Here is a 235,178-nt window from a genome sequence, read left to right as displayed (position 1 = left end):
CACAGCAGAGTGGTGGGTATCAGGGTCTTTTCCAATGCGTCAGCTCTTTGCATCAGTTGGCCAAAGAATTGGAGTTTCAGCTTCAACATCAGTCCTTCCAATGAACCCCAAGGACTGATCTCCTTTAGGATGGACTGGTTGGATCTCCTTGCAGTCCAAGGGACTCTCAAAAGTCTTCTCCAACACCACAGTTCAAAAGCATCACTTCTTTGGCACTCAGCTTTCTTTATAGTCCAACTCTCACATCCATACATGACTACTGGAAAACCCATAGCCTTGACTAGATGGACCTTTGTTGGCAAAGTAATATCTCTTCTTTTTAATATACTGTCTAGGTTGGTCATAGCTTTTCTTTCAAGGAGAAAGCGTCTTTTAATTTCATGGCTGAAGTCACCATCTGCAGTGATTTTGGAGCCCCCCAAAATAAAGTCTGTCACTGTTTCCATTGTTTCCCCATCTATTTGCCGTGAAGTGATGGGATCAGATGCCATGATCCTAGTTTTCTGAATGTTGAGCTTTAAGCCAACTTTTTCACTCTCCTCTTTCACTTTCATCAAGAGGCTCTTTAGTTCTTCACTTTCTGCCATAAGGCTGGTGTCATCTGAATATCTGAGGTTATTGATGTTTCTTCCAGTAATCTTGATTCCAGCTTGTGCTTCCTCCAGCCCACCATTTCTCATGATGTACTCTGCATATAAGTTAAATAAGCAGGGTGACAATATACAGCCTTGACGTACACCTTCCCTTATTTGGAACCAGTCTGTTGTTCCATGTTCAGTTCTAACTGTTGCTTCCTGACCTGCATACAGATTTCTCAAGAGGAAGGTCAGGTGGTCTGGTATTCCCATCTCTTTCAGAATTTTCCACTATTTGTTGTGATCCACACAGTCAAAGTCTTTGGCATAGGCAATAAAGCAGAAATAGATGTTTTTCTGGAACTCTCTTGCTTTTTCAATGATCCAGCAGATGTTGGCAATTTGATCTCTGGTTCCTCTGCCTTTTCTAAAACCAGCTTGAACATCTGGAAGTTCACGGTTCACATATTGTTGAAGCCTGGCTTGGAGAATTTTGAGCATTACTTTGCTAGCATGTGAGATGAGTGAAATTGTGTGGTAGTTTTAACATTCTTTGGCATTGCCTTTCTTTGGGATTGGAATGAAAATAGATATTTTCCAGTCCTGTGGCCACTGCTGAGTCTTCCAAATTTGCTGGCATATTGAGTGCAGCACTTTCACAGCATCATCTTTTAGGATTTGAAATAGCTCAACTGGAATTCCATCACCTCCACTAGCTTTGTTCGTAGTGATGCTTCCTAAGGCCCACTTGACCTCACATTCCAGGATGTCTGGCTCTAGGTGAGTGATCACAGCATTGTGATTATCTGGGTTGTGAAGACCTTTTTTGTACAGTTCTTCTGTGTATTCTTGCCACTTCTTCTTAATATCTTCTGCTTCTGTTAGGTCCATACCATTTCTGTCCTTTATTGAGCCCATCTTTGCATGAAATGTTCCCTTGATATCTCTAATTTTCTTGAAGAGATCTCTAGTCTTTTCCATTCTATTGTTTTCCTCTATTTCTTTGCACTGATCACTGAGGAAGTCTTTCTTATCTCTCCTTGCTATTCTTTGGAACTCTGCATTCAAATTACACATTACTATATATAAAATATATAGCTCCAATATGAAGCTCCAATACTTCAGCCACCTGATGCAAAGAATTGACTCATTAGAAAAGACCCTGATGCTGGGAAAGATTGAGGGCAAAAGGAGAAGGGGGTGACAGAAGATGAGATGTTGGATGGCATCACCGACTTGATGGACGTGAGTTTGAGCAAGCTCCAGGAGTTGGTGATGGACAGGGAAGCCTGGCATGCTGCAGTCCATGAGGTCACAAAGAGTTGGACATGACTTAGTGGCCGAACAACAACGATATATAAAAAATAGATGAACGACAAGGACCTACTATATAGCACAGGGTTAAGTCCTGAGGATGCGGCAGCTTTGGAAATGGCCAAGGAGCCTGCCCAGGAAGATGCTGCTGAGATCTGCAGCCTTGTGCCAGGCATGGAGCACCACAGAGGTAGGGAGTCCAGGGTTTGGACAGGTTTTGCAGGGGACCCTCACGAGTCCAATACTGAGTTCAGATTGGGTCGTGCTGATTGGAGGTGCAGTCGGAACACTCTGGATGTCTTGCAGGCATCCAGAGCTGGGAGTGTGCAGTTCTTGATTCAGTGACTCGGCTCCAGCTTCTATTCACAAGATTAAAGTATATCAAGTTAACGAGTGTCCCTGCGGTTGGCTTGTTTCAGGGATTATTTTCATTTGCTTTCTGAAAATGTCACAAAGAATAGATGGCTGTTAAACTCCCACTACTTCTCCTGTTGTATTTTTTTTTTAATAGTACCTGAGTTGAAAGCAGGCAAATTAATGTATGTATAACTAATTGCTTCTATGGAATCAGGGATTATTTAACTTACCTCTCTCTCAACCAAAAGGTTACTTACTATTAAGCAGATTAACAAACAACCCCTAATGAAAGCATTACATTCAGTCTATAAGTAGTGATGATTTAGAAAAATTGAGTCTGTAGGTCTTACCTCCTAAGATATTGTAGACCCGTTGTTTTTAAAAAGCCTCATCTAAAATGTCCAAATTAGCTTACATTACTGAAAATAAGGGCTCTAAAGTCTTTTAAGAGATTTTCCTATTTCAGAAAAATTCTGGTGGAAAATGAGAATGTGGTTGCACTTAATCTATTAAAGAAATATTTACTGAGTGCCTACTCAGTGTCATGGACTGTGATGTAGCTATAATTGTGGAAACAGTTCATCTAATGCTAATGGTGAAAAAGAGAAAAGAAATGTCATTTCTGATGATAGAAGAAGTGTGGAGAGGAGAGGGCTTGACCTCATAGAGGTCAAGGGAAGACTTTCTAGGGCAATGATGTCTAATCTGAGACTTCAGACTTGAACCTGGAGGACAAAGAGAAAATCCTGGGCACTTCAGACTTGAACCTGGAGGACAAAGAGAAAAACCTGGGCACAGTAGAGAAAATACAAGGTGACAGTAAAAGAAAATGATCGAAGAGCAGAGATGAAATGGGAAGAGAGAGAGACAGAGAAATACTGAGATACTGAGATCTAGGCAGGAGCCAGATGACCTAAAAACTTACAAGTGGCTTGGACTTTATCCCCGGGTCATGGGTAGCCATCAAAAGTGTCTAAACACAGGAGTGGCATGATCAAAGGTAGGGTCTTCAGAAGGTTCTTCTAGCCCCATAGAGAAAGGGCTTAAAGGGAGCAAAGTAGAGGCTGGGTATCAGTTAGGATGTTGTGGATGAAATGTCCAGGTGAGGCTTGATGGCCATGGGGATGAAGTGAGTACACTTAGGAGAGGCTTAGGAAGCTGGACAGGTAGAGAGTGAATGGTCTTATCCAGTATATTAAACACCCCAATATTTAAATTCTTCATATTCTGGTCATGCTTCAGCCCTCTCCTCTGTCTTCTCTTTTTTTAATGTGAGTTTTTAAATTAATTAATTAATTTGGCCATGTCAGTTCTTAGATGTGGTATGCTGGATCTTCCTTATGACATGCAGGATCTTTTGTTGCGGTGCACAGTCTCTAATTGTGGTGCACAGGCTTAGTTGTGCCATGCACAGGCCTAGTTGTGCCACACAACTAGGCCTGTGGGATCTTCGTTCTCCAACTAGGGATCAAACTCTCATCCCCTGCATTGCGAGGCAGGTTCTTAACCACTGGACCACCAGGGAAGTCCCCTTTCTGTCTTCCCGTCTTCTTCATGCCACTGAACTACACCTGCTAATGGCAACCCTCCTTTCCCACCCAAAGAACACTTCTGAGACATTATTGGTTTGATCTGTTGACGATAACTGGCACGGGCGGCTCTGACCTTGAAATGCTGTCTTTCCTCGGCTCTGGCGGCCCCTCGCTTTCCTGGTTTTCCTCCTCCTCCTCAGCCGCTCTGTCTCAGACTTCCTCCCCTGTGGTCCCTCTACTAGTTCTCTAGGCACCATGGAGCCTCAGGACCCAGGCCTGGACTCTTTTCTTCCCCACTTTCCCCAAGGAGATCTTTTCCACCCCCAATCTTTGAAGCCATCTCTGCTGGGAACTCTCAAATTTGTACCTGTAGCGCTTGTGTCTTCTCTCATCTCGACTCATGTATCTACCCAACCAACTGCCCCCTGACTCCACCATTAGGCTTCCCCATGGGTACCTCAGCATCTCCATGAGCACCCCAAACCTGGAGCTTTTGCCTCCATCCCCTCTCAAGAAATGCGGCCACCAGCTCCAGTTACCAACCCCAAACACCTACAAGTCATCCTTAACTTCTTTCCCCTCCTCCATCCAATCCAAAGGTAAATCCTCTATCAGTCCCACTTTATTACTTTTTATTTGCTTGTTTATTTATGTTTGGCTGTGCTGGGTCTTTGTTGCTGTAAGGGCTTTCTTTGGTTTCAGCAAGCAGGGGCTACTCTTCACTGTGGTATATGGGCTTCTCCTTGAGGTGGGTTCTCTTGTTGCAGAGCATGGGCTCTAGACAAGTGGGCTTCAATAGTGGTAGCACATAGGCTCAGTGGTTGTGGACAAAGGGCTTAGTTGCTCCACGGCACATGGGATCTTGGCAGACCAGGGATCAAACCCGTCTCCCCTGCATTGGCAGGAGGATTCTTAACCACTGCACCACCAGGGAAAGTCCCTCATTCCCACTTTAAAAATACACTTCACATCTCTCGCTTCTGTCCATCTCCACTGCCACCCACTGTCCAGGTTTCCACTCTCACCTAGATACTACAGGAGCCTCACTTAGTCTATTCTCCAAACATCCACAATGTTTCTTCTTTTTAACTTTGCTGAATCACTTTACCATAAAGAAAATCCAAAGATTGCAAGATGTTCATTTTTTCTTATAATTTGTGCCCTATGATGCAACTAAAAGGAACAAATACTTACTGAACTTCTAGATGCAAGGTTACACACCACAGAGGAAGCAAGGTGACCAAGGTGACTATAACGCATGCCATCAAGAAGCTGAAAATCTACTAAGGAGAGAGATTATTTAAATATGAAGATAAAACTGACATTTTTTGTGACAGAAGTGCTGATAAAGTTTTCTTGAAATTCAAAACAGGAATATTTTATTTATTTTTTTTCTATGCTCATATTTTTTTTTATTACAAATTTTTTTCATTTTGTATTGGAGTATAGTTGATTTAGGGCTTCCCTGATGACTCAGACAATAAAGAATCCACCTGCAATGCAGGAGACCTGGGTTCAATCCTTGGGTCAGGAAGATCCTCTGGAGATGGAAATAGCAACCCTCTCCAGTATTCTTTCTTGCCTGGAGAATCCTATGAACAAAGGAGCCTGTCCGTGGGGTTGCAAAGAATCAGACACAACTGAGCAACTAACACACACACACACACCAAAGTTCAGGTAAGAACAGTATGAAAATCAGATTTTTTTTTTTTTTTTTTTTTTTTTGGCCTGAGAAAGCTTCTGTGCCCAAAAGCAACAAGGGGAATATGGTTCATGACTAACTTCTCATCAGAAACAACGGAGACCAAAGGCACCAGAATGACATATTCGAAATGCTGAAACAAAACACATTATCAAGCAAGAATTCTCTATTTAGCAAATATAAAGCATGAAGGCAAAGTGAATACATTCTCAGATAAACAAAGACTGAGAGAATTTGTTGCTAGCAGACCTGCCTGATGAGAAATACTATAGGAAGTTCTTCAAGCTGAAATTGATGCTAGACCATAACTTGAATTCACAAGAAGAATGGAAGAAAACCAGGAATGGCAAATATAAAGGGCTCTTTAAATAGATTCCATTTCGTCTCTTGCCTTTTAAAAAAATATATGATTGGACAAAGCAATATTTGCAACACTGTATGGCTGGGCTTGCAGTAGCATAAAAGATAGAGGTTGAGACACTGAAGCAAAGTTTCCAGATTCTGCTGAAATGAAGTTAATATTATTTTGAAGCAGATTGTGCTAAATTAAGATGCAGGTTATAATCCCTCAGAGCAATCACTAAAAAAATAACTTTTACAAAGTAGGAAAGAATGAAGTGCTAAATTAAAGTAGTTCATGAAAACACATTTAATGTAAAATAAGGCAGTAAAGGAGAAGAAAAGAGACATAAGACAAAGGAAAACAAATAGCAAAATAATAGGCATAAATCCAATCATATCAGGAATGTCATTAAATGTGCAAAGACTAGACTGTGAGACTGAATGAAAACACAAGACTGTACCATGTGCTGTTTTTAACAGAAACACTCTGATTCAAAGACACAAATAGGTTGAAGGTAAAAGGATAGAGAAAAGGTATACCATGCAAACAGTAACCAAAGACAGCTGGAGTTTTTTCTATCAGTATCAGATGAAGAGACTTTAAGTCTTACAGATAAATCATAATGATAAATGAGTCAATACAAGAGTTAGATGTCACAGTTATAAATATATATATACGTGTCAACTTCTATCGGTTAACCCAAAGTAAATGAAGGAAAGACTGACTGAATTGAAAGGAAAAATAGAAAATTCAACAACAATCATTGGAAAATTCAGTACCTCACTCTTGACAATTGGTGGACAAGAGGACCAAAAAAAACCGTCAGCAAGGGTAGCATTGTAAAGTGCAGCAACATCAAAGAATTAAAAATAGAATTACCATATGATCCAGAAATTCCACTTCTGAGTATATATCTCAAAGAACTGAAAGAGATATTTGTACGCTCATGTTTGTAGCAACATGATTCACAATAGTGAAGAATAGAAGTGGATGCAGCCCGAGTGTCCACTGATGGATGACTGAATAAGCAAAACGTGGTCTACACAACAATGGGATATTACTCAGCCTTCACAAGGAAGGAGGTCTGATCACCTGCTATAACATAGATGAAACTTGAGGACATTATGGCAGATTTTTTTACCATCTGAGCTACCAGCGAAGCACTTACATGAACTAAGCCAGTCACAAAAAGACAAACAGTAATTCCGCTTATAGGAGATAGCTAAAGTAATTGACAAATAGATGACAAAGGTCTGTCTAATCAAAGCTGTGGTTTTTCCAGTAGTCATGTATGGATGTGAGAGTTGGACCCTAAAGAAACCTGAATGCCAAAGAATTGATGCTTTTGAACTGTGGTGTTGGAGAAGACTTTTGAGAGTCCCTTGGACTGCAAGGAGATCCAACCAGTCCATCCTAAAGGAGATCAGTCCTGAATATTCATTGGAAAGACTGATGCTGAAGCTGAGGCTCCAATACGTTGGCCACCTGATGCGAAGAACTGGCTCATTGGAAAAGACCCTGATGCTGGGAAAGATTGAGGGCAGGAGGAGAAGGGGATGACAGAGAATGAGATGGTTGGATGGCATCACTGACTCAATGGACATGAATTTGAGCAAACTCCAGAAGTTGGTGATGGACAGGGAAGCCTGGTGTGCTGCAGTCTATGGGGTTGCAGAGTCAGACACAACTGAGTGACTGAACTGAACCGAATCAAATCCTTTTCTGTTTTAGAAAATAAAGTTGGAAAGTTTTATTAATAAACATGCAATAAATATTGGAAAACAGCCATACTTATTAATTTACATCTTGTCTATGGCTGCTTTCACAAACAACAGCAAAGTTGAATAGTTGCAACAGACACTGCATAGCCCACAAAGCTGAAAATATATACAATGGTCATTGATAGAAAATACTTGACAATCCCTGATCTAAAGCATAATTCATGAATTTTCACTGATGAGGTCCTTAGAGCTGCTCTGGATGGACCTCTCTAAAGCCAGCTTGTCTACTTCTTGTCAACTTTGTGACCTCAGTAGTATTCCAATAACCCTCTTTTCCTTACTCCCTTTCTTGGCTTTGTTCAGCCACAGTAGATTTCATATGGCACTTAAGGAGCCTTAACTAACACAGCAACCCTACGGATGTGTGTTATATAGCTTAACATCGCCATAGGTTGAGTGGTGGTCCCTGAAAACCTAGGTCCATGTCGTAATCCCCAGAATCTGTGAATGTGACCTTATTTGCAAAAGAGGTCTTGCAGATACAACTAAGTTAAGGATCTTAACTTAATCCAGGAGATCATCCTGGATTAGCTGGGTGGGCCATAAATCCAATGACAAGTTTACTTATCCACAGAGAAGAAGGCCGGGTGAAGACAGAAACAGAGATGGAAGAGATTTGTTGGTAGACACAGCCGAGGAATACTGGAACCAGGCAAAGATGGAAGAGGAAAAAAAATCCCCTAGAGTCTTCAAAGGAGGCATAGGACTGCCCCTACCTTGATTTTGGACTTTTGCCCTTTAGAACTATGAGAGGACAAATTTCTCTTAAGTCCCTAGGTTGTGGTCGTTTGTTACAGAAGTCATAGGAAACTAACACAACATCCACCAGCCATTTTTTAATGTTTTAAGGATAAGATCTGGTCTCCTTAAATGTTGATGAGGCTTTTCCTGGGCCTGACCACTGACTAGCATTTTTTTTTTAAATCACTACCTTTTGAGTTTAAATATAATTTATTCTTTGGTTTCCCAGCAAAATTGAATGGAAGACTTCCCTGGTGGTCCAGTGGTTAAGAATCTGCATGCCAATTAAGGGGACCCAGGTTCAATCCCTGGCCCAGGAAGAGTCCACACGGTGTGGAACAACTAAGCTTGTGTACCGCAACTATTGAGTCTACTGTAAAGCCTGGGAGCTGCAATTAACTGCTGAGGCCTGAGTGGCCTAGAGCGTATGCTCCGCAACAAGAGTAGCCACCTCAGTGAGAAGCCCATGCACCACAACTAAAGAGTAGCCCCTCTCGCTGCAACTAGAGAAAGCCCATGAGCAGCCAAAGATTCATTCATTCATTCATTTTTAAAAATTGAATGGGAGGTACAGAGATTTTCCATTTCTCCTGGCTTCACCTGTGTGTAGACTCCCCCAATATCAATATCCTCCATTAACTGCTAAGTCTGCTGCTAAGTCACTTCAGTCATGTCTGACTCTGTGTGACCCCATAGACGGCAGCCGCCAGGCTCCCCCGTCCCTGGGATTCTCCAGGCAAGAACACTGGAGTGGGTTGCCATTTCCTTCTCCAATGCAAGAAAGTGAAAAGTGAAAGTGAAGTCACTCAGTCGTGTCTGACTCTTAGCGACCCCATGGACTGCAGCCTACCAGGCTCCTCCATCCATGGGATTTTCCAGGCAAGAGTACTGGAGTGGGGTGCCATCGCCTTCTCCAATCCTCCATTAAAGTGGCACTTTATTAAAATTGATGATTCCATCCTGACACACCCTCATCATCTAAAGTCCATAATTCACCGTAGGTTGACCCTTGCTGTTATATACTCTAGTGGTTTGAACAAATTTATAATTACATACCCGCCTTTTCAGTATCATGCACGGTAGTTTCACTGACCTAAAAGTCATTTGTGCTTTTCTTACTTATCTCTTCAGCTCCCTTTAGCCCTGATAGCTTCTGACCTTTATACTGTCTCCATGGGTTTGTGCGTGCTAAGTCACTTCAGTCACGACCAACTTTTTGTGACCCTATGGACTGTAGCCCACCAGGCTTCTCTGTCCATGGGATTCTCCAGGCAAGAATACTGGAGTGGGTTGCCATGCCCTCCTCTTAGTGTTTCCACAGTCTTATCCTTTTCCAGAATGTCATATATTTGGAATCATACAATATGTAGCCTTTTCAGACTGGCATCTTACACTTAGTAATATGCATTTAAATCTCCTCCATGTTTTTTCATGGCTAGATAGCTCATTTCTTTTTAGCACTGAATACATTCTGTTGTTGAAATGTACTCCAGATTATTTATCCATATGTCTACTGAAGGACATCTTTGTTGCTTCCAAGTTTTGGCAATTATTGATAAGGTTGCTTAAACAACTGTATGCAGGTTTTTGTGTATACATAAGTTTTCAACTTTTTTGGGTAAATAATAAGTAGTTTGATTGCTGACCCTGGAAATGGCAACCCACTCCAGTATTCTTTCCTGGAAAACCCCATGGATGGAGGAGCCTGGCAGATTACAGTCCATGGGGTCGCAAAGAGCTGGACACAACTCAGTAACACTAACACTTGATTGCTGAAATGTATGGTAAGTGTATGTTTAGTCTTGTAAGAAACCACCAAACTCTCTTCCAAAGAAGCTGTATCATTTAATCTCCCCCTCAGCAGTTAATGGGGCTTCCCATGTGGCTCAGTGGTAAAGAATCTGCCCGCTAATGCAGGAGATGAGGGTTCAATCTCTGGGTCGGGAAGATCCCCTGGAGAAGGAAATGGCAACCCGCTCCAGTATTCCTGCCTGGGAAATCCCATGGACAGACGAGCTTGACGGGCTACAGTCCGTGGGATCACAAAGAGTCAGACAGGACTTAGCAACTCAGCATGCAGCAGTTAATGGCAGTTTCTGTTGCTCCACATCCTCACCGATAGTCGGCATTGCCTGTGCGTGAACTGTGGCCTTTCTAACAGGCGTGTAGTGGTACCGCCTGGTTGTCTTAGTTTACATTTCTCTAATGACATACAATATGGAGCATCTTTCATATGTTGATTTGCCATCTTTACATTTCCTTTACTGGGAAGTTTGTTAAAGTCATTGTCCCAATTTATAACTGGGCTTTTTGTTTGTTTGTTTTCTTATTGTTGAGTTTTAAGAGTTCCTTCCATATTTTGGATAAGAGTCCTTATCAGATATGTCTTTTACAAAGATTTTCTACTGATCTGTGGCATGTCTTTTTATTCTCTTGACACCATCTATTGCAGAGCATAAATCTTCATTTTAATAAAGTCCAGCTTATCGATTATTTCTTTCACATCACTGAACTCAATGTCATTTGGATTTTTTTTTTTTCTTTGCCACACTGTGCAATATGTGGGATCTTAGTTCCCAGACAAAGGACTGAATTTGTATCCCCTGCATTGAGAGCACAAAATCCTAACCACTGGACCCCGAGGAAATCCCTGGACTTTCTCTTATGTTATCTTCTAGGAATTTTAAAGTTTTGTGTTTTAAATCAAAGTCTATGACCCATTTTGGGTTAATTTTTGTGAAGGGTATAAAGGCTGTGTCTAGATTGTTTTTTTGTTTTTTTTTTGCATGTGGATGTCCAGTTGTTTCAGTACCAACTACTTGTTACAAGCATTCTCTTTTCTCCATTATATTGGTCTTTATCCTTTGTTAAAAATCAGGTGACACATTTATGTAGGTATATTTCTGCTCTGTCTATTCATTTCCATCACCTTGCTTGTCTATTCTTTTGCCAATATCACACTGCATAATTATCATAGCTTTATTGTAAGTTTTAAAGTCGGCTAATGTCAGTCTTCTGACTTATTTATCTCCCTTAATATTGAGTTGCCTCTTCTGGGTCTTTTCTCTCTTTACATGAATCTGGAATCAGTTTGTCAATATCTACAAACTGAATTATTGGGATTTTGATTGAAATCGCGATGAATCTTTCAAACAAGTTGGAGAGAATTGATATCTTGACCTTATTCAATCTTCCAATCCATAAACATGGAATATCTCTCCATATTTAATTCTTTGATTTTGATCATCATAGTCTTTAGTCTTCCTTATGTAGATCTTGTACATTTTTTTGTTTGTTTGTTTTATACCAAAGCACATCTCTTTTTTTTGGTCTTAATGCAAATGGTATTGTGTTTTTAATTTCTAAATCCATTCATTTATTGCTCGTATACAGGAAAGCAATTGCCTTTTGAACATTGAATTCTGCAATATTGCTATAATCACTTTTTATTAATAGTTTCAGGAGTTTTTTGTCGATTCTTTTATAGGTAAGCATGTCATCTGCAAATAGTGACAGTTTTTTTTTCCTTCATAATCTGTGTACCTTTTTATTTTATATTTGTGTGTGATTACCTTAGCTAGGACTTGCGGATGTTGAAAAACAGAGGAGTTATCTTTGCCTAGAATCTGACCTTAGTGCTGTGCTCAATTGCTCAGTCATGTCCAACTCTTTGTGACTGGACTACAGCCCACCAGTCTCCCCTGTCCATGCAATTTTCCAGGCAAGAATACTGGAGTAGGTTGCCATTCCCTACTCCTGGGGATCTTCCCCACAGGGATCAAACCCACATCTCTTGTGTCTCCTGCATTTGCTGGCAGATTCTTTAAAACTGTGCCACCTGGTTAGCCCTGATCTTAGCAAGAAAGTTTCAAGTTTCTCACCGTTAAGTATGATATTAGCTGTAGAGGGTTTTTTTTTTGGTAGATATTCTTTGCCAAATTGAGGAAGCTTAATTTCTATTCTTAATTTACTGAAAGTTTTAATCATGGATGGGTTTTGGATTTTATCACCTGCTATCTCTGCATCTGTTGATAGGGTCACATGACTTTTCTTTTTTAGCTTGTTGATGATGTTGTTTTTCAGTCCGACTCTTTTTGACTCCCGTGGACTGCAACACACTAGGCTTCCCTGTCCTTCACCACTGATACAGTGGAGTACATCCATTTTTGAATGTTGAACCAAAATTTGCAGACTTGGCATAATCTCACATGGTCATGATTCAGAATTCTTTTTATACATTGTTAGGTTTGATGTCTTAATGTTCTGTTGGTGATTTTTGCATCTATATTTGTGGGAGATATAGATCTGTAGTTCTCTTTTTATTCTTTTGGCCATGTGGCATGCGGGGTCTTTGTTCCTGAACAGGGATTGAACTCATGTTCCCTGAAGTGGAAGCATCGAGTCTTAATCATTGAACCACCAGGGAAGTCCCTAGATGATTTATTTTAGATCTTTCTTCTCTTCAAATACATCTAGTCAATGCTGTAAGTTTTTCTCTAAGCTCTGCATTCATTTCATCCCACAAATTTTGAAAAGTTGTATTTCATTTAGGCCAAAATTTAAATTTTTTCTCTTAAGATTTTTTTCTTAGGTCCTAGTGTTATTTACCGTCTGAACAACCAGGGTTGGGAAGATCCCCTGGAGGAGGCAATGGCAACCCATTCTAGTATTCTTGCCTGGGAAATCCCAGGGACAGAGGAGCCTGGTGGGCTATGGTCCATAGGATGCCAAATAGTTGAACATGACTGAAGCGACTTAGCGCTAGCACTAACATTCTCTTTATCTCTGGTAACCTTCCTTACTCTGAAGTCTGCCTTGTCTGAAATTAATATAGCTGCCCCCATTTTGTTAATTAGCATTTGCAGGCTATAGCTTTCTCTATTGATCTACTTTTTAAAAAATATTTATTTACTTGGCCATGTTAGGTCTTAGAGCATGCAGAATCTAGTTCCCTGAGTAGGGATCAAACCCAGGCCCCCTGCATTAGGAGCATAGAGTCTTAATCACACCATCAGAGAAGTCCCTCTAGCTACTTACTTTTAATCTATATGTCTTTATGTTTAAAATGGGCTTCTTGCAGACAACATAAAGATAAGTAATTTTTAAATCCACTGTGACTAGTTCTTTCAATTGGCATAGTTAGACCATTGCTATTTAATGTGACTATTGATACTGTTGCATTAATTAAGGCCAATTGGATTAACCATTTGGATTCATTAGATCAATAAAAAATAAGAAAAATAAAAGTTTGGATTTTTCATCTTTACTTATTTATTCTCCAGTGCTCCTCCTTTCTATATGTGTGTCCAAGTTTCTGACCTGTTTTACTTTTCTTCTCTCTAAAGAACTTTTAACATTTCTTATGAAGCAGGTCTACTGGATCTACAAATATCTTCAATTTTTGTTTTTCTGAGAAAGTCTTCATTTCTCCTTCACTTCTGAAGAATCATTTCTAAGGGTACAGAATTCTAGGTTTGTGTTTCTTTTTCTCTAAACACACATATTTTATTCCACTCTCTTCTTGCTTGCATGGTTTCTGAGAAGAAGGTGAATGGAAATCTGGTTTCATTCCTCTGGCTTCTTTCCGATTTTTTTTTTTTAATCTTTTTTTTGCCCTCAGCTTATGGGGTCTTATTTCCCCAACCAGAGACTGAACCCTGGCCCCAGGAGTGAAAGCGCCAAGTCCTAACTGCTAGACCACAGGGAATTCCCTTTTTCTTTATTTTTATTTTCTTAAGTTTCAATATTATATACCCAGGGTCGTCATGTTGTTGTTTTTATTGTGTTTGGTGGTCTCTGAGCTTCCTGGACATGTGCTTTTTTGTCTCACATTAACTTGGGGAAATTGTCATCATCATTTTCTAAAGTATCTCTTCTGTTTGTTTCCTCTCCTCTGGCTTTCCCATCAATGACTATGTTATACCTTTCATAGGTGTCTCACAGTTCATAGATACTCTGATCTTTTTTTTTTTTTCAGTGTTTTTTCTTTGCTTGTCAGTTTTGGAAGTTTCTATTGTCATAACCCCAGGTTCAGAGAGTCTCTCCTCAGCTGTGTCCAGTGTACTAATGATTCCATCAAAAGCATTCTCCCTTTCTGTTGTGGGGTGTTTTTTTTTTTAATAATCGCCATCATTTCTCTTTTACTCTTTGAATGTCCATCTCTCTGCTTATGCTATTCTTATGTTCTTGCATGCTGTCTGCTTTTTTCATTAAAGCCTTTAGCCTATTTTAAAATTTTAATATTTTTTAAAAATATAGTTCATTTACAATGTTGTTAGTTTCTACTGTACAGCAAAGTGATTCAGTTGTGCATATATATGTTTTTAAATATCCTTTTTCTTTATGGTTTCTCATAGGATATTGGATATAGTTCTCTATGTTATATACTGTGTGTTAGTCCCTCAGTCGTGTCTGACTCTTTGCAAGCCCACGGACTGCACCCCACCCCCCCCAGGGTCCTCTGTCTATGGGATTCTCCAGGTATACCTATATAGTAGGATTCTCCAAGGATACCTATATAGTAGCACCCTACTATAGGTACTATACATATATATACCCATATAGGTATATATACTACTATAGGTACTACAGGTATATATACTATATAGTAGGACCCTACTCGGAGAAGGCAATGGCACCCCACTCCAGTACTCTTGCCTGGAAAATCCCATGGACGGAGGAGCCTAGTAGGCTGCAGTCCATAGGGTCACTAAGAGTCGGACACGACTGAGCGACTTCACTTTGACTTTTCAATTTCCTGCATTGGAGAAGGAAATGGCAACCCACTCCAGTGTTCTTGCCTGGAGAATCCCAGGGACAGGGGAGCCTGGTGGGCTGCCGTCCATCGGGTCGCACAGAGTCGGACACGACTAAAGCGACTTAGCAGCAGCAGCAGCAGCAGCAGGACCCTACTATGCTATATAGTAGGACCCTGTTGTTTATCTAGTCCGTATATAATAGCTTATATCTGCTAATCCCAACCCTTCCCCAACCCCCTCCCTGTTGGTAACCACAAATCTGTTCTCTATGTCCATGATTCTAATTCATAGATAGGTTCATTTGTGTCATATTTTAGATTCCCCATGTAAGTAATATCATATGGTATTTGTATTTGTCTTTCTGGCTTAGTACAATAATCTCTAGGTGCATCCGTGTTGCTGCAAATGACATTATTTAGTTCTTTTTTTATGAAAGCCCTTAGCAGATTAAAAAAGAAAAAAGAAAAAAACCTCCTGATATGATAATTCCAACCTCCCTGCCATCTCTCTGGTTCTGATGTCTACTCTGTTTCCTTAAATTGCATTTTTTACCTTTTAGTATGCCTTTTCATTTTTTGTTGAAAGCCAGCTTTCCGGGAACTTCCCTGTGGTTCAATGGTTAAGACTCTACACTTTCAGTGCATTGGGGTGTGTGTGGGTGTTTGATGCCTAGTCTGTGGGTTTGATCCCTGGTTCTTGAGCTAAGATCCCATGCTGCCTGGTGTGGTTAAAAAAAAAAAGCAAGTCAACTTTCAACATGCTGTCCTGGGTAAGGGACTTGCACTTCCTTCAGTAATGCTGAAGTATGACGTAGGGGTAAAGGAAGGGTTCTCCAGTCCTAGGTCTGGTCTTGGTCTTTGGTAAGCCTCTGTCCCTGGTTTAAGAGCTCTACCACTGCCTCCAGCGCCGCCCCCCAACCCCGCCAGCTCTTAGGTGGGCTGGGAGGGCTGAAGGGAGCTGGAGTTGTGTATTTCCGCCCCCAGCCCCCTGCAGGCTACGCCTGGTAAAAGCCTAGTAAGTTGGGCTCTGCTAAAGTAGTTTCTCCTGAGGGCATGCCTTGTTAAATACGGAATGCTCTGGAGTATTTAAACCTGGCTAATTGCCTCCAGATGTTCAAGCTGGTTTTAGAAAAGGCAGAGGAACCAGAGATCAAATTGCCAACATCCGCTGGATCATCGAAAAAGCCAGAGAGTTCCAGAAAAACATCTATTTCTGCTTTATTGACTATGCCAAAGCCTTTGACTGTATGGATCACAATAAACTGTGGAAAATTCTGAAAGAGATGGGATACCAGACCACCTGACCTGCCTCTTGAGAAACCTATATGCAGCTCAGGAAGCAACAGTTAGAACTGGACATGGAACAACAGACTGGTTCCAAATAGGAAAAGGAGTACATCAAGGCTGTATATTGTCACCCTGCTTATTTAACTTATATGCAGAGTACATCATGAGAAACGCTGGGCTGGAAGAAGCACAAGCTGGAATCAAGATTGCTAGGAGAAATATCAATAACCTCAGATATGCAGATGACACCACCCTTATGGCAGAAAGTGAAGAGGAACTAAAAAGCCTCTTGATGAAAGTGAAAGTGGAGAGTGAAAAAGTTGGCTTAAAGCTCAACATTCAGAAAACGAAGATCATGGCATCTGGTCCCATCACTTCATGGGAAATAGATGGGGAAACAGGGGAAACAGTGTCAGACTTTATTTTGGGGGGCTCCAAAATCACTGCAGGTGGTGATTGCAGCCATGAGATTAAAAGACGCTTACTCCTTGGAAGGAAAGTTATGGCCAACCTAGATAGCATATTCAAAAGCAGAGACATTACTTTGCGAACAAAGGTCCGTCTAGTCAAGGCAATGATTTTTCCTGTGGTCATGTATGGATGTGAGAGTTGGACTGTGAAGAAGGCTGAGCGCCGAAGATTTGATGCTTTTGAAGTGTGGTATTGGAGAAGACTCTTGAGAGTCCCTTGGACTGCAAGGAGATCCAACCAGTCCATTCTGAAGGAGATCAGCCCTGGGATTTCTTTGGAAGGAATGATGCTAAAGCTGAAACTCCAGTACTTTGGCCACCTCATGCCAAGAGTTGACTCATTGGAAAAGACTCAGATGCTGGGAGGGATTGGGGGCAGGAGGAGAAGGGGACGACAGAGGATGAGATGGCTGGATGGGATCACTGACTCGATGGACATGAGTCTGAGTGAAGTCCGGGAGTTGGTGATGGACAGGGAGGCCTGGCGTGCTGCGATTCATGGGGTCACAAAGAGTCGGACACGAGCGAGCAACTGAACTGAACTGAACTCGCCTCCACCTTCGAATGGAAGGCATAGGGAACTTTTCTCTGGTGGTCACTGTGAGGACCCCCGTGTGAAGCTCCTGGAGGCAAAACCAGGAAAGTTTGGGTGTTCTCATATCACTGGGTCCCCCTGAAGTCTTTAACTCTCAGAACTGTCTATACTGAGCCTCCAGCAATCTGTCCAAAAAAGCCGAGATTTTCCAAACTCGACTTTACTTGCCTAGGCGCTGGTTTCTGTGGCGGTTTCTGCTCGAGTTAAGTTGTGATTCTGTGCCTGTGTGTCTTTCTAACCTGGGAGCCAAGGCTGGTTGATTTTTCTGTTTGTTCAGTTTTTCACTTGTTCAGGATGGAATGGTGACTTCTAAGCTTCTTACATGCCAGACAGGAAACCAGGAGTCCCATTTTTTTCTTCAAAAAAATTACTTTCGCACTTATAGTTCCTTTGCCTTTACCAATAAAATTTTAGAGTCAGCATATATATTCCTACAAAAATCATTCTAGGATTTTGCTTGGTATTTTATAGAATTTATAGATCAATTTTGGTGGAATTACATCTTAATAATATTGAGTCTTCCAACCCATGAAGGCAAAAAATATCTCTTTGTTTACTTAGGTCTTATTTCTTTCATCAGTGTTTGGTATTTTTCAGCATGCAGGTCTTACACATATTTTGTTAGATTTTAGCCTGTACATTTCATGATTTTTTTGTGTGTCCTTGTAAATGGTACTTTTAAAATCTCCATTTTGTAATTGTTCATTGCTAGTGTCTAGAAATTTAATTGATTAAATTGACCTTGTAATATTGTGACCTTGCTAAATGCATTTATTAGTTCTAGAAGGTTTTTAAAAATAGAATCTTTATATTTTCCACATAGACAATCATGTAATCTGTAACTCAGTTTTATTTTTTATCACCAACCTACATGATATTTATTTCTTGCTCTTACCTTATTCCACTGGCTGGGGCCTCCAAAATGATGTTGAATAGAGGTGATGAGAATGAACATTTTTGCATTGTTCTTGTTTTTAGGAGAAAAACGTTAAATCTTTCACAGTTAAATATAACATTATCTGTTGGTTTTCTGTAACTGCCTTCAGTGGTTTAAGGAAATTCATTCTATTCCTAGTTTGTGGAAAGCTTATTTTATGATAAATTAATGTTGGATTCTGTTAAATGTTTTCACAAGTTTTTTTTCACTTGCACTGAGATGTTCATATGGATTTTCTTCCTTGCTTTATTGAATTCCATATTAAATTAATCCATCTTTGAGTATGGAACCAATTTTGCATTCCCTGGGTAATCTAATCTTTTCTTTTTCAGGATACATTATTCTTTTTATCTATTGATGAATTCAATTTGGTAATGTTTTGTTTACAATTTTTGTATTCGTGTTCATGAGGGATATGGTCTGAAGGTTATTTTTTCTTGTAATATTTATCTTAGGTTTTGACAGTAAGTAGGGCCCTCAGAAATGAGTTAGAAAGCAATTGCTTCTCTTCCATCTTCTGAGAGGTTTTGTGAGAATGTATATTATTTCTCTCTTAAATGTTTGCTAGAATTCACCTCTGAATACATTTAGGCCTGGACTTCTGGTTTGGTTTGATTTAGGGTTTTGAGGGGAAGGTTTTAAACTACAATGCAATTTCTAGATTATATATTGGACTATCTAGACCACCCGCTTCCTCTTTAGTGAGCTGAGGAAGTTTATATCTTTCAAAGAATCCATCCATTTTATCTAATTATCAAATTTGTAGGTATAATGTTTAAAATACTTCCTTATCCTTTTAATGTCTAAGATCTATAGTGTAAGATCTTTCATTCTTTTTATTTTTTCATTCTTTATTATGTTGGTAATTTATATCTTATCTCTGCCTTTTTATTTTCCTTAGGTAGGCTAGAGGTTTATAAATTGTATTGATCTAAAGAACTACTTTCTGGTTTAATTGACTTTATAATTTTTCTGTTTTCAATTTCATTGGTTTCTACTTTCATCTGTATTATTTGCTTCTTTCTGCTTACTGTGTGTTTAAAGTTACTCTTTTTATTGCTTCTTAAGGTGGTAGATCACTGACTCTTTTTTCCTGATATAAGTATTTAATGCTATCATTTTTTTCTCGAGGCACTATTTAGCTTCATTCTACTTTTGATTAGTTGTTGTTCATTCTCATTGAATTAAAAAAATATTTTCCATTGCCCTTGAGACTTTTCCTTGACTTGTGGGTTATTTAGAAGTGTATTACTTAATTTCCAGATATCTGAGGGTATTTAACACTTTTTGTTCTTGGTTTCTATTTTAATTCCTTTGTGGCCAGAGAATATACTTTGTATGATTCCAGCTCTTCCAAATTTGTTGAGATTTGCTTTATTTCCCACGGTAAGGTCTAGCTTGGTGAGTGTTCCACGTGTCCTTGAAATAAATGTGTTCTGCTCTTGTTGCGTAGAGTGTTCTATCAACACCCCTTAGTTTTTCTTCTTTCAAAAGCATGTTCGTTGGGTTTTTTGTGTATTGACACTTACAGTGTTCCTACCAATACAGAATTATGGTTGGCCTGAGTCACTTTCCAGTCCTGGTTAGAACACAGAATGAGGTCCTCTGATTGGCACCCGTTTCACGCCACTGGATGGAGCTGGAGATAACTTCCCTAAAGGCATCAGGGTGCCTGGCCAAACCAGTAATTGCTGACTGCATCCACCTCTTAGCTTTCGTGTGTGCATGTACACATGTGTGTTTGCATAGACACTTGCTCATAATCCTGTATAATGTTTAAAATTCCTCCATGTCCATCTCCTAGATAATTCCAGAATCTTGCTTACTTTCCAAATGAAGATAATGCAAAGTCATAGCCAATTAAAACACAGCTGCAAGCCTGGGTTCTCTGGGTGAGAGACACACATGGCTTTTTGTTGTTGTTGTTCAGTTACTCAGTCGTGTCTGACTCTTTGCAACTCCATGGACTGCAGCACGCCAGGCTTCCCTGTCCTTTGCTGTCTCCTGGAGTTTGCTCAAATTCACGTCCATTGAGTCGGTAATGCCATCCAACCATCTCACCCTCTGTTGCCCCCTTCTCCTCTTACCCTCAATCTTTCCCAGCATCAGAGTTTTTTTCCCCCAGTGAGTTGGCTGTTCGAATCAGGTGGCCAAAGTATTGGAGCTTCAGCTTCAGCATCAGTCCTTCCAATGGATATTCAGGATTGGTTCCTTTAGGACTGACTGGTTTGATCATGTCTGAATAATACTCGTCCTGCTGCAGAAACCAAGGTGCTATGTGATGAATGAACATACTCCTGCCCCTCCAAGGATCTCTTGGTGCAGAAAAACCCTAAAGAAATTTTCATGGCAGCTGTTACTTCTTACTTTCTTTGTTTATCAAACACGAGGCCTTTGGGAATTCCCTGGAAGTCCAGGGGAATTTTCACTGCTGAGGGTGAGGGTTCAATCCCTGGTCAGAGAAATAAGATCCTGCAAGCTGCATGGGACAGTCAAAACAAACCAAAAAATGATGCTTTCAGTGTAACTGACCAGCTAGTGTAAGGTGTTTATTTAATGGGACCAATTTAAGCCCTAGAGTGAGAGAGGGCTTTGAGGAAGGACTGTAAAGGAATTAAAACATTTGCTAAATCAAAGTACACACCAGTTTCCAGAAAACATTGTTGCTTTTGTCGGGTAAGGAGAATCCACTTGATGAAGTTTGTGTTAATTCACTGACATCTTATGTGATGGGCTGGGTGGATTCAGTGGGGATGTCAGTGAGAACCACCAAACATACCCCTTTTAAATATTTGATGGTTATAACAATCCGTATTTTTTTATTCAAGAGGTGATACTGCTTTTTGACTGCTATTTTGAAAGGAAGGAGTTCCGGTGTTTTCTTCTTGACTCTGCATACCATAGTGACACTCCATGCCTTAGGAAGCCAGTCCAGGCTTTCTCCCTGAGGCTGACAATCCATTTCAGCTGTTTCTGTTTGCACAGAAAATAGCCTTCAGATGAACTTGCCATAATGCAGGAGACTGGGTTTGATCCCTCGGTTAGGAAAATCTTCTGGAGAAGGAAATGGCAACCCACTCCAGAAGTCTTGCCTGGGAAATCCCATGGGCAGAGGGATCTGGTGGGCTATAGTCCATGGAGTTGCAAAGAGTCGGACAGGACTTAGCGACTGAACAACAACGAGATTGCCATAGGTACACCTGGTCCATTTATCTCTAGATCCACATAGCCTGCACTCCAGAAGGCAGACAAGATCTATAGGATCCCAATGATTAGCATTAACTTGGAATAAGTATCCAGTAGACCAAAGATTTGAGTTTGTTCATTCCTCTGGGGCACATTTCTCTTCAGGGAACATGAGGAAGCAGACTTATAATTTGCTATGATGCTTCAGTAGGTCTCAAGGCTACCTGACATCTACTTGAGTATAGATGGAGATTGAATCAGTGAAAGGACGCAGCATTAAGAATTACATAGAATTTGTTGGTTTTCTTAAGTTGGGCATAGTCCCATTAGACCTGGACTTATTTTATGGGGGAAAAAATGAGTCATCTGTCACTTTAATTCCTGAGAACTTTATGATGAATTAATCACAGCTAAAGATTGCTGGGCACCACACCAGTTCGTGAAGTTAAATAAACATACCTGTTCTGTTGCCAATTACGATAACTAGGTCCACTTTACTTCTGGCAGGTAACACCTGGATCAGCCACCCTTGGTTCCACCCATCCCTGCTGCAATTGATCAGGAAGGCCCATTGCAGCCCCCCTCACCACCAGCCTTCCCTAGTTAGGAAAACAGTCAATTAAAGCCCATTTTAAAAGACTAACATCTTTCTTCCCAGACCATTCCTCAAGGTGAAGGAACACTTGGTCTTTCCAGGTCTAATGGGAGACGGAGTGGGGGTGGGAGATGGGGGCACTGGGGGAGTTCATTCAAGTTTCAGCATTCCTCTCTCCTGAAGTCTTTGAATCCTTTTCTCTATCTGATGCCGAAGTGTTACTGGCCTCCCCGTGTCACTTTGCACAGAGGAGTGTCCAGAGCATTAGTTAAAACAGCAAGCTGCAGAAGCAGCTGTCATGCCTTCCTAAAGAATGCACTCAAACCCCTAACCTCATTCCAATGGAAAAGAGAACCCCACCTTCCCTCTCCATGCACCCCAAGTCCATTCTCGCTGGTGCCTCCAAGGTGTGTACCTCTATGTGCTAGCCAGTTCCTGCCCCTGTTCCACAGTGGAATGCACTTTTCTTGTTCTGCATTTCGCTCCCATACCACCCTGGATTTGGATGCTGTTTCCCAGCCAAGCAAACCTTGGAGAGAGGAGGATAGGGGATGGTGTCTTTCCTGGGAAGGGGAGGGTCTTAGGGAGAAGACCCTAAATAGTGAGGGGTGTTTCAGGGTGATGGGGTCTCAGGGAATCACAGACTATTCCTGCATGTTTTAATTTCATTTTCAGTTTGTTGGCCTTTCTCAACTACTGCTATAACTTTCAGTTAAATGTACTGTAGACAGTGAACTCTACAAGCCACAGGATCCATCTGTGATGGTTTGGTTTTCAGTGGTGTTGGACCTTCTTATAGTCAGTTCAAAGGTCTTTGAACATAGTAGAAAGGCTCTGGGATTCTATTCCCTTCCTCGAGATTTGGGCTACTGGTAATTTAAAGTTTGCTGATGCCGAGAGAGGCAGCCACTCTATTTCCCAGCTTCTGCATTTCTCACCCCATTTAAATTGGCCTCTGGATACTGTTGGGCTTCCCTGGTGGCTCAACTAGTAAAGAATCTGCCTGCAATGCGGGAGACCAGGGTTTGATCCCTGGGTTAGGAAGATCCCCTGGAGAAGGGAACGGCTACCCACTCCAGTATTCTGGCCTGGAGAGTCCCATGGACTGTGTAGTCCATGGGGTCGCACTGGATACTGTTAAGGGAAAAGGGTGTGTGTATAGGATGCTACCTTATTTTATGGAGAAATAATGCTCACACCATATAATTCACCTTTTCAAAGTGTACGATTCAGTGGTTTTTAGTATATTCACAATGTTGTACCACCATCACCACTGTTTAGTTCCAGAATGTTCTCAGCCCCCCAAGAAGAAACCCTGTTACCATTAGCAGCCACTTCCTAGTCCTCCCGCCTCCCAGCCCCCAACAACCATTAACTTACTTTCTCTCTGGATTTTCCTTTTATGAACTTTTCCTGTAGATGGAATCATATAGTATGTGGCTTCTTTCAGTTACCGTGATATTTTCAAGGTTCAACCGTGTTGTATATCAGTACTTCATTTCCTTTTCATGATTAAAAGATATTTCATTATATGAATAGACCACATTTTGTTTATTCACTAGGTGATGGTTATTTGTTTCCACTTTGGGGCCATTATGAGTAATGCTGGTAAGAACATTCGTGTATAAATGTTTGTGTTAACATATTTTTATTTCTCTTGGGTCTATGTCCAGGGGCAGAATTTCTGGGTTGTACATAAACTCTTTGTTTAACTTTTTTGAGGAATTGCTGATTTGTTTTCCAAAGCAGCTGCAGCATTTGCCATTCCTACGAAAAATGTGTGAAGGTTTCAATTTCTCTGCATCCTTGTCAGCACTTGTTATTGTCCACCTTTGACTGTTGCCATGTCAGTGGGTGTGGAGTATGTTGCCTTTTATGTAAAGATGAAGAGGAAAGAAGAGTATAAACGTGTGTAATTACTTATTATTTTACAGAATAGCTCTGGGACATTACATGAGAAACTAGCAACCTTGATTTTCTTCTAGGGCGATCAGGAGCTTGTGGCCAAGGTGGAAGGGAGATTTTATACCCTCTGCCTTTCATGAACTTATTCCATTTTAGGTCATGTGAAAATAATTACCTATACAAATAATGAAAAAAAAAACAATGAAATGAAGTTGAAGTTTAAAAAATAAAAATTACATTTATTGACATATAGCAGGGGTTAGCTTGCCTGGAGAATCCCATGGACAGAGGAGCCTGGCAGGCTATAGTCCACAGGGTTGCAAAGAGTCAGACACAACTGAATGACTGAGCACAAGCAAGGGTTGGCAACTATGGCTTGTGAACCAAATCTGACCTGCCTATTTTTGTGTGATATCAGCTAAACAGTTCTTACATTAAAAAAAAAAAAATTGTAGTCGGTTTACAATGTTGTGTTAATTTCTACTGTACAGCAAAGTGATTCAATTGTGTGTGTGTGTATCTATATGTACACATTCTTTTTCATATTCTTTTCCATGATGGTTTATCACAGGATAATGAATATAGTTCCCTGTGCTATACAGTAGGCTCTTAGTTGTTTATGCATCCTATATATACAAGTTTGCATCTGTTAATCCCATCCATCCTTCCCCCAACCCCTCCCCTATGGCCACCACTTTGTTCCCTGAGTCTGTGAATCTGTTTCTGTTTCATAAGTAGGTGCATTTCTGTTGTATTTTAGAGTCCACGTAGATGTGATATATGATCGTATGTTGTTTTCCTCTGACTTACTTGACTCAGTATGATAATCTCTAGGTCCATCGATGTTGCTGCAAATGGCATTAGTTCTTTATAAACAGTTTTAAATGGTTGAAAACAATAAAAGAAGACTCTTTGGCAGCACATGAAAATTATTTGAAACTCAGGTTTCAATGTCCATAGACTGTTAAGGATACACAGCCGTGCTTATTTGTTTACATACTTTCTGTGGGTGTTTTCCTGCTACTGAAGCAAAGGTGAGTAATTGTAGCAGAGACTGTGTGGTGTGCTTGCGGTTTTATGCCAGTGGTTGGAACAATGCAAATTGCAGTCACACAGTTAGAACTCGGCGGCACTTGGAGTACCACACATTTTGCCATACTGTGATTAAACAAGAAGTTTCCAGTGCTCATCTTTATGTCAGAACAAGAAAAGAAGACCAAAGTGGACTGACCATCATGCTTGTACAGCATAATGGAGTGTGGGTTCTGTTGTTATTACATTACACGGCAAGATGTTGTGTTGTGTGATGACATTAGAGCTGTGTTTAAAAACTACAGCATACATTAGTGGGGCCACAACCACACTAAGCATTCATCCAAATATTCTCAAATCAAAGGGGAGATTAGAAAGATTGGAAAATTTAAGATTGTCTTAAATTTTCTTGTGAGAGAAAATTCTATCTTGTGACAGAATTTCTCTTCAACACACAGAAAAAAATGAAAAAGAATCCGATACCAAAATTGGTTGTCAAGGGGCTCATTTCTTAGCCAAGAAAGAAGCCATTTATAAGTGGTAAGTTAATTAAATGGTGTTTGATTGCAACAGCTGAATAAATGGGTCCAGGAAACAAAATGTTTTTAAAGTATATTAGCCTCATACTGAGAATAGAAGCTTGAGGAATTTAGGACATTGGGAACAAGAACAACTTAAAAACAGGGCAGATGTTACTACTCAGTTGGTGTTTATTTAAGGAGTCAGTGCTTAGATAGAAGTGACGACAGAATTAGCTTCTCTAAATAGTCATATTGAAAATAGTCTCACCTGTAGTTACTGAAAGACATGGTGAGGGCTAAATCACTTCAGTCGTGTCTGACTCTTTTGTGACACCATGTTCTGTAGCCCACCAGGCTCCTCTGTCCATGGGATTCTCCAGGCAAGAGTACTGGAGTGGGTTGCCATGCCCTCCTCCAGGGGATATTCCCCGCCCAGGGTTCGAATAACCTGCGTCTCTTATGTCTCCTGCATTGGGCGGCGGGTTCTTTACTACTGGGGCCACCTGGAAGCTCTCAAAGACATTAATAAAACACAAATTCAGCACAGCCTGAAGTAGAATCAACTAAGGTGTGTTACAACCAGAGGTGTTAAAATATGTGTGCATCACACTGTATAGACTTCCAGTTATTTATAAGATGCGGAGTGCTGAAGGTGTGAAGCAAAGAGGACTAGAGCTAACAGTAATGCATGACATGCAGGGGAGGTGAGAGAGCAAATCCTAAGGGTTCTCATTACAAGGAGAGTTCCCCACTTCCTTCCTTTTTTCTCGCTTTTTATTGTATCTGTATGAGAAGATATGCTGTTAACTGAGTTACAGTGGTCATCATTTCACAATATCTGTAAATCAAACCATCATACTGTGTACTTAAATTTGTACAGATTGTGTACCAATTATTTCTCAATAAAACGGTAAAAAAATATGGGTGAGACAGCAATTGGCTTGGCTGGAAAACATGCAAAGCTTGTGAAAATGTAAGGTGTTTATGGTAACTCACTGTACTTCAAGGGAAATATCTGAATCTATCATGTATTACTGAATCAGTATCAATAGTGAACTACATTTCTTCTTGTGGACATGAACATCAGTTCTGTGACATTTTTGTCGGAACTGTAAGAGGGATATGCTGAACTCAGAATATTGTAACTTTGTTGTAACTCAGAAATTTGAAGGCTTATCATTAGCCAAGCTTTATCAAGATATTTTGAGCTCTGAGTCAAGACTAAAATTTTTCCGAATAAGAAGAACCTCTTTCCGTCAACCACTATTACAAATATTGAATGGCTTTGGAAACTGAATTTTGCTGTGGACTTGAAAAAAAATTTTTTTAATGAATTCAAACTAATATTTAAAAGGCTATACAGAGTTTATATGTAAAATATACTGTGGTTTAGTCATTTCAGCTTTACTAACTAAAAGTGTTTGAATCACACGCAATGTCAAGTTGTTTTACCTCTCATGCTCCAAATTTGAAACAAGAGTGAAGATCTCAATTCTCAAATGAACTCACAGTGTATTTAGTTTCTGAGTTCAAACTGCAGTTCAAATAGTGTCTTTTAGACTTTGATGCAAACTCAAAGGAAATCTATATATTCAAAAATCCATTTAACTCTGTAACTGAGCAGCTTCTGCCCAACGTTCAATGGGAAGTGATTAACCTGTAATGCAATGACTTGCTAAATGGAAATGTCAGGAGAAGAACCTACTAGAATTCTGTGATTGCCTTGTATGTGATGAAGATGCTCAATTAAAATCACATGCTTGTGCACTGATGCCAGTTTTGGAAGTGCCTGTCTGTGTGAAAGGGCATTTTCAAAGGTGGAAAACGAAACCGCATCACAGATCAGCGTTCACAGATGAATATTTGCATTGGATTATAGGGGACACTAACTTTGATCACCAACTAAGCAACCATTATCCCCTCTGAAAGTACCCCGTTCTTCTCATTAGCAGACCTATATAACAAAAATTAGTTATTATATTTTTAATTTCATCAATTAAAAACTTGTTTGTTTCTTCTCTTGTTATGTAAGTATGTACATCATTGAGTTTGGTCTTCCTCCACAGAACCTAAAATATTTACTATCAGATGCTTTCTTTAAAAGTTTACATATTAGAGCACTGAAACTTAACTTACTACAGAGCTACAGTAAATCAAAACAGTGTTTGCTAACATTGTGCTAGCATGTAGAGAGACCTATAGACCAATGAAATAGACTAGAAAGACCTGAAATAACCCACACATATATCATCAAATGATTTTTGACAAGACTATCAAGATGTTTCAGTGAGGAAAAGGATAGTTTTTAACAAATGGCGCTGGGCCCTTACCTAACATCATATAAAAAATTAACTCAGAATGGATCAAAGATCTAATGTATGTAAGATATAAGACCCAAAGCTGTAAAAATCTTGGAAAACATAGGGCAAAATTTCACAATGCTAGATTCAGCAATGATTTCTTGGACATGAACCAAAGACACAGCAAAGAAAGAAAATAGAAAAATTGGACTTCCTAAAAATCTTTTAAAATTTTGTGCATCAGAAGACAAAGTTCTAAAATATTTATTTTTCTAAAATATATAATCTACTATAGGTTGTAGGGAATGAGTATAATTTCTTCCTTAAAGGTTTAGTAGAATTTACCAGTTGGAGAAGGCAATGGCACCCTACTCCAGTCCTCTTGCCTGGAAAATCCCATGGACGGAGGAGCCTGGTAGGCTGCAGTCTATGGGGTTGCTAAGAGTCGGACACGACTGAGCGACTTCACTTTGACTTTTCACTTTCATGAATTGGAGAAGGAAATGGCAACCCACTCCAGTGTTCTTGCCTGGAGAATCCCAGGGACGGGGGAGCCTGGTGGGCTGCCGTCTATGGGGTCGTACAGAGTCGGACACGACTGAAGTGACTTAGCAGCAGCAACAGCAGAATTTACCAATGAGCCCCTCTCAGGCTCTTGTTTTCTGTTTTGGAAGATTATTAATTCAATTTCTTTAATATAGATAGGTTCATGTAGATTGCCTATTTTTTTCAGGTTGTCTACTCTCGCATGTATTTTAGTAGATTTTATCTTATAAGGAATTGGCCCATTTCATCATTATCAAATAATACTATTCCTTTTTTATCATTTTGATGTCTATAGAATCTATAGTGAAGTCCTTATTGCCATAATGGATCTTTTCAAAGAACCAGCATTGGGTTCATGATTTTCCCTATAGATTTCCTGTTTTCAACTTCATTTATTTCTGCTCAAATTCTTCATTTTCTTCTGCTCACTGTCATTTCTTTCTTTTTTTCTCTATTTTCCTAATTTGGAAGCTAAGATGATTGATTTTAGATCTTCTGTATTTGCTAATGTATGTATTCAATGCTTTAAATTTCCCCCTGAGCTCTGCTTTTGCTGCATCCCACAAATTTTGGTAAGCTGTGTTTTCATGTTCACATATTTCAAATTATCTGTTGAGATTTGTTCTTAGTCCCATGTGTTATTTAGAAATGTTTTGTTCAGTCACAGGGATTTTCCAGTCATCTTTCTGTTCTTGATGTCTAGTTTAATTCCATTGGGTTCTGAATGTCTTATTGTATGATTTCTCTTCAATTTGGGAAGATGTGTTTTATGTCCCACAATGGGGTCTCTCTTGATGAATGTTCCGTGAGAAATTGAGAAGGAACTACTGTTGTTGGATGATGCAGTCCTAGGATGTCAGTTATATCCAGTTGATGGCTAGTGTTAAGTTCAGCTGTGTCTTTTCTGATTTTCTGTTGGATGAATCTATTTCTCATAGAGGGGTGTTAAGTCTCCAACTATGATAGTGGATTTATCTGTTTCTCTTTGTAGTTCTATTAGTTTTTTCCTCACATTGTTTGATGCTCTGTTGTTTGATATACATGTCCATTGAGAACTGTTACATCTTCTTGGAGAATTGTGTATCATTATGTAATACCCTTCTTTATCCCTGGTTTAGTTCAGTTTAGTTCAGTCAATCAGTCATGTCCGACTCTTTGCGACCCCATGAACTGCAGCACTCCAGGCCTCCCTGTCCATCACCAACTCCCGGACTTCACTCAGATTCACGTCCATCGAGTCAGTGATGCCATCCAGCCATCTCATTCTCTGTCATCCCCTTCTCCTCCTGCCCCCAATCCTTCCCAGCATCAGGGTCTTTTCCAATGAGTCAACTCTTCACATGAGGTGGCCAAAGTATTGGAGTTTCAGCTTTAGCATCAGTCCTTCCAATGAACACTCAGGACTGATCTCCTTTAGGATGGACTGGTTGGATCTCCTTGCAGTCCAAGGGACTCTCAAGAGTCTTCTCCAATACCACACTTCAAAAGCATCAATTCTTCGGCGCTCAGCTTTCTTCACTGTCCAACTCTCACATCCATACATGACCACTGGAAAAACCATAGCCTTGACTAGATGGACCTTTGTTGGCAAAGTAATGTCTCTGCTTTTTAATATGCTGTCTAGGTTGGTCATAACTTTCCTTCCAAGGAGTAAGCGTCTTTTAATTTCATGGCTGCAATCACCATCTGCAGTGATTTTGGAGCCCCAAAAAAGTCTGACACTGTTTCCCCATCTATTTCCCATGAAGTGATGGGACCAGATACCATGATCTTAGTTTTCTGAATGTTGAGCTTTAGGCCAACTTTTTCACTCTCCTCTTTCACTTTCATCAAGAGGCTCTTTAGTTCCTCTTCACTTTCTACCATAAAGCTTTCTTTAAAATCAGCTCTGTCTAAAACAAATATAGCTCCTCCTGCTTTCTTTTGTTTGGTGTTGCTGCTGCTGCTGCTGCTGCTACTAAGTCGTTTCAGTTGTGTCCGACTCTGTGCTACCCCATGGCAGCCCACCGGGTGCCCCCGTCCCTGGGATTTTCCAGGCAAGAACACTGGAGTGGGTTGCCATTTTCCTTCTCCAATGCATGAAAGTGAAAAGTGAAAGTGAAGTCACTCAGTCGTTTCCAACTCTTTGCGACCCCATGGACTACAGCCTACCAGGCTCCTCCGTCCATGGGATTTTCCAGGCAAGAGTACTAGAGTGGGGTGCCAATGTTTAGTGTTAGCATAGTGTATTTTCCTTCATCCATTTATAGTTGACCCTTGAACAACTTGGGTATAGGGGAGCTGACCTTCTGTGCAGTCAAAAATCCAGGTACAACTTTCCAGTTGACTCACCATATCAATGAATTCGAACAGCCCTGGATCATGTAGTACTGTAGTACATACTTTGTGAAAGAAATCTGCATATAGTGGACCCATGAAGTTCAAGCCCATGTTGTTCAAGGGTCAACTGTACTTTAAATCTGTGTCTCTATGTTTAAAGAGGATCTCCTGTAAGCAGCATATACTTCGATCTTTTTGTTTGCTTTTATCCACTCTGACAATCTGTTTTTTAATTGGTACAGTTAGACCACTAATGTTCAAAGTGATTATTGATATAATTGGATTAATATTTACTATATTCCTTAATGTCTTCTATTTGTTGCCTTTGTTTTTGTTCCTATTTTTGTGTGTCTTTTGTCAATTCAATTGAGTATTTAATTCCATTTTCTCTATTTTCTTTTTTTTTAATGTATATATTTAATTTAATTTTATTTTTTAACTTTACATAATTGTATTAGTTTTGCCAAATATCAAAATGAATCCACCACAGGTATACATGTGTTCCCCATACTAGTTTGCATTCCCACCAACAGTGTAAGAGGGTTCCCTTTTCTCCACACCCTCTCCAGCATTTATTACTTGTAGACTCTTGGATCGCAGCCATTCTGACTGGCGTGAAATGGTACCTCATAGTGGTTTTGATTTGCATTTCTCTGATAATGAGTGATGTTGAGCATCTTTTCATGTGTTTGTTAGCCATCTGTATGTCTTCTTTGGAGAAATGTCTATTTAGTTCTTTGGCCCATTTTTTGATTGGGTCATTTATTTTTCTGGAGTTGAGCTGTAGGAGTTGCTTGTATATTCTCGAGATTAGTTGTTTGTCAGTTGCTTCATTTGCTATTATCTTCTCCCATTCTGAAGGCTGTCTTTTCTTAGCTTATCAATTGTACTTTTTTCCCCAACTGTTTTCGGTAGTTGTAATAGAGTTTGCAACATATGTAGGTTTGATCCCTGGGTCAGAAATATACCCTGGAGTAGGAAATGGCAACCCACTCAAGTATTCTTGCCTGGAAATTCCTGTGGACAGAGGGGCCTGGCAGGCTACAGTTACAACCAATCCAAATTATTTTTCAAATAACATCATACCATTTCACAGGTAGTGTGAATGCCTTTTAATAAGAAACTATTCATGATTTCTTCCTCCTATCCCTGTATTACTGCTATCATTCATTTTGTTTATACCTGATCACATATAAGCATATATGCACATTAACAGACATAATCAAATATATTGTTGCTATTATTGTTTTCAACAAAGTATTATCTGTTAGCTATACTAAGAACATCAAAAATAGAAGTTTTGTAACTTCCCTGGCAGTCCAGTAGTTAAGACCCCATTCTTCCAATGCAGGGGTGAGAGTTCAATTCCTGGTTAGGGGACTAAGATCCCACATGTCTCGAGGCCCAGCCAAGTTAAAAAACATAGAAAGTATTTATTTTCACTATTTCTACTTCAATGCTCTTCCTTACTTTATGTAGACTACTTTATTTTCCTTCTTTTCAAAGAACTTTAAATATTTCTTGCAAGACAGGTCTACTGGCAACAGAGTTCCTTACTTTTTTTGTTTGTTTCTCTGAGAAAATCTTTAATTTCTCCTTAATTTTTTAAGGATAATGTCCCAGAATAAAGAATTGTAGGTTAGTGGGGTTTTCTCTTAACACTTTAAATAATTCATTTCACTCTCTTCTTGCTTGCATGAGGAGAAGTGAAATATAATTCTTACCTTTTTTTCCCTCTTTAGTTAAGATGGGCCTCCCCTCCCCAACCCCTTACCCACCTCTGGCTTTTTCAGGATTTTCTATGCATCTTTGATTTTCTGTAGTTTGAAAATGATCTATATTGGTGTAGGGGTTATCCGGAGTTGGGGTGGGGAGGAGGGTTGGCATTTATCCTAATTGGTGTTCTGAGCTTCCTGGATGGGTGGCCTGCTAACATTAATTTGGGAAAATTCTTGAAAGTATCATTTCAAATATCTCTCTGCTCTTTTTTTCCTTCTCCTGGTATTCCATGCACATTACACAACTAAGTCTTTGTTCTCTTTGCTTTTCAGGTTTTCAGGATTCTGTCTGTAAAAGAATCCACCAGCCAATGCAGGAGACACAGGTTTGATCTTTGAGTTGGGAAGATCCTCTGGAGAAGGAAAGGGCAACCCACTCCAGTATTCTCACCTGGAAAAAACCCATGGACAGAGGAGACTCGTGGGCTACAGTCCAGGGGGTCGTGAAGAGTTGGACGTAACTTAGCCACTTAATACAACAAATTGGTACATCCTACAGCTCAGAGACTCTTCCTGGAATCATGTTGTCTTCCAGTGAGCCCATCATCGAAGGTATTCTTCATTTCTGTTACAGTTTTTTTTTTTTAACTCTAGCATTTCTTTTTAGTTCTTTCTTAAGATTTGCATCTCTCTGCTGACATTGTCCATCTGTTCTTCCCTACTGTCTACTTTATCCATTAGAGCTCTTAGTATATTAATTGTTTTACATTCCTGGTCTGATAATTCCAACATCTCTGCCATGTTTAGTTCTGATGCTTGCTCCATCTCTTCAGATTGTGATTTTTGCCATTTCGTATGCCTTTTAAAATTTTCTTTGCTGCAGGTGTTTCTTTTCTTGATAGGCATATATGATGTACTAGGTAAAAAAGAAATGCTGTAAATAGCCCTTTAGTAACATGGTGGTGAGGAGTAGGGGAGGGGAAGGGTCCTGTAGCCTGTGATTAAGTCTTTCGTGAGCTTGTGTCTCTGGACCATGAAGTTCACCCGTGTTCCTCCACACTTGAGCTCAGTTCAGTCACTCAGTCCATGGGATCATTCTTTGCAACCCCATGGACTACCACATGCCAGGCTTCCCTGTCCATCACCAACTCCGGGAGCTTGCTCAAATTCATGTCCATTGAGTCAGTGATGCCATCCAACCATCTCATCCTCTGTCATCCCCTTCTCCTGCCTTCTTATCCCAACATAAGGGTCTTTTCCAATGAGTCAGCTCTTCACATCAGATGGCCAAAGTATTGGAGTTTCAGCTTCAGCATCAGTCCTTCCAGTGAACATTCAGGACTGATTTCCTTTAGGATTGACTGGTTTGATCCCCTTACACTTAGTTAGTTAGTTAGTTAAGTCGCTCAGTCGCGTCCGACTCTTTGCGACCCCGTGGACTGTAGCCCACCAGGCTCCTCCATCCATGGGATTCTCCAGGCAAGAGTACTGGAGTGGGTTGCTATTTCCTTCTCCAGGGGATCTTCCCGACCCAGGGATCGAACCCAGGTCTCTCGCATTGCAGGCAGACGCTTTAACCTCTGAGCCACCAGGGAAGCCCTCTCCTTACACTTAGGCCGAACCAAATGACGCCAACGGACTACAGTTGGGTGTTTCCCTTCCCCAGGTGCTGGTACTTGCTTCCCCTGAGGGTCAGGCCTTGTTAAGAAGAACAGACTGTACTGAGTATTTAAAATGGTTCCTTTCTCCCTCTCGTGCTGGTAGCCTGAGGGGATTCTTCTCAGGTACTTGTTACTACTAGGGGGAACTGCTGGAGCTACTGCTGGTAAACCTCATGATATTTGGGGCCCCCCACCACTGCTGAGCTCCTGCTGGTGAATCTCATGATATTTGGGGGTCCCTCTACCCCTGTGGTCTTAGGTTTTTAAGCTCAGAGTTATCCACACCGAGCCTCCAGCAGTCTTTCAATTACAGTTCAGCTTTTCTTGCATGACATTGGTCCCCAGGGTTTTGACCTGTGAGTTTCACTCTGGTAAGTAGCGATTGCTGCATTTGCTTCTTGGTCTCTCCAGTCTCAAGGCAGAAGTTTGTTCTGTGTCCTCTTCCATCTTAGATATCCAAGAAGAGTTGTCGGGTTTTCTTTGTTTTTAATAATCTGCCCAGCTTTTTACTTGTTAGGATGGAGTGACTGTTTCTAAGTTCTTTACATAGGGACTTGGAAACCAGAAGTGGTCCACATTTTCTCTTTTTTCACAGTACTCTTTCTCTTTTTTTTGGGGGGGGAGTGGGGTAACTGTGCATCTTGTGAGTAGGAAATCATAACCCACTCCAGTATTCTTGCCTGGGAAATCTCATGGACAGAGGAGCCTGGTAGGGTATAGTCCATCCGGTTTCAAAGAGTTGAATACCACTGAAGTGACTGAGCATGGGCATCTTATGGGATCTTTGTTCCCCAAGCTGGGTTAGATCCAGGCCCACGGCAGTGAAAGCCCCGAGTCTTAACTGCTGGACACTCAGGCACAATGTTCTTTTCCACATAAATTTGTAGAAGTGGGAATGCTGAGTCAAAATGCCTCAGTTGCCCCAACCTGCCGTAATTTCTGTCCTTCTCCAGCCTAATTTTCATGCTGCATCATGTACAATCATTCTTTTGCTAAAGCCTTGATTCCACTGCCCTGTTATCTTATCACATGCGCTTTTAGAACCTCAGCCCTGGGTGACTCCATCATGCCTGCACCTGGGTAGATAATTCCTGTAGAGAAAAAAAGCACATACCAGGGTCACCTGACTTCCTAGAGATTCCTAATCACCAGCATCAAGTAAGCCATCAGTCCTCATGTCCTGCTGCTTTGTCAGGTCAACATATCCTCCCCTTCTTTGCAGAGATGTTTCTAACTTTCTCCCCAAACCTCTGACTTCACCCTCCCCACTCACGTCCTCACAGAGAATAGAGCGGCTATCCCACAATTGCCCCACCACCTTCTCCACGTTACAGGTATAGCCTTGTGAACACCTGGTCCTCTCCTACAGCACACCCTTCCTACACCTGATAATAAGGAAGTGGTCCCTCCTCACAGGTGGGCTAGCCCTCCACCTGTGTTTAGAACCGCCTCCACTCTACCGCATCAGGAACCTTACCTTATGGACACAGCCTCTTTCATCTGAATATTCAAGTCTCCTTTTAAAAAAAGTGTATTTTATTTCATTGCAGCATATGAGATCTTTAGTTGTGACATGCAGGATCTAGTTCCCTGGCAGGGATCAAACCCAATCCACTGAAAAACTTACCCATGGACTTGTCCTATTTCATTTGAATATTCAAGTCTCCTTTTTAAAAAATATTTGTTTGGCTGTGCTGGGTCTTAGTAGCAGCATGTAGGATCTTCAGTCTTCATTGTGGCCTGTGGGATCTAGTTCCCTCACCAGGAATTGAACCTGGGCCCCTCCTGCATTCAGAGCATGAAGTCTTAAGTCACTGACCACCAGGGAAGTCATTCAAGTTTCCTCACATGGGTATTTCTTTCCCCTCAGTTGTAAAACATACTCAGATTGCTTCCATCTTAAAGAAACAAAACAAAGACCAGCTGTCCTTGACTTACCTTCCTTGGGTCACCCCCTTCCCCGAGTTTCCTCCTCTCCTTCACATAGAAATTGCTTGTGAGAATTACCTACTGTCCCAGTTACTGTGGCTACATAACAAATGATCCCCAAACTTAGTGACATGGATTATTCTCATGGTTTCTTTGGGTCAGGAATTCAGACTGAGCACAGTGGGGCTAGCTTGTTTCTGCTCCAGTGTCTGAACTTTGGCCGGTGGTCTCTGGAACAGGGGCTGGGGACCCAAGTGACCTCTTCATGAACTACTTCAGGCTTCTTCCCAGTAGGGCAGCTGGGTTCTGAGGATGAGCATACTAAAGAGAACCAGAGGTTGTTAAATGCACAGACAGAAAATCACATGGTGGTTGCCAGGAGCTAGGGAGTCGGGACAATGTGGGGTTAGTGTTTAATGGGGTCCGAGTTTTAGTTTTGCAAATTGAAAACAGCTCTGGAGATGGGTGCACCAGAAAGTGGAAGGAGAGATACGCAAAGGGGCCCCAGGACCCCTCGTGCAGCAAGGCCATAGTACCTTTTCCAGCTTCTCCACATCACAGAAGGGACCTTCGATCACACCATGTCCCTGTCACTTCAGTTCATCAGAAGAAGCCAGACTTACACCCTAACAATCAATTTAATCAATTCTCTGATGCATTTTTTTTTCACATTTTATCTGAAATCAGAACTATTCAGTCTGGGGCATAGTATAGCTGAATATCAGTGCTTTTTCTTCTTTCTTAGTGTTATCTGAAATAATGGTAAAGCTTCCAGTAGGTGGCACCTTGGATGATGTAAAATCTAGTCTTGACGCCACGTGTCTCCTCAACCCAGCCTGTCCCCAGAGCTCTGGACCTAGTCATCTGATTGCCTGCTTGGCATCCCTGCTTGGATGTCTCAAAGGCAATGAGCTCGATGTGTCTGTGGTCTCCTCTCCCCCCTCCCTCCCCACCTCCCACCAAAGCTGAATCTTTGTCCAGCTCCCTGTCCCAATAGACTGCGCCACTGCCCACCAGTAACAGGTGCCAGAAGCCTAAAAAGTGACCCCTGATCCCTTGCTCTCTCCAACCCCATATAGCATCCAGGACCATGTTTGTCTCTCCTCCTCACTTTTTCCTGTTTTTCCAATGTAAATTGCCATCGTCTCTGTTTTGAATTATGACAGCACTCTCCCAACCCTTCCCTCTTCTTCCTTTCTAATGTCACACCCATTCACCCCCTTGAAGCCAGAAGGATCTTCTAAAAACCTGAATTTATTTCTGTCCTTCTCTTTACCAAGAATCCTTTAGGAGGGCCTCCTGTTGCTCTTAGGATAATGTCCCTAAATCTAACCTGGCGCTCAAAAGCTCTGAATGATCCACCCCTTGAGCATCCAAGGGACCCGAATCAAGAGTATAAACAGAGGTACCTGGGTCTGCACCTTCTTCCATCTTTGTCTAGGTCCCACCCTGAAGGGACTGGACATGCATGTGTCAACACCCCAGCCCACACCTCCAAGCTCTGTCCACCCCCTTGGCCACTCCTCGGGCTCAGAGTGTGCACACCAGGACTCCATCTGCTTTTGGAGGGTGGGCCTGAAGGAGAAGTCTGAGCACATTCATATTTCTACCCAGAGTTGGCAATTTTTTTAAACTTTTATCTTTTTTCCTATCTTTCAGACAGCTTTTGCACTTGCACCATCACTTTCTGAATTAATTCATGTCATTTTCTCAGCTTTCCATGCGGCTGTCCACCTTGTCTGAATCTCTTAAGCACTCTTTGGCACATATGGGATCCCAGTACTTTGACGTGTGGGTTACAAATGTTTTCCTCTCAGTTTGTCTCTTGATCTTGCCTATGGAGAGTCTGATTGTTTTGTGTTTGTGCTATGGAAGTTTAGAAGGCATCAGTCTTTGTCATCATAGTGTCTGATTTTAGTGTCTTGGTTGGAAGGGCATTTGCTGAGCCCCTAATTCTTTCAGTCACCTGAAAGATTCTCACTCTCCTGTGGTTTCTTCCCATTCGCCCCAGTCCTTGGTCCATATGGAATGCATATTGATGTAAGGAATGAGGTAGAAATCTGGCCTTGATCTGGTATTTCTGGGTTCTGCTTGTCCAACATGTCTTCTCTCTCCTTCTGGCAAGAACTCTCTCCTTCTTTTCTATGGGGCACCCTCTCATTGTGTCTGAAGTGGCTTATCCATCATCTACCCTTGACCCCATATCTGACCAATCAGGCAACTCCATCCCACTGGCCACAGTGATTGGTTTAGAAAAGGGTGTGTCTTGTAGGTTGGACCAATCAGAATTCCTCCCTATGATGTGTTTCTACCACAGAGATCAAGAAAAAACCACTTTCTTTATGCTGCTGCTGTTAAGGTTCTATGTGTGTCTGGCTGTTGGAGACAGCCTACCTTGGAGGGAGCTTATCAGAGAGATGGAATCAAAGATGGGGACCTGAAGATATTATTGGAACACCTGGATCTAGCTATCCTATCCATTGGACTTTTGAGTTACTTGAACCAGCACATTCCTTTTTTAAAACTTAGTTTCAGTTGAGTTTCTGTCGTTTGCAATCAAAAGAATCTTGATGGATGTATGGCCTTAATTTTTATATCAAATGCCAATCCAGGGATCATCTGTTATTTTGTCTGCCCAAAAGAAGAGCATCCCTCCCTTCCTCTCCCCCTCAACCCTCCCCTTTTTTCTGGGAAAAATTTTTTCTTCTGTTCAACTTTGTGGTTTAAATAGAAGTTGTCACTGTATAAGTCTCACCTTCTCAGCCCACTTCAATTGGCTCAGGTATGGCTTCTGATTCAAGCCTGCTCTATCTTCCTTTCTTTAATTTTCCCCCCCAAAGTGTTGGGAGATGATATGTGAGCTATTAAAATAATATGTAACTTTCTGGGGGGACAGAAGTATATTCATGTTGTTTAAATCCAAAAGATATTGAAGGCCATACAGTTAAAAATTTCTACCAGGAACTCTTGAAAATCAACAATAGAACTATAGTAACCCTAATAGGAAAAAAAAAATAAGAAAAAGTTATGAACAAGCACTTTATAGAAGAAGGCATCTTAAAGGCTGAAAAGTATGTGAAAAGATGCTTTAACTCATTAGAAACAAGAGACCACATTAAGAACAATAGTAGTTATCACTTTATCCCTATTTGGCAAAATTTTGAAAGGTGGTTATTTCCTCCACTTCAGAGGGATGTGGGGATAGACACACTTTTGTGCCTGCTTGTAGTTCAGACTGCGACAGCCATCTGGAGAATCACCTGGTACTCCTGAGGGAAATGAAATATGTGCTCTGCTGCCCAGCAATCCCACACCTGGGTGTATGTCTAAAACAGTGGCCATGGGCCTGTATGGAACAAATACAGGTTTGTTCCATATGTTTATCACGCCATTGTTTGGGGGAACAGGGAGTTGAAGGCAGCCAGAGTGTCCCTGGTGGTCATTAGGACTGTCCACAAATACTCCAGCTTTCCCTTTCCATGACCACGTGGTGGGACTGAACTTCCCTGCCATGTAAGGTAGGTGGGACCATGTGAAATAAAAGTGAAAGGTCGTGAGAATGTGGGCAGAGTGGATGTCAGCTGCAAATGGAAGTCAAGGGTTGGTGTTTTTATCTGCAGTGGATGTGCAACATCTATGAGAAATAAGCCTTTGTGGTTTTAAACTATTACACAGATATACCTCAGATGCTGCACTTTCAGTTCTAAGCCACAGCAATAAGGCAAATCACATGAATTTTTTTGGTTTCAGGGTGCATATAAAAATATGTTTATACTGTAGTCTATTAAATGTGTATCATTGTGTTTTAAAAAAGCAATGTACATACCTTAATTTTAAAATACTTTATTGCTAAAAAGCATTAACGCCATCTGACAAGACAGGGTTGCTACAAACTTTCAATTTGTTTATTAAAAAATGCAGTATCTGCAAAACACAATTAAGCAAAGCACAATTAAACAAGATATGCCTGTAATCTGGGGAGTATTTGTTACTGCAGTGTAATCTGCTCTAACTGACTGATACAGTGTAACCTACTCTAACTCACTGATACATGTACACAGGGGAAGCTGTGGACCAGGCACATACACAGCGTTGGGGATAGATCTTAAAAACAGCTGTTCAGTCATTGTTCAGTCACTAAGTCATGTCCAACTCTTTGCATGCCCATGAACTGCAGCATGCCAGGCTTCCCTGTCCTTCACTATACAGTCAAGACATGGAAACAGCTTACATGTCCTTCGACAAGACGAATGGATAAAGCACACAAGAGTGTTCTGCACATATTCAAAGGAATGAAATACCATCTGCTGCAATGTGGATGGACTAGAGATTACCATACTGAATGAAGTCAGAAAGAGACAAATACCATATGATGTCACTTATATGTGGAATCTTAAAATCTGACATAAATGAACCTATCTATGAAGCAGAAACAGACTTATGCACAGAGAGAACAGACTTGTGCTTGCCAAGGGGGAAGCGGCAGGGGGAGGAATGGGTTGGGAGTTTGGGATTAGCAGATGCAAACTAGTATACACAGAGTGGACAAACGAGGTTCTACTATATAGTACAAGGAACTACGCTCAATATTCTGTGATAAGCCACAAGGGGAAAGAATATGACAGAGAATGCATATATAGGTATGACTAAATCACTTTCCTTTAGAGCAGAAATTAACAACATTGTAAATCAACTATTACTTCAGTAAAATACTTTTTTAAAAGTGTTGGATGAGATAAAAAACTGAAGGAGATCTGTACCATAACACCATTTATATAAATTAAACATAACATACCCCATGTTGCTTAGTGGGGTCAGAAACAAGAATCAGCATTACATCCTCACGTCAATATGTCAAGGGCAGCTCAGGATAAAGGGAAGTTCAGAGAGGGCAGTTCTGACAAGCTCCTGATGTAAAGATATTTGATAAACTATTCTTGGTCTGATGTGAAAGTTCTGTTGAAGATTCCTGGAAATATGAAAAATGGAATTTGGATACTATAGCTGCTGCTTCTCAGCAGAGCAAGCATCCTGTTTCTACAATGAGTAAAATTGAATGACTGAAGGGAGCAATATACCAGCACATATGCACTCAATATGTCAGCAAATTTGGAAAATTCAGCAGTGACCACAGGACTGGAAAAGGTCAGTTTTCATTCCAATCCCAAAGAAAGGCAATGCCAAAGAATGCTCAAACTACCACACAATTGCATTCATCTCACACGCTAGTAAAACAATGCTCAAAATTCTCCAACCCAGGCTTCAACAGTACATAAACTGTGAACTTCCAGATGTTCAAGTTGGATTTAGAAAAGGCAGAGGAACCAGAGATCAAGTTGCCAACATCCGGTGGATCATCAAAAAAGCAAGAAAGTTCCATAAAAACATCTATTTCTGCTTTATTGACTATGCCAAAGCCTTTGACTGTGTGGATCACAACAAACTGAGCAAAATTCTTCAAGAGATGGGAATGCAAGACCACCTGACCTGCCTCTTGAGAAATCTGTATGCAGGTCAGGAGGCAACAGTTAAAACTAGACATGTAACAACAGACTGGTTCCAAATTGGGAAAGGAGTATGCCAAGGCTGTATATTGTCACCCTGCTTATTTAATTTATATGCATAGTACATTATGAGAAATTCTGGGCTGGATGAAGCACAGGCTGGAATCAAGGTTGGCGGGAGAAATATCAATAACCTCAAATATGCAGATGACACCACCCTTATGGCAGAAAGCAAAGAAGAACTAAAGAGCTTCTTGATGAAAGTGGAAGAGCAGAGTGAAAAAGTTGGCCTAAAGCTCAACATTCAGAAAAGTGGGATCATGGCATCTGGTCCCATCACTTCGTGGCAAATAGATGGGGAAACAATGGAAACAGTGACTGACTTTATTTTTTGGGCTCCAAAATCACTACAGATGGTGATTGTAGCCATGAAATTAAAAGATGATTACTCCTTGAAAGAAAAGTTATGACCAACCTAGACAGCATATTAAAAAAGCAGAGACATTACTTTGCCTACAAAGGTCTGTGGTTTTTCCAGTAGTCATGTGTAAATAGAGTTGGACTATAAAGAAAGCTGAGCGCTGAAGAATTGATGCTTTTGAACTGTGATGTTGGAGAAGGCTCTTGAGAGTCCCTTGGACTGCAAGGAGATCCAACCAGTCCATCCTAAAGGAAATCAGTCCTGAATATTCATTGAAGGGCTGATGCTGAAGCTGAAACTCCAATATTTTGGCCATCTGATGCGAAGAGCTGACTCATTTGAAAAGACCCTGATGATGGGAAAGATTGGGGGCAGGAGGAGAAGGGGATGACAGAGGATGAGATGGTTGGATGCATCACTGACTCAATGGACGTGAGTTTGGGTAAACTCTGGGAGTTGGTGATGGACAGGAAGGCCTGGCGTGCTGTAGTCCATGGGGTTGCAAAGAGTCGGACATGACTGAGCGACTGAACTGAACAGAACGAAGCTGCTGCTTCTCAGCAGAGCAACCATCCTATTTCTACAATGAGTAAAATTGAATGACTGAAGGGAGCAATACTCAATATTTTGTAATAACCTATAAGAGAAAAAATCTAACAATATATATAAATATAAATGATGTATATTACTCTTTAGATTCAGATGTATATAACTGAATCACTGTTCTGCACACCCGAAACTAACACAATATTATAAATCAACTATACCTCAAGAAAAATCTTAAAAACATCTGACCTATCCAACATGCATGCATGCTAAGTTGCTTCAGTCATATCCGACTTTTTGGGACTCTATGGACCATAACCTGCCAGCCGGCTCTATCCCTGGAATTGTCCAAGCAAGAATACTGGAGTGGGTTGCCATGCCCTCCTTCAGGAATTCTTCCCGACCCCGGGATCAGGAAGTTCTGTCTTCTGTCTCCTGCATTGGCAGGAGGGCTCTTTACCACAAGTGCCACCTGGGAAGCACCCAATCTATCCAAATCTTTTTTTTTTTTTAATGAATGAAGATAGGCAAACAGAGTCCATTGGGATTATTGGAAACTGATGCACAGTGAACTGTGATCCCTGAAGGAGAATAAAAAAACAAGCATAGAAGATTAAAAGTGAAATCTGAAGGAATAATGAGTGGTGGGTTAAGTCTGTTATGTTTGTGGTTAGTTTGGTGGTTAATCTGAATCCAGGTTTGTTGTTGCTGGTTGATCAGAGTACATGTTGCCATACACCATCTAATTTGGGGTGACTAATGAGATACCATAAGATAACTAGCATAGTAACTAACATATTTAATCCTAAAGACATCAACTTGTTTTCCACTTATTCTTAGAGCGATCACATTTGTCAAATCCAAAGTTACAAACTCATTGGGAAGGAGAGAGTGGGATGAATTGAGGGAGTAGCACTGAAACACGTGCGTGACCATATGTGGAATTAGAAGCCACTGGGAATTCACTGCCTGACGCAGGAAGCTCAAATCTGGTGCTCTGGGATAGCCTAGAGGGATGGGGTGGGGTGGAAGGGAGACTCAAGAGAGAGGGTACATATGGATATAGGCAGAAACCAATTTAATATTGTAAACTGATTACCCTCCAATTAAAAATAAATTTAAAAAATGAAGTTACAAACTCATTGGACAAATGCAAACACTGGGCAAATGCATGTATTCTCTTCAAAATATTGCAGATATATCTATTAAGAAGCATGTTCGATACTAACATGCAAATTCAAGATAAGTGGCTTCAAAGCCACAGCCAATCATTTGTAAGAGTTTCATTCGATGAAGGTGCATAAAATGCAGAATGGGTCCAAGTAAATGACATCTGATATGCCCCTTGCGGTGCATGCACTGTTTTAATATATAAACTTGCTTCATTTTTTAAAAAAATGTGCCCCCAGACAATTTACACATTTTCCCCAAGCACACACACACCCCCCAAAGGGTTGGACATCTAACATCCTGGAATTGCTGGCAATGGTGGAAAGGGAAATTGCAGGTAAAAGGGAGTAAGTAGATCAATAAAACAAGATGCACCTGCACAGACCAGTGATAGCCGGGCTGTGACCTGGGGACCGTCCTTAACGCTTTTCCTGAGGTCCAGTAAAGGGAAAGTGATTCTCACCTTGCACCTGCTCCCTGGAGGCATCCAATACTTTCTGTTTACTCTGCATCCTGCTGGGGTGGGCATAGTTTAAACGTACGCAGATACACATGTTCCCCCAACACCACACGCACGCACGCTTTTCATACAAATGGAAGCGTGTGTGAAGGTATGCCCTTGGTCTGTTGCTTGTTTCTTGCTTCTCAGTCAAGTTTTGATGGTGAGATTGGAAGAACTGGGCCGTGGGACAGGGTTTTCACCATATGGGGAAAAAAACTGGGAGGATAAATCCAAGATGCAGATATCCGCCCTTGATCTTCCTGCAGTGTTATGAATCTCCATCCAATCCCCGCTTTGCTTCAGCTATTTCATGTTGAGTTTCTGTTAACATGTAACCGACGAATCCTGACCAATGCATTAAAATGCCACTTGGATCATATATTAGATTTCCAAATACTTTAGTCTCTTCTCTGGACTTGTGTTTTGTTCTAATGCTCTGTCTCTTTATCACATGGTTGTAATATTTAGAATATTATTATATCTAGTTGGCAAGTCTTCTGTCCATAACCTTCATTTTCAGAATTTTATCTGCTTTTCTTTTGTATGATACAATCTCCAGGGTGAGCTACATAGCATCATTTAGCTGCTTTTGAAAAATCAGAGTAGGGAAAAAAAAATCAGGGTAAGAAATTTCCTAGAGGTCCGGTGGTTAGGACTCTGCCCTTCCATGGCAGGGGCCATGGGTTGGATTCCTGGTTGAGGAACCAAGATCCCACAAGCCACATGGAGCAACAACAAAAAAAAAAGTGTACTCTGAGGTTGTGTTACATTTAGAGGTTGGTTTAGAGAGAATTGTCATCTTTCAATGTGGAATCCTCCTAGCCAAGCACAAAGAAGGTTTTTCTTTTTTTCCATTTATTCCAATTTTCTTTTCTGTATTTCAGTAAAGTTACAGTTTTCATCTAATAAAAACCTGCGCTTGTTAAATTTGTTCTTAAATATTTTATAGTTTTTCTTGTGGTGGTGGTTTGTACCTTTTTCTGGTTTTACTTTATAAGAGGTTAATGGTGGTGTTGATACATGTGCTATAAACTCTGAGTGCGATTACTCTGTCCCCAACCATCAGGTGGTTTTCAAGGTGGGTCTAATTATTGACGGTAAACAATCTGCCTGCAATGCAGGAGACCGTGGTTCAGGAAGATCCCCTGGAGAAGGGAATGGCACCCCACTCCAGTCTTCTTGTTTGGAAAATTCCATGGACCTCTATGTCCGTGGGATCGCAGAGTCGGGCACGACTGAGCGACTAACACACACACCAATTATTGCAAGAAATATGTGTGTGTGCACTCAGTTGCTTCAGTCGCGTCTGACTCCTTGCAACCCCAAAGACTGTAGCCCGCCAGGCTCCTCTGTCCATGGAATTTTCCAGGCAAGAATACTGGAGTGGGTTGCCATGCCCTTCTCCAGGGGATCTTCCCAACCCAGGGATTGAACCTGTGTCTCTTAAATCTCCTGCATGGGCATGTGAGTTCTTTACTACTAGTGCCACCAAGAAATATAGACTCCCTGGAAGTAATCAAGGTGTGTGTGTGTGGGAGGGGAGGAAATGGAGTGGTGGCTGAGGGGAATGCAGACCACCCACAGAGGCACGGACCTGGGGGGCTGGTGAGAGCCCAGAAGCTGCCCACAGGACCTTTCTCCTGGGTGTCTCCTCTGCTTACCTGCTTATCAGCTCCATTTGCCCAGCTCGGCTACCTGGCTTCTCCCACCGGTTCCTGGTTACCATTTCAGCTCCAAAGTGGTCCGGCTGCTGCTCCCCCAATATGCTTCCTCTGCAGCATCTGTCACCAGTGGTTCTTTCCTCACAATCCTGAGGGAAGAAGTCCAATGGCCTTGCCTCCCTTTCTGTGTCCTGCACGCGCCCTGCATTTCCACATGTTCCTCCCACCTTCAGTACCATGTAGCTGGGAGAATGGGGCCATTTGGAATTTTAAAATCACACATGACATGCTCATTGAGCTTTTGACCCTTGGCAGAAACATTAGGGCTTCCCTGGTGGAGCTAGTGGTAAAGAATCCACCTGCCAATGCAGGAGATGCAGAGTGTCTGTCCGTGCCTGTCTCTTTCCAGGCACAGAGCAGGTAGAGGTCCCCACAGTCAATGGAGAGCTCAGCGGCGCCAGAGAGGGTGGCAGGGAGCGCAGAGGTTAGGAGCAGGGGTTCTGGGGACTTCCCTGTGGTCCAGTGGTTAGGACTAGCGCTGCCACTGCAGAGGGCACCAGTTCGATCACCAGTGTGGGAACTAAGATCCTGCGTGCCCTGTGGCCCCCAGCACAGCCAAAAATAAAAAAGGAGTGATTCTGAAGCCAGAGCAGAGTGGCATGGGAGTTCCAGGAGCCTCGTGACTTCAAATGAAGGATGCCTTCCTGTACCTCACTTTCCTCCTCCATAGATGGTGTGATTGAAAACATAATGTAGTAATGATGTAGTTTAGCTGTATATAACTTAATGTGTACAATTGTATCCATTATACACATGTAACTATGATATGAAATATATATGTAGTAATGTAGCATATTGTTGTGTGTGCTCAGTCATATCTAACTCTTCGTGGCCCCACGGACTGTAGCCTGCTAGGCTCATCTGTCCATGGAATTTTCCAGGCGAGAATACTGGAGTGGGTTGCCATTCCCTTCTCCAGGGGATCGTCCCAATGCAGGGATCGAACCCGAGTCTCTTGCATCTCCCGCTTTGGCACATGGGAGGCCCTAAATGTAACACACGAGTAGATATTAATCTATATAACAAAATACAGTATAGCATAATAAATTATATAATTGGTAATATATTACTTTATATATATGTAATTATAGCATGAGAAATGTTATACAAGTATGTACTAATGTAAAAATCTAACCATGACTAATTGGTAATAAAATAAAATTTATAATGCATAGTATAACACATTATATATAATTTAATAGATAATGTATAAATTCACATATATGTGTAATTATAAGCTATGTTATATATGTGGTAACAACACATTTTTAATCTATAATATCATATGACACAAAGAGGATTTAAAGCCTCTTACAATTGTCAAAAGTATTGAAGTATTTTGACAAGGCCTAGCCCATAATAAACACTAAGTATAAAATTTTATTGCTATAGTTGTATAGTTTATGAGTAGCAAAGAATTAAACAGTGCCTGACCCAGGGTAACTACTCCATAGATGTTATCTTCTACTGGAATGTAGCAGGTGAGTATTAAAGCGCTTGGTGCCCAGTGCTCGTGTTAATTTCATACTGTAGTACACTTAGCAAGCTTTCTTTGGGATTTTCTTGCAAGCTTTCTTTGGGATTTTCTTGCAAGCTTTCTTTGGGATTTTCTAAAGTCATACAATCATCTCATCCACACATAATGAGAATGTTACCTTCTACTTTCTCATGTATTTAATTCCATTTGTTATTATTGTTTTGTCTCATTGTTCTGGAAGTGCAGTTTTCAGAACGAAATTATATAACAGTGATGAGAACAGAAATTTGTTGTTCCCGACTTCAGGAAGGTTGAGCATTGCTGGCTGTCGGATCCATTCTCACTCCCGGTGGTGTTAAGGAAGGGTCCTTTTATTACTGTTCTGCCAAGGCCTTTAAAAAAAACGAACCAGGAAGAGACCTAGTGCTCTCAAATGCCTCTTCAATTCCCAATGAGTTACTGAAGGGTCTTCTCCTTTGTTCTATTAACTAGAGAAACATACTGACTGATTTGTGATGCTCATCCTTTGCCTTCTGTCCCTAAACCCCACGTTCTGTGGTCTGGATCTTGTTTACTACAATTCAGTTCATCTCTTCATTTGTAAAGAGGTGCATCAAGCATCAGGGTCAGGAAACAAAGGGTCAGTATCATTTGGGGGAAGAACTAAATGAGGCAGAAGCAAGCCCAAGGTAATAAGATTCCTCAGATGGCACCAACTGGTGGAACCAGCTTTGATGAACTTAAAGCCACAATGGAATGCAGAGGAAAACTGGCAGAATTGCTTATTTTGAGGACAAGGGCAGAAACTGACTCCTGAAACTCACCTGAATTTAAAATCTTACGATAAAGGTTTGAGTTGCTGCAGATTCACTGAATCAAGCCTGGAAAAGCTCTTATCATGGTCATATGTGAGGGTGAGTTAATTCCATGTCTGAATTTAAAACTCCTAATTGGGGGGGTAAAAAGTGACATAAGTTTAATTTTTCTCTTCAGTATGTAGATGTGAAACAAATCCTCTTTTATATAGAAATAACAGTTTTATTTTGAAGACACGATGGATCTCATCAAGGGTTGAACCTTGATCGATTGAACTCATCACAGGCACACACCAGGGACCTCATTGTGTCTCTACTACTATTATTAATACTACTTAATAAAACTAAAAGCCATAAGGCAAAGGGTAAGCTACTACTACAACTTCAATTTATTGCTGAAACTATTATAAGAATATTTGAACCTCGATATGAAGAAAATGGAGATGTGTATAGTTGCAGAGAGAAGCAATTATGGAATTCTTTATGGGGTGATTTTTCAATGGATTGTGAGTTACAATTTTATGGGTAAAGGTTTAATGCTTTGTTATCATGTACTATCATTTTGAATTTAACCTGGATTATCTGCTGGTTTTTAGATTTCCCAGTTACTAATTAAAGAAAGGTCCCTTCTCTTTTGCAATATGTATTCATTTCTGCAATATGTATTCATTGGATTCTGGTTCCTAGAGACAAATAAGAATTCTTCCAGCTACTTCAGTGACAATAATTCTTTTTTTTTCTTTTGAGAAGGCGAGAAAACTTGAAATTCTCCTTAAAACTTTCTGCACCAGTTTGATTTCCCCCTCACCTTTTTACCATTTTTTTCTTTCAGTTCAGTTCACACTCAGTCGTGTCCGACTCTTTGCGACCCCATGAACTGCAGCACGCCAGGCCTCCCTGTCCATCACCAACTCCAGGAGTTCACTCAACCTTACGTCCATCGAGTTGGTGATGCCATCCAGCCATCTCATCCTCTGTTGTCCCCTTCTCCTCCTGCCCCCAATCCCTCCCAGCATCAGGGTCTTTTCCAATGAGTCAACTCTTCACATGCTGCTGCTGCTAAGTCACTTCAGTCGTGTCCGACTCTGTGTGACCCCATAGACGGCAGCCCACCAGGCTCCCCCGTCCCTGGGATTCTCCAGGCAAGAACACTGGAGTGGGTTGCCATTTCCTTCTCCAATGCATGAAGGTGAAAAGTGAAAGTGAAGTCGCTCAGTCGTGTCCAACTCTTAGTGACCCCATGGACTGCAGCCTACCAGGCTCCTCCGTCCATGGGATTTTCCAGGCAGGAGTACTGGAGTGGGGTGCCATTGCCTTCTCCAACTCTTCGCATGAGGTGGCCAAAGTACTGGAGTTTCAGCTTCAGCATCATTCCTTCCAATTAACACCCAGGACTGATCTCCTTTAGGATGGACTGGTTGGATCTCCTTGAAGTCCAAGGGACTCTCAAGAGTCTTCTCCAACACCACAGTTCAAAAGCATCAATTCTTTGATGCTCAGCTTTCTTCACAGTCCAACTCTCACATCCATACATGACTACTGGAAAAACCATAGCCTTGACTAGATGGACCTTTGTTGGCAAAGTAATGTCTCTGCTTTTGAATATGCTATCTAGGTTGGTCATAACTTTTTTCTTTAGGAGCTTCTCTTTCTCTGGTCTACAGCTTTTTAGTGGCCAGTCTATTTGCAATCTGGTACTAAAAATTTTTTTTTGGCTTGAAATTAAGGGGAAAATGCATCATCAAATCATCTGAATGAAACTACATTAAAGGGTTCATCAAACTTAAAGAATCTAAGGCATTGGAATCTTGAGAGCCATGAGAAAATTTTTGGTAGGTAGGGTCAGGGAGGTCTACATTCACATTCCTTTTATTGAAAGAGCCACCATGATGATCTCATTAATTTCAAGAGATGACTGATGGAAAGGCCCTCCTGTTTCTCCAGGTATTTCATCTTCAAACTCTTCATGACTTTGAATGACAGGTGCTCTTCTAGGCTGTATGGTCAAGGCCATTGATTCCAGATTCTTAGATGGAAGTACTTCTTTCTTTCACTCTCTTCCTAAAGCTACTCCCAAGTCTGCCCTCCCAGCCAGAATCATGGCTCTCAGTTGGTATTTCTCACTTTAGAGAGGAAGGAATCTGGGATGCAAGGCTGGAGACCACCTACACAGCAAGACCCGAAGTCCCTAATTTCAAAACCACATTTGTGTCTCAAAATGTGTGCTCTAAAGACATGGAGGGCACCCAGACTTCCTTGGGGTTGTGCTCAGCAGCTTGAGCTCCTTGCACATCATTTGGTCCAGCACAGGTCCACAGGGTGAATCAGTAATGGGGAAAGGATTTCCTGGACGGCATATTGACTTCCCAGGGGGAGCAGTGGTAAAGATTCCACCTGCTAATGCAGGAGAGGCAAGAGACTTGGGTTCAATCCCTAGGTCGGGGAGATCCCCCAAAGAAGGAAATGGCAACCCCACTCCAGTATTCTTGCCTGGAGAGTTCCATGGACAGAGTAGCCTGGCGGGCTGGGTCGCACAGAGTTGGATGCGACTGAATTCAGTACAACACATATTGACTGTCTTTCAGCAACATCACTGATTTATCTCCAATCCAACAAATTTGGCTGTTGAATCAAGTGTCTTAGGTCAGAGTTGAAAATCACAGGCTCTGGAGCCTGATTATCTGGATTTGAATCCCAGTACTGCCCCTTATGGCTGCTTGATTGTAGACCAAGGAAGTTGTTCAGCTGTCTGGTTGTCAGGTTCCTTGTTTGTGAAACACGGATGACAATAGCCCCTTGGGTTATTCCTTGTAAAGCACTAAACAAGGTCAAGCAGGTAGTGGGCACTGAGTAACACCGTAGCTCTCACTTTTACCGTTAATTTACTTTGGCAAGTCTCTCATGGACCACTGATGTGATTACATGTAATTCTTTTTTTTTTTTTTTTCATAAACGTATTTATTTTTGGCTGCCCTGAGTCTTCCTTGCTGTGAGTTGGCTTTCTCAAGCGGCGGAGAATGGCTGCTACTCTCTCGTTGTGATGCAGTGGCTTCTCTTGCTACTGGCTATGGGCTCTATCTAGAGCACACAGGCTCAGTTGTTGTGGCTCATGGATTTAGTTGCTCCACGGCATGTTGGATCTTTGTGGACCAGGGGTCGAATCCATGTCCCCTGCCCTGGCAGGCAGATTTCTACCCACTGGACCTCCAGGGAAGTCCTAATTCTTGTTTATAATTATTTGCAATGGCCACTCATTACTCTGGAAGTTTAAAAAAAAATAAAGTTTAATCTTGAGATTTAGGATTTTTCTTTATTTTTTCTTGTTTTTAAAATTTGGATACAAAATGAGCATATACAGAATTAGATGGGGGTGTCATACAACACGATGACTATTATTAATAAGATTATTGTCTGAAAGTTGCTAAGAGAGATTTGAAAGTTCTCATCACAAAAAATTTTAAACTGTGTGGTGATGGATGGATGTTAAATTTATTGTGGTGATCATTGTGCAATAAATAAGTCAAATCATTACATTGCACACCTGAAGCAAATATAACATTGTATGTCAATTATGTCTCAATTTTTAAAATTAGAATAATTAATGAACCCTCAAGGACTCATCTTTCAGGTTCAACCAGGATGGACTCAAAGCTAATCTTGTTTGACCTCTGCCCGATACCAGGGATGTCCTGGAGCTGACTTGCTCTGCCTGCCAAGACCCAGTTCCATGTTCTGTTCCAAGACCCAAGATTCTCTTCCCAATTCTGTGTTCAATGACACACTGCTGGGAGTTTGCAGCCAACCATAGTGGGAGTATTTACATCATGGAAATTGGCAAGTGCTACAAATCAAGCCTTCTCCCCTGCTCCCACTGCTGTGCTGGAAGAGCCTGTTGTTAAGGAATTACCAGACTCCTGCTGCTACAACTCCCACCCCCAGCCCATTAGATTCCTTTGGAACGTCATATTATTTTGCTTCAGTGTGTACACCTAAAATATTACAGCTCCTTTAAAAATAAAACCATAATTCCCTCGTCACATATTAAAAAGTTAACACTAATTTTTACAATATTGTCAAATATCCATGTGTTCAGATTTCCCTGATAATTTCATTACTTTTTATATTTCTATTTTTACTTTTTTCATAATTGTTGTTTTGTTCAAATAAGAATTCCAAATAGGTCTGAACTGCAGGGTGGCAAAATCTAAACTAGGGAAAACTCTAGAGGACAAATAACCCTTTTCCTTCAACAACTAAATAAATTGTAATAAGAGCTGTTTAAAAAAAAAGGAAGAGAGGGAGAAACCTATGAATTAGGCAAAATTTAATAGTTATATACGAGGGAGAATGGATACATGTCTGTACGTAGCTGAGTCCCTTTGCTGTCCAACTGAAACTACCACCATATTGTTAATCGGCTATGTGTGTGTGTGTGAGTCGCTCAGTCATGTCCGACCCTATCCAGCCCCACGGACTGTAGCCCACCAGGCTTCCCTGTCCATGGGATTCTCCAGGTAAGAATACTGGAGTGGATTACCCTGCCCTCCTCCAGGGGATCTTCCCCACCCAGGGATCGAAACCAGGTCTCCTGCATTGCAAGCAGACTACCGTCTGAACCACAAGGGAAGCCCTATGCTCCAATATAAAATTTAAAAAGTCATATAAATGAAATACAACTTGTGAGTCCTATCCAAGCAGTAGTTTCCCGTGTTTTCTCCTAAAAGCTTTGTTGTTTTACCTTTCACATGCTAATTGATTTTCCCCATCTTTACTGAGGTGTAATAGATAATGGAAGGACTTCCCTGGTAGCTCAGCTGGTAAAGAATCTGCCTACAATACAAGAGACTCTGGTTCAATTCCTGGGTTGGGAAGATCCTCTGGAGAAGTGATAAGCTACCCACTCCAGTATTCCTGGGCTTCCCTGGTTGCTCAGTTAGTAAAGAATCCGCCTGCAATACAGGAGACCTGGGTTCAATCCCTGGGTTGGGGAGATTCTGCAACAGCTAGCCACTCCAGTATTCTGGCTTGGAGAATTCCATGGACTATAGAAAATGTATGTATGTTTTGGTATATATATACGTTGTGAAACTATCATCATAATCAAGTTCATTAACATATTCATCATCTCACATAGTTATGTTTTCTTTTCTGCTTTTTCTTTGTAGTGAGAACACTTAGGGTCCACTCTCCTAGCAAATTCAAAGCACGATGCAGTATTAACTACAGTCATATTGTGTACATCAGATCCCCAAACTTATTCATTTGCATGGCTGAAACTTTACCTCCTAAACTATCCCTCCCCTCCCCTGCATAACCCCAACCCCTGGCAACCACCAATCCTAACCCTCTGCTTCTATGAGTTTAACTCTGTTAGATCCCACATATAAGGAAGATCTCCCAGTACTTGCCGTTTTGTGTAGCTTATTTCACTTGGCATAATGTCACCTAGGTTCATTCATATTATCATAAATGACAGGATTTACTTCTTTTTTTAAAGGTTGGATAATATTCCATTGCATATACAGTATTTTATCTATTTGTCCATAGACAGCTGTACACCTGAAACCAGCACAACATTGCAAATTAACTATACTTCAATTTTAAAAATGGTAAAAAAAAAAAAAATAAGTCAACTCAAAATAGATTAAAGACTTAAACATAAGACCTGAAGCCATAAAACTAATACAGGAAAACATAGGAAAAAAGTTTTTTATAATGGTGTGGGTGGTGATTCTTTGGATACTGAAAGCACAGGCAACAAAAGCAAAAATAGGTGAGTGAGACTGCATTTAACCAAAAAGGTTGAGCACAGAAACACTCAACAGAGGGAAAAGACAATGTAGGGAATAGAAGAATAGGTGTGCATAAGTGGTTAATATGCAAAATTGGTAAGGAACTCATAAAACTCAAAAAAAGGAATCGAATAGCCTGAATATAAAATAGGCAAAGGACATGAATAGATATTTCTCAAAAGTAGACATACACATGGCCAACAGTATATGCAAACACATTCATTATCAATAATCATGTGGGAAATGCAAATCAAAACGATCATGAGATACTGCCTCACCCCTGTCTGAGTGACTATTATCAAAAAGGTAAAAGGTAAGTGTTGGTGAGGGTGTGGAGAATAGGGAACGCTTACACACTATAGTACTTTGGCCACCACATGTGAAGAGTTGACTCATTGGAAAAGACTGATGCTGGGAGGGATTGGGGGCAGGAGGAGAAGGGGACGACAGAGGATGAAATGGCTGGATGGCTTCACCGACTCGATGGACGTGAGTCTGAGTGAACTCCTGGAGTTGGTGATGGACAGGGAGGCCTGGCGTGCTGCGATTCATGGGGTCGCAAAGAGACGGACACAACTGAGCAACTGAACTGAACACACTACTGATTGGATGTAAATTGGGGTGGCCATTATGGAAAACAGTATGGAGGTTCTTTGAAAAATTAAAAATAGAGCTACCATATGGTCCGGTAGTCCTACTTCTGGGTACTCGCGGAAAGAAATACAATCAGTGTCTTGAGATAACCCTCCCCCATTCACTGCAGAATTAGTCACAATAGCTAAGATATGGACACAATCTAAATTGATCTATTTACTGATGGATTTAAAAAAGATTGTATATGCAATGGAATATTATTCAGCTTAAAAAAAAATAAATCCTGTTGTTTATGATAATGTGAATGAACCTAGATGACATTATGCTAAGTGAAATAAGCTAGACACAAAAAGACAAGTACTGGGTGATCTCCCTTATGTGTGGGATTGATCTAACAGAGTGAAACTCATAGAAGCATAACCATAGATATGAAATACATATAATGTAAAATAAACAGTTATATTATATTATATGGGCATATATAGTATATAAATATATAATAATTATATACATTATATAATAGATATCAAATAAGTATGTATTATATAATTATGTATCTATTACATATATATTACTGTTTTTATTACTGTAGATTTGTAATGTGTTTTTTAGAATATTTATCTATTTGGCTGTGCAGGATCTCAGTTGCAGCATGCAGGATCTTCGATCTTCTTGTTGCAGCTTGTGGGATTTAGTTCCCTGACCACGGATCAACCTTAGGCCCCCTGCCTTAGGAGCACACAATCTTACCATAGAGACCACCAGGGAGGTCCCTGTAGTGTATTTTTAAAAAGAAAGTGTGTTACCCCTGCTTTGTTGATCTTATTCAAATTGTTTTTGCTATTTGGGGGTCTTTTGTTCCATGTTAACTTTAGGATTTTTTTTTCTATTTCTGTAAAGAATGTCTTTGGGGTTTTGAGAGTGAATGTGCTGAATCTAGGAGAAGGCAATGGCACCCTACTCCAGTGCTCTTGCCTGGGAAATCCCATGGACGGAGGAGCCTGGTAGGCTACAGTCCGTGGGGGTCGCAAAGAGTCGGACTCGACTGAGCGACTTCACTTTCACTTTTCACTTTCACGCACTGGAGAAGAAAATGGCAACCCACTCCAGTATTGTTGCCTGGAGAATCCCAGGGACGGGAGCCTGGTGGGCTGCCATCTATGGGGTTGCACAGAGTCGGACACCACTGACGTGACTTAGCAGCAGTGCTGAATCTATAGATCCGTTTTGGGTAGTACGGGCATTTTAATAATATTCTTCTAATCCATGAAAATAGGATGTCTTTCCACTCACCTATGTTTTCTTTTAGTTCTTTCATCAGTGGTTTATAATTTTTAGTGTACCAGTCTTTCTACTCTTTGGTTTATTTCTAAGTTGTTGTTTTTTCCTTCTTGCTATTGTGATGGAATTGTTTTATCTATTTCCTCGTAGGATAATGTGTTGCTTGTATAGAATTGAGACTCATTTTTAATATGTTTTTTATCTTGCAACTTTACTGAATTCATACTAATTCTAACAGTTTTTTTGTTTTTTGTTGAGTTTTGAGAATTTTCTACATATACTATCATGTCATCTGCAAACACAATTAATTTTGCTTCCTCCCTTCCAGTCTGGATGACTTTTATTTCTTTTTCCTGTCCAATACTCTGGCTACAACTTCTAGTACTATGCTGAACAAAACAGATGAGAGTGGGCATCTTTGTTTTATACTGAATCTTAGAGGAAAAGCTTTCAATTTTTCCCCATTTATTATGGTATTAGCTGTGTTTTCCTTGGTGGCCTCATTGCATTGAGGAAAGTTCTTTCTACACTGATTTTGTTGAGAGATTAAAAAAATTTTTTTTTATTTATCTATTTATTGCTGTACTGGGTCTCAGTTACTGCCCGGGCTTTTCTCTAGTTGCAATGAGCAGGGGCTACCCTTCATTGCAGTAGCCGGGCTTTCTTCTTGCAGTGGTGTCTCTTTGCAGAGCACAGACGTGGGGCAGGTGGGCCTCCGTGGTTGTGGCACATGGGCTCTGTAGTTGTGGTTCCTGGGCTCTAGAGCACAGGCTCAGTAGTTGTGGCACACAGGCTTAGTTGCTGTGAGGTATGTGGGATCTTCCCGGACAAGGGATTGAACCCACATCTCTGCATTGGCAGGCGGATTCTTTAGCACTGAGCCACCAGGGAAGCCCCTGAGGAGAGTTTTTAAATATGAATGGATGTTGACATTTGTCAAATGTTTTTCTGCATTGATTGAGATGATCATGTGATTTTTACTCTTCATGCTGAACTATCTTTATATCCCAGGGATAAATCCCACTGGTTCATGGTATATGATCTTTTTAATGCATTATTAAATTTGGTTCATTAGTGTTTTGAGGATTTTTGCATCTATGTTCATCAGGGGTATTGGTCTGTAGTTTTGGCTATGCCATGTGGCTTACAGGATCTTATTTCTCTGACTATGGATTGAACCCAGGCCCTAGCAGTGAAAGCAGAATCCTACCCTGGGGCACGAGGGAATTCTCTCTTTTGGTGTCTTTATCTGGGTTTGGTATCAGGGTATCAGATGCTGGCCTCATAAAATGAGTTTGGAAGTGTTCCCTCTTCCTCTGTTCTTTTGGAAGAGTTTAAGAAGAATCGGTATGAATTTCTCTATGAATGTTTAGTAGAATTCATCCATGACACCATCTAGCCCTGGGCTTTTCTTTGTTGGCAAGGATTTGATTACTAATTCAACCTGCTTGATTTGTAATTCGTCTGTTCAGAATTTCTGTCTCTTCTAGATTTAGTTTTGGCGGGTTGTATGTTTCTAGGAATTTATATATTTCATCTAAGTTATCCAGTTTACTGTCATATAATTGTTCATAATAATCCCTTATTATCTTTTTATTTTTAATTGCTGAGGCATCTGTTGTAATGGCTCCTCTTTCATTTCTGATTTTTAAAATTTGAGTCTTTTTTTCCCTGTTAGTTTCACTAAGGGTTTGTTGGTTTTGTTTATATTTTCAAAAAACCAATTCCTAGTTTCCCCCCGTTTTTCTATTCTCTATTTGATTTGTGCCCTCTGTTTGATTTACTTCTGCTCTAATCTTTATTGTATCTTTTCTTTTGGTAGCTTTCAGCTGAGTTTGTTCTTCCTCTAGTTCTTTGAGATGTGAAGTTATGTGGTTTGTTTGAGGTCTCTCCTCTTTTTCAATGTTGGAGTCCATCATTATAAACACTCCTCTTGGTGCTGCTTTTACTGCATCCCGTAAGTTATGGCGTGTTATATTTTCATTTTTGTTTATCCCAACACAGTTTTAAAATTTCCTTTTAATCTTCTCTTTGACTCAATCATCGTTCAAGAATGTGTGTAGTGTCCACCTATTTGTGAATTTTCTCATTTTCTTACTGTTTTGATTTCTAGTTTCATTCCATTTTAGATGGAAAAGATACTTAGAATGATTTTAATGTTAAATTCATTGCGATATGTTTTGTGACATGATTTATCCTGGAGAATATTTCATGTGCGTTGGAGAATGATATTTATTCAGTGGCATGTATCTGTTAAGTCTTAGTGTCTATGTGTTTGTTATGTTGTTCAAGTCAGCTGTTGGGTAGATCATTCAGAAGGAAAATCAAACTTGAAAGGCTATTGATTTTTACATGTTCATCTTAGAACTCTGTTCTTTGCTAAATTCTCAATTTTTAGGAATGGTTTTTCTGTGTACTTTTTGGGGGAGTTAAGTTATTTAATTATATCATTTGTGTGTTACTTCTTTCCAATTCTCAGACCTCTAATTTTTTCTTGTGTCTAATTGAATTGGCTTATATGCTCAATAAAATGATATACTATGGCAATGTGAGGCAACCTTGTCTTTTTTGACTCTTATTTCTGACATTGGTAGAAAAGTTTTAGATGTTCTTCATCAAGTAAATTGTTGAGTATTGGAGAAAAATATGTTTTATAGATGTATCATATATAATAATTTATCTATATATAACATTTATATAATATAATTAATGTTATGTATATGTTACATAAATTCATCATATTAAGGGGGCATCCATTGATCACTATTTTATTGGATTATTAAAAAATATAAATAGGTATTAAATTCTGGCAAATATTACTGCTTTGCCAATATTGAACCAACCTTGAATTCAAAGAATAAATCTTACCTTGGTATGATGTTTTATTTTTTAATCTAATATTAGATTGGATAATATTGGATTCTGCTTGCTTATATTTTAAAGTTTTATGATTGATATTCATAAATGAGATTGGTCTGTAATTTTATTTTTGGATGCAATCTTTGGCATGTTTTAGAATCAGTGTTTTACTTTATAAAAATAATTTTGAAAATTTTCCTTTGGTTATATGCTTGAATAATTTAAGTAGCATTGGAATTATTTGAACTTTAAAGGTTTGGTAGAATTCCCCTATATAACTACCTGGGTCTGCCTTTTTCCATTTCCTCATTATATATAAAGAATCCTTTCTTCCCTTTCATCCTAGATTCTTTTTTTAAGTATACATTACTGAAAAAAAAATCAAATAAATCATAGGTAGATAGTTCTGTGAATTTTCTCAAATAGAATATGCTTGCTTAATCAGCATTTATATTAAGAAACAGACACTGGCACCCAAGAAACCACTTTCATATTTTCTTGAACTCTCTAGCTTCCCACAAGAGCCTGAAGCCCTTTGGTCATGGTGTTCTCTAGGCTCTGTAATTTTTTTTTTTCTATGTTATATGGTCCGCTTATGTCTTTTTTTTTTGTTTATCTCCAGTCAATTTTGATTAACCAATGTTTTCTGGAAAATTACCTATTTCATCCAAGCTTTCAAACTGATTTACTGATTTATAATTATGCAAGTTAGTCCTTTATGATTTGAATGTTTTACCTGTTGTATTCCCTAATCCTTAAAAACAACAGGTTCTGGGTGGAGATATTCCATTAAGGTCCGTGCAACAAAAGATTACAAATCCGTGTGTGTGTGTGCATGAATGTGCAATAGTGTTAGTGAACAGATACTTTTCTGGCTGGCTGGCTGGCTAGCTATTTATCTAGCCTTCTAACTATCTTGCTATCCTGGTATCTCTGTATATTTCACATGGTAGAGAGAATGAAGGGCATCTACAAAGCATGTGCATTCCAGATGAAAGAGCTGATTGGGGCGTCCTGTTCTCCTTTCTGCTTTAGGCTAAGATATACCATTTTGCAACCAGGAGACAGAAGCCAAGAGAATTGTGGAGGCATTGGCTCTGCGGTTTGATGAGCTGCTGAGATAAAACCAGGAAACACCTACCTCCAGAATTCTTGGTGAGAGATGTAAGCCTGTTTGTTCCACTCCAAGTCAGGTTCCGTTATGTGTGGCTGAATACATTCCTAACTGATACAGAGAACAAGACAAGCAAAATCAGATAACTGTTCTGTTCATAGTATATAAATGTTGGTACACAGAAAAATAATCGTAGAGACACTAAATTTCCCAACTCTCTGTTAGCAACCTGAGTAGCAGTTACACTAATTAAGTGAATATTGCATGACCTTTATAGTGTAACCAGTGTTAAAAGCATAGTTTGCATAAATTATTCACAATGTTTTAGATATATTTTACCTTTTTTTTTGTTCAGTGGGATAACAGATTGCACACATCTTACATGGATGATAGGGTACATCCTCCTAGGGTTTCAAAATGATTAAGTGGAATAAACCCTATAAAGGGCCTAGGACACTGTCTGGCACGTAAAGTGCCAGTAAAGTACTCTATAAATGCTAATAATACTTTAAAGAAGAGTGATGTTTGCTACTGGTAACTCATACTTAAATGACTAGCTCCTTCTTATTCTTTGTATCCCAGTAAGAAAAGCCTCCTCCTCCAAAAAGCCCTCCCTGGCTATTCTATCTCAAGTGGAATCCCTCCAATAGTTCCCATTCCCCATTGCCCCCAACCTGTTTACTAGCCCAGAGGCCTTGTCTTCATCTGTAATTCAATTATTTATTTGGTAAATGCATGTCTCCCCTGATAGACGTAAACCCCATGAGAGCTGAACTCCCAGTGGCTGCCATAGATTCTCTGCTCTCTATTTGTGGAATAAAAAGACCAAAAAATGTCCAAGAAACTATTATGATAAGAGAATACCATTTGACATAGAAGGGCTGTGCTGTGGTGGCCATTTCTTTGGGGATAATTTTGAAAGTGAAGATGGGTAAAAATTCTAGACCTTCTTCAAACTAAAGCTTCATCAGGCCACTTAGTGGTTTATTATTAGTGGTAAAGAATCTGCCTGCAATGCAGGAGACATAGGAGATACAGGTTCAATCCCTGGGTTGGGGGCATGTGTCCAGTGCCACTCTGAGGGAGGAGGGCACTCCTCCCTTCCACTCTGCTGCCTACTCACAAATCTCCCTACCCCCATCACCACCGGCTATGGAATCCAATGGAGACCATGGGTCATGGTCTCCCCACAACTGACATCCTGGAAAGACTAGCAGGAGACCCTCTCTCTTTTCCTGTATTGTCTAGAACTACAGGATATGATAGCAGCCAAGCAGTGGGCTTTGGCTACCTGAATTTGAAGCCCATCTTCCCTGCTTACTAATCTTTCTTGGGGCAAGTTACTTTGGCCTCTCTAGGCCGTGTTTAGTCATTGGTAAAAAAAAGGCGGAAACAGTGGACGCTGCCTGGTTAGGCGCTGATGGGTGTCCGGTGGATGCTAGATAACTGTGACTTTTACTACCATCCTTCTGGACGTCATCACAGTCTCTGCCAGTTTTGATCAGCAGGGCCTGGGGCTCTGGGATTGCATTTTTCACATATACATGTTCTATAGCCTGAGAGTTTGTTTTCTAATTGTGATGGATATGTGGCCAGCGCTATAGCAACCTAATGTGGATTATTCCAAGAAGGTTCTAGACTCTCTGGATGGGTGGGGCCTCCGGCTGGCCATCTTGGAAGAGGGGTTTGGGAACTCTTCTCTGCCAGCACTTTACCTGGCTGGGTGTTTTTATGGCTGGGCTGGTCCTGTAGTTGTTGCCCAGGGTTTAGTGTTTATTTGAGATGCTTTGGAGGATTATGCAAATTTAAGGGGTAGGTCTTTGGCTGTATTTGGATAGCAAGTACTCATGTCGATTGTATGTTCATTTGGGCTGCTTTTGAGTGTCATTTTGTGATGAAATCTCGCTAGTAAGCACACAATTTGTATGTGGAATGAATATTACAGAGGAACTTTGGGAAAGTTAATGGATAGGGGGTGTTTGCTACTTTTCTTGCCCTCAGTGGCACACTCTTTGCTCACCTCTGCAGTACTGAGCTTAAGGATTAATTGGCTGGGATTAATTCGACCTGGAAAATAGAACAGGAAGTAGGGTTTGGGCCTGAGGTAGAGAGTCAACTTAACTGATGTCCCATTTGGCCTGTTTCAGAGGGTTCAGTGGTTGATGCTGGGGGTGAGCTAGTCTCTCCCTCCCAACCTTCTAGGAAGCCACACCATGGGTGACCATGAGCTTAAGGGATGAGCCTGGGGATGAAGAACTATAGGGAGCCCAAGAGGATCTCAGGTCCAAGCCATGACCCGTCAAGGATTCAGTGAGTTTGGTGTGGGACCTATGAGTGCTGGTGCCCATTCCCTCCCCCAGCAATGGTGCAAGATTTTTATTTGTATTTCACTTCACTATGAGTAAAGTTGCATGGTTTCCCCAATGTTAGTTGTACCTTTTTAGAAAGTAAAAAATTGCTTGTTCCTGTACCTTGCCCATTTTTGTGATGGGCTTGTTATTCTTAAGAACTCTTTGCTTATTAGGGAAATTAACCTGTTGTTACAGATTTTTACCCAGTCTCCATCCCCACCCCCATTCACATTTAAGTTTTGCACTCTCCTCAGCCAACCCCCCTTTATGGTTTTTAAATACCTTCTATAAACCAATATTTTATTTTTAAGGTAGCCATTTTAAAGATATATTTTTATATTTAAATATATGTTTTTGACCCACATTGAGTCCATTTGTGTATGAAATGAGGGTAGGGATAGTTATTTATACCTTTTTAGAAAGTAAAATTGCTTGTTCATATACCATGCCCATTTTTGTGATGGCTTGTTTATTAATTCTTAGGGGTTCTTTGCTTATTAGGAAAATTAATCCTTTCTTATGTATTTTTACCTAGCTCCACCCCCACCCCCATTCATATTTGATCTTACGTTTTATACAGCCCTCTCCTACCCCATCCCCGACCCCCACTATACATTTTTTTAATTTTAGGTCATGCTTAGATGGGCCATTTCAGTTGTAAAAATCACCATTTTAAAAGTACATGTTTGTATTTAAACATATGTGTTTGACCAACACTGAGTTCATTTGTGTATGGGACAATGTAGAGATAATTAGTTATTTGTACTTTTTTAAAAAGTAAAATTGCTTGTTCGTGTATCTTGCCCATTTTTGTGATGGCTTATTAAATAAGAGCTCTTTGCTTATTAGGGAAATTAATCCTTTCTTACGTATTTTTACCATTTCCACCCCAACCCTGTTCTTATTTAACTTTTGTATAGCCATCTCCCACCCCACCTCCCCACCCCCATTTTATATTTTTTTAATCTGAGGTCATGCTTAGAGGGGCCTTCCATAAGATTTTAATTGTAAAAATTGCCATTTTAAAAGTACGTTTGTATTTAAACATGTGTTTGACCAACACTGGGTTCATTTGTGTGTGGGATGAGGTAGAGACAGTTATTTGTACCTTTTTTAAAAGTAAAATTGCTTGTTCATGTATCTTGCCCATTTTTATGATGGCTTGCTTATTCTTAAGAGCTCTTTGCTAATTAGGATAATTAATCCTTTCTTACATATTGTTACCCAATTTCCACCCCTACCCCCACCCTGATTCATATTTTATGTACAGTCCTCTCCCATCTCCCCACCCCTGCTTTATATTTTATAATCTTAGGTCACGCTTAGAGAGGTCTTCTATAAACCAAGATTTTAATTGTAAAAATCACCATTTTTAAAGTACATTTTTATATATAAACATATGTGTTTGACCTACTGAGTTCATCTGTGTATGAGATGAGGTGTAGCGGTAATTAGCTATTTGTACCTTAAAAAGTAAAATTGCTTGTTCATGTACCTTGCCCATTTTTGTGATGGGCTTGCTTATTAATGCTTAAGAGCTCTTTGCCTATTAGGGAAATGAATGCTTTCTTACTTTTTACGTAGTTCCCACCCCTGCCCCCACTCATATTTGATTTTAATTTTTTTACAGTCCTCCCCCCATTTAAATTTTTTAAATCTTAGGTCACACTTAGAGAGGCCGTCTATAAACCAAGATTTTAATTGTAAAGATAGCCATTTTTAAAGTAACTTTCTGTATTTAAACATACATGTTTGCTGCACATTGAGTTCATTTACATGTGGAATGAGATAGGGATCCAGCCTAACTTTTCCCCAAATCACTATACCATTTGTTTGTAACTATTTGATAGCTTTGTACCAGGTTTATTCCTCCCGACCCCCTACCTCCCACACCCCTCCCATCATTTTTACTGAGTTATAATTGACAAATTTTAATATATTTAGTGTGTACAGTGTGATGATTTAATATACATTGTACACTATTTCTTGAGTAAATCCACTTGATTCGAAACTGCATTACTAAATTCCTCCCACCCAACTGAGATGCTGGATGGACAGAGAGCTGAAAGGCAGACTGGGGAGAGTAGGTAAGTAGACACACCATGAGATAGTATATAAAGGTATAAATTGGTAGAATACTTGGATAGGGCAGCAATGATCAAAGTATGGAATTTTTTGATGGACCTTAGTGGTTTTCTTCAGGGCATGGGTTTGGGAGGAGGACAGGGTGAACATTTGGTATTGTCTGAAAATCATTTTCAGAAACCCAAGATTAGGTCAACAAAAAGTATGGCAAGATTTTACACCCACTTATAACCTTGGGGACTTGTCACCTAAATACGGGGGCCTCCTAACTTTTGATGTAGTCCAAACCCTGAACATGGGGTCGCGAAGAGTTGGACATGACTGAGCGACTTCACTTTCACATTTCCCTTTCATGCATTGGAGAAGGAAATGGCAACCCACTCCAGTGTTCTTGCCTGGAGAATCCCAGGGACGGGGGAGCCTGGTGGGCTGCCGTCTAAGGGGTTGCACAGAGTCGGACACGACTGAAGTGACTTAGCAGTAGCAGCAAACCCTGAACAGTGTGTGTTTGCTCGAAACCGCAAATAATTCACAGGAGTCACATCTTTGCTCACATTTAATTTTTATTTTGATTTTTTTAATGCTGCACAACACGATATTTATTTCATTTGCTTCATTTACTTCATTTATTTCTGTTTGCTGCTATTATTTTAGTTACTTAAAGAGAGAAGGGAACATTTGTGGCCTTTTTTTCTTAATCTTAATCTATAGGCCGCCTTAAGCTTTCTAAATTTGGAATATTTAAGCAAGCTGTAAGGTGAAGGGGGTTTCGCAAAATCACTTGAGGGAAAGGAAAGGTTGCTTTGTTAATCATGCCCTATGGTGGGTGATCAACTGCGTGTACAATTATATCTTACTTTTAATTAATTGCGCTTAAGGCCTTAATTAAATCTGGAGGTTCCCTTCTTAGAGCAGCTCATACTGACGGAGGTGCATGCGCTGGATGATGTCGCGGCAGTCGTTGAACACGCGGCGGATGTTCTCGGTGTCCACAGCGCAGGTGAAGTGAGGGTAGCAGTAGTGGCGCCCGTCTCCACTAGCAGTGCTGATTCTCTGTGGGGACAGAGGAGCCGCGGTCAGCGCCCCCTCGCCAGTAGCTCCCCAGGGGATGTCATCTACCAAGCTCTGCCCACCAGTTATCGACATCATGCGGAAACTATCCCCAACTGAAGGGCACAAAGCCTAAGAGTCACGCTGGCTATCAGTGAAATAACATGGAGGCACTGGATGGTTTGATCCTCAGATTTAGAATTAAGTAAACAACAGCCTCTACTCACCAGAAATTCATCTCGAATGAAGTACTTGGCCCGGGTCACGCGTGGGTCCTCTCCGGGCTCGGGAGTCGCTGTCAAGAATATAAATACTTTGTTACTTAAGTAATTAGAATGAGATTCTTTTGTTCCCCCTACAGACCCCTTGTAGTGTGGTGGTGGTGGCTGGGGAAGCGGAGTTCCATTCTTAGAGATCATTCATTTTTAAAATCAAGAACAGAAATCTTTAACATACGCAACACCCTGTGGGACCAATGGGCACTAATCAACTGCAGAAGGCCATACGTACCATCCTCAGGAGTAGTGTAGCGAGCAAATTCTGGAAAGTAGTCCTCAATCTTCGATTTTCCAGCAAGGACTTTCTCAGCCAGCAGATCTTGCTTGTTGAGGAACAGAATCACAGAGATGGTGCGCAGCCATCTAAGAAAGAGGGAAGCGGGTTTATTGCCCAGGAAGAGAGTATTCTTTTTGCAAGTGGTTTGAGATGCTTGTACAAGAACTTGTACAAGATTCTTTTCTATTGACCTTGACATCAGTAGGGAGGAGATGGGGGGGGCGGGGGGGGGGTGCGTCACTGCACAAACCTGTTGTTCCAGATGCTCTTGAAGAGGTTCAGAGCCTCCTGCAGGCGGTTGGTCTGGTTGTCCTCCCGAATGACCATGTTGTAGCTGCTGCTGGCAACCACGAAGATGATGGCAGTCACATCTTCAGCACAAGAAAGCAAACATAATGCATGTTAGCAGAGAAAGTGATCCTTAACATTAGAAAAGCAAAATGTCCTTAAAGAGCAGAGAAGCCCATGGCTTCCGTACCATTGAAGCATTGGATCCATTTGCGGCGTTCATCGCGCTGGCCGCCCACGTCAAACATGCTGCAGGAGAGAAATGATACCTGGTCACTCCAAGGGCCAACGCTGGTCCACCGCTCTCCCTACCAGAGGGAACGTCAAGATATCTTTTTTTTTTTAAAGGGAACCGTTTACTTACTGGAAGTTGACTTTGTCCACCTGGAACTTGGTCTCAAAGATTCCAGAAGTCAGGACACGGCAGCGGAGCAGATCCTAAAACAGAATCTTGGGTCAAGGGATCTCACTGAAACCAACTAAAACTCATTTATAATTGCCAATCTGGAGTTGCCAATTAGTTGGGACAGAGGGCTCCGAGTCCTCTGCTTGTGAGAACGTGTGCATACCTGGTCGCTGGGCACGTAGTCATCCTGCTTGATGACATCAATCTTGTCCAGGAAGCTGGGAGAAAAAGATGCACCAGGGTGACCACATGCTCATGCCACTTTGCCCACCCACTATTCCTGCCTCTCTGCAAAGACCAGCTAATGGAAATGATCACCCCACAATTACATGGCATTAAGTCGGTGGGAATTGTGCTGTGTTCATTAAGCTTATGATTCCAAGCTTATGCTTTAGAGAGGTTAAAGCAAAGAGAATATAAGATAAATGTACTTGGCTGAGCAGTAGTAGGTCTAGGAATCCAGGAACTAGGAGTGGGCTCTCCTGGCCTTGTTTTAATTTTAAAAGGCTGGTTCTGTGCAGATCAATCAGCTGATTGATTTTGTGCCATTTGATAATGACTGAGTTAAATTCAAATTGTTTGGCTTTGATTAAAATGGCAAGTAGGATGAAAATTGTACCCTTCCTGTCATGCCGAGTTTTAAAAAATGGAAAAAAAAATGGCACACTTAAGAGCAGCAAGGATTTTTTTCCCTCCCAAGAGACTAATGAAAATGAGATTGTCTGAGTTACTCAGAAAGGGTATCCCTTCCTTCTACTTGTAAGAAGGGGCCGGGCCCTTACCACACTGAACAGGAAACAGACACAACGTTCCCTTCCGTTCTACTTTGTCTATGAAATAGCACAGTCCAGATATTAAACTTTAGCGTTTTCAAAAACCCTCACAGCCACCCAGGTTAGGGGCCCTTATTCAGGCTGGGAGCCTGCACAGTGGAGGGGTGGAGATCTTAGGGGCCATCCTTAACGATGAGAAAGCTTTATAGGGGAAAAGCAGTGTTTTCTACCTCCCTTTCCACAGCTCTACACTGTTCCCAAAGCAAAAAGTACCTTGCTTGTGTTGCCAGACTAGATAACACTGTTAGGAAAATAACTTTTAAAACACTAATTACTGTGTTAATGTTAAAACCAGCTTTTTTCTTTTTCCCCCTTGGGGGGAGGGGTCTGGAATTATTTTAAGTGGGCTAATCAGAGAAGAAAAATCACAAAGAAAAGTCTATTTAAAGAAATTCTGTACTTTTTTTTTTTTTCTTCTTTCCTCCTTCCTTTTTACCAGTTTAAAGTTAGTCTGGCTTAGAGGATATACTAACTTGCCCAATCAGTCTTACATTACAGTACCAGTCCAGAAATAGCTCCCCAGCCGCCCTGGCCGCCAGCATGTTGCCATGGCAACAGAACCACAGTTCTAAAAATAGATCATCAGCACCAAATCTTGTGAGAGAGACATCTGGAGTGGGGCCAGCCAAAGCCGGGCTCAACAAATAAAAACAGGCACCTTAAGAAATGGGCAAGATAGCAGTAGATCAACTTTTTAACATAAAGGCAGTGAAACCAGACACACACTGGTCACTGCAGGGGCAGAGCTGCTTTCCAATCATCGGGCTGGGGAAGACATTTTATAAAATTTGAGCTGTGTTCTCTTTTTCTTAGAGTTTCCTTAAAACTTTCCATAAACTGCAAATGTTGCCTTTTTCAGATAAAGTTGGAGGAGTAATTGAGTGTTGCTTTAAAAAACAATAACAACAAAAAACTTTTAAATGGTGTGAGATTAAAAAAAAAAAAAAAAAGCTGGCTAAACTGTTAATTAATGAAGTTGTTACACCCTCCCCCCTCCCAGAGCACTCCAAACTGGGGTGGTTAAATCCTTCTAATCTTGTACCTGTACTTCTGACTTGGATCCAAACTACAAAAGGCAAACAATTCCAGGATTTCCATTTGTTTTGCCTTACTATAATTAGCACTTCCAGCTTTAAGCTCAAACTTTTGAGAAAATCAGAGACTTTGTTGAAGAGGGGGTGGGGGTTGGGGGGGGGTGGTCACAGAGACTGGCCAAGATGGACTTTTTTTTTTCTTACTTGTTGAAAAAATATACAGATTTGCTTGTATATGAAATCACAAAACAGCTATATGTGTGACAATTGAAAAGAATGAAACGCACTTCCAATGGGAAAGCAGGGTCAGGGAGAGAGAAACTGACAGGCGTCACAGCCCTAACATAAGCGCTCGAGTAGATAACAGCGTCTGGGCCTTGCTTTGTGTTTGCAGTGGAGTGCTGCCACCTCTTCCTGCCTCCTGTTTTTTCAAGTGGTTTTCCTAAGTTCCTCAGGCGTGGGGCTCCTAAGTAATGCAGTTTTAGCTTTTTGTGAGCCAGCCGGGTACCATGTTCCTGGTTACTTAATATTTTCAATAGCAAAATTGTGTGTGTTGCAGTTACTTACGTAAGAGAGGCTGAAACATCACAAATATCTCTTGCCCTTCCCCCAGTCATAAAAGACAATCCAACTTGAGAATATATGATAACTGAGACCGCTGAGTACATTTGTGCAACATCAGCAAACAAACGATACCTTTAAAATATCTTTTATGGCTCTGAACATCACATATTTGCTATGTTATGTACAGGATAAGGAAGGTCGTAAACTATTTAAAAGGCAACTTTCCAGCTGTGTTTATCACATCCACTGGAAGAGAGCCCATGAAGGGACACAGCAAGGACCCCATGGGGGGAGCATCCTCAAATTAAGCCCAGTGTGAATGAATCAATAAGGATAGGAAATGGAATTCAACACAATACCCAACTCTAGATGAACTAGACATACTGGACTCTGGCAGCCACTACAGTCACTTCCCTGATAGAGGAAACGGCAAAGCAACGGACTGGCCATGAAGGAAGGGGGAGGCATGTTTTTGCCACACTGTTCCTCTTTGTCACGTTTTAAATTACAGCAATAAAATATAATACTTCTACCTTATCCAAAGTGTGAAAGCCGTCCTATCTCCCCACATGCTTGGAGGTCAATTAAATTAATTACTTCAAGGTAATTAATTATGAACATCACTTTACTGCAGGTAATTATCATTTTGCTCTACCAGGCATTACCTGTTTGTATAAAAATAATGTCACTGCACTAAAAAGCGCAATTAAGGGCTTTATAAAACCAGTGAATCAGACTAGAACTTTCAAACTGCAGGTGGGGATAACTGGCTGGCTTCTCTGAAAAGAAGTAACTTGAACAGTGTGAGTTGTGGTTTTTAGGATGTTCTCTATGCGTTTGTGTGTGTGTGTGCGCGCGCACGCGCGCGCACGCTGCTGTAGAGACCGTGTACTTACTACTGGGCGCAGTCAATCAGCTGGTACTCGTTGGAGCGCTCATAGCAGGCACGCACCCCTTCATCCTCCCAGAGAGCCTTGGCATGCTCGTAGAATTCCTGGAAGTGAACAAGAGAGGGAATGTTTAGACACGGGGGCTGCTCCCAGTCACTGAGACCAGAGTTCACCCTGCCACCAACCCTGGGTGCAATTATTCCCTGTTTCGAGGCAAACTAAGGAGTGAGTGTTCATAAAGAACTTCAGCGTGCTACACGTATTTCGAAATTGAGACCAGCTGATCTCTTATTGTGGATTACTGGTCTTGGGTAGTTTTCATCCTATACTTTTTGGGAATGGGATGACGGGCCAAACTAAAGTACTGAATAAGTTTCTTTCTTCACCCAATTGCTTACCTAGGAGGAATACAAGCTGATTAGGAGACTTTGCCAATAAATGATTTGATATCATGGAGATAACACGTCTCACTTATGAAGATGTGGTGAGACCGCAATTTTCCTTCCAGGAAAATGCGAATTTTAGCAAAAATATTATAATTGGGAGCCATTGGCAAATCTGACCATGCCAGTCAATGCCTATCAATCAAAGGAGCAAATGACCTCTGCCTGATTTTAAACTCCAATAGGTCACGGTTCATATGTCATTTGACGTAAAAACATTTTTAATCATATGGGGGCAATCTCCCCTTACAAGGGAAGAAAAGGTTTTTCTGCAATGTGAATGCAGCAAGAAAAGGGTCAAAAGCTAAATGGGACAACGCTTAAGGGTCACCATCCTGGTGCATTTTTAATGGGCCACGTTTTTTTTTCTATTAGAGCTACAGAACCACAGAAGAGTCTGTGTTGGGCATTATGTATGCTGTTTACTGCTTGACTCTTCTTTTATTTTTTCCTATTTAAGAGAATTTACCTAGCCATACTTATTAATACTGCTTCCTGGATAGAAGTTTGCAGCCAAACCCATTTAAAATATACAAACACAAATTCCCACGAAATCCTGACAAAAGGCGACAATAAGTCATTGTTTTTGCTGCAGACGAGTCTTTTCCTTCTGGACCTTATAAACTTGCCCATCTTTCCATCTTGTTTCCTGTTCCCCTCTTATAAACTATTCTTCCCTCACTAAGGGTCAAAACATATATGCTTAGGGCATGGGCAGTTCTCTGTTCCCTAAAAATAGTTCTTTATGGAGCCGACAAATCTGTGCAAAAAGCGTCCTGCACGTCAGCCAGGGAACACAGAAGACAATCCCTGTGTGATGACATTTAGGTGAGGGCCTTTTGTCATTTTTTTTTTAATTAATGAGAAAAGACTTCATTTAGACCAAGGCAAGGACTGATTTTAGAAAAAAAAAATTAATAAAAGTTAAATGGCAAATTGTTTAAAATGAGAATATCTCCCATTTATAAAACTCAGAGCTGGCACTTCATCTCTCATTCCTTGGTATCTCAGAATAGTTTCAATCAGCTAGACGATTAGCATTTCTGTGCCATACGCAACATACAGTACTTGGTCACAAGATGTGTATAAGGGAATAATTAAGGCTGCCACAAGTCATGACTTTTTCTTCTGTGAAAATTTGCAGTCCAGTGCAGTGGGAATGGTGGTATTGAACTGGGATGTTTACCTGTGGAGAGGAGTGAGTCAAGACTTACACACGGGGTGACAGGACTCTGCTCCTCCGTCTTGACTGAAGCCCTAATGCTTACCGCTAGCTGTTGCTGTCATTTTAAAGAATAAGGATTCTTAATGGGTTAACTGTTTCCTAACAGTGTCAAAGAACTAGGTTTTGCTGGCAGTGTGCAAACTGAGTTTTGTGGCAGAGTAGCGGGAGGGGGGTCCCTGGTGGCGTGGGGAGCGGGTGCAGGCTTGGCTTACGGGAGGGAAATCAAAGTCCGGCACGTTCATCACGCTCAGAATGTAATCCACTCTGAACTGGTTCTCTGGGTTGGCCAGCTCCACAGGGGGCACCAGGTTGCTCATGGCGGCCACGATGGTCTGAAAATGATGGAGCAAAGGTCAGGGGAGAGCGCTGTCTGAAAGGGAGGCTAAAAGAAAGGACAGAAAAGGACCAGGCACGTACTTCAATGGCCTCTTTCAGGTTGTTTTTGATGTCCTGCACTTTGGTGGCCTTCTCACTACAGTGGGGTTGAAAAGGAAAAAAAAAAATCATATTGCATCACGTTGACTCACAGTGTCGTTTCAATCACGACTTTCCAACTAAAATAGTATTCTGTTCTTGAAGGAGTGGTGGGTTCAGATCTGGGCTGAGGTTGGAGGTTCCTGAATATTGGTGGTTTCAAATGATAACCACCCATTGTGTCCTGAGGACACGCCCAAGTGGGGGCAGAACCCCAAGCATCTAGATAAGGATTGTGGCTACTGTACCAGAAGTGTGGACTGGTTATTTACTATTCAGAGGGGCTTCCACCCTCTTGTGGCCCCCATTGCATACCAGCACTTCCTAAAAGTTCCTACTGGCCTTTATTAGCATCCCTGTTGGAGGTTCAGTTGCTCAGTTGTGTCTGACTCTTTGCGACCCCATGGACTGCAGCACGCCAGGCATCCCTGTCCTGAAGCTTTTGGTGGGGGCGGGGAAGTGTTATTGTAGGGTTAAGGAGGTGGGGAAAGGTCACGGTGTGCCTTGGGGCTTCTTCAGTCACTGGATTAGCATAGGGACTAGCAGTGAATGAAACGTAGGTGGTAGTGTTAATTACAGACTTAAGGGCCCTGTTTTTATTTATTGGAATAGTCACTGTGTGTCCCTCCATGCAGCCAGCAGCAGTGGCCAATATTTCTAGTTGATGTTAATATACACTGATCCCTCAATGTGAACAGAGTAAAATGGAATTCTGCCACCCCTCCCTGGAAGTCTTTAAGATCTGGGACTTATGGGGGGAAGGGGAGGGAGGTGGTGTGGCCTATGCCCCACAGTTAAGTAGATGTTAGTGCCTTCATCACTTTTTAATTCTGATTTTAACTTGCACACCTGGGAGGGCAGGTGTGGTCTGTGTGGAAGCCACTTTCAGGGTCCCTGGGGACACAGGTAAAGGCCCTTTGACTCTGGAGAACCCTGACATTGTGCTTATCCCCGTGTCTTCAGACACTGTCCATCATCAAACACAGCCAGGGAAGGTTCTTTGGGGCTGTGTTCTTGCCACAGTATTGCCCAGAGTGGGTCACCTGTGGGCTAGGGGATTGGACCACACCCACGACACACATGCTGAGTATCAGGTCCTGGGAGGTGACAGTGGTGTCACAAAGATGGAAGGTGCTGTCCTCAGGGGAGGGGAGGAGGGTCCCGGTGGCAGAGGCAGGAGGGGGACGGGGCTTATGTTTTTCTTGCTGGGGGTTTTTTAAAGAAACCTCTGGAATCCGGTTGTTGATATATTCACAGGGTTAATTCACCTCGAGTACTGGGATGGAGGTAATTAAACACGTAGCCCCTCAGGGGCAGGACACGACAGGACACTAGCGTAGAGGACACGCGGGGAGGGGATGTTAACAGCAAGAGCAGCTTAGCCCGGGAGGTCAGTGACACGTGGGGAGGGGGAGGTGGCTCCTGGGCTGGGGTGTGTGGCCATGTGATCGCCTGCGAAGCCCCACCCCGCGGAGAACTTGGCCTTTCACCCTTTCAAAATAAGCCTTTTGCATATTCGTTTGAGCGGTGGGCCCTCATTTGGAAATGAGCTCATTTCATCCCTTCCCCAGGGTGCAGCTGGCCTCCGAGACCCTGCCCGTCTCGTATCTGAATGGGGGGAGCTAGTTTAGAGGTACTGCCCTCATCAGGGGCTGAAGAGGTGTATGTTTTGCGGGTGCAAGTCTACAGATGGTACCAGGAACCCCCTCATGGCTCTTTAATAAAAGTGCTGCAAGGCAGAACTCCAGGAGAGCTGTGCTGCCAACCAGGAGTGGGAGATTTGTGCCCCAAACCCGACTCTTAATGCAACCAGCATCGATATAAAGGGATCTCATCCTGAACCCTTCTGCGAGTTCATGAGTTTCTGAAATTCCTAATCGTGTCCCGACTTGGCGATACGGCCTAAATCAGGTATTTAGATGTTGGAGTTTTAAACGGACTTGTGTTTGTTCCCAAGTTGCACACAAAAATTCAAAGTTAAAACCCCACAGGACAGTCCCATTCCCATTCATTAGAAAGAAGCTCCATTTCCATGGTAATGAGAGCCTTGGAGCTTTGGTTTTAAGGTCCCACAATAGTTAAAATTATGTATGTCTGGGTATTAATGCCCAAATGAGCCCAGAACAAGAGAAAAGTTATTTCTAGAAACCTGGTTCTTTCATTCAGTTTGATATTTTGGTCTAAGTAGTAGTATGGTAATTGGAAAACTTCCAGTCTTAAATACGGATATTCTGAGAATGTGCTCAGTATTCATCTACGTATGTGAATAGGTGTGGGAGTATATCAAGTATAAAACAGCTAAAATAGAAATCTGAAATCTAATTCGGGTGTGTAATACTAAAACAAAAATTCCTCCATTGAAGCAATTACTATGTAGATAGAGATATTATACCGGGGGTTGGCAGGTTTACTGTAATTTTTACTATCGCTTAATGAATTTAACATTGATTGTGACATTCTCTGATAAAGTTCCTCATATGTCTTTGACGTAATGAAAGCCAAAATGTGTATCAACTACATACAGAATTCTGATGGATGAAAAGTGGGGGCTGGAAGAACCATCTGGATTTTGTAACCGTCCCTCCCCCCCAACATGTATAAAGCTTGAGATCAGGGCTGCTTTATATGCTGGGTTCAAATTTTAAGAGATGGTCACCCCTCCCCCATGTGTTAGGGGAAGGCTATGTTGTATACTGACTTCTATACCTTTTATCTTTATGCTTTTTTTTTTTGGTGGGCAGACAGACGAAAGAAGAAAGACAGAAGACAGACGCAAGATACAGGGATTGCTGAGACATGCAGAGAATTTTTATTTATCACATTTGTTAATACTTAAGTTTTACTTGTAGAACAGAGTCACAGATAGAAGAGCAGGCCGTTAGTAGGTATTAGTAGGATTCAGTCAGGGATCTAGCATAGCATCTAGGAAGTATACAGGAGGTGGTTCAATAGGGAAGTGGGTTCAATAGAGAGGGGTCATAGCTCTCAAATGCCAACTTTTGGTACAGTAAGCTGTCAATCACTGTTTATGCAGATGCTTTGGGTGGTTGATACACTACGTATTTGTCAATTAGGGATTACTTTTTTTGTTGCTTTTTGTTTGTTTTTTAAATTTTTTTTTTTTTTTTTTTAGTTATCTTTAGAGGTTAGGTGTTGGGGCCCCATCCCCCCACCCCCCCACAACAGAATAGTATTCTTATTAGAAGTTCCTAAGACGGGCAATTCCAGCATGCAAAGTGTGATAGGACATAGCCGGGAAGATGAGAAATTGAAGCCATCATCTAGGGGTTATATAGTCTAAAAAAAACAGATGAACAAACATGTGTCAGTTACTTGGTCCCGACCCCCCAGTCTCCTTTGCCCCTCCCCTCCCGAGCCACAGAAGCTATTTTTGAGGTGCCCTAGGCTAGGTCAGTTGGCTCTTCATGTTCTCAGGACAAAGAGCTGCTCCCTCACTGCATGCTGAATACGCAGAGCAGTGCTTGGAGAGGGTTACCTGGCATGCGTGTATGTATGTGTGCATGAGTGTGATGGGCAGTGCGGATGCAGGAAGTGCAGAAAAAAAAAAATAATTTGATAATGAGTGGAAAAAGATGGAGGCCATCATTAATTTCCTGTCCACTGGATAAAATGACAATTTTAAAAAGACCAGAGACTTTTCCAGATCATTCTCAACAATGACCTCCCTCCTCCTCAAGGTGCCAAGTATTTATCTCCCCCCGCCCAATTAAGGACGGTGCGGCACCACGTATTTTAATAGAGGTAAAAAAGATTTTTTTTTCCCCCCAAAGAGGTCTGAAATTTTAACATCAGACCAGCCACAGGGTAGACAGAATTTAGTAGGTTTAAAAACAGTAGCCAGTTTTTAAAACAAGTAGCCAATTCAAATGGAGAGCTGGGGGTGGGGGATAGAAACCATCAATTTTTGAAATCCTAAACTGACCGTCTTAATGCTGAAATCTATAGCTTTCCCCCAGCTGGATCTAATTATACTTTAAGGATGGCAAAAAAAACAAAAAACAAAAAAAAAACACACCGTTTTGCACTTCACTTGCTCTGAAATGACAAGAAATTGTGTTGTTTGCAGATGTATATACCAAGATGGCTGATGGCCCTTAAATGATTTTGGTTTTCTTCCCGGTTCTCTGTGTCCTGTTTCCCAGTATGAGCTTTGTGTGTGTCAGGTGTGTGTGTTAAAAAAAAGTTTTTCTGTTTTTGAATGTTCCTACCCATCGCTGTTGCTCCTTGCAGCCTGCGGGTCCTCTTCGCCGCCCCTTTTAAAGAGAGATTGAAAGCTCACCTAATCTGCAAGGCACTGCAATTTCACAAAAACCCCACACAGCCTCCCTACATTCCTACACAAACGGCCGCCATCCTCCCGTTAATTCTTAGGTCGCCTTCCTGGCTAAATTGGCACGTCTACTGAGACTGCAGGCCATGGAGGTAAGAATTCCACACCTTCACTGCAGCATTAGCAGAACCCTCTGGAGACTTCCGTCAGGTACAGGAGGGACGGATAATTATTTTCTTGTGCTTTCACTAAATGTACATGCATCAGGGAGCTAACCCAGTGATTTATCTCACAGTTCTTTGGAGAATATAGCAGCGCGTAAGGCCCCTGATGGTTCCAGACCTCAGTCGCTGTGTTGTACTGAACACACAAAAGGTCCATGATTTTTGGCCCGTGATTTTCTGGTGCATTATTAATTTCCTCCCTTCTTGGACTTGGGCAGCTACCTATGTTTTTATTTCTATGTAATTGTTCCCCACAAACTGTCATCAATTAAAAGTGTGCCTGGACTGTGAGGCACACAGCAAAAAAAAAGATTAAAAGAATAAAACCCACTACCACCAAGCCCCTCCCTCCCCAAACCCAATCTTCGTGATTGGCAGGAACTCCTCCTTAAAGGTGGGAGGGACAGGATGGCTTAAGCTGTCTACCAGGTTTTGTAATTGATTAGCTTATTAGCTCATCCAGTGTTAATGGCACTCCCCCACCCCCAAATGTAACAGAGTTAGCTAGCATTGAGTTAGGAAAATCCGCATTTGACCTCTGTGTTTGTGAAGGTCAGATTAATATGCCACGGTTACTCTGCAGAGGTACTCGGCACAGCAGTCTGCGGACAGTTAAGGCAAATGTAATAGCTCAGCCCAGCCCTGACAAAGCGCACGTTTACGGAGCAAGGAGGCAGAGACCCTGAGCCACCACACAGAATCCCCTTGGGTGGACGGATGTCCTCACTTGGCAGGGAATTCCTAGTGGAGAAGGAAACCGCCTTTGTTGCAATACCGCAGCGAGGAAAAAGAAAAAAGGAGGCTCATTTGTATGAGATAAAAATAAGGTTTCTAGGCTCACATAAAGAATTCCCCTGTATGTCACTTTCACAGGCTAAATTTAACATCCTCAGAGATTACCTATGGTTTCCTCTACAAACAGGCAAGCTGGGAATGTCTCTTCCTCTTTGGCGAGGGGGGGGGGAACAACCCAGAAAAGAGAAGTGCTGGTTTAAATGCCTTGTCTGCATTACAGACAGGCTCACTTAGGGGGGAGAAAATTTTCTCTAAAAATTAAAAAAATTTACGACAATCCACAGAGTAATAAAACTTTAAGTGAATTATTTCAAGGATGTCCTATCTTCTATTGGACCTGAGCTAAGGTAAACAGTGGCTGCTGCATCCTTTTAAAAATGCAGGCCACATCCAGTTTTAATCAAAATATTTATCTAGAGGGTACATGGTCAAATTATTTTTGCTTAACAAGCCTCCTGAAAGCAGCACTCCCCGGAAAGTTGCTGGGTGGAAAATTATGCAAGGTTTTTCTTTAAATTACAAAATCACACCAAAAAGCCTATTTCAGGCTTTTTGTTTTAATTGACAGATAACAGTCTCTGGTGGCAGGGCTTTACTGAAAGGTGTGTCAAATTAAGAATTTCAGAATTTGTGACATGTGAACATGACTTAATCAATATGTAGTTGCATACTGTTAACTCATCGGGAGAGCCATTCATAAAACTGGTAAAAGAACTCATCCCTCTGAATTTTAAACTTAAAAAGCACCCTAAACTAAATGTCCATTTGTATGGATGATATCATCCTTTTCTCTACCTTCCCCCTCCATGATTATTTGATCTAAGAAATTCTAGAATTTTCCATAAAGAGCTGCCTCCTGCAGTTCTTTTCCTTCTAACAGGTGATAAAATTCATCTGTTTCCCCCTGTGTAGTGCATAGTAGGAGACAGTAACTGGTCTTTATTAGTTCATTGGAGGGAGCAGTTGGTGCATAACTGAATTAAAACTATGCCCCTCTGACTCAGCCTCCCCTGTGGAAACTAAAGGGGAATGCAATTTTAAATTGAACCCAGATTTAAGAAAAGGAATAGGACTGCTAACCAACTAGTTAACTACAAACGAGTGCCTGCAAGTGTTTGTAAGGTTAACTACCCTTACCAGCCCTCCCACCCTCGTGAAAGTTGAGGTGGGTCTGGGGAGACCTATGCCCCTTATTTGCATTCTTTTCCTATAGCTTACATCTTCGTATATGCACTCTCTCTTTTCATCTTTATTCTCACTGCGGTATTGTCACATTGTCCTAAAGCAAGATGCCTTGAAGGACTTTTCAAAGGCAAAAGTGCCCCTAGGTCTGGCCAGAAGTACCTAACTCCCAGCCTTTACATCATTTAAATATCTTTTTCTTTTCTTTAGGCAAGATCATCGATTTTTAAAAAGGGAAATGATGATTTGCCCATGATAATTCCAAAGGGGGGGGGATGATGAATTACTAACAAGGGCTGACTCTTCCCACTTTGTTTTATGTGAGAATATTATTGAAACAATGTTTCCCTAATAGTTTAAAACATCCTGCACTGGTGCATTGCGCTGAAATGTGCTGGGGGTGGGGACCAGCTCTGCAGTGGTCAGCGTGGCTAGGCAAAGGGATGGCCAGGGCCGGTGTTAGCCACGTTGGAGACCCACTGCACCAAAACCTACCGCAGACCTGTCACGGGGCCAACGCAGGGGCTTTATAACTATTACTGTTTGTTGCTGCACCAAAGAGTAAAAAAGGAGGAAAACAGCCCCTAAAGAGCTCTTTCCTGATATGTAGGCTGAAAATATTAAGCGGACATTGGCTGCCCAGCCCCTAAAAGCTACCTGAACTTCCTAAAGGTTAGTATAAAATGTGGTACTCTGACCGTGCCCTTGGTACAGATTTGACACTTACTCTCCATTAAACCCATTAACATGCAGGATCCTCATTTGCTTCACAATGGTGCTTTTACCAGATTCTCCAGCACCTAGAAAATGAAAGTAAGTCTCAGGTTAAGAAAGAGGCATTTTACACACTTTGGGCAAGGAGGAGAGAGAGGGGGGGAGAGAGAGAGAGAAAGAGAGACACTACTGCTGTTTTCTCCGTAGAAGCAACACGCAAAACACAAGCAAAATAAGAGACGTGCAAATTTCCTTGGCATTTCGACGCAGAAAAAATGAAATAAACATCCAACTTTGTGTGTACCTGCAGTATTTCACCATCAGAACAACAAACAAGAATTAAAGGTTTTGGTTTGTTTAGGTGTTTTTTTTCTTTTAGTTGTTTTAAAATTTGTGGGGTGGGCACAAAGAATGATGCAATTTTGTCATGGTGGGGGGAGGTAGGAAAATTACAGATATAACTATGAAACTGGATCTTTGAACTACGAGCATTCACAGGTAAAAACGTACACCTTAATGTGTATGTGCACATAATTCATTGTTTGTCAGCTGTTTCATGGTTAAAATACCCCAGGGTTCACAGACAATGCCCAGACCCCTATGGCGCCCCCAGATCTAAATTGACACAGCAGCTCTCCAACATTTTCTCAAAGTAGCTGTTTTGTCTGCAGGGTTCTTGTCCCCTGGGCTACTTAAAAATCACCCCCTTAGCCCCACAATATGCCATTTGATCCACTTCTCCACACCCCTCCCCCCTTTTACTGCAAACTTTTATTTTTCTAAGGTAAACTCTCTCTGGATATAACAACCATTTGGGGGTGGGGGGGGATGAAGACCATCGATTTGCTGTCTTCTTGAAAAATATTTAAATATAGTGCTTGAGAACCCTATTAATAACATGTTAAAAAGGACAAGACTTTAATCATAAGGAAAAATATTCCTGAAAACGACTGAATTTTCAATGATTCCAAGCCCTTCACGACTAACAGAGCTAGAAAAAGGGCGTATGCCCCATTTGAAATCACCTTAAATTTGTAAAAACATGTGTTTTATGGAAAAAACATAGTTCCACCAAGCTAGGAGGAGGATTGCTAGTTTCTCGGCCTTTGTAAATGGATACTCTCTCCAACAAATAATCCTGAGTGGACAATTTTTGTCCCCCTCCCACACAAACCTATTTGGTTTTTTAGCCCCTCTTCACTTTTTATTGTTTTGTTTTACTGCCCAGAGAGCAAAGCATTCCTCCTTCTCTTGCCTTTTCACAAGGCTGTAATCAATATCTGTAAAAAGTTAAAATTAGTTTCCACAGAAACATTGATTTCAAAGCAAACATTCTATCTTAATGAGCCTAACTCTCACAAATTAAAATATTAATGGTACATAATATTAATCAGAATCTCCAATATTCTTCTTTCGTGTTAAAATTCGTAGCACCTCTCTTTTACATGCACACAGAGGTCCGTGCCTCAGTTTCCACATTTAGGAAATCAGAGAAACTGAAAAACTACTGCAAGATCTTTTGTGGATCTGTAATTCAAATTTTATTCCATTAAATTAACAAAGATGACCCTCTTTTATGAAAAAGGGCATCATCATGTTTCCTCTTTTTTTGGGTAAGGGGCAGCACTCGGTGAGAATCACCATTTAAAGATGTAAAACGCATGGCACTGACCCGGGCTGCAGAGCCCCACGCCAGACGCTTTCTATGATAATAGGACTAGGACACCTGGGGCAGGTTAGCCGAGTGATGCCAGGTGCATTCAGAGTCATCAGTCTCAAATTAAGGGGAGACTATGATCACTGTGCAAAGGTGTCAGAAATTTAAGGTACCATTCGCATCACACTTGTTTTAAATTATTCAGATAGCAAAAGAGTGTTCCTGGGGAAGATTCTAGACTTTTCTAGGCTTATACTTTGAAATCAAATTATACGCAATTAATATTCACACACCATAATTCCACCTTTAGAAGTTTTTGACAACAGCTCAACATATGTACCATTTAATTACTGTAATTGCAAATGCATAGACACCAAAGAGACTTATTTTCACTTAATTTTCTGCTTTACATAAATCTGGACCCAGGAGAACAAAGACATGACCCGTCCCCCAAAAGCAAAGGAGACACCACCACAACGGAAAAACAGCCCTTTACATTTTATTCTTTATAATCAAGCTGTTTTGTTGATATGTGACCCTGAACTAGGTCTTAACCTAGCAAATTCACTCAGATAGCCAAATTACTAAGGAAATGGAAAACTTCCATACTAATTCAATGCTTGTGTAATTCTTCTGGTCATTTCAACAATTTCTTTTATGCTTCTTTTATTTATTTATTTTTCCAAATCAGCACCTTTAAGAAAAATGGGGGAAAGGCCATCTCCTTGGAGTTAACAGCCCCCCCCCCCACGCCTTTTTTTTTTTTTTTTTGCCAAAGAGGAAAAACCGCAATCAAAAGAGAAAACCCAAAACCAAACAACCAAATGTCACTTGACAAACAACTAATTCATGTATTCTCCTCTCCTTCCACCTGGAAAAAAAGTCTTTTCCTTCAAGTGCGCTGGATTCCCCCCGCCCCCCCCCCCCCTTGAAAAGGGCAAAAAAAAAAAAAAAAAAAAAAAAACCACGCCATTTCCAGACCAAGAAGCCATTTACAGACAAATGTCATTTTCCAGTTTTGATTTGTGCATGTCTTTTTTTTTTTTCCTTTTTTCACAAAGCGCTCTCAATGTGGCCGACTAACAGGAAAATGTGTGTGTGCTAATGGTTTATGGGGGGGGGGCGCTGCTGCGGGGGGGGGGCTTGGGGGGTGGGCGGCAGCTGCTACAATTAATTCTCTTCTTTGCTTTTCAAAAAGCCTGCATATCTGGAAGGGGGAAAAAAGGTCATACTGTAAAATGACGTGTCATTTGGCTTCACTGGGCACTTCAGCGTACTAACTCCATTTTTTTTTTTTTTTCGGCCTTATTTTATTCGATTCTCCTTCGCTTCCTTCAACGGCCCGGCCCGGCCCGGGACACGTCTGCTCCGCGCACACAGGGTGTCCTGCCCCAAACGCACCAAGTCGCGCCCAGCGCCCGCCGCGCAGCCTCCTCCCGCCCCCCGCCCCCCCCTCGGCTCCGGCGCCACGACTCGCCCGCGCCCCCTCCCCCTCGCTGCACCACCTTTACCACCCGGAGCCCTTCCGAGGGGCTGATGTCACCCGCCCCCCCCCGACTCTCCGCGGCCACTTCCCCCGCCGAACCTCCCCTCGACGAGGCCCCCTCCGCCACCGCGGCGTCCCCCCCCCCCCCCCACCCCGCTGGCTGGCTTTTTCCCTGTCCCTCTCCCGACAAATCACACACCCCACGGAGGCGGGTCCCCCTCCCGTGGCCCGCCACCCCATTTCCTGTCCCCGAAACCCTCTTTTTGTCGCAGTCTCCCGAGCCCTGTGGGACTCCCCCTCCCCCTCCCCAACACGCACCCGAAGCCCCGGCGCCGTGTAGGCCTCGCGGAGAGGGAGAGAGAGAGAGAGAGAGAAAGAAAGAGAGAGAGAGAGAGGAGAGCGCGGGGAAGACGGGAGAGGGACCGGGAGCGGGCAGCCAGGGCAGGGAGCCCCGCGCCCGCGTCGCCACGGCCCCCCGCCCCATTTCAGGCCCCCGCCCGGCCGAATGGCGCCCCGGGGTCCCCCTTCCGGCCTCGCCCCCCGGAGGCTGAGCCCGCGGGCGGGCGGCGGGCTCGGGAGCGCGCGCCCGGGGCGGGGGGCGGGCTCGGCGCGCGCGGCCTGCGGGGCGCCCCGAGGGGCCCCCCCGGGCCGGGCCGGGGCCGGCGCCCCCCGCCCCGCCCTTACCCAGCAGCAGCAGACGGTGCGTGGCCCGGTAGACCTGCTTGTCCTTCTGCAGCTGCTTCTCGATCTTCTTGTTGGCCTCGCGCTGCGCCTTCTCCTCGTTGCGCTGGTCCTCGGTCTTGCTGTTTCCGAGACAGCCCATGGCGGCGGCGGCGGCGGGGCCGGGCGCGGGCGGCCTCACGCGGGCCGAGAGGGCCGGGGCAGCGCCGGGCGGGCGGGCGGGCCGGGCGCGGACTCGGCTCCTCGGGGAGGAGCGCGCGGGGAGGGCGGTGTCGCTGTGCCCGAGCGGAGCGCGCAGCTCCCAGCCCCTCGAGCCTGAGCCCAAGGGTCTGATGGCCGCCGCGGAGCGAGGCGGACCTGAGACGGAGCTGCGGGCGCTGCTGCCGCCGCTGCCGCCGCCGCCGCTCTTATTGCCTCGGCCGGAGCCCCGCCGCCGCCCCGACCCAGAGCTCCGCGGCGGGCGGGGGGAGGCGGGGGGAGGCGGAGGCGGCGGCGGCGAGGGGGGTGGAAGGAGGAGGAGGAGGAGGGATGAGGAGCGGCCGCGGCGGCGGGGAGGGCGGGAGCTGGCAGAGGGAGGCCCCCCCCGGGTACCCGGGGAGGGGGGTCCCTCCGCCCGCGTCCGGCCCGGGACGGGACGGGCCCGGGAGACGCCCCCTCGCCCCCCCTGGCTTGGGCCCCAAGCGGGGCCGGCCTGCGGGGGGAGAGGGGGCGTCTCCGAGCCGGTGACGACCCCTCGCACGACGCCAACGCTCCACCCCCCGGGCCGCGTCGCCCTGCGGCCCCCGAGGCCGAGCGCCCCCCTCCCCTCCCGCGGGCGCCGCCGAGGGGCCGGGGTGGGCGGAAGGGGAGGGAGTGCGAGCCAGAGCCCGGACTTAGGAAAATTTTCGAAAAGAAGTGAGAGACATAGAGAGAGCTAGAGAGCAGGGAAGTGTGGAAAAAGCGAGGCGAGCACGAACCAAAGGACAGAGCAACCGAAAAGGAAAATGTGTCCAAACACACATACACAAATACTCAATAAAACTCCACACTACACAGCGATGGTGGTGTCTGGGGGCGGGGGTGGGGGTCTGACTTAGATGAGCCGCTCCTCGCGCCCTCGGCGACGGGCGCCAGGGCGGGATCCGAAGGCACCCGAGGCCCCGGAGTGCCCTCGTCCTCTGCGCTTGGCCTTGGCCGGGCCGCCCACGAAGGAAAAGAAGGCGCAGCCCAGGAACATTCGGAAGCAGCAGGTCGCCCCGAAAAAGAAGCCGCAGCCGCGGCCCTCGTCCGGGCTTGGGTGCAGCAGAAAGTCCAGCACCCACGCGGGGTTGCGCACGGAGAAGACCAGGAAGGTCAGCAGCGGCAGGTGGGCGCTCAGCGCGCTCATCTCCAGCCGCCCGGACCCCCACACGGCGCTCCTGAAGCCACGCAGGGCGTCGATCAAGTCGTCGTAGTCGTCGTCCTCCTCCTCGTCGTCGTAGTCGTCGTCCTCGTCACTCGAGTCCGTGTCCCACTCAATCCAGATCCTACTCGTGGCCCCGGCGCCGGCGCCCACGCCGACCCCGGCGGCGCCCTCCGCGGCGCCCTCGACGGCGGCGGCGGCGCCGGCTGCGGCGGCGACCTCCGGGCCTCGGGCCTCCTCCTGGGCTTCTAGCCCCTTCTTCTTCATCTTCTTCTGCATCTTCTCCAACTTCTTCCTCTCCTTCTCCTTCTTCTTCTCCTCTTTTCTTCTCTTCTCCAGCAGCTTCTTCTCCATCTTCCGCCTCTCTTTTTCGGTCAGCAACTTCTCGCCGGGCGCCTCTTGCTCCGACTTCTTCGGGGGCTTCTCGGCTACCCCTTTCTTCCGCGACGCGCGCTGCTCGGCCAGCGCTGCAGCCACCGCCGCAGCTTCGGCAGCCACCTCGGCCGCAGCCAACGCTGTCTTCCTCTCGCTCTCCAACGCTCGAGCTTTGAGTTTCATGGCCATCTTCAGCATGACGGCTCGGCCACCTCGGGGTGCCTGGCTCTCGCCTGGCCCGGGCGCCCTGTTTGCCCCCGGCCTCGGGCTGGCCGGACCCCGTGCGCCCCGTGTCGGGGGAGTCTGTTGCGATCCCCGCGGCTCTGTCCCGGGGGCCGCAGAGCGCGGCTGCCGGGTTTCGTCCGGGCTGCTGGGCTGGCTGCCTAAGAGTTAGCGCCAAAACGGATGAGCAAACGAAAAAGGGGCGAGAACAAACCAAAAAGCACCCAACAATACGAGAAATCAAAAAGCACCGAGAAATGTCAAACAACTCAAAAAAGAAAAAGTGCAGAAGGCGCGATGGCACGAGTTTGCTGTTACCCTCAGGCGCTCCTTGGTTAGGCTCTTGGGCACGCCAATGGAGAAAAGAGAAGAGAAGAGAGAGAATTGGGGGGGTGCCCCGAAGGCTCGGGCAGGGCGGTAGCGCCGGGGCGCCCCTGCCCTGTCCCGGCCCGGGTGGCTGTTGCCCCGCGCCGGGCGACTCGCACTTCCGCGGGAGGCCACGGTGCCCCCGGACTTACATGTGAGTGAGGTGCACTCACACGCAAGGCAGTGCCTGCCTGCCTGCCTGCCGGCCGCCCGCCGCCGCCCCGCGCCGGGAGGCTTCGCTCCAGCCACGGCGCCGCCGCCCGGAGCCGGAGAGCCAGCGAGCGAGCAGCACGCCGGGCCGGCCACCTGACGCAGCCCGCTCCGCGGTGCCGACGCGACTGAGCGTGCAGCCGGAGAGCAGCGCTCCTAAGCGGCCCGATGACGCCCCAGCCTCTCTTCAGAGGACGGACCCACCGCGGCGGCCCCTATAAACCGAAGGGGAAGCCGAAAAATCGGCCCGCCGGGGACGTGCCCAAACGGGCTACCGCGCACCCCGGGGGTGCGGGCGGGTGCGGGGGGCCACACAGGTGTGGGCGCGGGGCGTGGGGGATGCGGCGCTGGGGGGCTTGGGGGCGCCCAAGGCGGTGGGCGCCGGACCCCGCCTCCCAGACCTGCCTCCCAATTTTCGGTGAGTGGTGTAGCCCTGGGCGGCGTGCAAAGTGTGCGACGGCGGCGCTTGCCCGGCTGCGCGCCTCCTTACCTCCCGCTTCCCGGTTAGCGTGCGCGGGGCCGGCCACCCAGCCCTCCCTCCCAGCGGCGCGCACCCGCGGAGGTAGGTGTCGGCACTAATTAATCGCGGCGCGTGATAGACGATGTGCGGTGTGATATGAGCGCGGAACGAGCATCATCGCCAGGTGAAGCCGGCGACGCGAGAGCCGAGCGCTGGTGGCCAGGTCACGGGGTCGGCGCCCTTGGAGTTCTCCCGGGTTGGCGAGGTGGTGGGCCAGGGTGTCCCAGTTATCCGTGGCTGGGCCCGCGGGCCGCGGTGGCTGGGGGTGTTCTGGAACAGATGGAAACGTAGTTTATTGATCACGAATTTGTTTGAGAATTGTTTAAAAACTTTCAAGTGTTTCCCCCACCCCACCCCAGCACTGTCCCATTTAAGGATACTGCAGACCCAGCGCAGTGGGTTAAGGGCAGTGACACCGAGTCAGTCCTCAACGGCTCGGCGGTGGCTCGCTTTTCCTGGGACCTTGGTTGAGTCGTTTGAAGTCAAGCGGGTGTCTGCTTGGGTACAGTTCATTCATTCATTCAATAAAAGTTTGGTCCCAGCAGCCCACCTGGTGCCCAGGTGAGTCAAGAGTAGCCAGGATGTCAGTCTAAGACCTTGGCAACTGCCTTTGGTGGTTCACGGGTCACCTGCCAATCAACCCAAATTCACAAGTAGTCACGACTACTACTCTCTCCGTTCTTTAATTTTCTTTCACTTTGAAACAGTCATTAAAACTTTGGATAAAAGTTGGAGGATAAAAAGAGGAAAACAGCGTATTTGTAAATGGAAACACAGCTAACATACCTAGGGGGTGGGGTGATTGATTGGTTGGGTCAGAGGCCTTGAGTAAATTGTCCCTATAGTTTTTCTTTGAAAATAGAAAGGCACTGTTAATCATTCAACGGGACTGTTGAAATTCCCCCCTTCCCCCAGTTTGCTCAACTCAAAATAAGAAAAGGTGTGACAGATGAAGGTGTCCCCTATTATTTGTTGTTGACCCCATCAGGTACACCTCCGAACCCCACGCCCATCCCCCTTCTACAAGGCCTCACTTCGTGAACCTGAGAGATGGCAGCGCAATTCAAAGTCAGCAGAGAACACTCGGAATTAAGAACAGGAAGCGAAATCTTCACTCCAGACTCTCATGGTCTATCTATATCTGCTACCTCTCCTGACAGCGGGGCCCAGACATTCTCGGACTTTGCAGAAAAGTTGCTGTGTCTGCCCTTCCACCCCATTCCCAAATCAGCCAGGTTCTGATCACGCTCTGGATATGTCCTCTCTTTCCACACAAAAATACACCTTCTGTCGACAGAAACCTCAAAGGAACTGTCATCCACCAAAACAAAAACGGATAAAAATATTCACCCTATAGACCAGAATGTTCTCATAAATAAATTCCACAGTAAGGCTGTCTGAAACTATGACTTAGTCATTCACCAGCTAGATTAGAGACTACCTAAAGATTGAGTTTTTTATCTTTACCTATTAAATAAAAACCTCTTGCTTGAATTTGATTAATTGATCGACTGTCATTTTTAAAAATTGGTGAAGGCTTATAAGGAGGAGGAACAGGCCAGATTTTTGTTAAGCTCCATTTGTTCCAAAGCATCTTCCTTTCCTGCTTCTAATGTGGCTGAAGAGCAAATACATTGTATTTAAGAGGAACAAGGTAAATAGTAACCAATACAACCTTGATACTTATGCCAGGAGCTACACATTACTACAAAGAATATAATGAAGAGTCTCCTTATTTGGAAATCCCTGAGTTGGGTTACCATCTCCCCCCTTTTAGATAAATATGCCGCCTGAACTTTGAAAGGAGTGAAGCTGTCCCATGTCATATGCTGACACATATTCCAGGCAAGTACAATCAGGACTATTGTCCTAGAATGTATAAAGCAAGGTCAGGCTTCAGCCATTTCAACTTCTAACCTGGCAGGCCATTCTTGGGAAAAAAAATTTTTTTTTCTTTTTTTTTAGTGTAGCTTTCACCTATATTTTATTATGACCAACCACTGATGAACAAATAAAGCATTTACTTTGTAAATATATGACAGCAGGTGGAATCAATGGTTTACAGGTAAGCAAAGGCCACTAAGAGCTCTGAAACACAAGCTCGTTTGTGGTCTGTTCGGCTTTCTGTTTTCACCCGACACAAAGTGAAAGATGAGATTTTACTTAATTGGCATGGTGAGCTGATACTGTCTACAGTTTTCACTCTAGCAGTTGACCTACCCAGGGCCTTAAAAGTTTTAATTTAAAAAAATTTAAAAAAAGCTTTCAGGTTCAGAGGCCACCATGCATGACCTTTTCATATGAATTAGTGATTTATTTTAATAGGTTGTTACCATTTTAAGTGCCTGGTTTATGCTTTGAGAGTGGAGCAATCCATTAGCATAATTCTTGGAACAGTCCAGACTGGAGAGTTTTCCAGTGGAAGGGGCCTCTTGTTTGGCTCAGGGAGAGATGGAAGTCGTGGAAATTTCAAGCTCTGAAGAGGGGCAAAGGGCCAGAATGTCCCGGGTGTAAAGTGCCTGGTTCAGGTGACCTGCTCCCTGCCAAAGCCAGCAAGTGGGGATAATAACACACCCGTAACCTAAACACTAGGTCACCCCCAGCTATGACTTTGTGAAACAGGGGGGGGTCCCATGCTATACACACCGATCCACAGCTCCCTCCAGCAAAGCATACTTTACAACAATGGATGGATTGGCAAGGGGTTTCTTTTTCTTTTTTAGTGGTCTTGTAAGCTTCATATTTATGGGTGGATGTGTTCCTTGGCTTTTTTGCATCTTCCTGTCTGAGAAAGAATGCCTCGTCTGCTTTTAGAAGCAATATACTCGCTATAGCTCAGAATCTTGAAAACGTTTTTACACTTAATGGTGTAATTAAGTTTTTGGACAAGCCATGTGTTCTTCTTGGACTTTCATTAGATGGGTCACTGTGAGGTTCCAGAGAAAATAAAATTATGATATTATTTTAATAGCCTAGGAAACAAATAGGTTTCTACCAAAACAGAAACCTTTTAGCTGTAAGTTTTTAATAATAATGTTTAGTACTTCAATGGGGCTTTCTGTCTTTAAAGCACATTTTGCACTTTAACTAGAATGACTAGTTAGAAATTAGAACTAATTAGAAATTTGCAACGACTAGAAATTGTTGTTGCAAATGAATGTGACTTGAAACCTGTACTATACACATGATGAAGCAGGTATTGTAAAAAGCCTTCCTAGTTAATCCCTGATGAGAAGGTTCTATTACTTAATCCCATAAAGTTCTTAAAAATCTAATGTACTGCTTATCTAGGGCATTTTTTTCCTTGTCACACTCACCAGTTAACAGTGACAACCACAAGGTAACCCTAAACTTGCATTCAAAGCTAAACATGGTGTTCAAGTTAGCGAAACTTCCTTTCAAAAGCTGACATCAAGGAACTAACTACAGGGCCACACGAAATTCCCCAATTTGATTCCTATTAATTCTAAAATAATTTATTTTTAACTTAGAATACACTCTAATCAAAACAAAATATGGAGGCACGTTGGCCAATGTGTTTGGACCCAATTTTTTGAGCCAGTGGCTTTGGGATACAGATCAAACATCTTAAAAGTCCGGTTCACAAAATGAGGGAAATTGGGTCTTTAGTCTCTTGATGGATCTTCCCTGACTCTGATGGATGGACACCATCAAAGAGAGGAATGTCCTGGTCTCTATGATGCCCAGTTCCCAAGACCCTTAGAGCCTTTCTCATGACATTCCCAGGAGTGGACTTTTAACAAAGTCACCAAACACTTTGAAAGAGGAACACAATAGAGTAGAGTCTACACTGTTCCTTTTAAAAACTGAAACCTTAACAATGATACACATGATAGCCCTGCAAAGATTCAAGGTAGATAATTTGGATGAGGGGCTTACTGACATCAACCACAGATCAACGGACCCTCTTACTGGAGGTCCTAATTGAGGGGTGAGGTATGTAAAACTGTTACCACTCTATAGCAGAAGAGTTAATTTTCCTAAACCAAACTAACTTTTGTTAGGTAATGGGAAAGCCTGTTGCTTCAAACTTTTAATTTGGCGTTTAGGATAGAAATTCATCCAGGATGAAAAATAATGCAGGGAGGACTAGTTAACAATAGGTACAGGGTCAGCTCACTTGTGTCTTTGTTCACAAGATGTCTTAGTTAAATGACATTTTGATTCAACATCTTATTAAACAAGTACCAACAGGAAAAAACAAAAAGCAAGTTGGTGCAATCAAGAGAGCCCTAAAGTCCTAATAAGATATCTTTCTAAAAAGAAATCCTTTAATTGTTCTGATTTTAAAGATTTTGGGATTTTTTTTTTCCCATTGCATTCAATTCTTCAAATTTAGCCCCATATAATTAAGTGTTTAGAGTGTTAAATACTCTGGATGAATCAGGTAATAAATTTCCTTTCATTAAGTGCTGTTTTGTGTATAAAGGAAATAACTGCTAAATACAACTTTTACCATCTTGGTGTTTTTACTGTATTTACCTACCAACCAAGTGTAGATGACTGTTTTCAAACAGGCTTGCAATTAGTTACTAGCCTCAGTTTGGGACAAGTAAGTTTCTGATGGGGCTGTGGATGTTACTTGCCTTCGAAGCCCCCCACCACCAAACCCACTTCCATCTGTTGTTGGTAAACCCAGAATTAAGCAATTAATGGGACATAATTAGTCACACATTTATCTGTGGATACATTTTCATCTTTCTGTGTTTGCCCACACATGTTGAAAATGAAATAGAAAAATGTGTAATTATAGTTTAGCTCCGCCTCCTTCCCTGGTTTTATTTTGAGGGGCACAAATGCTTGGTTCCCAGAGAAGCCCCAGCTTTGCTCCTCCCCCATCCATCTCCGTTTAGCCTCTGTTTGGTCACAACTCAGTATTTGCCCAGAGAGTGCCCTCGCCTCTGCCAGCGGTCCATGGAGGACTGGGTGGTGTGCACAGCCCTCTGCCTGATGAGCCAGGAGCTACTCAACTCAGCAAAGCCCAGATGCTACAGTGACTCCTCGGGTCTTTGCCGACCTCTGCAAGTTATGAGGAAGAGAGAACTAGCCAGCGAAACAACGGGCATTTGCAATCAGTCTGGGATCAGATGGAAAGGAGATGTTTTCACGAGCTACAGACCTCAGCTGTGCCCACAGCCACGTCCCAGGGTCTCTGCCTGCCGCCCAGAACTGGGAAGGCGGCCTCTGCCCGCTTTCTCGAACATTCCTGTTTCTTGGTCGCTGAAGTCTCTACTACCTTCTCAGATTACGGCTCCTTTTGTGCTAATTACACCGAAAAAATTGAAAGAATGTCGCTGACTTTACAAAGAACACAAAGCAGGCTTGCTTAAAAAACTAAATATAGCCAATTTCTTTCAGAAGGGGGACCACTCCGCCTTCAGGATGATTTGCACTGTTTGGATTAACTGCAGACGGACAATTCATTTATGAAGACCCAGGTGACAGAAAAGAGGATACATTTAAAATGTGGGTCGCTCTGGGGGGCCGTTCACATGAAATCCCAAGATCTGATTAATGATGAACTGCCCCCCACCCCACCCCACACACACACCCAGCGCTTAATTGTAAAATAAGACTTGCCAGTGATAGCAGGCTAATATAAGCTACCATGAAAAGAGGAAAGAAATGGAATGCCACTGTGTAGAAAGCTATGTACCACGCAGGTAAAAATATAAATGAGAGGAAAAGAAAGTCTTAACTTCTCATCCCGGAAGGCTGCTCCTGCCACAAAGCAAGAGGATGCTGTTTTTGCAACTCCCTGTTCTCTATTATATAAGGAATGGTATTTTAAAAGACAGAACTGGGAAGCGCATGTTGCTGGCCAAGAAGATTATGGATGGCATCCCCATGCTCCTTCTATGAAATCCTCTAAGGGTTAATAGGTGAACAGTAGCCACTTGGAATGATTTATTTTTCCAAGGAACATTAAATACTGAATTGCTCATGCTGAAATAATGCCACAGCTGTGACCCTTAGGGCTGCATTTTGGACACTGGTTCAAGTGACAGGTGTACTCGATGTATGCCCAGCTTGGCTGAAATTGTGAGGCCTAACTCAAGTTTTCCCCCTTGACTCGTTGGTGACAACTCTGGAGCCAGCCAGGAAAGGGCCTTTTGCACATGGAAGGCCACGTGTGCTCAGCCGTCAACAAAAACGCCAGCCTTGGGTTGGGGAGGCGGTGGATGGGGGCCCCTGCTCCCTGAATAGAAAACAAGAAAATCAAGACAGAAGACAGTGGGGAGAGGAAGTGGGAGCTGAGAAGTCTGATTTGAAATCCTTCTAGGTTTTAAAGCAAACAGATCTGTCCTTGGAGGATTTTAGCAAATGAAGCCAGCCTGGGATTCTAGGAAATGTGTCACCAAAATTGGTATTACTAGAGGAAGTGGCACAAAGCTGGAAATTCGGAGTCTAATCTGTAACATACTAACTACACCTATTTTTATCCCAGGGTTGCAGTGACCTAACACCAAGAAATGAAAACTAGCCCTTCATCGATAGAAGACATGAACACCTTGAGAGTGGGGTGGCAGGGCAAAGGTTTCACTAGGTCCCTTCATCTGACCAGGAGTTAGACATCAGCAGTCACTCATGAAGGCAGCTAATTTTTGAGGAAAGCCAATGAAGGCTCCAGACCAAACCTTGGGAGCTCTGGTGTGAAGTGAGCAACTCTGCATTGTCAAAAGTCTGGCCTGAGCAAAATGCCTATAGGGTGTCCTAGTGGTTTGGAGAGGGCAAGAAGAAGGCTGGGTAAGTCAAGAAGGAGCCCAGATGAAGCTTTCTTTCGTCTATGCCACCAGCCACAAAGGCATGGGGTCCCTATCTTTTGGCCAGGTGGCTGATGGACAGAGAACCACCTCCAGAAGTTGACAAATGTCCCACTTTGGGGCCTGGTTCCAATAAGGATGCTTCTCATGAAGATGATGGTTGAAGCTGCTGCTCCCTTATTCTGAAAAGGTGAACCTCTACCTTCTGAGTACAGGATGATTTCATAATTGGATTCCCTGGGAGCTGCTTCAAAAAGCTCGTGAAAGAATCTTTCAGAGGAAGCTGATATAAAACTTAGTTGGGATGCAGAGACATCTAATCTTCAAGCTAAATGGATACTGTTTACTCATAACCATTCAAAGCATCCTAAAGTCTAGAAAGACCCAACTCAAGTTCAGTTCAGTCGCTCAGTGGTGTGCGACCCCATGGACTGCAGCACACCAGGCCTCCCAGTCCATCACCAACTCTCTGAGTTGACTCAAGACCGGGCACAAAGACCTAACTAGTTAGCTGCAAATTCCTATCATGGTGTTATTATTAACCCAGGCCTCAGGGGGGCGCTCCAGAGCAGGGGAACTGAAAGTCTTTCTCAGCTTTCAAAGTGAATTTCTTAAATAGTTTTGAGTAAAAATCAGTAATCAGCTTAAATACGTTTCACTGATCTGCCACAAGTTAGTTGAATGCAACAGGGGAAAAAAAAAAACCCAAATTGTGAACTAACTAGGGTGATCCCCAAGGATACTTAATGTTTTCATCTCAGATATAAGATAACTTTATATTTCATTTGCCTTGCACATTCTTAAATGTGCTAAATAGATGTGTATTCCTCACCTTGGCATAACTATATATCCTCTAGATTTACTGAGGGTACAGAAGGCAGAGAAGGGAACTTTGTAAAAAAGAAGAAGAAGAAAGCTAAAGAATAAAACTCTACAACAAAAATTTAATTTCTAAAATGGATGCCAAAGTAGAAGAGATAGTGAGAGAAAACTATATGCGTTTTCAGTAAAACTACAAACACACTAAAAAAGGTACTAGCAACATGAAAACCCCAGGGAAACAAACAAAATCACTCTAATTTATAGGTGAACCCTTGCTGTACCTTCCTCCCAACACCTGAGTTCTGTGAAACCACCCAGTTGTCACTTTTTTCCTCTTAGCAATGTGACATTGATTTGTCATTATTAGAATTCAGAGGTCTGCTTAATGAACTCTTAATAAATGAAAGTTATCAATTCTTGACCTTTTCCCCCTGTAATTCTCGGTATGTGGTTAAACTGTTGAAAAAGTATCTTCAAGGTTCTGTGACTATAAAATAAAAATAACAGATCAAGGCTGGGTGGCTTGGGAAGTCTGAGCAGATTTGGGTTCTGCCCTGTCTGCACCCCAGAGGGAAAATGAGTAAGATCGATTGGAAACAGCATCTGGGGGTAATAGCAACGCTCTGCTTTGGCTGAGCTGTCTGCAAATAGAACTACTCTGCCTGAGACTGAAGTCCAGGAGGGAGGGGTGCCAAGGAGCCCTTCCCCCTTCCTCTGCCCCCGCTAGCATCCCCTTCCTACCCCACCTGCCTGGCTATTGAAAGAAACTGAAGCCCAGAGAGTCTGAATCAGCTAGCCAAATGAGAAAGAATGAGAAGAGATTGACGATCAAGTCCTAGTTTTGGTGACTCTGAGAATAAAGGATGGGGGGGGCACTTTTTCAAGAAACTGAATCATGACCAATTTTTTTTTTCCTATGAAAGCAATACTCCTCGTCCGTATTTTTCACTAGCTGCCCTGAGCTGGTGGTAATCTAAGACAAAATGAGGGCAGGTGGCTTCAGCCTCCTTTTCATGCTAAGGTGGCCACAGGCACCAGATAAATCTTGACCCTGACAATGATGCTGCCAAGAGCCTAATCACAAAGACTGCCCTCTGTGTGCCTGCCTGTAAAGACTGGTGACCCTCTGCCCCTCTGCAGCAGACTCCAGGTGGCCACTGCAGAGAAAGCACGAGGGTCTCACGTCTTATTCATGCCCCTTCTAGTTCCTCATTCCTCAAAGAGCAGGCTGGCTTTCTAGGTCTGTCTCCTCTGATCCCTAAAAATAAGTCTACTTGTGGGGCGGGATTGGGGGAGGAATGTCAGGGGAGGGGGTCAGATGAGCTGATCCTCAAATATTCCACAAACTGGCTGTCTGGGGACAAAACATCCAGATGCTTTTTCACAACTGGACTTTTGACCAAATTGATTGGATGCTACAGTGTCAAGAACACAAAAAGTCAGAAGGGTCACCAGAAGAGGAAGTTTGTGGGCGACAAGAAAAAACATACTATAGTAGGAAGCATTACATTTTTCGAGCAAGGAAAATCCGAGTTTTCAGGTTGTGCTAAATGACTCAAAGTTTGCCAGAGCGAAGACAGGGCAGAAAGAATGGATGTTGTAAAAGGTTATCAATATAACCTTTTTATATGGTCCTATTTATTTGGCTCTGGTGCCATCATAAAGTGGCTTGACGCCGCCGCCGCCCCCCCCCCCCCACCACTTTTAAGCACTCTGTAAAATGCAAATGGTCTAAATTAAGAAGCCATCTAATCTCAACCAATATTAATTCTGACATGAAAAATGAGACCAATTCTTCAGACAGGATTAAGATCACGGCCGCCTGGCATTAACCGATCACCCCCGTTTCTTAAAGAACAGGATATTTTCCTTTTCCAAAGTGCCTATTTATTTCTAAGAGAGACCCAAAATCCTCTCAGACGATTCTAACTCAGACACTGAAAAGGTACAATCTCCTAATGTGGCCTGCTTTGACCCCATAGACTCTGTATCTTATTTGTCTGTTTTTTTCCCCCCTCCCAACTAAAATCCCTCTAAAATACCTACAGACCCCCAACACAGCGGGAGGTCAGGATGCTGCCCCTGTATCTTTCTCCATGCAGACCCAACTGCCAGCCCCTAATATTGTTTCCCAAGCAGAAAAGAGAAAACTGAGAAAAAGATTTGTTTTTCTCTCGTGTTTTCTCAACCGGTCCATTGAAATCAGCAGGATCACAGTTCCTCCATCTCTGCAGCAGGCAGAGTCGCCGAGCATCTAGATAAAGAATCTGCCTTTTGGTGGGGCTCAGATGGGGACACTGCAGTTGTTCTAGAAAAAGGAGGCGTCTCTGCACCCTGAGACCACTGCCACCTCCCGTGAGATCCTGCGGGTGTTGCACTTGGCTTGTGAATTCTCTCGGCAAAGTGCAAGAAATAAAGTGGCTTCACTGGGAAATGCCCATTATTCTCCTGCCATTGAGCCCTAAGTCCCTGCTGTCTCACTACCCTCTGCCTGGTAATTGTCATCACAACCGGAAGGGTCTGTATCAGCCTGACGGTTCACTGAGGGGCAGAAGGGACCCTGGAAAAGTCATGGACTGTTTGGAAGAACCTGCTGGCGTAGAGCACCCCACCCCCGAGGGCTGGGGGCACTACGCCCCTGGGTGTTTACCGCAGCCTCCCGGGTGCTCTGCCTGCGTGTGAAACAGACATTGGGTAATTCAGAGGCACAAAGTCAGGGTCACATCACGTCTCCTGCTTTGTGTAGTTCTGTCCTAGAGGCTCTCCAGCAGCTGGTACCTGGTGTCTGCAGGGCATGAAAAGGTTCTAAAACGGAGGAGGGGGCTGAAATAATGCCCCACCACCTCCCTCCATTCCTGGGCCCCATGGGCAGCCTGGATCCATGTTGCTCTTTTCCTCACATTCCCAAGCCCAGGAGCTAAGGCTCTTTTCAGCTGAGAGTGAGTCTGGAATTCACTTTTCTTTTTCTCTAAATACTGCCAGTCTGAATCCCAGGGCCACCTTCAGGGGCTGGGGGGGTGGGGGAGGAGTTCCTGAGAGCTCAAGGTCGAAGGTCAAGGCAGGGTGGGTGGAAGGGGAAATGGGCCTTTTCCCTGATTCTCGCCAGACCTGAAAGAAACTGATTAACATCAGCTTTCCACCTCTTTTCCCACTGCTACAGCTCGGGCCTCAGCCCTCAGACCTGAAGGGTTCTCTCTGGCCTCCTCTGCAGCTCCCAGGCCCTAGAACCTGACTTTAAAAAGAAAAAAAAAAAACAAAAAACACCCCACCATTTTCAACAATGAGACGTTTGACCACTGAAAACCCCTCAGCTGCTTTAAAAGCCAGTGGAGCAGAACACTAGCGAGACTCCCCCAGCTCGAGGTTAAAGTCACAGTTCACTCCACAGAGGGGAAGGGAGAAGCCAGCATTCAGGAGGCACTGGCTAAGGCCTGTCCTGTGGGCTCTTCCCAGGCCAGGCTCAGCCCTGGCTACAAACAGCCGGCCTGACCAGCACAACTGGAGCAGGGACCCGGGACCACGGGCAGGGGGCTTCCCTCCCTCCTTCGGCATATCCATCACTGTGCAGTGACAGCCCGCTTGGCACTCCCCTCATATCTCTTTCAGAGCCCCCTCCCTTCCCCCCAGCACAAGCCTCCTTGGTTTAAAAAAAAAAAAAAAAACAACCAAAACCCATCTTGTTCTTTCATCATAATTAAAGTGCTGTCAGGGAAAATGGCATGGCTGATTTTTGCCGCAGTTGAAATGACCCTCAGCTTTCCTCTCCTCTCATTTGCTAAAGTGGTCCTTTCTCTGCCTGAAATCAGGCCCTTTGGTGATGGAAATCTTAGCAGGAAGCAGAGAGTTCTAAGCAGAATCCTAACCTTGGGAGAATGGGGAGAAAAATCGATGTTTTTGGAGCCGGCCTCTCTGCGGCAGCAGCCAAGGTGCTGTGAGGCCATCTTCCCCGTCAGCAAGGGTGCCCTCAGCTCCATCATGCCGGCTCCCTCCCTCCCAGGCGTTGTCAGGGGGTCGCAATGTAGCCACACTTGGAGGTCGATTCTCCCTGTTGACTTATCTAAGGGGCAGAAGGAAGCTGCTTGGAAGGAAGATAAAATCCGAGCGCCTTCCTCGCTCAGAGGGAAAGCGTGACTGCGTATTTAATATCCTTGCTGGCCTGCATGTTTGTGTTTGAAATAAAGCTATAACTTCCACGCATAATGAAATGCGCCCCCCTCCTCCTGCCTGCCGAGGGCTACAGAGCTCCGCTGGGTGACACTCCTGCCTGTCACAGCCACTGCAGTGCCCAGGGCCCTCTCTGGCAATCTCAGCTCCTCTCATTTTGTGAAGACGTCACCAGCCTGTGAGCTATCAGAGAACTTTCTGAAAAGGACATTTCAGGTGAGCAATGCAGTAACATTTAAGGGGCGGGGGGAGGGGGGGGGACAGAAAAAGGAAAGAAAGGAGATTAAAAAGAAAAGAAAAAAAAAGAAGGCAAAGGAAGCCAGGGCCCTGAGTACTTCTGAGCTGCACCTTTGGAAAACCACGTGTGGAAGCCATGACATATATTCAAACACTTATCATGTGAGGAATTCATAATATTCAATCCTAGCCTTCAACTACCTAGATATTAAGGAAACATGTCAGGCGCTTTCACAATTAGCTTAATTTCCTTTTCCTAAATATCAGGCATCTTGGAAAGGCCCCTTCTGAGTTTCACTGGGGAGCTTAACTGGAAGATTCCGGGTTTCTAGATGGGTATGCTAATATGTGGCAAGTCAAAATGGCAATCCAGGCCTCCCTCAATTGAATCATTAGTTGTTAATGCACCTCTGAGTAACTCCAAGCTCAGGTGTGAAACTAGCCCAAGTGTCACTATGGCACAGCTTCTTCCCTGGGCTGCAGCAAAGGATGGTGGGGCTGTTTATGTAACACACCAGCAATAAGCTTGTTTTTGCGACATCATTATTTGCCGGCCTAGTCTCCTGCCTCCTTGCTCCTTTCTCCCTCCCCACCCCCGACTTTTCTTTTTTTTTTTTTCTTTGTAGAGAAAGCAAAGCAGCTGTATAGTACTCGAATCTTTTATTTCCTGACTATTCTGTGTGTCAGAGAAGTGGACGCTGGAGAAAAACATGGGGCTTGTTATTACCGGCCTGAGCCGGAATGAGTCAGGCACCTGAAGCTTCGATGTGGACCTGACTCTGCCACTCGGATGAGGCCCCCTCCTACATCCGCTGAGCTGTACCTGGAGAGCTGGTGGAGGGGGCAGGCAGTGCTGGGAGCAAGCCTTGGGGTCACGGGGCGGTGGGGGCAGGGAGCCAATTTGCTGAATTCACTGCTTGGGGGTGCACAGAGCTGGGGGTGGGGGAAGCATTCGGGTGTCAACTGCCCAAATGTTCCCTCCCCAGCCTCTTGTTAGAATTCTATTTCACTATTAAAAACGTGACTCTTTCAGCTCTCTGGCCTCAGAGAGCTCTTTATTAAAATGCAAATGTCCCTTAAGGGTAGCCCCATAAGCCTTTGCCAGCTAATGGGATTAACTGAACAGAACACAACCACCTGCAGGGAGGTAAGGAGGCCTGGGGCCAGAAGCCCCCTTCTCCAATTTGCCACAGGCTCATCCCTGAGCGGGAAGGAAGCAAAATCCAGTCTTCCCAGCCTCAGCTGTCCAGATGTCTTTGAAAGGGAACTCTGCAGCCGGGGGCCCCCGAGTCCCAGCAGTGGGACCATTTGCTCACTGCAGTTCTCGGCGCCTTGGTGGCCCCATCTCTTAACAATCAGTTCTCTCAGGATGGACAACGTTTTCAAGGTATCCTAGCAGAGTGGTCCGGATTCAAGAGAGCATCAGGCCGCGGTGGGGAAGTAATTGCACATAACTAATTCATTTACAGAGGCAGCCACTTGTAATAAAGGACGTTTTCAAAGTGACTTGGCAAACTGATTTTTTTTTTCCCCCCTGAGCTGGTAAACAAGCTTCACATTATGCCCTGAAAATGGGTTTTCATTCACATTGATTTTGAAGTGTGCCTCTCAGGTGAAAAGTATGAAAATGTCACAAACAAGGAGAAGCCCAAACTTATTAATTTTGTAAATCTGAATTTGACTCCTGAAATAAAACCAGTCCCTGTTGTCTGGGGAGTTCCTTCAGTTCAATCGCCTTCACAAAAGCACTTCCCTCCTCTTATATCTAAAATAAGAATTCTCTATTTATCTATCTGTATACACACACACGTATTTTTATAAAAACTGCATATCCTATGCTGAGTATTACAAGAGCCCTATAGATAAAACAACTCTTCCAAGGCTCTGAAGAGATGACTGAAAAGTATTTGTGAGAGAAAAGCTGGAAATTAAATTCTGCAATTAACTCTGCACTTTTCTTTCCACAAAGACTGGGGGTTAATTATACTAACCTGAATAATGAGTATCTCTATTTCCATTAGGAAAATAGGAAAAAGAGTCCCAGAGCCCAGAAGCTAAGATGGAGGACAGGCCAGGATCTAAGATGGTGGACTGGAGCAAAAATGGAGGGCAGTTGAGGACCTAAAATGGAGAACTGACTAAAACCAAAATGGAGGGGATCCCAGAAGCTAAGATGGAGGACCCAAGCTAAGATGAAAACACTTCACAGTACCTCAGGACCTCTGGATGCAAACTGTGAATGCTTTTTCACCCCACCCCTCAGAATACAAATCCTAGACATAAACAGAAGAGTCTAAGCTTAGGTGGAAGAATTTAAGGCTATCCCCTAAGAGGATTTTCAGTCCCAGAAGATCCTGAAAGGCTCAGGCTCCAGACAAATCAGAGAAGAGAGAAGGAGCTGGCTAAAGGAGCTGGATGAAGAAGGAGCTTCACTATCCCAGGGTCAGGCCTCTGGAGTCCCTTCTGAAAGCAAGTCCATCCCTCAGTTCGCCCAGCAAACCCCCAGCAACACCTCCTACAGAAAGGCCTGGTTCGGTAGCTTCTCTGAGACCCACACTGGGCCTCGAGAAGGTCCCACCCCTGCTGTTTACCTACAACTGTTCAGTCCTGGACTGATGTGGAAATCTGAACCGTGTGCCTGTCGAATCTACACGTGGACATCTGTTTTGATCCTTCTGGGTTTTCTACAGTCTCATTATCAGGACTCAACATATTTTATGTGACCATTGATTTGCTTTGCTCAACTAGGTTGAGGAAGGGTTGGAAGGCCACCAACATCTGTGTTTTTTGACAACCTTTCTGTCTTTTCTTACCTGCCATGTCTATTTCCTATTTAATCAGCAATGGTTCACGGTTAACTTCCTGGGATTGTTTTGATTGTAAGACCAAAGAGAGCAGCAATGCCTTATACCTTTGTCTTCCCCATGGGGAAGGGCACATTATTAGTGTATATTGAGTGAATGAATGAATAAACAAAAATGCCCAAATGAAGGCAAACTCACCGACCCAGCAAGGATTTCATGCTTCTGAGAGGCCTGGCAGACACATGCTTGGCTACTGCAACTTAAGAGATGCTACTAGAAAGGCAAAAAGGAAACACAGCCATTTTGACATCTCATTTAACCCCCCAATTCGGCAGTGACTTATCAGTGAGAGAAAATGGGAGCATTTGCACTGAGAACTGGGCAGTATTCCATGCTCTTTGCCAAGTTGGACACAGTCTACATATGAGGTAAACCTCAGATCTGCCAATAGTCAAAAATTAATTCGTGACAACTGTTTTCACTTGGAACCATGATTTCCTTCAATTAGGTGTGTCATTTTATGCTAAATTCCCATTAAACATTTCCCAACAAGCTTTTCTTTTTTTTTTTTGAAGAACAGCCATGATGACCCTTTACCCCTAAGGATTCTTTTCTCTCCCGCACTCCCCCCCCCCCCCCAAGGATTCTTAAAGGTCACAGAAGGCCCATTCGATAAGCAAATTGGTGGTGAAGCTGCTTTCTGGGCTATTAGGCTAGCAATTACATTTCCCCCCTCTCGCCCCTTAATCGGCCATTCTGCTGGGTTTCAAAGCAATGCAAATTTAGCTCCAATCAATTAGTAACACGTTTCTAACTTGGGGGCTTGGGAAAAGGGTGAACTTTTCCTGGTGGAGGGAAGTTAAAACCTTGAGAACAAACGAATCCTGTTCAACCTAGCAAAAGTCTTCTGCCTCTGTGGACTACGTTTTTTGGTTGTTGTTTTTTGCTTTAGGCCGAAACTGGGGAGAATGGGGTCCTACTACAACAAATTAGGATAAGATTTTTATTTTATTTTACTTTTTTTGCTTGAGCTAATGAATCAAGCACAGGACACAGAGGCAGCTGACGGAATATTTTCCCCAGTAATGCCAGGAAGCTAAAATCAGCTTTTGTGTTTTTTTTTTTTTTTAATAGCCTGAGAGATTTGCATCTGGGTGTGATATGCTTGAGGGCCCCCCCAGCTCAAAGCAATCAATCTTGTCTCCTCTTGCAGAAGCCCCCTCCGCCTTCCTCACAGAACAGAATTGTCTCCTCTCCCTAATGAACATACCCAGGAGAATAAAACTTGTTTTTCAAAAGTGTGGGGAAGGAAGAAAGGAAGGAAGGGAGGAAGGAAGGAAAAAAAAAGCACACAATGCCTATACTGGGTCTGGCAGGAGCCAAGTTCTGGAGGACACTAACCTATAAACTTCTGAGGATTTCCTCAACGTCTGAGAGGTATACGTAATATACAGGGTGTTCACTTTCAACTTGAAGATTTACTTTGCTTTGTTTTGAGTAGTTATCAAATCAAAGAACTCATAAAGATTGGCTTTTTTTTTTTTTTAAGGTCAAAAGGGTCCAACGGGTGCCAGATTTCTTAAAAATCAAACCACTCAGTGGGGTAAGGCTTGTGAAAACACTCAGAAAATCAGGCTGTGCCAGAAGGGGGCTTATTACTAATTAAGGGGAAAAAAAATTGAGGAATCATTTTAGGGTCAGGAGAATGTTCTAGCAAGTGAAAAAGGGCCAACTGTGGTAGAAAGAGTGGAGGTCACAGCTCAGGGGATGGTGGGGAAGGGAGGTAGGGGCATTGGTCTTGGCTTTCGGCACCAGCCCCCAGTCCCTGTCCTACTACGGTGGGGTCCTGAAGGGTGGTGGGATGGGGAGGGAGCGATGTGTTGTGTCGTTCCCCACCTGCCCTTCGGATTCCTGGGCCTGCACCCCAGGCCTTCAGTCAAGGGCAGCCTGGCCCCTCAGCTGCGCTGGCCATTCAGCCTGGACTGACAGCGCTCCATCCTCTACTCGGTGCAGCTTCCATTCCTTGTAACCAGACCCCTCTCCTCCTCCTCCTCCCAGATTCTAAGTTCCTAGAGGGCAGGGACTATGGCTCCCGTTGAGAGCTACATTTAGCAGAAGTACTTTTTCTTTCTTTCTCTCCCCTCTTCCCTGCTCTTTCAAACTTTTAATTTCATCTCTATGTTGCTCTCTCTCTTTCCTTTTGTACCTTCTTTTTCTCTCTTTCCTCAAGAAAGAACTGGCTTGGAGGGGAGCTGGTTTTTCCACTTCTGAGTTCACAAAAGTTCAGAAAAGAAAGGAATTCAGATTCCTTCCCCCCTTGTCCCACCCCAGGGGAAAGCGCTGAGCAAGTAAAAGAACCCTGAAAAGACACAATGGAGAATGTGGGAAATGCGCTCAGGAAGTCAGTGAGTGTTGGGTGGGGGGGTGAGTTAAAGGTGAAGTTGTTTGCGCACCGCCATCAGTACCCTCTTTAGAAACATCCATATGTCTGGGTAGAGAACAGGAGGAGATAAGGAGATATAAAACCCTGACAGGATAAGGGCAGGGCGGGGGGTGGATTTCCTGTAATATTATAATGTCATTTTAACAATAAGTACAACTTCTGGAAGAAAAAGGGAAAGGGGTCAGGGAAAGTGTGGGGTGTGGATTCCCAGTCCTGTGGGCAGCGAAAGTGGGCAGTTTGGCCCGATGTGGGAGACTGGGTTCTAAGAGGACATGGCCCCCCAGAAGGTAAAGATGTGTGTGCTGTCCAGGGAGGGGAAACTGGTAGAGAAACCCACCAAATGAATGGACCTAAGCTCCCTGTCTCCCTAAAGTACAGAATGGCAGCACTGGTGTTAAAACTAAACTCCCAGGGACCCAGAACAGGATGAGACCCTAATCTGAGGTACCCACCCCCTAAAACCTGGGGCTTTTTTCCGTAGGGCTTGCTACATTTCATCTAGAAAATTCTAAGTGATCCCACTTCCTGTGAGCATCCCAGTCATTCTGAGCTCTCTGCTGACCTCTGGTGGGGGAGAAGTCTACTGGCCCGGAAAAGGTGTCTTTAACAGGGCAGCCCACCTGCCCTGCTTTCCCAGGGAACCCACATCCAGAGGAACCCCCACCTGGGGGAGGGGGAGAGCCTTGTTAACCTGCCTTGTCCAAAGTTCAGGGCTATGGGTTGGAAGGTGGGGGCAGGAAAAAAAAAACTTTAAAGGAGCCCCAGGAAATTGGGAGTTTAAGAGAAACTTGTTGGCGTAGAGTCTATTTTATTCAGTTTCATTTATTTTTTTCAGCTATAAAGGGGAAGGGGAGAGGGTGTATTTAAGAATGGTGTGTGGAGGGTAGGTTTTGTTGAACAGGAATGAACTTCTGTGACAGGATTTGGTAGGTCCTGGCATGGGAGGAAGTTCATGTGGCCCTTCTCAAATAGATGACCTCATGATTTTACAGCTGCTGCAGGGAGGGGAGAAGAGAAATGGAAGGGGTGCCCGTTCTGTTGGAACCAAGGAACTTGGCCCTGGACACCATCAGATCTCACTGTCTCTCCACGGGACTTGGCCTCATCATGACAGACGTGACCTTCCTTTAAGCCCAGGGTTGGGCCTGAGATGGAGGGTGGGGGTCCTCAGCTGGGGAAAACTCTTCTTAGTAAGAATGCCCCTGAAAGCTCAACAGGCTTGCAGCCCTGAGAGGCAGAGAAAGGTCATAAAGGGGAGAAAAGAAAAACTAGCCCTGAAATCTCAGAGACCCTAAAAAACCCCAACCATTTTCTCATGAATGGAAAAAACCAAGGATTTACCCTCAACCAGTATCTTCTCTCTAAGACAGCTCTGAGTATCTACCCCAAAGTCTACTCCCTCATCTCCCAGCATCTTCCCATATTGTCTCAAATGCTAACTCCTCCAGGAACCTCCCAGGGTTTCTCTGATGGACAAAAGGACCTCTGCCACCTCTGAATTTCTTTTCTAGCCCTGGATTGGGGTGAGAAAGAATCCAACCCTCTTGTGCATCCTGCAGAGGTTCTCCCAATGACGGGTACCCAGAAATTATTAATTAGGTACCAAAGGGCAAAAGGCAGGCCTAATATTTCCTGTACAAGCTGCTATTTTGGAAAGGATGCTTTAAGAGAAAAGAGAGAAAGACATGTGTGTGTGTGTGTGTGTGTGTGTGTGTGTGTGTGTGTAAGTGTGGTGGGGCAGGATGGTTATTTGGCATACCTGTCCTATTAAAACTTTTAAGAAGATAATTAAAGAAGTTTAAAGTGAAAAGGACAGTCCTCTCCTTTTTCAGATGAGAAAAACTGGAACCCAGAAGATAAGCAATTTGCCCAAGGTCTCAGAACTGGTTCCTGGAAGACCCAGGGCACGCAAAAGGGCTGGGAGGTTAGAGGTCACTGTGATAGTGTGTTTTTTTGCACGGGCCATGGTCTAACAGAACCACTAGTTAAAAGGGATATCTGTCCTTAGAGATCCATTGTTCCACTGGAAAACCTTAAAAAAAAAAAAAAGAAAATGATCCCTGGGCCTTGAGGGGTGGGGACTGTGACCCTGGGAAAGAGGATTAGGGGAGGGGGCTGCGGAATTCTGTCTTGGGCGCAAGCTCCCTATGAATTCTGGAAAGCCAGGCTCTCAATTGTAAAAGCCGAGCGCCATCTGCCAGCCAGATCTGAACAGCCTTGCTTTATTTTATTGTCTCCACTTCCCAGCCCTAAATAGTTGGTGTTCTGGCCCCTTTCCCTAAAAAAAAAGAAAGAAAAAAAAAGGTATTGCTTGCTCAGAAACCTCCCTAAAATAAGATTTTTTTTTTTTTTTAATTTCAAAAGAGGGGAAGAGAAAACGAGAAAGCAAAGAAAAAATGAGGGAATCTCTTAAGAGGCTGATTTCTGACCCCAGGTTTGAGCTGGGCAGATCTTCGGGGAGAATGGGACAGCTCCCCGCTTCCCCGCCCTTCTCCAATGAAGCAGTCCTGGTGGCCTTTCCCCGACCCTTTCTTCCTGGCAGAATGAAAGGTCAGCGCCCAGCTTGGAGCCTGCCTTAATATGGGAAGTCAGACCCTATCTCTGGGGAATCAAGGTTTTAGGGTCAGAAAGAATAAAAAGCGAGACCTGTGCCACCTGTCAACTTAAATCTCAGGATAAGACGTCTGCAAGGGATTTGGCTTTGTCCCTTGGGTCATTACCTCTTTCTACATAAAGTTGAACACTGACAGATGCACCTCCTGGCTCTCTCTAGGACCGCCCACCAAGTTTAAGTATTTCCCCTGACCATGGCAGAATCTTCAGGACGAGGAGCCTTGTTGGTACTTTAAGAATCAAGTTTTGGCCTTTCCTGGCTGTCACTTGGCAAATTCATGGAATCCTTGAATAGAGCAGTGGAATCAACCAAGGTTCTGGAAATGAGAGCCTGCTAATGTTCACCCAGTGTACCCTTTCCATGATCCTGGGACCCTCCAGAGAAGCCAGGCCTTCTCTGCCCATCCCCTCCGCAATCCGGGTAACTTGGGAGCATGGCAAAGGATGAACACAACAAGTCCATCCCGGACCAAACCTCCCAAGGATAAAGATCCCGAGAGCCCTCTGGAATCAGGAAACCCTCCAACTGGAAAAGAGAACCCTCCAAGTGTCCATTTTAAAACCAGCCATTTGTTTGCAAAACAAAATGATCTTAATATGCTTCCCTTTTAGCAGCTAAAAAGGAAGAAATGAAATCACCTAAGTGTGGAATTATAAACAGCTATTAGTTTTATGACAATCCAACTTTTAAAATTTTTCCCCTAACGTCTGGCATTTGTTTTGGGTTCTGCCCGGAGCCTTCTAAGCATTTCCTTGGAAAGATGTTGCACTTGGTCCCAGGCAAAAAGTCAAAATCAACATTCAAAAAAAAACATGCCTTGGGTAATTTCAAGGATTCTGCAATAAGCAGATCTTAGTTAGAGGGCACTTTGCTTAACTAAACTTGGAACCTATTTTTTAAAAAAATGTCCAGTAGATAATCTATTAAACTACCAACCAGTTTTCACTCTTTATCCTAAAATAATCTTAATAGTAAAAGCAAAAATCTAAGTTCTCATAGGTGTGTAGAATGGAGAGTAGGGTTTTTTTTTTTTTTCCTTCTAGACTTTGCAATTAACTTAAGGGCCCCAAATTCCAAGTTCGCTAAGGAAAATGAAAAAAAAAAATTCTTAAAAAATAATAAATCTCAAATGAATCTGTAATAGCTCTTTTGGAAGACGAGAAGGGGGCAAACATGTAAGTGTTTTAGGCTCAAAATATAATAAAGAAGCAAAAAGTCTCCTTCCATAAGGGTTAATTGGGCGGGGAGGGGGGCTGGTTAGGTGCAAGCTGGGGGTTGCTAGGCCACTATTTAAAAATAAAATGACTTATTCAACTATACTTGAGTAAAAAAATAATCTGTAAAAAATTTTAAAAATCACTTAGTCCTGTTATGATTATTCCAAGATATTGGTTATAGAATCTGCCCTAGCAATGGGGGTATGGACGGGTGGGTGCATCTACCATCTTACCAAAAACCAAGTGCAACTCTTGAACAGGAAACGTCCTTGGGTTCTCACTTCTGTTGGCACAAGTGTGTCTTATTTCTAAAAGATCTTATTTTACCTTCATCAGTACAGTCATTCAGAGGCATTCCTTCCACTGCCCCCTACCCACCCCTAAACTTCCTGCCTTGAAATCTCAAGTCCTAACGGTTAGGGGTCACCCCCATGCAGTGGGCTGGTTCCCATAGGGCTAGGACTACAGTGACCCAGCTAGCAGGGCTTACACCCTATGGCTACAGTGCACACATTACCAATCACAGGCTCTGCTTGTGTTTTTTTTGTGGGACACATGCAGGTGGGGCCCCAGCCACCTAGAGCTGTTATGTGACCAGCAGCCATCTGAGTACCAGTCCTTACTATCCTGACCATACTCCTGTCTGATGCAGAGTGAATCAATTTATGCACATCAGATAGGGAGAATCCCATCCCCTGCCTGCTTCAGACAGAAGCCCCTAAAGAACCCCTAAGTGGTAGATGAGATCATTGAAGGGTTAAAATCTATTTATGCCCTGATCTACTATTGATTAGCTACAGACTGACTTGCGTAATCAGCAATCTTAGACCGATTCATTATTTCCTTCCCTGGAATAATTTCCTTTTCTCTTCCATTTAGGGTCATCTAGTGAACCTCCGGAGGTCACCTTCTTCTCTGAGATTTTTTGGAAATCAGTTCTACCGGAGAATGTAGGATCACCGAGACTGGAATTAACATTTCTGAGTGGTTACTAGTAACTGAAGTTAGCAACTTTTTCTCTGAAGATAATAGGTTTCTTTTTAAGGTGGTCAGGTTATGATCTGTATGAGCTCTGCCTTTCCTAGGATTTGATGTTGATGTGAAGGCAGTGGTTCTCAACTGGGGGTGATTTCTGCTCCCCCGCTTCCAGGGGACACTTGGCAATGATTGGAGGCAGTTCTGGATGTCACACTGTGTGTATGTGGTGGTGGTGGTGTGTGTGTGTGTGTGTATGTGTCTGTGTGTGTCTGTAAATGTGTGTATGTTTGTGTGTATTGTGTATATGTATGTATGTGTGGGCTTCCCTGGTAGCTCAGCGGTTAAAGCGTCTGCCTGCAATGCTGGAGACCCGGGTTCAATCCCTTGGTTGGGAAGATCCCCTGGAGAAGGTGTGTATGTTAGTGTATATATATGTATGCATGTATGTATATGTGTGTGTTTGTGTGTATCCGTGTACGTTTGTATACATGTATATAGTGTATATGTGTGTACATTTGTGTTTGTGTGTATATGTATGCATGTGTCTGTGTGCATGTTTGTATATGTGTACGTTCATGTATGTGTGTTTGCGTGTATGTGTATGTTTGCGTGTATGTGTGTACGTTTATGTGTCTGTGTGCATGTGTATTGTGTGTGTGTATGTGTATGTATTTTTGTGTATGTGTGTGTGTATTGTGTGTATGTGTGTATTGTGTGTATGTGTGTGTTACTGGCATCTAGTAGGCAGAGGTTAGAGATGCTCCCACACATTCTACATTGCACAGGTTGGTCTCCATGGCAACATGTCAGTGGTCTGCCTATGGAGGACCCCTCTGTTATACAGAGTCCCCTGAAAATGCTAAAATCCCAGCAGAGAGCCAGCAAGGAGAAATCACAGTTTAAGAATAAGAGACTAGGTTTGACCAAAGCTCCAGGGCCTTACCAACCAAAGGGGTTTTGACCAGAACCTGGGCTTTGTCCTGGGGTGGGGCTGCAGGGAAGAGGGACCCTCCTCTGTCTTGGCTGGCTCTCCTCTTCCCCTCTCGCTGTCACTACAGATGCGACACCTTTCTTCTGCCTGTACCACCTCACCATCTAGTGGTCACCTGAAATACCAACTCACTCCCACCATCTCTTGGCCCTTCTAGAGTCAGTCAGTAAAAAAATAATTCATATTTGGGGGTGAGCAGTGGGTGGAAGGACCCCTGAATGACATATATGATTTTATGAATAAGTTAATGAAGTAGACTGTGGGCCTCCTAGACCTATCCAGAGAGCAGTGATTGAGAATTAACACGGACACTTTCTATAACTTCAGAAACTACAAAGGCCAAAAAGACTTAGGAGGTACCTTACGGAACCGCAGATAAACAAGCAGCATCTTCTTAAAAGGGAGTGTCCACGTGCCCCAGCAATTTCAGTGGCTGTGTACCTCATAAGTGACATGGCCTATTTCAACAGGTTGGTTTGTTTTCTTTTTCAGATGGACCAGTTAGTTACTTGCATGGCTAAAGAAACGGAGGCCCAGGCTTGTGGTCCCCCAGGTCAGTGGGGCCTGGATGGAGACTTGCTGAGATGCAAGACCTCGCTCTGTATCCTTCAGCAGAGCCCTGGCAAGCAGCCTGTCTTGGCCGTGGACTACATTACAGTGTCTGCTTTTAGTCTGTGTGCCTCATCACAGGAATTACTGTTTCTTTTAAAAAATCCCACAGCTATAAACTTACCTGAATGAAGGTTCCCTGTAAAAAAAATATATATATACACATATATATGTGTATATATATATCTTCACAGTCATTTGCAAATTAGCAATCAGTTTGAGGCAAGGCACAACTGCTCAGAGAGGAAAGAGAAGTGAGGTGCTCTGGTCTTTTGATCAAAGGGGAGAGGCGAGAGCTGGATAAATCAAGTTCTTTTTCCCTTAGAAGAATTGGCGCTGTGTGCTGATATGGAGGTTGGGAAAGCTTGTCTGTGGCGCGCCTTCAAAAGTGAGTACGAGAGTTCCCTTTCCATTATCAACTCATTAAGGGAAGTTTAAGGTACTCACTCTGTCCTACACACCAAGTGTGTGTGACAACTTCAGAAACATTGACTGACTCATAATAAATTTGGGATCCGATAACAATTTATGCCTTTATACCTCCCTCCTCGCCCCAATTTGAATCATTAAGAAACGTTCAGTAAGATCTCATGTTCAAGTTCTGTGGGCAGAACTCCACGAGTCAAAAGGCTTGAGAATTCTCCTGAGGTTTAACAAATTACCCTGCAGTGCATTCTTCCTCTAAGGCAGGATGGCAGCGCATGCTCCCTTACGTTCACTGCTCTGTCACAGATCAGTCCCCTAATGTCCTTCTCTGTTACAGCCCCCAGTTGCTGCCTGGGTGAAAGTACTCCAGGAATTCTGATTGGAGGGGGCCGCGCCTCTCAAGGGTTTGCTGTTTGTCAGAGACCACAGCGTCTCAGGTCTCAGCTGAGCATGTCATCAACAACCAGGAAAAGTCAAACGTGGGTATTTTTGTGTGTTGTTCCCTACCTCATTCTCGGAGGGTCTTCTCATCTTCCATTCCCAGTGGCTGGCCTTCTTCTCCATCTGGCTGTCGGAAGGAAAACTAGAGACAATCTTTTTTTTTTTTGGCATGTGTAATAAGCACAGAGCAATCAGTGCTCAGGACCCCGGGCTCAACCACAGTAGTGATGTGATTTATAGATAAGGGCTAATAAAGAGGAGGAGGTGGGGGGGTGGCAGCGGGGGATCCGAGAGGGGAGTAGGTAATGCTTTCTCAGGACAGGTGAAAAATAAGCTCCCACCTCATCTTGTCACTCACCTAACAGTGACTCCACACCATCATAAATGTGTCGGTCTACTGCTTGGGTTGACTCTTGTTTATAAAACCTGTATAAAGAGTGTATTCAGAAATGTTGAGATGGGAAAGACAGGATGGGTGCCTAGGATTTTTAGAATTTGTAAGTCTCACAGGGAATACCGTAAACAAAGAAAACAACCAGTGACTTCCCTGGTGGTTCAGTGGTTAAGACTCTGTGTTGCCAATGCAGGGGGTGTAGAGCCGATCCCTGGTAGGGGAACTAAGATCCCACAAGCCAAGATATGAAACAAGCAAGCAAATAAAAACCCTCACTTGGACCAAGGAGAGAAAAATCCAGGAAGACAAGTAGATTCCTAAAAATAATGGCTGCCATTTATTGGACACTTATATGTGCCAAGCACTTAGTTAAAGGCTCCTCTCAGTTTTTAGTACCTGATGCCCATTTTAGACAATGAAGGAAAAGGACACATCCTTCTCTGATTCTTCTGGAAACACCCCTCCCCTCCCTTTTCACAGGCTCCTTGGCCTACGCCAATGGTCAGTTTGTATCTGGGGCTTCCCATTAGCCTTCCCCAGTTCTATAAAGGCCACTTGGACTAGTTGACCCTTTAGAGGAATCCCAAAGAGAGACCCTGGCCCGACTTTCACCATCTTATGCCCTGCGTGACCATGGGCCAGAACAGGAATCAGATGGAACAAAGACTCTTTCAGTCTAATTCAATGAAATCTGTTGAGGTTAGTGTTAACAGGGCCAGAGTCTGAGTTCCTCTTCTTGGGGGGGCCACCAGGGCTGGTCAGGGTTAATTAGGCTGACCAGTGCTTGCAGTTTCCTCCTTAACTAACTTTTTTCATTGTTAGTGGGGACCCTGTCACATCAATTGGCCCTGCCCTTTCTACTTTGAAAATCCCTACACTTTCAGTGGAATTAGATTTTGAAATGGACAATGGGCATGTTAATTTCACATTCCATTAGGAAGGCCAAGAGGCACAAGGTGAGCTGGGATGAACCCCACCTCTGACACAGGTTAAAGAACCCAAGAAGTGTAGAGGACAGTCTGCTTTTGCAATCTACACATCTTCCCAAAATCACTTCATGGGGAGGGATTTGGAGGGTCACAGTTCTGCTGGGGGTGAGAGGTACGTTTCATATGGTGGGGAAATTGACTCTAAAAAGATTCGTGGTTGATATGGAGAATTTCAAATCTAGTCAGTTAGGTTACCTTCTCTAAAAAAGATTTCTTTTTTTCTTTTTTGCTTAATATCAACCTTCCTCCATAAAAGTCAAAGGTGATTTCTAAGATTATGCACTGACTCTCACTAAGAAGGAATTAACCCTGACTAAAAGGAAGGAATACTTTTTAAAAAATAATCACTATGAAGAATATTGAGCAAGAGTTATTTTAATAGGGTCATTAGATCCAGGCCAGGAGATTCTAAACAAGTCTCTTACACTGGAACACTAAAAATGGAGGGGGCTAGGCATAAAAGCAACTATTTTTAAATGACGATGATGATATATATATATATATATATTTTTTTTTTTTTTTAATAGAAACCTGAGTAAAGAGAAAAACTTTAGACCTCGCTAACGAATACTTCTGGGGAATTTTTAAAAGACTTTAAGGAAAACCTGCTTTTAAAAAAAGAAGTCCAACAAACAAACTAAGGCAGTGGTGTTGGCAGATGGGTTACAACAAATGTGGAAACAAAATACCACCAGAACAGTGACAGGTATTCCAGAAATGGGGAGGCTCACGTTTCACGGACACACAGTGGACATTTATAAGCCGGGATCTGTCTGGTTCTGGCTATAATTCAGGAAGCAGAAGACTGCTGGACACCTGTCATCCGACAAGGGAATTAGGGAACACACAGCACAGTTACAAAACGACGCCTTGTAGCACCGCATTTTGGGGACAAGCAGTGAATTAGAAACTTCAGACTCCCTCACTGATCTTGCAGAGTTGAGCAAAAGTACCTGACATTTAATCACTAGGCTTTTGGTTTATTTGCCTATGAAATGGGGTCCCATCACATTTTTATTGCCCAAGACTGTTGCAAAAGACAAATGTGACTGGATGAAAGGCATTTAAAAAATACAGTAAGAATGTGCTATCATTATGTGTAATCATTTCTATTACAGGTTACTAATAACTCTGAAGGCAGTGAAGCTGTTCCTTTCAAGCTGGGGGTGGGGAAGTGAGGAGGTGGGAGGAATAAACAAAAAAGTGACAAACCTTATTTTTTTTTTTTTTTTGCTTAATACCAGTTTTCCAAGGTATCTGTAATGTACGCAAATGATAAAAATTAACATAGCTATATAGGAAAATGGTTTTATTTGAAGGAGAATCTGTAGGAAATTGGATTTTAAAAGGCAAGGAAGAGATTTTTGGCCTGATAAGCCATGACTTTCTCACTGCAGCAAATGACTCCGTGGAGGCATTTTGAATAAGGAAAAAAGGGCTGAACTGAAAAAGGAAAAAAAAAAAAAAAGGAAAGGGGTACTATAGCAGGATGAGATGCAGCCCTCACTGTTGTGCTTGGTGGCATAAATGATCATACAATTGAGACTCGCTGTATAAATAAACCGTCATGGCAGAACAGCCATTATTATATATATAGCATTTACCTGCACAATTTTAATAAATATAGTAGCTACTAAGAAATTCTAACCTAGCAGTCCCTTCAATTCTTAAAGGAAAATGACAGAATCACCCAAATTAGGTTTCCAAAAAACATGTTTAAGCCACTGAAATTACTCAGAAAGGCAACAGAAATGTGGAAATAAACCTACCATTTGATACTGTTGAGTAAGAAATGGGCTTCACTTTTTTTTAGCTATTCTAGAATTTCAGTCATGTTATCGACTATCTAACCATTTGTCTTTTTAAGATTCTCTATAATGTGTTTAAGCTGTTTGGGCAATAAAAATGGGGAAGCTATATACACAGAAATGCACACACATTGTTAAAGCAACAGTTGAATCTGTATGTCACAAATTATTAAAAAGATAGTCATTTGGTCTACATTTTCAGGGGTGGGCATGTATGGATGTTTTATGTGTTAGGATTTAAGTATTAGTGAAAACGTTTGTCCTAGATGTACATGGGTCTTCTGCCTGCCTTCTGTCCCCGTCCCCAATCAGTCATTCAGATCCAGTGGGGTACCTCTCTCGTCACTTCAGCAAAAAACAAAACAAAACAAAATCTTATCAGATCGCAGCCTGGCTCAACGAGCCACATGGACACGGCAGGCAACCTGACTTTCTGAATTCAGGTTTTCCTGATAGACAGGGCTCAAGGCTCACTGGACTACACTGCATGCAAAGGTGCTCGACCTGGGGCGTAGGGCCAGGGTGATGCAGGTGAGCCCAGCTAATCTTCTTTATAAGGTGAATTTTCTCCCCTGCATCAAAATAAGAGTAAGCAAGGGAAACTTCGAATGTTCTTAAGGCTCAGCCTCAGACATGGACTGTTTGCTGCAGGGTAGATGTTTGTATAACCTATGGCATAAGCCTCCAGTCTTGATTTAAGTGGATGATGCTCCCCACCCTAAAGCCCCAGAATAGGGGATTCCGGGAATGGAGCAAAGGAGAATTTAGTGAAGATCTGCTTGAAAGATTTTTACAAATGAGGCAACTGAGGCTGCAGCATATGAGGGACACTGCCAATTAGGCATCAAGTGCAAACTGTGCCTTGGCTCTCCTGTCTGCCCCCAATTATGGCTCCTCCCCCATCACAGGTGTGCTACCCAGTGCTATGTTTGGAATGTTGACATGGAACTGTTGTGGCAAAATCAGCTGTCCGCAGGAGAACACCACACTGTCATTTGAGGCTCTGGGCCTTTAGTTCAGTTAGGGCATCTGAAGTGTAAAACTACCTCCCTCCTGGATGTTTTTGAGGGAAATGATGCTGTCCTTATTTCCCTGGGTGGGCATGAATAAAATGACCATCACATTTAAAACTGTGACTTGTGAGAAGCACACATCACAATAGCACACAGTTATATGGCACATTACAAAATATTTAACAAATGTAGCACAGCCTGAAAAATTGTAACCTTGAAATTCCTCGAGAGGGTTAGAGAATAAGCAAAATAAAGAAATTAGGATTGTGGAGTTTCACTTTTGAAATCTTCACTTAAGCCACACATTCAGATCTTTGCTAATTGCTGCTCTGATTAACTGTGGCACAGGAATCAAGACCCAGATTTGAGCTAAGGAGAATCTAGGGGAGGGGGAAGGAGGGAGGGGGACTGGGCGGGGCCAGGGAAGGACTGGGGAGATGCAGCAGAGGGTCTTGTTGTGGGGGGGAGGAGGAGGCTATTGGAAAGGTGAGGGGAGGAGGAGGGCGGAGGCCAGGGCCATCAACGGTATCCTCCCAATGGAATTATTAACAGATCTTTTAATGTTTTTGTATCCCAAGCTCATATGCAGAGGGTCTTACCTTTGAGCCCCTCTGCCCCCAGCTAAAGCTGCTTGAAAAAATTCACATGTAAACATTTACATGTCTCACAGTTTTTTTACATTTTACCCACACACTTAAAATACACTGGAAGCATGTTTTAAAAAGTTTTATTTTAATAGCATTTCAAACACAAGATGGGCATTCAACTCCCAACGCATAACCTCTCTCTTAGAACCAAGCCCCTCCTACTGTATTTGGTAAAAGGGTAAAGGATTGGCTTACCTCAGGCTCTTCCCTAGGTTAAAAAAAAAATGATTTCATAGTTCTTAAACATAGCCACGCCCATCCCCTGGAACCAGTCCCGGTGTGGTTTGTAGGGTTTTTTTTTTTTGCCTCTCCTCCCTTCATCCCCCACCAGGTAAGCTGAATGTGTGCAGAATACCAAATTTTTGCGCGCAGCCCCGGACGCCCCAGATACCTGCGTGTCTGGTTTTTCAACCGTAAAGGCGGGAGGGTTTGGCGAACGAATAAGAAGTGAGGAAACGCTTAGCGCAAAAGGGAAAAAAGAGAGAAAGACAGACAGAAAATAGGTTATGGAGGCCGCCCAGAGGCGGCCCCCGCCCCCAGCTCAGCTAGCGGCCCCACATCCTCCCGGGCGTCTCCCGCTACTTTCTCAGGCTTTTCGCGCCGCCAGTTTCGCGCCGCCCGCTGCAGAGCGCCAGCGCCAGCACACAGGTACAGCCGGAGTGTTGTGTGTTCACGGAAAGTTTTTGCCCGGGCAATGGCGCAAAACACAAGACAGCCCATTCCCCGGTACAAGTACACAGTCGGCGGGTAATTTGGAGGGTGCCAGGGATGGGGGTTGGAGAACATTTGAGGATACCATGCACAGGCGGACACAATGTGGACACCAATGCACACCCACAACAAGCTGTCTGATACCGGGAAGCTGAGCCGGGCGAGGCAGGGACGCACGTTCTCCATCAACCCCCAACCCACCGACGGCCCCAGCCAGCCAGCATGAGCGACCCCTGAGCGCCCCCCCCACCCCCCCACCCCACCGCCCCGCCCCGCAGTTCCTGGCTCACCTGAAGCCCCCGCCTTTCTTGCCGTCCCCCACCCCACGACTCGGCGACGTGGTCTTACGATCGCTGGCACTGGTTTGTCCAGCTGGAAACGACCCTCAAGTGTTGTATCGTGTCATGTTTATCCCCCAAAGGGCACACACTCCCCCACCCAAGCCCACCCAAGATCCCTCCCGCTCCCAGGGCAAAGTTAGGGCCCCGTGCTGGAACTTTCTGGCAGGTTCTTCCCGCCTCGGCCCAGACACCCCCCTCCCGCCGCCAGGCCCGGAGGCCCATCGGGCAGCCCTGCCACCCGCTCCCGGGGTTCCAGGGTGGCCCTGCTCCCCACGGGCAAAGTCCGCCGCATTACCTAGAAACAGCATGCGGTGCGTACGCGAGTTGTCCATCTTGTTCTGGAGTTGCTTGTTGGTGAACTGGCTGTGTCTCTTCTCGGACCACTTCTGGCCACGCTTCCCCGCGTTTTCCTTGCGGTCCTGTCTGCGCTTCTCCGCCAAGGCAACCTTCTTGACCTTGGGGCTGAAGGCGCCTCTGAACTGGGGGCTCTCGGATCCGAAGACGCAGCCTCGGAAGGCCCGGACGAGGAAGTTGGGGAGCAAGTTGCTCCGGGGCTTTCGGCGGCGGCGGTTTTGCTTGGACGAAAACCAGCGGCGGCATCCGAAGGTCCCATCGTCGGATTCGTCTTCGCTGTCGCTGCTGACGGATATCTGATCGTCGTAGAGGTAGCAGCAGCTGGGCTCTGACCTGCCCCGCCAGGCAAATGCGCGCGGAGGCTGCGGAACAGGCGGATCGGCAGCCTGGATCTCCGGGCTGGGGGGTCTAAGGAAACTGATCTCGGGTCGGGCTCCCGAGGTGGGCTTTGCCCAGGTAATAGGAGTGGCCCGGGAGACGGAGGCTGCCCGGGGGACAGTGGCTGCCCGGGGGACAGTGGCTGCCCGGGGGACAGGAGCCGCCCGGCCAACAGGGGCTCCCCTGGTGACAAGAGCGGCCGGGGCTGCCCCAGCGGCAGGAGCGGCTGGGGCGGCAGGAGCGGCTGGGGTGGCAGGAGCGGCTGGGGCGGCAGGAGCGGCTGGGGCTGCTCCGGCGGCAGGGGGTTCTGGAGCAGCCGAGGCTGCCTCGGCGGCTGGAGCGGCCAGTGCTGCCTCGGCGGCGGCGGCAGGGGCTCCGTCCCCGGGATCGGGGACCTTGCCTCCCTCCGCGGCTGTGGTGGCTGAGCCTCCCTCCATCTCGGCTGCTTCTCCCTCGGCTGGGGGTCTCTCTCCCTCTGCTTGCTCTCTCTCAACGGGAGCTCCGGAGACCTCGATGCGCAGATCATCAAGCGCGACTGGGGGGCTGTCCATGTCGCCGGGAGCGTCATCGACCCCAACGGGGGCGCTGCCAACCTCGCGCGGGGGTCTGGAGACCTCCATCGGGGGGCTGTCTCCCGCGAAGTGTGGAAGAGGTCTGACAGCCTCTCGAGATGGGCTGCCGATGATGCCGGGGACCCAGAGGGGGGGCTCGTTCGCGGCGGGAGTGAGGAGGATCGCACTCGAGACCGCGACTGTCGTGATCTGGTTGCCCCCACCGCCGTCGATCTGTGGGATAGCTCGGGGGAGCCCAGGAGGTGGGCTGTCGTCCCCCAAGGCTGCTCCATCAAACTCGAATGGCAGATCCTCCTCGAGGGGAGGGCTGCATCCTCCTCTGATGCCTGCGTTTTCAGCTCTGATGGCTCGGGGCTCCTCGGGAGGAGCCCTGAAGACCACCGAACCTGGGCCTCCTGGAGCAAGGTCTGAGACCTGCAAGGGAGGTTGGTTCTCTCCCTGGTCTGGCTGCTCAAACTCAAAAGGCATAGCTTCTTCTGGTGGAGGGCTGTAGCTTCCCAGGCTTGGAACGGCCTCAGGGGAGGCTCCGGGCTCCATGACCGGTGGGCTGAAGGCCTCAAGGCCTGCACCGGTCCCAGTGGTGTCTCCAGGATGCTCCAGGGTAGGCCAGAAGCTTCCCAAGCTGGCCTGCTCGACCTCGAAGGGCATGGCTTCCTCGGGAGGTGGGCTGTACCCTCCATGGGCTCCAGCTTCCTTGATGGCCTGGCCGAGGTCCTGGAAGTTGGGTCTGGAGACCTCTGGGGGTCCACAGGCTTCGCCTTCAGTCTCGATGGGGATGGGCTCGCTGTGAGGCGGTGGGGTCTCCATCTCTTCGGCTGGGCCAGGCCCAGCACCGGGGGCAGCTGCCCCTGGGGCCTCCAAAGGTGGTTGCTCGGGCTGTTCCCCGAGTTCAGGGGGGTTATTGCGTTGTCCTGACATATTATTGCCGTCGAGGCAGTTGCGCACGCCCATAACACGGTGGCGGCTTCTTAAAATAAACTTGGGGCCCCGTGAGACGGAGCACCCAACCGAACTAGGGTGAAAAAAATATTTTCAAAAAATTTAAATCAAAGTACCAGCTGGAAAGTTCTCCGACCTCACTTTCCAACCCTAGTGAGGTCTAGGGGTTCAGGGGTTCAAGGCCTTGAACCCCAGACCATGGCAAAAACAAGTCTATTTTTGCTGGTTGAGTCTTGGCTCCTTTCTGATCACTTTTTATCCCCTCAGGTTGCCCCTGTCCCCCCCCCCCACCACCACCACCTTTGGCCTTACTTGTCCCCTCCTTTCTCTTTTGCTCAGTCCCAGGCCAGCCCCGCCTGCTTGGATCAGAGGAGCGCGCCGATTCGGTCCGAAAATCGCTCGTCGTGCTCTTTTTCGGCCACCAGAGGACGCAGGTTCAGTGTCGAGATGGCTCTGGGAGCCGGCGCCAGGCTCCGGGAGCCCCAGACTTTGGGTAAGGGGGCTGATGCGCGCAGGCCTCGCAGGGACGTTTTGGCTCCTTCCAGTCCTCTCCCTGACTGATTTGGAGTGTTTCTCCTCTCTTCTCCCCTGGTCAGAGAGAGCGCTCTCCTGCGTTGCAGGACACGTGACGCAAGACGTGGGCCCCGGGCTGCGGGAGCGCAGGAGCTGAACCCCTCCCTCCCAGACCCAACAGACTCTCCTCGGGGGGAGGGGGGACTGCAGGAGTGTTTCGTAACCCCAAACTACCCCTGAACCCCTGAGCCGCAGCCCCCAGCCCTGAGCATCCTCAGATCCTAAGTCCCGAGTCTGGAGCGCAAGGCTTCGGGCGCGTGCGAAGGGGGTGCAGGAGCGCGCGGGGATGCGACAGGTGGTCGTGAGCCCACCGGCGGAGCAGACAAGTGGCGAGGGGAAAGGGGCTGACGAGTGTGAGCATGCAATTTGTTTTTAAAATGTGTTGGGGGTACTTTACATCGCTTCTACGGCTTTTGTTTGCCGGTTGCCGAGGCTGGCTCCTATAAATTAGCACATCAATGTCCCCCATCCCCACCACATTCTGGGGTCTCTGCAGTGGCCTAGGGTGACGCAGGCAGGGTTCTTCCCCGTTCATGGGGACGACGATAAATACAAGGGAGTAAGAGGGTCTTGGGTATCTACTACCAAGACCCTCCAAGCGGTAGCTGCCGCGGCACGGAACTGGGGGTTGCGGGACGCACACAGGGACCCCACAGACTGAAGGCCCCAGAGTTCCAGAGGTCCTGTTGTTCTGGGAAAGGGCTAAATGGAATTTCAGTTGAGATTTATGGCCGGTTTAAGGTGGTCTCGGAGACTGAAAAACCCCGTGCGCACCGAGCCCAAAGATACAAACCGTGCCGTGCGGGCAGCTGCGACCGCTGTGCGCTTGTTCCCCGCTTCGGGCACCGGCTGCGGGGTTGATCTGTCAGCTCCTCTGGCCCCTCTCCAGCCCCCTTCAAGTTCTTCTCGTCTCGCTATGGGTCCCCCAGAACAGCTGCTTTACTTTTCGAATGCCTGAGCCCGCTGAGGCGGCACTAAGTCCGGCCACAAACCCGGCACTCGCCCGGCTTGAGCTCCCATCGCCGTCGCTGTAGTGCGTGGTGGGCTCAGAGCCGGCAGGGATAAATGCCAACACCACCTGGGTGGGCTTGGCGTGTGCATTTACACAGATCAAGGTTTGGGGGTTTGCGGAGGGATTTGAGCCCCAGGAAAAATATGCTGCGTGTGGTTCACGTAAGACCCGGGACTCAAGCATCATATCTGTCTCGCCAGTGGGTGACATGGACCCATGAGCCACTTTTAGGTGGAAGGTAGCTGGGCAAGAAGGAGGTGATCACTTGGCCTTAGGGCGTGGGGAGGGATGGCGGGGTACGTGCAAGGTGGGCTGCGGCAAGCGGGGCGCATCGCTTAGATCGCATCGCCTGGATCGCTGTATCTACGAGCCACAGTCAGGCGAACCACGTACGCACACACACTCCCACCTCGCTAAACCTAATACATCCCTCTTTGAACGAGGGGGTCAGAGCCACCGCGCATCACTGCCCCCGTAAACCACCACCCATGCGGATGAGCTGTGCCGAGGAAAACTGACAAAGTCGGACCCCGGGTAATGTTTGGAGCCCCCCACCCCCACCCCAAGGGCGTATCATCTCAGCTCTTCGGGTCAACACACTTCCAAGTACCAACACTGAACTTTGGTCCAAACTTTGGACAACTACCCCCACACGTAACAGCTCAACCTTTTGAGCGTCCACGGAATGTGCCAACTGGGTCGCAACAGTCAACTCACTCCCCTCCGACCCCAGCGCTGGGTCAGCCATTGGGCTGGGGTCACGCCAATCAAGGCTGCCTAGCGAATGAGCGGGGGGCGTCAGACCGGAAACCGGATATGAGTGGGAGGTCCAATAGGGGGCGCCGCGTTGGAACGCCCTAAGAGGTTGTGCCGCTGGGGTGGTTAGGAGCGGTTGGTGGGCGGGCGTATGGCGGCCAGGCCTGGGCCGCCACGAGGCCGGCTGGCGCTGTGGGGTCACTTCCTGATGCCCCAGGTCACCGAGGCTGAAAGGGGAGGTGAGGTCTCTCAGGGAGGAGCCCTCGTTCTCGCTGATGGCGGTGGGCAAACCCCTAAGAGGAATCCGCTGCCAGGGCGAGGCGAGGAGGAGGCGAAGGGCCTGCAGGTAGAGGGCCAAGACCCTGAGGAGAGGGGGCTCACTGCCCTGATGCAGAGGAACGGCCCCAGATGGATAAGGAGTTGAGGTCGTGGGGATGCTGAGCCCTGCCGAAGTGGAAGGTCAGTAGGCGTCGCGGTTTGGAGCCTCAAGGAGGCCGCGATGGGGGCCCTAAAGGGACGGTTTACACTCGCCAGGCCTCGCGCGCAGCCCACGTCACCGAGGCTCTTTCCTACAGCACCGTTCAACAGGAATGGGTGCAGAGAGTCTGTTCTGCATCCCCAGGAGCCTGTAGCACCTGGATTATTTGCCAGGAGAGCACACGCACTGATGGGATGAGGATCGGGCCGACAGTATCTTCCTTCCTAGAGGCTAAGCAACATAAAAATGAAAGAAAAGACCCCTCAACTGGGGCGGGGGCGGGGGGGGACCTTGATGGAGAAAATGGAGTTGCAGATGGGCCTCCACGGAGGGATGGATGGCTAGGCTGTGAGCAAAAGTCGGGGGATGGGAGACGTCGGCCTACCACGAACAAAGATCCAATAGTAAGAAACGTGGCACACGGCTGGATAAAGAGAACAGGTCACCCGGCTGGGCCTGGGGGAGCAGTGGGTGAGAGAGGCAGGGAATACTGATAGTGTTTCTCTGAGGATGCCATGGAATAGCAGGGCAAGCAGTTTGGAGGCTTCTTTGGTAGGAAATGGAACAGATATTGAACTTTTTTTTTTTTTTTAATCCTGCAAGTGAGGATTTGAGCCTTGTTTTAGGGCGGGATTGGGGAAGTGTGGAGGATGGCCCTGCCGAAGAGAACAAAGGAGGCCCTGGCCGGTCATGACCTTTAAGGGAGAGAGAAATAGGCACAGTGAAGGAGGCAAGAAGGCTGGAGGGAGGGACTCAGAGGGATCCCAGAGGACCCTCCAGCAACTCCCCGGTGCAACATGCAAGGGGCAGGGGAGCCCAGGTCTGGCACCTGGGATGGAGAAGTCAGGACCTGGAGAAAAGCTGGCATGGTTTTGGACCTGACAAAGGGGAGAAGGAGGTACAGTCTGGGTGGAGATTTCTTTCAGCCTATTATTTAGGAGGACGGGACCCCAAATTCAAAGTGACAGTTATCCTTATTAGGATATGAAATCACTCGATCAGATAAAATCTTCAATTTAGATCTTCAATCTAAATTTGGTGATAGACTCTCAAACACTTGGAGCACTGGAGAGAAAAAGGGGGGACATTACAGGAAAGAGTGTTGGGCCTAGGAAGGGCCAGGTGGGAGCACGCCAGAGGGAAGAATTTAAGAATTGGTCAGCATAGCTCGTCTAGATGGCGGTTTCTCTGCCTTTACACAAGTTGCCTTCTGGGGCCAGGGAGTTCTGTGCTGTGGGGGACTGTCCTGGGCACTGGAGGATGTCTAGGAGCATCCTTGGCCTCTACCCACTAGATGCCAGTAGCATCCCCTTCGTTGTAGCAACTAAAAATGTCTCTAAATTTTGCCAAGTGTCCTCTGGGAGGCAAAACCGCCCCCAGTTGAAACCACTGCTGTGTGCTGAGAAAGGACCCTTAGACTCAAGTAGCAATTCCCTTAATTTGAAGGTAAATTAGGATCAGGAAGAAAAGATTGCGGCATTTAATTCTAGTGTCTCCCTTTTGTCCACTCTTGTTTATTTCACTGTAGTGACTGGCTACCAGAATCTGAAAACCCCAAATCTCTTGGATGAGTGGGGATCAGAGCTGAAGCTTCACCACAAATCAGAAGTGGGATTTGAGAGACTAGCAGAAGGGTAGCCAGATGTTGGAAGAGCTGGCTAACCTGAAAGGCAGCTGGGTAGCCTCACCACAGGGACCCAAGAAACCCATATGGTAAGAGCTGGGGGTGATCAGCTGAGAGGGGCTAACTGGTGGCCACTCTGATTGGTGGGACTGTCTGGCGAGCCCATTCAGGGCTGGTGACCTTGTTGGCCAAGACAGAAACATGGCCTTGACCTGGATGGATGTGGCCAGAGGGCACAGTTTGTAAGATCTGCCATTATGATTTTATAATTGCAAAGTATCACCTTAGGCATCGATTTCCAATTCTGAATGGATTTCTATCAGGGAAAAGGTAAATATTTTTAGAAATGAGCACGAAGGAGGAAGGAACATTAGTTAATGGGTTCATGTAGCCCAGAAGAGGAAGGCAGAGACTAGGCAGGGTGCCTGAAGAAAGACTGAACTGGGGTGAAGCTGCAGGCTGGGGTTTGGCGCCCACCCAGCAGGGCTTGTGCTAGGGTCTGCAGTGAAATGGTACTCTGAGAGGAGGAAAGCCTGAGCTGTCAGAAGCCAGGTGGAGGTTTCTTGAAAATTGTATATCTACTACTTAAAAAGAATAGGGTTTCTACACTTCATGCATTGAGAAAGGATTGGGAAATACTACGCATGTTTCAGTCAAACACTGCATTTCTAAGGAAGTCAGACCTGACAGCCCAGGTGCCACAGGAGTGATGAGCTGGCTTTTTGTAAAGAAGTAACCCCAAATGGAAAGACAGTATTTCTTCACTGTTGACTCTTAAACGGCACCAGTGTCACCTGCAGGGACGTGGCCCCCTTCCTTGGTGGCCCCACATGACTCCCTGCCCGCCCGCCCACCAACTCCGTCTTCTGCTCTATTGACGCCTCCATGGCAGCACACGTCATAATCAGTGAAGGATCGTCAGTGTACTTACGTCTGGAGGTTCTTATTCATTGCTAAAGCCTATCCAGACTGTAAGTAGCTGCCTATCAGCTTTCTGTTTTAGTTCATCCCTGTATCCAATAAAGAGAAAGCAAAGTGGAAGAGGGTCCCTTGAGAGGGAGGGGAGGTAGGCAAGAGAGAAGAGAGCAGAAACCAAGACAAATTAACGATCCCTCTTCCCCTGGTGGTGGCATTTCCTCCCGGAAGGTGGGGGGATGCTTGGCAGGGGGGCAGTTTGCAGAGCCTTCTCTGCAGCCCCCATGTGTCATTAGCTGGCAGTGGGTTACTGTCAGGTGAGGAAAAGGAGAATCTTTTCACCAGTTGTGAGGAAAAGGCAAAGGCAGAAATGAAAGGACAAAGGGAAGAGAATTCAGGCAACGATTATGGTTCTCAACCTCCCAGTGACAAATGTTTTCTGAGTGCTGACTGAGTAGCAATAAGACTTTGATGCTGTTCAATTAATTACTGTTCAATTAGGACTCGCTGTGCCCATCCTTTTACCTCCCAGCATCTCCTCTGCCAGCCTCAGCCGGTGGAGGCAGCAGCAGTCTACTGCTGTCTGCAGAAGGGTCTGCGTGACCAGGCTATTTCAGCAAATGCCAAGTGCAGGGAAAATGCCTCCAATGGATGAGGCTTAGGAGCAGGCGCAGAGCTGATGTTAGTCAGAGGTGTGAAAAGACTTGATCTCAGATTAAAAAGCCCCAGGGACCAAGGGTTCCCACCAAGAATCCAGCCCTCTTCGTTCAGCTAGCCCCTTCGTTCAGCTAGCCCCTGCGTTCAGCTCACTAGCTGTCCTTGGTGGCCCTGATCTTGGAACGGCCACCCCATTCTGCAGCCAGACACGAGGCTGGCACCTGACCCCCTTGGGCTTGTAGGGTGGGTCCAGACATTCTCTACAGCCACCTGGACAGAGCTGTGGATTCCTCCTCTAGGCTGGCTGATGGTGCAGCTGAGAATTCCAGGGGAGGAAGTGGCTATTCCAGATTAGAGGAACAATGCCACCCTGGAACAGGGACTAAGAGGGGCAAAAGTTGGGGGTAGGGATGGTGGGAGGAAATCCCAGAAGAGACATTTGGCTTTAGTGGAAGCTCTATTTGAAATTTCGGTAATTCTTGGTGGAAATTCCAGGCCCCGAGGGGCTTCTTGGCTGCGTGACTTATTCCTCTTGACTTTGTAAGGGGAATGGTATATTTCACCTTTGTGCACAACTTCAATTACCCAGAGCAAAGTCTCCTAATGAAATCTAATTGAGACAGCAACATAAGCCAGGGCACTCAGAAGCTGGCTCTTGCCTGGGGGAGGAAAAATTTGTCTTCTTCAGCTTGGGGGTGGGTGGGGGGCAGTCTTGGACTCTGTGATCCTCACACCCCTCAAGTTTGAGATTCGGGGACTCTCCCTGATCCAGAATCCAGGACTTAGGATTTAAACCATATAAAGCAAGGTTTCCTAGGTTGTAAGTCTTCCCATTTGATTGAAGCATTTGAAGTGTATATACGACAGCTCGACTGCACCTATGAAATTGAAATTTCTGGGCCAGGCCTGTAAGAGACTCTCAGGGGGACAGTGACTGTAGGGTGACTAACCCACCATTACCCTCAGCTGTGAAAAACGCTCTTCCTAATACTAAGCTGATGTTGAAGACTGCCATGGAGGCTCCTCTAAACCTTTTCCTCCCCAAATCTCTTGCTTCAGCCTGTTCTTTCTAGCCCTAACACAGGTTTTGTGATCCCCATCTCCAAACCTCAGCCTCCTTTCTTCTCAGGTGTCTCATCTCCCTCCATCTTTCCTTTTTCCTTTGACTTCCCCTACACTTTGCTTTTGTAGTCCTCAAATCTCCCACTGAATTACAGCACTGCATGCCCTGGGATGGGGAGGTGGGGGTGCTGCGGTGCCAGCTCCTCTCAGGTGTCCTGCACTTACTGGTTGGGTGCTTTCAGCAGGTGACAGAGGCCCCGCACTGCATACTCTTGGCCTTGGAAGAACTAAGTCACTAGGCTGTTCACTTGGACTTCACTAGCACCAGTATCGGGGGTCTTGGGGGGAAAAAACATGAGATTTAAAGAAAACAAACATCAGTAAAATTCATGTTATATATAGCCTTGTGATATGTAGCCCCCCGCCCCAAGGTTAAAATACAGAACAAAAATGGGATGTTAAATCACTTGACATAAATTAGTTTTTCTTAAACAGTTTTTAAAAAACAATCTCATGCATTTGCAACAGAGTTAAAGATTGGTTTGGGGGAGGGTGCAAAAAAACCTTAGCTATTCCAGGAGCCCACAGTAGAGAGGCAGATACATGGTGTATCTCTGAATCTGTGGTATTCACATTTCATGAATGAGGACTAATTCAGAAAAAAAAATGTCTGAAAAAGCTCCTGGGAGGGAGCGATAATGAGGGGGGAAAAAGGTTGAAAGAAAACTGGTTTATCCTAATTAGCTGCAGCCTCTGAGCCAATTTCTCAGGTCATTCCTCATCAGGACACTTTTAAGTGTTACTAGAACATATACTCTGCACTTGTGGTCAGTTTGAGGTTGGGAGCATTTGTCTGCTCTCTCCCCAAACAGCAAGCATCTCCAGGCTGCCCGCCCCCACCCTGAAAAGCCTATCTTCTGACCCTGCGATGAAGGAGGGCAGATGAGCAACAGCCCACCTACAACAGACAGTAACTCTTAAGCTTAACAGCTGCTCTTCAGAAGGCCAGTCACCTCCCCCCCCAATCCTTGTTAGTAAGAGGTTGTGGTGGAATCCCGAATTCTCTAACCTGTCTGCCTGAATTCTCTAAATCCTATTTACGGAATTTTTTTTTTTCTGACTTGCTTCTGCACCATTTTTGCCCCTAATGCAAAATCAGATTGGAGAAAATCAAATTAGACAAACACAAAACAGAAAGAATTCTTCACAACTGGTGTTTTTATTTTATCAACCTTTCATTTGGGGGGGTGCTCCTTTAGCATTAAAATCATTGATCTGAGTCAAACTGGGAAACTCTGGGCTTTACTTAGTCACCCTGCAGGTACTGGGAGCAGAAAGGGATGCTAGGACCTGCTCTTCAGCTCCTTCATGTTCCATATGAAGAAACTGAGGCAGAGACCACTGGGCCTGACCTCAGGCTGCAGGCAGGTGTGGGCGATGAGCCTGAGGTCTTAGACCCAGCTGTCCAGCTCTGGGGCATCAGAATTTAGAAAACAGCGACATTAATGGTAAACTGGAAGAACAGGATGAGGAATTCCAGCCCTCATTCTAAAACGGGATTAAAGATGTAATTTGAGAATCTCCTCGCCTCTTTGCTGGACAATTTTTAAGGGAAGGGCAGTCCTTGAGTTGGCAAGTGACATCACTCTGGAAGTTTGATTTGATTCTAGTGATTTGTAATCTTTCTGTTAAGAGACATACTTTCCCAGCCACCAAGATTTTTGCTCAGTTTCCTCTCTGTAGCCTCCCTTTACCTGAAGCGCAGTGATAATATAGAAAAACTGAGTAAAATCCATGCATTTTTTTTTTAAGCTCATTTCTTACCAACCTTGAAGTTTCAGCTTTCTTCCTTATTAAACCTTCTATCAAAACTGCTAAAACTGAGGCTAAAGAGTAAAGGGGTGATAGCAGTTCCAGGGGAAAAGTTTCTAGTGCATTAAACAGACATTATCTTAAAACAATTCCAAACTTTAAAATTCCCAATTCCCGAATTCTGATAAACACAGATTAAATGTTTTCTTTGCCAAGCCTCAGAAATAAACCTGCATCAGATTGTTGACACCACACAGTATTTGAACACTGATGCATGATTTTCCAACTCAAGTTCACTTAAAAGAACACTTTTGTCCAAGAAAAAGCACATTTTTATTAAGCAAATGATTAATGTAGCAAAACAAAAAATCCTGAATATTGGAGCAGACCATTTAACCAGCTTTATTTTACTAGTTTTCCCTTCCTCTTCCTTTCTTCCTTTCCAGTTGAAAGCTAGTAACTGGCTGGTAATTCACCCCTGTGGTCAACTCTAAGGGCTGCTTTTTGGGAGCCAATTTCCTAAGTTGCAAGGGCAAATAAGGCCATTCAAATGCTAATACCTCAGTGCAGCAGGGCAAGACAAAGGGCTAGGTTGGAGACTAGAGAGTGGGGAATGCTTGGAGAACTTGCCAGAAACGCTTCTGGCAGAGAAAGGCAGCTAAACACCAGTGCTGTAGGTAGAAAGAGGGCTTTTTGAATCCTGTGTGTAGCAAAAGCCCCTCTCCGTGGGGTGGGGGTCCTCCTCACAGGGGTTTGGTATGTTCCTCAGGTGTTCTGTATGTTCCTAATGACTCTTCCACCCTGGAATCAGGATGGAAGGAGGGAGGGGGTGGGGGAAGGGAACTGAGTGGGGGGAGGGTAACAGGTTTTCTCAATCAGGTAGTTCATGGAGGAGTGTCTGAAAGATGGCCCACAGTGCGTTCCTGGAAGGAGGGACCCAGCCGCCCCAACTAACGTGGTAAAATGCCTACAGTTAAGAAAGTCACCCTCTCCCGCGCAGGCTTCTGTTTAAAAAACAGCCCGAGACTGGAGTGACAGGTGTGGGCGTTGCACTGAGGACTTTTTTTTTCAACTTTTATATGCTAAAGCAACATGTTTCTCTAATGGAAAACCCAGCTCTGCAGGAAAACAGTTCCCCTAGACTCTCCAACCTGGGAGGGCAGCCCCCACACTGAAAAGCCAAGGGCATCCTGACCGCAGCCGCCTATTCACCAGAGACCTTTTACTGGGTAAGCTCAGGCTTCCAAGACATCAACAGAGAAAAAGCCAGCACGTTCAATGCCTCCAATAGGAACACTGCGCCGCCGTTTTTACACTAAGTAGAAACGTTAGCTTTGGGGAGCCCCATTTCACCTAGGTAGTTTAATGCTTTCAAGCCAAAGACAGGGCATGCCGGACCCGCCTCCAAGTCCTAGGCAGCCTCCAGACTTCTGGACACTTACCCCCGCTGCCCAAGGAAGCCCCCTCGCCGCTGTTTACTAGTTAAGACCAGGGCAGCATCCAAGAACTATTAGTCAGCGCCGCAGCCCACCACAGCTAAGTTTTGGGGCTGCGCGACGCCTTCCCCCGGGTGGAGACCTGGAAGGAAGACCCCTTAAGATATGTTATGAATATACGCCGAAACCTTATTTTAGGAGTCTAAGAACCCGACCCGCCTTTTCAAGTTTCCAAACGCCTCACTTTTCCCCCAAATCCTTCTCATCTGAATAGCTCAAACCGGCACCAAACGAGACGCCCGCGCACCAAGAAAAAGATCAATTTCCAAATCGGGGGAGGTTTTGTAAATACATTTTCACTAACCAGTCTCTCCCCCCAGGATTGGCGAGAAAGGCACACGACGCACCGAAGTTACCGGATTGTGGCCGTTTCCGTGCTCCAGCTTTGCCTTCAGGTTACAGATTCCAAACTTAGCCCCACCCGAGCCAAAAATGGCAGGTACGCGCCGCCTGCCCTCCCCTCCCCGAGGCTGCCGTAGCCTCTGGCCCTTTCCTTCTCTCAACTAACCGCCCAGGGACTTGCGGCGGCTCCTACACCTTTCCCCAGCTCGGCGGGTGCTGCGCTCTTTTGGAATGCGCTCTTTGGCTACGTGCTCTTTACGGGTGCGTTGTGGGGTTCCCTGATGATAGGCGCGACTCGGTCTCCAGCCTGTTCCTTGTTCCGCTTTACCTTTCGGCTCGTGACCACCTCCCTGACTTTTTAGCTACTATCTAACATCCCCAGGCAGCTGCGCAAAAAGCCCGGGACCTCTCCAGCCAAGATGTATCCAGCGTCGCCATCAGACCAGCTGCGCCAAAAGGTTGGCGATACCGCGACACGACCACGTCCGTGCCCCCAACCCTGGTAGCCCGTTGGGCACCTCCTGAGACTCCCGTACCTCCTCTGCTTGCCCTCCAAGCACAGGTGATTCGTGGGAAACCGCCGGCTGGCTCGGAGAGGTCGGCTACGAGGCGCACAGGCAGGTGCGCACGCTCTTTGCAGCGGTCTCTGGCCCCGCGAGCGCCCGGGGACGGGCTGTGGCGGCCAGGACTGGCGCAGAGCCGCGAGGGGCACTGGCGCTGAGGTCCCGCGGCTCCAAATTGGCAGCAACGGGTCCTGGGCTCCAGGCTCCAAGTGCCTTAATCGCCGCGCGCGCGCGAGACTTTCCGGGAGCGGGCAAGTCTCTGGAGTTCTCACCCAATCCCTGCCTGGTTACTTTTCGCACATTGCAACAGTGTCGCTAGAGCGCAGCGGCCCTGCTTTCCGAAAGTTGGCTCGAGCACTTCCGAACCACGTTTTTGGCACCCGCCATGGCCAACTGGTTTGAGACTAGTTTCTCTAGGAGGGAAAAAAGCACGTAAAATAAGTGACTTACCCGTGCCTTCTGGGTGTGCAGCTCGAAACCTGGGGTGCGCCCGGGATTCAGTCGCGCGTCCTGGACACCAGCTCGGAGACCTCTGGCTGTTTCCAGAGGGGCGCAAAGACGCCCCACCGTCCAACAAGCGTTTAGCCACCTGGGCGCCCACCGGCACCCTGGGGGAGATCTGGGGAGCCCTTCCCAGTTGGCCCTGTGCCCCTGCCCGTCCCGGGCCGGCTCACTGAGCCCGCTCTCTTCCCACTTTGCCTCTAACCTGCCTTTCCTCCCTCCCTTCGTCCCGCCGGTCCTGCACCGACCCCAGACTCCCCAGTTTAGCGGTGGGCAACCAACCTGGGTCAAAGAACACAAGGAGAATCCGGGGCGCGTCTTCCATTAGTGACGCCGGATGGGGATGGCCCCCCTTTTGGAAGGGGACTCGGGGGATGGGTCGCGGCGGGTGGGCTTCTTCGGCTTGCAGCGGCTCTGCTGCTGCTTCTCCTCCTCCTTGGGCTCCTCTGACTCTTCGGGGTCCCTCGGATCCTTGTCCTCGGGCTCCTCCCCTTGTCTGGGGCTCTCAGACTCCTGAGTACTGGGCGGCGCACGACTCGGGGAGGCGTCGGGGCTCCGCAGCCTCAGGGCGCTGAGACGCTCGGTGAGAGATTGGTGGAAGGTGGGGCGCTTGGGCACCACGGGGCCCCGCTCGTCCTCGGGCTCGGTCTCCGGCTCAGTGGTGGGGGCGGTGTCAGACTCGGTCTCGAATTCGGTCTCGGACTCTATTTCAGACTCGGACTCGGACTCGGATTCGTAGTCGAACTCTTCTTCCTGGTACTCTGGGCACTCGGGAAGGGAGGGCTCGAGGTCTGTGTCCTCGTGGTCAGATTCAGGGGGCTCGGGGAATACCTGGGCTGCAGAGCGGTGGTGGGCGTTCAGGAAGCTCCGGCGCTGGGCAGCCGCGCGCTGCTGGGCGCGGGTGCTGGAGGTGGCAAGGGCGCGGAGGAGCGCGATGGAGCAGGAGAGCCAGAGGAGCGCGGTGGCTGCCCGGCGGCCTATGGGTGGGCACAGATCGTTGTAATTGTGGCGAGCTCGGCGCCCTAGCTGAGGTCGGGATCTACGATCCATCCTCACGCACACTCGGCGAATCCGACCCACCCTCTGGCTTTGCAGAGAGCAGCTCCGAAGCGCATCGGCCGCTAGAGCCGAAAAAGGTGCCCCTCGCGAGGGAAGAAGCTGGGTCCGGCGGTCCCAGCCCCACCTCGGCTCGAGGGGAAAAAGGGAAGCACCTACCTTCCTGACCACTCAACTTTCTAAAGCTCCGCGCCTCTGCTTCCCTCTCTGGGCATAAAGAAAGGATGGGAAAAGGGGTGGGAAAGTCCGTCTCCTCCGGGGCCCCTCTCTCTAAGTCTTAGACTCTGCAGCCTAAGACTCCAGAGAGGTGTCTCCGCTGGTCCTCTCGCCTGGGAGAGGAAAGAGGAGACTGAGGCGAAGACAGACGGGGCTGAGAGGTTCTGCAAAGTTGCGCGCCCGGACTTCTGCCGGGCATGTGCAGTAGGGAGGCGGGGGCGGGTCCCCGCGCGGTGCGCGGTGGCGCGGAGCCGAGGCTCAGACCCTAGTGGACCGGCAGGTGGCAGGAGGGAACCTTGTTTGAGAGGTTTTGGACAACGCGAGCGGCGGGGGGACCAGGCGGGTGCCATGGAGCGAGCGAGCGAGCCAGCCAGCGAGCCACAGGTTAGAGTGTTTGCTCAGCGGGGCATGGGTTCTCCATGGTGTCCGGACCCCTCCCCAGCTTCTCCAGGGTTATTGATAAATTGAACAAAGCCTGAAGCAGCTAAAAAATTTGCAGATATTCTGTATTCTGGAGGAATGAGCATCTGTACGTCACTATTAACTATCCAGTCCAGGGCATTTTCCAAGGGCTTAATATTATAGTTGGAAAAGGGTAATCTCAGGCAATCATTAATCGTGAGACACCTTTGGCAGATCTGGTCTAGAAACTGTAATTTGAGACGTTTCCAGATCCTTCCCCAATGCGGTCTGAAGCGACTAATTAATTACGGAATGGTTAGATAAGCATCTTCGCTAAGAAGGACACCCACAGACAGACGAGGTGATGGTTTACACGTCCCCAAACCCGTTGGTGGGCCACCCTGAGCTCTAGCGCAGAACGCGGGCTGAAAGTCTCTCTTTGCCCAGAACATCCCTCAAGGAAGATCTGTGCTGATGGTTCAGTACGTGCAAACCAGTTCGCCGACCCTGGAGGGCGCTGCAGGGCGTTCGGCTATCAAGGAAACCGCAGGGTACCGTTCACAGCTCTTTTCATAAACAGGTTTTCAACAAAGTGCAGTCATTCAACAAATATTGAATGCCTAGCTCTTGCCAACCTCTGTTCTAGGTGCTGAAGGTGGTAGAGTAGGAAGAAGAGGAAAGGAAAGGCAATCTTATATTAAGGAGAGAATCTTTAGGACTAATCTTATGTTAATCAGAGCATTAAACCACTCAGGACTCACTCCTTACCCATCAGCATTGTTTGATCCAGTATGCATTCTACAATATGAGAAAATTTATTGGGTCAACCAGAGTATTAGGGCTACAGGACAACTAGACCCCCTAGGTCATATCGTTGAACCCCAAAGGAGATGAGACCATCTCTTGGCCCTGGAAAATCAAACGAGTTCCATGTTCTCCTGGAGGGGGTCCCTGGAGTGGTCCTTGCTTAGGAAAGGGTAGTACTTTGGAAGCTCGGGGGTTCCAGTTGCAACTTGACTGCTGCTTCTGCCCACCTTATTCAAATACAGAGCATCCCTTTTGCCCTAGTGACAGGTCCACCAGTGGTACAACTCAGCAAAACCATCTTCCTCAAGTCTGCAAGTACCAACAGGCTTCCAAGTGGCACAGGTGGTTTTTCTTGTCTTTGAGTCAACGTGGCAGAGACTTCAAGAGTCCATGAGGTAATTCTTTTTCTTTTCTTTCTTTCTTTATGGCTCTGCTGGGTCTTTATTCCTGCACTTGGACTTTCTCTAGTTGTGGGAAGCGGGGGCTACTCTTCATTATGGTGCTTGGGCTTCTCATTGAGGTGACTTCTGTTGCTCAGTGGTTGTAGCACACAGGCTTAGTTCCTCCATGCCACGTGGGATCTTCCCAAACCAGGGACTGAACCCGTGTCCCCTACATTGGCAAGCGGATTCTTAACCACGGGACCATCAGGGTGGTCCCTCCTCTATGAGGTGATTCTGCTTTACCTTCTGTGGTAGTCCACAGTAGAGTGCCCTGCATCCACAGCGGTTCCTCAGCATGGTGGGGCACACCCTCACCCCTTTCCTTCCATGTTCGCCTTAGAGCTGTGAAGCCCAGAGTTAAGACCTTAGTGAGATCCTAGCCACTGTTTTGGACATGTGAAGGTTTTATATCTGCGTCTTGGCTGTGAATGGTCTTGAGTGTTCCTGACCTGGCTTCTCAGCAGTGCCTGTCTTGTGTCTTGAGTTCATTGAGTTCGTTTGTAGCATTAAAATACTGATCGGTCTAATAAAGTGGAATCGATTTGCAGACCTCGTCAAAGGGCACATGTCTGCATTCTTGTCGTGCTCTCTTCCTCCTCTTTGGTCCAGAGTGACCGAAAGGGGTTTACTGTCACAGATGCCTGGATGGCACCAATCACATATGGATGTTATTACAGGACAGGGGACAGGGTCCTTTGGAGCTATAGATCTCAAATCCTGATCTCTCAGCCCCACCCTGAGACATTTCCAAAGGTTCTGCCCACGTTGACCCATCTGCTTTCTTTCTTTCAATCAGTGCAGCCCCCTTGACAGTGAGTGAAACATAAAGACATCACTCAAGTGGTTCTCAGGGCACATTGGGAAAAAATCAGGCAGATGTGGGTGCTGCTGAATGCCCTTTCAATGGAGACAAATGCCAGCTGTCAGCAATGAGGGGGATTATGATTCTTTAGTGGACATAAGCAAGTACTTCGTTTTGCAGGAGTGCTTTCTGCCTGTAATGGAGATGGCAGCTCAGAGCTGATCCACTAATACAGATACACAAGATTGCCTGCATTATTAAAAAATGTGCATTACATAATACATAGTTTTGGACTACAGTCCGCATTAGAAATGCACTTTCTTTGCAAGATGCATTTTAATCAACAAACGAACATTTAACAAAGCACCGCATTTAGAGCCCCAGTCATGTATAGTTACAGGTACATTTCTGGCGTTCATTTGACATGGGCTCCGAGAGCAGGAGGACCACACTAAAATACTGTTCCATCTCGCACTTAGTGCCAAGGCCAAGCAAATGGCTCTGTGCAGAAAACGCTCTTTAAAATGCATTACGTGTATGACTTTAAAAGTGCTTGCTGCAGGATGAATTTCAAAAAGGAGCAAGTGGTGATGAACGACCTCGGGTTGTTACCAGGCTAAGGAGCGAGGGGCTGTCTGTCTGTGGTAAATAAAGTGCGGATGTATGTCACCTGCGGGGCTCGGCTGGAGGGTAGCCCCTGAGCCCATGGGATAGGGAAGTGCAGTTCTCAGTTCATCGTGAGGAGTATTGTCTCCAGCCCTTTACAGGATCATCCTGGGGAAGAGGCACTAAGATGTCTTTTATGTGGCTTGGGAGGGTAGAATTAGAACCTACGGGACACAGTTCCAGCAGACTGTGTCAGCTCAGCCCAAGGAAGAGTATTGGAACAATTAGGACTGTGAAATGCAACGGCTGTCAGGAGGTGGTTGGCTCTTTGTCAGGAGCAGCATTAAATCAAAAGACAGAGGACCACATATTGGAGATGTTTTCCCCAGGACTCCTGAGCCAGATGGAATTAGAACCCCACGCTCACTGAGTTCTTTTCAAGTCAGAATCTGATTTCATGAAAGGGGCCTGGAGGCCCTGGGAGAGGAACTGAGGGCTCTATCAATGGACGTGTTCTTCCAACTCGGCTTCTATTTCAGAGGCATATGAAAGTGCAGGTGGCTCAATGGCGGGAAGGAATGTCTGGGTGGCAGTTTTAGGACACAAGCAAACAGGTGTTAACTGGGAAGCCTCAGCCAGTGGTGGGTGGGCCTTTTGTAACCAAGGTGGGACTCTGTGGCTCTCTGCTCCACAACTCACTGGCAGAGAAATCAGCCGTCTGTCTATTCATTATGTTGGGCCTCTTTGCCTCCCTGCCCTGAGCTGTCTCAGAAATTAAAAATGAAATTAGCTGTATAGCAATTGCACATTGAGTCACTTCTGTGACCAGGACAGTCTTCCAGGCCTGTGGGGAGATGGAGGTGATTGAGAGGGGACCAAGCCCTGCCATTCGACAACATGCACGTCAGTGGGAAATGCCCCCAATTATTAGAGAGTGGATTGCCGACAGGTGGCAAATCCTCAATCCTTCCCAGATGGGCAAACCAGAGAGGGAAGCCGGCGGGCAGTGGTTATGTCAGGGAGTGTCCATCTGGTGGGTTTCTGCAGGAGGTGGGGTCTTCCCTCGTCTGACTTTGAGGCTTTGTTTTCTTTTCTTTTCTTTTGTTTGGAGCCCATTAGAAGGCTTTCAAGCCACGTGCCTACTGTGTGCAAAGCCCTGCTCTGGTACCTCTGGGGAGACAGATGACTCACAGGAATTCTCAGAAGGCTTGCCGGGCCATTGTCACAGGTCCCCTCAACACCAGTACATTTTCCAAGATGAGACGGAAGATAAAAGATCGGTTCTGCTCCTCCAGGCGAGTGGGTGCAATCACTCTTGAACATATTTTTTGGACAATCATTCGAAAAGGTTATTTTTGAAGATGGAGAGCTTTTCAAACTTTCCTTTGGGTAGAAATGAATTCAGGGAGTTTGAAGTGCTCCCCACCCCTGACTGTGGCAATCAGCCAGAAGGCTCAACCCCTCCAGCCCTGGGAATTTGGCGTCAGCCCTCCTGCCTGCCCCCTACAGAGGTCTGGGTTTGTCTCGCTTCTCTGGGCACCATGTCACTTACTCAAGCAGCACCGGCATCGATTGGCTCTCACCAGTAGAAAGGGCCACAGGTCCGGGCCCCTGATGTTGTGATTTGGGGAGCATTCCCATCCAGAGCAGAAGCAGACAACAGGAGGAAGTCATCATCTTTTTGACCTGGCTGGCTTCTGTTGTTGGGATTGCGATTCTCTATTGTGTGTCCCCGTGCAGCGCTGCTGGTGGTGTCCTCTCACGAGTGGCCTTCGTTCGCCTTAGCTTTGTGCTCTCTCGAGGTTCTCCCACCAACCCTGCATCCACCCGCCTGCCCACCTGCTCCTGTCATGGGCAGAGCAATTTCTAGGCTACTGATCAAACAGAAAGTGTCTGGAAGGCCTTTCCCCCAGGCAGGGTGTAAGCTTGGGTGGCCAGGGCCTCCTGGGGCGGGACGCCTCCCTTTCTTTGTCTTGACTCTGGCTCTTAGCTTTCGTGTGATGTGGTCCCAGGTTCACATTGGACTCGGGCTCTCTGCCTACTCTGTCCTGGAGAAATGAGGACTGGGCTCAGTCACCTGTCCTGCCCCAGCCTGCCTGGTGCTTTTCCATGGCCAGCGCTGCCCACGGCCCAGGTGATGTAGTGTGAGCTGCACCCTTTGCCCTGCGTGGCAGCCCCTCGTGGGGATGGTGGGCAGTGGGTGAAAGTGCTGCTGATGGCAGAGGATGCTCAGCCGTCAGGAGTGTCCTCGGCATGCCGCTTTGCTTTTGTTCAGCTCACCTTGACTCCCACCTTGTCCCCCGGCCACTGGCATTAACTGAGAGCCTCCACATTGTTTTTCTCTGCTCTGCTGAGGGTCTGACTCACCTCTCCAGGCTTGATCCTGGCTGGGGGCCGGGTGAGGCAGTGGTGCACCAGAGGGAGGGAGAGAGTCTGCTGGTGTCATGGTTCAGGCTGGCGCTCGGAGCCATCGTTTGAGCCCAGGCTCTTCAAGATGTGATTAGACCAATTTTACACGTCTAGTCACTGAGGCTCGGGTAGATTGGGACTCTTTCTATATGGGCAAAGTGAAGTGGAGAATTGAGGCAATTATCTTCAGGCAAATGACGTTGGGCTCTGTAATCAGTCCGTTCTGATAACTAGGGAATCAGCCTCATTCATGGTGGTGGTGCTTGAGTTTAGGAGGATTCTAAGGTATTTGTTTGTTATTTGCACTTGGCTTTGTTTTTCCCCAAGGCAGTCAGGGGAGGGCCATCCTACTGACACAGATGCGAGTGTCTGTAGGCTGTGGGACCTGTCAGCCAGGCAGGGGTGGGAGGTGCTCTGGACCAGCTCCCTATGAGCAGGTCCCCGGCCTGCTGGGGTCCACCCTCTGCTTCCTGCTTCTGGTGGATACCTGCCTCCCCTTCTTCCCTTGTGCCTGCTCGTCCTGAGATGTTGGGCCAGAGGATGGACAAGGTCACTTCCAGGGCCAGGATTATACAAGTCTCAGCAGGCCCACAGTTAGACACGAACTGCTGGGGTTAATGAAAATGTCCCAGAACTGGAAGAATGAGAGAGCAGGTCTTCTTAGATCAGAAGTGAAACTCACTCTTGACTGGTGATGACTTCTGGACCCTCTTACTTCCATCTGTTTTTTGTTTTGGGGGGTTTTTTTTGAGGGGGAAGCCTAAAATCATTGTAAATTGGGAGGTTTTCCCTTTGCTGGTCTAGAAATTTCTTCCTGAAGAGCTGACACTTCCCTCCCAGCTCTTCACTGGTGAGAGAAGGAAAAACAAGACTTGTTTTCCAAATGGCTGAGTTTGATTGGTTTGTGGCAAGTGAGGACTTGGAGAATTCCTAATTACTTTCTGGAACAATCTGTGTAGCTGGGAAGTTGAGGGCTGGATGGGGCCTGCTGGATGCCAGGAAGGTGGGCCAGGGCCCCTGACTAAAGAACTTGGAAAATTCTCTGGCGCCCGCTGCCAGCACCTCTGCCACCCCATCCTCACACTCACAGAGAACAAGATGAATCTAATGAATTTCAAATTGTGATTTGGACAGCCTAGGAATGAGGAGGTAGGGCTTGAGATGACCCTAGGGAAACACACAGGAATTCAAAAGGGTTTTTTTTAGATTGCCAAGAAATCTTCATCTTTGTCACTTTGAAATTTTCTGGTATTGCTTGGTTTGGTTTAGTTGCTAAGTCGTGTCCGACTCTTGCGACCTCATGGACCGTGTAGCCTGCCAGGCTCCTCTGTCCATGGATTCTCCAGGCAAGAATATTTAGAAACTCTAAAAGGTCCTGTTCCAAATTGAGACAAGAAGGTTTTGAAAACTATCACTCTATCTTCAGACTACGGGGACAGTCGTGGGGCCCGTGTATTTTTCTATTGGTAGCGAATTTGATTCTGCTGTATTAAGTTGTGGTCTCTTTTCCCAGTGTTTTAGCTGGTTTATAGCCTTAACAGTCATCATTTCATACTATAGTTCAAGATCTTCTGGGACAAGAATCTTCTGTGTGCTCTCAGAATCCTCTGATTGTTTTGCCCATTTATTTTTCTATAGAATTTAAGAATCATTCTTACCAAATTCTGTAATGACCTTGGTGATGCCTTGACTGGATTTTGAGTCAATCTATAAATTAAGTTGGGAAATAGCGTTGTTAAGCCTTCAGCCAGAAGTTTGGTCTCTTCTTCGTTTGAGTTTCTATTTCTTACGTTAAGGATTTGTGTTTTCTTTATATAATTCTAATATATCCTTTGTGGAGTTTGATATATGAATATGTATCAAGTATTTCCCAAGCATTTGTTTGTTGCTATTGTGAGCAGAATCTGCTTTATCATTATATTCAGGCTGTTGATTATTGTTTATAGAAATGGTATTGATTTTTGTGCATCTTTCTCTTGTTTTGCTCCCTTTAGAATTGGTTGGTTTATGAGGCATCCAGGAACTGCTCCAGCAAACGCTGAGAGGTGGCTGTGGGAAGGTTTGTAGAAGAGAATCCCGTACATAGGAGAGAGTCCCGCTAAGTCACTGGTTGCCAGATGCCAACGCACAGTAGAGTGAGAGAAATCAAGATGATGTCGTGGGGTTTCTGTCAGGTTAAGTGTATTTCGGGAAGGGGCTGTCCTTGAGATGGAGGCTGCAGAAGCTTCCTACCTTTCGGTATTTCAGTGTCATTTCTTTTTGGATGACAATTGATAGCAACTTGGGGCTTTTTGTTGGAAGATATTAGAGGACTTTTTAGAAGTTTATTTAAAATTTGGTTTTTATTTAGTTTTTTAAATGACAGCATATTAAAAAAAAAAAAAAAAACCTCGTTGGCAACCTAGGTTGGCATTCCATATTAATTTGAACATTTTAGAGTTTTCTGAAATGTCAAAACCAGGAACTTCCAACTCATGTTCTTTTGGACTTCACAGTTCTGTGTTATTTGGTAATTCTGGGCTTTTTTTTTTAATTTAAAAATAAATTTTGGTTTATGCTTTTGTCTTCTTCTAGTTAGTCTTGTCATGTAGTTAGATTCATGTTTTTATTTCTTCCTTCCTCTTTTCCTGGCTTCTTCACCCTTCCTTTGTGTGTTGGCATGTTCCTGAGACTATGTGAGAGACAGGAGTCATTGCTCCTTTTCTAGAGGAGATTGGTGCAGTGGGGCATCCTCACTGTGCTTCTTTGTTTAAAGGGATTTTCTCAATGTCTTTTGTCTGAAGCTACTTAGGTGGGTTTTAAAAGGAAACAGGGACTTCCCTGGTGGTCTAGCGGTTAAGACTCTGAGCTTCCAAGGCATCCCTGTTCAGGGGATTAAGAGCCCACATGCCGTGTGGCATGACCAAAAGTGTACAAAAATAATAATAAAATAAAAGCAAATAAGATGGTATCCTGTGAGAGGAACTCAACAGAAAGGCTAGGATGAGAGACAAGAAGCCGGATTGGGAACAGCTGGGGCTGGAGATACATCTTGCCTCCTGCTTCATAGCTAACCAGTGGCACTACCTGTCCCATCTTCTGCCTCCACAGTTGCAAAATAAGGTCCTTCTAGGGTCCAAAGAAACCTACCCTCCAGAGTTGTGAAGGTGATGAAATGAGGAAAGGAATTAGCAAGCAAACTGGTATTGAGCTGCTGAAATGATAGCTTAATTGACTGTAGCTCAGTTGGTGGTGGTGGTAAAGGTCAAGAAGCCAAGAAGGCGATGGTGCTCCTCCCAGAGAGGCAAGAAGAACCTAATGTAAAGTTGGGGCAGCCAATCAAGTTGGGTCTTGTGTCTTAGTGGCCTCTTTGTACTGTATCTTTATCCATTCATCTCTTGAAGGAAACTTAGATTGCTTCCACGTCTTGGCTATTGTAAATAATGGAACATGTATCTTTCTGAATTGGACTTCTTGTCTTTTCCTGATGTATGGCCAGGAGTGGGATTGCTGGGTCATATGGTGACTCTGTTTTCAGTGTTTTGAGGACACTTCATACTGTTATCCATAGTGGCTGCACCAGTGCACATTCCCACCAGCAGTGCAGTAGGAGGGTTCCCTTTTCTCCACATCCTCTCCACATTTGTCATTTGTAGACTCTGGTGTGAGATGGTACTTCACTGTAGTTTTGTTTTGCATTTTCCTAACAGTGATGTTCGGAGAAGGCAATGGCACCCCACTCCAGTACTCTTGCCTGGAAAATCCCATGGATGGAGGAGCCTGGTAGGCTGCAGTCCATGCTAAGGGTTGGACATGACTGAGCGACTTCACTTTCACGTTTCACTTTCATGCATTGGAGAAGGAAATGGCAACCCACTCCAGTGTTCTTGCCTGGAGAATCCCAGGGACGGGAGAGCCTGGTGGGCTGCCGTCTATGGGGTTGCACAGAGTCGGACACGACTGAAGAGACTTAGCAGCAACAGTGATATTAGGTATCTTTTCATGTGCCTCGAGAGATGAAATCTTAGCTCCTTGGCAGTACAGGTTGGGAGACTTGAGGCTCAGAGGTGGGACCTGCTCGGAATGGCAAAGCCATCTCTTAGATGAGAACTTTTGTGATTCAGGTTTAGTTTATTGTTCATTCCGACAAGTGAGACATCTTCCCTGAGACGTGGACCGTAAGCTGAGGGCTTGGATGTCAGCCCCTTGATATCAGATCTACTTTCTGTGAGCATCCAAATGGACAGTTCCCAGCTTCGCATTCTTTTCTTGATCACTTTAGAACTGACATTCTGCCGGCCTCTTGTTAAAGAAAGAGCAGAGCAGGAATGACCAGAAGTGGTTTGGAAGCTAGAAATAGAACTATACCTGCCCTTAGTAATCAAGCCTGGCAGAGTCCACCCAGCAGCCAGGAAAGGCTTGGGCAAGGTTAAAGTGAAGATAATTTGGTGACACTTATTTCTGCCGGTGGTTCAAAAATTCACCCAACTCCAAAAGCACCTGTTAACTACTTAAAGCTTGTCCCCCAAATATGGAAGTTAGGTACAAGAAAGACAAGTCAGTTTTCTCAAGATGTCTACTTCATGAAACCTGTGGCATAGCAGCAGCTCCTCTCTGGCATTACTTTGAAATATTTAATGTTTAATTACAAGTAGAATATATGAACTAGTACATTACATAAGAAGTTTAAATACTAACTAGAGCTAAAGGCCAAAGTCTGCCTTAATAACCCTCAACTTGTGACTGTCTCCATAACCCACCTCTCGAATGCCCCTGAGGTTACGAACTTCACATACTGGCCAGTTTCCACAGCAAAATTGCTTTAAAAAAAACAATGGAAGTAATGTCTATGCCACTTTGTGGCTTTTCACTTGGCCCTGTATCTTGGAGACCCTTGGCTGGGTCACGGAAGCTGCCTGGCTCTTAGATTGTCAGTCATCATCTCTGTCTGAAGAGAAGATGCTGATAGTTCCCCCCCCGACCCCCACCCCATGCACTTGGTCCCTGTTAGAAGACCATCGCCCCTGTCCTTTCAACCTGCTCCTATGTATGTGTTCACAGGGGCTTCTCTAGGGTTGCGACTGCTGAGGTGGATCTAACTGTCTGCCTGGGTCACAGGTAGACACGGGGCCTTGGCTCAGCTGCCCTTCAATACAAGGCCACCAGTTTGATTCCCAGCAGCACATATGACTCCACTCTCCACACCACCCTGTTCTTCTGGCTTGGAAAGCCTAGACCTCCCCAGGGTGGGAGTGAGGGCTTAGGGCTGGGTCTGTGGGGTCGTGACCTGGCCTTCATTATTCTTGTCTCTAATGGGTCAAGAAAAAACACTGAATTTCAGTGAAGTTTATTTCAGAGTCTGCCACGAAGACAGAGGGTAGAAAAACCTCAATAAAAGATCTGAGAAGAGAGAGGCCGTGTATTCTGGGGTCAGGGCCACTTTTAGTTCTTCTTGAAGGTAACTGAGCTCCTGTAGAAATAGCACTGTTCACTCCGCTACCACGTGGCAGCTGATAGTTTGGAACCCAAGCAGTAGACCTCTTTTCCTAATCCTGGATCTGGACAGTTTAAGTTCGGAATGGCCGCAATTTAAACAATGCTCTTCGGCCTTTTGAATCTCTGTCCTCCCCCCGCTCCTACCCAGCCACTCATTGCAGACATAGACAAGTTCGTCATGGTGCACAACTAGGACATAGACACAACAGACATAGACAAGTTCGTCATGGTGCACAACTAGGGTGACTGTCATTGTCATCCAAATGGGACATACTTGAGTGTGGAAGGCAGTGCTAAGGAGGAGAAGGGTGCTGAGATGACAGGTAACCCCTGGCTTTCCCTTAATAGTATTAATAATGTGGCACTAAAATACATAAGGGAGGTAATACAATTAATAATATAATTACTTTTAATGATGTTTAAAAGAAGTCATTCCCATCTCAAAGTATTTTTCAAATAGGCTTGTGTGTGATGAGAGAGGGTCTGCAGTTGAGAGCACTTGTGGAGTTGGGTGAACTGCCTGCATGAAGAGTAATGTGCTTGTCTGTTTCTTTCTGAAGTCACTATGGAAACTTGGGGCAAAGAGCAAACTCAGGAGAGAAAAACGGGAGCTTTCCAAGAGGTTCCTTGGGGCTCCTGACCAAGAGCTGAGCCCTGTTGTTGAGGGCTTCCTTCAGCAGCAGCTTTGGTGGGCGGTGGGCTCTGGGCTGGCAGAGCTGTGGAAATGCTCCAAAGCACAGGACGGGGAGCCGAGGAGGCTCAGTCCAGCCAGGTGGCTGCCTATTGTGTGGAATGGCCACTTCTAAGCAGGTAACATAGTCAGAACTTTCTGAGCTCAGTAGCAGCTTAGAAATTAGAGAAGCTTTTGCAGTCTCTTAGAAGTGTCGAGATCATTTGTGCTCAAACTTGTTGCTCTTGTAGCTTCATGATTTTGCCATATTGCCACACTCTAGCCATGAAATGGTTTTCTTTAGGTTCACTTGCTTTCTTTACATAAATGAGTTTGGTTTTAAAGGACAGTTATACCACCATCACTTAGCTCCTGGCTGAGTGTTTCTTAAATACATATACAATATGCCAAGATCAATGCATAGCTCTTAAAACAGATAGCGGTAGTCTTCGTCTCTGGAAATCGGCCCAGACGCTGCCTACATCCAGTCCAGCACCCTCCTCTCCCTGATAGATACTCATGTGGAACCCAGAGGGGTTGTGAAGACAGGTGGTCTTCCTGTATCCCTCACCATCAAAGGGGACAGGTTAGATTTGACGCCACAACCAGGGAAGGCCTCTCCTGGTGGACATGTGGTGAGAAGAGTTCTCCCACACTGCAGCGCCCTGTGGAGGCTCACCGGGACCCAGTGGCTGGGGCGGGTCTACTTTCAATGACACTTGCCTTCTCGTAATACATCGACAGACGCAGTTGTCTTGCTCTGCTTTTACCATGACATTTGCTGTCACTTCACATACTTCAGTTCCGTTTGCAGACACAGCCAAGAATGAGGCTTAACGGGGGGCTTCACCCTATGCCCTTGGCCTCAGCAGAGCTGCCTCACAAGCAGTGCCCCCGGGGCCTGGGAGGGCTGTGGCTGCCCTTCTCGCTCAGGGGTTTGGTGGGGGAGGGGGTCTTCCATCGCGCTTTCTGTTTTTGACTGACTGCCAGAAAATGCCAGGAAAGAGAGCCTGTGCCTGAAAGGCCGTATTCAGACATAGTGAAGTTCAAAAGCAAGTGGTCTATGCATGATGAAGGCGAAGTGCTGTTCATGAGCAGCACATGGTCAAACCAGATCAACTCGCGTGATGTCTTCGCTGTCTCCATGAGAAGGTGGGCAGGGGAACAGGGGGTCCAGTTGATCAGGTTACCGCCTGTGCTTTCTTGGGTCGGCTGGAGGGTTACAAGGCTCATTGTGGTATTTTTAAACACTGAATTTAAAAGGTATGCACCAGTGGAATGGGACATCTGACACCAATCCAGGGCACGCGAGGAGGGGACCCGATGTTCCGTCACCTGCCAGGCCTCACTCCCTTCTCTGTCAGAGAGTACCAGCACACACTAGGCCCTCAGCAAACTTCTGTTGAATACTTTTTTGACGTGTATATTTTTAAACTTGTTATGGAAGTTTCCAAGCGCCCCGAGGCAGAGAGGGGGCCAGGGCCTCAGCACGTCTGCATGGCCATCAGCCCCGCTGCCCTGCTTCCCTCGATTGCCTCTACCTTTTCTCTGAGTGGACTTTAAAGGATCTCAATTCCAGAAATCATCTCATTTCACCCCTACTCTTTTTGAGTTCTTTTGGGGGCTGTTGAGGCCACCCTCTTCCTCCATTCCCCGGGGGTGAGCATGTCAGGTCATGAACCTGCTTTCCCTTCTTCCCCACAAGATGTGTAACCACGGCACAGACCGAGGGGACCTGGCCTGAGGAGCAGACCTCACTCCTGCAAGCCCGAGTCTCCCAAAGCCACCACCCGACATCTGAGTTCCCTCTTAAAGGCCCCCAGTTGCTCACTGGAAATGTCCTCTGTTTCCCCAGCGAAGTGGACACATTTCCAGTGAGCAGGCAGGTTGCAGCTGTGGTCTTTCCAAAAGAATGCACACATGGAGCCTACGGGGCCCAAATCAGCATGATGTCAGTTGTCACCGTCCGTGTGGAAAGATTTTGCCCCCGCCAGCTGCCGGGCCCCCTTGTGCTCTATTAATCCCAGGGCCGTGGGGCCCGTCGGGGTCGGCAGCCAGGCAGAGGGACAGCTGTGGTGGATACTGCACCACACTCCAGGCATGTGCTCTGTGTCCCGGGCACACAGATGGCACAGAGGCCCCCAGCCTGCGCCTGCCTTCTCCTTGTAGGGTCGGGAATGGGCTGGGCTGACAATACCCTTGACACAGGAGCCAAGTTAAGAGTTGTGAGATGGGGTGGAGGGCTTGGCCGCCGCATTCCAGGTCAGCTGACGTTTATTGGAAGCGGTGGCATGTGCCGGCCAGTGAGGCCCTGTATTCCAACAGCTGGGGGCACTGGGCTTTTATGTGCCAAGGCTGCACAGATATTTTTAATGTCCCAGGACACACGGAAGCCCAGTCATGGCAGGGTAGAGGGGCAGCGGGGTTTGGAGGCCGCCGTCTCACCATGGCCAGATATGGTCAGGAGAGCAGGGCAGGATTAGGTCTGGGAGGCAGCCCAGCATGTGAAGAGGTAGCGAGAAGGTCATATGAGTGAGCTAAAGGTCCTGGCAAGCGGAGGGGGGGCAGGTGAGGACTCTGAGCGGGTGCTGGGGACAGGGGACCCGCCCACAAGGGACAGGTCTGGAGGTGGGAGGTCAGCAGGACCCAACCCCCAGCTCAGAGGGGAGTGGGGATACAACTTTGGTTCAGGCCCTGGTTTTGGCTGTAGAACAGACCTGAGCACCTGCCTCAGCACCCCACCAGTGCCCCCTGGGCAGCTGTTCCTCTGCCTAGGACCTTTCTCCCTTCCCGCACAGGCCCCGAAGTGCCACCGCTGTTATTAACAGCAGAAATTCATCTGTGGATGCCTACCACCCCAGAGGGGAGCTGGACGCTGCCCCCAGGCCTGAACCCACCCAGGATGTGTTTCATCCACACAGATTTTTTTAAAGTCTGACTTCTGTTCGCCGCGAACATTTCGATCATAGGAGATTTTCCCAAAAGCTTTGGAGATTTGACTTTTCTGGGCCTAAGGGAGCCTTTGGGTGTCTGGGGCCCACTGTCCACAGGCCCTGAAGCTGAGGGGCGGCCGCCCCCTGTCGGTGAGCCACAGACCCGCCGCCACCTGGCCCCATCAGTCAAGGCTGAGCAGGCCTGGCCTCTAGGCATCTGCACTTGCCTCCTGCAGTAAAGTGGAGCTATTATTACCTCAGGAGGAATGCGGGCCATCAGAATTAGCCTCTGAGCGGCTGCCCAGGGCCTCCTTGACTTTGCCTTGACATTGGGCCAGGAGACCTGGGCTCATGGACCTGCCTGGAGTGGCCTGGCCTGGCGAGGAGGCAGTGGAAGAAGGGGGCAGTGAGCCCTCCCTGGGCCTTTGCTGAGCCCATGGGGCCAGCAAGGTGGCCTGGTTTTCTCCAGTGGCCGCTTAGCAGTCTGAACAGACTCTACAGGGTCAGGGTAGTGACCACGGCTACACCAACATCTGTGCAGCTCTGGGCCTCTCAGCTGTGGTTAGGAAGGCACCAAGGACGCTGGGGCAAGGCTGAAGTCTGGGTGTGGCTCAAGGCACAGGGGAGGGAGAGGAGGAGGGCGCTCTGCTGGGGGGGTGGGGGTCTCTTGGGGCCTTCGGGGCCTTGGCTGTGGGCAGCTCTCGAGTAATTCCTATTCCTGTGCAGAATTTCCTCCTGGTCCTCTGTGGTTCCAACTTCACTATTGCTTGTCCAGGCCCCTGGGAAGAGCCACGGCAGCTGTGACTACTGCTAGGCCTTCAGGGACACCTTGCTGGGGGATTGGGAGGTCCTCTTTCCTTGAGGAGCTTGGCCTAGGGAAGCTCTCCTCCTGCCTTGTTTGTTCCTCTCTGTTTGATGAGTCTTTTCCCTGGTGGCTCAGCGGGTATAAGAATCTGCCTGCAATGCAGGAGACACGGGTTCAATCCCTGAATCAGGAAGATCCCCTGGAGGAGGAAATGGCTACCCACTCCAGTATTCTTGCCTGAAAAATCCCATGGACAGAGGAGCCTGGCGGGCTCCAGTCCATGGGCGTCACAGAGTGGGACACAAGTGAGCACACACAACACGCGGTGCCTTCTCTCTCCCAGGAGAATACGTTCATTCGTTCAATCTTTACAGTAATCTCAGAGGGAAGCTGAGGCACAGAGAGGTCAAATAACTTGCCTGAGGCCACACAGCTGGAAAGTGGGGGAGCCCAGATTTGAACTCAGGTGGTGGGTCAGGCTGGAGCTGGGGTGGCTTCCAGAGGCCAGTGTCTGGGAGGCTTTCCCTCTGAGACCTTCTGTGGACTGTGTAGTAGAGGGTCTCTGCTGCTTCCGGGCCCTTCCTCAGCTCTTGGGGCTCAGTCTGTCCTGAACTGGTTCCTTGGGGCCTGGAGCCCACATGGTGGGGAGGGTACCCCGCTGGCCTTATGGACACCAGCAGTGCCTCCCCTCCTCTGGCCCCCTTTGAGGAGGCCGCTCATCCTCATCTTCCGGACAGGGTGATACAGATTTTCCCAGGTTTTCTGACCAGTGAGGTAAGTGATCCTAGAGAGAGATCAGTACGAGCGCCACCTCTAGTCCCGATGGGAACAGCAGGTACCTGGGGGTTAGCTGGGCGGGGGCGGGTGTCTGGTGCAGTGTGTCCACTCTGATGGGGGCTCCTGGACACCTCCATGATCTCATTGGAGCGCCACCCATAGTACTGCTCTCTGGGTGATTGACCTTGCCAGGGCTACAGCCTTGGCACAAAGTGCCCCAGGCCCAACAGGTGATGCCCCTTTCTTAGGAGACTCTCCAGGGTAGGTTCCTAGACCCGCCCATGCTCCCCCACCCTGGACACTTCTTGGACCTGCTCTGGACCTGTGGCCCTGTGGTCTCAGGTAGGTGACGTGACCCATGTGGGTTTCCTTGTCTGCATGATGGTTGGGTGACGACGCATCATGGGTTCCACCAGCTTTTTCCCTCCCATTGTGAAGGAGGCCACGCCATACAGCTCCCCACCCCACCCCTGCTGTATAGCATCAGCAGGGCCTCACGACTCTGACTCCTTCCTCTGGCCAAGTAGAAGGGCTAAGGCCGAAGGAGTTAACTTCACACAGGTGATCTGTCTGAGATCATGTTGGAGGCCTGGGAGAGCTCCACTCGGCCCATTTCATTACAGCCTGCTCACGTTCACCTGAGAAAGGGGCCCATTCTCAAAATCATGGCTACTTCTCTAAATCAGCAGACAACAGCCTGAAGATCACCTGTAAATGTCTGCTGCACTGAGGGCTGTTTTGGCTAATGGACACCAAGTTGAAGATCCATCCGGGTGTGACCTTGGGGGCTGTGGGCGTGTTGTGGTGTGTGAGGGGGTTGCTTATCGTGTTAATCTTTTGCCCCCTTTTCTCTCTCCCCCAAGCCTTTCTGCTTTCAGTGTTCTTGGAGCCATCAGCAGCTGTGTCCCCCACAAAGCCCTGACACTACTCTGTGTGATACTACTGAGCCTCCTTAATGTCCCTCCTTGCTGTGAAATCTTAGTGCTTCAGCCTCTTCTTGATGGGTATCTCACCTTGCCCTTGAAGGAGAGCTTTGCTCAGAAAATAGAGTCCTGGGAGGTAAGGTGTGGTCTTCACCCTCCAATAGAACCCACCTATACTTAAGGGTCTCCATGTTGCAGGGTCTGCAGATATCAGTTAGACTGGGGTCCTGTCTGGGCCAGCAATGGGCCTCTTAGAAATACCTCATCACAGCTGACCTTAGGTTCACAACTGGGCTTCTCTAAGAGGCCTGATTAATTCATGGTGCCCCCCTCCCCATCACCCATAGCCACCCCGAGACACGAGGATTTACTGTACCAGTTTATTGCCAAGCTGTATTGGTTGATAAGCAGGAAACTCCAGACCATCTGTTTAAAAATAAAAAATTAGCAGCGGCACAGCCCTAGAGCTAACACTTTGTACTGCTGCATAGTCAACGAGCCCACTGGATGCAGTGACCTCAGCTGAGGTGGCCACGGGCTTGTCCTCCATCCCTCTCACCCGGGGCGCCAGATTTGTGGAAGGCAGAGCACCACCACACACCCTCCTGCCACCCTGCAACAGCCAGCATCAGTCGTCCTAGCTGCTCCCAGGTCCCTCGTCCAGGTCTGGCTGCGTTTGAGGGTTTCTAACTCTTCTTTAGACCCCAGAGACTGTTCCCAGCAGGATGTCCATCCCATCAGCTGAGAGTCCTCATGGTCAGTCTCATGGACCTGTCATGGAGGCCAGCCTGCAGGGCAGGACACAGGAGCACAGGCTGAAGAGGGCTTCCTGTGACTGCTAAGGACAAGCCTTTTGCTTGGCACCTGGGTGAGCTGCCAGCCCCGTTTTCATTTGCAGCTTTTGTTGGATTCTGGTCAGGGTCTCTGTCCATCACCATGGCACTGGGTGGTAGGGTGGGGGGTGGGCATGGCCATGGCCCTCTCTCTGGGGCCCCCTGTGCAGGACGACATTGTTAGCACCACCCGTCATTCAGACCAAGGCAGTGACAGAACCTTCCCAGCGAAGCCTTTGGAAGTGAAATGTTGAGGCCACGGCAGAGCCACGGTCAAGTTCTTCTGCTTCCCATGGTGCCCTGAGCCTGCTGCCAAGCCCACGTTCAAAGGCTGTTTCTTCAAAGTTAATGGTGCCGCCTTTGAGCTGGGAAGGGAAGCGGGCAGTTGGGAGGCCCGTTTCCATGTGCATGTTTGAAGGGGCGGTAGGGGTTCTTTGGTTTATGATGGTGTGAAAACTTGGGCTGGGGAGAGGGGTCCATGTCCACCTGGGCACTACCTGGCCCCACGTGGGCAGAGCTGGGAAGGGGCATCAGGCACCGCCTTGTGGAAAGTGACCATGAAGGACCCTTCCGGAGGGCCCCCCCCAATCCTGTTGTGCTTGGTTCAGAGGGTTGGGCGGAGGCTTTCCTGAAGGGTCTGAGAGAGCAGCACCCACAGGCTGTGTACTCAGGAGTTAGGACGTGGGGGGTTGGATGAGGGGAAGGCCAGCCCGGCCTGGCCACGTGTCTGCCTGCTTCCCTGATGGAGGCCCGACCTGGTCAACTGCCCTGTGGTGGCCAGTGAGCATCAAGATGAAAACCCAGGAGCGCAGGCCCCTGACCCCAGCCTTGGCCTTGAGCACCTGCAGCTCCCTATCAGCCCTCACATTCTTTAGCCTGCAGCTGTCAGCCGGTCTGCATCTGCCTGTGCACCCGTTTTTGGGGTCTTTCTCCCTCACCCCAACTGGATACCTGGCCTGGCCAGCCCTCCCCACCCTTGGGAAGCCTCTCTCACCGTCCGGCTCTCCTTGGACATCACATCCCTTTCGTCTGATCTCTCTGGGGAAGCCTATTTGCTTCCCATGGCTTCTAGTTCTTGTGGATGAGCACCCAGGGGATGGCCAGAGCTGCTGTGCCGACTGAATGGTCCTCCAGCTTCTTTCTCCACACGTGGCACTCAGTAGGTGCCTAATAAACCTGTTCAGAATGAGTAGATGGGTCTCTTTCTCTTTGTTCGTTGTGCATGGAGCGCAGCTCCACACATGGGAGCCCTGCAAGACCATGTGCACACACATCCTGGTCTGCCCTCCCGCAGGTGCTTCTAACTTATGGAGCCTAACACTACATCCCAGAGCACACTTAGAGCAGAGTAGGCATTGAGGTGATGGTTGGATGAGGGGATGGGTGGGCAGACAAATGGAGGCACAGAACACAGACTCAGACACTTGAGGATGTGCAAAAGGCAGTGAAGTTGAAAAGTGCAGAGTGGCCTCCCGACAGCTGATGGGACGCTCTGGGCAGGGGCGGGAGGTGTGGGGGTGAGCGGTGGCCCAGGATGCAGCGATCTGAGCAGAGGCAGGAGGAGGACACCCTGTTCCCAGGATAGCAGATTAATTCCTCTGAGAAACTGACCGCTCCCCACCCCCCCACCCAATCACAACAGCAATTGGAGTTGATGTACAATTCCTGGGGCCTGGTGCCCATTCACAAACCTTGCTGGGTGTGGCCTGGCTCCACAGGCTGGGAAGGGGAGCTGAGGAGGAACTGTAGGAACAGTGCCAGGCCTCCAGTCACCTCATATTGGGGTTTGCCTGGGAGATGGCTGTCCCTCTTCTGCTCCAGCAGTTAATACCAACCAGGCTCAAGTGCCCCCACAGCAGGGTACCAGGCAGAAAGGCACTTGGGTGGACAGGACAGGGAGGCCAGGGGTTCTGGGGAAGGTCAAGAGTAAGACTGAAGATAAGCCTCATTAGAAACTGATAAATTCTGCAAAAAAGTGAAGCAGCCTAAAAGAAACAAGAAAACAAGGTATGCAGAAACAAAATGAAAAGAAAACCTATAGGCCAAGACAAAATATTTGCAAATGAGGCAGCTGACAAGAGCTTAAATTCCAAATATACGGTTCAGGCAACTCAATATAAAAACAAACAACCCAATCAAAAAATGGGCAAAAGCCCTAAATCAGCATTTCTTCCAAATGTCTGTATGGAACACTTACTCCATACAGATGGTCAACAGGCACATGAAAAGATGCTCCACATTGCTAATTCTGGAGAATGCAAATCACAACTACAGTGAAGTAACACCTCCCACAGGTCAAAACGGCCACCACTGAAAAGTCTACAAACAACAAATGCTGGAGCGTGTGGGGAAAGGGGAAATGTTCTCTTGTTGGTGGGAATGTAAGTTGGTGCAGCCACTATGGAGAACAGAATGGAAGTTCCTTAGAAAACCAGAAATAGAGCTACCATATGACCCTGAAATCCTACACGTGAGCATATATCCAGAGAGAAACATGATCCAAAAGGATACATGCACCCCAGTGTTTGTAGCAGCACTACTTACAGTAGCCAAGACACGGGAGTATCCTGAAGGACCGCCCACAGGTGAACAGATAAGGAAGATGTGGTACGTGTGTGCAGTGGAGTATTAGCCATATAAAGGAATGAAATAATACCATTTACAGCAACATGGATGGACCTAGAGATGACCATATTAAGTGAAGTCAGGAAAAGACAAATGTTATCACTTATATATGGAATCTAAAAAGAAGTGATACAAATGGGCTTATTTATAAACCAGAAACAGACTCAAAGATGTAGAAAAAAAATTAATGGTTACCAAAGGGGATGGGTAGGGGAAGGGACAAAAGGAGGTTGGGATTAATATATACACTAATGGTAAAGAATCCACCTGCAATGCAGGAGCTGTAGGTTCCATCACTGGGTCGAGAAGATCTCCAGGAGGAAGGCATGGCTACCCACTCCAGTATTCTTGCCTGGAGAATCCCAGGGACAGGATCCTGGCGGCCTACAGTCCATGGGGTCGCAAAGAGTTGGACATGACTGAAGTGACTTAGCATGCATGCATGTATAAAATAATCAACGAGGACCTACTGTATAGCACAGGGAACTCTACTCAAAACTATGAAATAACCTATATGGGAAAAGAATCTGAAAAGAAAGGATATATGTATAACTGAATCACTTTGCTGTACTCTTGAAACTAAAACAACATTGTAAATCAACTGTACTACAATATAATATAAAATGTTTTTTAAAAAGCAAAAAAATGCACTCCAACATTCAGAGCAGCATCATTTACAGTAACTAAGACAGAAGCAAGCTAAATGTCCACTGACAGATGAACGGATAAAGAAGACATGGTACATGTATATAATGGAATATTTTTGAACCATAAAGATGAAATAATGCCATCTGCAGCAGCATAAATGGACCTAGAGATTGTCATATTAACTGAAGAAAGACAACTATCACATGATATCATATGTGAGATGTAAAAAAAAAAAATCACAGAACAGAAACAAATTCCCAGACATAGGAAAGCATAGAAAACAAACTTAGGACTACCAAAGGGGATAGTGGGACCGGGGGCAGGGGATAAATAGGAGTTTGGAATTAACATATACACACTAGTATATAAAAATAGGTAAACAAGGACTCTAGAGCACAGGGAACTATACTCAATATCTTGTAATAACCTATAAGGGAAAAGAATCTGAAAAATGTATAATTTACAATGTAGTGCTAGTTTCAAGTGTACAGCAAAGTGATTCATATATACATGAATTAACAAATTTAAAAAGTTTTTTTAAATATCACAAAAAAAAACCAATCAAAAAATGGGCAGAAGAATTAAATAGTTCTTCCAAATATGGTCTATATAGACCACATTGTCCATACACATAACCAAGAGACACATGAAAAGATGCTCCACTTTGCTAATTATTGGAGAAATGCAAATCAAAACTACAATGAGGTATCGCTTCACACTGATTAGAATGGCCATCATCAAAAAGCCTACAAATAATAAATGCTGGAGAGTGTAGAGAAAAGGGAACCCTCCTACACTGTTGGTGGGAATATAAACTGATGCAGCCACCTATGGAGGACAGTATGGAGGTTCCTTAAAAAACTAAAAGAGCTACCAAGGGAAAGGCTACCCACTCCAGTATTCTTGCCTGGAGAATTCCACGGCGAGAGGAGCCTCCAAAGAGTCAGACACGACTGAGCAACTAACACACACACGCATATGACCCTGCAGTCCCACACCTGAGCGTATATCCAGAGAAAAACATTATCCAAAAGGATACATGCACCCTAATGTTTGTAGCAGTACTACTTAACAATAGCCAAGACATGGGAGTATCCTGAATGTCCACTAACAGATGAACAGAAAAGGAAGATGTGGTACATAAAAGGGAATGAAATAATACCATTTACAGCAACATGGATGGACCTAGAGATGATCATACTAACTGAAGTCAGAAAAAGGCAAATGTTATCACTTACATGTGGAATCTAAAAAGAAATGATATAAATGGACTTATTTACAAACCAGAAACAGACTCAAAGACCAAACCAAAAAAATTTATGGATACCAAAGGGGATGGGTAGGGGAAGGGACAAAAGGAGGTTGGGATTAATATATACACTAGAGGGATTGGGGGCAGGAGGAGAAGGGGACGACAGGATGAGATGGCTGGATGGCATCACCGACTTGATGGATGTGAGTTTGAGTGAACTACAGGAGTTGGTGGTGGACTGGGATGCCTGGCGTGCTGCAATTCATGGGGTCGCAAAGAGTCGGACACAACTGAGCGACTGAACTGAACTGAAGTGGTAAAGAATCCACCTGCAATGCAGGAGCTGTAGGTTTGATCACTGGGTTGAGATCTCCTGAAGGAAGGCATGGCTACCTACTCCAGTGTTCTTGCCTGGAGAATCCCATGGACAGAGGAGCTTGGTGGGCTAGACAGTCCACGGGGTCACAAAAGTCAGACATGACTGAAGTAACTTAGCATGCAGGCGTATATAAAATAATCAACAAGAACCTATTGTATAGCACAGGGAGCTCTACTCTGAAATAACCTGTATGGGAGAAGAATCTGAAAAAGAATGGATATATGTGTAACTGAATCGCTTTGCTGTACACCTGAAACTAAAACAACACTGTAAATCAGCTATGTTGTTGGGGTTTAGTTGCTAAGTCATGTCCAAATCTTCTGCAACCTCAGGAACTGTAGCCTTTCAGGCTCCTCTCTCCATGGGCTTTCCCAGGCAAGAATAGTGGAGTGGGTTACCATTTCCTGCTCCAAAATAAACTATGAAAGTGAAAGTGTTAGTTGCTCAGTCATGTCTGACTCTTTGTGACCCCATGGACTGTAGCCTGCCAGGCTCCTCTGTCCATGGGATTCTCCAGGCAAACATACTGAGTGGGTAGCCATGCCCTCCTCCAGAGGATCTTTCTGATCCAGGGATTGAACCCGGGTCTCCTGCATTGTAGGCGGATTCTTTAGCATCTAAGCCACCAGGGAATTTCAAAATAAACTATACTACAATATAAATTTTTTTAAGTGAAAAAAAAAAACAAACCCATGCACTCCAATATTCAAAGCAGCATAGTTCACAATAGCTAAGACATGGAGGCAACCTAAATGTCCACTGACAGATGAATGGATATAGAAGATATGTTGCATATTTATATATATATGTGTGTATATATATATTATGGAACACTTTTAAGCCATAAAAAATGAAATAATGTTACTTGCAGTAACACAGATGGACCTAGGGATTATCATATTAAGTGAAAAAAGTCAGACAACTATCATATGATATCATACATGGAATCTAAAAAAAGGATTGAAATGAAATTATTTACAGAGCAGAAATAGACTCACAGCCATAGAAAACAAACTGACAGTTACCAAAGGGGGTAGCGGGGCTGGGGGTGGGGGGTAAACAGGAGTTTAGAATTAACATATACACACTTTTGTTGTTCAGTCGCTCAGTCATGTCCCACTCTTTCAAACCCATGGACGGCAGCATGCCAGGCTTCTCTGTCCTTCACCATCACCCGAAGCTTGCTCAAACTCGTGTCCATTGAGTCAGTGATGCCATCCAATCATCTCATCCTCTGTCATCCCCTTTTCCTCCTGCCTTCAATCTTTCCCAGCATCAGAATCTTTTCCAGTGATTTGGCTCATTGCATCAGGTAGCCAAAGTATTGGAGCTTCAGTTTCAGCGTCAATCCTTTCAATGAATATTCAGGGTTGATTTCCTTTAGGATTGACTGGTTTGATCTTCTTTCTGGCCAAGGAACTCTAAGAGTCTTTTCCAGGACCACAATTCAAAAGCACTGATTCTTCAGCGGTCAGCTTTCTTTATGATCCAACTCTCACATCCATACATGACCACTGGAAAAACCACAGCTTTGACTACACACAGTTCAGTTCAGTTCAGTCGCTCAGTCATGTCCGACTCTTTGCGACCCCATGAATCACACACAGCAGGCCAGGCCTCCCTGTCCATCACCAGCTCCTGGAGTTCACCCAAACTCATGTGCATTGAGTTGGTGATGCCATCCAACCATCTCATCCTCTTTCATCCCCTTCTCCTCCTGCCCCCAATCCCTCCTAGCATCAGGGTCTTTTCCAATAAGTCAATTCTTTGCATCAGGTAGCCAAAGTATTGGAGTTTCAGCCTCAACATCAGTCCTTCCAATGAACACCCAGGACTGGTCTCCTTTAGGATGGACTGGTTGGATCTCCTTGCAGTCCAAGGGACTCACAAGAGTCTTCTCCAGCACCACAGTTCAAAAGCATCAATTATTCGGCGCTCAGCTTTCTTCACAGTCCAACTCTCACATCCATACATGACCACTGGAAAAACCATAGCCTTGACTAGATGGACCTTTGTTGGCAAAGTAATATCTCTGCTTTTTAATATGCTACCTAGGTCGGTCATAACTTTCCTTCAAAGGAGTAAGCGTCTTTTAATTTCATGGCTGCAATCACCATCTGCAGTGATTTTGGAGCCCCCCCAAAAAAAGTCTGACACTGTTTCCCCATCTATTTCCCATGATTACACACACTACTATATAAAAATAGGTAAACAGCAAGAACCCACTGTGGACCATAGGGAACTATATTCAATATCTTATAATAACCTATAAGGGAAAAGAGTCTGAAAAAATGTATATGTATAATTGATTTACAATGTAGTGCTAGTTTCAAGTATATAACAAAGTGATATATATATATATGAATTTAAATTTTTTTTAAGTTTTTTAAAATATAAAAAAACAAGCCAATGAAGAAAATGGGCAGAAGGCCTAAATTGACATTTCTTCCAAATATAGTCTGTATGGAACACACAGTCCATACAGATCATCAACAGGCACATGAAAAGATGCTCCACATTGTTAATTATTAGAGAAATGGAAATCAAAACTACAATAAGGTATTACCTCACACTGCTCCAAAAGGCCATCATCAAAAAGTCTACGAACAGTAAATGCTGGAGAGTGTGGAGAAAAGAGAAGCCTCTACACTGTTGGTATGGATGTAAATTGGTGTAGCCGCTCTGGAAAACTGTATGGAGTTTGCTTAAGAAACTAAAAATGGGGCTACTGTTTAATCCAGCCTTCCCACTCATGGGTATACATCCAAAAGGAGAAAACACTAGTTTGAACAGATACATGCACCCCGCTGTTCACAGCAGCATTGTTTACAACAGCCAAGAAAAGGAAGAAACCTAAGTGTCCATCACCAGATGAATGGACAAGGAAGATGTGGTATATATACATATATATGTGTGTATGTAGGTAATGGAGTATTAGTCATAACACTGAATGACTTCTTGCCACTAGCTGCAACATGGATGGACCTAATGAAGTTAGAGAAAGATAAACATTATACATCACATATTGTGGAATCTAAAAAAGTAATATAATCAACTTATTTACAAATCAGAAACTGACCTACAGACATAGAAAATGAATTTATGGGTGAAAAGGGGGAGAGAGACAAATTATGAGTTTAGGATTAACAGCTACACACCACTGTATATAAAACAGATAACTCTAGGCCTTAGTGTCATCTTCTGAGAAACCTCCAGGCCAAGAGGGTGAAGTGGAGGAAGAAGAGGATGTGCAGGCTGAAGCGCAAAAGAAGAAAGATGAGACAGAGGTCCAAGTACACTGATACACCCATGGGAGTCACAGAAGCGGAAACAGGGAGGTCAGAGGCCAGGGACACAGAAGCAGAAACAAGGGAGCTCAGAGGCGAGGGACATGGTACAAACTGCTGGGCTGTGTGCCTACTGTCTAGAACTTGTCTCAATGGGCCTGGAACATTTACGGCCATTCTGATCACCTCAACCACCTCTGCGAGATCCACCTGGCTTTGCCCTGGACCTATGACAGTCCCATTCTTGACTAGTTCTCTTCTCAGTTGTGGTTGAATGTATATATACTATATGTATGTAATAAATCATCTCTCTTTGCAGTCTTAAAGAAAAAAATAGATAATAAGGGTTTACTGCATAGCAGAAGGAACTATATTCAATATCTTGTATTAACCTATAATGGAAAAGAATCTGAAAAAGAATATATATGTATAATTAATTTTCAACGTGGTGTTATTTTCAAGTGTACAGCAAAGTGATTCATGTATCTATGTGATTAAAATTTTTTTAATGTTTTAAAAAATATCATAAAGCCAGCCCAATCAAAAATGGGCAGAAGACCTAAATAGACATTTCTCCAAAGAAGACACGCAGATGGCCAATAGGCACATGAAAAGATGCTCAGCATCACTACTTATTAGAGGCATGGAAAGCAAAACTACAGTGACGGGACTTCCCTAGTGGTCTAGCAGTTAAGACTCAGTGCTCCACTGCAGAGGGCCCGGGTTCGACCTGGGTCAGGGAACCAGGTCCTGCGTGCTGCAACTAAGACCTGGCGCAAACAAATGAACAAAACAAAACTACAGCGAGGCATCCCCGCACACTGGTCAGAATGTCCACTATTAAAAAGTACAAATAAAAAACGCTGGAGAGGGTTTGGAGAAAAAAGAACCCTTCTACACTATTGGTGGGAATGTAAACTGGTACAGCCAGTGTGGAGAACGGTATGGAAGTTCTTTAAGAAACTAAAAATAGAGCTACCCTATGATCCTGCAATCCCACTCCTGGGCATATATCGGGAGAAAATCTAGCAGTATTATTTACAATAGCCAAGACATGGGAGTAACCGAAATGTCTACTAACAGATGAATAGATAGGGAAGATGTGGTACATGTACACAATGGAGCCATAAAAAGGAATGAAATAATACCATTTACAGCAACATGGATGGACCTAGAGATGGCCATTCTAAGTGAAGTCAGAGGAAGACAAATGATATCACTTACATCGGAATCTAAAAAGAAATTATACAAATGGACTTATTTACAAACCAGAAAAAGACTCACAGACTTAGAAAAGAAATTTATGGCTACCGAAGGGGATAGTTTTTTTTTGCGGGGAGGGGGGTAACAAATAAGGAGGTTGGAATTAGCATATTTGTTGTTGTTTAGTTGCTAAGTCACGTCAGACTCCTTTGCAACCCCATGCACTGCATTCGCAGGCAGATTCTTTACCACGGAGCCACCAGGGAACCCCTGGGATTAACATACATGCACTATGATTTATAAATAGATAATCAAGAAGGACCTATTGCATAGCCCAGGGAACTCTATTCAATACTCTGAAATAACCCATATGGGAAAAGACTCTGAAAAAAATGGATATATGTATATGTATAAATGAATCACTTTGCTGTACAAGTTTGTGTGTGCTCAGCCGTGTCGTCAACTCTTTGCAACCCCATGGACTGTAGCCCGCCAGGCTCCTCTGTCCATGGGATTCTCCAGCCAATAATACTGGAGTGGGTTGCCATTTCCTTCTCCAGGGAATCTTCCCTACCCAGGGATCTAACCCACGGCTCTCGAGTCTGCTGCATTGGCACTCAGGTTCTTTATCACGAGTGCCACCTGGGAAGCCAGTACACCTGAAACTAAAACAACTTTGTAAACCAATTATACTGTAAAATAAAATAATTTTTTTAAAAAGCAAAAACAAAAATGCACTTCAATGTTCATGGAAGTGAAAGTGCCATTCACTCAGTCATGTGCCACTCTTTGCCACCCCCATGGACTGTAACCTGCTAGGCTCTTCTGAATATGGAATTCTCCAGGCAAGAATACTGGAGTGGGTAGCCTTTCCCTTTTCCAGGGGATCTTCTGAATCCAGGGATTGAACCCAGATCTTCTGCATTACAGGCAGATTCTTTACCAATAGCAGTATAATTTACAACAGCTAAGACATGGAAGCAACCTAAATGTCCACTGACAGATGAATGGATAAAGAAGAAGATGTGGTACATGTATACAATGGAATATTTTCGAGCCATAAAAATTGAAATAACGCCATTTTTAGTAATGTGGATGGACCTAGAGATTATTATATTAAGTGAAGAAAGTCAGAAAGACAACTATTACTATCATATCATATGTGGAATCAAAAAAATGATTGAAATGAAATTATTAACAGAACAGAAATAGACTCACAGACATAGAAAACATACTTATGGTTACCGAAGGGGATGCGATGGGGTGGGAGATAAATAGGACTTTGAAATTAACACAGACACGCTACTATATAAAAGTCGATAAAGAGCAAGGACCTACTGTAGAACATAGGGAACTACATTTGGTATCTTGTAATAACATACAAGGGAGAAGAATCTGAAAAATGTATAAGTTATTTACAATGTGCTAGTTTCAAGTGTACAGCAAAGTGATTCATATATATAGAAATTTAAAAATTTTTTAAGTTTAAAAAAATCATAAAAAACAAACAACCCAATCGAAAGATGGGCAGAAGACCTAAATCGACATTTCTTCCAAATGTGGTTTGTATGGACCACATAGTTCATACAGATGGTCAACAGGCACATGAAAAGATGCTCCACATTGCTCATTATTGGAGAATGCAAATCACAACTACACTGAGGTTATCACCTCACACTGGTCAGAAAGGTCATCATCAATATGTCTATGAACAATAAATGCTGGAGAGTGTGGAGAAAAGGGAACTCTCCTCCACTGTTGGTGGGAATGTAAATTGGTGCAGCCACTACAGAAAACAGTATGGAATTTCCTTAAGAAACTAAAAATAGAGCTACCGTATGATCCAGATTCCCACTCCTGGGTATATACCCAAAAGAAGAAAACACGAGCTTGAAAAGATACACACACTCCAACATTCATCAGTTCAGTTATTCAGTTCAGTTCAGTTCAGTTCAGTCGCTCAGTCGTGTCCGACTCTTTGCGACCCCATGAATCACAGCACACCAGGCCTCCCTGTCCATCACCAACTCCCGGAGTTCACCCAGACTCACGTCCATCGAGTCAGTGATGCCATCCAGCCATCTCATCCTCTGTCGTCCCCTTCTCCTCCTGCCCCCAATCCCTCCCAGCATCAGAGTCTTTTCCAATGAGTCAACTCTTGGCATGAGGTGGCCAAAGTACTGGAGTTTCAGCTTTAGCATCATTCCTTCCAAAGAAATCCCAGGGCCGATCTCCTTCAGAATGGACTGGTTGGATCTCCTTGCAGTCCAAGGGACTCTCAAGAGTCTTCTCCAACACCACAGTTCAAAAGCATCAGTTCTTCGGCTATACTCCAATACAAAATAAAAAGTTGAAAAAAAATGCCCTTCAAGGGTCCTGATGATTGAGGATGTTTAGCTGAATGTAGAGACTGATGGATGAAGAGATGGTCCCAGAACAGTGTGTCTATAGGGGCTGGTGTGTCAACACAAGCTAGGGTACAAACACAGGTTTCCCAGCTCTATCCAGGACTCTGAGAAGTAATGACACCCAGCAGCAACAACCACACCCTACACTCAGATTTTGGCTTCTAATACCATTTTCCAATAAAAGGAACCAGGCACCTTGCAAAAAAGGGCTTATTCCTGGGCTGGGACCAGGACTGCAGGACAAGTGTGGAACCCAGACTAGGACGATCTGACTAGCCAAGTAGAACTGAGTCATAACCCAGTGTATAAAACCAACATCTACAAGGCCACATGGATGTTAGTAACTCCAGAGAATTCATGCAGGTGCCCCTTCAACTCCCCAGCCCTGAAGTCTGGGCAGGACAAGGGGACTTGCTCCCAGAGTCCATTGTAGGAAGGACGGGGAGGACCGTCACGATGCAAGCCGAGCCCCCCCATCAGTGGCAGGGCCGCATTAGGAGCCTGGAACTGAAGGGATACGATGAGAAGGCCTCCCCCAAACCCATGGCCCAGATGTCAGGGGTACCCTACACAACCCCTGCCAGCACCCCTGAAATGGTCATCAAAAACTAGGAAAATGTGAGAAAGTATCTCAGTCACGAGGAACCTAAGGAGATGCGATGGCTGAGTGTCATGTAGGGTCCCCCAGGAGATTCTGGAGCAGAAAAGGGGCATGAGTGAAAAATTAGTGAGATCAGAATAATGGGTGGAGTTCAGTTAATAATAATGTATCAGTATTGGCTCATTTTGTGTGTCTGTGTGTGTGCGCGCGCATGTGCTCACTCCAGTTGTGTCCGACTCTTCGTGACCCCATGGACTGTAGTTCTTCGGGCTCCTCTGTCCATGGGATTCTCCAGGCAAGACTACTGGCCTGGGATGCCATGCCCTCCTCCAAGGGATCTTCTCAACCCAGGGATTGAACCCGCATCTCTCATGTCTCCTGCATTGGCAGGCGGGTTCTTTACCACTAGTGGGCAGCCCCCTGGCTCATTAGTTGTGATGAATTATTAATACCTTGGCACGTGACAGTGCAGAGCACATGCAGTGGCAGTTTCTCTGTAAGTCTAAAACTTCTAAAATACAAAGTTTACTTAAAATAGAGGTGTACGGGGAGCTCCCTAGTGGTCTGGTGATTAGGATTCTGACCTTTCACTGTCACGGTCCTGGGTCAATCTCTGGTCCGGGAACTAAGATTCTGCAGACTGCGCAGTGCAGTCAAATAAGATAAAATACAAATGTACAGAAAACTACTAAACATTGAATGGATAAACCATAAGGTCCTACCGTAGAGTACAGGGAACTATATCCAATATCCTGTGATAAACCATAATGGAAAAGAAAATACATACACATACATTCTTTTTCATATTCTTTTCCATTATATATCTATATCTGAATAGCTTTGTTATATGGCAGAAATTAACACAACATTGTAAATCAACTACGATAGAGAAAAAAAGAAATATAGAGAGGCATGGATAAAGAAGATGTGGTGAATATATACACTATATACTATGCTACAGCCTTTGACTATGTGGACCACAACAAACTGTGGAAAACTCTTAAAGGGATGGGAATACCAGACTACCTTACCTGCCTCCTGAGAAACCTGTATGCAGTTCCAAGAAGCAACAGTTAGAACCAGACATGGAACAACAGGCTGGTTCCAAATTGGGAAAGAAGATGTTAAGGCTGTATATTTGTCACCCTGTTTGTTTATCTTATACGCAGAGTACATCATGCAAAATGCCGGACTGGATGAATCACAAGCTGGAATCAAGACTGCAGGGAGAAATATCAGTAACCTCAGATATGCAGATGATAACACCCTAATGGGAGAAAGCGAAGAGGAACTAAAGAGCCTCTTGATGAAAGTGAAAGAGGAGAGTGAAAAGAGTGAAAAAAGTTGGCTTAAAACTCAACATTCAAAAAACCAAGACCATGGTATCTGGTCCCATCACTTCATAGCAAGTAGATGAGGAAAAAGTGGAAAGAATGACACTTTCTTGGGCTCCAAAATTACTGTGGACTGTGACTGCAGCCATGAAATTAAAAGACACTTGTTCCTTGGAAGAAAAGCTATGACAAAACTAGACAGTATATTAAAAAGCAGAGACATCACTTTGCCAACAAAGGTCTGTAAAATCAAAGCTATGGTTTTTCCAAGTATCATGTACAGATGTAGATGAAGAAGGCTGAGCTCCGAAGAAGTGATGTTTTCAAACTATGGTGTTGGAGAAGACTCTTGAGAGTCCTTTGGACAGCAAGGAGACAAAACCACTCAGTCATAAAGGAAATCAACCCTGAATATATTCATTGAAAGGACTGATGCTGAAGCTGAAGCTCCAATACTTTGGCCACCTGATACAAAGAGCTGACTCATTAGAGAAGACCCTGATGCTGGGAAAGATTGGGGGCATAAGGAGAAGTGGACAACAGAGGATGAGATGGTCGGATGGCGTAACCGACTCAATGGACATGAGTTTGAGCAGACTCCAGGAGTTGGTGATAGACAGGGAAGCCTGGCGTGCTGCAGTCCATGGGGTCATAAAGAGTCAGATATGACTTAGTGATTAAAAAAACAACAACAAATATATATACCATGGAATACTACTTGGCCGTAAAAAGAACAAAATAATGCCGTTTGCAGCAACATGAGTGAACCTAAAGATGATCATATTAAGGGAAGTAAGCCAGACAGAGAAATGCAAATAGCATATGATATCACTCATATGTAGAATCTAATTTTTAAAAAGTGATACAAATGAACTTATTTACAAAACTGAAACAGACTTATAGGTATCGAAAACAAACTTTGGAAAAGGCAGAGGGACAAATCAGGAGCTTGGGATGAACACACACACACTACTATATATAAGGTAGATAAGCAACAAGGACCTGCTGTGGAGCACAGGGAACTCTACTCACGATTCTGTGATAACCTACATGAGAAGAGAATCTGCAAAAGAACGAATAGATGTATGCATCTAACTGAATCACTTTGCTGTGTACCTGGAACTAACACAACATTGTAAAATCAATTATACTGCAATAAAACTTTAGGAAAAGATAAAGGCACTTCAAAATGTAAAAAAAAAAGAAAAGCAATACAGAAATAAAGTTAGATGACACCATAATTTACATACATACATATATTATGGATATACATACACACACACATATATATATATATATATATATATATATATATGCATATGGAGATCGTTTTGGGCCCAGCCTCATGGGAAAGAGTGACAAAGGACCAGGCTTTCCTGGACGGAGCCAGGCGCTGCAGAGAGAACCACCCGAGGCCCTCCGCCCACCCCCACTCCAATCGGCTCCTGCTGCTCTGTCTCTGCATCACACTTCAAAGTCCGCCTGTTTACAGGGCTTGGGGGTCCTTTTCCGCCAGGATGCAGGCCTGCACAGTGGGGCTCAGCCCTGCTCGGCCCAAGTCCTTAGGTGTACCGCCACCCAGCAGGTGCACAGCCGACATCCAGGTAGAAGAGGTGAGGGAGACAGTCCTTTACGAGGGGGTTTCTGTGGGTGGGAGTGGGAAGTCAGGGTACAGGAGACGCCTGGGGCTTCAGCACCAAAGACAGGCAGCGAGCAAATGAGGAGTGGTTGTTGGTTCTGTGTTTAAGGCACAAGACAGGTGTGGCGGGGTTTTGCACCCTGGCAGCTTCCAGGTGCCCCCAACATGCCCACCAGGACAGCCTGGGGGAAAGGCCACAACCTCACTGGGCCAGAACCACTAGTTGCAGAGCCTTCCTGGTCAGCTCCCCGGCAAAGCCTGCCCCATAGCCAGGACTCCATAGGGCCAGGCTTCCTGGCAGCTGGTCCGAGTTTCCACAAGATGAACAAAACTCCGAGCACACGCTTGGAGAAGGAAATTAAGGGAGGCCCTGTCTGCCTCCAATATCCCCCTTCCCCGAATTTTTCCCTTTCTCAAGAGGCAGGATGTTTTCATCACTGATTTGGGACTAATGACATCTGATAAAAGAGGACGTGCCCCTGTCCTGGGCACTCGCTCCCACCTGTGGAAGTGGTCATCTGTGACCTATTCCTTCACATCTAAGCGGGATGTGAGGAAGGCTGGGGGGAAGGGTGTGGTGTGCTGCCAGGTGGAGGGGCTGTGATGGCGGGGCAGGGGGTGTCCATGTGAGCAAAGGCACCCCTCAACTTTACTGAGAACCAGCTCCCTTCTGGGCAGAAGAAGAAGAGCGGGGTTGCCCAGCACCATCACCAGCTCTCTATGGCCAGTCACTACCCACCTCTCCCTGCAGACAGTGTGAAAAGACATAAGCACGCCCACTGCAAGCCAGGCTCTGACTTGGGCCCCAGGGACACAGGGGAGGACAAGTTGGACACCAGCCTGTCCTCACCGAGTGTAGAGCCCGGGTGTGACATAGACCCTGGCCATGGTATAGCAGGGTCTTGGCCAGGAGAAAGCAAGGAGGGCTTCTTGAAGGAGGTGGCATGTACCTGAGATGAGGAGGTAGCCAGATGACTAGGTAGAAGGGAAGTGTGCCCATGGGGGAGGGGGCAGCGAGTGGGAGGGCCTTGACCTTGCAAAGCCGCTCCCTCTCCAAGTCCCACCCAGAGCTTGGATTAGACTGAGGGGGCAGGGAAGAAAGAACTACCCAAGTGCTTCAGACAAATGACAACCCATTTGCATTTTGGAAAGTTCCTTCTAGAAGGCCATTTCAGGCCAGAGGGGAAGCCGGGACACAAGTGGGGGGAGGAGCTGTTGGAGCTGCCCCTTGAGAGGTGGCAGCATCGAGCCAGGAGGAGGGGAGAGGAATGCAGAGACAGCACTGGGTGCAGGCGGCCCTGACAGTGGGGACTGCTGAGAGGGACCACCCAGGAGACAGCAGGGATGGGCGAGGTCGGGAAGGGTGCTTTGGGGCCAGACATCTCACAAGTTTGGAGTCTCCCTCTGGTCTTCGAGTCCTCACCTGTCAAATAGGGAGCTGGAAAGGCTACTGGCCACGTCCCCTCCGAGTCCAGGAGCCCGGGGATGGTGCTGATGTGGGGCTGTGGTCACCGAAAGGGGCTCGAGTCCCCACCCCCTCCCCCCAAACTTTAGGTACCAGGCAGCACAGTCTCTCCTCCCTCTGATTAAACATCCAGCCGTCCTCACCCGCAGCCCACGTCCACAGCCGCCGGTGCCCTTTCTGCATGGGTGACTCACCAGAATTAATGTTCATTTGATTTTTACTATAAATTACGCCTCACATAATTTCTCCATTACTGGCTAGGACGGCTCCCCGGGAAGGCGGGCGGCGGCGTGGACACCCGAGCCGGGAAGCGCTGAGTCATCGCTCCGCCCACGCGCCGGCTGGCGGCCGCCGGCCCTCGCAGGTGGCTTAATGGATGCGGCTCCCCATCACTAATGGGAGATGCTCACCTCGGGCCCGGGAGCCCAGGGGCATGGTGAGAGCTTATGTTACAAGTCCCACTTGAATATGGAAGAGTGAAATGTTGAGGGTAAAAAAGAAAAATCTCTCTTTCAAAGATGCGAGGGTCACTTTCCCTCCTTCCAACTGTATTTACTGACTGTGCCCTGCATCGTGTGAAACGCTGGTGATGCCACAGAGAACAAAACTAGACGGGATTTCAGCACTACCCCCCGGGGTGGGGGGGGTGCTTGTGTCCGAACCAGAGACAGACTGGTTGATCACAGAAGCACCTACCAAACTGCTGCACATGAGGGTGCATGCCAGGACGGTCCCCCAGACCCCACCCCACGAGGTGATTCGAGGCTGGGAGCCGGGATGCTCCGCCTGCAGAGCTGTGTGACAGCAGGTGCAAAGGCCCCTTGAGGGAGAACCCAGGGGGCAGGCAGGGCTCACGGACAGCCAGGTGAGCTGGCAGAACAGTGGGCAGGGCTCAGGGTTCAGGGCTCTGGAGCCCCTGGAGAGGATGAGCTTAGTGTTCTGAAGGTAGAGGGTGCACTGATGCTAGAGGGAGTGGGTGGGCCACAATCAGGTCTGTCTGTGGGATCGTTTTATGGACAAGGGAGGCGACACTAGTGGTAAAGAACCTGCCTGCCAACGCAGGAGACGTAAGAGACGCAGGCTCGATCCCTGGGTTGGGAAGATCCCCTGCAGGAGGGCATGGCATCCCACTACACTATTCTTGCCTGGAGAATCTCATGGACAGTGGAGCCTAGTGGGCTATGGTCCATAGGGTAGCAAGGAGTTGGACACGACTGAAGGGACTTAGCACAACCATAGACCAGAGCGAGCAGAGGCCCAGCCAAGACCACTGGGGGTCGTGAAAGGAGGGTCCCGAAGGGTCCATGGGCTCAGGGCCTGATTTGCCGGCCCATAGGAGGCTGCAGGCCTCGTCTTCCTCATCAGCATGGAAACCATGCACTTCTTGGTAGGAATCCGACAAGTCTAGGATAGTGACTCATCCAGCCCAATTCCCCCGGCAGTGAAATAAACCAATTTGCTTAAACCTCCACTGATCTAGTACATTTGTCTTTTTTTTTTTAATATCTGAAGCTCAAAAGAAACCAAAGTTTACATGAAAAGAAAAAAACCTAGTATACTAGATTGAAGCAGACGTGCGCTTATCTGTTTTCCAAAAGAATTGAATTAAAAAACAAAGCCCACAAACAGAACCTCACGACGCCGTCTGCGCCAGGCCCCTCACTGCTCCCCTCGCCTAGGTGCCTGCAATAAATCACCCTTCAGCCTGCCTCCCCCTCCTGGCCAGGGGCCAGCCTCCTTCTGGTCCTGGGGTCCCTGCGGCAGGAAGTGCAGGGAGAGGCATACACGGGACCAATCTGGGTGAGGTCTGTGGATGGGCCCCTCGGGATCACTCCTGGCAAAATGTCCTATCCCTGTCCCAGTCTGCAGACCGGAAACTGAGGCTCAGAGAAGCCAACTCATTTCCTAGAGCTCTTACCTCGTAAATACCAGAGCTGGACTTTGATGCCCAATTCTGACGCTAATGCCAAAGGACACGGAAGTCATAAACTTCACCATTTTCTCTCTCCCAACATTGTGTGTATGCAGAGCACTTGGCATGGGATTCCACTGATATCCATGGTTTTTGACTCAGGGCAGTCTGGCTCCCTCTCACCCCTGGGACATTTAATAATGTCTAGGGACAGTTCTGAGCTTCCCTGGTGGCTCAGATAGTAGAGAATCTGCCTGCAATGCGGAAGACCTGGGTTCCATTCCTGGATTGGGAAGAGCCCCTGGAGAAGGGCATGGCAACCCACTCCAGTATTCTTGCCTGGAGAATTCCATGGACAGAGGAGCCTGGCAGGCTACAGTCCATGGGGTCAAAAAGAATCAGACAACTGAGTGACTAACACTTTCAGGGACATATTTGGTTGTCACTGCTCAGGGCTGGGGAGATGCCATTAGCATCTGTGGCCAGGGATGTTGTTAAACATCCTACGATGCAGAGGACACCTCACAGCAGAGAATTATCCAGCCCAGAATGTCAGCAGCATCCAGGTGGGGAAACCCTGATGTGGGTAAAACAGTAAAAATATATGCCTATGCTCAGGCTCAGAGAAAGGGCTGGAAAGATAAGCACTAGAATGTCTACATTTGTTTATCTCTTGGTGAACAGGTTTGGGTAATTTTTTATTTTTCTTCCTCGTGTTTTTGGTACTGTCTGAGTTTTGTAAGGAACAAGGTGCATGTATCATTTTAATAATCCGAGAAGAACTGTTTTCATTTTGTAAAAAAAAAAGGAAAAGGGGATCCAGGACTTATTGATTCTGATCCGGTTGCCTCACTAACTAGCTGTCAGGAACAGCTCTCTGGAAAATATGTCTATCTGGAAACTGAGAAGAACAATCCTTCCTGAGTGATATTGTAGGAATATAAAGTAACAGTGTCCTGGAAAGAGGCTCTCTGAGCCCAGAGGAGAAGAATTGTTGAGAGTGTTGAGTTATTGCTTTTCCCATGTATCCGTCTTCCCTCTGATGTAATGTGTACATTTTTGCAGCCTAGAAATTCAGGAGACTGGCATTCAGGGAGGGTCTTCTATGTGCCCAGAACTGGGAACTAGAGTGGGGTCCATAATCTCTTATGCTCAGGGTGGGCAGAACTGGGGCTCCCACCTTCCCAAGGTAGCATTTAGCACTCAGATCATTTTGATTTCATCTCAAGGCCAGGCTAAGAGCTGGATTTCTCCACTGGGGCACTGTTGATGTTCAGGTGGGATATTCCCTGCTCTGAGGATGGAGGGGGCAGGCAGAGACACTGTTGGGTGTCTAGGAGCACCTGCAACCCCAGACTCCGCCCATGATGTACTAATAGCACCCACCCCTCCTTCCCCCAAGTCCGTGACAAATGGAAATGTCTCTAGCCAAGGCCAAACGGTGCAGTGGGGGAGCTGAAGATCACACTGGTGCAGAGCCACTGGGCTGGCCAGGCATGCCTGGTGTTTTAACGAGAAGGCCTCAGAGCAGTGGTACAGGCTCCTGACTCAGGAGGCTCGTCTGCTGCATTTCTGAGTCACTGCCTGTGTTTTCCATCTTCAAAAGTCTTCCCTTTGTGGCTCTCCAATCTGAGACACAGCCCCTCACCCAAGCGGGGAACTCCCGATGGTCTGCGAGCCCCGGAGTCCCCTGGATGAGCCTCACCAGGAGGTGGTGAGGACTGGGGCTCCACTTTCTCAAAAAATAATGACAGGCGGGCAGGCTGTGCTCCAGCTGAGTGACCACAGGGCAAACCGGTGTTTGCTGGCCCTGCAAACAAAGCCCCCGACTAATTGGGACAGGGCTGGGACACATGCCTCTGTGGCCACTTGGCACGCCAGCACCTACACAAGAATCAGGAGATGAACTTGAAATTGAGTAAGATAAAACCAGTTTGGAAATTCAATATCTCACCTCCCTTTCTGTCTTTTTAAAAATCCATAATTCATAGAGAACCTAGTCAGGGGGTGTGCAGTTCAAATTGAATTATCCTTTCTTTTTTTTTTTTCCTCCAAAGACCTTGGCTGGGAGAGACAATTTCTTGAAATGGAGAAAATAAAAAGCAACTCTTGGGCCCTCATGTCCCCTGGTCTTGACCTCCCTGGCCCAGGTCTCCATCCCGCGGGGACGGAACATTACAAACACCTGCAAAACAGCGTTCTGAAACACATGCTAATTGCACTGCCAGGAATTTGTTCTGCCGCTGTCCTCTCGCTCGGGCTGGCGGTGATGAATAAACAGGTTTGTTCATTGAGGATCGGTTGGTAATAGCAACAGACTGGAAACCACGTAGATGCCCGCCATAGAGAACCAGTTAAATAACCCCATTCCTCCCCTGCCCATGGAATTACCATGTTTCGCTAAAAACAGACCCGGAGATGCATTGCACAGTGAGAGGAGATGCGTCATCATGGTCACATTGTTGAGGCCCGCTGGGGAGCAGTGTTTATAGTGTGCTACCATCTGTGTTTATAAAGAAAGGAAAAAATATGCACGTGTGCGTTGGCTTGTGTACACCTAGTCTGTATAGACCAGTGGACCGGGCTGGCTGGGTCCCAGGAGGGGAAGGGGGAGGCCAGGAGGAGAGAGCCCACAGGACGTGCTGCCCGCACAGCCTTTTCTGTGTTTTGATTTTTTTGAACCAGAAATAAGTGCTCAGAAATAAATACATAAAATTAAGTTTCCTTTAAAAAGAGAAAACAACCACACACCATGCTAATTTGTTCTGAAAAACATATCACGCGGAAAGGATGATGAATTCCTATGAAACCGACTCCACTGTATCGCCTTGGGCAAACCTGGGCCCCTCTCCGCATCTTGGAATTTTTCATTTTGCAGTTGTTTTCTAAGACACTTTGCTTTGCTAATATGCCGTGATCTTTGGTTGTCTTCAAATTACAAGGTGTTGATGACAGCCTCTAGTCGTGGGCGGTGACTTGTTCTAGAACTCTTAAACCCCTTTAACCTGCTTCTGGCTGATATGTTATGGCTAAGTTATTAGGCTGATATCTGGCTAGGTTATTAGGCTGATAAGCATGGACTTGTTTTTATGGATATTTCCTATGTGTGGAAAGTGGTATAGATTTTTCCATCCACTATGGGAGTGTCAAAGTTCCCTTTCAAATAATTTAAGTAACGCCAGAGCAAAACAGTGTTGAGTGAACAATGGCACAGCTAAGCCTGCAGATAAGCACAAAGCACAGAGCTAGATCCCTGGGCACTGAAGCTGGGGACACACAGCTCTGTACAACACGGCCCCTTCTCCTCAGCAAATCTGTTTGACGTTTGATGACCTGGTCTCCTGGACTCTCATGCAATAGGATCAAGGAAAAAGGAAATAAATGGGCCTTTGTAGTGAGATTTTAATTACTGTGCTGAGGAGAAAATCCAGGTGTCTTGTGCTTAGGTGGGTGGGGCAGGCTCCCCAAAGTACACTGTGCTCTTTGGCTGGGTCTGTCCACCTCTGTTCAGAGACGATGACCCTCAGTTTCTATTCTGTTTTAGAAGGTACTTTCCATTCTGTCCTAGAACGTATTGTCCACTCTGATGTCTAAGTGCTGCAAATCTCCAGCTGATAAGGTAAGTCTATTGAATCTCCAGGATTCGGCTGGATCAACATTTGGTTGCAGCTTATTCTCAGAGACCGTGCAGACAGCTAGGGTCAGACATGGGTCCTGAGACAAAGCTCCCCTCAGAAGATCTAAAAACTGGTTAACCAGTGAGATGGCAATACTGTTTTATAGGATCCTTAGATGCAAGGGAGCTCTAAATCACACTGTGGAAACACATGGAGGGCTCCAAGGGAGAAGGTCCTAAGGGTTTTTCCCGATTGGAATTTCAGCAAGGTGGGCTGAGAGTGCCAAGTGGAATTACTGCTTGGTGCATGTAAGCAGCGTCTCACAGGACCCCAGTCTGCTGTCTACCTTCAGGATACCCCAAGTGCCCGCTCACTTGGAGCTGGTTACAGCATGGACCTTGTGCATGAGCTCATGGCCATCTCCTCACTGGTTGGTTATTTTCTTCTATCGAAAGCCTAGTTAATCCAGTTGTGGTTCTAGAGGACTCTTGAGAGTCCCTTGGACAGCAAGGAGATCAAACCAGTCAATCCTGAAGGAAATAAACCCTGAATATTCATTGGAAGGACTGATGCTGAAGCTGAAGCTCCAGTACTTTGGCCACCTGATACGAAGAGTGGACCTATTAGAAAAGACCCTGGTGCCAGGAAAGATTGAGGGCCTAAGGAGAAGGGGGTAACGGAGGGTGAGCTGGTTGGATGGCATCACTGAGTCAATGCACATAAGTTTGAGCAAGCTCTGAGAGATAGTGAAAGACAATGAAGCCTGGTGTGCTGCAGTCCATGGGGTCACAAAGAGCCGGACACAACTTAGAGACTGAATAACAAAGAAAAGAACTTTGATTTAGGTTTGAATTTAGGAAAGTCAGGTGCCTGGGGAGCTAGATTATCTGGCTGGTTTGTGGAGAAGTTTCTGGTAGGTCTTTGAGGTTTTAGATAGTGTTGGAAGCTACTGGGCATAGACGGACACGAGTGGAGTGTGTCCAGGGGCTTCCAGCTCATCCCTGGAAACAGTGAATAAGCCCAGCTGGCCCCATGGTGAGCATGGACCACCGACGTGCACACATCACCCCACTGGATCTCACGAGGAAGGTGCTGGAATGATCCTCTTTCACAGACAGGCAGACAGAGGCTCAGAGAAGGTGGGCAGCTTGCTCCCGGCCACACAGACCAAGATCACAGGGACAGGACTCAAATCCAGATCTGACTCCAGAGTCAGAGGAGCAGGTACCACCCCGAGAGGCAAGACAAGGGAAAGGGGCCAGGCCAGGCACGGTTGTCCTGAGAGGGCACCTGAGGGGAGCCAGGGCTGGGGACCCGTGGGCTGGTAGCTGGCCTCATGGGTCAAAAACTACTGAATACTGGAAGCTGCACATGTCATCACCGACTAGACAGGTTTCCTTGGTTCCCTGCTGAAGTCCAGTCATTAGAACAGTGCCCACCACAAAGTAGGTGTTCGATAAATGCTGGTGAGTGAGTGTATACAGGTGGCTATTTCAGCATCGAGAACACTGATCCCTGGGCTGTCGGCCCCAGAGGCAGACCCCTCCAGACTCTGAAGGTGCTCTGGCTGCCTCTTGGGGCTGGGGGAGCAGCTGCCCGTAACTATGGAATGTTTCCACACCCGTTCCCAGGTGGGCAGGGTGCTGAGGAGAGGACGGGCAGGACGCCCTGCAAAGATGCGGGTGTCGCAGGGCAGCCCGGAGCCCATGGCTTCAGAGGTGATGTCCAGGCTTCTCCTCCGGGTCCTGCTGCTGTGTTCCCTGCTCTCAGGTAAGATGGCTTGGTTGTTTCTGAGGGAGGAAGGGACATCCCACTGGTTAATGTCTGCCGCCCTGAGCTCCCGGTAGCTCAAGCTGCCTCGGTGATCCTCCTCCCTTGATTCTCACAACCTGGCCGTCCATTTTGGCAAAGCTGCAGCGGGAAGATAAGGCTGACCTTGACCCCTGAGGGGGCTTGGGCTGGGAACTCCACCACCATGTGCCACCAGCCCCCTCCCCATTTTCTGGAAGGCAGGACAATGATGGCGTACCAACCCAGTGTGGTTAGAGAGCCACGCAGGCTGCAAACACAAGTCGTTTCCATAGTCTACCCCCTGCCCCCCAACCCCTGCCATTTCTTGGAGATCTAAATTGCAACTGAGTTTGGGCTGTGAGAGGGGAAAATCTATCTTCTCAGCCTTCAGCTTCAGCCTTGGGTCTACAGATTGCCCTTGAAAGGCAGCAGACAAGTGAGCTTGTCTAACTGAGTGTTTTCTTCTTGCTCTCGCTGTGTGTGTGAGTGCAGAGGCAGGAAGGGGTTATTGACCACTCTGCTAGGTGGATCTTTAGAAATACATGTTTCCAGGCCCCGCCCCAGACCTGCGGGTTCTGAGTTTCCAGGCATGGGGTCCAGTGCCTGGATTCTGATTAACCTCCTCTCATTTCCCCACCAAGCCAGCCTTGGAAACCCTGATCAAAAGATAATTCCAAAATGGATTCTTCATTGCAGAAGGATTCAGGGGAGAGTTGAGATTGAGTGGTGAGCAACCAGCTTGATTTGCATGAGGGTAGGGGGGCCAGATAAGTTTCCCTCCACCTGGAGACTTGCTCTCTGAACAACTTGAGGCTGTAATTATACATGCAAAGTGAAGCTAAAATTTCAGAGAAGTATCTGGAGAATTCAAGTCAGAAAAAGCAGGTTCATCTGAAATACCTAGATAATTAAAGAAAAAAATATATTCATTGTATAAATCGCTCATTAATTCACCCCTCCATGGGGGCACACAGTTTAAAAGCTGGCGCTTTGATTAATCCAAGCTATATTAAATCCTCAAGATGTTTTTTTTTTTCTCCTGTGCCTGGATCTTCATATTTCCTTCCTCTAAAAAAATAATCGTAAAGTTGTCCCTTTGCAAAAATGCATTTCAGATTTGGCTTGGCAGAAAAAGCACCCTAGTTGGTAGAATCAATTTGGGTGCTCTTTTTCCTTTTTTTTAAGTACACATTTTGAAATCAGATGCATTCTTTCCAGTTCACTGGAAATGCTAATTTTTTTTCCATCACATTTCAAAGTTACATTGTGTGTGGCTGAACAAATCGCGCCTGGCACAATAGCACTTCAGAAGGACTGAGGGGGGACAAGATCCCAATCAGAAGGAGAGCCAGAGAAATGGTTAATTTCAAAGGCACGTAACTGATTGGGGAGAAGAATCTATAGAATTATTTATTTTCTTAAAAAAAAAAAAAAAAAACAAAACCCAAGAATTCAAAAAACCACTTGGAAAGAACAAGCACCTAATCCTGGCAGGTTGATTTTCAAGACCCTCTTAATGAGATTTCAGCACATCTGTTCCCTGCTCACTCTCCTGTTTGTCTTCATTTCCACTGCGGGGCTCTCAGGGTAACTTAGACCCAGCTCACTTCCTCCCCCCACCCCCCGTCCTTCAGCTGTTTTATCCAGGTACAATGGCTTCTCAGTGGTCTACCTGGTGTTTCTTCTGCTCAGCCCACTGCTGCAGGCACCTTCGGCTGGTTGCATGAGAGGTAGGGCGACCCCGATGGCAAGCAGGTGGATTGGGAAGGGGAGGTGAACAAAATCACATGCCATACTTGTGGACTCCGTCATCCAGCCTTTAAAAAAATAGCCTTTTAATGTGTCTTGGCTGCAGCCAGAGAATTTCCTCAGTATCTTCCCAGGGATCAATGTCAAACACTCTTCGATGCCTTGTTTTACAAAGCTGGCGGAGGGACCGAAGCATCTATGTCGGAGGTGATGGGAGAGAGGGATGAATATAGAATATTCCCAGGGCCCTAGGGATCCTTGTTTCCCAGTAAACGAACACACTGGGAGCTTGTTCTTCCTCTTCACTTAAGGCACCAATCCCTAGATTTGGGATTTTATAGTCCCGTTAAAAAAAAAGTTTAGAGGGGAGAGTGCTGTTTTTTATTTCATCAGGAAAGGCCATTAAGGAGCAGTTACCTTCTCAGGCCACATCTTGTAAAAAAAAAAAGAGCATTTGGGCTCCCTGAGGGCGACCTGAACAAGAAGGACTGAATCTCAGGCCTGATTAAATAATGTACTCGCTCGACCAGTGTTCTCTGGGCGCCTCCCAGGTGCTCAGGACTCAGGGCAAACCAGGTCCCGCTGCCTGCAAAGACCACCCTTCGAACCGAGGATGGCCAGCCTCTAGAAAAGCTCACTGTTGCCACTGGGCTCATGTTCCTGAGGAGCGGGACTGACCTTGGGAGAGGCTTTGCTGTGCTCACCAGCAAGTCTGTGCCCTCCCCCTCAACACCCACACAGGGAAGTCACGTGTCTCTAGGTGGTGATGTGCACGGCCACAAATCCAATATGGCCCCACACTTGGGTCCAGTGGAGCTGGGCTGGATGCCGAGCGCCTGTGAGTCCTACAGCTCAGGAGATGGGGTGAAATAGGAGGGGCGGCCCACTTCATTTTTCGTCAACACCCCAGTTAAGCCACCACCTGCTTGGGGAAGCATCACCAGGGATCCAGTGAGAGCTGAGGGCAGAGCCTGGCATCAGAAAGGGAGCTGCATGGGCCTTCCCAGGCTGCCTGGCACCCTTGTCCTGTATTCCCCTACTCCTCTTCTCTTCCAGGGAGCACCAAGCTCTTCCTGCGAGCCATGTGGGCCACCAGTGTCCTCTTCCTACTGCTGCAGGGCGCCCTACAGGTTGCCTTTGTCTCCCTGGGACTCGAAGGTAAAGACCACTTTCCCATTTGCCCCCCAGCAGCTTGGACGCAAGGCCTCCAAGGCTGTGAGCCCACGAGTGATTTAATCATTAGAAAGATCACACTCTTATTCCGTCCATGACCACTGTTTCCCTAAAAGCCCTCCCTGCCACTTCTGAAAGACCTTGCGCTTCATGGGGGCACCACACGTGCCCTCTCCATTCATGGGGCACCAGGGCTGCAGCAGGACACGGAGGGCATGGGAGCTAAGGAGGGAGTCAGCTGGGGACTCTAGACCCAGGGTGGGCAAACCATGGCCCCAGGGTCAAGTCTCAAGCAGGAGTTTTACATTTTTAAACAGTTGGGAAGAAGAAAAAAAAGAAAAACCACATCAAAAGTAGAATATTTTTCTTGACCCACGGAAATTATTTACGGGAACTGAAATTTGAAATTCCCATAAAGTTTTATCGGTTCATGGCCACACCCGGCGGGGTACACGTATTGTGCGTCGCTGCTTTTGTTGAAGATTTTTACTATCGGGTGCTTTTATAGAATAAGTTTCCTGAGTCCTGGTCCAAACCAATGGATGGGTTTGCACAGGGTTCTGTCAACTCCCTGGAATTGTTTGCAAAGTGGGGGCTGGGCATTTGTTCAGAGGAAGGCGCACAGTTCTCATCACGTCCTCCCGGAGCCCAGGTTCCCAAGTCACAGGGTCACCGGAGTTAGAACATGTAAACACAGGACACCCAGTTACATCAGAATTTCAGATAAACAAGAAAGACACTTTTATACGAGGATGTCCCACATATTTCCTGGGACAGACACGTACTGGAACTTATCCATTGTTCATCTGAAATTCCAGCGTGATTTGGTGGGACATGTGGATCACCACCAGGATGGGAAGAGACAGGGGACTGGCCCCCTACGCATCTGGTTCTCACAGCCCCTCCCTTACCACCAAGCTGGTGCCTCCGTCTCTCCTATTTCCTCCCACCCACCCACCCCCAGTGCTTCCTGAGTCACGTGGTGGTCTAGTCAAAATAAGACGTTACATTTGTTTCCCCTGAATTGATTTTTATAAATCTTTATGGCATAAGCTCTGTTCTGATTCCACAGAAATCCGCACTTACTGTAAAAAATTTAAACCCTGGATGAAATGGATAAGACATGAAGGGCAAGTGTCCATGATCTGGCCGCTTGGGGACCACCTGGTCCTCCTGAGCTGTGCGGGTCAGACCCTCTGTGTTTTCCCATGCTTGTGCCTAGGCGTGATGTCACTAAGTCCACCAGGCTCTGGGAAGTGAGGCACTGGAGACAACTTTCCAGTTCAGTAGATCCGATTTACCTCGTTCTTTTTGACGGCCTAGAATGCTCAACTGATGGTCTCACCAACCTGTAAGTAATGACCCTCAGATGCAGTTGATGTGACCTGCTTGCGTATCTCGGCATCTCAGAACCTCTTACTCCCATCACGTGAATCCAGGAAGTCTAGCACAGCTCTAGCTCTTTATTTTTATCAAAGTAATGCACATGCATAATTGAAAAGCTGAAGAGTTCCATTTGCTCCTCATGAAAGAGATGGTCCTTTATCCCACCTTTTGGTCCCTAATCTGTGCTTTTAGCCCTTTCTTCCTACATTTCTAAAGAGCATGCTTCTGGGGCCATTTCTGACTTCCTGTCTGGGACAGCATCCATGGGGGTGACACTTGGCTTCTGGGACCCCACCACTTCCCAGGTGATTCCCCACCCTTCTCTGCAGGATTCAGTCCGGAGATGCCCCTGCCTGCCCCCACTTCAGACCCCTCCCAACTAGCCCTCCTGGGTCCCCTTCTGGCCCTGGGTGATGCCTGAGTCTGTGTTTGACTGTCAGCAAGAACCAGCCAGTCGTGGGCAGAGATGAGGGCATGATGCTTCCCTACCTGCCCGTAGCACCAGGAGGAAATGTGGACAAGACCATCCCCATCCTCTTGGGAGGGCTGAGGTCCCTAAGTGTCCTGAGGTGGCCAGGGGAGAGGCCAGCCCTGCCTGGGCTGCCCAGTGTCCAGAGTACCCTGGAGGCTGGAGCCTGAGCCACTGAGTCTTCCGCAGGTGCTGTTTGGGAAGAGGCCGTCCAGCATCTGGGGATCGTTAGGTGACGGGGACTCGGGCACGAGGGTGGGCTGCAGGGGGAAAACTCAGACCCCTGACCCCTGTTGATTGAGAAGTGTCTAGATGCCCAGACCCAAGCAAGTATTCAGAGACAGACAGCAGAATATGGCTGGTTTCTTCCCCAGAGGACCCGAGTCCTGGGGGGAAGCAAGCCCCATACCTGAGGAAGATAACCAAGTGACAGGGAGATCCAGAAAGGGCTGGGGGTTGGCAAGAGGCAAAGGGAAGCCTCCTAGGATAGGTGGGACACAGTCACCCTTCTTGGAAGAGGGGCAAAACTGTGATAGGTGGGGGTTGTGGGTGGGAGGGGGCAGGGAACCAGGCTAGACCCTCTCTCAGCCCCTCACCCCCAACTCAGGTTCAGCCGGGTGGATGCGAAGGACGTTGTGCGCCTCCTGGCCCCAGACATTGGGATGGCACGTGTGGGCCTGGTCACCTCCAGGCTGGGCCATGAGCTGGTGAGGTCTCTTGGGACCACAGCACCTTCCCCTTTCGATACCATGGACCACGAGGAGGACGAGACGGTGGGAGAGAGACACAGCATGGAGGTAAATAGGAGAAGGGGTGCCAGGAGGTGGCTGGGGCCACGTGCCCCACAAGATGCTGAGTGGCCTTCACAACAGACAATGCTGAGTTCCTCAAAAAGGGTCAGCCCTGCAGGCCTTATCAGCACTTCCCACAAAAAAGGAGAAATGCAGAGTTCCTCAAAGTTAAAAATGGTCCACCCTGCAGGCCTCGTCAGCACTTCTGAGGCAGATAGGCACCCTGACCCTCCCGGAAGGATGTGGCTCCCCCGGCGGCAGCTTGTCCACTGAGCTCTGTGTCCCAGCACCTGGGCAAAGCAGGCCTGGACCAGCTGCCCAGTAAGTAGCCGAGGAGGAGCAGCATCCACTGGAAGTGGGGCTGGAACTGGCAGCAGGGAACCAGCCTGGGGGGCCTCCCTTGCCGCCTGAAATGCCCACTTTATGGGGCATGGTCCTTAGGGTGGGGGCTGGGAAGGATACCTCCTGAGCTGGTGAAGTTCCCTGACTCTCCCCATACCACTGAAGTTCCACTGTTAGGGATTCATTCTTTCAGCTGAAATATGAGTGCACAGACACAGGGGATTTAAGGGCAGATATCCCTGGAAGTGGCGCTAGTGGTAAATAACTTGCCTGCCAATGCAGGAGACATAAGAGACGTGGGTTCAATGCCTGGGTTGGGAAGATCCCCTGGAGAAGAAGAATGGCAATCCACTCCAGTATTCTTGCCTGGAAAATCCCATGGACGGAGGAGCCTGGTGGGCTGGGGTCACAGAGTTGGACAAGACTGAGTGACTGAGCACGTTTCTGGAAGGACTGGGAGACTTTTTGGCTTTTATTCCTCACTTTGGGGTAGTAACGGAGAAGGCAATGGCACCCCACTCTAGTACTCTTGCCTGGAAAATCCCGTGGATGGCAGAGCCTGGTAGGCTGCAGTCCATGGGGTCGCTAAGAGTCAGACACGACTGAGCGACTTCCCTTTCCCTTTGGGGTAGTAACAGAGGCCCAGGTGGAAGATGGACTTGGGTGAGGTCACGACACCTCTTGAAATCCCCCAAGGCCACCCTCAGGTTTAGGAATTTGCTAGAAGTTCTCTCAGCAAGGCTTCGTCCTCACAGTCAGGTTATCACCATGAGAGGGCGAAGAGGAAGGCAAAGAGCAGAGTGCAGGTTGTGCTGAGACTGGCTCCCAGGAGCATGGCTTGCATCCCAGTGTGAACCTGCTGTGTGACCATCAGCAAGTCATTCCCCATCTCTGGGCCGCTTGCACCGCAGATGCTTGATCCAAACCCTTCCAGGTCAGAGAGCCGCTCATCTGTCAGGCAGGGAAGGACCCCATGGTTCTTTCTGGCTTCTCCTTTGACTTTTCCAGCATTGTGAGAGCGATATTGAGGACGATGTCACCAGCTGGTGCTCTGACCTTAGTGGCGAGAAGGCTACGGAGGCCGAGGGGACAAGTGAGGAGTGGGTCCTAAAAGTTGCTGCCTTCACATCAGGCTTGAAGGCTGTCTTGGAGCCCTTCTTCCCCACCACGTGGAAGGTCCTGGTGACCCTTCTACTGGGTGCAGCAGGTAGCAGGAGGTCCCCGTGGGAGGGGGACAGCCCCTGGGGCGGCTAGGGGGCTGGGGGCATTCAGGGGACGGGGCCACAGCTGTTGAGAGAAAGGGGACACAGAGGCCCAGCTGAGGACTGGACTGTGGGTCTCCAGGGCAGAAGAGAGATGGAGAGCCACAGCCCTGGGCTCCATGGAATGTCCATGGTGGTGTGGCCTATCAACTCCCACTGCTGATCAGATACAAGAGCTTGAGCCACCCCAAGGAAACTCAAACTTGGGGGTCTACAGCATCCCCCCTTCTCTCTGGGGCCTGTGGTTGTGGTGGCCAGTCAAGGCCTCAGTCATGGCCTAGACTGACATGGTTGGGGCTCCAGGCTAGGCGAGGCTGCCCATCATGTGGGTGGAGGTTGTCTCCCCACGGATGATCTCCCCTTCCATGACCTCTGCCGTATACTTTGGGGCCTTCCTGGGCCTGGGCTCCTGGTGGGCATGCGGCCGGGCTTTGAGCACCGTGGCCTTTAGCACCCTGTGCGTCTTCACGGCCATCTTCACTGCCGGCCACCTGGAGGGCCTGTACCTCTACCAGCTACCCTTCTTCCAGAACTGCGTGCCTCCCGACGACATTTACGCCAGGTACTGACCAGACTGTCCCTACCATGGATGGCAGAGGGTCCAGCCTCCCTTGGGGAGTGGGTACTGCCCTTTAAATGGCCATGGCTGCATTTTCCTTTCCCTAAAAAGGACCAGCTTCAGGCGAGCAAAGCCTTCTTCCACTGGTATCTTCTTGACCACATGAGAGAGAGTGAGGACAGGAGGTGTCCATCAGCTTCCTTGTCCTGAAGGCTGATGCTAAGACCGTGGTCAGCTTGGGAGGACGCCACGCCTGGGTGGGAATCTGTGGTCTGTGCCCACAGTCGCCTCTGTTCAGAAGGAGAGCAGCCCCACCTACCTCCATTTTGGCTGTCTGCTGTCAATCATTCATTCCACAAGCCTCATCAAGTCCTATAGCGTCCCAGGTGCTGGCCTGGGTGATACAGAGACAAACAAGAGAGATGTGGCCTTGCGGAGGTTTTTCACCTACAGACGGGCTTCTAGTGCCCTCCAGGAGGATGGAGACTGACAACTGGGGGGTCAGTGAAGCCCTAGGGCCAACAAGCAAGGCAGATGGCTCTCACCATCTGACGGGGGAGGCAGATGAGCAGCTGGACAACGTGACGAGTCCTACAGCTGGGGAGGGGGCTGAGGGAACACACAAGGGGGACTCCTGGTTTGGCCCTGGGGGCACAGTGGGGAGGAAAGGCCGTCTAAGCAGGTTTGCTGCAAGGCAGCCAGGGCCCCATGGAGTGCCCTATTTCACCCTCCACCCTGAGTCTGATCATTCCCCCACCCCCAGGGAAAGGGCTCCACAGGGCGGAGAAGGCTAAGGTGTAGGTGCTTCCCAGAAGGGGTGCCCAACCTGGGAGGTCCATGGCAGCACCTGGTGGCTCTGTGCATGCAGGCTGCTGGGGATGACCGCCCTCATCAGGGCCAACCACACAGTTCTGGAAGCTCCACCTCCATCCCGGTCTCAGCTGGCCGGAAATTGTAAACCCCCTGATTCTGTTGCTGTCCTACTACACACTGATCCTCCTGCTGCAACAGCAGGCCCTGCAGCCTGGGGTAAGTTGTCCCCAGAGAACTGGGACCATTTATTCACCTGCCAGACACAGAGGAAAGCAAGCAGATGAGCAAATTCTCACTAGGGTGTGAATGACTGATAGCGGCTCACTGGTTTCTCCTTCCATGGTCCTAAACAGACAAGCTGTAAGGAGATGTGATAGTTGCCTTAGAAGGTTTAAAGGGCTATTGTGCAGCTGAGACAACTTGGCTCCACTCGGCTCCAGGGAACAGAAGGAAGGTGGGAGGGTGTAAGTTACAAAGAGGCATCTTTCAGTTTAACGCACAAAAGGACTGCAAAAAGTTACAGCTGCTCCCTGATGGAGGCACAGGCCACTGCGAATCACCTGTACAAGCCCTGTCTTTCTTTTTGAAAATATATTTATCTATTTGGCTGCACCAGGTCTTAGTTGCTACACTCGAGATTTTTGATCTTTTTGGCAGAATGTGGGATCTTTCATTGTGGATGACCGCTTTAGTTGTAGCGCTAAAGTTAGTTGCTCTGTGGTACACGGGATCTTAGTTCCCTGACCAGGGATCAAACTCACGCCGTCTGACAGGTTCTTAACCACAGGACCACCAGGGAGGTCCCAAGCCCTCCTATCTTATGACTTGTTCACAGAAATTCTTGGAGACCTTGCTGGCCCTGACTAGAAGGGGGCAGGAGCCCTGGGGAAGTGGGGGAGGGGTGGATGGCTTTCCTAGGAGGCAGGGCTGGAGCAGGATGCATGGGTGTCCCCCGAGCATCACTACTCCGAGCCTGGCCTGTGAACCTGGCCAGGAGCTTGTCAATGATGGGAACTCTTGGCACCCACCCCCCACCTGCTCGTCGGGGTCTGCATCTTCCCTGGGGCCCTCAGGGCATTGATCTAGAGCAGGGCTGTCCAGTAAACAGAGCTTTCTATGATGATGCAGAGAACTCTCTCCATCAGCACCGTCAAGCCCACCAGCTGCCACCAGCCACGTGTGGCTTCTGAGCACTTCAATCGTGGCTCCTGTGACCGGGTAAGCAGATGTTTCATTTTGCTTAATTAAAATGAAAATTTAAAAACTAACACTCGACTCGGTTATTGGGAAACTTGAAATTTGTTTGGAACAACTTGGGTGCGTGGATCTGTGTTTTCCACTTTACATTTTATGAAATCTAAATACAGATCGAGTACTTCTGATGAAAATTTAGCATCCAAATTGCAATATGCTAGAAGAGCAAAACATGCATCAGATTGGGAAAAAACTTGATATGGCAAAAGGAGTGTCAGCTCTCGCTCCTTACCACTCACCTGTGGAGAGAGTGGTGTTCGTGTGTTTCAAACAGCACCTGGCTCATGCCCACCCCCCGCCTTGGTGGAGAGCAGCCCCTGCCCCAAGCATTGAGTAGAGTGGGGGGATCATGGGAAGGGCTTCTTTGGTGGCTCAGATGGTAAAGAATCTGCCTGCAATGTGGGAGATGTGGGTTCAATTCCTGGGTCGGGAAGAATTCTCCAGGGAATTCCCTGGAGAAGGGAATGGCAACCCACTCCAGTATTCTTGCCTGAAGAATCCCATGGACAGAGGAGCCTGATGGGGTACAGTCCATGGGGTTGCAGAGTCAGACATGATTGAGCAAATAACACTTCAGCTCCTACCCAATGGTCTTGGAGACCTCAGGAAGAGGGAAAGTCAGGGGAAAGTCTCAGTTTTGAACAGCCCTCCCACCCCGACCCCCATCCCTGCCCAGTGAGGCCTCTTCTTCCTGTGGGGGGAGGGCATCTTAGGTACCCAGCAGTCTCATATATGGGATTTAGCCAATGGCTAGGGATTTGAAAGCTGCGTTTTTTCCCAGAAGCCAGGAGAGAGGGAGGCAGTCCCTACAAGGTCGCCAAGCAGAGGTGAACAACAGGAGCTGCTGCGCTCTGTTCTGTGGACCTCAGGCAGTGAGGAGGAACAGATAAGACCCTTCCCCGCCCCATTCTGGTGCACCCACTGAGGCAGCCTCATCGCATGGTGTCAAGATAACAGTAACAGCTACAATAAGAAGGGAAGTTATTAGGATTTCCTCTATGTCCAGTGCCATTTCTTTCTTTTTAAATGTAACTTTATTTACTTATTTTTTGGCTGCACAGCCTCTTCCTTGCAATGTGCTGGCTTTTCTAGTGGGCTTAGGTGTCCTGTGGCACATGAGATGTTAGTTTCCTGACCAGGGATTGAACCCTCACCCCCTCCATTGGAAGATTCTCAACTGCTGGATCACCAGGGCCATCCCTCTGGTGCCATTTCAAGTGCTTTACATTGTCCTCATCCTCATGGTATAGACAGGGAAACTGAGGCAGAGGGGGCGTCACTCCCTATGCCGGTATTAGGTGGTAAAACTGGAATTCGAACCAGGCAGTACAACACCAGAGCTTCTGTCTTGTAAATGTAAATGTAAATGTAAAAAGGTGACAAAGTTGAGTTAAACCACCAGGAAAATCCCAAGCTCAGCAAACCAAGATGGTGCCAATGCGCAGTACAGCCAGAAATCCTGCCTTGGCCTGCAAACACAGAGTGGTGAGTGTTGCTCGCCCAGGGGAGCTGAGCAAGGGGCTAGCCCATCTGCATGGGATGAAGCATGACACTCATGCATCATTCATCGTTTTGAGTAACAGACGTGGGTAGGAATACTGCAGTAGCAGGCGGGGTGAGGGTTCTCAGATACACCGCGCACTGGTTGGCATGTGCATCTCGTCTGCAGATAGGGTGCGGGGTGAGGGATCCCAGAAGCAAATAACTTGCCCAAGGTCACCAACCCAACCTCCTCATCCCCGATGAGAAGCTGTCCGTCTTTGCAGAAGTAGTCTGTATGAATAATTGCCTGCACCACTTGCTTCAGGGTGATTAGACTTGCGCTCACCTTGGCGGGATGGGCTCATCCTTTATCTCAGTTCTGTGTCTGTGTGCAGCCCCGTGACAACTCCGAGTTCCCTGGGGCCCAGAGGAACCTTGGGGACACATTTGTAATTCAGAAAGAAAGAAACCTGTGAACAGCCAGCTGTAGTCCCTGAAGCAAGAGCAAATCTCCTGACTCTGCCTCGTCATTTGTGGACCAAGCTCCTTCCTGAGTTCATCTTCTCAGGTTGAGCCTGTCACTTTGGACTTGGGGCTGTGCAGCTTCATAGCAGCACGTGTGTACAGACCCCCTGACACCCTTCCTCTTCACCCCACTGTGCCTAACCCAATGTTCCAGATGCAGAACGTGGTGGATAACAGATGCTTACAGCTCGCTCTGGTTTAGTCTCTCAGAGCTCCAGCAGGTGGGGAAACTGAAGGATGGTATTAATACCCTATAGATGAACTCTTATTCCCCACCCCCGCACTAAGCGAGGCTAGGTTAAAACTGGCTTAAAGTGTGAAAGTGTTAGTCGGTCAGTCATGTCTGATTCTTTGTGACCCCCATGGACTGTACCCACCAGGCTCCTCTGTCTATGGGATTCTCCAGGCAAGCATACTGGAGTGGGTTGCCATTCCCTCCTCCAGAGGATCTTCCTGACTCAGGGATTGAACCCTGGTCTTCCCATAGTGCAGGCAGATTCTTTATCATCTAAGCCACCAGGGAAGCCCTTAGACCCATCTCACAGCACTGTCCTGGATGGGAAAGTTTAAACATAGACTCTAGTTGAAAGGCAAAAAAAAAACAAAAAGCAATCACAACCGTTGGTCCATGCTTTGAGGCAGCCTCCCAGAAGTTCCTCTCTACATAGGAGCATGAAGCTGAGACCCTGCCTCCTCCCATGGTGGGTGAGGGGACCCCACCATCACCACTGTGACTCCCTTCATGATTCATCCAAAATGAGAGCCTCATTGTGTGATGCTCAGATGAACCGGGAACCTTGCTTCCCTGTCCAACAGCCTCTCCCTCCAGCAGGGCTCCATAGGTGATATATGTCCACACTTTATTTACCACAGACAGACAGAGCCCCTCGCTCCTTAGCCTGGTAGCAAGCCAAGGCCATTCATCACCCACTTGCTCCTTTTTGAAATTCACCCAGCAGCGGGCATCTCTTTAAACCCCTGCACGTAATGCATTTTAAAGAGCGTTTTCTACACGGAGGCATTTGCTCGACCTCGGCTCTGCGCACAGGATGGAACGGCGCCCTAGGAAGCACCTTCCGCAGCCTATTTGGAGCGCACTCCTTGAGATGGCTCTGTGGCTGTTTCCTGCCAAGGCTGTGAGGGGAGGCTGGGGATAGCGCCAGGCTGGACCCCAGGCATGGGGGTGTGGAGGCTATGGAGACCACAAGGCTGGGTTTCTGTTCTCCAGAACCCACCACCCAGGAAGGGCACCGAGGCATGCGTGTGACTAGCTGGAACGCAGGGCGAGGAGAAGCAAGCTTGGAACCCTGTCTGGAGAGGGAGGCGATACTTGTTGGCTGTGGTCTTTGAAGACAGTAGCTGGGCCTCCCTGGGACTTCAACATAGCCTCAACCAGGGGCTGGGGTAGGAGCCAGAAGAGCTCAGCTGGAAGTGTGGGTTGGGTCTCTATAGAGGGAAGTGGTGGTGAGCTCATTTCTGGTTAGGGGACTATCCCAGGTGAAGCCTACATATTTTGGTGGGAAATAAGTATCATTATAAAATTAAAAGGTGCTTGCTCCTTGGAAGAAAAGCTATGTTAAACCCAGACAGCTTATTAAAAAGCAGAGATATCACTTTGCTGACAAAGGTCCATGTAGTCAAAGCTATGGTTTTTCCAGTAATCATGTACGGATGGGAGAGTTAGACCATAAAGAAGGCTGAGTGCCAAAGAACTGATGCTTTCAAACTGTCGTGTTGGAGAAGACTCTTGAGAATCCCTTGGACAGTAAGGAGACCAAACAAGTCAATCCTAAAGGAATTCAACCCTGAATATTCATTGGAAGGACTGATGCTGAAGCTGAAGCTCCAGTATTTTGGTGACCCGATGCAAAGAGCCTACTCATTGGAAAAGACCCTGATGCTGGGAAGGATTGAAAGCAAGAGGAGAAGGGGGTGAAAGAGGATGAGATGATTTGATGGCATCACTGACTCAATGGACATGAGTGAAAGACGCTCATGTCCATTGAGTGTGACATAGTGATGGTGAGGGACATGGAAACCTGGCATATGCAATCCATTGGGTTGCAAAGAGTTGGACACAACTGAGCAACTTAACAGCAAAAGTGTGACTAGTTCTCTGATCGAGAAGAGCTTGGGCTAAAAGGGAGAAGAATGTCCTCAAAGCCTTCAAACCTTGCCTGCCCCAAACAAGGCTCAGGGCACCTTGCCTGATCTGGTCTCCATCAGGAACATCCTGCTTTGAAAAACAGTACTTCTGTCCATCCAAATTTTGCAAGCAAGTCTCTTCCCTACTCTCAACCCATATTGAATGCACCAAAAAGATGCTTCTGCATTGTCCCAAGTTACTCCAAACTCATTCATTTCCCACTTCAGATCAGCTCACCATACCAGTGCATTGTCTCCTGCTCTCCTCAGACCCTGGCAGTGCCCCCCTGGGTCTGCCATGCGCACCTGTCCCCTCTAGTCTATTCACTGCATGGCAGCTGGAGATATTCTTTCCAGTGAATCTAACCTTCTGCCCTGCCCGCCCCTCTAGCCCTCAGTGTCTTCCCACCACTCTTGCAATAAACACTAAGGCGCTTGGCCAGGCCTTTGGGATCCTGGATGACCTCTCCGGTCTTCCAGCTTTCTGGGCTCCAGCCCTCCAGGATCCTTCCTCAAGACCACCCTCCTCTACACAGGGTTCATTTTGGCTCATTCATGAGCTCGTGTTCGGGCTCATTTTGGCTGCCTTTGCCCCAGCTCAGTGATCCCCTTGTTCCTTCCTTCCTCCGAAGCCACCCAGGCTGCTCTGACCACTGTGTGCCTCTGCTGTGACCCTGACACAACTGTCATTTTACATGTGAGGGTCTCTGCTGTGGCTACCATCACACTGGACAAAGTGTGGGTGTGGGAACGGGGTAGTTTTGCTCACTGTGCCCGCGATGCATCACGGGTTCTGGAAAGGATGGATGCATGAGGCCTGGCTGCGGCCCAGAGTTTAAACAGTGCCATACAGACACAGGGTGGGGAGTGCATGGTGGGCTGGGGGCTGTCGGTGCCAAGGGTGGGCTTGCTGGGGAGAAGTGATGTAAAGCAGACACTCTGGGACTCTTTCCCCAGAGGCTCAGGGAAGAGCTGGTGAGACCAGAGACCAGGTCAGGAGCATCGAAAGCAGTGAAGAGGTCGCTACCATCCTTCAAGTCAGATCAAGCTCAGGAGTCTGAGGGAAAGTGAGGAGGAGATTCCGGATCTGAAACAGGCTTTCAGAAACCCCAGCTCTGACTCGAGCCTCAGGTGACCCACATGCCTCAGAGTCTCACCTGGCTTTTATACAAATCGTCTTCAGAAAGTTAACTGAAAACTGGCCTTCATGCTGTCTCCTCTGGGCTCACCTGGGGCCTTCAGAGAGTGCTGGGGTGCCTATGACCTCCAGCTTTCCGTCCAGGAACTCCCCCAAGCAGCCCTCCCTCCTTTGCCAGGTGACGCCCCTCCCAGGAGAGAGTTGGCAGGACCTCCCCCTTCTGCGTGGAGCCCCAGGACAATGCCTGGCCTGGACCCACCAGCATCCTTTGTGCCAGAAAAGAGTCAGACAAGCTCATGTAAGAGACCCACAGCCCAGAGGAGGGCCTGCCAACCCCCCAGCACCCCAGGTCCTAGATACATCGTAGCAAAGCCTATCATCTCCCAGACAACATAGAAACAGGAGGCCTCCTCAGGGAGGGGAAGTCAGATGGGAGCCTTCACCCTGGAGATGGGCTGCTCACCCACCTGGGTTACAAACCATTGAGTTCAGATGGGATGCAGGAGACACTACGTCATGCCTCACACTTGCTAAGGGAACATTCTTTGGGCAGAAAAAACTGGGCAGGATGGACCTAAAAACTGCCAGACTTGAACAGAAACAAATCTGGCAGTTTTTAAGTCCATCATCATGATGAGAACGGCAACTTTTTTGATGTGTGAGCCAAGCCCCGGGCCCCGGATGCTCAGCCCCTCTTTCCGTCCTTGCTGGACGGAAGGGGCCTCATAAACTGGTTTTACTGTCTAGCTCACTTTATCGAGAAGGAAATAGGGGATCATAGCGCTTAAGTCCCCAGCCCACAGGAAACCATGTCCGGCTGACTTAAAAGGCCTGCTCTTAACCTAATCCTAACTTAATCCAGGAGAGAGCCGGTTCTCCACCTCAGCACCAGCAACGTTTCGGGTGGGATTCTTCTTTGCAGGAGGCCGTTCTGTCCATGTGGGATGTTGAGCAGCCTCCCTGGCCTCCACCCACTAGACACCAGCATCATCCCCTCTCCCCTCATGCCAGCATGTCTCTAGACCCTTCCAAGTGTCCCCTGTGGGGGAGAGACAAAGCCACCCTTGGTTGAGAACTCTAGAATGTCCTTCACAAGGCTGTGATGACCTGAGTCATGAGTGCAGTTAGGTTCCCATCTCCTGTCCTCACCTCCTTTTGGGAAAGAGGTTCCCAGCAGCACAGACAGACTCGCTACCAAGAGTCACCTTCCCTGGTCCTCCAACGAATTCCCAGGACCTTCTGTCCAACTAGGTTTTAACTCCTTGGAGGATGGGGCTGATGCTGCTTAGCGATCCCTGCTGTGCCCAGCACAGGCTGGGCATAAAGAAGGCGCCTAATAATAGCTTCCTGAGTGATGGCATACCGTGGACCACGTAGAGAGAAGCCCTAACCCTGCACTGGGCTGCTGCAGTGGAGACATTCATCTCGTTCCCTTATTCTGGAAATATCCACTGAGAACCAACCAACGGCCAGCTCCTCAGGGGCTGTAGGAGCAGCGCTCACGCCTGCCATGTTGGCTTCAGGTGCTGTTGGGCTCATGGATAGGTTCAGGCAGGACTCAAAGGGTGTGCTCTCTGTTTTGAGGGAAGGTGTGGGTGGGTGGTGGGGCTGATGCTGGCCAGGCTGCTCTTGTGTGGGCACAGGAGCTGTGAGGTGTTCTGATCCCTCCCTGCTCTGAGGACAGACCCTCTGACAGCCCCCCGCAGGTTACAGGCTTGGGCGTGCCTATCTTGCCACAGCCCCGCCCCGCCACCTGAAGCCTGTGGGTGCCCTTTGCTTGCGGGACACGCTGCCGCCGCCACCCCACACAGAGTCAGGGCTGAGCTGCGCCTCGGTCTTGGGCTACCTCGCCACAAGGCATAGCCATGTCCCGGCACTGATCACCATGATGGTGAGTCCTGGGGAGGTAGGCTGAGCATGCACGCACACACCAACAGATAATTTATAATGTTGTGTTAGTTTCAGATGTATGGCAAAGGGATTCAGTGATACACATATATATTTCAGATTATTTTCCATTACAGATTATTATATCGATTATTGTTCCTTGTGTTATATAGTATATCCTTGTTGCTTATCTGTTTTATATATAGTAGTGTGAATCTATTAATCCCAATTTATTGAATTGAATTTATTAACCCCTAATTTATCCTTCCCCTGCTTCCCTTTCCTCTTTGGTAACCATGTTTGTTTTCTATGTCTGTGAGTCTATTTCTGTCTTGTATATAGATTCACCTGTATCGTTCTTTTTAGATTCCACATATAAGTGATATCATATTATACTTGTTTTGCTTTGTCTGACTTACTTCACTTAGTATGATAATCTCTAGGTCCGTCCCTGTTGCTGCAGATAGCATTATTTCATTCTTTGCTATGGCTGAGAAATATTCCATTATACATACATATATATGTATATATGTGTATGTGTATATATATATATATAAAGAGAGAGAGAGAGAGAGAGACCTTCCCTGGTGGCTCAATGGCAAAGAATCCACCTGTAGTGCAGGAGCCACAGGAGACTTGGTTTTGAACCCAGGTCTGCAAGATCCCTGGAGGAGGGCATGGCAACCCACTCCAGTATTCTTGCCTGGAGAATCCCATGGACAGAGAAGTCTGGTGGGCTACAGTCCATGGGATCGTGAAGTGTCAGACACAACTGAAGTGACTAAGCACATATATATATACACACACCACATCTTCTTTATCCATCCATCTGTTGATGGACATTTAGGCTGCTTCCATGTCTTGGCTGTTGAAAATAGTGCTGCTGTGAACACTGGGGTGCATGTGTGTTTTTGAATTAGAGTTTTCATCTTTTCCAGGTATATGTCCATGAGTGGGATTACAGGATCAAACGGTAGTTCTATATTTAGTTATTTAAGGAGCCTCCATATTGTTCTCCATAGTGACTGCACTCATTTACATTTCTACCAGTGTAGGAGGGTTACCTTTTTTCCACATCCTCTCTAGCATTTCTTATTTGTAGACATTTTGGTGATGGGCATTCTGACCACTGTGAAATGATACCTCATTGTAGTTTTGATTTGCATTCTCTAATAATTAGTGATGCTGAGCATCATTTCATGTGCCTGTTGGCCATCTGCGTGCTCTTTGGAGAAATGTCTACTTAGGTCTTCTGCCCATTTTTGATTGAGTTGTTTTTTTTTGATATTGAGCTGCATGAGCTGTGTATTTTGGAAATTTAGCCCTTGTTGGCTGCGTCATTTGCAAATATTTTCTCCCATTCTGTAGGTTGTTTTTGTTTTGTTGATGGTCTCCTTTGCTGTGCAAAAGCTTTTAAGTTTGATTAGGTCCCATTTGTTTGTTTTTGCTCTTATTTCTTTTGCCTTGGGAGACTGATCTAAGAAAATGTTGCTACGATTTATGTCTGAAAGTGTTTTGCCTGTGTTTCTTCTGGGAGTTTTACGGTGTCATGTTTTACATTTAGATCTTTAAACCGTTTTGAGTTTTTGTATATGGTGTGAGGGAGTGTTCTAATTTCATTGATTTACATGAGGCTGTCCAGCTTTCCCAACACCACTTACTGAAGGGACTGTCTTTTCTCCGTCGTATATTTGTGGGTCCTGGCACTTGCAATGAAGCTCAGAGATCTGGAAAGCACTTGGCATACTTGATGAAAGATCCCATGCGAGCTGGGGGTGTCCTGCCCGGGGCCTGAGGGCAGGAAGGGTTGGGCTGGAGGCCCATGTGTCCTTCTCAGAGAGGCTTTTTTTGTGTGTGTGTGTGGTAAAATGCTTCTGCTTGTCCTTATCACTGGGATGGCCAAGCTTGCATCACTATTACAAGGGAAGGAAGCACCTCTTGTAAGGGACAAGTCTCCTGATTATGGAGGGTCTCTGGGAAGGGCTGGGCTGTACCAGCCATCTTGTCTTGCTGGGATGTAACTCCCCACAGTGGCTCTAAGATGCGGAGTAGGGCTGGAAACCCTGAGTCCCCCACTACCCTGCTCAAAAGCGAGCTTTGGCTGTTGATCAAATGCATTTATCTGAAGTTTTACATCCAAAGTGGATTTGAGAGAGGGACCATACTAATGGCTGTTGCACAGGAGAAGCCCTGCTTATCTGCCCAAATAATGGGGGCTCCTGCTGGGTGTAGGGGATGGGGCTAGATTTGGAAATGAAGTTGTATTTTTTTTTAAAGATTTATCTATTTATTTAATTTTGGCTGTGGTGGGTCTTTTTTGTTGCATGCAGGCTTTCTCTAGTTGCAGCACACAGGGTCTACTCTCCTGTTGTGGAGCACCGGCTCTAGGTGACCAGGCTTCAGTGGTTGCCACGAGCGGGCTCGGAGGTTGCAGCTCCCCGGCTCTAGAGCATTGGCTCAGTAGTTGTGGCGTGTGGGCTTAGCTGCTCCTCGGCATGTGGGGTCTTCCCAGACCAGGGATCGAACCTGTGGCCCTGGCATTGCAAGGCAGATTCTTAACCACCGGACCACTAGGGAAGCACTGGAAATGAAGTTTTAAGAAGGCTCGGAGCCCCTGGACCTTGAGACATGCTCTGAGAGGAGCTGCCTCTCTGCAAGTGTGGAGTGTCTGCTTCACAGGCTGGCCAGGCTGCTTGCTGCTTCTCTGGGCCTGTGTCATCTGGATGGCCCGGGACCCCTGCTGCCTGGCCCTGAGAAGTATACCCTTCCTGGTTGGCTATGCCAGCCTCCTGATCATCCTCAGTTTCGTGGTGGGCCTCCATGTGTCCCGAGAGGAGCTGTTCCCCGGGGTCCCGGGCTGGATCCTCACCAACCTGGACCTGAAACCCTACCTGCAGCCATGTCTCCACCTGGGTGCCAAGATGCACTCTGGGGATGGGATTCGAGCCAGGGGATTTAACATTACAGAAAAGACCACAGCTGAGAGCTGGGGACAGTGGGACATGGGGGCGGAGGAGGAGGCAGGGCTGGGGGGTCCACCTTGGCTCAGTGCCCGGCTCCTGCAGACCCTGTGTGCCTTTGTCTTCACTCCACAAGATGCAGGGGGAACATCATGAGCACCTCCACTCTGACCCCCATTGTCTCTGAGGGGCGGGTGATGTGAGCCCAGGGTGCACCAGGCTGTTGAGGGGACACGTTCCAGCCGGCCCCCGACTCCCCCTTCCACGGAGCTGCTGTGGCTCTTGCACCCTAGACGACAGGGCTCTGAGAGACAGAAGCCTGTTTCCAGCCACAGCCCCTGTGGGGGGAGGGAGACCCATGGCTTGTTTTCCAGGAGGTCCAGGGTGAGCCATAAAGGAAGCGTGTGTTTCCACTGCAGAGTCTCTATGCATCCGTGTTCTGGCTGCTGCCGTGGCAGCGGGTCTCCAAGAGCCGGAGGCTGGTGGAGGAGGAGGCCTGGAGAGGGGACCTCGGGGACGTGAGCGGTGAGGACGCTGGATGGACTGGCTCCTGCCCTTTGTCAGCCCATTTATGTGCATGTTTGAAGTTAACTGTTTCCCCCAGGAATCCCAGAATCTTAGGGTTAAAGGAGCCTCCAGGCCCTTGTTTCTGGTCTGCCTTTAGCTGGTTCCTTGCTGGCTCTCCAAGGACACACAGTGAGTGGTCCCAGGTGACCTGGGTCACACCCGGAAACTCAAAGCGGGGTGCAAGGGCAGCCTGTGGTCCAGGAGGTGCCCGGCAACACAGCTTTGCTCTTCAAGAGTTCAGATCTAGAACTTTCTGGCCCCAGATGGGATATGAGCCACAGCCCCTTCCTGAGCAAAGTGAGGCCCCTGGATGGGAGGGGCCTTTGGGGGAGGCTCTCTGAGCCCTCATGGTTCAGAGTCCAGTGTCCCAGCCCTGGAGACACCACCTCCCCAACCTGTCTCCTGTCAGAAGGGAACGGGGAAGCACTGTGGCCGGTGTCCCAGGAATCTGAGTGCTCCCCTGCCTCTCCCCCTGCACAGGGCCCGGCAGCATCCTCAAGTCTCCTAGTTGAGTACCGGCTCTGCCTTGGTGCCACCCTGTGCTTTGCTGTCAGCTTTGCCGGCAAGGTGGTGGTATACAGGGTTGTTTACGTCCTCCTCTTCCTGTTCTGGGTGACCTGGCACCAGGTGAACCCTGGTGGGACCCCAAGCCCCCAGTCCCTACCCTGCTTCTCTGCCCCAGGCTGCTTCTTCCTTCTGCTTTCTGACTTCTGGCCCTGCCATGTATGGTTGCCTCGGGGCTGGCACTCTCCTCATGGAGAGGGGACCACGCAGCTCACAGGCTTCACACCTGCAGCTGCTCCACCAAGCCTCTGACCTGGGTGCCCATTCACATTTATCAACAAGGCCACACAGCCTGCTCCACGACCATATGCACCAACCCTACCTCCAGATACATGAGTGTTCCAACACATGGGTGGAGAGAGAGTGCAAGGAACATGGGAGCCACAGACAGAGGGAGAGATCAATTTCCAATACCACCTAGACTGCTCAATATACAGACAGGAACTCCCAATGCCTCAGCTTCCTGGCTGTCCGGGGGTGGCAGGTTGGGCAGGGGGTTACCCTTCCCAATGCTGAGATTTGCTTTTCTGCAGGAAACTTAACTGAAGGCCTGGACCCCTGACTTCACTTTGCATGTCTTGTTAAAACTTATCTAGACCCTCATATAAGAATAAGCTTGGGGACTTCCCTGATGGTCCAGTGGTTAAGACTCCACACTCACAATGCAGGGGGGCTGGGTTCGATCCCTGGTCAGGGAAATAAATCCTGCATGCCACAACTGAAGATCCCATACCTCACAACTAAGACCTGATGCAGCCAAATAAATGTATATATACGTGTGTGTGTGTGTGTATCTGTGTGTGTGTATATATATATGGGAGTGTGTGCATATATGTGTGTGTGTATATATATATATATATGAAAGTGAAAATGTTAGTTGTGCAATCATATCCAAATCTTTGCAACCCTATGGACTGTAGCCTGCCAGGCTCCTCTGTCCTTGGAATTCTCCAGGCAAGAATACTGGAGTGGGTAAATATTCCCTTCTCCAGGGGATCTTCCTGACCCAGGGACCAAACCTGGGTCTCCTGCATTGCAGGCAGATTCTTTACCATCTGAGTCACCAGGAAAGCCCATATATGTATGTGTATGTGTACGTGTACGTGTGTAAGTATGTGTATGTGCATGTGTACGTGTATATATAAGGAATGAGCTTGGGCTCCAAGCAGCAAAGATTTCTGCTGGAAAGAACAGTTTTGCACAGGGAGCTGGTCCCATACACTCCCCTGCAGCCCTTCTGGTCATGGCCGCCCCTGCCCTGCTCACCTCTCTAAACCTGCCTCGCCTTCATCAGAACTGTGTCTGAATTACAGATACACCATAATTCCTGGAGAAGGAGCTCCAAGTGCTTCTGGATGGTCGTGGTCTCTTACCCCATGGTGGTCCTTTCCGCTGTCTACACTTTCCAGTTTCAAGCTGTTTCTGGATTTTTCAGTGAAACCCTAGGACTGTCTGAAGAGGGGTAAGAATGCCTTAGGCCCTGGGCTGATGAATGGGGAGGGGGCTTTTCTAGTTGGTTCTGTGCTCTCTGGGCATCTCTGTAAAGCTCCTGAGCCCCTCCAGGTCTGGGGAGATGCCTCTGGCAGCTCCAAGTTTCAAGATCAGAGCCCAGGAAGAGGAGTCCCTGGAGATTTTGCTGCCAGGTCCCTCCTGTTCTATCGGGGTCTCAGGACCCATGGACTTGAAACCCCAGGGTGTTCCCACCTTGGGCTCTCACCAGACTCAGGCCAACCCCGTCCTCAGCTCGCAGCCTGAGTTTTAGCTGCGAGTCTGTTTATGCGGAGAGCACATGTGCCAGAGGTTCCCGCAAGGGCGCTGGGCTTCCCCAGGTCATGTGAGCCCACCTGCCACAGAACTGTGGCCCAGAGCCGGATTCTAGGGCTAGCGCCCTGTTTTCTCCCTACTGAATCCCCTCAGGGTGCATCTTGGAGTGGGGGTGGGGAGGGTGGCTGCCGTGACTGAAACTTGATGACCCCAGCATCCTGTGTTTCCTGGTGTGGCAAGTGAGTTCTTTGTCCACAGCGCCTCCTCTCGGTCATAAATGCAACCAACGTCTGGGAAGCATTTCCTTACCAATTTTGTCCCAGGGCGCTGGGAAGTCTCCTTCCTAGATCAGACAGATTCTGTGGATAGGCCACGCGATGTTTTCATTTTAAGATTCATGGGCCCTGCTGACAATCTAAAATTCTCTGGCTCACCTGTCTTACATATCTATCATAATCCAGGAGAAGTTTTGTCCTACTGCTTCTCCCCATACCCAGAGTCGCACTATTACAATTATTCCGTGTGGGGTTAGCGAGTTCTTTGTCCACAGCGCCTCCTCTCGGTCATAAATGCAACCAACGTCTGGGAGGCATTTCAGGACCAGTTTTGTCCCAGGGCCCTGGGAAGTCTCCTTCCTAGATCAGACAACGATTCTGTGGATAGGCCAACTGCCTCAGGACTTTAGCCATCATTAACTCTCCTGGGAGACAGTGAAGGACAGGGGAGCCTGGCGTGCTGCAGTCCATGGGGTTGCAAAGAGTTGGACACTACTTAGTGGACCGAACAACAACAAGGCTCTCCAGGACCTCTCACAATCAAATATCACTTGCTTATCCAGACCCTGCTTATTTAACTTATACACAGAGTACATCATGTGAAATGCTGGGCTGGATGAAGCACAAGCTGGAATCAAGATTGCCAGGAGAAATATTAATAACCTCAGATACGCAGATGATACCACCCTTATAGCAGAAAGCAAAGAAAAACTAAAGAGCCTCTTGATGAAAGTGAAAAAGGAGAGTGAAAATGTTGGCTTAAAACTCAACATTCAGAAAACTAAGATCATGGCATCCAGTCCCATCACTTCATGGCAAATAGATGGGGAAACAATGGAAACGGTGAGAGACTTTATTTTGGGGGGAGCTCCAAAATCACTGCAGATGGTGACTGCAGCCATGAAATTAAAAGATAATTGCTCTTTGGAAGAAAAGCTATGACCAACCTAGACAGCATATTAAAAAGCAGACATTACTTTGCCAACAAAGGTCCGTCTAGTCAAAGTTACAGTTTCTCCAGTAGTCATGTATGGATGTGAGAGTTGGACCATTACGAAAGCTGAGTGCAGAAGTGATGCTTTTGAACTGTGATGTTGGAGAAGACTCTTGAGAGTCCCTTGGACTGCAAGGAGATCAAACCAGTCAGTCCTTTAGGAAATCAGTCCTGAATATTCATTGAAGGACTGATGCTGAAGCCAATACTTTGGCCATCCTTATGTGAAGAACTGACTCATTGGAAAAACCCCCGATGTTCAGAAAGATTGAAGGCAGGAGGAGAAGGGGATGACAGAGGATGAGATGATTGGATGGCATTATTGACTCAATGGACATGAGTTTGAGCAAGCTCCAGGAGTTGCTGATGGACAGGGAAGCCTGTCGTGCTGCGGTTCATGGGGTCACAAAGAGTTGGACACGACTGAGTGACTGAACTGAACTGATCAAGACAAAGTGCAGTGGAGGGACTTTGCTGGTGGTCCAGTGGCTAAGACTCCACACTCCCCATGTACGAAGTCTGAGTTCGATCCCTGGTCAGGGAACCAGATCCCACATGGCACAAATAAGATCCTGTGTGCCACAGTTAAGACCCAGTGCAGACAAGTAAATCAATAGAAAGAAGTAGAAAGAGTTAGTCTCTCAGTTATGTCCGACTCTTTACAATCCCATGGACTGTATAGCTCACCAGGCTCCTCTGTCTATGGAATTCTCCAGGCAAGAATACAGGAGTGGGTAGCCGCTTCCTTCTCCAGGGGATCTTCCCGACCTAGGGATCAAACCTAGGTCTATTGCATTGCAGGCAGATTCTATACTGTCTGAGTCACTAGCGAAGCCCCCCAAGTAAATAAATATGTCTTTTAAAAGAGAGAGAGAGAAAGGGCAGGTGGGCCCCTCAAGGAAGGCAGGACCCAGGGAACAGCAGCCTCTCAACCTTGATCTGTTCCAAGCTCCGAGACCTGGGCCTGCAGCGGTTCCATGAGGCCACCCTGTTTGCTGAGCTCCTGTTGCCCACCGCGTTCCTGCTGGCAGGCATCCTCCAGTGTCGTTACCGTAATGAAGACCTCAGGAAGACCACTGGCCTGCGTAATAGCCCCATTACATGGAAGGGCTCATCTGACAGGTACCACTGTCCCGGGGCAGCCTTTGGAGATTTTGCTAATGGCAGGCTCAGAGTCAGGCCTGTGCACTGAGTCAACCATCTGTAGGTGTTCTGTAGACATTGGTGGGGAAAGTTAGACCCTGTGTGTCTTTGGAGGGTCTACAGACCAGGCCAGGGGCTTCTGGGCGGGAATGTGCACTTGGCTTTTGCTGCGACTCTCTGGGTCAGCGCCGTCTGCCTGTCGGATGGTCTGTGGGCCTGAGGGTCTGTTTTATTTTCGTTTTTACTGTTTTGGCCTCTAACTAAATTAAGACATTGGCTGTGAAACTTGGCTTTTAAAGGCTTTTTAAAATTTAAGTCATTAATAGGATAGGATATTTTGCAGAATTCTTATTTTAGAAGGCGGTGTGTCACCAGAGCAATTTGCTTTCTTACTCAAAAGTTAGGCGGGAGGCTGTGGCCTTCTCAAGCCTCAAGACCTGCATCTGTTTTTTGGATCAAACTTTGCCACGCTCCTAACACGTTTTGTGAAAAAGTACACAAAATACCACGGCTTGATTCTTTTTCTCCCCAGGGGTTGTAAAACACTCTTTTTTGTCAACATCGTGTGGTTTGATTTTGGTTTTTACTCGGCTTTGTTTGTATCCAAGGTGGGATGTGAAATCTTTAGAGAAAAGGAAGGGTGCTGGGAGCCAGTTGGTCCCTGGGTGAGGTTGGGAGGCCCTGCCTGTGAGCAGGGCGCTCTTTCCTCCACTGTGCCCTGCCCTCCACCCCTGAAATTATGTGTAATTCGGAAAGGATGCCTACTGTGGAGAGAGAACACTTGGGGAGAAAGGTTCTCTTTTGAGGCTCCCAGGCCTCTCTGGGTTAACTGGGATGGTGTGAAGGGGTGAGGGTTTTCAGAGGTGGCTGATGATGTTTGGGGACTGGGTTGCCATGGCAACATAATACGAGCTCCAGCCCCCGCTGTACTTCCAACCTAAGCACCCTGTGATCTGTCTCCCCCGGCAACAGGAAGGAAACCGACGTGCATCTCCCGCCAGACGTGTGAGTGCCTCTCTTTAAAATTCCTCCTGCGAGGCGTGCCCTCCCCAGGGAACATGCCCTGCGTCGGGTGCACCAGACGAGCTGCCCCTGGCTCAGCTGCCCTGTTCCCTGAGCATTCAGGTGTTGATCTCATTCTTTACAAAAATTCCAGCAGAGAATCAAAGCCCATCCCTAGGGGACTGACTAAGCAAATGACGGTGTGTCTCAGAATCTAGGATGCTCTGAGAGGAGGAGGAGGAGGAGGAGGAGGAGGAGGAGGAGGAGGAGGAGATGGAGGCAGCCCCATGTGTGCTGATCTGGAGTGAGACTGAAGCTAGATGGCCAAGTGGCAAAAGCAAGGGGCAGAACACTGTATATAGAATGTGCCCCCATTTGTCCAAGGAAAAGATATCTGCACACACAGGCCTATATTGACTATATGAAGTGTGCGTCTTTTGAAGAATGCACAAGAGATCTGTCATGGTGCTTGCCTTGGGGAGGGAGACAGAGGTGTGAAGGAGAGTTGCTTTCACTGTGTACCCTTTGTGCCCTTTGAATTACTTTTTTAAACTACTGACTCAATAAACATGAATCTGAGCAAACTCCAGGAGATAGTGAAGGACAGGGAAGCCTAGCGTGCTGCAGTCCATGGGGTCGCAAAGAGTCAGACACAACTTAACAACTAAGCAACAATGGTGCTTTGTCCAGTCAATATAACAAATGAGTAAACTCTTACAAATTTATTAGAGTTTGCTGTTTAAATAACTCCAATAAGAAAGGAATACTTTTATAAATAGAGCTCTCTCTGTGTGTCTCTTTCAGGCTTAAGGTTATACCTGGGAAACTTCAGAAGAGGTAAGAACTAAAGAGTCAGAGAAAAATGTACTCTTTTCCAGAAATTGATTTCTGGAGTCAGTTGTGCCCCGAGCAAAGCATAAATGTGATTCCTGATGGTGCAGGTCAAACACAACTTTCCCCTTATGGCCAAGTCCTTGATTCTGTCCGCTACCCGTGTCTGCTCATGGCATGGACCCATTGCGCTTATGGGCTTTGATAACACAGGCTAATAAGTTGGTACCCAGTCCCCCTGCTTGAAAGTCCCTCAGTTCTCTGCCTTTGGTTTTCAGATTATGACGCAGTGGGGAAGAGGAGGCCACTCAGAACTGTGCCGACAAAGCCAGCACTTCCAAGTGGAAGGCGGAGGAGTCTGGAAGGCTGGGGAGGAAGGTGCCAGCAGGTGGGAGATGCTGCTTTCCCCTAGAAGCCCTGCATGACGCTGCCCGGGGGCTCCTCTCCAGAGCTGCCAAGAATTCTGGCACCCAGGCAAACGGTTGATTCATTAAAACAAAAAAATAATCCACCCAGATTGTTGACCTGGTTCCCTGATTCAACATGGTCTCAGCATACTGTCTTCACATTTTATTGTGGGGGCAGGCCAAGTGTCCCAGGTGTGAGGGGGGCTGGGATGTCATGGCCCTGCGCCATCTGCCTGTTTCCTCCTACCCATGTTCATTCCCATGCCCGATGGGGAGCCCATTCACATCAGTTGATCCTGCAGATTCTGACAGCAGCTGGGCAGACGGCTGACATTTTATTTTCAATTAAGACACAGTATTTGAGTTACAAGCAACTGAGGTTCCCAGGGTCTGTTTTGCTTACCTGGGGAGCCACTGCTTACAAGGAATTGGGGGCCATGCTTGTTGTTGATTCCGCTTGTGGTTTGGACAGAAACAAGAAACGGATGGGAGGGCATTTAGCATGGCGCCTGACATATTCTGAGCGTTCAACACACGCTGGTGTCTTTCATTTTGTCAAAGTACACACTTAAACACCCCTTGGGCAGTTTGTTTTTTATTCATTCATGCTCCGTGGCTCTGAGCATTTGGTATGGGGATGGCGGTGGGTGGGGTGGTGCTTTGTGTGCCAGGCAAGGTGCTGAGCGTTGAAGGGACAGAGGGAAATAATTGGTGCCCCTCCCCTTAAGGAACTCACAGCCTGAAGCCCAGTCAGCAAACTGTGGCCCCAGGGCCAAATCTGACCCTCCTGACTTTGCAGATAAGGCCACACCCGTCTACATATGGCCTGTAGGTGCTTTAGTGCTGCAAGAGTGTGTGGCCCAGACACTATGACCTGAGTCTGAAATATTTACGATGTGGGGTTTCCCAGGTAGCTCAGTGGTAAAGAATTCACCTGCCAATGCAGGAGCCACAGGAGGAGGAGATGGCAACGTATTCCACTATTCTTGCCTGGGAAATCCCATGGACAGAGATGCCTGGTGGGCTACAGCCTATGGAGTCGCAAAGAGTCAGACAGGACTGAGCACACACGTGCATTAATCTTTGTAGAAACAGCCCTGGTGTAGAGGGGAAACAGGAGTGTTTACCAGCCCCTGGGATGTGGACAGAGGGCCATGCAGGCAGCTCCAGCAGCAGAGAGGAGGGAAGCCAGAGTGGGGACGAAGGGCCTGGTCACAGGCACTCAGTGTTATTGGAAAACAGCTTTCTTTAGGAAAAAAAAAAAGCACTGTCTTCCTAGTTTTCTCTGCTTTGTTCTGGTTTCTTTCGAGATGCAGACTTCTTCCCATTGTTTTCAACAACAAAGCCAGACCCCACGGCATCACCAGGGACATCTGGTCAAAGCCTTTCTCTTCCCCCAGAGGAGGAAACGAGTGATCCGGACTTGGCAGTTGACAAGCTGACTGCTGGCTTTCAGAAGTTTCTAGAAATGGTGAATGGGACTCAAGCATTCTTGAGGTGTGTGCTGGAAACACATAGCATTAAGCTCGTAGCCCCCGTGGTTGTCTGGCTCACCCTGCAGGAGGTCAGTGGTTTTCAGGAGGACCACTGCCCTCAGGTTCTAAGACCCTTCTCTTTCTTCTGCATGGTGTTGACCTCTTATGGAAGGTCCAGTGGGTGTATTTTTAACTCCCATTTCCCCCTAATTTGAGCTGCTCCTATCACAGGCAGGGAATAAGAGCCAAGCCAAGGTGCTCACAGACTTCAATACTTTCCTTGTAGGTTTCCTTGATGAACTCTGTGTTTTACATCTTCTGGGTGTTGTCCCTGCCCTATTCCACATCACGTCCCTTTGCATCCCGTGTTTCCGTAGTCTGGGCATGTGTGATAGTGGTCTGCAAAGTGATGTACCAACTGAAGTGGGTTGTACCCTCCGCCTATGCTTCAAACTGCACACAGGTGAGCTCTGTTGGAGCCGGACCAGACAGGAGGGCTCCAGGCAATGGCAGGGACTGAATTCTCACCTCTCCAGCATCTGCCTTCCTCTCTCTGAGGAGTTATCAGAGGAACCATCAAAACACAATGTTGTTGTGTCTGGGAAAAGCCAGCTAGTGCAATCTCGGCCATCTCAAGGAGACAGTTGAGGCCCATTTGGGAAGGTTGTGAACGACTCACCTAAGAGCCATACTATGTCCATTGAATCATTCAACACACACTGATAGCAAGCCTGCTCTGCACCAGGCACTGTGCTGGGGCCGAGTGCTCGGGAGATGCTGCAGATGAGATTTCAAAGGGACAGATGAACACGTGCAAGGACATAGACACCCTGGGCTGGAGGTGGTGGGAGGAGGGTGGAAAGGACACTGCTAAGTCTGGGAAGGGGGTGGGGCAGGCACGGGGAGGGGACCGGGCAGGTAGGAGAGCCCCCACCACCACCCCGTGCCCAGCCTATGGACAGTGCGTCAAGAGGTAAGGTAAGAAGCCACCTGCCTGGTGGCCAGGACCTCTGGGCCCAGAGGGAGCTGATGCCCAGCCACCCCTCTGTATTTGGGGAGTGTGAGGGGGGAAGCCCAGTGGAGGTGCCAGAAGGGCTGTCTGGTCCATCTGGCTCTTTTACAGATGGGGAAACTGAGGCACAGGGCCTTGCTTGGGGTCTTTCAGCTGAAGTCCTTCCCAGGCAACCCTGTAGCTGAGTTGCTTCTGGGGTCCACACCACCCAGTGCCCCGTCATTGTTTCTGCATCCCCCCAAGGTGTGGCAAGCAAACAGAACGCGCCCACCAGCCCCGCTCGCCAGAGGACTGATGGTCTTACTACAGCCTGTGGACCAGGCAGAGTGGCTCGGAGCATTAAGGAAGTGTTATGGCAGAGCACTGCCTTGTCTGAAGGTAGGGATGACATCACGCCCGTGATTAGCGGGAGCAGACAAACGGGGATGTCAGAGCAGCGTGAACCTCCGGGGTCTGAGCGCCAGGGAGGACGGGACAAGATGGAGAAGCTGGCCAGGCCAGGCATGCAGTGGGCACCCTCTCCATAAACTCAGCATCCCCTTCCTTCCCAGGGAACATTACATTAAGTAATTGCTTTGGTGGCCAAGTTATATATTACCGCGATGAACCTGGCTCCGACTTATCATTCTCTTTTACTGTTTTGCCTAGAGAGGTTTCCGTGGCGGCTCGGAAAGCCAGGAATGAATAAGGACAGAGGTGACATTAAAGGCAGGCTGTTAGCAGAAGTGAAAATTAAACAACTCAGCCAAAATCGAAGTCTGGTCGCGCCTTGCCTGTGTAGGTGGGGAGATTAATTGCTCCCCTTCTGGGGCCTCTTCCAACATGCTGGGAGTTTGCAAGGGATTCGCTTGTGATCCTCACTCTTTCAGCTCAGCCTTGTGACTGGGGGGCCCTACTTCCAATGACTCTGAGGCTCAGAGAGGCTGAAGCACTTGTCTGTGGTCACACAGAGCAGTAACAGCATGGCAGGAATGAGAGCCAGCTCAGGGTCACCTGCTGGCCGGAACAGGCCATCCTGCAGGGTCATACCTGAGAAGCAGGAAGTGGGGGTGTCCCCCCAAAGCAGTAGGAGACCAGGTAGCAACTGCAGGAGCGTGGAGGGAGGTGGGCACATATGCCCCCTCTCTCCGGCTGGTCCAGGGTTCCCAGGCCTCAGTTTAGAACAAAGAGGACTTAGGTAGCGAATGAAAGCAGGTTGCTGTCCAAGCAGGTGGGGACCCAAAGTGCTGGAATGTCTCTAGTCAGAAGTTGGGGTGCTGATGGTAACCAGCTGAGCCTGGGGCCCTGTCCCTGGCATCCTCCTAGGACAACCCTGTGTCTGCTTCTGGGTTTTGCCCCTTGCCCTCCACCAAGGGCACTTCTCAGAGGAGGCCTGGGATCCAGAGGGCTCGGGTGACCCCTCTAGCTCCCCAGAAGGAGGAAGCCATGTTGGCCCAGCTCTAGAGCTTGTTCCCAGAAGGAGACCACGGGCGAGGGACCCCATGACCTGGCTGCACTCCTCGTGGCAGGGGAGGGCACCCTTGGTCCTCAAAGAGGAAGGCATGGCGTTAAGTGCACAGTGTTAGGAAGGCAGGGAAGAGCAGAACTGGTTTATTTTAACAAGCTACCCGAGAAGATTGACAACAAGGCTCTGCTGTCCTCCGAGTCACCGCAGGCAGCCCCCCCTGACCTCATCCATTTCCTGGGAACGCGGGGAGCAGAGGTTCATTGTCAGACACTTTATTTTAAGACGTGTCAGCCTCTGCTGGTTACCACGCAACTCCAGACATCGCCCCCAGAAGCTCCTGGAAAAGGACCAGCCAGCCGTCCAAGCCGTCAAACAGAAGTCCTATTTAGTCCGCATCTCCTAATTTGCACTGGGGTCTCCGCACAGCCACAGGAGGCTGCTTGGAACAGAGAATCTCTATGAAGGTCATGAAAGGCGGCAAGGAGGCCGGCCACATCTGCATAGGAACCGGGACGCAATCGGACCGTCTGGGGCTCCGAACAGACCTCTCTCTTCATCTGGAATAATTGGTCAGTCTCTCGCAAGTGGCCTCGTGTTACAGCACACAGGGCATACTTATGGCTAAATATGATCTAATAAGGTAATCCTTTTCACTTCCGTGTCACATGATCGATAGGGAAAATACAGCATATTTATAACCAACAATTAGGCTTTCACTGCATTTTCCCCCCATCGCTCATCAACAAACACCCTCTTATAAACCCCGCATCTGAGTGGTTCTTCCTCCATCCATCAAGTCATCCTGGTGCAGGAAAGATTCTTAGAATGGCCATTGCATTGAAAAAAAAAAAAAAAAAGATGCAGCCGGCTAAGGAAGATCTTTAAATTCGCACCTCATGCCGCAAGATGAATTTCAGCACAAACCAGCAGCGTTGTGAAGAGCCGGCAGCTACGAGAGGGAGCCGTCCTTAGAAGGGGGCGTTGGTGTACGCCTTGTGTTATAAAGTAATACAATCAACCAAAGTAAATGAACTCATTATGATCGGCTTTTTATTCCCAGCTTGTCAAGAATCATAACTGTATGAAGCTTTCTCCACCTCGATCAATTGGAAAATCAATACCTCTGTATTTGCAGAGAGCATCTCTGATGGGGAGAAATGAGAGGAAATGTTTGGGAGACAGGGAGGGGATGTTATCTACTCCTTCTGACAGGTTGAGTGAAGAAGCAGGCCCCCCTCCCTTCATAAGAGTTGGTGCCGAAACCAGCATTTTCTGTTGGGAGGGGGCAGCCTGGCAGGCTGATGACCCAAACCATAGTGCTGCTGGAGAATGGCAGGTGGGGGGTATGGGTGTCCAGCGAAGTGGTCTGCCTAATGGGCAGCCCCGGGAAACTGGGCTTCTGCCCCAGACGGTGCTGATGTGGGTTTTCTGTGCTTGGCAAAACCAGCTGGCTATCCTGGCCCTGACAACTCTGGAGGTGACGGTGAGCCAATGCCAGACCATCCACCGACTTTGGGAAGGACTGCTGGGGCACCTTGCCAGCGCCACCTCGGACACCATCACCCGGGCACACCTGGACCACGGGCTGCTGAGCACCTTGTAGTATTTCGTCCACTTTGGATTTTACAAGTTTGGGCTTGAGGTGACCTCTCTGCTTTTGCTTCCATTTATCAATACCTTGTTTTTTATTTCTTTAAACAAGAGAAACATCTGGCATATACAAAAGTAGAGAGAGCCATATCATCAGCTGCCATGCATCCTTCAGCATCTTTAGCAATGATCAACTAGCAGCTCACCTGTACCCTTCTGTTCCCTCTCCGGGATGTGTGTGTGTCTTAGCCACTCAGTTGTGTCCAACTCTTGCAACCCCATGGACGATAGCCTGCCAAGCTCATTTGTCTGTGGGATTTCTCAGGCTAGAATACTGGAGTGGGTAGTCATTTCCTTCTCCAGGGGATCTTGCCAACCTAGGGATCTATCCGAGGTCTCCTGCATTATAGGTGTTCTTTACCAGCTGAGCCACCAGGGAAGCCTCTGCTGGGACCCAGGCATTATTTTGAAGTAAAGGCCATACTTCATGAATACTTCCGTGTTTATCTCTCAAAGATGCAAATTCTCCAAAATACAAAAACAAGACCGTTACCCGCCCATGAAAAATGAACCATTTCTCAAAATCAAACATCAAATCTGTGTCCAGATTTTCCGTATTGGCTCATAACTTGAAAATTTGTCCCAGTCAGGATCCAAATAGACTCCACACAGTGTGACTGGTCACTTGGTTGATACATCCTTAGAGCTCTTCACCTAGAGATTGTCTTTCTATCCCTGCAATTTGTGTAATCAAGGAAATTGATCAAAGGCTGTGGGGTTTTTCATTGTCTGGACTTTGCTGATTGCATCCCCATGGTTTCCTGTGAGATGGGGGTGTTCTGGGTCCATCATGAGCTCCTTGTTCCTTAACTAAAGACTTCTATGAAGACAGACATCCTCGCCCCAACTATTCGATTTTCCTGAGATACAGTTCTTTTTTTTTTTTTTAAGTCGAGAACAATGCTTAAATTTTTCAAATGTGGGAGTTGGTTTTGTAGGACCCTTCCAAGAAGCCCAATGAGTTCCCAGCATTTTAATCCATTGTTACTCTTGTCCCAATACTGCTCAGATTGCCCCATCTCTGGCCAGTGGGAATGTCCCACTTTCACGACCAGGGGTCTTTATAAGGGGCCCTGCCCTCTGCCTTGCTGTCTTGTTAAATCTCTGACCCACTGAGGGCCCTGTGGAGCCACAGTGCTGACCACTGACTGTCCCTCAGTCTCCATAGCTCCTCACAGTTGAGACTCTGCTCTTTTTTCTTTCTGGACCATCTTGAACAAACTGATCTTGTGATTTATCCAATTTGCTAATGCATCAAATGATTGTGATGAGTTTCTGGGCTTTGGGGGCGCTTTGTAAAAGCAATAAAGTGAAAACAAGTAAATGAGCCCAGCTCCCCACCATCCCCAAATCTCAACCGCCATCTCATCCTGGAGCGTTGGGGGGAGACAGCCCTTCCTGCCCCGGCTGTTAGCTTGTTCCTGGCCTTATCTGCATCTCTCGCCCTGCATTCCAGCTGTGTTTCATAGCCGCCCTCCACACCGTGGGGCAGCGCATGGATTTCTACGCCCTCATCCACCTCATCTGTCTGGTTTATCTGCTGAATCTTTGGTGGAGAAAAGCCATCACTGAGGTCTGGCCCAGATACTGTGGTTTCCTCGTCAGTCTGATCATCTTCCAGTATTTTCTGTGTCTGGGGCTGTCTCCTGCACTCTCCAAAGGTAAACCAACCTGCCCGCCACAGGACTCTTCCATGGAAACACTAAGTCTTGGCAAATGCTGACTTTGCCCTGGACGTATCAGGTCCTCAGGTGGAGGAACTAGGGCTCTGTGCCTTTTGTAGGGAGATTGCTTCACTGCAGAATCATGCGGCCTTGGAGATGGTTTGGCCCAATATCTGGGCCATGTGATTCTAGAGGATCAATAGCCACCATGATGTGGTCCCAGCGCAGTCAGACCCACCAAGCTAACCCAGAGTTGCCATGAGAGGAAGGGTTTGTCCAACTCTGCCCAAAAAAGCAAATTAAAATGAAAAGAGCAGGAAACAGGAGGAATGATGTCCTTCCATCTTGTACACCCTTCACTTCTCCCTGCTCTTCCCCACAGCAGTCCTGTCAGGTCATGCCAGTCAGATGTCTGCATCCCCACTGAACAGATGAGGGAGCTGGGCTGGGTGGGAAGGGAGTACCAGCTGCTGTCACCTCTTCATGGGGGAAAATGGCTCTTGGGGGCCCAGGACCAAGGAGAACCATGTTTGTGGACTTTGATCTGGGTCCTCTTTCCTGTCCCCATACAGTAAAGAGTCAAAAACCTTGTCCTGAGTTGAATTGACAGTCTTTGCTCTTCTTGGATACTGTTTTCTTGGCTCACACAAGTGTTGGCTGTTAGTGACCTGCCCTAAGGACATGTTCATTGTCTCCCTCCTATTCTCCCTGCAGAGCTCCCTTCTCCCCTCTCCCCCTTCCCCCTCCCCTCCCCCTTCTTTTCCTGCTCCTCCTCGACTCTTCCCAACACAAGATTCTTCTTCCTTATGTCCTCTCTTCTCTTCCTGTCTCTTCCTCTTGCCCTCACTCTCCGCCCTCCCTCTCTTTTTCTCTGTCTGGTTCCCCACTACGCTCCCTGTTCCTTCCTTCCCAGCTTTGCACAGTCTCATCACCCTCCCTCCTGCCTTTGCCCCCTTTTGTCCTAGATCAAGGCTGAAGATTTTAGCCTGATCACACCTTCCCCTCACCCCATAGCCTTGCTCAGCCCTTGCCTCTCAATCCTCAGCAGGACTTGGTAGTCCACCCGGGTCTGCCCCCTGCAGATGGAGCCTGAGTGGGCAGCTGTCTACAGGTAGGACCCCCAACACCACGAGGTAGACCGCTTTGGGGGTCCCCAAGCAAGTCAGCCAATGTGGGTCAGAGGTTGAAGCAGTTTCTAGCATCCTCTGAACTTAAAGTCCTTCTCTTGACCCAAAATCATATCTGGCACCTTAGTCATTCCATATAATTTGAAAGAAGCATTCCTAGAACACAGACTTGATGATCTTTAGAAAAATAACAAAGATGAAAAGACAGTTCCTCCTGCCTTTACAGATTACCCGTGGAGAACCACAAGTACAGAAATACATTTAGATCTCATTAAGTGGTTATATCTCCCCGATTATGCCAAGAAGCCAGATGCCAATCTGTTATTCCGTGAGTACTGAGGTGGTCTGAGTACCTGTACACTTGGGCAGGTGCTGGAGAACCTGGGACAACCTTCCTTCCAATATTTCTCCATTTCATCTTCGTGTAATCACCCAGACAGTACTCAGCGAAGAAATACAGTTACTAGGTTCCAAGGTCTCAATCTAATTAAAAAATGCTTGCATCAGAGAGAACTTTAATTCATAAGCATTATTCTGATGGGGCTGGGGGTGGGGAAGGACTTTTCAATAGATGATTTAAAATCCAGAGATTCAATTAGACCCTAAATACAAAGTGGATGGCTGATTTGCAAATCAGATTTCCAGGGGTTGCCTCAAAGAAAGTCCTTCCAAAACATGGATGTTGTCAGCTCCTACCCATCCCAGAGTGAGCACTCCATGTTCTTTTCAGGATTTGTCCATCTCAGTCTAGGAAACAGCCACCTTCTTGAACATAGGCTGAGTCTTACGGAGAAGATGCAACTGGAAGCTGTGGAGATGGCCTATGTTTTTATTTCCTTCATCCATCTCTCACCTTTTGGTTGAATTTGATCCATGCAAATTTCATTTTTTCATTCACCATCCATCCATCAAACGCTGATAGACCCAGACTATGCGCCCCTCCCTAACCCTGGAATCCAGTGGTCCACTGGGGCCGCGGTTGTCTCTTTGCCTGTGGCTTGGATTCACGCTTTGAATGGAGTGAGAGGGTTCCGGGAGGCACAGCACACTTTATGACCTTTGAGGGCGCCTAGTGGTTTTTCCTGTAGTCATGTATGGATGTGAGAGTTGGACTGTGAAGAAGGCTGAGCACCGAAGAATTGATGCTTTTGAACTGTGGTGTTGGAGAAGACTCTTGAGAGTCCCTTGGACTACAAGGAGATCCAACCAGTCCATTCTGAAGGAAATCAGCCCTGGGATTTCTTTGGAAGGAATGGTGCTAAAGCTGAAACTCCAGTACTTTGGCCACCTCATGAGAAGAGTTGACTCATTGGAAAAGACTCTGATGCTGGGAGGGATTGGGGGCAGGAGGAGAAGGGGACGACAGAGGATGAGATGGCTGGATGGCATCACTGACTCGATGGCCGTGAGTCTGAGTGAACTCCGGGAGTTGGTGATGGACAGGGAGGCCTGACGTGCTGTGATTCATGGGGTTGCAAAGAGTTGGACATGACTGAGCGACTGAACTGAACTGAGTGACCTCTGGAAACTCCCACAGTGTTCCTGTCCCATGTGCTCCACCAAAGGCGATGGGGCAGTGAAGCTCCCATGTGATGCTGGAGGAGGATCAGGCCGCCCGAACACTCAGCTGTCCCCAGGTGGCTCCCTGTGCTTTGGATGTCCAGACCGTGGGCAGGGCAGCCCCTCCTGAGGACCACGCCCCCTTCCTCCTGTCTTTGCAGTTGACTTCATGCTCCTCCTTGCGGCCTCCCTGCAGTGGCAGGTGTTTGTGGATGAGAACACGGTGTCCATGAGACTGCTGGCGGGGGACAACATGGAGTCAGCTATGAGCTCAGGCCGGCCGACCTCGCCCAGCTCAGCCCGGTCCTCAACTTCATCTTCTGCTGGTGAGAACTGGGTGCCTGGTAGGTGGGCAGTCTCCACTCCTGCCTAGCATCCTGGGCTCAAGAATTCCTTACTTTGGAGAGGAAGTTACTATGATTTTCTTTTTTAATTAAAAAAATTGAATTGATGTCTAATTTTCATACAGTGAAACATCCAGATCAGAACTGTAACATTCATTCAGCTCTGGCGGGTGTGTATCAGGGCAGAAACCCTCCATCTGCCCAGAAACACCCCCTTCTCCTCTTTCTAGGGAGTTATTTCCTCAGGCCACCACTGACTCGATTTTTGCATTGCAGCTTAATTTTACCTGTTGTAGGATTTCATCTGAATGGAATTGTGTGCGATCTGCTTTTTTGTGTCTGGCTACTTTACTCACCATAGTATATTTTAGAACCATCCATTTTTCAGCATGTTTCAGTAAATCATTCCTTCTTATGGCTGAATAGCATCCCTTGTATGAATATTCCACATCTGGGTTACCCATGAGGAGCTGAAGAGCATCACCTGGTTGTCTCCAGCTCAGAGCTAATATAAGTAAGTCTTCCGAGAACATTCCCGCACATGATTTCTGTGGACATATGTCTTATTTCTCTGGATAAATATTTAGGGGTTGGATCGCTGGATCACAGGAGAAATGCGTATTATCGGTTTAAGAAATGTTAAGTAGTTTTCCCAAGTAGTTGTACCACCGTCTATGAATTTCTGAATGCCCCACTCCTAGAAACATACCATAAGTTGACTGGGCCCTGTGCTATCCACTCACTCTTGCATTCGAAATTATTTACTAAGCACCTATTATGTGCCAATGGCAACCCACTCCAGGACTCTTGCCTGGAAAATCCCATGGATGGAGGGGCCTGGTGGGCTGCAGTCCATGGGGTTGCTAAGAGTCAGGCACGACTGAGCGACTTCCCTTTCACTTTTCACTTTTCACTTTCATACATTGGAGAAGGAAATGGCAACCCACTCCAGTGTTCTTGCCTGGAGAATCCCAGGAACAGAGGAGCCTAGTGGGCTGCCATCTATGGGGTCGCACAGAGTCGGACACGACTGAAGTGACTTAGCAGCATAATGTGCCAGGCACTGTTTAAAGCTCTAGGAATTCAGCAGGAAGAAAGATCCTTGCTCTTACCCAGCAGGCACTTTTTTTTATTTTTAAGGGAATCAGTAGGGACTTCCCTGGTTGTCCCCTGGCCAAGACTCCATGCTCCCAATTCAGGACCCCGCATGCCACAACTAAGACCTGGTGCAGCCAAATAAATAAATACATTTTTTTTAAAAGAAATTGATAAATTTATATGGACAAGCAAAGGACCCAGGATATCCAAAACAATTACAAAAAAAGAACAAAGCTGGAATACTAATACCACTTGATTTGAAGACTTTAAAGTCCATTCACCAAGACTATACTATTGGTAAAAGGCTAGACACCTAGATCAATGGACTAGATGGTTCAGAAGGGATAATCTTCTTATCAAAGGTGCTGGAACATTTTTGGATAAGTCCATATCCACTGCCCTCCCCAATGCACAAAGCAACTCTTTATCTGTACTTCACATCATATGCAAAAATCAACTTGAAATGGATTGTGGGCCCAAATGTAAAACCCAAAACATTTATTAAAAAAAAAAAATAGGAGAACTTTGTGACCTTGAGTTGAAGAAAGATTTCTTAAATAAGACACAAAATGCATGAGCCACCATAGGAAAAAATTGATAAATTGCACTACATCAAAATAAAAAATATTCTGCTCTTCAAAAGACACTGTTAAGATCATGAAAAGATAAGCCAATGACAGAGAGGAAAGATTTGCAAAACACATGTCTGATAAGGACTTGTATCCAGAACGTATAAAGCATGTCTATAGCTCAATATGAAGGAAACAATGCAATTTTTAAAACAGGCAGAAGATTTGAACAGGCATTTAATCCAAAAAAGATAAGAGAATAAGCATATTTTGAAATGATATTCAACATCATTAGTCACTAGGGAAATTCAAATTCAAATTAAAGAGAGATTATACTAACATACTTATTAGAATGGCTAAGATTTTTAAAAACCCCAAACACGGAAAACCTGAAAATACCAAGTCCTGGGAAGAATTCGGACAGCAGAAATGTTCATGCAAAGCTGGGGGAAGGCAGCATGACAGAGCCACTTTGGAAGATAGTTGGGCAGGTTATTTTTTTTTTCAGCGATAACATTCAACTTTCATTCTGATCTTACTTGCTTTAATTTGTAAAAGTAATGACACTTACTTGCTATAATTTGTAAAAATAAGAAAATTTTAAAGATTTCCATCCCATTTAGGTCACCACAGAGCACTAAGCAGAGTTTCCTGAGTTATACAATAGGTACCCATTAGTTATCTATTCTATCCATGGTATCAATAATGTATATATGTTGATCCCATTCTCCCAGTTCATCCCATCTCCCTTTTCCCCTCTTGGGGTCCCTATGTTTCTTCTCTACCTCTGTGCCTGTTTCTGCTTTGGAAATAAGATGATCTATACCATTTTTCTAGATTCCACATACACAAGCTACTATATGATATTTGTTTTTCTCTTTCTGACTTCACTCTGTGTGACCGTCTCTCTGTTCATCCACATCTCCACAAATGACCCAAGGAAATCCAAAAAAGTGGGGATGTGTGTATACATATAGCTGATTCACTTTGCTGTCCAGTAGAAACTAACATAACATTTTAAAGTAACTACCATAAAAGCCAATAAAATAATAAGTGAATAAAAAGTTAATCTAAAGGAGAAAATCATAAACAGAAAAAAAATTATTGTAATTTCCGACATAATCTGCTAAAATCTTAGCATATTTCTTTCCAGTCTCTTAAAATAATTTTTATATGGTAGCGTTCAGGTCCTGTGAGCAATTTTGTATTCTAATTTTTTGCTAATAACAGCCACCACAGATAGATCATTTACCATTGACTTGTAAGCATTTACTCGTGACTTCAAAATGCTTTGTAATCATAATTGTGCTGGATCATCGAAAAAGCAAGAGAGTTCCAGAAAAACATCTATTTCTGCTTTATTGACTATGCCAAAGCCTTTGACTGTGTGGATCACAATCAACTGTGGAAAATTCTGAAAGAGATGGGAATACCAGACCACCTGACCTGCCTCTTGAGAAACCTATATGCAGGTCAGGAAGCAACAGCTAGAACTGGACATGGAACAACAGACTGGTTCCAAATAGGAAAAGGAGTACATCAAGGCTGTATATTGTCACCCTGCTTATTTAACTTCTATGCAGAGTACATCATGAGAAATGCTGGGTTGGAAGAAGCACAAGCTGGAATCAAGATTGCCGGGAGAAATATCAATAACCTCAGATATGCAGATGACACCATCCTTATGGCAGAAAGTGAAGGGGAACTAAAAAGCCTCTTGATGAAAGTGAAAGAGGAGAGTGAAAAAGTTGGCTTAAAGCTCAACATTCAGAAAACAAAGATCATGGCATCCGGTCCCATCACTTCATGGAAAATAGATGGGGAAACAGTGGAAACAGTGTCAGACTTTATTTTTTGGGGCTCCAAAATCACTGCAGATGGTGACTGCAGCCATGAAATTAAAAAACGCTTACTCCTTGGAAGGAAAGTTATGACCAACCTAGATAGCATATTCAAAAGCAGAGATATTACTTTGCCAACAAAGGTCTGTCTAGTCAAGGCTATGGGTTTTCCAATGGTCATGTATAGATGTGAGAGTTGGACTGTGAAGAAAGCTGAGCGCCGAAGAATTGATGCTTTTGAACTGTGGTGTTGGAGAAGACTCTTGAGAGTCCCTTGGACTGCAAGGAGATCCAGCCAGTCCATTCTGAAGGAGATCAGCCCTGGGATTTCTTTGGAAGGAATGATGCTAAAGCTGAAACTCCAGTACTTTGGCCACCTCATGAGAAGAATTGACTCATTGGAAAAGACTCTGATGCTGGGAGGGATTGGGGGCAGGAGGAGAAGGGGACGACAGAGGATGAGATGGCTGGATGGCATCACTGACTCGATGGCCGTGAGTCTGGGTGAACTCCGGGAGTTGGTGATGGACAGGGAGTCCTGGCGTGCTGTGATTCATGGGGTCACAAAAAGTTGGACACGACTGAGTGACTGAACTGAACTGAAAGGCTACTTTATATTCCATCATTTGAATATGTCCTAATTTGCTTAATCAGAAATTACCTTGACATATAATTATTTAGACTGTTTTGACTATTATAAAGTATGTGTGTATATATAAATATATATATATAAATATTATATCTATATAGTTGAAGTACAGTTGATTTACAATGATGTGTTAGTTTCAGGTGTAAAACAAATGATTCAAATATATATACTGTATATATACACACATTTGTATATATATTCTTTTTCTATTGAAGTGTAATTGATTTACAATGTTGTATCAATTACTGCTGTTTAACAAAGTGATTCAGTTATACATACATATACATTTTTAAAATGTTCTTTTCCATTATGGTTTTTCAAAGGATATTGAATATAATTCTCTGTGCTCTACAGTAGGATCTTGTTTATCTGTTCTATATATAAAAGCTTATATCTGCTAACCCCAACCTCCTACTCCATCTGTCCCCCAACCCTTTCCCCCTTGGTAACCAATAAATTCCTTTTTAGAAGTTATTAAATATAGTTCCCTGTGCTATTCAGCAGGACCTTATTTTCTGGCAGGTTTCTTCTAATATTTGATGTACGTTGGCTGTGCAACCCAGCCACTGCCCTCACAGGTATTTACCCAAGTGAAATGGCAACTTAGTTCCATACAAAAACCTGCCCATGAATGTTTATAGCAGCTTTACTCATAATCACCGAAAACTGGAAACAATCCAAGTGTCTATTAACTGGTGAGTGGCTAAATTGTGGTGCATCCGTACCACAAACCACCACTCAGCAGGAAAAAGGGATGACTTATTGACATGCATGACAACCCAGTGGGACTCGCAACAGCATCGTGCCACACACAAAGGGTGACACGCTGCCCGGTGCTGTTTGCATGCTATTTTGGAAAAGACCAGACTATAGGGACAGAAAACAGATTGCTGTTTGCCTGGAGGTGGGGGGAGAGGATTGGCTACAAAGGGCACAGGGAAATTCGAGGCTGATGGAAATATTCTGTATCTTGATCAGGACGGTGGTTACAGGACTGTATTCGTTTGTCAAACCTCAAAGAACTATACTCTTGAATGCAGTCTGCACCTTGATAAGCCTGACATTGCAAAAGACCCTAGGCTCATGGATGTTCCCATCTCATTGGCATGGCCATGAGTCTCGGAGGGGCTCCTACTCACTCCATTTCTCTCTTTGTCTGTTTTCTGTGTTTCCTTCTATTTTAAGATGACCTGTGGGAAGCACCTTTGTGTCTGTTAAGTGACATCATTGTTCCTTTTCACTGGCCTCTTCAATCTTCCAGCTCCTATCTGGACATGGTCAAGGTTGCTGTTTTTTTGCTATCACTTCTGCTTTGTGCTTTGCCTGGTGTTTCTTGTGGGAACAACATGGATCCACGTCCTGAGTGTCGGGTACCTGGCGGCCTTTGGATGTTTCATGCTGCAAGGGAGCCATCTCCTCCTGCAGCCGGCAAAGACCATCCTCCAGTCGTGGGACTGCCTGGTCGCCTACTCGGCGCTGGTGGTTGCTGTGAAGACTATCCTGTCGGTATGGGATAGTCCTTCTCTCAAGACTGCTCTTTGTTTTCCTAGCCTGACTGTCTTAATACCCTAAAAAAAGGTACTGCCAAAACCAACAGTCATCTTAAAAGGCCTTTTTCAAAGATATGTTTACCAAAGGTGGAAAGAGGTAAAATGATCCGCTGTGTGTCACGCACGATGCCGCCTGTGCTTCGGGGAGTAGCTTTTGATGTTAAAGAGCTCTGAACCCAAGGAAATCAAGAGGGGAAGGGGAGGACGTGCAACAGAAAACATGCTTTATGGTCTAGCTAATCACCTTAGACGATGCTCCAGAGAACCCGTGTTCATTGCGCGGGACCGCGCTCACATTTCAAAGGGAGAAGTGGAATAACACAGAACCGCGTAGATTAATGCAGCAGTTTGAGGGCTAGGAAAGTCATAGGTCTGAAACTGGAAGGGGCCTTCCTCCCTGCCCCCATCTTGGGTTGGTAGAACTTAAGGCTTCCACACCAGAGATGCAGACAGAGAAGTACCAGAAGAGGCCAGTCCAGTACCACCCCCTGGTCTAGCTGACCCTGGGAGCCCTGTCTCCAGAGCCCAGTGCTGGTTGTTTGTCTGACTTGCCGTGCTTCAGGCACAACTCGCAACCCAGGGACACATTAGGACTTTGCTCAGCAGAATGCAGTCATTCTTTGGAGGTCTACAAGCCTCAGGTCATCCTTAAGAATATTGGTCCTCATTGGCTTGAAAAGTTCCAAGTGATTGCTTATCAAACAAACCAGCTTTTACTGGAATGGTGACAATCATCACCTCAATTTATCTTATTGCATCTCCGTGGGTGGGGATACCACCATGTCCTTTCCTGTCATACATCTTAGGACTTCATTCTTCTAATGGCTCGTAGGTCTTCCTTATAAAATCACAGGTTGTAAGAGTGGGAAGGAGTCTGCAGAGATGACATGGTGACTTTGCGGATGAGAACACGGGGAATCAAGGGAGGGAAGGACAGTGATCCACTTGAGGCCACACCGTCGCTCATGGCCGCTGGACTGCTGTTGCTGGTCCATTGACATGGAAGAAGCTTCCATGGCCTCTGGGTTAACCCCTCCTTGTGTTCTTGGGAAGAAGCATGATTAGACCTCCCAGGGTGGATGGCCAAATGCTGCTCTTCTTGGGGACCAGTGCATTGGACGTTACAACTAGGGAGACAAATGGTAGATGACACTGAACAGCAAATGCACGCTGGGAATGGAGCAGGCAGCATGTCTTTCCCCATCTCTTGCAGGTCGGCACATGTGTGTACCTGGAGGCCTTACTCAAATCGCACTGCTGGCTGGTCCACACTTTTGGTCTGTCCTGCATGGTCCCAGGTTACCAGCTAGGTAAGTGCCGCCAACCCCCTGCCGCCCCCAGTTCAGCACAGCCCATGCAGAGCCCACGTGTGTCACCAGAATAGGAAGATGGAAGGGACAGAAGAGTGGAGAGAACTGCACAATAGCCACCCACCCCCGCCCGAGATCTACAGCGCCTTCTGCCATCTTTGCCCCACCTGTGTGTGGGTGTATGTACATTTCTTTTGTGAAATCGCCAGAAGGAATGAAGCACACACCAAGACATTCTCCTGCAGAACCAGGTTCTCATCAGCTCATCCTGAGAAAACCAGCTCCTGTCCCCCCAGTTACCTAATGCCCAGCCTACATGCCAATGCCCCCAGTCACTCCTCACTGGGTCCTGACAGCTATTTATTATTATTATTGTATTATCTGGACTCAGGATCCAGTCCAGGTTCAGGGCTGCGTTTGACTGCTTTGCCAGTTCCACTCTCTGATGGGAGATGGAGGCGATCCCAGGAGAAATTAGGAGACCTCCATTCTCTTGGAGAAAAGCCAGGCACCAGATGAAAAGCAGAGAGAGAGTAGGGTGCTTCTGCCTTGCACCCTGATGCTGAGTCAAGGGCATGGTGGCCTCGAGTCCGCGGCCCTGGGCTTTGAGGGGGCGATTCCAGGTCTATGCCAACGGCACTTCCGTGGGGTTTGCGAAACCCCAGCCACGCTGCCGACTCCCGGGCTTCGGGCCTGTTTGGAGAGGGAGGAGACCTGGGTTCTGCCCGACTGGACCTGTCACCAGTTTCCTTTTATGAATGGAGGGGAAGGAGAAATGTGTTTGTTTTAACTTTTGCCTTTGAGTGACATCCTGGCCTTGGCTCTCCCTCTCTCTCTCTCGGTTTGTCAAAAAAAAAAACATGTGAGATCACATTTCTCATCTTTCACGATCAAGCCTGGAGCTTCAGGGCTTAGTGCCATGGCCATAGGGAGTAGGTTTCTGAAGGTCCCAATGAGGCTGAGATTGGGGCGGGGGGTGGTTCTCAAGTCCTGTGGATTACCGATCCCCCTCACTGTCAGCTCCATTGCTCACCTAGGGCTCTGTCTGGGTCCCCTCAAGGAATAGGGAAGGGAGGGCCTGAGGCTCCAGGGAGGGGCTGGTGCAGATGGGGGGGCCTCACCTCCTGGTTACCTGAGAAAATCACCAGTGGGGGCAGGAAGGGGAGGAAAGGACAGAAGTCAGCAGGAAGCAGCAGGCTTTGCCCTCGGGAGCCCGGGCTCCTCCCCCGACCACAAGACTCCTGGTTTCTCCTGTCTTCCATGCAGCCATCCCTGGGGACGAAGCCTGTGAACCCCCAGAAAAGGAAGCGGGGATCCTGTGGGACGCCGTGTGTCTCATCTTCCTGCTCATCCAGCCACAGATCTTCCTGAGTTATTACCACTTTTACGTGGTGGCTGATCTGGAAGCTGCTCAAGCCTTAGCATCCAGGTACCAGGAAACCCAGGAGGAAGACCTCAGCTGTCAGGGGCTCGACCAGACACGAAGGAGGCTTTAGCTGAAGGATCACCACCCTTTAGAACTCTCAGAAACCTCAGACCATTTCATCTCACCCCTCCCCTCAGCAGAGGAAGAGCTGACGCTCAGAGTGGGTCACCTGCATGGTGACACAGCCCCTCCAACACATGCTCCTTCCTCCCAAGTCTGGGATTTGATTCTGGTCAAATTGTGTAGGGCCATGAGATCTTAGGAGGTACTATACTGACTTGTAAACACAGAGGAGGGGCAAGGGCAAAGGACCAGCTCTCTTTGCCAACAGTAACCCCAAGTCCATAAGGGACCAAGTTCAGCTCAGGGTTGAAGGAGGAGGTTGGTGGACTTCTGTGAAGAACCAGCCCAGCCCTGCAGAAGTCCAGGGCTTCCAGAGCTTCTCTGGGCAGCCCTGCCACCCCAGTCTCAGGCTTCTGCCCTGGTTTACATGTCTGTTTGGCCAGCTTGTGGAACTAACACAGCCCCTTCTAGTGTTAGTTCCTCATCTGATACAAACCGATCATCCAGCTGCCCTAGGGTGCTTGCCTGCAATGATGGGAGCCACACCTGTGCCACTCCCAGGGAAGGGACAGACTCAATTCCAAGGGGTCCCCCACTGTTTCCAGGGTATAAGCCAGAATTCAGGTGTACCTTGAGCACACTGTCCTCTCAAACTCCACTCAGCCTCTCACCCTGAGACCCTGTTCGAGCATGGCCCATTCTCAGGCGAGTTGTAAGCATCCACTCCCATACAAAACCTCCATGGTTTGTTCCATGCTCTGTCCTCAATCAGTTGAGCTAAATTTGGTCTTGATGTTCTGGAGGTTTATGCTCTTTGGGGAGAAAGGAGAAAAAAAATCCTTTTGAGCAGCTGGCTGACCCCATCTTGTTTTATGAATTGACATATGGTTGACAAGCCCCTTGGACTGCAAGGAGATCCAACCAGTCCATTCTGAAGGAGATCAGCCCTGGGATTTCTTTGGAAGGAATGATGCTAAAGCTGAAACTCCAGTACTTTGGCCACCTCATGAGAAGAGTTGACTCATTGGAAAAGACCCTGATGCTGGGGGGGATTGGGGGCAGGAGGAGAAAGGGACGACAGAGGATGAGATGGCTGGATGGCATCACTGACTCGATGGCCGTGAGACTGAGTGAACTCCGGGAGTTGGTGATGGACAGGGAGGCCTGACGTGCTGCGATTCATGGGGTTGCAAAGAGTCGGACATGACTGAGTGACTGAACTGAACTGAACTGAACTGACACATTTCACCTTGAATTTTAGTGCAAAACCTGACAGTGATACTGACGTTTTACCAACAGAATCTACAAAGATTCTCTATAAGGCACATATAAGATATATCTATCTTAATCCTTTTCTTATATATCTTGGAAGATACATAAGATACTTAAAATACATACAAGATGATTTCTTAAATGTATTTCTTTGCCCACACAGGGGTGCTGAGCTCTTGGCACTGTCCTTGAGGGAGGCGTTGGAGCACAGTGAGGAAAACAAGAAAAAAAATGCCTCTAGGTCATCACGAGGCAGTTATGTTGGCTTTTCTTTCTTCATCCTGGAAGCATGGCCCTTCCAAAGGAGATGCCATCTTATCACTTATTTCTTTCTTTGTCACAGACCTCTTCCTTTTTCTTTCTTTCTCTTATTTTTGAATTTCTCTAAGAAAAAAAATGCCTAAGACCTGAGATGCACCATTGTACAGCTTACGGGGCACTAACGAGCTGTGAATGTGGGTCAATCAGTGGATGGAGGTGGCAGAAATTGCAGGCTGATTCTTCTAACCGAAAAACAAAGGCAGGGCTCTTGAGTGTGATGGGAACATGAGTTTTCCCTGGAAAGATCCATCACTTAATGTAATTCTTAGATGAGGAGGAGATGCTTTGAGCTCTTGATGGCTCAGACTTTCTGCTTTGGCTAAAGTCATTGTTCCCCCAAAAGGCCATTTGCTTTCTTTGCTCTGAGCCTTGATTCAAGCTGTTCCTGGCTAAGAGGGGCCACCTGCTACTCTGCTTAAGCCATTGTCCTCCAGTGCTCTACAATGCGTGCACCCCAGGTGGTACCCAGGAAGGTTTTGGTGGTCATGCATGTATGTATTTTTTGTTTAAAGGCTACATCATTTATCTTGATGCACTTTGGAAGAGGTAAGGGGAAGGAACATCTAGACAACTCATTGAGTGACTTTAAGGATTGCTTAGGGTAATGTCAAGTCATAAAAGTGACTTGACTGTAATCAACTGTAAAAATTATATATTGGAGAAGTCATGATATGTGCATGATGAAGTTGGCAGAGTTCTTTCTGTTTTGTTGCCTGCTTAAGTCTGAATTCTCAGGCTATCTGAGTCCACCAAGAACCCCAGCCCCAGTCCCTCAGCTGCCCAGCTATCGTCTGGGGCTAGCAAACCCACTTGAGATGCTGCTCTGTTTTCTGGAGCAGAGAGCAGTCAGCCCTCGTGCCTCCCACCGTGGACCCCAGGCAGCACTCGGAGCAGGATCCCATCCATCTGGGTGCCCAAGATGCTGGCTGTTGGGTGGGGCGGGGTGTCGCCTTTTAAGCTGGGAAAGGTGGGAGGGGACATCTAGGCAGCTCTTCCTCTGTCTGAGGCTTAGGGGCAAAGCCAAGCAAAATGGCAAAAATGTTTTGACCGCAGGAGAAGAAAACGGCCTTCTGTGTCTTCAGTTGCCAGGATTGAGAAGATCAAAGCAAAGCAAAGGAAAGTTGCTGCTTTTCAGCGAGGCAGCAGGAGGCCTGCTTGCCGGTGGTGAGTGTGAGCTGTTTGCCCAGGGAGGATGCTGCCGCAGGGACTAGCGCTCCAGGTGAGCTCGGGACATGATCTGCCTCCCCCCACCCCCAGCTTGAAACAGGGATGTTACACTGAGCCCTCTGCCATCAGCGCCACCAACTCCCCCGCCCCAAGCCAATAAGAAAACGGGTCTTCGGATCTGAGGTGTTCGAGTTATCTTTTTGTCTGATGCATCTGAAGAGTTTACAATCAGAATGGTGCTCAGAGGTGAAATTCTGAACTCTGACTGAAGTCCCAGAAAGGATCCCTCCCTGTTTGCAAAGTGAAAACACATCTGACAGGCCCTGGCTCCCTGGAAATCCATGGATTACTTACTTAAACAGTATTTTCTTCCTTTCAGTTTTGAGATTTTTTTTTTTTTTCCCTCCAGAAAACGAGTCCCTCCAAGGGCCGGTGGCTAAAGACAAAAGTCATTTCATTTTTTACTGGTCATGAAATAAATAAGATATCCTTCAAAAAGTTGTTCTTTTTCAATTGGACTGGATTTGCTCTTCCTTTCATCTGAACAAGTTGGAGGGAACAGTGTCATTGCCTGGCTACCAACCTCTGAGAGGACTGGGTTTATATGGCAGTTCATACACAGGATGTCATCTATGGGTTAACTTTCCTAATTGGGGGACACGCGGTCTGAATTAGTGACAAGACTGAATTACAGTGCTTTTAAGAAAGATTCCATTTTAGTGCTTTCGAGTTCCTGAAACTGTTAGAACTGGTCTCTTGAAGGACCTCCCAGCACAGACCTCCCTGGGAATCTCCTTGAAGCAGAGGAGAGAAGAGGTTGTCAGCTTACATGCTAGGCAGTCTTGAAAATACGTTTTATCTCTGGTCTCTTATACGTTTCCTTCTCAGATTTTATTTGCACCAAATGATTTGTTCAAATGAATCGTTGTGTAAGGATGGGGGAGGGCAGTCAGGAAACACTCAGCAAGGTGATGTTGATTTCTTCAGTAGACATTTCAGGCTGGTCCCTTTTTGGAATGACCACAATGTGGTCCAGGGTCAGAATGGCTGATGGATTTGGCTTTCATCTTTATTTAGATGATCTCAGTACAACAGAAAATGGAAAGGAGAAAAAATGGTGGCAGCCTTGGACGAAGCATCCTTCCAGTAAGCTGGGACTGTTAACAGCTGCCTGGAGCATGGCCCTTCAGGACTCTGAGAAGCAGGGGCCCACTAGGTTCCAGGGTTCCCTAAAACAGGTCCATTCCCTAGGACATGCCTGTCATTTGAGGCAACAAGGTTGTGGTGAGGAGGCAGGCAGAGGGCTCACGCCGTCTGCCCCATAAGGACGTGAGAGGTCGTGTGTTTGTGTCTTTGGGGACAGTGAGGGAGCAGGGTCCCCTCCATCTACCACGGCAGCAGGTGAGCTGGCCATGGATGATATGGGACAAGACTCATGGAGTGTGTGCAGCTGAGAAAGAAGGGAGATTGCAGATTCCGTGGCTAACAAGGGAGATTGATGGTGAGCGGAGACAGAAATCCACAGGCGTCTAATGTGAAATGTCAATACTAATACATAATTTAAATCCAGTTAGGGAATGAGATACACCTGTTTTGACAGATTTCCCTTCTGTGGTAGAATGTGCCAGAAGGGAAGAAACGCCACATGTAAAATAACCCTGTGCCCATCAGGTCAGCGAGACGCCCAGCATGTCTCAGGCTAGGCCAGGCTTATAGTGAGGTCTGTGGGCAACGGGGCAGGAAGGTGTATCTTCCAGATTCTTTTTGTGGACATGCTTTGCAGTGCTCCAGGATGGCAGCTACGTCTTCTTTGAAACTGACAGTGAGAAAGAGGAGCCTCGAGAAAGAGGAGCCTCAAAAGGAAGCGAGGCAGAAATAACAGATCGTCAGCCAAAGCCCAGAACAGCTTTCCAGGTAAGTTTTCTTTGCCCTGGACTTGAGCTAATGCAGGTGAAGTAGACACTTTCTGTGGGCTGAGTGGTCCTCACCAAGGATGCTCTTGCTTTAGAAGCCTCTGTGTGTGCCCATGGCATGGCTGGACCTGCATGTGGTGGAGCAGACTATGCAGAACAACGACCTGAGCTTAACTTGAGCCTGAGTTCATTTGGATCCCTCTGGGAGATGTCCCATTATAAAAAGAACAATGGGTGCCTCAGAGGCCCATGGCTCTGGATGCTGGATGGTTGTTAACGTGTGATGAGGGAGTGACTCTGCGGATCTCTGCTTGTAGGGGCTACCTGCTGACTATTGGGGAAAAGTGGTGGACTGATGGGGAAGCCAGTCAACTAGTCCTGTATAAAATCGCTCAACTAGTCCTTTTGGTATAAATTACTCCCATTGTCATGGGCACATGCAAAACCGAGTGGAGAACAGGGGTGCTCATTTGGAGATGTCAACCAATATTTTGGGGGTATTTCAGGAAAAGGGATAAGTTATTTGAAGACATGTCTTAATTTTCTTTACCATGCCTACACGTGTGTCTCTGTTATATCCTATTGTTTAGAGTTTTTCCTGAAGTGTGCATTTCAGTTGAAAGCTACTTGGAAAAATATTGAAGGAAGAGCAAAGAATTCCATATATTACTTACTCTTTGCCCTTGTCTTAAGGAATCCATTTTTCAATTTTTTTTTTTTTTTTTGTAAAACCAGAACTACTTAAAGCAGACACAAGAAAGGCTGTCACCCACTTTATCCTTTATACCAAGCAGCACTGACTTTTCTGGGAACAAGGAAGGAGATCATCCAGCAAAATTCCGTTTGGGTTTGACTTTGATGTTCTGATGTCTAGATGCAACTTTAAACATCTTTTAAATTCACAAACCGCTCCTAAGAGCCTTTCCTCTTCTAAGAGGAAATTACTTGGAACAAATATGACATTGATTTTCCATCTCCCTTGATTAGTCTCATTTGGTCTGATTTTTATTATTTAAGGCTTACCGACAACGAGAATATACAGTTAGCGATGGTTCTAATTAGATTTTGTGACCTTTAAAGAAGAAAAGGAGGGTCTGGGCCTGGAACTGCCGGAGAACACAGCCGGTTTTACGACTGTCTCCCTGCAGCTCGCCTACAAAGCCTGGACCAACGGTGCCGTGTGCGCTCTCCGGATGAGGATGGAGGATGAAGGGGGGGTGGGAAACTCCGAGTGGGATGAAGAGGGGCTCCGGCGGCGCCACAGTGGAGGTACTACTGTCGACAGCAAAGCAGGGTTTGTGTGGTAACTTGGATCAACAGATGGTCGACTAGGAAACACTGGCGTCAAACAGTTCTTGCTGGTGACTGGGTCCATTGACAGCAAGTGGAGTGTGGAGGGAAGATGAGGTCATGGGTGCATATAGGAGCCTAGGGGAACTTTTATACATGTCGATGATGGAGGGAGTGCCTTATGGAGGTGTCCACACCGCTTGGACAATGGGTTATTTGCTGACGGGCCAACTGATTATTCTGAGATATGGGGGCGTGGTGGTGGTAGAGAATCTGCATTTTTCCAAGTGTGTTTTCCATAATGACTTGAGATTTGGAACGCATCAACCAGACCCAGGGAGAGAGAAATATGTGGTCTGTCAGGTGTCCAATCTTTCCTAAGTGAGGCATTCACTGGCAGTAAGCCCTGGACCCTGACAAGTAGTGGTCAGCAGCCAATACAAATTTGAAAGGCCTTCCTCTCTAGGTGGACCTACTTTGCTGAGCATCTGCAAATGAAGACCAGCTGATTTGACATCAGGGCCTGTAGAGTCCCAGTGACCCCAGTAAAGGGCCCACGATGTGATGCATGTTTCAGGAGGACTGTAATTTCCACACTCCCATCATCAGGCCCACCTTAGACACACAGACACCCCCATGGGGATATAACAAACATTTACCAAAAAAACATCAATTGAAAACAGACAGGAATTTCCAGCCTATTTTGGATTTTTTTTTTGGTGACTCAGGAGGTGAGAGACTGGCAACTCGTGAGACTGAAGCTGAGGCCAGAGCAGAGAATTCAGATGAACCTGGTAGGTATGGTTGTCCTGCCATATTCAAAACAGAAAAAAAAGAAAACTCTAGGAGGGGAAACCATGTCATGGATCAGGGCTGACGTCAGATAACCTCACTCAGAGATGAAAGGCCAGTTAAAGAGAGTGATGAGTGCTTAAATGCCTTGCTCAAGGCCCCTCAGCACAAAGCCAGCTCCTCCACCTCCCATCAAGGGATGTTCTCGTCTTCCAGCTCATCCCGTGGGCAGGACATCCTTTCCAGAGTCCTCCCTATCCCTTGTCTCTAACGGCTGTTCCTTCAGTGCAAGTCTGGGTGGCCTGCGATCAGACCCACTCCCACCCGCTGTGATCAGATTCCCTCCCACCCACCTCCCTTTCACTTCTCTGGCCCTCGGTTTCTCTGTGAAAGGAAGACAGTTAAGAGACCATGAGCAAGAGGGATGCTGTAGGACTGAAGGGTTGAACCATAAGATCACACCAGTTTTGGGTACACAGTAAGTGCCTAACTCGTGCTAGCTATTCAGAATGCTGGGTAAAGACCCTGATGCTGGAAAGGGTTGAGGGCAGAAGGAGACGGGGATGACAGAGGATGAGAAGTCTGGGTGGCATCACTGAATCAATGGACATAAGTCTGAGCAAACGCTGAGAGATAGGGAAGGACAGGGAAGCCTGGTGTGCTGCAGTCCATGGGTTCTTAAAGAGTCGGACATGACTTACTGACTGAACATTCAGAATGCAAACGATAATAGTGTGGTCCTCTCCTCCGAGGGTGCTCAGAGACAGTCACTCTCAGGCCCGCCCTGGTGCCCATCTGCTTAACCTGGGGCCCCCACTTTGGACGAGAATCCATGACATCTAGGGAAATTCTTCCCGCAGGGCAGCCCCCTCAAGACTTAGCTGATGGACTGGATGGAGTTTATTGTCTTGTCGCTCCGAGGCAAGTTGGCGAAAAGAAAGAGCAATGGTCTTGGTGGGGTTTCATGGGCAGCGTGTGTGGTTCGTACTCTCTCTCCACAGGAAGCCTGGCCTGGAGGCTAGTCACCGTGGCCTGGTTGTGTGGGGTCCTCGGACAGATGTTGTTGGACGATGCCACCGAAGCTCTGCATGCACTGAGCGGGGACAGTTCCCGAGTGTCCATGGCCCTCCGGGTGTTGCGCCATGGCTGCTGGCAAGCTGTGACTCAGGCAAGCTTGGCACCTCCTGCCATATCAACTGCCTTTAATTATTCCTTGTGGACAAGCTACTCCATTGCTCACTCATGATTTATGCCTCGCAGTAGCTCCTGCACCCACCCTCCCTGCTGGTTTGGGCCACTGTGGTGGCTGGTGCGGGGAGGGACGCAGTGCTCTGCCACCTGTGTTCAGAACTCCCGGGGGGGCCTTGGGGCCCCTTGGTGGTCTCAGCTCCAGTCCTGGGATGCAGACTGTGAGGAACTGTGTTCCGTCCGTTTTCTGTCATGCAAAGTACACCCACTAGCTCCCTCCTGGACTTCTCCCTCCTTATCCACATCTGCTTCCCTCTCTTTTTTTCTTTTCCTTTTGGCTGCTCTTCACATCATGTAGAATCTTAGTTTTCTTGACGTAACCTGTGCCCCCTGTATTATAAGCATGGAGTCTTAACCAGTGAACTCCCTCTTCTTTTCCTTTGTATGATGAAACTCTGACATTTCTCTGTAGGGGAAGAAAGCCACCACAGAGGACATTCTGAGAGGCTGTCATGCCTACTTGCGAGAGTCCTCATGCGCGGCCCCAGCCAGGAGGGAAGAGAAGCCCGAGGGGCATCCAGAAGGCAAAGGGTTACCTGGGTCTCACCCGGGAGATGCCCGATCGCCTGGAGAAATGGCTCAGGGCACAGCCCCAGAGGATCCTCGCAGAAACACCTGCAGGTCCAGGCAGGATCCACCTGAGGAGGCACTGGAAGACCCCCTGAGGTGGGGAGCAGGTTGTCCTCAGCCCCAAGGAGCCTCCCTGCCCGAGGACGACCCCAGGTGCCAGGGGCCCCCGGTGAAACCTTGGTCTCCCCGAAAGTCAAGACCTTGTGTTGTGGGCCGAGGATATTTAGAGGGCTATAAAGGGGTCATTTTCACTAATGCCACAAAATTATTCTCTGTGTCCAAACAACAGAGGCCATTGGCAGGTAGAGAAGTAATTTTCCTCAAATACGAAGTGCGGCTTTCAGAGAGGCCCAGTGGATGTGGATGGGCTCCCTTATTCTGGGCATGTTCAGGGAGCCATGTGGGAGCTGTGATCTTGTAAACAGGTCCCTTTAAAAATATCACCTGGGAGGCCTGGGTGGATCAGGTGCCACCTGCACACCTGACGGGAGGGAGCAGTGTTGTGGGGATGCTCATCAAGGAACCTGAGGAAGCTCATCCCCTGACCATCTCAGCTGTGTCCCAGACACCGGGGGACAGACGAGGACAGAGCCATGGTGATGGCTGTGTGGGCGGGGACAATGGCCATTCCCCGTACTGACTGCTTTGCTGGGCTGGTCCTGAGTCATTTTGCATCAGTTAACCCCCTTAGCTACCGAGAGCCCAGGGAGGAAGGTAAGAGTATTCTCCCCATTTGAAACAAGAGGGAACTGAGCCCATGGCTCAAGATCACATGTAGCCGTGTTCTGCCATCTCACTTGGACATCCAGGTGCTGCGGATGCAGCCCTGACTGGCCCACCATCCCAGAAGGAACACCTCATCTTCCCTTCCCCCATCTGCCTCCTTGCACCCTTACCACGGTCCCAGGAGTCAGGGCTTCTCCTCCATCCTAGGCTCTAGCCCATCTGCTCCACTTTCTCCATGGGTTCTGTTCCCAGTCCCTTCCCTCCACTCCCTTCTGCAACCCAGCAGGCTGGGGTCCTCTGGAGGCTGCAGAAATCACTCCCCTCCCCCATGTCTCTTGGCCACCAGACATCTTGAAAGGGCAGAGGAGCAGCATGAGCCTTGTGCTTCCTCTCCGTCTCCTGTGTTTTTACAGGACCCTCTGGCTCCTGCAGCCTCCACTCTGTGGGCCCCCTCCCCCACTGTCCCCTCCCTGTCCCTTCTTGTCCTTCCTTAGCACGTGTCCTGAGCTCCAGTCCTGGGGTCCTACCTGCTTAGGAGCCATCTCTGACCTTGTTAAACTCAAGTTCATTACTTCCTTTCTCCATGGGCTGGTGCCCCTCCCCCCCAGCTCCCAGCATAGTCTTTGTGGGTAAAAGCCCTACTCCAAATCTCTCTCAAAACCTTCACAACCATCCAGCCTCTAGTGAAGTGGCCCAGGAGGAGATGCCAGCATCGTTCTTTCTCTTATTCATCGTGTCCAGCAGGGAATGCGGTACCCAGGGCTCTGTTTTGAAAATGTCTCTCTGGATTCCACCCACAGCCTCTACTCTGTGTCCACTGCCCCGCTCTGACCATCACTGCTTCTAGCCTTCCCTACCAGCCCATCCTGCCTGCCACCAGCTCCTCCATCTGATACACCCTCCACACCAACCTCAACTCCCCTCAGCCTGCCCTTGTCACCTCCTTCTTCATCCTTCCAGGGCTTTTCTGTCTCCTGCAGAGTGAAATCCAGACTCTCAGCCTGATTTGCAAGGCCCCTCGTGACCTGATGACTCTAGTCCCGGGCTCTGTTTTCTGAATTGCAAAGGATCTAACACTTACCTGGAATGTCCATTCTCCCTGCCTCTCTGCCTGGAGGGTTTGCTCTTGTCCTTCAAGAGCCAGCCCAGCCACCCCTCTGGGAAGCCTCCCAGCACCCTGTCCTCCTCTGGACTTCCTCAACTCCTCAGAAGTGGCTCTCACTCAGACCCCTGGCCCCAGACCCTTGCCCCTGGCAACATGAGCCCTGTGAGGACAGGGGTCTGCCTTGTCCATCTCTGTGCCCCTGTGGCCCAACTCAAGGTCTAGAATATAATGGCCTTCCAGGGCTTGCTTGTTCAACCAAGCAATGCATCCTTCATGAAGGATGCAGGAATAAATATCAGACCATCCCCAGTGATTGCAAATTCCAGATGAGAGGAGTCTGGAATCCAAATTCATGAGGCTTTAAAAAAATCTTAGAATGTCCTTTGAAGCAAAAGCCCAATCAATTAGTCATCAAAAGTTTTTAGAAAATGATGTCTTTAGGGTCTACAGAGGTCACAGAGATGGTAAGGCACAGTAGCTAGGGGTCAGCCAAGAGGGAGAAAGGGTTGAGCAAGACCCCACCACTGGCAGGATGTCCCTCAAAGACAGTGGGCTGGCAAGTCCAAGACCCGCTACGCCCCGCTCCCGCCTGCCATCGCCACCAACCATCCTGTTCCATTCCCGTCATTCAGAGACTCAAACAGACCAGCAGCTCCAGCAGGAAGTTCCTTTTAGGATGTTTCTAGCTAATGATCTGTAATTTAAAAGGCAAGAATTATCTGTAAATCGAGTCAGAAACAAGCACATTTTTCTTGCTCAAGGTGGCTGCCCAAATTGCTGTTCTTGGGTCGGAAGGTGTTGCCCTCCACAGGCTAGGAAGCAAAGCAAGTGGTTCTTTGAACTTGATTACTTGCTTGAAAAGACTACTCAATAGAGAAACTGTGAGCAATCGAGGTTTTTTTTTTTTTTTTTTTTTTCCCCACCCAAATCACATATTTTTTTTAATGCATCTGGGGAGCGCATGTTCAATAGAAAACTTTGTGGCTGAGCATTCTGGGAAAGTGGAAAATTGCTCCCGGTATAGAGTTTGGGGAATGCAGTTATTTTTTACCTACTGGATTTTCTCAAGGCCCAGACACACCTGCCCATCCAGGGCGGTGGGCCTATCTTGCCTGGACTTACAGCAAGGTATCTCCCTCTCTCTAGGCTGCCCCCGGAGGACAAGCTAGAGCAGTCGGACAGGTCCTGGTGGAGCCTGCCTCGCCTGGTGAGGCTCGCCTTCGCCTTGCCCAGGCTGCCGAGGCCAAGTCTGGGGCTCTGTGCGGTCTTGTGATTGCTCTCGACCACTCGCTCTCAGCCTCCGTCCTCTCCATGGCTCTCCCCATCCTGTCTTTCCTGTGGGCCGTGCTTTCTGTCCCCAGGCCCTCCAAACGGTTCTGGATGGCAGCAATCTACAACACAGAGGTAGATGCCAAGGGGACCCCCTGGCAGACCCAGCCCCTGCCAACGGATGGACACCCCACCTGCTGCCACTGTCACTTCTTAAAAAAAATTCAAGTGTATTTTTTTGGCTGCTCTGAGTTTTAGTTGCACATGTGGGATCTAGTTCCCTGACCAGGGATCGAACCCAGGCTGCCTGCATTGGGAGCACAGAGTCTTAGCCATTGGATAACCAGGGAAGTCCCCATCTCACACACTTTTGATGCAGCCTTGGGGGCAACACATTGAGTGCTGGTGTCAAGTGAGTGAGGGGGCTGGGGGAACCCAGAGAACAAATGGAACCCCTAATGTTCCGCTCCGGCCCTCACACCACCCCTCCAAGAGCACCGTAGCTTTTGAGAGTCGGATGCGGCTATGAACAGTGCTCCCAGGTACCGTACGTGTAATAGGTGCACAATAAGCACGTGTGGATTTATCCCATTGGGCTCTGTCAGTTCATGTTTATATTATTTTAATTTTTTGACATCTTGGACATAATTTACCACCAGCCTTGCTCTCTGCTGCACTTTCTGACTCTGATGCAACATTTGTAAACTTGAAGACAGCCTTTCCGTGAAATTAATTAGTGCAAAAGTTAAGTACCTGTCATTAGATTGTTTCTCCCGTCACATCATTTTTATCAGCCTAGGAGGGGTGTGAATTATGGCTCCCTTGCCTCCTAGAGTCCTGGATAGGGAGGGAGGAGAGCCTCCTGGCTCTGGGTTCCCCCTACAGAGTCACTGAAAACACCCCCACAGGAGGCAGCCACCAGCCTGGGTTCTGTCTGCTAGGTCTCCTTAAGCTCTGCCACCCTAACATTTCTGAGCTAGGAACAAAGCTTTTGGTTTAAAAAAAAACAAAAAACAATAAACACTCTTATAAAGAATATTTTAATCCCCTGGAAGGAATATGCTTTTAAAAGTCCATGGTACATTTTGTGTGTATAAGAAGATCCTCCTAATTACAAATGAACCTGATCTCTTTGGATTTACTGCTTGTAACTGAGTCCAATAAAATTTAATCTCCCTAAAAGTCTTCTGACAATTCTGACTTTCAGTTAATACCATCTTGCACTTGAAGGGCTTAGTCTGGATAATCTACATGTTCCACTGGGGTCTCTGGGTTGGGTGTTGGGAAGGCAAGCCAGGCCTCATCTCTGATTGTAGAGAGAGGGGCCACCAGGCAGAGGGTGAGGGGCCTGAGGTCACTGACCATCCCCCCACCTGCCTCCACGCTTCTGGGCGTCTGCTCTCTAGCAGGAAAGGACCACACTGTTTAACGTGCACATGCCCTTTTCCTGATCCACCCGGGTAGGGCAGTCTCCCCTGTGATACTCCATTACTGTCCCAGATTTGCCTTTACCTCCTAGGAATCTGATGTGGTCCTCAGGGTGCAACCCACTCACTCCTGCCCCTGGTCTTTGAAGCATCAGCTCTTATCTGCAGGGCAGAGCCTCTGATGGCATTTCAACACAGGGTACTTGACAGAAAGATAGTCAGTGGACACCAGCGTCTGATCCTGACCCCACAATGAACCGTCCAGGGGTTTCATCAGCCTAGAATTGGCTGTGGATGCTACCTGGGCACCCTTACCCACAGGGCTGATTCTGCCGCCCTCTTCGGATGGGCTGACACGGATGAATTGTCACGAGGCCTGGCTTGCCTTCCAAACACCCAACCCAGAGATCCCAGTGGAACATGTAGATTATCCAGACTAAGCCCTTCAAGTGCAAGATGGTATTAACTGAAAGTCAGAATTGTCAGAAGACTTTTAGGGAGATTAAATTTTATTGGACTACTAGAGGAACTACCGAGGGCCAAACTAGAAAGTGCCTAAAAGATGCTCTAGACCGGCTCTTTAATTTTACAGATGAGGAAACCAAGAGGATATTGGGTCCCAGACAGAATATTGGACCCCCTTTTCTACACTGAACGTGGAGGTGGGGGTCCTTCATCCATGGTTCTGCCACTAGCTGCCAGCAATCCTGGGACAGAGGAACAGCGGCCACCTCCTGCCTATCCCCTGGGGACAGAAGGTGCCTCTCCACTTCCTTCCATTTCCAAACAGAAACATTACCGCTCAACTCCTGAGGAGGCCCTTGGAGGCCCAAGACTGTTTTCCTGGCCGAAAAGACTGACTTTTAGAAGTTTGTGAAACAGAAGCATTGGAGAGATTCTGCATGCAAACCGACTTTTGAGCACTTTCAGCATAAAAAGACAATCTCTTAAAATCCTCTGCTACTGGCCTATGAGAAGAGGCAGGCTGGGAGAGCCATCTTAATCTGCCTGCATGCCTATGTGCCAAGTCATTTGTCGTGTTCAACTCTTTCTAACCCCATGGACTGTAGCCTACCAGGCTCCTCTGTCCATGGGATTCTCCAGGCAAGAATACTGGAGGGGGTTATCATGCCCTTCTCCAGGGGATCTTCCTGACCCAGGGATCAACCCTGCATCTCCTGCACTGCAGGCAAATTCTTTACTTCTGAGCCACCAGGAAGCTCCTTAATCTGCCTACCATGCATCAGATTGGTTTAACAGTCAATAAATGTCAGGAGAAATTAGAAAGGGAGTAATAACTCAAAGAAATTAAAAAAAGGCTGACCAGGCTTCAGCAGGGGCACATGGGGCCACCTTATGTATTCATGGCAGTTTCTGCTTTTTTAATTTCCTTTTACGCTCAAGCCTCTGCTGATGACCAGCCAGTTCCTTACGTTTGTGAAGCCTGGTGGCTTTCCTGGGTATTCACTGGTTTTATGGTTGTTTGTGTGAGTGGTGTGTTTGTGTCTGTGTGTGTTTTCAGGTCAGTCGCAATGACCTCTCTCTCCTTCCCTTCTTTAGGCCACTGTTGTGGTCAAATACTTTTCACAGTTTGGACTTTTTCCATGGACCACAAAGCGCTACGCTGGCATCATTAGGGAAAAGCTGTTTTCTCTGCCCAGCATCCTCAGGGTTGAGAAGCGAGACGGCTCTATGTTGGGTGACCTCGTGCAGCTGCTGGCCCTGTTCTCCCATCGCTCTACCATGCAGGTGCGTCCACCTCTTCTCTGATGGTCTGTGACCTTTGGCTCCACTCCCCATGAGTCCTCACTTGCTAGTCACGAC

At 46.6% G+C, this 235,178-nt stretch overlaps 2 protein-coding genes and 5 long non-coding RNA genes across 30 annotated transcripts; 5 read left to right on the top strand and 2 right to left on the bottom strand.

Annotated features, from left to right (window-relative positions):
- Nucleotides 1-34,021: 34,021 nt before the first annotated feature.
- Nucleotides 34,022-69,381, top strand: LOC123329192. Its single transcript, XR_006544510.2, has 3 exons — nt 34,022-34,545; nt 59,821-59,940; nt 69,253-69,381. It is a non-coding gene; the product is annotated as an uncharacterized LOC123329192 (long non-coding RNA).
- GNAS (GNAS complex locus) lies at nt 64,881-118,905 on the bottom strand. Of its 13 annotated transcripts, none has more exons than XM_044927799.1 (15): nt 116,931-118,905; nt 116,585-116,666; nt 111,091-111,158; nt 79,317-79,389; nt 76,327-76,371; nt 72,041-72,098; nt 71,836-71,955; nt 69,962-70,059; nt 66,798-66,852; nt 66,593-66,666; nt 66,419-66,477; nt 66,191-66,311; nt 65,896-66,026; nt 65,613-65,680; nt 64,881-65,388 (listed from the first exon to the last, which is right to left on the bottom strand). In XM_044927799.1, the coding sequence occupies exons 1-15, from the start codon at nt 118,888-118,890 to the stop codon at nt 65,242-65,244; spliced, it is 3,159 nt and encodes a 1,052-aa protein (XP_044783734.1). In that variant the 5' UTR covers nt 118,891-118,905; the 3' UTR covers nt 64,881-65,241. The 13 variants fall into 13 exon arrangements, with proteins under 13 accessions (XP_044783734.1, XP_044783735.1, XP_044783736.1 ...); XM_044927800.1 differs by having other exon boundaries at nt 72,041-72,095; XM_044927801.1 differs by lacking the exon at nt 76,327-76,371.
- LOC112577614 (neuroendocrine secretory protein 55) lies at nt 72,069-132,079 on the bottom strand. Of its 6 annotated transcripts, XM_044927805.1 has the most exons (4): nt 130,952-132,079; nt 79,317-79,389; nt 76,327-76,371; nt 75,319-75,394 (listed from the first exon to the last, which is right to left on the bottom strand). In XM_044927805.1, the coding sequence occupies exon 1, from the start codon at nt 131,717-131,719 to the stop codon at nt 130,994-130,996; it is 726 nt and encodes a 241-aa protein (XP_044783740.1). In that variant the 5' UTR covers nt 131,720-132,079; the 3' UTR covers nt 75,319-75,394; nt 76,327-76,371; nt 79,317-79,389; nt 130,952-130,993. The 6 variants fall into 6 exon arrangements, with proteins under 6 accessions (XP_044783742.1, XP_044783743.1, XP_044783744.1 ...); XM_044927807.1 differs by lacking the exons at nt 75,319-75,394; nt 76,327-76,371 and adding an exon at nt 72,069-72,098; XM_044927808.1 differs by lacking the exons at nt 75,319-75,394; nt 76,327-76,371 and adding an exon at nt 72,069-72,095.
- LOC102411993 lies at nt 86,124-94,388 on the top strand. 2 transcript variants are annotated; one of them, XR_006544507.2, is made up of 2 exons: nt 86,124-86,243; nt 87,190-94,388. It is a non-coding gene; the product is annotated as an uncharacterized LOC102411993 (long non-coding RNA). The 2 variants fall into 2 exon arrangements; XR_006544508.2 differs by having other exon boundaries at nt 86,170-86,762.
- On the top strand, nt 97,973-98,942 carry LOC123329191. Its single transcript, XR_006544509.1, has 2 exons — nt 97,973-98,188; nt 98,836-98,942. It is a non-coding gene; the product is annotated as an uncharacterized LOC123329191 (long non-coding RNA).
- Nucleotides 99,146-100,795, top strand: LOC123329193. Its single transcript, XR_006544511.2, has 2 exons — nt 99,146-99,596; nt 100,231-100,795. It is a non-coding gene; the product is annotated as an uncharacterized LOC123329193 (long non-coding RNA).
- LOC102408370 lies at nt 128,625-151,015 on the top strand. Of its 6 annotated transcripts, none has more exons than XR_006544503.1 (7): nt 128,625-128,996; nt 129,584-129,702; nt 129,988-130,063; nt 133,412-133,545; nt 148,319-148,412; nt 148,934-149,129; nt 149,695-151,015. It is a non-coding gene; the product is annotated as an uncharacterized LOC102408370 (long non-coding RNA). The 6 variants fall into 6 exon arrangements; XR_006544506.1 differs by lacking the exon at nt 129,988-130,063 and having other exon boundaries at nt 128,626-128,996; nt 149,695-149,861; nt 150,702-151,015; XR_006544505.1 differs by lacking the exon at nt 129,988-130,063 and having other exon boundaries at nt 128,626-128,996; nt 149,695-149,861; nt 150,028-151,015.
- The last annotated feature ends 84,163 nt before the right edge of the window (nt 151,016-235,178 follow it).

Source organism: Bubalus bubalis, chromosome 14 (assembly GCF_019923935.1).
Source record: "Bubalus bubalis isolate 160015118507 breed Murrah chromosome 14, NDDB_SH_1, whole genome shotgun sequence".
Classification (NCBI taxonomy): Eukaryota; Metazoa; Chordata; class Mammalia; order Artiodactyla; family Bovidae; genus Bubalus; species Bubalus bubalis.
This window is presented reverse-complemented; position numbering and strand designations above follow the sequence as displayed.

What these genes read in the sequence shown, in the direction of transcription:
- LOC112577614 (XM_044927807.1), bottom strand. Translation starts at nt 131,719, where the DNA reads ATGGATCGTAGATCCCGACCTCAGCTAGGGCGCCGAGCTCGCCACAAT.
- GNAS (XM_044927799.1), bottom strand. Translation starts at nt 118,890, where the DNA reads ATGGGCGTGCGCAACTGCCTCGACGGCAATAATATGTCAGGACAACGC. An exon ending in GTGGACAAAGTCAACTTCCA is followed by an intron (nt 66,478 to 66,592) that starts GTAAGTAAACGG and finishes TCTCTCCTGCAG; the next exon opens with CATGTTTGACGTGGGCGGCC. An exon ending in AAGAGCATCTGGAACAACAG is followed by an intron (nt 66,027 to 66,190) that starts GTTTGTGCAGTG and finishes CCTCTTTCTTAG; the next exon opens with ATGGCTGCGCACCATCTCTG.